The following is a 288,358-nucleotide window of genomic DNA, read 5'->3' as shown; positions in this document are numbered from 1 at the left end:
GGCAAATTCATCTTGTTTTGACATTTTTGGGCCACCCTTCAATCAAGCTCAATATTCAAGTATTAACACAAACAAGATGGGGTGGAAAAATAAAGTTGTGGAGTGGGTCTAGCAACTCTCATCGTTTTTCTAGCATTTGGCCATAATACCCTTTACATTTAATGGATTGGCTTTACTGTGGTGTCCGTCAATGGCCATCCATTAACCATTTGTCAATCCACAATCCCAGATGGATTATACTTTTGCATGGCTCGTCTCTTCCCCCCACCCTCCACCTTCCACCAATCTCCAAAACTGGATGAAGTCCTTAGTAACGGCAACATTTTGAAACTTCGATGCATGCATCAAACGTCATAATCGGAGCCGTCTTTATTCTCTTTATTACTATTTAAACATCATCTATGGAAAATGGTATTCAGAATGTAGATCAAATACATTGTGTTCAAGGTCACCATAAAACTTATTTGGCGTGGATATTGAATTGAAATTAGGAACTCTTTATTTAAAAACATATTGAAGGTATATCGATAGGGATTACCAACATATTGAAGGTCGATTGATCGTACGTTAAAAAAAATTAAAAGTATTTTAGTTATGTACATATAGTTTGTGTTTACTGCAGTTTCATAAACAATGTGAAAATTTTGATGCAGTTATAGAAATAGTTTGTTTTTTAAACTACTACTAAATATCACACACTTCATTTCCTTTTAATACTTATATTCATTGACTTGAATTTCTTTGTAAATCAGATTAGATTGCGGTTATACATGATATGCTTCATTGACTAACTCTCAACTAACCAGAAGGTTCAAGGACGTATCAAAGATTACCAAATCATAAAAGCAAGGAAATATATCCTCATGGATTTGATGAACCATGATTTCAACTGGACAAAGGAACAAGAAGCATTTATCGAAATCTCACAAAAACTGACAAACATTGGACATTAGAATAAAAAAATAAAACATACGCATTATATGTAATTCTAATGTGGATGTACTTTTTAAGGTTCAAGCTTACTTTTGCTACGGTTTACAAATGTTATTGTCAAACATGTTTGACACAACTCTATATATATACAATATATATGTTTCATTACTTAATATAAGTTTTAATCTATTTTGATTTGTGTGAATGTATGTTGACAAAAAGCCCAAATTTATATAGCAAATTAACATTAATAAGATGTCGAAACATCAAAAGCCATACATGTAACGACCCGTCTCGGAATTTACGAAACGAAATGACATTTTCGTAATTCCACTTTGGGTTGAAAGATACTTTGAAATGGTTACCATTTGGGTTTTATTTAGTGTGCCTTGTGGGACCCACTTGGAGATTTTTTTCCCCTTATCCCTTCCTACCCGTGACCCCCTCCCCCTTTTTCTGATTTGTGTAACTCTCTCTCTCTCTCTCTCTCTCTCTCTCTCTCTCTCTCTCTCTCTCTCTCGGCCCTCTCCTTCCTCTCTCAAAAACCAACCCTCTTAGTGGGTTTTCACTCAAACAACAACCACCTAGACTACACCACAACCTTCCCTTATAGTCCCTACGAGTTCTTGAACCAAGAAAATAGAAGAAAAATCGTTCGAAAACTCACCCCCGAGATGCACTATTCAGGGAACTTATTCGGCGATTTCTTGCCATTTTCAACAAAGGTAAGCCTCAAAATTGGTCCCTATCATTGTAGGTCGTGTCTAGGTTCACAATTAGTAAGTTTTTGGGTGGTTTTGGTGGTGTAGGAACTCGAAAAAACTTAAGGAAAGTCACTGTGCAAATCTGGAAATGTCCAGGCAGTGGTCGTTTTGCCATCTTTCAGGCTATTTTCTGGCCAATCCCGACCACCACTCGGTCCCCACTTGGTTTTGAATTTGGTTAAGAAACGAAGAAGTTACGAAACTTTCAAAATTGCCCAAACTTTCGACAAAAAACCCAGTTTTTTGGCGAGCACTGCCCCTTTCGAGGCGTTTTTCGGCCAAACCACAGCGAGTTGGCCGGCATGCAGGGTATCAATCTCTTCATCTTATTGAGTACTACAATCATTTTGTTTCACTTGATTTCGTTGAGTATCGAAGAAGTTATGAGCGTTTGAAGTGTGCCCCAAAAACCGGCCAAACCTTGATTACTGACAGATCAACGTTTACTTGGGTTGACTTTTTTTGAGTTTCGGTCAGGACCCCTCCTAGATTAATTTCGACGTCCTGGATCTGTTTTTGATGTCTGTTTTCTCAAATTCAATCGTTTGAATAGAGTTGTATTAATTGTACCCTTTATGTGCTTAGGTTCAATTATCAGCGATGATTCCGTCCTTCCTATTTCATACGGCTCGTCTACGATGGAGTATCTGTGAGTGGACCCCTTCAAAAATGCATGTTTTAATAGTAGAAATGCATACATGAAAAGCATGGTTTAATGATGACGTTTTGTGTAAATTGGATTTACATTATATGATTATCATGCTTTACTTAGAATATTTTGGAATACCATATTTTCATAGAACTAATGTTCTTTGTAGTATATTTGATGGATGATGATATACTATTTATGAACATGTTTTTACACTTCTTTGTAGTATATGTGATGGATGACTATATGCTATGAAGATGTTTTTGAGATATATATGTACCTATGTTTGGAAAGAGTATATTCAATGTTTTTGTGATTATCTAGTGGTCACTGTTATGTCTACGGGTGAAGATAGTTGTTGACTTCGGGCCAGGAGAAATAATCTCTGGCTTCGGACCGAGAGACATGGTTGTTGGCTTAGGGCTGGGATATATTGTTATTAGCTTCGGGCCAAGATATATAGTTGTTGGCTTTGGGCTGGGATATATAATTATTGAACACCACAGGTGACTAGGATACCACTATAATCATGAAAGGTTTTCTATAATGCTAGGGTTTTTGGAAAACCTATTACGTAGTATACTATGGAGTTTTCATAAACTTGGGGGTTAGTATTTTGATAACTGTTTTAGTAGTATATATATATCAACTTGGTCCATTCATGTTTGTTTTGCACCCCCTTAGGACTTAGAATCGAGGCGTACAATTCCAGCATCAAGGCACTCCCGCATCGAAGTCTCCTCTATGTAGGACCCACCCATTTGTCCATTTAATTTTATATTATTTTTTTAGTGTTCTAGCTAATTGTATGCTCTGAACACGTTCCTTATTTGCATATTAATTCTATTTATATTTATTACTTCTCATGCATTCTAATATGGCTTCGTCACCTTCGGGTGTCAACCAGCACATGCCTACCTTAGTGTTTGGAGAATATCAGGGTCAGGTGTGTTAATACGCATGGCTATTTCAAAAAATGAAGATCACTATTTATGCATTTATATACAAACTATTGTTGGAACTGTAAACATTGTTTCATAACTTTAACAACTGTTTGTTAAAATCCAAAATCTGTTTCCTTAAAGTCATAAAAATAAAAAATAAAAATCATTGTACATAAGTATCAACTAATTTTAAATCCAACTAAATTGTTGGCCAACCAAAGTTTGATAAAAATATCGAGCGATGGTTTTTTTTTTTCATTTTCTCTTACCTAAAATGGAAGATTAACTAGATCAAGAATGAAAACAACATAGTTGCCTCCTACGAAAGGCCTTGCATTCACTTTAAAACTTTAAATGCAACCTACAAAACAGATATTGAAACCACAAAACCATAAACTTAGCTATGTATTCACTGTTTACCAAACTCAACATATTGTTTTGTAAAACTGGAAATACTCAAACATTGAATTCATATATATTACTCGAACATAATTCTAAATAAAAAATTACATATTCCCAAACATCAATTGAAACAAAATAAACAATATCCAAAATGAAAATATGTTACATATCACCAAAAACTCTCATCTCTCAAAAGAAAAAAGCAAACAATCAACCGTCTTGTATAACAACTTTACATGAAACCTTGCTATGTCCCGAACATCCACACCTGCTACAAATGATAGCCTTCTTACTTACACTGATTTCACCAGCAAATTTGATCTTACTTTTCTTTGGTCTTCTAGACGGAATCTTTGTAATTGGAGGCCTCACACCATTTATAATAGTATCAACATTGGGTTTATCCAAATTTGAAAAATGGAAGCTTGCTTTCTAGTAATCATAAACATAATAAAAGACATCATGATTATCATGTTGCAACACCTGCAAAGCATGAGAACATGGAAAATAATTATGCTATCATTGCACACAAGAGTATGTCCTATCATCCAGACAAAAAAAAATAAAAAAATCGATTCCACTCCGTCCTAACTTCAAAAACATCTACACCAGAACAACTAATCTTCCAATGCGTGTCCTCCTTCAACAGCAACCTCATCTCATTTTCTTTCTTTGGATACAAAATTGTATGAATAGTCTGATCAAATATTCTCTTCTCAGTCATACTAACCATTTGCCGAACTCTAATGTATTCAAGGAGATCCATAAGTGGCATGCAACGACTATTCGACACCATGACGTTAAAAGATTCTGAAAGTGCATTGCTCATCGATTCCCATCTTTTACCAGGAAAATGGGCAATAGCATAGTTCTCTTTTGGCAGATCACAAAAAAAAAAAATTTCACATGCTTTTGCCCGTTATCCTTGAATTCCGCCATGCAATCATCAAAATCAGATAGAGTACATGCGTACGCACAATTTGCCAAAAGATTCATCATTTTCTTCTTTAGTCCCTCACCAGCAGCCTTTGGAAATAAAGTACTGACATTCTGTTACAAATGAACAATACAAAATTGAATGTGGAGACTCGGGAAAGAATTCTCAAATGCTCTTCAAAATACCATCATGTTTATCTGGCATAAATGTGATCACCTTCCCTTGAGGCCTCAATATACCAGATAATATTGACAATAACCATCTCCAATTTGCTATCGTTTCTTAATTAACAATAGCATAAGCAACCTCAAAAATCTCTGCACAACATAAGTGAAAATGCACTGTCAAATATCAACTATTTCTGAAATTGTGTTTGAACTACTTCTGCAACTTTTTTCCTTTATTTGAAAATAAAATCAGAGACCTATGCACAACAAAAAGAAATAGATACACTCAAATATCAACTATTTATGAGACTGGTTGAACTATTTCTATAAATGTCATTGAACTATTTCTTAAACTGTTCTTCAACTATTTCTGGACATGTTTCTTTTGTACAGTAAGAAAACAAAAACAAATAATATCAAATATAAAAGTCTGAAATTATTAACTCACCATCGTTGCTATTTTTTGCACAACAAGATAGAAATTTGCTCTTGATAAAAGTACCATTAATAAATAACATCGAGCGACAAAACATGAAACCTTTTATCCATGTATCATAAGCAATAAACAAACGAAGAAATCTATTGCTCTCCGGTACAATTTCAAGCTAAAAAACAGATCCAGAATTGCTTGAACGGGCAGATTCAACATACCAAAGCAAGAACTTGTAAGCATCAACATCATCACCATTTAACTAAAAAAATGTCATCTCTTTGCCAAAGTACGCAGTAGAATAATCAATATCTAATCCATAAAACTGTTTTAAGTTTGAAATGATCTACTTCAGTTTAATAAGAGGATTTGATTAAACCTTATCCTTGATGAAAGAAACAACAAACTGCTGTCCAACAACTTTAGTTTTCTTCTTTCGAATCATACCCTTGTATGTATGCACATTATGCAACTTATGAATAACAAAAAAGTCATTAATATCACACTTGAATGCATACACATACCAATGATAATCATCAGATTCCTTCTTAGAACACTCATCACTAATGCTATTCTTATCATTCTTTAAGTACTTCAACTCAAAACCACATTCAACTGAAAACTTCTTCAACCTATCTCGGAAATCAACACAACCTCCCCCAAAAACTTACCCCTCAGATTCTATGTAACTATCCCATCCCATTCACAATACAAATAATTATGAACACATGATAACCATACTTCCCTAAATGATCATTTTCACTAACAACAATCATAGAGTCTGATGTACAGCAAGAAGAATATATGATTTCCATAGGTAACTGAACCATGACCATCACATTTATCCATTACCAATATATCTACAATGGATTTCCCAACAACATCAAGAATCATTAACATATTGATAACATCGCATCACAATATAACAGGCAAGTAGGATTGTCATTCAAAGCATATCGCAACTCAAAACAACAAACACTCAAACCCTTAAACTTAGAACAAAGATCAATGCAAATCTGATTGAAGGTAGAAGTTGATGGAATAGAACTAACAACAGATAAACCACCATATGTAAACTGAGCTAGTTTACCATTCTTCATAACTATTGAACAAGGAAAACAAAACAATTCAAATCAATACACAATCCTTTATGCACATAACAATAAACAACAACAAAATGTAAAAGCAACAACAACTATTTATTAATCTGTTGCAAAACTAAATTTCAATCTTTGTACACTATTTCTAAAACACAACAATCACAAAATAAAAAGTAAACTGAAAATCATTATAATAACCATTGTTTCATAAACAATAACACTATTTTTGAAAAATGTTAAACACATCAAATGTGATGAACACGAATTAATTTTTAATAAATTTCTGAAAAATGAAAACAAAAGCAATATGAACAATATACAATATATACAAAACAAATAAAAACTTACCTGATATTTTTCGAAATAAGAAGTTGCTAACTAAAAATTTAAAAAACCGGAATTAATATGCTAATCTGAGAACAAATCAACATAATTATATAAGTCAAAAGAAAAAGCTAAGCATATTACATGAGAAAAAAAACAACAAAAAATCGCATTCAAAACTGCAAAAACAGTGCCAATTACCTCTAAACGAAACTCTAATCAAAATATGAAAAACGATCACTCCAATGAAATATTCAACCACGACAAACAACACCGATGATAACCATTCGAAAGTATAATCTCAAAACCTGCAACCACGACGAAACTGTTCTAAAACAAAGGATTGTTTCAAAAAAATCACCCTAATAGGAATGAAGAACAACGACGATCATGATTTAATAATGCACTCTCAAAATATTCGTCGGCAAGCAACACTCAACACATTCAACCAGATCTGGAAAAAAATTGAAAACCACTGCAGAATGAAAAACTCTGGAACTGTTCTGTAAAATAAAAATTCAATTAGTTAGGTTAGGCTAATTTCAAAATAACTAATCTAACAGAATAATTAAGTTAGGTTAACCAAATCTATTAGGGGCAAAATTGATAAACCACTGTGTTATTTTGGTTGGGCCATTTTATTTGGGCTAATATAAAAGTGGGTTTTGTACTAACCATTAAATAAACTTACAATATGGTTTTTTGTTGAAAGCTAAAATTTTCAAGCCCTTTTGGTTAGTTTTCCTTAAAAAAAATGAAGGGTTTTATCACAAATGATTCTTGAAATTGACCCACACCATCAAGATGGTCATTGAAATTGAAAATTGATAAATGTAATCCGTGAAAATGGTCATCGCAAATCAATGTGGTCCTTCCATCACAATTCCGTTAAAAATTATGTTATGTGCTGATTTGACACATAATTGATTCCCACAAATCTAGTTAATTATTGCTATGTAGATTAAAAATATTTAAATAATAAAAAAATAAATTTGTCAAAATAAATTTTTTTTTTTTAAATTCCTTGGTCTTCTTCGCGCAAGCTTGCTGCCATGACATCCCTCCCCACCAAAAGCATCCACTCCCAACAAAAGCAAAAAGAACCCAGGGAAAAGGTGGGTTTTTCCAAAATCTTCTGCTACTCGTCAGAATTATTGGTGTGGGGCCGTCGATCTAGGCCTCGGGTACAGTGGTAGGTCAGAGGATAAGGTGGGGAGAAGGTGGTGTACGCTAGAGTCAAAGACGGCGAAGATGGTTTGGTTTGATTGAGTGGTGAGGTGGTGCCGACTATGTTTTAATGGGTGATGGTGCTGATGGTCAAGTGCCAAAAATCGAGTCACGGTAGGCAGGGTTGCCATGGCAGCTGAGCCTTCGTGAGGAAGACGATGGAACTTCTTTAATTTTTTTTGACAAATTTATTTTTTATTATTTAAATATTTTTTAATCCACATGGTAATATTTAATTAGATTTTTGCGATCTAATGATGTGCCACGTTAATACATAACAAAAATTTTGACAAATTTGTGACGGAATAATCATATTGATTTGCGGCATCCAATTTCTGAGACTACATTGATCGATTTTCAATTTCAATGATCATTTTGATAGATTTCAATTTCAAGAATCATTTGTGACAAAAGCCCCAAAAAAATTGAATACTTGGTGAGAAAAGCAAATGCTTCCCAAGAACAATTGGATCCCATTATACAGAAATTCAAAGTTCAATCTCAAGGGTTGCCAAGAGTTTGTTCAGAAATTCAAAGTTAAAAAAAAAAAACGAAATGGTTTGATAAATGTGTGGATTTTTTTTTTTTTGGTAATTGACTTTGTAACCCATTTTGTTAAGAACATGTACATTTGAACTCGAGGTTCCGAGATTGATTCATTCTTCCCATAGTATTGCTTGCATGAAATTTTTTGTTTGAGTACAATGATATATTTACACTAAGAAGATGGGGAGTTCAGTTAAGCCACACAATAGATAACTTAATTTGGTATAAAATTCGCTTATCTACGAGATTTAAACCTAAGACATCTCACTTACAAGTGAAGATGAATACCACCAGATTGCAATAGTGAGTGGCTCGCTTGCATAAATTACAAGAAACATATATTTTTTTAGAAAAACTAACGAAAAGTAAAAAAAAAAACTTTAGTTTTAATAAAAATGACAAATAAAAGTTAGTGAATAGTACCAGAAAAAGGTAAAAATAAACCGTGATAAGAATATTTCGCTAAAACTCCGTTTTTTTTTTTTTTTTTTGTCAATAAAGAAGTTACATTATCAAATTAGAAATGGAAAGTAAAAGACTAGACCCACACAATAGAAAGTGCCAAGAAGTTGCCAGCCGAAAGATGCAGAAAGCTCTTCCTCTTTTGTGGACTTGAAACAATGGGGAGTTGACTTTGGAATATGCCCGATTTGCCGTTCGTATCGTCAGAATTGCTGCTCCAGTAGCATGCCAACCGATGAAGATGGCCTCCTCCTCCTCCTCCTCAAAATGTGGCAAGTACGACGTGTTCTTGAGTTTCAGGGGCGAAACGCGAAAGAAGTTGACGGACAACCTCGCCTGCACATTGAAAACCCGCGGATTCAAAATCTTTCTCGACGAGAACGAATTGACCAGAGGCGAACCTATCACATCAGAACTGAAGCAAGCAATCCAAGACTCTAGGCTTGCTGCTATCATCTTCTCAAGGGGGTATGCCGGGTCGAGATGGTGTCTTGAGGAGCTGGTGGAGATCTTGGTATGCAAAGAAACAATGGGGCTAATGGTTTTGCCAGTTTTCTATGATATCGATACTACCGATGTTAGGGATCAGACACGTGATTTTGAGGAAGCATTTCAGAGCCTTCAAGAGCGCTTCCCTGACAAGGTGCAGACCTGGAAAGATGCTCTTAAAGCAGCGGCAGAGTTGACCGGCGAGAGTTTAAGTGCAACTGCGGGGTAATTACTTACTTCCTTTTCCTTTTTAATTCCTTAATTGTATAATTCAATTGCCAACCTCTGTTTGCCAAATATCAATAAACTGTAAATTGATTTCAAGTAAAGGCTTATAATCTTTGATTTATGCATTTAAATGCAAAGCTTAGAAGCTCCGATATCAGAATATATCAATGCTTGATCTTTTGCTACCAGTGTGCTCGGATTGAGCTAAATCACATTGATTAACGTAGTGCACCTGCGCTACTGTATATTCAAATCTTTTCACTCCCAAAAAACAGAAAAAAGAATTTGGTCATGATGTGTTGAGTTTTAGATAGGTTGAGGTTTTATCTCACCATTGTTGTGTAGTGTGAAAAATGCATGATTAGGCTTTTGAAGATTAGGCCCTTGTCTCTCATACACTTTTTGATACTTTCGAATGACAAATAGTAGCACAAGATAGGGAATACAAGAAACAGAACAATATTCAAAGGCGTTTAGCAAACGAGCATTTCATTTACATTCTTTACTTGAACAAATAACTTTTCTGGCATATTTGAGAGACCTCCCTCTCTATGTACAAGTTTGATCTCTGCTTGTATTTCTTCTTGATGATCTTTTGCTCAAGTAGTCCCATGTCGGATGTTACTTCGAAATCCTTATGACAGGACTTACTTGTTAGGATTGTTTTAGGGAAATAAAGGGTGCACCAATTCTTCTCCTAAAAGGAGTAGGAAAGAATCTTAGTTTGCTTAATTCAATTTAGATGAGGAATCCTAGAAAACCATTTGGAATTGGAAAGGAAGTATAATTTCCTATTCCACTTAGAAGAGGAAGTATAATCTGCAAAGGACATGTAAGCTGCACCTTGCCTATAAATAGGATGCGGCAAGGCTTAAAACAGAGAGAAAAAGCCAGAAACAGCCGAGAAAGTTTACAAGGGATTAGTTCTAGGATTTGCAAAAGTATTGTAATCTCTATTATTAATCAAAGAAGCCGTGATTACTCTACCCAAAGAAATCACAACTGGATGTAGGCAAAAGTTATGCCGCACTAGTATAAATCTTGTGTATTTATATTCTTCTCTATTTTGCTAAGTTTTAGTCTATTGCCGTATACATCAAAGAGCAAGATTTAGAGGGAGTCAAAGTTTTAAAAATTGGTATCAGAGCTAGGTTCAAGGTGTTCTACGATGTCAAAAGCAAAGGGGATTGTTGACCTAGGGTCTGCGCTGAAACATTTTGACAGCAAGGATGACTTCACAGACTGGCAAAGAATGATGAAGAATATACTGATACAACAAGATTTGGATGATGCACACGTTGGTGAAAAGCCTACAACCATAATAGCAGAGGCATGGACCAAGGTTCTTAAGAAGGCCAAGAGCTCCATTGAGATCCATCTCACGAGATCTGTCAGATCCCACATCACAGAGAAGATGACTACTTAGGAAACATGTGTAAAGTTGGAGCATGTTTATATGGGCAAAACTGTGTCCAATAAACTTTTTCTCAAGGATGAACTATTCGAGATTCGACTAGAAGAAGGAGGTGATATTGAAGATCACGTATGCAGGCTTCCAAATTGCATAGCCAATCTTCATAAGGTCGAAGAAACTTACAAAGATGATGATATGGCTATCATCTTGTTGACGTCTCTACCTTCTTTCAAGCACTTTCGAACAACTTTAATGTTTGGAACGGAGTCCCTGACTCTTGAAGATGTGATTCAAGCCCTTCAGTCATATCCTAAATTGGATGATATAATTGAGAGCTTTTAAGGCCTTTATGCCAAAGGCAAGGAGAGAGGGTGGGAAAAGACAAAAGAAGAGAAGAGCATCAACAGGGGTAGGTCAAATCCAAGAAGAAAAAGGAAAAGAAGGAAGGTTGCTTCAAATGTGGTTCTCTTGATCATTGGAAGAGGAACTGCAAGGTTTGGAAAGAGAATAAAGCTAAGATGGAAGGAAGCTTAGGTTCAGCTAGTCAAGTCACCGAGCAAGAGAGTGACGGGGAGCTTCTTACAGTAACATCAGGCTCCAAGGCTTTCACAAGTTGGCTTTTGGATACTAGATGCACATTCTATATGTGCAGTAAAAGAATGGTTCGATACTTATAAGGAGGTCAGTAGCGGAGAAGTTTTAATGGGAGATGATTCACCACGTCCGATAAGGGGAATCGGCGCTATTAGAATTAGGTGTTTGATGGAGTGACATGAGCTTTAGGGAACGTTAGATATATTCCTAGATTGAAGAAGAATTTCATTTCCTTTGGTACTTTAGATAGGCCGGCTATGGGTATAGTTCTAAAGTTGGAAGATTCATGGTAACCAAAGGATCACTGGTGGTGATGCAAGGTGACCTATAACAGAATATGATGTACAAGCTAATTGGGACTGCAATAATTAGGGGAGCAACTCTTTCCACAAAGCAAAGTGAAGAAGACAAGACTGAACTCTAGCATCACAGGCTATGGCACATAAGTTAGAAGGAGTTGCAAGAATTGCACAAGAAATGCCTATTGTAAGGCGTGTCACGCTGCAAGTTGGACTTTTGTGAATATTATATCTCGAAAAGCAAAGAAATGTATCATTCGTAAGTAACAGTGCAAATAATCGAAGAAATGAGCAACTCAGCTATATTCACTCAGATGCTCGAGGCCTACGCCAACTAAATCCAATGGTGGAGCCAGGTATTTTGTTACTTTCATGAATGATTTTTCTAGAAAAGTTTGGGTTTATTTCATGAAGCAGAAATCCGAGGTTTTTGCAAAGTTCAAGGAATGGAACACAGAAAACAAAAATCAAATTGGAAGAAAGATCAAGTTCCTGAGGAAGTGACAATAAAGGTGAGAATACAAGTAATGAGTTACTTTGATACGCCTCAATCCAGATATCCCCAAATACCAAGATAGGCACGTGGTGGCCGACACCTGAGGGTGACAAAGCCATTTTAAACATGCATGCAAATTAAAATATGTGATAAAAAAGAAATATACTAATGCAGAACCGTGTTCAGAGTATACAATTAATCAAGAATAATATGAAAGGTTTATTATGAAAAGGCACGAACCGACGAATAGGTCCTACACAAAGGAGACTTGGAGATACCTAAGCGGAAGTGCCTTGACGCCGAGATCATGTGCCTGGAATCTAAATCTATAATCTAAATCTAAATTTTACAATAATATTTATAGTTATTGTAAACAATTATTTTTGTTTAAATTGATTATTTTGTAAGCAACTATTTATTTACAAATAAAAAATAATTAATTCACTTAATTGTCTAATCAGAATAATATAAATATTAAATTAATATGGAACTTGGGAAATGCTATCAGCCTCCCACTCTTTACTTCTCCTAAAAAAAATCAACACTCCAGATGGTTCCCCTCACAATAAAAATAGTTAAAAATTACAATTAAACTAAACATTTTATCTCTCTTCCTCTCCATCTTCATTTGCCCTCTACCTGATGAAAACCAGAAGCACAGAGCTTCCCAAAATTCCAGTTGTTTCCATCCTCTCTTCCCAAAAATTAAAAGTGTTTTTTCTTTTCTGTATTCTGATTAAAAATTATTAGAGATTATTGGATGAACTACCGAACTGACCACCGAATCCAAAAAGTACTGGTACGTACATACCGATACGGGATTCGGACACTATTTCACCGAATCGGGCAATTATGGTTCTTGATATTAAGAGTGCAGAAAAGGTATGGTTTAAGAAGCTAGTGGACTATTCCAAGTTTAGGATGTTCGGCTGCAGTGCTTAGCCACATATTTTAAGTGATGAAAGGTACAAGCTCAAACCTAAGTCTGCACACTCTATTATTAGGTTTTGAGAAAGGAGTGAAGGGTTTCAAGCTTTGGAATATCAATAACAAGAAGGTTGTTAGCTGAGATGTTTCTTTGATGAGACACCCATACCTTTGAATAAGGTTGAAAGCAGTGGGGAGAAGAAAGGCGATGTTGAATAGAAGCAACAAAGATTCCATTAATTTGTGCAGAGGAAGAAGCTTCGCAGGTGGAGCAAATTGTGTAAGAAGCAAAATCTGATGATTTTGAGGAAGAAGAAGAGCATCAGCATCATTCACCAATTAGGAATCAGGTGCAACCAGAAACATGGCAGATTGAAGGCACTCCAATCTGCCAAACATCCCAAGGGGTTCGAACTCTAATCCACAATCCACCTGTATTCAGAGATGCATAACACTGGATAAACCTAATCAAACCAAGAAGAAACTTGACAGGTTTGGGTTTGACCAAGATGAAGTTAATTATGCTCTTAACATTAGTCAAGGAGATCCGACTACTTATCGAGAAGCTATAGCAAGTGATGAGCAAGATAGTTGGATAAGTGTTATGACATAAGAAATAGAGTCCCTTTACAAGAACTCTGTTTAGGAGTTGGTTCCTAAGCCCAAAAACAAAGCTAGTTGGATGCAAGTGGGTATTTAGGAAAAATGAAGGACTACATGATCTGGAAGCTGTGAAATTCAAAGCAAGGCTCGTGGCTAAGGGGTACTCACAAAAGAAATGGGTGGATTATAATGAGATCTTTTCACTAGTAGTCAAGCATACTTGTATCAGATTGTTTTTAGCAATGGCAACTTAGCATGACATGGAGATTGAGCAAATGGATGTAAAGACTGCGTTTCTTCATGGAGACTAGAGGAGACGATTTTCATGGCTCAACTAGAAGGGTTTGTCGAGTATGGGAAAGAGAACTTAGTATGTCAATTGTATGGCTTGAAATAGTCTCCAAGGTAGTGGTACAAGAGGTTTGATTCCTTCATGCTGAAAATTAATTTTAGGAGAGGTTTATATGATTGTTGTGTGCACTATCATGTATTCCAAGATGGGATGATCATATTGCTATTGCTATTATGGATGGCATGCTAATTTCTTGTCAAGACAAGTCTAGAATTCAAGACTTGAAGAAAATGTTAAGCGAGGAGTTCGACATGAAGGATCTAGGTGGTGCACAAAAGATCTTTGGCATGGAAATTCAGAGAGATAGGACTGCTAGAAGAATCTGTATATCACAAGCCAAGTAGATTCACAAGGTTCTTAAGAAGTTCAGCATGGAAGAAGCAAAGGTAGTTACGACTCCCTTGGCGGCTCACTTTAGATTAAGTGGGCAACACTGTCCTAAGTCCGAAAAAGAGAAACAAGTGATGGAAAAGGTGCCCTATGCTAATGTCGTGTGTTGCCTAATGTATGCAATGGTATGCAGACGACCTGACAAAGCTTAAGCAATCAAAGTTGTTTCTAGGTACATGGAAAATCCATGAAGCAACATTGAGATGCAGTCAAGTGGATTTAGCATTATTTGAAGGGTTCTTGGTGATAAGGGATTATGTTTGAGAAGAAAAAAGAAAATGTAGGGGTGTTGGGATTTGTGGATGCCGATTATGCAAGGGACTTGGACAAAAGAAGGTTAACTTCTGGTTGTGTCTTTACATGCGCATGAGGACCAATCAGTTGGAGGGCACTACTACAACCAATTACAGCTTAGTCGACCACAAAGGCAAAGTATATTGCTTTGGAAGAAGCTGGAAAGGAAGCAATTTGGCTTAGGGCTAGTTTGGTATTGCTGTGCTTTGAAAAAAAAAATAACTGATTCTGTTGTGCTGTTAGAATAAGCTCATTTTTTCTGCTTCACGTTTTCAGCTTTTTTTCACCAAAAACTGTGAAAATAAGTTGTTTTTAAGTGCTTACCAAACACCTTTTGAACTCAGCTTTTTTTTATACCGACTTTTTTTATAAAAGACATCATTACCAAACCAATACTTAGTGGCTTGGTAAGTCAAAATGGGAATCACTCGGGATTATGTGAAGCTGAACTGTGACAATCAAAGTGTCATTCACTTGGCAAAGAATCAATTTTTCATGGAAGATCAAAGCACATTGAAGCAAGATATCACATAATCATGGATTAGCTGGAGACTAAGGAGATTTGGGTTGAAAAGGTTCACACGAACGACAATGCCGTAGATTTACTTACGAAGATAGTGTCGACCAAGAAGTTCAAGCATTGCTCGAACTTGATCAATCTCGTTGATTGCTTAAAGTGGAGCACCTCCTCACTTGAGGTGCAATGAGGCAAGAAGAAGATTGCCAAGGTGAAGATTCTTGAAGATTTCCAGAGCTGCTTCAAGAAGGTTCAAGGATACTCTAGGGTGCAATGATCAAGACTTGGTTTGACTCACCATGGTGGAGATTGCTAGGTTTTTGGCTCGTTAATTAGTGTCCTTTTCCGTTAAGGATTGTTTTAGGGAAATAAAGGTTGCACCAATTCTTCTCCTAAAAGTACTAGGAAAAAATCTAGTTTCCTTAATTTAATTTAGATTAGGAATCCTAGAAGACCATTGGAATTGGAAAGGAAGTGAAATTACTTATTCAACTTAGAATAGGAAATATAATTTGTAAAGGACATGTAAGCCGCACCCTATACCTATAATTAAGGTGCGGCAAGGCTTAAAACAGAAAGAAAAAGCCTGAGACAGCCTAAAGAGTTTATGAGGGATTAGTTCTAGGGCTTGGAAAAGTACTATAATCTCTATTATTAATCAAAGAAGCCATGATTTCTCTACCCAAAGAAATCACAACTGGACGTAGACAAAAGTTTTGCCGAACCAGTATAAATCTTGTGTATTTCTAGTTTTCTCCATGTAGCTAAGTTTTAGTCTATTGCTGGATACATCAAAAAGCAAGATCTAGAGGGAGTCAGAATTTTATACTACTCTGATGGAAATCTTAATTGATCATCTTTGCTTCAAGTAGTCCCTCCCTGCGTTTTCATCTTTGTGACTCGTAACTGCTTCGGTTACAAGTTCTGATCACCCTTCGCAAGAGAGGGCTTTCCTCCGCTTCTTTGTGATGGTTTGATCTTTTTCACACTCTCCTCGTGGTGTTCTCTTCTAACACTCACTTGGTCGTCATGAAATTCAGATTTATGCTCTTTCACTACAGTGCTAACTTGATTCCATTTCCGTTGCACAATCTATTGGTGTTTTCTGTTCTCTTCTCACACTCATCCACTATTTCTGCTTTCAAGCAGCACACATTAGAGACTTTTATCTCTCAGTGCTTTGTCTCGTTTACATATTTTTGGAGTGTTGTCTTCTACAATTTTGTTCTAAAAGCCACAACTAAAGAAAATCTAATATGGTCTTTTCCTTTTTTATGAAATTTTACTACCAGGTATGAAGGAAGGTTTGTCCAGCAAATTGTTGACGAGATCGCTAGAAAACTGAAGAACACATACTTGACCGTAGCCCCAAACCCAGTTGGAATAGATTCTCGGGTGCAAGAAATTGGTAAATATTTGGCTGATGGAGGATCAGATGATGTCCGCATAATTGGAATTTGGGGTATGGGCGGACTGGGTAAAACGACAGTTGCCAAAGACATTTTCAACAAATATCAGGATAAGTTTGCAGGAAAAAGTTTTCTTGCTAATGTGAGAGAAGAGAAACTGGTTGATTCGCAAAATACACTTCTTTATGATGTGTTGAGATTGAGAAACATAAAGGTTAGTAGAGTTGATGAAGGGACAGAGGACATAAAAATAAGACTTGGCAACCTAAGGGTACTTGTCATAGTTGATGATGTAGATAGTCTGAAACAGTTAGAAGCATTAGCTATAAAACACGATTCATTTGGCCCAGGTAGTAGAATTATTATAACCACAAGAGATAAACATTTGCTAGAGATTCTAAAAGCGGATACAATATGCCATCTGCCAACAATGAATAAAGAAGAAGCTCTTGAGCTCCTTAGTCGGCGTGCCTTTAATATTAATTATCCTATGGAAGGGTATTTTGAACTCGCAAGAGAAGTTGTTGATTACTGTGGAGGTTTGCCACTAGCACTTGAATTTTTAGGTTCTTATCTATTGGGAAGAAGCACAAGGGATTGGAAAAGTGCGTTGGGTAAATGGAAAAGATCACGACCTTGTTCGGAAATTTACAAAAAACTTAAGATAAGCTATGATGGGTTAACTGATAATGATGTGAAGTCTATATTTCTTGATATATCGTGTTTCTTTATTGGAATGAACAAGGATTGTGTCATGAAAATACTGGATCGATATGACCATGATACAAAAATAGAAATTGGAGAACTCCAGGATCAATGCCTTGTAACTGTTGGTAAAGAAGACAATTTGATGATGCATGGTTTGATTCGAGACACTGGCAGAGAAATTGTACGTGCAAAATCTCCGAACATCCTTGGAAAACGTTGCAGATTGTGGGTCATGAAGATGTGAAACGTGTACTGACAAACAAATCTGTAAGTACAATCCTAATCAAATTGCATATCCCACATCATACAATGTGCAATGCATTGATTACGTATGGGTCCTATAAACAGAGAGAACAAAAGAACTTATTTTACTTACTGATTTATCTGAAAATTACCCTAAGCAAACTCTGTCATTGATCTAGTGGTGCAGAAGTTGAAGTCTACGCAAATACCTCTCGTCTTATTTTAGTTGCTTTTTGTTTGCAACAGGGAAGGGAAGAAATTGAGGGACTCGCTTTAGATTTGTCAGAACGTCCCAAGCCTAGTTTCAGTACAGAAGCATTTAGAGGGATGCAGGGACTGAGATTACTCAAACTCAAAGGCGTAGAGTTCACTGGATACTGTGAACACCTCTCCAAAGATTTAAGATGGTTGTGTTTGACTGAGTTTCCTACGACGTTCATACCCAGAGATTTTAATCAAACAAACCTAGTTGATATCGACCTGAGTCATAGCAACATAGAAGCTTGGGAGGACTCCAACGTGGTACTGTATTGAACTCAACCAAAATGTATATCAAATCTTTCCTCCACGTTTTGTATGCTTTCTCTCTTCTATTTGAATTTTGATATTCATTATCTCTTGTATGACAGTCACTTGAGAAGTTGAAGTTTCTTAATCTTGGTTACTGCGCTGACCTGGTCAGATTACCTGACTTCTCAAAAATCCCAAATCTTGAGAGATTGACACTCGAAGGTTGCAACCTTCAGGAAATTCCAGCTTTACCAAGAAATTTGGAAATCCTGGAAGCAGATGAGTGCATTGCATTGGAGAAAATGCCCAACTTTTCAGATATGTCAAAGATGAGAGAATTGCATCTGAATCACTCCCCCAAACTCTTTGAAATTCTAGGCTTGGATGAGGCATTAAAGTCCATGACAAGGATTCATATGGAAGGGTGCACCAGTCTCACTGCTGCTTTTAAGGAAGCAATCCTAAAGGTTCTCTCTCTCTCTCTCTCTCTCTCTCTCTCTCTCTCTCTCTCTCTCTCTCTCTCTCTCTCGTACATGCTGGTCACCCTTTTTTGTACCTATCTTTCTCCATGGTATAGGGATGGAGTACAAGCGGAAATGGTGGCCTTTTTCTCCCTGGAAATGAAATTCCATCATGGTTTACACCTGTCGACCCTCAGGGTGAAATATTTGTGCCGCAAAGTTTTGGCTGTGATTTAAAAGCAATGGCTGTGTGCATAATTTATTCTTCAGACGACTCCCAATCTGGTGGCTCTCTTTGCATTCGTGTTGCAAATTGTACCCAGAACACTGAATTTCTCATCTCTCCTATGCGTGCCGCTGTAATAACTTCCCATGAAAATTATCTTTGGCTAGGATATTTGTCAAACAATAAGCTCAATGTGAAAGGAGGAGACAAGATAATTGTTGGTGCACAGTTTGTAGGACCAGTGACTACTGATGATATTCATCTCAGGGTGAAGAAAATAGGGATCAATCTGGAAAAGGAAAAATTAATCAAGGAATATGCACTCGACTGTCAATCTATGCTATATTCCAGTGAGTGCAAAGAGGAAGGCAGTCAGAAGGCAGGACACAGTGATGACTCGTCCCATGAGAATCAATCCCGCAAAAGACTAAGGTCTGATCCCAGTGTTGAAAGAACAAGGTACATAAAATGAACTTGAGCCATTAGTCCTTTTTTGGTACTCATAATCTGTATACTACATATTTCCCTTTCGGATGTAAGAAGTGAAAGTATAAATTTTTTGATAAAATGTTAATGCCAAGCAAAGATTAGGCTTATTTAATTTGGTTAAGTTCTTAGTTCTGAAGTGGTTGGGAACGAGGAAAGAAATCAACTGTCCTAAAATCTTAAAACTCAAAACCTCTTTTCACTTCAAGCGCTCTCCAGTCGCACACAAATATCCAAAACTAGCTTGTTGCATATCTTGCACCACGTATTCTTGAATGTGTGTTTCTCCATCTTTGCATTCTTCTTAACCTTGTCTACATCAATATATAGTTTTTAGTTGTCACCACACAACATGTGCGTTAGGCTAGTTGGCCAAGACAATGTGCACACACATTGCATTAAGTTCAAATCTCCCTCCCGGTGAATTAGAGTAGTTTGGAATTGGTAAAAATAAAAACCAAAACAACCTTCATTGCACAAAACTTTTGATAGTTCCAATTCAAAATCCTTATTGGATCCGCAACATTCTGCATGCACAATAGAGAAGCGTCATTTTTCCTTTACTGTTTATTTTTCATCATAAGAAAGCCTTACATTATTAATGTGCAGGTGTTGTGAAAACCGTGTCATAGAAAATCTCTGATGGTACAACATTTAAAGCGAACAAAGGAAGAGCAAAAGGAAATATTACATTGGAGGGGGACTTTGCGTTTGACCCTGAAGGGCTCCATCCTCTAGAATCAGGTGGTACTTCAAACTACTCAAAACAATCAACAACAGATAGGGCACATATGGTCAGTCTATGAGAAGTTGAATTCGCCTTGTGGCACAGGAGTGTATGTCACACCAGATATCTGGAAAAAGGATAAATTTTGTGTTCTCATGAACTGTTTAATTCACAAGAGCGGTGGTGCAGGCTGGTAGTTTATTGAAACACAACTTTTAAGTCTTCTTTTTTTATCTTTGTTTTTTTTTTTCCGGTCGAATATCAACTTGGTTGGGTGTGTTTTGAAATTTGATCTTATGGAATCTTGAATTTGATTGGGTTGTGTCTTGAAATTTGTTTGCTTTATTGGCTCAAAGATGTATTTTGGAAATGCTGTTTCAAAGAAGTTTTTGAATCATTTTTTAGTTGAATTTGAAGCTAATTAGATAAAAAGTTTCAAATTCAACTAAAATGTTAATAAAGCAAAACAAAGTGACCAAACTGACAAAGCAAGTGAAAATAGAGTAATGCTAAGAAGATCAAATTTTTTAAATCAAATGATATGTCACCAATAAGAAATAAGCATGTTAATCGATACTTAATTAATAATCCAATCATCTACAATCATATCATTTAGTTTGTAAATTTAATTTAAAAAATTTAGTCTTGCTAACATTATTCGTGAAAATAAGGTCATATGTACCAAGAAAGTGATAAACAAAGTTGTTAACTTTTCAAAACAGAGTAACCCATCTACATTGACCAACATGTGAACATTTAACTTCAGTTTACAAGCCTCATTCTATTGTTTGTTTGTTTGATTTTATTTTTATTTTATTTTTATATATATTCTTTCAAAATAAATATAATTCGTGTGTTATTCTATCATATTTAAAACGAAACCTACTATTTTATGTTTTTTTATTTTTTTAACAAACGATATCATTTACATTAATGGAGAGGAATGAGCTTAGCCTTAAAATGGACTAGCAATAATGTGGTTCAAATTCACTTTTGGCAAGAATTGAACCTAAGACCTCTCACTTACAAGTGAAAATGAATATCACTAAACCGTAGTATTAAGTTACCATTTCTATTGTATTAGACACAATTTAGAAGTTTTAAGGACTAGTTTGGGTCTAACAAAAAGACAAAGGACCAATTTGGAACAAAAAAATTGGGAGGACCAAAGTGAAAACATCATAAAAATTGAGGCAAAAAATATTAAATTAAGAGAAAAAAAAAAGAGACTTGGCTCTTGAGACTGTGGAGGGGTTCTATTAAGACGCTTTAAAATTATTTTACAGAATTTCATGTTTATGATTATTTTAAAAAATTATTTATGCAAAAAATTTATTAAAAAAGTTGTTTTTGTTGTAGGCATAATTTACTGAACAATTATGGAGCCCTTAGAGAGAGGGGTGCGGTAATAGGTAGAGAGAATGAGATAGATGTGTAATTGTGGATGTGTTCTATTCCACCCCATTGTGCCTTTATTTATAGTAGGAGGATAGGTAAAAACCTTTCCCTATAGGATTACAACATTTAATAGGTAATCTACTCCTAATAGGAATATAAGAGATATTCCAAGATATACTAGGATTTACACAATCACATTCCTAATCTAATAGGACTGCAACACTCCTCCTTGAGTGTGTAAATACTCAAGTAAATGACGCATCAGGTCTTCAGTGATGAAGCAAGTATAGTTGATGAAGTCGTCGGCACAATGAGCAAATGCGAGTCTCAGATCAACTGAAGAATGCATAAAAAGTAAAATTCACAAAACCTTGCTATAGTAAAACCCAATGTGGGAGAAAAACTCATAGACTAAGGAGAGAAGTGAGAAGTTGTATTAAGTCAAAACTATACGTCTTTTGGACGCAAGTAAAAGAGCTCTCAAAGGTATGATCAGCCTAGGATGGGTGCCTCGTTAAAACTTAGTTAGGTAACAAAAACCTAGTGGGGAAAATGCTCCTAATCGTAGGGAAAAAAAGTACATTAAGATCAAGTGAGTATACTTCCGGATACTCCCCTTGAGTTTGACATAACTTCCAAATGAGAACTACAAGCATTGCATATGATAGTTAGGCATACCAATTCCTCGAACAAGCTTCTGGAAGGTTGACTTTGGCAGTGACATCGTGTAGCGATCGGCAAGGTTGTCTGGGATCGGCTTGCATGACTTCAATCTCATGATGCTTTGCTGATGTAGATGTAGACGCAATATGTCTTGGCATTGACTTCGTTGATATATCATGGCTTGGTCGGGTGGATACATGTGGCATAATCTTCATGGATCGTCGTTGGGACTCAACGATGGATGAAAAAAAGCAAGTACTTCGAATATACTCAACAAGAACTCCTAACCATGTCTCACTTGTGGCGTACTGAAGTAAGGTGAGTCTTGGAACAATTCAAAGATTTCGCAACTAAGGTCATATCATGGACCTCCAAGATATTGCGATATCCCTAATAATAAAAACATAACCATTTTGGGACTTTGCCTTGTGCGGGTTTGATAAGTAACCTACGTTAGCATAACAAACAAGGCAAACATCATTTTGAGGATTAGGAGGGTTGGATCCACTCGAGATGCGTTGGGATTTGCCCTCGTAGTACCATCAGGGTACGTCTTTAATACCAATTCAGTGGTTGCGTGTAGGCGCGGTGCTGCATCTTTACCAAGATCAACGGCGAAGGAGATGTACTGTTTAAATACAATGAGTGAAGTACAACGAAGCGCAAAGTTGAACTTTAGATATGGAATTTCGGATTCCATAACCTTTTCAATGGTCTTATTTGCATATAACGTATGGACGATCATATGTATACTCAAAGGTAATACATTCAGGGTGTAGTTCGACTGATAGACCAAAATACAGTCAAAATAATGATTCAACTTCGAGTTAAGGCATAAATGAGTTTTCCCAAGATCCTTCATCTCAAATTTCATCTTCAGATGCAAGGCAGTTTTCTCAAGCTCTTCCGAAGTCTTAATGAGATTCGTGTCAACGACATAAACTGTAACTCTAGCAATTTGGAATAAGATTTCATAGTTTAACACGCAATGGCATAATTCACATCCATAACTGATCAAATAATCACTTAGACGGGTATACCACATCCGTTGGATTGTAAGTGAATGCCTCAAACAAATTAAGAGGGTGTTCCGTGGTTTTGGAACTATTTAAAACAGTCCATGTAATTCTTCGAGAACTTACATGTAAATCTCCGTATCTATATCCCCATGGAGAAAACACTAACCACATTTCATAATGCTGCTATCAATCACATGACGTTTTGAGAGAAACCTTACGTCATAAGGTGTGCATCATATCGCACTATTTCATTCATGTCAAAACGCTTCCTTTCCCATTTGTAACACAATAGGGTTACCTTGGGCAGTGTAGGAACGACAGGTCCAAAACACACTTTGGTAAGGAATTTGACCTGGATTGTAACTTTAGTTGTCCAATAAGTTCTACATTGTCACTTAATCAACGAAACATGGTTCGATATCGTCTCTTTTCATTTATGTCGGTAGCTACCATATAAGTGAAAACATCGTCGATGATAATCTCATTTCAATTCCTTTTTCTCATCCAAACTAGTATACTGGACCAAGAACTTTTAAATCTCAGGAGAAATCCGGATTAATCTCATGAGATGGAAATGATTTGAGACAACGAGCAAGTGTAGATTCCTTTTTATGCCATGCCTTCCTCTTCCAGGGAAGTGAATGCTACAAACTTAGTGATCTGTCGTGCTCCAGGTCAAGACAGATTGATTAGCTATCCGCCGGTGTACCGGACTGTCCAACAGGGGCGTCCAAACTGTTCAACAGGGGTGGCACACCCTCCAGGGATGTTGACTCAACGTCCATGAAGTACGTCTATCCTTGCAGGCATGTGTGCAGCTGGTATATGGTCTCGTCACTTTAGCTAGATTAGAGGAATGCGTCTGCAGCAACATTTTGAAATCTAGAATTCATCGCACTTACTTATCATACATGTGCGGTACGAGGATCGAGATGAGACATAATGGGTAACATCCATGCAAATTTGCATCGTTCTACAGGAACGTTGACGTTCTTATCTCCCCCCTAACGGCGGGAAGACTGTCTCATTAAAGTGACAACCCGCAAATGAGCGGTAAAGAGATCGCGTGCAAAGGCTCTAAGAGAGCTAGTGTGAAGGAGAATTATAATCAACAAAGATTCACATCCTTCGTTGAGGACACATATTGGTACGTTGTGGCGGCGCAACTTGGCACATGAAATGCACACCCAAATGCGTAAATACGAAAATCGTCAGTTTCGTACCCAATAACCAACTGTAACGTCATATAGGTTGAGTGGCAATGGGCCTCAAGGCAAACTAACATAATTGCGTGCAAGATTGCATTGGCCTAGGCAGAAACTGAAAACTTGTTACGTTTACCAAAATCCAGGCAACCATTTAAATTGCCCTTTATGATCAGTAGGCGAGGTTATTTGGGGTGAACATGGGAATTCGATGTTCAATTATAAACCCAAAATATATGCAATACTTTATCGAAAACCGTCAATATAAACTCTCCGGCATTATCCAGTCTCTTATACCTTAAGGGATAAGTAAGGAGGTGAACCCTTAATCGGCCAAGAGGTTTAGCAGTAATGTGTGTAGACAAACATGTGACCAGTTTGTCGATTCATCAACCAAAACCATAAGTATTTATATGGTCCGCATTTTGATTGGATTAGTCCACATATATTCCCTTGAATCCACTATGAAAAAGAAGTCGTGTTGTATCTTTGTGAGGATTGATATAGAAAATCAATTTCCCTAATGAACATGCTTGGCAAAATGCTTGTAGGCACAAGATCCTTACTTCGGGTTAGGAGATGCGTCGTAGCATCATTGTTTGAATTAAATGTCCCAAATGGTCGTGCCAAAACAAGTAAATTGCTCAATCACCCAACTCCAGGCCTGCCACATGTGGCGTGTTCCCAGTTGGGAGACAACCTATTGGCCCCAAATCAAAGCTTCAAGCTCATTTTTGGAGGTGGTGTAACGATATTTCACTCTATTTTCTTCAGTGGTTCATTTATACTCATTGTCATCTCGAATATCCTTAAAAACTCAACGTCAGGGAGAATTTAAGGTCCCTTAAATGGTAATTCAGTACCATTCATACAACGAGGAGCATGCCAATGCTCTTAATCAAGTTGGATAGACCTGAAGCCGTTGTTAAAGATGTGATTTAGGTGTAAAGTTAGTGTGCGTAGTATGCATTAATCCAGACAACTAACTTTCCCACATTCCTACCTAATCACGTGTTTAATTGAATCAATCACATGTATTAAGAAATATGATTCAATTAACTCATATTTGAGACAATATCAATAAGATTATCCATGAGTAAAACATACACCAAACTTGAATCCAAGAGCATGGAAAAATGTTCACAAAGTAAATGGTTTACTAAGGGGATTCGGCCAACAAGGCCATCCATGTCAAAATTCTGTTATTCCAACGGTGTTTGGTGGAGCAAAATTAGTCTCACGTATTGACTACTAAAATGGTACTCTTTAACAACAGTGGTAGGGACACAAACAGGTTCATAACCAATGGTCTATTTCATCGAGACGGAAATAAATTCTGCAGGGATAAGGTTCGAGAATATTTTCTCTTATTCTTGAAGTTTTAGGTCTTAGGTACCAAGGATCATGCTTCGAGCATGATGCCACACCTTGGCAGGCCCTGATTCTACCATATGTTGTAAAAACAAACTTGAAATTGGATTGTGAGAGAATATGTCATTTGGTGTATCCCTGCCTTCGGTAGGCTTTGACAGAAATGGGTCGAGCAATTCGGTAGATTATAGGAGCATATTTATGCGACTTAGTTAGCTTGTTTTCTTACATTTTCATAGCTAGTTTCTACTTATTATAGTGTTTTTTAAGCTATTTTCGTGTGTTTGTAGGTCCAAATGACAAAGTTGGAAAGAAAGTGCAATTTGGAGCATTTTGAAGCAGTTTTGGGCCAAGAATGGATAGCACATGCATGGAGCAAGGTGGATGGACGTTTTTGAAGTTCAAAAGGCTAGGAATATGCTAAGGAGATGAAGAAAATAAATTCAAGACAAAGAAGATAAGGAATCAGCTAAAAGGAAGGAACGTTATCCAAAACCTTATCCAACCTTATTTTATCCAAACTAACCTCTCATCTTATCTTATCCTATCCTAATCTTATCTTACCTTAATTCCAGCTGCAAGGGGGAATCAATTTCATATTAGATCACCTAAAAACATGGTTCTAGAAGCCATATCACCTGTCCTAGATTGGTGTCGCACCCCTTATCCTTTTCCTTCTAGAAACCTGCCACAAACCCTTTCTAGAAGCCTTATCTCTTATCCGTAAAATTGTGCCGCACCTAGCCTTCTAGAAGTAATGTTTCCTGCAGCAAAGACCAATATTTTTCCTCCCTGGAATCTGAAATTGAAGAGTCATTATTCCTTGATGATTTGGAGTCCTAATTCCTCTCCTACTCACCCTAACCGTGCCTTACTTTCTCCCTAGTGCCGCAGCACTCAGAAGCCATCCACCTCTCATCACAATTTCATGCCATACATCTCTCATATACATACATCCCTCTAGTGCCGCAATTTTGCAAGGAAAAATGAAAGGATACCCTTGGAGCCGTGCCTGCCATTTAAGACCATTGGATTGTTGAAGAGTTTCTAGGTGTATTCTATCTTTTGTTTCAATGTTTAAATTTAATTGTCTTTGTTTAATTGCAAACATGAGGAACTAAACTTGTTTTGGCTAGAGGAGAATTCAAAGCCATGAACATATATGTGATATGAATTGATTACATCCAGTTATGATTTCATAAATCGTGAATGCAATTTACTTATCTGTTTGATTGATAACTTATTTGTGTGTGTTGATTGAGGATGCATACTTAGTTTGCATACATGAATTTGATGCTAGGATATAAGGGAATTTCACCTAATCGTTATGAACTTATATTCACTAGTCATGATTGTGCTAAGTAAATTCTTGGCAGGAGTATCATGCAGTTCATAGTTACGAATGCCTTGTCAACGCTTATGATTTTTATAGAACTTAATGATCTTTGATATGTATCTCTATTATGCAGTTCATGTAGGGAACTTGATAAGAATAATTTGGTTACGTTGCTGAGTCAAATTCAATGAATCTAGGAAAATCTGAAAGTTAATTTGTGCTTCTCACGATTAATTTGGGGCATTGTCATTCATGGTTTATTGAAGGAATAACTGGAAGTTGATTCGTATGCATATATGTCATGTGTGGAGAATGGCCCTCTAGCTAGTCATTCACCCATTTAAATCACCAATTTCGTTCAAAGTAATTTAGAGTCTTAAATCTACTTGTTTTTACTTTAAATTTCTCAAAAACCCAATCCCCTTTACTTTGTTGTGTCAAATTAGTTAGAATCTATCCAAACTTGTGTTTTTAAGTGTTCTGAGTCAAGTTAAAATTAATTTTCGTCCAAATCACCCTTTAGTGTCTAGTTTGAGTCTATTTGATTATTTTGTGATGTTTTGAGTCTCTTTAGTATGTTTCAAGTTCTTTGAGTCTAGTTAAGTGTTTTCAAGCCTAGTTTTGTGTTTCTGAGTCAGTTTTAAGTAGATTAGCAATCCCTCCTAATCCCCGGCCTAGAATGATCCCTACTTACATATTTACTACAATTGTTAATAAGAGGGTTTAATTTGTGTGCTAATTTAATTTCACATCAGTAGACTCCAGCCGAACTGGGTCCATACCTTTCTCTCACATTTGTGGTAGTAATCAGATTCGAGAATTTGGTAAACTTCCGCTAACTACACTGCTGCTTCAGGGGCAAGTTAGAAACAAGGAAGGACGAGAAAAGTATTCTCCAGTCAAAATTCGATCACATTTATAAACTTCAGAATTGTACTCATTCATGAACGTAATCATGGTGTGCTTCAGGCAATGTCTTTCATGATTAGACAATCCGTAGGAGCGAGCCAAAGAGCCATGGAATTCTCAATCGAGAGGTATTTCCATTTGTAATGCTTTAAGCATAAGTCTTCGAATAAAGATCATGGCGGAGGCTTGTTCAGCTCTTCCATGCCATTGTTGGCTTCAATGGTTTCTCAGCTTCTTGATAGTCAAGTGGAGATTCACGTCTTGTACCCCACATAAAGTGGTTTCTATTAGAAACGTCCAAATCAAGAAAATCGAACTTGTGACGATTCGACAATCCATTGAATTGGAGGGAATAAGATTGTGATTTGTGTTATGGGTATGAATCATCCATAAGCATCAAAGTTAGAACATTCAAGTTCTAAGACATGGTTTTCATGAAAAACGTCGGGTTTTCATGGGTTTATTGTTTTATGAAAACTTCGAGTTTCAGAAGCACTAAATTTGAAACTACAAGTTCAATTTAGTTTATGAACGTTTAGTTTATAAAAGAAAGGTTCCTGCAAAAACACAAAATGCAATATACAACTAATTGTAATGGATTTGGGTTGCTTCAGGAACTCAAGTCTGAGTGCTTCGGGACTACAAAAGTATGTCAATGGTTCAAAGTATAAAAATAAATTATTGAATCATTAATGTCTAAAAGTGATCTTTAGGTCAATAATTTTGGATTCATTATCAGATTAATGGACTGCATGTCACTTTTAATTAATTCAATAAATCGGGGCATACGAGGTTGATTGTAGAGCTAAATAATATTATCGGATCGAAAAATAGCATAGCCCAAAAAGGGCTGGGTGCCGTGAGCAAAAAAAAAACTCTGGTTGGTTACAAGCCACGAGTCCAGGGGTAAGCCCAAAAGCTTACGGGAATTAGAGAGAAACCCCAGCCAAAAACTGGGTTTCATGTCTAGGCCGAGATAGGGGCATGAGCAGGTCCAGCGAAAGATGGCCTGTGGGTTTGGGCACGCGAGGGCAAAGCCCAGCCTTGTAGGTTGGTGTGGCTCGTGGGAAAAATCCCAACCAACTGGGTTAGATTGGATAGAGGGTTGCAGGCCGGGGCAACGTAAGGCCTAGTAAGCATAGAAGCTTGCTGGCAAGCGGGCCAAGGCAGCATGATTGGGCTCGGGGCTTCAAGCCCTGTCGATATAAACCCTAAGCCGAGGCTTGGTTGCTGCGAGGGTCAGCTGGGCTTCAGGCCAGCAACCTTGCCAACTGTGGTGGTGCAGTGGTGTGCCGCACCATGTCCAATACCCTTTTTTTTTTTTTTTTCAAAATCCTCTAGGGTTTAGGAAACCCTAAATATGCTTCTAATTTATGATGTGAAATTTAACTAACATTCAAATTAAACCCTATTGAATACGTAATTGTAGTATTAAGCAAGTAGGGATCGTACTAATTAGGGATTAACTAGGGCTGCTAACCTATATAAATCAAACTCTAAAACACTAAACTAGACTTAAAAACACAAGACTAGACTCTATAGACTCTAAACTGACCTAAAACACTCAAAACAACAAAACTAACTTAAAAAGACTCAAAACAGGTTTTAAAGACTATTTGGACAAATTTAACACTTGTGAGACTCAAAACACTAATTTGGACAGATTGAAACACCTTTTTAACTAATTTAAGACACTTAATTGAAAGGGGGGTTGATCTGGACGAATTTGATTAAACTAAACAGATTGTAAACTAAAGCAAACTAGATATGAAATTGGGTGAATTGAATGGTGAAATAGGCTAGTTAGAGGATCCTTCCCCACACATAAACATATGCAACATAAATCGATTTCCAGTATTGTTTCTTTAAACCATGAACGACAATGCCCCAAATTAATCGTGAATGCACAAATTAACTCTCAGATTTCCCTAAATTCATTTAATTGAATGGACAACGCATCGCGACCAAATTAATCTCATCAAGTTCCCTATATGAACAGCATGATAGAGATACATTCAAAGATCATTAAGTTCTATGGAAATCATAAGCATTGACAAGACAATTATAACTATGAACTGCATGATTCTCTTGCCAAGAATCTACTTAACACAATTGTGACTAACAATCTCCACTACTTGTAATTATAAGTTCCTAACGATTAGGTGAAAGTTCCTTATAATTTAGCATCAGATTCATGTATGCAAACTAAGTATGCATCCTTAATCAACACACAATAATAAGTTATCAATAATAAGTTATCAATCAAATAGATAAGTAAATCACATCCATGTTTTACGAAACAATAACTGAAAGGAATCAATTCATATTAAACATATGTCCATGGCTTCGAATTCACCACTAACTAATAAGAACTTAGTTACACATGTTCATAGCAACGAGGGAAGAAAGAACTCTTAGAACTCCCAAGGATGCAGGTTGCTTGTGCACAAGGTCCTCCTTCATCAATGGAAGGCACGGCAAGGGTATCTTCTTCTCCAAAGTTGCTGCACAGGTTGTAGAATGATGTATAGGGTGCGGCAAGATGTGTTTCTGATTGGTAGGGGGTGGTGATGAATTTTGGCTGAAAATATGTATATATAGGCACGGCACAAACCCTAAGGCAATCAGTTTAGGTTTAGAACTTAGCATAAATTAAGTATTAGGGCCTAAAGGTGCGGCACAATGGTTTGAATCCACCAAGAAAAGGGTTTGGCCCAATTAATTTCTGAAAAGGATTTGCATAACCCAAATCCACAAGGAATAAGGCTAACAAAATCAGAATCCAATGGGAATTGGGTGAGGAAAGGCACGACAAGAATTGGAGGGAAAGGAAGAGGATTGCAAGGTAAGGCAAAAGCCTTCTAGAAGGGAATAGGCGCCACTTTTGTAGGGATTCTATAAACAATGTGTTTTGTGGCAAAATTTAGGACTTCTAGAAGGGAATGCTTCTAGAAATAGCTTCTAAAAATAGATATTTAGGTCCCTTGCAGCTAGAACTAAGGCATGATAAGATAAGGATAGGATAAGATAAGAAAAGGTTAGTTTGGATAAGATAAGGTTGGATAAGGTTGGATAAGGTTTTGGATAATGTTTATTCTTTTGAGCTGATTCCTTATCTTCTTTGTCTTGAATTTAATTTCTTCATCTCCTTATCAGATTCCTAGCCTTTTGAACTCCAAATTCGTCCATCCATCTTGGCCCATTCATGTGCTATCCATTTAGTGCCCAAAACTGCTCCAAAATGCACTTTCTTGCCAACTTTGTTATTTGGACCTACAAACACACGAAAATAGTTTAAATCACTATAATAAACACAAACTAACTACGAAAACGCAAGAAAACAAGCTAAGTCGCATAAATATGCTCCTATCAAATTCCCCCACACTAAGCTTTTGCTAGTCCTTGAGCAAAACAAAGGAAACAAAACAAACAAAAACATAACCTAAACCTTCCAACGTTTGCCTCAGGGATTTCCAATGAAACATGACACATTAAAGATCACTACTCACATAGGTTTTAGTCATCCCTACCCTCGAGTGCATACTTAATCACAGTCATCACTCACTAGCTCGCATTTAATCAATTAAAACAATGTTTTTGAATGTAGTAACATGCCTTAGAGAATTCCCTCAATTCCTCACAGGATATACACTCTATTTTCACACAGATTTTCTGACTACTCCCTATACTAGGTATATGTGAGAAGATTGATGTAAACATGTAGACTAGCCACTCACATATGTTTTAAGCAAAGAAAGCACTCTCTGGAATTATTAATACATGTATATATATAGATGATCTCGTGAACGGAATGCTACTACTTAGAAGCAAGAACCAGGGATACCATATGCTCATACCAATCCCAAACTCCACAGATTGAAACACACAACAACCAAGATTGAAGTCTAAGGGTTGTAACAGGGCTAAGGGTATTGGCTAACAAAGAAAGGTAAGGATAAACAAACGTTCTTAAAGCAATAGTAAGCAAAGTAATGAAATCAAATTAGAATTCACTCTTGAATGCAGCAAATAACTTGAAACACTAAGGGGATTGCGTACAACTTAGGGTCATATTCAAACTTTTTGGACCCTTTCTTCAACAACCAATACTTGTGAGTTCATTCTCACTTATTTCACAACTTTTTTTTTTCTTTTTCTTCTTCTTTCTTTTTTTTTCTTTTCTTTTCTTTCTTCTACCCGTGCCCTATTTCTTTGGCACACAAAACACACTTTTGAAACCCTTCCCCCACACTTGTTTTCTGCAATAATGTTGATCAAAAGGAATTCCCTCTAAGTCATGCTCCACTATACTTTAAGAACAAGGGTGTGGATAGTTCTATTCTAGGCTAGGTAAGGATAATGTGGCTAACAAAGAAAATAGGCTAATTAAGGTTCAAAGGGGTTAAACCTACAAAACAAATGCATGGGATGAAGGCTTTTTGGCTCTGGTGGTAACTACTAAACAACTTCATCTTGTTATATGTTATGTACTCAATTTTAAGTTTTGAATGAAACGGGCATGAGTTCTAGTATTTGGAACTAAAGTGATGAAACACATTATAAGTAGCAACCAAGCAAAGAACAATGAGACCATGCAATGACTTTAGAAAACAAGAAATCACAGATTAATAACTCTCCAAACAAAGTTTTAGGCTCAAGTCTCTCAGGGTTGTAGTGTTAGTTTGAGTTCCTTCCTTCAAGCATGTTACAAAAACTGATTTTTTTTTCTTTGTGATTACATGTGAATTTGTTAATGACAACTACAACCAAACATAAACCAAAGAGCATATCAAACTTCCACCCATGTTTGTAATTTTCTTTAACAGTCATGCAATTAAAAACCAAATCATCATCATCGTGTTGGAAGGTATCCTCTAAGACACAACCACACAAAAACAACTCAAAAACGACTCTTTTTGGGTTTTTTAAAACTTTTTCTACTTTTTTTTTCAAATTTTCGTATTTTCTGTCAAAGACGCACTAAAACACTCCAAAACACTCTAAAAACACTTAAAAACAATGAAAAACAACTCTAGTTATGCTAGGTGGTAAAATCCTATGAATTTGCAATAAAAACACTTGTTTACCCCCCCCCATTTAAACCAAACATTGTCCTCAATGTTTCAAACATAGAATCACACATAAGCAAACAAACGACACAACTAACAAACATGACAAACATGGCAAAGTAAAAGCAATAAAGAGTAGAGGTTAAGAACGCAAATCTAGTTATGGAGCTCGAATCCCTTCAATCCCTCGTTTGAACACATGGGTTGCCTCTCAAGAAGTGCTTGCTTTAACGTCTTCCAGCCAGACGATACCTCCAGTTAAGCTTGAATAGGGCCTTTGGCATGGAGGGGTATGTCCTCCACGGCATGCTCCTCAAAAGTCTCATAATAAGGCTTCAAACGGTGTCCATTGACCTTGAATTCATGTCCCGTCTTCAAACTTTGAATTTGGACTACACCATGAGGAAAAACATTAGTAATAACAAAAGGTCCAATCCATTTAGAACGCAACTTAACCGGAAACAACCGAAGATGGGAATTGAAGAGTAACACTTTCTGCCCTATAGAGAACGTCTTGCCACGAATCATCTTATCATGGGCCGCCTTGGTTTTCTCCTTGTAAATGAGAGCATTCTCATAAGCTTCATTCCTAATCTCCTCGAGCTCATTCAATTGCAAGTTCCTATGGATTCCAGCGGCATCAATGTCCATATTGAATGTTTTGACGGCCCAATATGCATGATGCTCTAACTCAACCGGAAGATGAGCCGAAATGGAGACATCCCAATTGGTGTTTTGTAGGCCGTTTTATATGCCCACAATGCATTATTCAAATGCAAGCTCCAATCTTTCCGAGTTGGTCCAACCGTCTTCTCCAGAATTTGCTTGATTTCCCTATTCGAAACATTGGCTTGCCCACTTGTTTGAGGATGGTAAGGTGTTGAAACCTTATGCGTGACATTGTACTTCTTGAGCAATGCCTCAATGGTTCGATTACAAAAATAGGACCTTTCATCACTAATTAGTACTCTTGGCATTCCAAACCTTGCAAATATGTTAGTTCTAATAAAATCTGCAACCACTTTAGAATCATTAGTACGGGTGGCTTTTGCTTCCACCCATTTCGACACATAATCCACAACAAGTAATATAAAGGAAACCATGTGAGGAAGGAAAATGACCCATGAAATCTATACCCCAAACATCAAAAATCTCAACAGAATATATAGGATGACAAAAAAGTTAACTAAATCGGCGTACCATGGCTCACTTACCTTAATGGACAGCAGCTGCTCATCTGGGAATGTTTCTGGGATAGGCACGACATTGGCATCCTCTTCATGTACCATTCGGCTCAAGTGGTCAGCCACCACGTTTTCATTTCCTTTCTTGTCCCGGATTTCCACGTTAAACTCTTGGAGAAGTAATATCCACCGAATAAGCCTTGGCTTGGCTTCCTTCTTTGTGAGCAAATACTTCAAAACTGCATGATCAGTGTAAATAATAACTTTAATTCCAAGTAAATAAGAACGAAACTTATCTAAAGCAAATACAACAGCAAGAAGTTCTTTTTCAGTGGTGGAATAATCCAATTGGGCATCATTCAAGGTCCGGGACGCATAATAGATGACATGTGGCTTCTTGTCCCTCCTTTGTCCCAAAACAGTCCTTAATGCATAATCTGAGGCATCGCACATAAGCTCAAAGGGAAGGCTCCAATCTGGTGAGACTATGATGGGGGCCAAAGTTAACCTTTCTTTGAGGTGATTGAACGCCTTCTCACATTCATCATTGAACTTGAATGTCACATCCTTTTGTAGAAGTCGGCAAAGGGGTTGGGAAATCTTGGAAAAATCTTTGATGAATTGCCTATAGAATCCTGCATGTCCTAGAAAAGAACGAACCTCTCTCACCGAAGTGGGAGATGGTAAGTAGTGTACAAGATCTATTTTTTATTTATCAACCTCTATTCCCTTTGCAGAAACTATATGACCTAAAACTATGCCTTGTTTAACCATAAAGTGACATTTTTCCCAATTCAAAACAAGGTTAGTTTCAATGCAGCGTTTTAATATTAAAGTGAGATTATCTAAACAACCATCAAACGAATCACCAAAGACACTAAAATCATCCATGAAAACTTCAATGATCTTCTCAACAAAATCTGAAAATATACTTACCATGCATCTCTGGAATGTGGCTGGTGCATTACAGAAACCGAATGGCATTCGATGATAAGCAAAAGTACCAAATGGACAAGTAAAAGTAATTTTTTCTTGATCATCTGGAGCTATAATAATTTGATTATATCCCGAATAACCATCTAGAAAGTAATAAAAAGAATGATCGGCTAACCTTTCAAGCATTTAATCAATGAACGGCAAAGGGAAGTGATCTTTCCTTGTGGTGGCGTTGCGCTTCCTATAGTCAATGCAAACTCTCCAACCGGTTTGGATACGAGTGGGCACAAGTTCATTCTCTGCATTCTTCACCACGGTGACTCCTGATTTCTTTGGTACAACTTGAACCGGTGAAACCCCACGACTATCTGAGATAGGATAAATGACTCCACAATCAAGAAGCTTGATAATTTCCTTCTTCACAACTTCCATCATTGGAGGGTTAAGTCGACGTTGAGCCTCTCGAGTTGGTTTAGCCCCCTCCTCTAAAGTATACGATGCATGCAAGTGGTAGGGCTAATTCCCTTAATGTCGGCCAATGTCCATCCAATGGTTGTTTTATGCTCTTTCAACACCCGAATCAACTTCTCCTCCTCTATTGTCGTGAGTGATGAAGAGACAATGACGGGCAACGTCTGTTCACCTCCCAAAAAGACGTACTTTAAATGATCCAACAATGGTTTAAGTTCAAGAACGGGGGCCTAAATCACTGAAGGTAACAACATATTAGTCGACATGGGAATTGGAATTGAGTTTGGAGGCTTACCATGATGTTGTGGCAGTGATTCAAAAGCAGCCACAATCTCGGCATGTGCTACATTAGGTTCGGCCATATTGGGCTTCAATCAAATTCTTTGTGCAATTGTTGTTTCAAGGGGATCTTCTTCTAACAAGTCAAGATACTTCTGCGCCAATTCATCATATACATCAATAGAAAAACAAGAATGATCATCTTTAGGAAATTTAATAGCTTCAGAAATGTTAAAATCAATAATCTCCCCATCAAATTCCATTGTTAACGTCCCCTTGAACACATCTATCTTGGTGCGTGCTGTTTCCATGAAGGGTCTCCCAAGCAGGATCGGTAATGGGGTAACATTGGGTGAATCCTCCATCTCTAGAACATAGAAATCTGTTGGGAATATCAAGTTATCCACCTGCACCAAAACATCTTCCAAAACTCTTTTCGGATATGCATTAGAACGATCGGCTAATTGAATTATGACACCATCATTTTTAAGCTCTCCTAAGTTCATAAATGCATAAATTGAGTATGACATGACATTAATTGAAGCTCCTAAGTCTAACATAGCGTGTTCAAACTTAGTATTGCCAATAACACAAGGAATTGTAAAACTACCTGGATCTTTGCATTTAAGGGGTAATTTCCTTTGCAAAATAGCGGAAACATTCTCACTTACCTGGATAACCTCTTTGTTTGAAATTATCTTCCTTGTTGTACAAAGCTCTTTCAAAAACTTAGCATACCTTGGGACTTGCTTTATTACATCAGGGAGAGGTATATTGACTTGCACTTTCCTAAACATCTCCAGAATGTCTTGTCCCTGAGATAAAGAGGTGAGTAATTTAATAACCGTATCATTATCAAAAGACATACCTGAATTTGTTGGGGCAGATTGTGTTTGGGATTGATTTGGTGCGAATGGCCTTTGATAAAAACTCAGAGGTTGTTGCCTAAATCCACTTTGTTGTTGAGGTTGTTGAGGCTCCCTCCACTTAAAGTTTTGGTGATCTCTCCAGCCCGGATTGTAAGTTTTGGAGTATGGATCGTTGCGTGGCTGATTTTGGCTCCCAAAACCCACGGCATTGGCAGATTCCCACCCTCCATTCTCAATCAATTGAGGGCATTAGTCATTGAAATGTCCTTGCATAGAACACACGCCACAAACACTTGGTCCTTGTATCTTCATCCCTTCGGCCATCTAAGATATAATAGAAGTGAGGTTAATTAATTGTGATTGAATGTCGGACATAAAACTTACCTCATTGACTTACTGCCATGAGGGTCTCTTTGTCCAAGTCCTTCGTATTGTTGTGCATTTAATGCTCGGTTGGCAATTAGGGTCTTTGCAACCATTGGTGTTTTGTCAACTAATATACCTCCCGCTGAAGCATCTAGCATTTGTCGCTCAATTGGAAGAAGTCATTCGTAAAAGTATTGAAGTAGAAGTTCTTCTTTCATTTGATGTTGAGGACATGAGGCGACAAGAGCCTTAAAATGCTCATAGTATGCTGGAAAGGACTCTCCTTGACTTTGTTGAATACCACTAATCTTCTTCCTCAAGAGAATGACTCTCGAAGTGGGCAAGAACTTCTCTAAAAATGCCATCTTCATGCTTTCCCAAGAAGTGATTGTTCTGGGTGCTAATTCATAAAGCCAATCTTTAGCCTATTCCAAAAGAGATAATGGAAAGGCCTTCATCATCAAAATGTTCCCATCGACATTGATGGGTGTCATGCTCGAACAAACCACTTCGAACTCCTTAAGATGCTTGTTTGGATCTTCCATGGATAGCCCATGGTATTTGGGAATGTGATGCAACAAGCTTAACTTCAATTCGAACTCATTGGTCTTGCCTTGATCAGCCACGGGGTATTGAATGTAAAGGGGTGTAGCATTGGCCAACCCCGAGGCCGAGAGTTCTTTGATTGTACGATTGTCCGCTGCCATGACTTCTTCTTCTTTTTCAAATTCAGATTCAACCTCTAAACTTGAACTAGGTTCACTAGGTTCTGGATGCCTCCTCTTTCTTCAAAATCGTCGTTAAAGTCCAAGATATGTTCACCAACCGGTTGAGAACTTCGAGTCATAAACTAGTACCTAAACAAAGAAACAAACACAATTAGCAACTGAGTAGTAAGGCACGACAAGGACACATAAGCACACAAAAACACACAGACACAAATTAGAACACTAATTAAAACACAAAGACACGAAAATAAACAAGGAATTAGCAAGTTTGCTAATCCTCGGCAACGGGGCCAAAAATTTGATGTGAAATTTAACTAACACTCAAATTAAACCCTATTGAATATGTAATTGTAGTATTAAGCAAGTAGGAATCGTTCTAACCGGGGGTTAACTAGGGCTACTAACCTACATAAATTAAACTCTAAAACACTAAACTAGACTTAAAAACACAAGACTAGACTCTAAACTGACCTAAAACACTCAAAACAACAAAACTAACTTAAAAAGACTCAAAACATGTTCTAAAGACTATTTGGACGAATTTAACACTAGTGAGACTCAAAACACTAATTTGGACAGATTGAAACACCTTTTTAACTAATCTAAGACACTTAATTGAAAGGGGGGTTGATCTGGACGAATTTGATTAAACTAAACAGATTGTAAACTAAAGCAAACTAGATATGAAATTGGGTGAATTGAATGGTGAAATAGGCTAGTTAGAGGATCCTTCTCCACACATAAACATATGCAATATAAATCTATTTCCAGTATTGTTTCTTTAAACCATGAACGACAATGCCCCAAGTTAATCGTGAATGCACAAATTAACTCTCAGATTTCCCTAAATTCATCGAATTGAAAGGACAAGGCATCGCAACCAAATTATTCTCATCAAGTTTCCTATATGAACATCATGATAAAGATACATTCAAAGATCATTAAGTTCCATGGAAATCATAAGCATTGACAAGGCAATTATAACTATGAACTGCATGATACTCTTGCCAAGAATCTATTTAACACGATTGTGACTAACAATCTCCATTACTTGTAATTATAAGTTCCTAACGATTAGGTGAAAGTCCCTTATAATTTAGCATCAGATTCATGTATGCAAACTAAGTATGCATCTTTAATCAATACACAAGAATAAGTTATCAAACAAATAGATAAGTAAATCACATCCATGTTTTACGAAACAATAACCGAAGGGAATCAATTCATATTAAACATATGTCTATGGCTTCGAATTCACCACTAACTAATAAGAACTTAGTTACACATGTTCATAGCAATTGAAAAGCAAATTGAAATAAACATTGAAACTAAAACGAGGGAAGAAAGAACTCTTAGAATGATGCACAGGGTCCTCCTTCATCAATGGAAGGCACGGCAAGGGTATCTTCTTCTCCAAAGTTGCTGCACAGGTTGTAGAATGATGTATAGGGTGCGGCAAGATGTGTTTCTGATTGGTAGGGGGTGGTGACGAATTTTGGCTGAATATATGTATATATAGGCACGGCACAAACCCTAGGGAAATCAGTTTAGGTTTCGAACTTAGCATAAATTAAGAATTAGGGCCTAAAGGTGCAGCACAATGGTTTGAATCCACCAAGAAAAGGGTTTGGCCCAATTAATTTCTGAAAAGGATTTGCATAACCCAAATCCACAAGGAATAAGGCTAACAAAATCAGAATCCAATGAGAATTGGGTGAGGAAAGGCACGGCAAGAATTGGAGGGAAAGGAAGAGGATTGCAAGGCAAGGCAAAAGCCTTCTAGAAGGGAATATGCGCCACTTTTGTAGGGATTCTAGAAACAATGTGTTTTGTGGCAAAATTTAGGACTTCTAGAAGGGAATGCTTCTAGAAATAGCTTCTAAAAATAGATATTTAGGTCCACTTGCAGCTAGAACTAAGACATGATAAGATTAAGATAAGATAAGATAAGAAAAAGTTAGTTTGGATAAGATAAGGTTGGATAAGGTTTTGGATAATATTTCTTCTTTTGAGCTGATTCCTTATCTTCTTTGTCTTGAATTTAATTTCTTCATCTCCTTATCAGATTCCTAGCCTTTTGAACTCCAAATTCGTCCATCCATCTTGGCCCATACATGTGCTATCCATTTAGTGCCCAAAAATGCTCCAAAATGCACTTTCTTGCCAACTTTGTCATTTAAACGTACAAACACACGAAAATAGCTTAAATCACTATAATAAACACAAACTAACTACGAAAACGCAAGAAAACAAGCTAACTAAGTCGCATAAATATGCTCCTATCAATTTAATTTGATACTTTGACTCACATATTCCACATAACAATTTAATTATGCGATACATAAAACAAATATATATATATATATATATATATATATATATATTGACAAATATATAAAACATATACAATATATATATATATATATATATATCGAAAGGAAAATATAAATATAGGGAGGTTCATGCATCATGAGGAATGTTTTCATGCTTCAAGTTGTTTCAAATATCTTACTTTATTTTAAGTGTACCTGATTGGCAGAAAACAACAAAAGCCTTTGAATTTGTAGAAGATCTTTCTCAGAAAGTCGGAATTGCATCTCTAATGCGTTGTATCACGTTCAACACAGAAAAATTAAATTGAATCAATAGCATGTAGATCAATTCAAAATAATAAATTAATCACAAAAAGAATGATTAAAACGTAATACTCCCATGAGTGAAGAATAAACTCTCTTGTTAGCGCAGCGTCAAGAACGTGCTGAGAGAATGAGAGAATGAGAATGAGAGAAATGTGTAATTGTGGGTGTGTTTTATTTCACCTCATTGTGCCTTTATTTATAGTAATAGGATAGGTAAACATATTTCCCTTTAGGATTACAATATTTAATAGGAATCTACTCCTAATAGGAATATAAGAGATATTTCAATATATACTAGGATATACACAATCACATTCCTAATCTAATAGGACTGCAACAGTTTTGTCTATTAATCATAATATATATATATATATATATATATATACTCCTTGTATAATTTGAAGAGATATGCTATCCACACATCATATTTTACTTCTTATACATCCCTTGATAATTTTTGTTCGTTGATCTTTTTTAATTCATCCGATCTGACAGTCGAAAATTAAAAAAATGTATGAAAAGTAAAATAGGGTATGTGGATATCACTCCCCCTATTTTTACAGATTTTGATTACCTGTTTATATACAGTTCCATGATATATTTTATTAAATTTTTTACAAAAGTTATTTTAATAAACTGGTTCAATTATAAGTAGCCAAGTTAATTCCATTAAAAAATGGAGTTATTGGACTTTAGCGGACGTTGACTGTACTTTCCTTTACTGTGTGGTGTTTGTAGATAGATCATAGATCTGAAAATATTCTTCATCTGCGCAAACACAAGAACCTCTGCCAAGAAAACTAATCAGAGCAGACCAAAACAAGTGCAAGAATAAGCAATTGTTCCGATGAATACCTCGACGTCCTCGTCTTCCTCCTTAAAACCTTTGACATACGACGTGTACTTGAGCTTCCGAGGTCAAGACACACGCAACTTCGTGGAACACCTCCACCTCGCGTTGGTAGACGCCGGACTCAACGCCTTCATCGACAGCCAATTAAGAAGAGGGGAAGACATCTCATTCGCACTGAATCAAGCAATCGAAGGGTCTAAAAGCTCTATCATCGTCTTCTCAAAGAACTATGCGGAATCAAGATGGTGTCTTGACGAGCTTGTGAAGATCATGGAGTTCGGACGAACAGTGGGTCAAATTATTTTTCCAATATTCTATGGTGTCGATCCTTCAGACGTCATGAAACAGACCGGTACTTTAGCAACAGCATTTCTGAAGCACGAACAGCTGTTCTATGCGGTCAAAGAAAAGTTAAAGCTATGGAGAAGCGCTCTTGCTGAAGCTGGAAATTTGGCTGGTCTTGTTGTTAGAGATGGGTGAGTAAATTACTTTCTTATTTCCTTTTCTTTATTTTGTATGTTTTTAGATTCCCAATCCAATTTTTTTTTACATATTTAAAAACATTTATATGTAAAAACCATATTAAGAAGCAATAGAATGACAATTATTTGGGATTTCTTCAGAGAATAAAACGTCTTCTGACAGCCAAAAGCGCTTTTACGGAAAAAAGAAGTATTTTTTAGAGGTAGAAGCGGTTTCTAGGGAAGTCCATGTGCGATGCTTTTCCAGGAACTTGAATTTTTTGTGCAAATGTTAACATGTGTCGACTGAAAGCACTTCTGTTCATGAACAGAATTGCTTCCTACATAAGCAATTCTAAATGGCCCCTCAGTAAAATTGGAAATGGTTAGATATCAAAATTTGATGGTATTTGGTGGCTTTGGCTTGTCAAATTCTGAATAGTTATAGTTGAATGAACACATCCACATAAATCTAACTTTTGCATTATTTGGACTTTTGACAACCAGGGATGAAGTAAACGTGGAAATTGTCGCACATATGATCCAATTATATCTCCAGGGCCCTGAAATTGGAATACGTCCTCGGGTGCGAGAAATCAGTAATTATTTAGATGTTGGAGGATCCGATGTTCGCATAATTGGAATTTGGGGTATGGGTGGACTGGGTAAAACGCAGGTTGCCAAAGCCATTTTCAACAAATATCAGGATACGTTTGAAGGTAAAAGTTTTCTTGCTAATGTGAGAGAAGAGAAACTGGTTGATTTGCAAAACGCACTTCTTTCTGATGTAGTGAGATCGGGAAACATAAAGGTTCGTAGAGTTGGTGAAGGGACCGAGGATATTAAAAGAAGACTTAGCAACCTAAGGGTACTTGTCATAGTTGATGATGTAGATAGCGTGAAACAGTTAGAAGCTTTAGCTATAAAATTTTACTCATTTGGTCCAGGTAGTAGAATTATTATAACCACAAGAGACCAACATTTGCTAAAGATACTAAAAGCGAATACGATATATCATCTACCAGCAATGAATAAAGTAGAAGCTCTTGCACTCCTTTGTTGGCATACCAAGAAGTATCCTAATAAAGAATTTCTTCAAGTATCAAGAGACGTTGTTGATTACTGTGGAGGTTTGCCACTAGCACTTGAAGTTTTAGGTTCTTATCTATCTGGGGCAGGCTTAAGTGAATGGAAAAGTAAGTTGGAGAAATTTAAAAGTCATCGTTGTATGGAAATTCTCAATAGACTTAAAATAAGCTTTGACGAGCTAGCTGATGATGACCTGAAGGCTATATTCCTTGATATGTCATGTTTCTTTGCTGGAATGAACAAGGACTATGTCATGAAAATATTGGATGGCTGTGACTTATATCCAGAAATTGGAATCAGTGTCCTCCAAGAACGATGCCTTGTAAATACTACTAATGATTTCACGCTGGTGATGCATGATTTGCTTCGCGACATGGGAAGATATACTGTGCATGAGGAATCCCCTGATGACCCTGGAAAACGCAGTAGGTTATGGCATCACGATGATGTGATAGACGTATTGAAGAATGAATCTGTAAGTACTTCCACAATTAAATTTTATGTCAAACACATGTACTTAATAAATATGCATATCACACACGTCTAATAAATTTTATAAGTTGGATGTTCAACAGTATACAACACAATAAGTTGATTGGAAAGACACCATATATACTACAGGTTGAATGAAAAGGGAAACAGAGCGTGGAAAGGAAAGTGTAGGAGACATCAAAGGGACCTAGTGTATTGAATTATCTCAAATTAAATAATAGAATCATGTATCATATATGTTCTGCTCTTCTTAGATACAAGAAGTAAAATATAACACCTGTAGCAGATGCTTACTAAGATACCTAACAAATTTGGACACGGCACAATGGAAGTCTGAGCACAATTTATATGGCTTTAATTCATAGGTACCCCGCGGCAGGTGATAGGTTGTCTACCTCTCTTGTAATTCATACATCCAATGCATGGTTTAATTTCAAGTGTATAAATCATCTTTTCACATGCAGATAGCCCTTTTCTTACTCATTTCTTTGTCCTCTCCCCCCCCCCCCCCAACCCCTTCCTTCCTTCCTTATCTCCTCTCTCTCTCTCTCTCTCTCTCTCTCTCTCTCTCAAAATAGGGAACTGAAGCAATTCAAGGACTCACTTTAGATTTGCAAGAGTCTGACGAGACTAGCTTCAGTACAGAAGCATTTAGAAACATGCATAGTCTGCGATTGCTCAAACTCAATTACGTCAAGCTCACTGGCAGTTACAACAATCTGCCCAATGAGTTAAGATGGTTGTGTTGGCATGGATTCCCCCTGGAGGCCATACCAGAAGATTTTGATCACCCAAACATAGTTGTTATTGACCTCAGCTATAGCAAACTCACACGAGTTTGGGAGGATTCCAATCTGGTATGTTATGACTGTAACCAATTATTAATTCATTCATCTAGTTTTTGTAAACATCATGCTTTCTGTCTTCCATTTGAATTTGAATATTTTTCCTTTTATCTGACAGTTGCTTGAGAAGTTGAAGTTTCTTAATTTAAGTCATTCCCATAACCTAACACGATCACCGGACTTTTCAAAAACCCCAAATCTTGAGAGATTGATACTCAAAGATTGCAAAAACCTTCAGGCAATTCCACGTTTACCAACAAATTTGGAAATCCTGGAAGCAGATGAGTGCATTGCATTGGAGAAAATGCCCGATTTTTCAGAAATGTCAAGGATGAGAGAATTGCATCTGAATCACTCCCCCAAACTCTCTGAAATTCTAGGCTTGGATAAGGCATTAAGCTCCAATTCCATGACAAGTATTCATATGGAAGGGTGCACCAATCTCACTGCTTCTTTTAAAGAAGCAATCCTACAGGTCCTCCATGCATCTCTCTCTCTCTCTCTCTCTCTCTCTCTCTCTCGTACACATACATGCTTGTAATCCTTTTTTGTACCTATCTTTTTCCATGGTATAGGGTTGGAGTGCGAGAGGAAATGGTGACCTTTTTCTCCCTGGAAATGAGATTCCATCATGGTTTACTCCTGTCGACCCTCAGGGTGAAATAGTTGTGCCGCAAAGTTTTGGCTGTGATTTAAAAGCATTGACTGTGTGCATCATTTATTCTTCAGACGACTCCCAATATAGTGGCTCTCTTCGCATTCGTGTTGCAAATTATACCCAGAACACTGTATTTCTCATCTCTCCAATGCGTGCCACTGTAATAACTTGCCATGAAAATTATCTTTGGCTGGGACATTTGTCAAACAATAAGCTCAATGTGAAAGGCGGAGACAAGATAAATGTTGGTGCACACTTTGTAGGACCAGCGACTACTGATGATATTCATGTCAGGGTGAAGAAAATAGGGATCAATCTGGAAAAGGAAAAATTAATCAAGGAATATGCACAAGAGCAAGGCAGTCATAAGGCAGAACACAGTGATGACTCGTCCCATGAGAATCAATCCCGCAAAAGACTAAAGTCTGATTCCAGTGTTGAAAGAAATCCAGAAGAAGAAACTGATGAAATCATGCAAGAAGGGCGCAGCATGGGCTAGTAGCCTAATAGAAGAAGAAAAAGGTACATAAACTGAACTCGAGCCATTAGTCCTTTTGGTAGTCATTGACCGTATACTACATATTTCCCTTTTGTATGTAAGAAGTGAAACTGTAAATTTTTTAATAATGTTAATGCCAAGCGAAGAATAGGCTTATTTAGTTTGGCTAACTTCTTAGTCGTGAAGTGGTTGGGAGCGAGGAAAGAAATCAACTGTCCTAAAAACTTAAAAACTCAAAACCTCTCTTCACTTGCATTCTTCTTAATCTTGTCTACATCAATATATTGTTTTAAGTTGTCACCACAAAACATGTCTGTTAGGCTAGTTGGCCAAGGCAATGCATACATGCCTTGCACCAGGTTCGAATCTCCCTCCCAGTGAATTAGACTAGTTTGGAATATGGTAAAAATAAAAATAAAAACAATCTTCATTGCACAATGCTTTTTTGATGGTTCCAGTTCGAAATCCTTGTTGGATCCGCAACATTCTGCATCCACAATGGAGAAGCGTCATTTTTCCTTTACTGTTTATTTCTCGTCATAAGAGTGCCTTCCATTATTAACTTGCAGGGGCTGTTACAGATCCGGTGAAGGAAAAAGTGTAAAAAATTCAATCGAGCAAAAGAACAGCAAAAGGAAATTTTGATTGGAGGGGGACTTTGCGTCTGACCCTGTAGGGCACCATCCCCTAGAAGAACATCCCTGATCACATCAGCTGGAGTAAAAAATATGGGTCGTGCTGGAGTCCTTGCTGCCGAATGCCAAGCCCTTGGAGATGGTGTAGCTTATATACTTCACAAGCAATCGGAAAGGGCTGAGGTGGAGGGTGACGCAAAAATTGTTAAAGCAACAATTCCAGATCAGTTGGAGAATATATTTTTGTACTCTTGGGGGAAAATATATTTTTGTACCCAAAAAAAAAATATATATATATATAATTCGTTACATTTGTTTTTTATTTTATTTTGAGAGAAATTATGATAAACCCGATCAAAGAAAAAGAGTACTACGCTTCAATTGGATTAAACTATGGGATGAGCGGGGAATTCGTACGTAGCACAACTACTCTGCAACTTTAAAATGAAAAATGTCATCGACATGAGGATCCCAATCAAAACAGACATCGAATATGTTCGCTAGCCAGACCATAAAACAAAAAGTTCTTAGCAAAGCGCATTCATACTTACCATTGCCCCTCCCTTTTTCGAAGCACCGCCGATAACCCCTCGGCACAAATTAGGAATAGAAAGGGGACATGGGGTCTCCTTGTCGAAGTCCGCGTTTTGGTTGAATAAATCCAGTTGCAGAACCATTCAGGAGCACACTGTAAGACACCGTAGTTATACATGCCTCAATTCTCTTGCAAAACTCCTGAGGGAATCCCAGAGCACTCATCATTTCCAGTAGAAAGCTCCATTCAACCCGATCGTAAGCTTTTGCCATGTCAAGCTTCATGGCGACACATTTCTCACCCCCGTTATGTTGCTGATTCAGTGAGTGGAGAATCTCATGCACAACCAATATATTATCCTGGATTTGTCGGCCCGCCATAAAAGCCGATTGGTTTGCACTAATCAGATGTGGAAGGACATTCTTCATGCGATTAGTGAGAATTTTGGCAATCACCTTATACACAACATTACATAAGGAAATGGGACGTAGCTGAGACATATTCCTCGGGCTGGATACTTTAGGGATAAGAACCAGATGTGTATGGTTTAATTTCCTCAACATTTTTCCGGAGACCCAAAAGGCCTGAACCATAGCAACAATATCTCTGCCAACCACGTCCCAGAATTCATGATAAAAACTACCTGTGAAACCATCCGGCCCCGGAGCTTTATCCGCCAGGATTTGGAACATAGAGAGTCGCACTTCTTCCTCTGTTATCGTTTGCATCAGCCTTTGAGAATTTTTCGGTAAAATCCGGGCTTCCACACATTCCATAATTTCCTGAGTACCTCGTGGGTTACAGGTGCGGAAAAGGTTCCTGAAATACATCACTGCTATCTCATCCACCTCGCTGGGTTCCGTGCACCAATTTCCCTGCTCATCCTCCAACCCCACAATTTTATTGCACCTGCGTCGCTTCATAGTTTGAGCATGAAAAAACTTAGTATTCTTATCCCCCTCTTTCATCCATTGGTTCCTGGACTTGAGCTTCCAATATCTTTCTTCCTCCCTAAGTAAGTGTTTAAGTTCCCCCTCCATATTCCGAACAGCCTCACTAGCAAACTTTTCCGACTTGTAGGTGTTTCTCAGGTCATTTTTCAGAATTGCAATCCGCAGAATTGCAAGGCTCCCTACACGGGATAAGAGTTACGCCTGATGGGATGCAAATTTCCCACTTATTTTTCGCAGATGATGCGGTCATCTTCTGCAAGGCAACTGAGGTGGAGGTCAGAGTAATTTTGGAGGTTTTGCAATGCTACGCAGCTGCCTCTGGACAAATCATTAATAGAGAAAAAAGCTCCCTGTATTTTGGAAACCAGTGTCCACGGCAACAACGGAGGTTGATTGAGTCCTGCACTAATTTTGTCGGCAATGAGGCTTTCGGTAGGTACTTGGGCCTTAGTGCAGACTTTGGTGCGTCTAAGAAGGCTGTTTTTGAAGGAGTTCGTGAGGCACTAGATGGAAGAATAAATGGATGGGCGAAACAATTCTTATCTCCGGCTGGGAAGGAAGTGATGATTAAAGCAGTGGTCATGGCTTTACCAAATTATGCGATGTCGTGCTTTAAACTTCCAGTGAACCTCTGCCAAGAAATGGAATCAACTATTGCGAATTTCTGGTGGCGGGGAAGTAGGGAGAAAAATGGGATGCATTGGATTAGCTGGGAAAAAATGAAGAGAAGGAAGAAAGTGGGAGGGCTGGGTTTCCGGGACCTTCTATCCTTTAATTTGGCTTACCTTGCCAAGATTGGATGAAGGATTCTAACCAACCCTTTTTGCCTGCTTGGCAAGATTCTTAAAGAAAAGTACTTTCCTGAATGCTCCTTCATGGAGGCAAAGGTGGGGAAAAGATCTTCGTGGGGGTGGAAGGGAATTATGCAAGGCAAAAGGATATTGGAAAGAGGGAGAAGATGGAGGGTTGGTGATGGGAGCAGCATTTGAGTGAAATATGACCCTTGGCTTCCAAGACCTCATACCTTTCGGGTTCTTTCAAAACACCCGGATTTTCCGGTGATGGTAAATGATCTAATCAATCCTGTGACGGGCTCTTGGAAGGTTGACCTAGTTAAGGGGTGCTTTGAGGAGGAGGAAAGTAATATTATCCTTGGCATCCCAACTAGCCTGGAGGGCTGCAATGACAGAATTATATGGCACCACACCAGTAATGGCGACTACACTGTAAGGACCGGTTATGGTATTGCAATGGAAATGCAGGAAAATGGTGAACTAGGGCGGAAAGGAACAGGGGGTTGTAGTCGGAGGGACGAACCAGACAAACGTTGGATGGAGATTTGGAGACTGGAGGTTCCAAATAAAATGAAGTATTTCATTTGGCGATGCTACACTTCCTCCTTGGCGGTCAGGGGTAACCTTCACCGAAGAAGAATGAGAGTGAACACGACCTATGCTTTGTGTGGGGATGCTAGGGAAACTGAGCATCACCTCTTCTTTGATTGTGAATTTAGCAGGGTATTTTGGTTTAGTTGTCCCCTGCAACTGGACATAAAGCTTGCCACGGGGAAGGATTTTGGGGAATGTTGGCACAGTCTTTGTAATCGATTCCGGAAGGAGAAGAACCATGAGCTAATCTTGCAGGAATGCGTGTTCATTATGTGGAGAATCTGGAAATGTCGAAACGAACTGCTGTTTAAGGGCGCGGAGGCCAATCCCATGGAAAGTGTGAATGTGGTGCGAAGTCAGATTATGGAGTATAGGGCATCCCAAGAACCTGCCAAAACGACTACTACCGTGGGTGTTGTGGGGGAGGCTACCTCTTACGCTGGACAACCTGTTCGGTGGAAAAGACCCAAATTCGGGGTAATTAAGGTTAATTGTGACGGCGCCTGGTGTGAATCAACACTCCGAGGAGGCTATGGATGGGTGGTGCGAGATTTCGCTGGAATGCTTCTTGCGGCTGGCGGGGAATGGGGTCTATTGTTCAATAAGGCGGCCATGGCTGAGGCTAGTGTAATGCGTGCAGCTTTAATGGTTTGCAGGGAGCGGGGTTTTGCGGAGGTGGAAATTGAGTCAGATTCTCAGGGACTTATTAGAATGCTTAACGGAGAGTATGACATTGATGCAACTCTAGAATGCTTACTCCATGATATTAGGGTCTTGGCGTCACAAGTTGGCAGGGTGAGCTTCGTGTTTGTTAAGCGGAAAGGAAATGCTGCGGCTCATGCTGTGGCCTCACATGTAACCTTAATGAGAGGCTCCTTCTGTTGGGATGCCCATGGGCCAGAGTTTTTATTTAATATTCTAGCTGAAGATGTAAACATTTCTATTCGTATTTAGTTGAGTAAATTCTACATTTGACAAAAAAAAAAAAAATACTTACCATTGCCAATTACGTTCTACTATGTCTGCGTTAATTTGTTAGGAGGATAACAAAGCCATTTTTTCCCAATTCCGTTCATAATATTTTTAATTCAATCCCATTAAAAATAAAAATTCATCATTTGTTCTGAAATTTTTTACATTTTAATTGAATGTCATTGGTTTCTATGGGCCACATTCTGTTTTCAATAGGTTATTTGCGGCCCATTTCCCAGTTCCTTAGGCCCGCTTTTAAAATTTTCCCATTGTAACATGCCATAAACTTTCTTCATATTTCCCGCTGCCCTATTCCTCTGATGTTTTTTGCATTACCCCTTTCAATACGAAACTAGGTTCCAGGTCTGCTGTCCCCTTTTTGTGTGTCTCATTGCTAATATTTTGACACATGTTATCTAACTTAACTTAATCTCAAACTCTGTTAACTTTTTATTTAACATTTAGAAGTTAAAAAAATCCAAAATAATCTGCAAATCCAAAATAGAATTCTTTCTGTGGCTGTTGGGTTACCAACATAAGCAAACTTCTTCCAAAATTTTCTCCATCGTTGTACTGCTTCTTCACTTCTTTCCAAGCCAGCTCTGGTTGAACTTGGATTCTGTCCAGTTGAAACTTGAAAACAAACTCTTATAGGAGTTCATTTTCTCCATGGTTGTACTGCGTTTTCTCTATAGTTTATCCTTGAGAAGTTAAGCAATGAATCAGGTATAGGATATATATATATATATATATTTGAATCACTTATAGCTTTCTTGCTTCTTATTCATATATAAATTTGACTCTCATATTGTATTTTTCATTTTTTTCCTCAAAGACATGGACGGAGAAAATAATCCCTGTGAAGCCAATGGAACCGAAGCATATGAAAAGCACCAAAGAAGGATTTAGGCTTTGATCAGCTCTCAAATGACAAGCACCACGAAAACTCATGATAATGAAATGAAAGTGCAAGATGCTATGAGAAAAATGCTCAACGAATTTACTCTGTTTTGGGACTAAAGTTTCAGTTAATACTTTTTATTAAAGATTAATTTTATTTGGTTTGATGTTTGGAAAGTAGTAGCGACTATCAATTCTTGTGATTTTCTGATTACTCATAAAATAGTTTGATTGAGAAGAAAGAATTTTATTTTGTTTTTAGAGTGAAATTCGTTTGACACCAAGCAAACGAACCTTTCTTTGAGTCACAAATCGGTTCTTGCATTTAAAGAACTTGCAGAGCACTACAACTGTGAGGGATGATTTCATATTTGTTGTAATCTCAGTCACCTCAAACTGAGATTTTCTGCACGATAATAACAACAACGTACACACAATTGATAATGAATAAAGCCCTCCGTTCGCTTACTCAACTCTTCACCCAGTATGCTTGTCCCACTGTTTCGAATCGTTTCCGTCTTCACTAAACAATTTATACCTCTTCTTCGATCCAAAATTCCCAGAGAATCCTTGACTCCTAGAATACAATGGGATTTCACATCTGAAAAATCTCTCACTCTACCACCTCTCAGCAAATCCATATTCCGTGATCTTCTCCTTGACTTCAGCCAACAGCTTTTGGCATATTTGGGTAGAGAAATGTTGGCAGGATATGGGGTCTCATGGGAAGCTTGTTTTCAAGTTTCAACTGGACATAATCCAAGTTCAACCAGAGCTGGCCTGGAAAGAAGTGAAGAAGCAGTACAACGATGGAGAAAAATTGGGAAGAAGTTTGCTCACGTTGGTAACCCGACAGCCACAGAAAGAATTCTATTTTTGGATTTGCAGACCTCGATAACCCAACAGTCAGATTATTTTAGATTTTACTTTTTACTTTTAAATGTTAAATAAAACGTTAACAGAGTTTGAAACTAAGTTAAGCTAGAAGACATGTGTCAAAATATTAGTAATAAGACTTAAAAGAGACACACAAAAGGGGACAGCATAACTGGAGCCGTCAGAAATTTCGTTAAAAACGCTCCATTTCATTTATTAATTTTTCTAACTTATTTATGGTTCTTTTGCTTTGAGACTTCTACTTTTGTTGAGATTTTGTCACTTTTTAAGAAATACTAATGAAAAGAGTTTCAAAATTTTGAATTTTAACGATAAAGATAAAATAAATGATAAAGTGAATAATACTATTATTGATTTTTTCAGTGTAAAAATATGATTTTTCGTTAAAGTAAACAGTACTGTGAGCTCTTCGTTAAAGTTACCTATTTTTTATTCATTTTTCTTGATTCTCTTCGTTCTTTCCTCGATTTATTGGTCGAGCACTAACGGTTGTTCTTTCATGTTTTGATTTCGTCAATGCCTTACAGCTCATAATTTGTCAGTGGATAATCTTGTATTTGATGTCGGGCTTTGTTATTATTTTTAGAAATTGCACAGCGTTTTCTTGATCTTCCTGTTCTCCCGGATTTAATTTCTGCTAATGGTGAATCTGGTAATAAATTTCCTGAGAATTCGTCGAAGTGCATTGCTCCTTACAAATCTCCTTTTTCAACTCATGATTTCAGTAATTTTTCTTGTATTTGAAGTCAGGCGCTTTTATGTGGTTTTGGTTCTTAATTTTAGGAACCATATGGAGTTGTCCAATATTCCTGCTACTGGTATCCCTGGTCTAATTTCTATTGGTGCTGAATCTATTGTTTAATTTACCGATTAATTTCTTGATGATTTGTCTGACAATTCGTCCGAGTGCATTGCGAATTCCCTTTCTCAAACAAAAAAAATCATAAATCTACTTTACTGCTCGTGAGTTCAGTATTTTAAGGGATGCACGCAAGACACAAGTGTCCACCTACTGCTCATGATTAAAATACTAGAACAAAAATACTGAACTCATGAGCAGTAAAGGAGATTTATGATTCTTTTGTTTGAGAGAGAGAAGTACCAATGCACTCGGACGAATTGTCAAACAAATCATCAAAAAATTACTCACAAATTCAACAACAGATTCAACATCAGCAAAAATTAGAACAGGGATACCGTAGTAGGAATATTAAGAACCAAAACCACATAAATAAGCGTGTGGCTTCAAATACAAGAAAAACTACTGAAATAGCACAGGGATTTGTAAGGACCAATGCACTGTTCTACAACAAATTCAGCATTAGCAGAAATTAAACCCAGGAGAACAGTAGTAGGAAGATCAAGAAAACGCTGTGCAATTTCTAAAATTAATAACAAAGCCCGACATCAAATACAAGATTATCCACTGACAAATTATGGCATTGACGAAATCAAAACATGAAACAACAATTGTTGGTTATCGACCAATAAATTGAGGAAATAACGAAGATAATCAAGAAAAATAAATAAAAAATGACAAAATCTCAATAAAAGTAGAAGTCTCAAGCAAAAGAAACATAAATAACATAAATAAGTTAGAAAAATTAATAAATGTTTTACCAGAATGAATGATTGAACAAAAGAAACTAAAACTGGTAAATTTTCAACGAAGCCGGAATTGATTGAAATTTGAGTATTGGGCCGGGCCAAATAGCGTCGAAAGTGACCATAACATAAATCTGGCGTATAAAAAAACAAATTCTAGTGAACAAATTCAAGTTAACTTAAGACAAAATTTCCAGAAGAATGAACAAATTTATAGTTTTCATAAACATAAAAAAAAATACCGAACAAACGAAATCATACCTGAGAAAAGGTGAAGGTGGTAAGACTGATAGAACTCGGAAGATCTAAATCATAAAGTAATATGAAATAACGAGATCTGAAAAAAAAAATAATAATAATAATAACGACTTAAAAACTTTGAGTTTTAACAATAAGAACAAAATGAAGGGTAAAGTGAATAGTACAAAGATTGATTTTTTAATGTAAAAATATGATTTTTCGTTAAAATGAATAGTACCAGGAGTTTTTCGTTAAAATTTCAAAAAAAAAAAAAAAAATCAGATCTCCTTATTTCATCTCACATCATGAATTGGGGTATTCTCTTGACTGTAAGAATTGCCAAAAGCTAAAGAATTGGTATATTTTTCTTCAAGGAAAAATTAAACAAAACAAGGAATATTGAACATAAAATTCTTCTCAACAGCTAATAATTCTATGCAGCGGCTGTAAGAGGAAATGGCCATGTAATTTGGCTCTGACTCCAACCGAACCCTATGGCTTTGTTTTTATAGCCGCAAGTACGACTTTCAAACTTTACCTAAGCGTCGTAGTATCTTAACTGTTAAAAATAAATAATTTAACGGCTGTGCGTGTTATTAGGCCTCGCGTGAGGTGGAATTCGATGCATTTTTTTTATTTACTTATTCGCGTGAAACACTTCTTTTAGTACTTTACACAGAGAAATTATACCATTTTTATTTTATCTCTCGTGAAGGGAAATGGATAGTCGGTCAATTGGGAAACTCTCGAGAAAAAAAAAAGGATTTAAACAACATTAGAAAAATTAATGAAAAAAATTTAAAAACTTTGAGTTTTAACGATAAGGACAAAATAAAAGGTAAAGTGAATAGTATCATGTTTGACTTTTTAGTGTAAAAATATGATTTTTCATTAAAATGAACAGTACTGCAGACTTTTCGTTAAAACTCCTTTTAACATTTAAATAAAAATTACACTAAATTTAAATTAAAATAAAAAATTACGGCAAAAGGAATTTCCTAGCTAGAGTCTACAGAGAGACTTTTGGGAAATTACACCAAATTTAGCTTTTCTTTTTATTTTAATTTAATGTTCATTTACATTCTGTTTCTCTTAAACAAATTTATAAACACAACGAGTAAACGAATTAAACTAATCCAACGACTCTACGTGTGTGGTAGAAATAAATTTTAGAGAAATTATGGCACAACATTTCCTCCTTCTCCGTGTGGAATTCACCGTGTTACATAAATCTGACAATTTCTTATATTATCTATTGACATTAGACATAACGGCATGAAAATAACAGGATTTTAATACATTGTTTGTTTGTGTTACATAAGTTTGAATTTTTAAAACTCTACAAACTCTCATGAAAGGTATTGATATTTTGCACAACCTTGAAATACAAGTCTCTTCATTTTGCATATCCTTGAACATTTGATATTTTGCAATAATATACTAACATTTTTCCACTAGGCTCTTATTTTGGAATATGTAATATTTGAACAGTAAAGTCTGAAGACAGAATTTCACATGATGTGTGTCACATTGCGTGTTTCAGACCAAATTACTAATGGAGTTGACTAAATAACAGTAAATTTGTACATTTTGTTGTTTAACAAAAATGTTAATTGACGAACTTTTAATTTTGGACCAAATCTAAACTTACTCAAAATTCTCAGAAGAAGTCTCAATATTTGGAGAAAATGTGTAAAAGAAATGCAAATGAGGAAAAAGAAAGAAATTAGGTTGGCCCAAAAGTGAAAAAATAATGTAATACTGCCAGCGACCTGCTAACAAAAAGCCTTGCAACAACAATATTTTTCTTCCGCAATCCTTCTCCGTAATCCAATTTAAAAAATGAACCGTTGATTACTCACTCTCAAGGTATTAAATATCGGTAATATCGAAAATATCGGTAGTCCGAAAACACAGAAATATCGATGAAAATATCGGGATAATATCGATATCGATAAAAATTATATAGAAACCACGGAAATTGTAAGAAAAACTTGGAAATTTTTATTGAAACTTTGCAGGATGTTTATTTAGTCAATTATCTATTAGTTTATCACAAAAAATTGGAAGAAAATGCATTGCATAATGGATTTAACATTATCAAGTTGATTATATAGCGAGCTGACAAACATTGTGAGTGTAGAAAATATGTAGTAATTAATGAAAGAAGTTTAAACACACCATAATCATTTATATATAATGAATTAGTACAATATTTTATATTTTATACATTGCATGGTAAGATACATGAGTGATTTAGTACCACATAGAGTTCCTATGAGGTTCAAATTTTTCACTCTCTTCATTATTTTCACTTCTGCAACACTCTGCAACACACACACACACACACGATGCAACACGCACACACGCACACGCAACACGCACACACGCATACCCAGAGCCTTTCTGGATCCTTCTCTCTCCCTCGGTCTCTCTGTCTCCTTCTCTCCCTCGGTCTCTCCGTCTCCTTCACATGCACACGCAACAAGCAGAACACAGAGCCTTTCTGGATCCTTCTCTACCTCGGTCTCTCCGTCTCCGTCTCTCCGTCTCCTTCTCTCCCTCGGTCCGGTCTCTCCGTAGTCCGTCCATTATGCTGGGTCACCTCACCTCAGTCTCTCTCGAATCTCGAATCTCGATCTGGATCCTTCCCTCAGTCTCTCCATCCTTCTTCTTCTCCCTCTCGAACTCGATCCTTCTCCGGTTCTCCCCCCCATCTCTTCTCTGCAACTCCGCCAAGCACCCTCACCACCTCCCCCCCCATCTCTTCTCTGCAACTCCGCTGAGTTGCTTGGGGCCTTTTTACTGTATCTTTACACCCTGGGGGACGTGATTTTGCTATTGTTCAGCTCGTACCCACCACCTGTGGTTTCCTCCTCCCTTTCTCACCTCCCGGCGGAGGCGACGACGATGAATATTCGGGATAATATCGCTAATATTGCTAATGTCGCGATATTAGCGATATTATCGCGATATTTTAAAGATATTTTAATTTTACTCAAAAAAATATCGGCCAGTAAAAAAAAAACGATATTATCGGCGAAATATCGCTGATAATATCGATTTTTAAGACATTGGTTCTACTCAACACACGCACGCACGCACACACCCAGACACCTTCACAACTGACCACCCCACCTCCATTTCAGCTTAGCTCAGTTCAGATTCCGGCCGTCCAAATCAACTAGTTTTCCCACCCTTGAATGTCTTCAGGTACTTTTCTGTTTCTTTTAGTTCCTTCTTTTATTTTTATGGTAAATATGCTTAAAGATTGGACATGTTATTGAACATTAGCCATGTAGTTTGAATTGAATATGTGATTGAATATTAGGTATTTAGTTTGAAAGCTCTTAAAGGCGAAACCTTCAACATTAGACTTGCCAAATTAGTTACTTCTCAGAACTCCAAAGACTAAAACCTGAACAAATTTTTATGAACTTTTGAAACTAATCCACATGTCAATGAAATTCTACGGGTAGTTCTATGAATTCTCTTAAAATCCCCAGTTTTCATTACACCAACAGCTCCATCAAATTGTGAAGCATCATCATCTATAACTTTGCAGCCTGGAAAAGAAGAATATTTATGTCAAATTGTTTTGGCAGTGGCACACCCAGTGATATGGGAACTCTATTAGCTAATGAATCATAACCAACCTATCAAAACAATTAAACACAACTTAACGATTGACTGGCTAAGAACAATGTATTTTGCTTCATCATGGGATTCAGTTTGATCAGGGATTGCAGAAATATCCGGAGGTCCCGACCTCAGGCTCAGGGATTGCAGAAGTATCTCTTTACTTGCCCTATGTGTTGTGTTGCTTTCTTTATTATTGTTCTTTTATAGAGGTATGGCTACGGGTGCTTTCAGTACTTCGAACCGGTCCTATATTTTCAACAGAATTTTTGTTTCTTACCAAAAGAGGGCAAAATAAAATCTGATCTTACCCCATCATAACATTGTACCTCGCAGTCTTTTATTGCATGCAAGTAATCTGAAAATGACAAGTAGGACCTTCTCAGATTTTCTGTTATAATAAAGCAGCACCATAACAAGAGATTGAGCTGTTACTTAAACAAAAAGACACAAACCTGAGTTTGCTTTGTCTTTACAGATTAGGACCATTTCTCTGTGATTAAAGTATGGAAAAATACAGTGAAAAATATGCAACTTTTTAATGGGATTGACAATTTTCGGCTTTGTTTTGGCTAAGAAAGAATTAGAGTGTTACTTATTAAGTTGAGTTAACAAATTTGCAGGATGCAACAGAACACATAGGAGAAGTTTTGAAACGAGTTAAGAAGATTCAGCTGAAAAGAGCGTACAAGATAGAGAACTGGTATGCTGCTTTGTCTTTTTGTTGGATTTTAATGTTTATGTTCTACTGTTAAGTAGACTTTATAATGTTCTAGATTTGTTTTGTAAATGTGCTTTGAGACTGCTTCGTCTTTTTGTTGGATTGTAATGTTTATGTTCTACTGTTAAGTAGACTTTATAATGTTCTAGATTTGTTTTGTAAATGTGCTTTGAGATTGGACATGTTATTGAATATTAGCCATGTGGTTTGAATTGGATATGTGATTGAATATTAGGTATTTAGTTTGAATTGGATATGTGATTGAATATTAGGTATTTAGTTTGAATTGATTTGGATATGTGGTTTATTGAATTGGAATTTGGATATGTGCTAATTTGAATTGGATATGTTGAATTAGAGATGTGCTACTTTGAATTGGATAGGTTGAATTGGAGTGTGCTATATTGATATATGATGAACTGATGGTTACAAAACACATAGGCACATACATGCACGCACTCTCCAGTCATCACATACTCTGGGGCTGCATAACCATAGGTTCCCATGACTTACGTGGAAACATGAGTTTTACCACCCTCAAGACCATCTTTCGCAAGTTCGAAATCCGAAAGCTTGGCATTGTAATCCTAAAATAACGCATTCCATTTTCAGAAGAGAATAGGAGTAGGGAAGGAAAAAGGACGCAGATATAAAAAAGCTCGGACAGAGTCTTAATTTTAAGGTTACTCCAACACCATGGCATTTATCGGGGACCAAAAGTTTCAAAAACTGTTTCAGAAAAGGCATAGTCTAATTCTATTTTTATCTTATGGCATAAGATCTGTTTGTTCAATTTATATTTTCAATAGAACCAGACTATACAATCTATCTTAGTGATACTTAAATCCTTCTTCCATGAAGTTCTTCCTTATTATGTTACTGAATACGCTTGGAAGTCCAGTATAGTGCATTTTTTAATTTGAATTCCGTTGAGATCTGGTGTTCAATGTGGTCAAATATCAATTATGCGTTGTTGTTCACTGTTCCGTAATTCGGTAGACATAGGAGTTTGTAATATTATTTGAGATTTGGTGTTTTTAATTTTGTACTGATTGGTTTTCTTTGAATCAATGGTAACGTGTCAATCGTATATATTTTGGGGTGTGCTATCCACACACCTCATTTTACTTCTCACACCTCTTAATAATTTATGTCGGTTGATTTTCTTCAATTCATCTGATTCGACGGCGGAAAATTAAAAAATGTGTTAGAAGTAAAATGGGGTGTGTGGATATCACACCCCTATATTTTTTGTCAATTTTAATCATTATTCTGGAAATTATGGTCTGATGTCAATTTGGGTGCAGATTTCATTTGATCTCTTAATTTGGATGTGCATATTTCGTTTTAATTAATTTGGGTTGTGTAGACGAAGCAAATAATTATTTAAATTAATTAATTTAACTTAATCTATGCATGTTTCGTTTGAATAATTTGGGCTGCGAGGTGTAGTAGAATTGAAATATAATTCAGACATTTGAGAATCTCAATAAACAGCCCGATAATCAATAATGGTTATATCACTAATTAATACTACGGATATATTATTTAAGATTCATAGTTTACCTTAAAAAATTCAAGAATTGTACAATATTTTTGTTGATTTGTTTCCGCTTCTCTGGTTCTTTGTCCCCATGTTTATTAATTGTCTTTTTCTCTGTTCATTTGGGCTGTCTCAGTGGATTGAAGATCTCAGTGACGATTCTTTCCCTATTATTTCAAGCGAGATTAGCTAGTGAGTGATGTGCTCTTTGTACAGGTGCAGTATCATTGGTGCTCACTTTGTACTACTGCTTTTGTAACGTTGGGATGTTTCAAGATTTATGACTTTGTGCTCTCTCTCTCAATCTGCACTCTCTTTCTTCCCTCGCTCCCTCTCTCATGTAGAGCCATTTTATGGTACAATGTGTTTATATAGTATGTGATGTGTATACAATTACAAATAAAGTGAAAGAAATAAGGTCGTATGTTGTATGCTCCACTTTGTTTCTTTGAGTTAATATTTTCCAAATCAGCACAAGCGTTACAACAAATAGAAAAAGGAAGATAAAGAGAGAGAGAGATTAGAGAACGAAAAAGAGCATATATCCTTATTTTTTGGGTTTTGAGAAGTGAGGGAAGGATTTGGCAGGTTTTGTAGAAAATAGGCAGAATTTAGGAGTTTCAAAATGGAGGGATTAATAGGGAGGGCGGGAAGTAAAGAATGGGAGGAAGGAAGAAGGATAATGTGTCAGTTAATGAAAGCTTTTATTTTTGTTTGTTTGAAATTAGATGTTTCATTGAGAAATTATCTTTTATAGCCAAAATTTATGTCTTAAATTCAAAATTGTCAGTTTTTATAAAAACTATCATTTATAACCAAAATCTCACATCAATATACCAAATTACCCTTAAAATGTAAAACAAACGCCAAAGAGATTCTCTTTGTGTTCTTTTTCATTTTAGGGTTTTATTATTAGGAAAACTAATGAAAATGACTTGAAAACTTTGAGTTTTATCGATAAGGACAAAATAAAGGGTAAAGTGAATAGTACCAGGATTGACTTTTTAATGTAAAAATCTGGTTTTTCGTTAAAGTGAACAGTACATGGAGTTTTTCAGTAAAGTTCCCTTAATTATTTTCATATCTCAATTCGAATCCAAAAAGATAGAAAGAGGAGCCTGATGAAATTAAACATTTAATAAAGAGGTATTTATTATAATGGAAATTAAGTCAATCAAATTATCAAATTTCATTTCTTAATTTACAAGCCTACAACGAAGATCATGATAAAAATTTCACATAACTACAATTTTTGAATATTCTTGTGTGATAATTAATTGATATTTTTTTATGAAACGGCGATTGCATGTTCTTATGCATTCTGCATATGATCTCTTTAAGTAGAGGGTTGCCCAAATTAGGCATTTAATTAAGGGAAATTGAGCATAATATGCACAACCCGTAAATCAATTTTAATATGGATATGTAAAAGGCAAAAAGAAAAAGAGGGAGGCGGAGGAAGGTCTTTGCAGCAAATCACTCCAGACAAGTGCATTGGAAGATGAGAATATTTTAGATCGATTTTATGGTGATTGGCTTCTTCTGTGAGGAGAATCATATATATGACGATTCAAATCCAATGTCTAAGAAAATTGATGTTGTTGCTTCTGGATCCCAATATGGCAGCAATGTTATTGGGGAACAACGATGCTTAATTAGCTTTTGGTTTTGGTTTTAGGTGTAATTAAGTTTTAATTTTGAGAGTAATTGGGTCTATTCAAGTGAATTTTTGGCTATATTTGAATTGTTTTATAAAAACTGACATTAATGAATTTGTGTGCTAAATTTTGGCTATAAATGATAAATACCCTGTTTCATTAGTGGCTGGTTTGCAAAACCATTTATATTGAAAATTTGCAAAAGTAGTATTTGCTTGCAGCTTTTGCTGACATGTTCACTTAATTTAAGGATTTTATCATTAGGGTTTTAGATTGGGGTTAGGTTCCTTCCCGTCACCAAGGTTCTAAAAAACACTAGGCACTAGTCGGACGGTAGGCCGCTAGGCGGGGTCTAGGTAGCCTAGGCGGATTTAGGTAAATTTTATGTATATATTGTAAATCAGTGCATATTAACACTTACAAAAAATTATACTTGTATGAAATCCATAGATAAGATAATAAAAGAATGATAAAATGCAAAAAGAGTATCTAACAAGTCCAAAATTTAAAAACACATTAAGCATATATGCCACATAATCATAGTGATGAGTATTGTAGGATGACACATGTACAATAAGTTCACAATTTAAAGCCACATAAAATGCAAAATAGGAGGAAAATAAGGAAATATAGTACTGTAGATAGGATTTTTTTTTAATTTCAAAAAAAAAAAAAAAAAAAAAAAAATCTGCCTAGCTGCCTAGCACCGCCTAGAGCCCAGCCAATTTTTCCAACTTATTTGCCAGAAAACGCCTCGGGTCACCACTGTCTAGCGCCTAAGCGGTCGCCTAGGCCCGTTTTTAGAACATTGCCTGTCACCCATGCTGATCCTGTCATGGGTGAGTGGGAGGGCGACAGTGAGAGAAAGAGAGATTTCAGGGATTTGGGGGTAGGGGGAGTGATTTCAGGGATTGGTAATCCCATCCCGTGTTTTCCCCTCATCTCTGTCACACTTAACCTCTCTCTAACACTTTCTCTTTCACTCTCTTTCAGACTCTCCCTTTCGCCCAACTCTCCATCTCTCTCAACTTTAGTCCTAACCTTAATTTGTTCTTTCATTCCTCAATTTTTTCCATCTGAGCAATGAAAAATCGAACTGGGTTTTCAGATTATTGATGCACAGGGATTCACAGATAGAGAAGGGAGAGAGAGTTGATTGAGGGAGTTGGTGAGTATGGGCTTGCACAGAGGGAAGAACACAAAAAGAGAGAGAGAGAGGGAGATAACGATTGCACAGAGACAAGGAGAGAGACAGAGAGAGAGATCGCAGAAAGAGGAGGATGACGAAAATTGAGGAGGAACCCATGTTTGCAAAGAGTGAGTAAGTTCTGAACCAAAGCTTATTTTCTCTAATTTATGGCTATGCAACAACAAATTTCTGAAGCGGAAGAATCAAGGAACCTTGCATTTAAAATTTAATCATAATTTTTTTTCTCTCTGCAGGACAAAAAACTACCAGTGAAGGAAGAGACTGCCAGGAAAGTAAAACCCAGACCGGAGAAGACAAGCAACAGCGGAGGAACCAAGGCTGTAGATCTTTGATAAAAGGTATAAATCCTTTTCGTTTCTGATAGTTTGCCCTCGCCTAAAAATGTGATTTGCAAGGTTTCCCAAAATAACAACATTAAAAAGAATGGGGTGATTTCGTTTTTCACAAATTTACATTGGGTGTCATCTGTAAATGTTATACAATGCTGAGTTCCAAACTTTATCTCTAACATTTTAGTGCGTTTTAGATAGGATGCAGTTATGGCCGTATGGCTATGTATTTTTTTTATCTTATTTTTTTCTTTCCTTTTGCTATTATTAGGTGTACAGTACAGGGTAGACAAGCTTAGTGGTTTTCCTAAATGACGAGAAATTTTGGAATTGAAAACGTGGTGGAATTTTAGGAACTACCCATGGGCTGTAGTTTTCCCCATTTGTAATTAGCAATTTCTTTAATCATGTTAGTTTGATAGTGTTTCGGTGCTCAGAGAATTTAAGGATTTAAAATATCATGGGTTAGGGGTTTTAAGAAATACCCAAGTTCTATAGTTTAGCATCTTTGTTCTTATTAGGATTCATCAACTTTGTTTTGGATCAATTTTGGGTCTGCATGTTGTAATTGATGTTAAAATTCAAAAGTTTTATAAATCTCTAATTGATTGATCAAGTTTACAATATAGATGATGTAAGAATTTGTCACCAAGGGTTTGAGAGAAGGGTGGTTTCACGGGAATTGAAGCTCTAACTCTCGGTTGTGAGTTCCATAAATATTTGATTGTGCAAATGTACAATGATTTGTATTTTATGTCGATGATCAAAATGTGATCGTAATCAATATTTATATATAGATAAATAACTGAAGTTTTAGTTCCAGAGATGGAATAGGTATGAATGGTTATTGAAATCTGTTCTGTTGTGTTTTTTTTTTTGCAGGAGAAGCAAGAAATTACAATTGAAAAAGCCATGTGTAATAAGCGGAAATGTATCACTACTGTGAAAGGGCTGCATCTTTTTAGTGAGCTATCTGTTGTATTATATCATTTGTCTTTCTATTTGGAGACTCTTATTTAAATCCTACCATAATAGGTGACTGCAATTTACTTTTGGATTTGATTCTTCACTGATGGGATGTTATGGGGTCGTGATTTGGGGGAGATAAGGGAGGGGGTTGGGTGTAGAGAGAGGGTGAGGGCAGGTGCACGATTAGGGGGACAGAAAGAGAGTTGATCGGGTCCACCATGAGCGGAGCTCCTTTGATTACTCCACTTTGGTTCTCAATAATTTGGAGTTTGTAGCACTTTTGGCTTTTCAATCGTAAAAATTGATTCTTTAAATTCTTTTTGCAGGTCTTAAGATTGTACGACCCATAAGTGACGAGCAGACCAAATGGATCCATGGATGGATGAAACTCTGAAGAAGACTCATGTCAGCCACCAAGCTACCTGAAAAGTAAGGCTTCAAATTTGGGTTGTCTTGAATATTTGTGTGTGATTTTGATTTCTTTGGTTCTGGATGGGTTTTGATTTCTTTGATTCTGGGTGGATTTTGATTTCTTTGATTTCTGGGTTGGCTAATTTATGTGCTTATTTATTTCTTTATGCAGCTTTGAAATCTTGGGTGAGTTTTTCAATGACTTGCACACCTCGATTCGGTTGTTGCGGTTGAGGGGATTGAAGCCCAGTTTCAGCAACATTTACTCCCAAATCGAATGTTTAACGGATGGGTATTTCTTTTGCTTGGTTGTTGAGAAAATGAAAGACTGTTATGTAAATTGATCGTTTTTATCTCGATTTTTTATATTAATTGGACGACAGTGATCCTGACATGGCAGATCCTCTTCTTGATCTTGCCTGTTCCTCTGTTTGAATTGATTGAATGGCGAATGACTGAAAAATATTGTCCCATCACCGCGGAAAATGAGCTGTCCATTGGGAGCATAATCCATGGAGGTAATCTCACTGTCGAACATTTTATGAATGACTCTCCCAGTGCTAAAATTGAAAACCTGAAATATAGATGTAGAAGTTGTTGGAGAACAATTCAGAAATAAACAGAACTTGAAATTCACAATTTTATTTCACAAAAAATACTTGCTATACAGAATCAAAATGATACAATAAATATAGAAATCAATATAAGAATATCAACAGTACTAACTTGATTACAGAAGATAGAGGCTAGCGTAAAAGCTATGTCCTTCGAACAGTAATTCCGTCCCACTCTTGTGCTTGTGGTTCTATAACGTCCACTCGACCATGATACAACTACCTAATCCTACAACCCGCACTGGATTATAGAATTCTAGCGAATTGCTTTGTGTGTTTACTCTCTCTCTGGAAATTTGTACGGAAGAAAAGGAAGAAGAAAAGATAATGATTTGGATACCATGGATTGCATATATATAGGCTATTTCACACCCTTTCAAATACCAGTTCAGTGTATTTGAAGATTCACAACTCTTTCTAAGAGCTGTGTCTTTTAATCAAAACATTTTTAATTAATAATAAATTAATTAAAAACTTAATCCGAAAATTAAAATTAATGAATCAGATTAATTAATATTAATTGTATTTAGGCTATATTATACAAGCCTAACCCACACAACCATAAGGCCCAAGCCTTCAATCCATTTCCAAATGGCCCATATTCTAATTACTAGACTAAAGCACTAAATCTATATAAAGGCCCTTGTGAATCTTGTTTTCCCCAATGTGGGACAAGAGTCTCAAAACTTCCAACAGAAGTTCCACCAGGCACCAATCAAATACAATCAATTAAATTGATAATATCCTTGCAACCCTATAACATTATAGGAATAAAAAAAAATATTAGCTCCCTCATGCTTCAGGAAAAGGATAAGCAAAAATCAAAGTAGCAATAAAAACTTTTTGTGTGGGGATGTCTAATGAGATGTTCCATTGCGATTGTAATGCAATGCATGCGATAAATGGCGTATTGTTCATCTTATCAGGAGCAGTAAGATCTTTAGTTATAAAGTATGAATCCGTATTCATATTAATTTGAGATCCAAGATGTTTTTTGGACTAAAAGAAAGAGTTATAAATTAAATATGGCTGCAGGACCATTGGACCAGAGGACCACATACTCTAACAATATATGATGAAAAGTAATCATAGTTCTCTTATTCATTTTCTAATTCTTCTTTTTAAGGTATAATATGAAAGTCTTATTTCAAAATTGTGTTTTTTCCCTTCAGAAAAAATTTGGGCTATAAGAGCTCAGTGCAAAGCTTCTTGTAAGCATGGGAAAAAACCAAGGCACAATTCCACTCAAGGTAGTTCAATCTTTCATTTTTGTCTGATTAGTACTTGCCCTCCAAGTATTGGATTTATTGCAATTTTACTTTTACAGTGCTCTTATAGTTTGTCATTTTGTTTTGAGATGCTTTTAATTCTTATTACATAGGGGAGCAGTAGTTCCTGTGTGTGAATTTTTGTTTCGTTGTGTTTGGGGTTCAGAAGTGAATGCATTATGCAGGGATGGTTGTCAGCTTATCCCACATATCTTTTATGTTTTCACTTTATTCATGTGCTGAATTATGGTTTCTCTCTAAATTGAAGAACTAAAAATGGCAAGCAAACTAAAAAGCAATTAGATTATGAAATGGGTACTTTGGTTTCTCATCATTTCTTTGTTTTGTAATTTTCATTTATTCATGTTCTTTTGACAGTGTCTTCAATTGTATTTTTGGTTTTCCCTGCTTCGTTTATTTTATGCTTGCGTGTTCTTTTGTATGCCTAATGTCTTTCTCTACAAGCTATGCATGAAGATTTGTTGTTGTTCTCAACTAATAGATATAATTTCACGGATTATGTTTTTAAAGTCATACAAAATACTTCTTGAGGATAACTGGGGTTGCCTGGGCCTGTTTTCACTACAAATAGGATGTCTCTTTTATATAAAAGAAGAAAATGGTGAGTTGCCAAAATTCATTCTTCATCTTGATTTCTTTCATGATGCTTTTTCTTTCATTTTGATTCTTCCATTAGCTTTGCTAATTGCTACCACTAAATTTGAAATTGAACATCAATTATATGCTAAATGAACTTTAGAGATCAAGTATGGAGTGGAATGAGAGGAGAAGTCGTCACTTTCTTTCAGGTCTCTCTAGACAAGGTTTCCAAATAGTTTTCCCTTATTTTTTGTAATTGTTTTTTTTTAGTTTAATGAGATGGAATTAAATAGTTAAGTTACCATACTAATGACTGTACTTTATTGAATTTTTCTGACCTTTTTGAATTCAGTCCCACGTTGCCATGTCAAGCTCGCTCCGTTACCATAACCGACACAAAAATTGCAAGTGCCATATACCCAGACACATACACTTAGGAAATCACAGCCACGCGAAAAGTAGCTTCCTCTTTTTGGTGGTCGAATAAGCACATATGGCCGTAAGTTTTACAGGGGCAATTCTGCCAGAAATCTCAGGATTCATGCGATCGAAGCAATCAAGAGCTTCATGATTTGTGGAGCCACAAATCTGACAGAGAATAGAATGGCCAGAGAAAGATGAACCACGAGACCCTTGATGTTGACCTCGATGTGAAGAGTTTCCACGAAAATTGCCCCGAGAACCACGATTGTGATGGAAGCGAGTGTTGTTAAATTGATATCCGCGATTGTTGTTTCTTCCACGATTCGAGTAGAGTTGAGAGGAATTTGGCTGTGACTGTTGATTCTGAGCAGCAAATGCATGAGGCGGTGGAGTGGGGAGCAGAGGTGTTTGGGACTGCACCGAAAATGCTTGAAACGGTTCAGTAGTGGAAGAGAGCTTCTTGCGACGAGACATGGAGAGTTCTTTGGTAAGAAGAAGTCCATGTAGTTCATCCAAAGAGGTGGAAGAAAGGCGAAGCATGAGTTTGAATCAATGAACGATTCTAACTCGTTTAGAAGACCAGTAAGTGTTGTCGCCATGAAATCACGATCAAAGATCGGTGCGCCAACAGCAGAGAGAGAATCAGAGATTTATTTCACCTGTTGCAGATAATGCGACATAGATTGAGAGCCTTTATGTATGGCTTGGAGATGAGATCAGAGCTGGTGGATGTGAGCATCAGAAACACCACCAAAACATTGCTCAACTTACGCCAAAGATCTCGAAAAGAAGATACACCAATTGTAAAGGGAATTACATCTTCAGATAGTGTTGAATTTAACCAGCTTAGTATATTCTGATCTTTCTCATACCAGATTTCAAAAGTAGGATTGACAGATCGATCCGGGAGAAAAGGCAATGGACACAACTCGGTGCCATCAACAATTCCAAGAAGCTTGTAGCAACGCAAAATCAGTGCAAACAATGCATGTCATGGAAGATAGATGGATCGTTTCAGCTTGATATGAACCATGCTTCAAATGTTCTGAATCGTTAGAGAGGCATATGAACTCGACGAATTTGAGAAATTAGGGTTTTGAGAAGAGGAATTTGGTACTGGATTTTGCAGCGATTCATGCTGAGATGATGGATCGGAAAGAGAAGCCATGACAACAGAGATGAAATTCGTGAAGAAAAAGCACAGAATCAGAGATGCGAAGCGAAGACGATGAGTATCGAGTCGGCCGTGAGGCAAATGGCCATTGATACCATATAGAATACTAGAGTTCTTAAGAAAGAGAAGAAGAGAGAAAGAGGATTTCTTAGAGATTAAGAAAACTGTGATTTCTCATTAATGAATAGAATAATACAATTGCATATATATAGCCTTTTGGCTATTCACATTTAACTATCAAAACAAACTAATTACATGTGTAACAAACTTATAACAAACTAATAACCAACTCTAGTTATGATGTGGCATCTTCATCTTTACTCAGTAGAAGTGCACAATGGATGATCATGTTAACGGCGGTGATTTCACAGCGTTTGATCAACAAAACAAAATATGAGTGTTGACTAACTTGAGCATTTTCTGGAAGAAAGCAAGACACAGAGAGAAGTTGAGATTGGTGAAGAACACGCGTGCCAAAGGAAGGCAAATCCGCCCTTTAACTGTGCAACCAAGTGAAAAAACGCCAGGAAATAAACCAAACTTTATTTTATTGCTCGTCAACAGTACACCCGAGTTTGGGTTTTACTATAGGAATAATTCAATTTATCTATACTAAAACTCAAAATCAACTGTATCACTGTTATAAGCACAGTGTGCTTCCTATTTTGCCCCCAGTAAGTTTGTATTACTTCAAGTTTTGCCATTCATCAAAATACATATCGACAGCTGGAATCGCGCTCACAAATACCTCTTCTTCCTGCTTCATTTTCTTCCAACATCAAAATATGGCTTAAATTCCCTTCCCTTTTCCCTTCAGCGAGAAATCTAACACCCATCAACCAAAAATCATGTCGCCCCTCTCCTTGCATTGCCGTTTTCCTTATCTCCCAGTGGTTCGTTCTCTATTAAGAATATATTGTATAATATTGTGTTTGTCTAAACTAGGAAAGATTATTCCATGATTTGTGGATCACGTCTTTATAGGATTAGAATTAGGGTTTGACCTTTCTTTTGTATTTGTATATATATGGCTTACACAGCCTCTGTTCATGAAATATTCAGCCGTATTGCTTCTTCACACATTCTCACATACATCCCAGAACCTACCTAGCTCTTTATTTAATTTGGTATCATAGCCTAGCAAAGTTCCCCTTCATCAAACCCTAGCAAAATTTCCAACACCATGACAGACAATCCAACATCCAACATCAACACAAACAACAGCCCTAGCATGGATTCATCACATCCATACTACGTTCATCCTTCAGATCACCCTGGCCATATCCTTGTTTCTGAAAAACTGAATGGCACTAACTATTCCTCCTGGAGCAAGTCCATGCTCCATGCCTTACGTGCTAAAAATAAAATCGGGTTCATCGATGGTTCCCTTCAACCTCCTTCGGAAGACAAACAACCAGGAGAATATGCCTTATGGGCACGCTGCAACAGCATGATCCTATCATGGATCTCCAACTCAGTCGAATCTCATCTCTCTAACAGAGTTGTTCATGCCGCATTTGCGTACAAGATTTGGGAAGATTTCAAGCATCAGTTTTCCCAGCAAAACACACCAACAATTTACCAAATCCAGAAACAGATTGCCTCTCTATCTCAAGGATCCATGACTGTCTCAGCATATTTTACTGAACTTAAGCATCTCTGGACCCAACTCGATGCTTATGAAGACCCCATCATTTGTAACCTGATGGATAAGCATCATGAGCAACGAGAACAGTACCGGATTATGCAATTCCTTATGGGTCTCAACGACGTTCACGACACCGTTCGCACTAGCATCCTCATGATGACACCATTGCCCAATATTCATCAAGCTTATTCCTTTGTCAGCAATCATGAGCAACAACGTCAGTTAACATCAGAACAACGTCAACAATCGTCATCCGATAATTTTTCCCTTGCTGCCGCAGCACAGACCCGCAACTCTACCCAACGCTGTGATCATTGCAACCGAGAGGGGCACACCGTCGACAATTGCCGTACTCTGAAATACCATTGCAGTTTCTGTGACAAACGGGGCCATACAGATGATAGGTGCAAAATTAAGAATGGCACATGGGTCCCTAACCCTAATGGAGGACACGACAACAAAAACGGCCGACAGCACCGCGGCCCTTCTTCACGTCCCTTGCATGCTGCTCATGCAGCAGAAACCATCTCAGGTCCTTAAGGACCATCCATACCGCAGCCAACATGCCCTCCTGCATCCTCCACTACCAATCCGTTGAGTGCACTCTTTGCGGATCAGATTCAACAATTAACTCATGCTCTCTCTTTACTTTCCTCTGGTAATGGGAATGCCTATGCAAATGCCGCAGGTTTGAATTCATTTACTTCCATTAATTCTGCGTTTACTAAACCATGGATCTTGGATAGCGGAGCTACAGATCATATCGTTTCTGATTCTACTTTATTTACCACCACTAAACCTCCACCTATACCCGCTGTTCATTTGCCCACTGGTTCTTCCATTCCCATCACTTGCACTGGCACCGTACCATTTAATTCTAACATACCTTTGGCCGATGTTTTGTGTGTTCCGTCCTTTAACCTCAATCTCATGTCCGTTAGCAAAGTGACTGACTCTCTCAATTGTTGTGCCATTTTGTTTCCCTCCTTTTGTGTTTTGCAGGACTTGGCTTCAGGGAAGATGATTGGTTCGGGTAAGATGCGTGATGGTCTTTACTACATGTCACCTATTTCACAACCACCGGCCTCTCATCAAGTCTCTAATGCTTCACATATATGGCACCAACGACTTGGACATCCATCCCCTTATCGTCTCAAATTAGCTTCTTCATTGTTATCTCCTCATACGATTTCCTTTGACAATAATTGTAGTGTTTGCCCTTTGGCCAAACAGACAAGACTTCCATTTTCTTTAAGTTCAATATCAACTTCTGCACCATTTGTTTTATTACATTGTGACATATGGGGTCCTTACAAAATTCCCACTCACACTGGGGCTCGTTTCTTTCTCACCATTGTGGACGATTTTAGTCGCTGCACCTGGGTATTTTTAATGTCTCACAAATCTGAAACACAAAATCTTTTAAAGTCCTTTATCACTTTTGCTCACACTCAATTTAATGCCACTGTTAAAGCCATCCGTGTCGACAATGGGTCTGAATTTTTATCCATGAGAGGATATTTTCAATCCACTGGCATCGAACTTCAACACACTTACGTTTACACCCCACAACAGAATGGGGTTGTTGAGCGCAAACATCGTCATATCCTTACAGTGGCCCGTGCTTTACGTTTTCAGTCCAACGTACCCCTCATATTTTGGGGTGATTGCGTACTCACTGCAGTCTACCTCATCAACCGTTTACCTTCACCCTTACTTTCCAACAAATCACCCTTTGAACTCTTGTACAATCGTCCACCATCCCTTGAACATCTACGTGTTTTTGGATGTCTCACTTATGCTACCACTGTTCATCCTACCCACAAATTTGAACCTAGAGCTCACCGGTGTGTTTTCGTTGGCTATCCCACAGGTCACAAAGGGTATAAGCTCTACAATTTGGAAACATAAACATTTTTTATCAGTCGTGACGTCAAGTTCCATGAGACCTCCTTCCCCTTTTCCACCGAAAACACACATCCCACTACCTTTAACCCTCATACTCCAGACCCTATGTCCTTTTCTCCCAATTCCACTTTATCCCCACACTTTCCTGTCCCTTCCACCATCCTTGCTGACACTGCCCATTCCCAGGCCGACATTTCCTCTCCCACTACCCCACCTATTACCCACTTCCCTGACACTATTCCCGCACCCATACCTCTTTTTCCAGACCCCGTGTCCCACTCTCCTCAAAATGAACCCGTGCCCCATTCTCTTCCTCCTGAATCCCCTCCACCTTCCACTGACATTCCCACTTCTTCACTGCCCTCACTCCCTTCACTTAGGCACTCCACTCGTCCCAAACAACCCCCCACATGGACTAAAGACTACCATATGTCTCACTCCGTCCATCATCCTTCTCTGGCGCCAGGTTCTACCCCAGGTACCCGTTATCCCCTCTCTAATTTTCTTTCCAACTCTCATTTTTCTCCTGCCCATTGCTCTTTTTTAGCTAACATTACAGGTCCCTCTGAGCCAACCACCTATGCAGAAGCTATCCTCGATCTGCATTGGCAACAAGCTATGCGCACTGAATTAGATGCCTTACACCAAAATCACACTTGGGACTTGGTTCCCCTTCCTGCTGGTCACAAGCCTATCGGTTCCAAATGGGTTTTCAAGAAGAAGTACAAGTCTGACGGTTCCCTTGATCGTTACAAGGCTCGTGTTGTTGCCAAAGGATACACCCAGGTTGAAGGTGTTGATTACCAAGAAACATTTTCACCCACTGCCAAACTCACCACCCTACGTTGTCTTCTTACTGTTGCTGCTGCCCGTACCTGGTTCATCCACCAGTTAGATGTTCAGAATGCATTTCTTCATGGCACTCTTCTTGAAGAGGTTTACATGGAACCCCCTCCAGGTCTTCGCCGACAGGGGGAGACTCTTGTATGTCGGCTCAACAAGTCCATTTACGGACTCAAACAGGCATCTAGAACCTGGTTCACTACTTTCTCAGAGGCTATTCAAAAGGCCGGATATCATCAATCGAAAGCAGACTATTCCTTGTTCACCAAGGTCCGAGGTACCTCAATCACTGTTGTTCTTATTTATGTTGATGACGTACTTATCACAGGAAATGACCTCCAAGAGATGGAGCAACTCAAAGCTTTTCTTCTTAAACGCTTCCGCATCAAAGACCTTGGCGATCTTAAGTATTTTCTGGGCATTGAGTTCGCACGTTCAGAAAAGGGAATTTTTATGTCACAACGAAAGTATGCACTCGATATTCTACAGGATTCTGGACTACTTAGTGCACGGCCATATCCTTTTCCAATGGAACAAAACTTGGTACTTACATCCACTGATGGTGCATTGTTGAATGACCCAACCAAATACAGAAGATTAATTGGGAGGTTGATATATCTCACAGTTACTAGACCAGACATTGCTTATCCCGTTCGTACTTTAAGCCAGTTCATGCACGAGCCGCGAAAACCACATTGGGATGCAGCTATGAGGATTCTTAGGTATATTAAAGGCACTCCAGGTCAAGGTTTACTATTTCCAGCGAACAATAATCTAGACTTGAAGGCCTTTTGTGATTCTGATTGGGGAAGATGTCGTGCCACAAGAAGATCAGTTACTGGATATTGTGTTTTTCTCGGTAACTCACTCATTTCATGGAGGTCCAAGAAGCAAGATAATGTGTCCAGATCATCAGCTGAGGCGGAATATCGTGCTATGGCAAATACTTGCCTAGAAATAACTTGGCTGCGATATATATTACAAGATTTACGAGTTCCCCAGAAAACTCCTGCTTCATTGTTTTGTGATAATCAAGCAGCTTTGTATATTGCAGCAAATCCTGTTTTTCACGAACGTACCAAGCACATTGAGATAGACTGTCACATTGTTCGTGAAAAATTACAAGCTGGAATAATCCGTCCTACATATGTGCCTACACTCTTCCAGTTGGCTGATATATTTACGAAGGCTTTAGGGAAGGATCAATTTATGAAGCTGCGAGACAAGTTGGGTATTCATAATCTTCACTCTCCAACTTGAGGGGGAGTATTAAGAATATATTGTATAATATTGTGTTTGTCTAAACTAGGAAAGATTATTCCATGATTTGTGGATCACGTCTTTATAGGATTAGAATTAGGGGTTGACCTTTCTTTTGTATTTGTATATATATGGCTTACACAGCCTCTGTTCATATATGAAATATTCAGCCGTATTGCTTCTTCACACATTCTCACATACATCCCAGAACCTACCTAGCTCTTTATTTAATTTTCTCTCCATTGGATTCCATTTGGGTGAGTTCTTCGTTGATACTTGCCCTTTTGATTTCCCGATTTGGTTTTTTTGGGTGTCTTTAGTCGTCGTTTTGATGAAGTTTTTCTGCGTTTTTGTTTTACGTTTATGGTTTTTTATTTTTTTGGGGGGTTTGATGAATGAATCTGTGTGGGAGTTTTTTATGTTTTGTTAATTATGTTTTGCCAATCATCTCCCTTCAATCGCAGGAACAAGAAACACCTGTTGCATGTCCCGATTCATTACCGTTTTGACGAGGATTTTCGAAATTTACCCCAATTGTATTCTCTCTCTTTCTGCACTTTGGAAAGGTAGTATTAGGCATCCTTATGGTTCGTCGTCATACCAAAAGTAGTATTTGGAATGGCATGGTTATGATTTTATATTTATGAAATTAATTTACTCACATCTTTATCAAATCGATTTACTTTTTTTTTTAGAATTCATCGTTTAAATTTCCAGTTAGGACAATTTTTCTTTTAAAGTTGTGGGTTCTTTTGATATGATTTTATTTTATCTGAATATTATTCATTTATTTTTTGAGATCTTATATCAAATCTCTAGATTGACTCATACTCTTCAGGCTTGAAACAGATTCTGTAAATCAGTGTTGTTGGAGGAGTTGTTCCGCAGCCTCAGGAAGAACAGAGCAATGTGTTTGAAATAAGGTCTGACCAAAACTTTTCTATAAATTTCGCAATTTTAAGTTTTAAGCCATTAAAATTGGTTTGTTAAGACCATCTCCAACCCTTGGGCTAAAAGCCAAATTTTTTAGCCCGGAAAATTTAGCTTTTAGCCCAGAAACATCTTTTCTGCTCCAACCCTTCTACCCTAAAATTTTAGCCCGGAATTATTAAAGAATGAAATTAGCCTAAATTTTTTTCTTAAATCAATTTTTTTTTAAAAATAAATATGTAGATTATTGTAAATTAATTTTATGAACATTTTAATCTAAAAAAATTTAAATTCCGATAAACATTTCGCATTTAGCCCGGGGGGAAAGCTGGGGGGTATTTGGCCCAGAAATAGCATTTGGCATTTAGCCTAAAATTTTAGCATGGGTTGGAGAGTGTTTGGGGTGGTAATTTGGGGGGTAATTTGGCTTTTAGCCCAGGGTTGGAGATGGTCTAAGTAGGAATAAAAATACCAATTAATTAAAGATTAGTAATTTGCCCAGGAACTAATTACTAACCAACTTTTGGTAGGGTTCAAACTCTTACAAGTTTCATTCTCTTAGTTTTTTGCAGTTGCATTATGACACTATACAACTTGAGTAGACGAAGAGTATAGCTCATCGTGAACAGCTGAATAGGAACTTTCTATGCAAGCATAATTGTAAAGGTTACTTTAAGTGATGACTGTTGATATGGTATATTGGTTGTGACAGCCCGTCCCGTATTATCGTTTTCGTGAGTATGAAGTTAATAAAATGTCCTTGAACGTTTTAAAGATTTAAAGTATTAGGGTTTATCTAGTTACCCTAATTTTTAAAAGTTGGATGATATTGGACATTTTGGTTTGTTTGTGTTTGAATGATTGTGGCTTGTGGACCACATACACTCATGGGATACACAGAAATCTCCTTTTTTCTTCTTTTTCCCGTGATTCCCTCAAACACTCATTCTCACTCTCTCTCTCTCCCTTCAAACACTTTCTCTCTCTCTACACACGGACAACACCAAAGTTCATCAAAACTTCACAGATCGAAGAAACAAAGACCACCATCGTCTTCATCTCGTCGATACGAGTTCATCCATACCTATTTCAGGTAAGAACTTCAACGTTTTCACGTCGAACCACTCACCTCCGTTTTGGTCACTATTCATCAACTTTGTATTGGTTGATTTTTAGGAGTTTTTAAGCTCATAGGGAGCTAAAAGAGGTTCTTAGGAAGCTCGAAGTGCTTCGTTGGAAGTTTTTGGACGTAAGAATATCGAGATCGAAAAGTTCAAGTTTGACCCATAGCAATTTAGCCGACATGCAAGGTATCAATCTCTTCGTCCCACTGAGTACTATAACTTTCCTTTTTGTTTCACCCAATTTCGTTGAGTATTAAAGAAGTTATACTCATTTGAATCTTACCCAGTTTCTGGCCAGTCCGACGGCTTTCGAGGCTTTTTTCGGTGAATTCCCGGCGAGTTAAGGGTCGAGGCAGGTATATATTTGTTCATCTCGTCAAGATCTTCATTTTGATATAAAGAACGTTGAAAATGGTGAAGAAATGACAAAGTTATGGCAATTTGAAAAACTGCCCAGAAACCGGCGAACCAATTCGGCGAGCCGAGGAAGAAAACGCGCGTGGGGGGGGCGTAGGTCCGTGCCACCCACGGCACGTGGGGGCGCGTGACAAGCCCAAAAATTATTTTAAAATTTTATCGACGTCCGTGACGTCGAGTAGGTTACGATGATATATTCATATACCCAAATTGAGCAATATATGAGAAGTTATTAGCGAATGTTGTGTATGTGCTTTTAAATAATGTTTTTTATTATAATTATTTCTCTTATAGGCGAGACCTATACGGAGGACGAGCGTAACCAGACTAGGCATGGGGGTTACAAACCGGCTACATATTAGTGAGTGGACAGTTATTTTTCAGAATATATATATATATATATATATATATATATATATATATATATATATATATGTATGTATACTTGACGTTTTTCCTAGAAAACGTATTTAAAGGAATTGTGATTTAAATATCCTGTCATATATGCATCATATTTTAGTATGTGCATTATCATAATTATGCATATTGTTGCATGGTGCTGAAGAGGCCTAGGTAAGCTACATGTGAGTATATTATGCTGGTAACGATTATGAGATACGATGTTGGTTATGATTGAGATACGATGTTGGATATGATTGAGATATGATTAAGAGCTCATTCACTGGCACATGTATATTAGTGCTCCCGCCCAGAGTTAGGGGCACAGTCTTTCACATGATGTTCACCTCCCGCACCGCATGCTCGCCTTGGATCCAAGTTAGGTGCACAGTCCTGTCGTATAGACCACTTTTAGTGGGTTCGACTCGTAGGTGACCCACGAATTATCGCACAGTCTTCACGTGATTGTAGCACTAGAGCATATTATGTTATATACAGTGATGAATTGCATACCACGTGAGGTGGTATTGAATGTGTGCAGGATATACATATATACATGATGTGATGAGATGATTATGAGCTATAATTGCAGCCGATGGCTGAGTTGATTATGATGAAAGAGTATAAAATATGTTTATAGCCGAGGATTGAATTGATTATATGTTATTCCATCACTTTTACATAGAAATGATGAGCATTTAGTTATGATACTTTGGCATGACATACATTCATATTGTTTAGCATAATTTTGAGATATATTACGTATATTACGTATATACTTTATTTTTGGGAAATTATACTTCTTTTACGGCGAGTGGTTAGTATTTTCGAAGAGAAAAGAAGGTTTTGAATAAGTTTGTTATACTGACCCACTCAACTTTGTTTTGCGCCCCTCCAGGTTTTAAGTAGCGTTGTTGGTGGATCTCGAGGTTTACAGCTGAAGTTCTGACAAACCATCACTCATGTAGGACCATTTTGAGTGTTGTTAAATTAGTACATATTATGGTTGACTGCACTTAGACCTTGTGCTCTGGTTGTGTATTCACACTTAAACTTACTTTAGAACCTATGGTATTTGGTTTTAAATTATTCGTACTTTCCTTAAAAATATCACTTCCGCACTGCGCACATGGCTACGTCACGCTCACGTGACGACCAACATGCCTTGACTTTGGTCGGGGTGTGTCAGTTTGGTATCAGAGCTCTAGGTTGCAGTCCTGCATATTTTGTGAACTTCCTTAATTATTGTTGGTGTCTTTTGTCAGAACTTTACCGCCTCGTAGCGAGCCACGTAGTTAGGATGAGCCTAGTTTCCCTAATATTGTAGTTTGGGGAAAACTATTGCTATTGTGATTCAGTCTATTATCTAAAGGAACCCTTTGAGACTAGTTATAAGTTGAATTTGAATCACTTTATGGAAGTGAAGAACCTAAGGGAGTAAAGTGATGGCTTAATCATTTGGAAAAGACGTTTTGGATTATGCAAAGTCAAGAGAATCTTCCTCCCGACAAGTGGGTCGAGATGAATACCTAGTTTCTGAGTATTGAATCTGCATTTTGGTAGAGATAGGAATGTTATCCGATGTTATCGGAAGAACAGCTGTTTGGAAGTTGTTTAAAGAATTGTTTAAGAAAAAGTGCATTCCTCCGGCATATTGTGATGGTAGTAAGCAATAATTTGCAAATGTGAGACAAGGAAAATGACGGCGAATGAATATTATAGAAAGTTTACAGACTTGCCTTGTTTCTATTCGGATGTTGTTGCTAATCCGGTCGAAGTGTTATGTTGTTTTAGGCTGGATAATAAGAAGAAATGGCGTTCTTTGGCGACCACTATCCATTGTACTTTTACCAGGAGTTTACGAGATGTTGTTAAACATTGAGGACTCTGAGAACATGATCAGCAAGAGTAAAGAGGAATAAGAAAAGATTGAGAATCAGAAGAAAGACGATAAGGTTAAGATCCGTCATATCAAGGACCTTGAAAGACTCAGAGCTTCAAAAGAAGTGAAACTAGAGCTAATTCTCCCAGCTGAGGTTTTAGTGCCACTGGTCAGAGATGAAGTGATAGATTTACTAGTTATCCCAGATCTCAAAGACTAGTTGACTCTGGTAGAGGAAATGTATCTTCGTACTGTAGGTACAATATTAGACTCTTTGGAGAGTGTGGGAAACAGTGAATGTGTTCATGTGGTTAGATGAGACATAGATGTATGAATTGTCCCTAGAATCAGTTGTTACCCAGCAGTCTTCCCTGACATATTACTTGGAAAAATTGAGGAGTAAGATGGTAATATTGCACCCTTAAGAATTGTTGCTTACTTATCGAGCGATAATGAGTTATCGTTATTGCAGGCTGCAGACCATAATACCCATAACTTATTTGTTGGATTCGTTAAGCAAGTAAATAGGTAGGACACTCTATGTTGATTTGGTTTATTCAGGATGCCAATGATGGTGGAAGATGTAGTTATGCCAGCTAATCTTGTCCTGTTAGATATTGTGGATTTTGATGTGATATTAGGCACATATTGGTTGCATTTTAATCGTGCCCAAATTGATTGTTACGGGAAAACAGTGACTTTCCATCATCCTGGATTACCTGAAGTTACATTCGTAGGTGAGCCTAGTGGATTGAGGCATGAAGTTATTTCAGCTGTGAGAGCTGAAAGATTGTTATCGAAAGGTTGTCAAAGGTACTTGGCTTATGAGATATTAGATGATGTTGCTCCTAGTAGTGTGGAAGAAATGGGAGTAGTCAGACATTTTCCTGACGTATTTCCAGATGATTTACCTGGATTACCACCAGACAGAGATGTGAAGTTCACTATTGGCTTGCTTCCAGGTACAAATCCTATTTCCTTAACTCCTTATCGTATGGCTCCTACTGAGTTAAGAGAATTGAAGATTCAATTAAAAGAATTGGTTAATAAAGGTTTTATTCAACCTAGTACTTCACCCTGGGGAGCTCCAGTTTTGTTTGTAAGAAAGAAAGACGGAACTTTGAGGTTATGCATCGATTATAGGCAATTGAATCGGGTAACGATTAAAAACCGTTATCCATTGCCGCGTATCGATGATCTATTTGATCAACTTCGAGGTGCCTGTGTATTCTCAAAGATCGACTTAAGGTCAAGTTACTATCAATTGAAGATTAAGAGTGACGATGTTTACAAAACGGCTTTTAGAACTCGTTATGGTCATTATGAGTTCCTTGTGATGCCATTTGGATTGACGAATGCACCAGCAGTTTTTATGGGTTTGATGAATAAAGTATTCCAGCAATATTTGGATAGATTTGTCATTGTCTTTATTGATGACATTCTGGTGTATTCCAAGTCTGAATCAGATCATGTTCAACATCTCACTCTGGTGTTGGAGAAATTGAGAGAGCACCGTTTGTATGCTTAGTTTAGCAAGTGCCAATTTTGGTTAAATGAAGTGGCATTCTTGGGATATGTCATCTCAGCTCAGGGTATTCTGGTAGACCCTCAGAAAATTGCAGCTGTGGAGAATTGGGAACAGCCACGAACAGTCACAGAAGTACGGAGTTTCCTTGGCTTAGCAAGTTACTATCGACAGTTTGTCAAGGATTTTTCAGTTATCGCTTTACCACTTACCAGGTTGACTAGAAAGGAAGTTAAGTTTGAGTGGGATGGTAAGTGTGAGCAGAGTTTTCAGCAGCTTAAGTATTGTCTCACTCATGCACCTGTTTTGGCACTTCCTGATGACTGTGGTAATTTCGAGATTTATAGCGATGCTTCGTTGAATGGCCTGGAATGTGTTTTGATGCAGCATAGTAGGGTGATTGCTTATGCTTCACGTCAATTAAAGCCCCATGAAAAGAATTACCCTACTCATGATTTGGAATTAGCAGCCATTATATTTGCCTTGAAGATTTTGAGACACTATCTTTATGGTGAAAAGTGTAAGATCTTTACGGATCACAAGAGTCTTCAATACATTTTCACCCAGAAAGAGCTTAATCTTAAACAACGAAAGTGGTTAGAGCTGCTTAGCGATTATGATTGCACTATTGAGTATCATCATGGTCGTGCTAATGTGGTGGCTGATGCTTTGAGCAGGAAATCCCAAGGTCGGTTTAACGCTTTGTATGCTTCTCATGTTCTTCTTCTTGCAGATTTGAGGTCCACTGAAGTGGAATTGGGATTGGAAGAACAAGAAGAAATTGTGCTAGGACGAGAAGAAGTCTTACTTGCTAGTTTCCAAGTTAGGCCTATTTTGATGGACCGTATACTTGAAGCCCAAGGAATTGACAAAGAAGTTCAGAGTTTAATCTTTGCAGTTTCTCAAGGAAAGAAAAAGGATCTCAATGTTCGGGAATCTGATGGCATGCTTATGCAGGATAAGCGGATGTACGTGCCAAATAATGAGGATTTGAAGAAAGAGATTCTTGATGAAGCGCATATTTCAGCATATGCAATGCATCCAGGGGGCACTAAGATGCATCATACCATTAGGCCATTTTATTATTGGCCAGGTATGAAAAGAGAAATTGCAGAGTATGTCAGTAAATGTGCAGTTTGTTAGCAGGTTAAAGCTGAAAGGAAGAAACCGTTTGGTTTAATGCAACCACTTCCCGTTCCACAGTGGAAATGGGAGAACATCACTATGGATTTTGTGTACAAGCTTCCTCGTACACGGACCGGTTATGATGGCGTTTGGGTGATTGTAGATCGACTTACTAAGTCAGCGCACTTTATTCCAGTGAGGGAAAAGTATTCTCTGAACAAATTGACTGAGCTGTTTATCACTAAGATTGTGAAGTACCATGGGATTCTAGTGAGTATTGTTTCAGATCGAGATCCTAGATTCACTTCTAAGTTCTGGACAGCTTTTCAGGAAGCTCTTGGTACGAGATTGCTATATAGTACGGCATATCATCCCCAGACAGATGGTCAATCAGAAAGGACAATACAGACTTTGGAAGATATGTTAAGATCTTCTGTAATGCAATTTGGTGATCATTGGTATGCAAAGTTGGATTTAATGGAATTTGCTTATAATAACAGTTACCATTCTAGTATCGGGATGGCACCACTTGAAGCTTTATATGAAAAATCATGTCGTACTCCTTTATGTTGGTCAGAGGTCGGTGAAAGAGTTTTGGTGGGCCCGGAGATAGTGGAGGAGACTACTCAGAATGTTCAAGTAATTAAGTCTAATTTGAAAGTGGCCCAGGATCGACAGAAGAGCTTAGCAGACAGACATGATACTGATCGAGTGTATAAGGTTAATGATTGGGTATTTTTGAAGCTATCGCCTTGGAAATAGGTAGTAAGATTCGGGAAAAAGGGTAAGCTGAGCCCTAGATACATCGAACCTTATCAGATCACCGAGTGAGTTGGCGAGGTTGCTTACAGGCTTGAGTTGCCTTCAGAGCTGTCTAAAGTGCATAATGTATTTCATGTCTCGATGCTTCGTCATTATATTGCAGATCCATCGCATGTGATTCTAGTTCAACCTTTAGAGATTAGCCCGGATTTGACTTATGATGAAGAACCAGTGACTATCTTGGATTGGAAAGAGAAAGTTCTGAGAAATAAGACAGTGCAGTTGGTGAAAGTTTTGTGGAGGAACCACTCGGTGGAAGAGGCTACTTGGGAAACAGAGGATCGGATGAGAGAGATGTATCTGAGATTGTTTTATGAGTATTAGTGATGTATTTTGGTTGTGTAAATTTCGGGGATGAAATTTCTATAAGAAGGGTAGGTTGTGACAGCCCGTCCCGTATTATCGTTTTCGTGAGTATGAAGTTAATAAAATGTCCTTGAACGTTTTAAAGATTTAAAGTATTAGGGTTTATCTAGTTATCCTAATTTTTAAAAGTTGGATGATATTGGACATTTTGGTTTGTTTGTGTTTGAATGATTGTGGCTTGTGGACCACATACACTCATGGGATACACAGAAATCTCCTTTTTTCTTCTTCTTTCCCGTAATTCCCTCAAACACTCATTCTCACACTCTCTCTCTCCCTTCGAACACACACTCTCTCTCTCTACACACGGACAACACCACAGTTCATCAAAACTTCACAGATCGAAGAAACAAAGACCACCATCGTCTTCATCTCGTCGATACGAGTTCATCCATACCTATTTCAGGTAAGAACTTCAACGTTTTCACATCGAACCACTCACCTATGTTTTGATCACTATTCATCAACTTTGTATTGGTTGATTTTTAGGAGTTTTTAAGCTCATAGGGAGCTTAAGAAGGTTCTTAGGAAGCTCGGAGTGCTTCGTTGGAAGTTTTTGGATGTAAGAATATCGAGATCAAAAAGTTCAAGTTTGACCCGTTTCTTTCGAGCCAATTTTCGGCCAAACCATGGAGATTTGGCCGACATGCAAGGTATCAATCTCTTCGTCTCGCTGAGTACTATAACTTTCCTTTTTGTTTCACCCAATTTCGTTGAGTATTAAAGAAGTTATACTCATTTGAATCTTACCCAGTTTCCAGCGAGTCCGACGGCTTTTGAGGCTTTTTCCGGTGAATTCCCAACTAGTTAAGGGACGAGGCAGGTATAGATTTGTTCATCTCGTCAAGATCTTCATTTTGATATAAAGAACGCTGAAAATGGTGAAGAAATGACAAAGTTATGGCAATTTGAAAAACTGCCCAGAAACTGGAGAACCAGTCCGACGAGCCGAGGAAGAAGACGTGCATGGGGGCGCGTGACAAGCCCAAAAATTATTTTAAAAATTCCTCGACGTCCTTGACGTCGAGTAGGTCACGGTGGTATATTCATATACCCAAATTGAGCAATATATGAGAAGTTATTAGCGAATGTTGTGTATGTGCTTTTGAATAACGTTTTTTATTATAATTATTTCTCTTATAGGCGAGACCTATACGGAGGACGAGCGTAACCAAACTAGGCGTGGGGGTTACGAACCGGCTACATATCAGTGAGTGGGCAGTTATTTTTTCGTATATATATATATGTATACTTGAAGTTTTTCCCAGAAAACGTATTTAAAGGAATTGTGATTTAAATATCCTGTCATATATGCATCATATTTTAGTATGTGCATTATCATAATTATGCATATTGTTGCATGGTGCTGAGGAGGCCTAGGTAAGCTACATGTGAGTATATTATGCTGGTAACGATTATGAGATACGATGTTGGTTATGATTGAGATAAGATGTTGGATATGATTGAGATATGATTGAGATATGATGAATTATATGATTGAGATATGATTGAGAGCTCATTCACTGGCACACGTATATTAGTGCTCCCGCCCAGAGTTAGGGGCACAGTCTTTCACGTGATGTTCACCTCCCGCACCGCATGCTCGCCTTGGATCCAAGTTAGGTGCACAGTCCTGTCGTATAGACCACTTTTAGTGGGTTCAACTCGTAGGTGACCCGCAAATTATCACACAGTCTTCACGTGATTGTAGCACTAGAGCATATATGTTATATACAGTGATGAATTGCATACCACGTGAGGTGGTATTGAATGTGTGCAGGATATACATATATACATGATGTGATGAGATGATTATGAGCTATAATTGCAGCCGATGGCTGAGTTGATTATGATGAAAGAGTATACACTATGTTTATAGCCGAGGATTGAATTGATTATATGTTATTCCATCACTTTTACATAGAAATGATGAGCATTTAGTTATGATACTTTGGCATGACATACATTCATATTGTTTAGCATAATTTTGAGATATATTACGTATATGAGTATATACTTTATTTCTGGGAAATTATACTTGTTTTACGGCGAGGGGTTAGTATTTTCAAAGAGAAAAGAAGGTTTTGAATAAGTTTGTTATACTGACCCACTCAACTTTGTTTTGCGTCCCTCCAGGTTTTAAGTAGCGTTGTTGGTGGATCTCGAGGTTTACAGATGAAGTTCTGACAAACCATCACTCATGTAGGACCATCTTCAAGTGTTGTTAAATTAGTACATATTATGTTTGACTGCACTTAGACCTTGTGCTCTGGTTGTGTATTCACTTAAACTTACTTTAGAACCTATGGTATTTGGTTTTAAATTATTCGTACTTTCCTTAAAAATATCGCTTCCGCACTGCGCACATGGCTACGTCACGCTCACGTGACGGCCAGTATGCCTTGACTTTGGTCGGGGTGTGTCATTGGTAATGCCTAAAAATTTAACACTTAAATCAATTTAGCTTCAAATTATTTTATTTTCTGTCATAAAAAAATAGCCTAAAGATTTAACATCCTATAATATAGTTTTAATTGTAAAAGATAGTAAATTGAGGTTCTTTGAAAATTATTGATATTGGTTTTTGCATTCGGACTGTTATGTGTTTTGCTTCATTTTAGTTTACTTATTGTTAACAAAGAAAAGAGGAAGTGAGTGTCTAATAACCATGTATGTATGGGTATGATCGGTGATTTGACACCTCAATTGCTTTGCTCGATAATCTTTTACAAAATTTTACAATATTTAGAAATTGTATCTTTAATTTACAGTATGAATACATTCCTTTACGGATCATCTCATCACTCATCATGTCAGTTGATAATGTGTGAGATAAAGAGAGTTCATATATCTCCATGGCGGGGCAATGGTCCTCCACCCATTATGTGGTGCTATTTTACAACTTAGTTTAATGAGAAAATATCAATTAATTAGTTTCTAATCAAATTGGATTAGTTCTGCAAGGATGAAAGGAATGTAGAGTTCAATGTGACAGCATTTCAGTGTTTGAGTGATTTAGTGTTTAAATTTAATGTTTCATGTAGTATCCGAATTGATGAGTGCTTGAGTATTTTAATAATTGAGTTTGATCTTTCAAATTGTACCTAAATTGCAGTCCAGTAATGACATTTCTATTAGGTATAAGAAAAAATGGGATTTTTTTCTTGACACTAAATATATAGACATTCTTATCACTTTTTTCCATAGCTCTTCATTTTTATTCTTCCCTACTATATTAATTAAGTGTAGGTTAATTTAGATTTGATAAAAGATATTGCTCAGGAAGTACATATTTGTAGTCTCCAGTAAAAGGTATTATTCATTTAATTTCTGAGATCTTGTATCACATCTCCAGGTTGACCCATAATCTTTAGGCTTCAAACGGATTCTGTAAATCAGTGTTGGTGGAGGAGTTGTTCCGCAGCCGCAGGAAGAACAGAGCAACATGTTTGAAATAAGGTATGACCAAATTTTTTCTATAAAATTTTGCAATTTTTGAGTTTGAAGCCATTCAAATTGGTTTGTTCGGTAGGAATAAAAATAGCAATTAATCAAATTGTTTGGGTCCTATTTGTATGGCTAACGTCTCATTGGCCGTCGGCCTCTTGAACACTAAGAAATATGTCCACTGGTCCTTTACTTTGATAGCAAAGTGAATTGAGTTAAAGATTGCAGCTTCTGGGACCTGAAAAAGGACTAAAAAAAAATTAGACTGTATAATGTGTATATAATGTGTATTTGCTTGGTAGTACTCTGTAGTGCAATGAATACTGAGATGAATAATTAAAATGAAGGGTAAACATAGGCATACAACTTGAGTAGACAAAGAATATGATTGGGAGGGTAATGGATGATTGGGGATTTGATAGTCGTTGGTCCATCATGAAGAGTATAAGAATGTAGGTTGGTGTCTATTCAAATTATACTCATCATACTCATCATTCTTTAACAAATATTGCAGAACACTCCATTTCTATGCAGAGCAGCAGTTGCAAGGTTTGATTTGAGTAACGGCTGGTGGTACAAGGCATGTCCAATCTGCTTCAAACATATAAAACCAAAGCCCCAAAGTGACTTGCTGGTTTGTCCAACTGATGATATTCAAAACCCTATTGCTTGGTAATACAAAATTACTCTGAATCTATTACTATATAAAACATAAACTTAATTATACTTCTTTATAAATAATCACATCAATTTCAACACAGGTTCAAAGTTAGTTTAATTCTTGAAGATGCCAATGACGAAACCAATGCCATCATTATAGGTAAATCAGCCGAAGAACTATTTGGAATCACATGTGAAGAATTAGTAATCAACAAAAGTTTCTGTGACCAAAAGGAATTACCACAACAAATACTCCGAGTAAAAGGTCAAATCAAACTTTTCCAACTCAGACTTGGAAAAGTTAAAAATGACACAAGCAGAAATGACTTGCTCATCCAAACTGTTTTCAAGGATCAAGCACAAATTCACCCTTCAAACAACAACAAAGATGATGAAGCAATAAGTAACCTTGGGAAGAAACATATGGTTCATGAAATGTTACCGTCCACACCACCACTCTCACTCAAGAAATCTCTACCTTCATCTCCAACTGAGAGCAGTTCAAGTTCAAAGAAACGACAAAGGGAGCCAGTCAAAAAGAGTCTTTTCACCTCTATACCAACAAAAAAACCTAAGAGGTTAGTCTTTATAAAAAAATAAATAATTGACATAAACCTTTTTTCCATTACTAGATGTGCACTGATGCTTTAATCTCTCTTCATTTTACATGATCCAAGTGATACCACAAGTGGATACAGTGAAGAGACCGATGGCGAGAATGTAGCAAACACAGATAAAACTCCCAGTGATTAGAGTATGGATCCCAACACTCATAAATCAATTTTCTTAACAATTTTTTTTCCCATCTTCAATGAGTAGTTTCTCTAACACAAAACTATATCTTATAAATATTGCATAATATAGATATAAATATTTCATTTGGGTTGTGGATGAGGCCAACTGGAAAATCTAGAGAGTTTATTTAGTATGGCTGCAAAATATATGCAATTTAGAGTCATTCAATTCTTATGTCAATTTTTTTTCTTCTTCATTTCATCGTTTTCATGCAAGATGGAGGAGGCACCATCAACGTGAGGAGTTACGTATATGGGTGTCTTTAGTGGAACAAATCTTACTTTTTGAGCTTTGTACAGTTTTAGACGTAAAAGTCTCCTTGGGATAAGACCATAGCTTTTGAAAAACAATCCCTGAGGATGACATACTAACATCCTCAACTTTTTGCATGTAATATATGAATGTAAATAGAACTCTCTGGCTATGGCGTACGACCATCCCAATTTTTGTCATGTAATATAAGAATGTAATATATGTATACAACCCTACTCTTTGGCACATATTTTCTCATGTATATAAGCCCTACTTTTTACACGTTTAAGATCATTTTGAAACCCGCAGCATCACGCGGGCCTCAATTGCTAGTTATATACTAAAGTGCAATCGAAGTAACACTGTTTATCAACGACAGTGTAAAGACGAAAATACCCCTCTTCAATTCATTTCTTCTCTATGTATTTCAAGTTGGTACAGTAAAAAGACGAAAAGCCCTTTTGCATGCGTGGCGTGCTAACGAGCGTCTGGAACCATGATCCTCTCCTAAGCACTTCCCTAGGGATCCTGCAATCTTGTCCGTTCATCGTATATCGTGCGATCAATTTTCGTTAGGTACTATTCATATTTGAATTTTAAAATTTAAATTTTAAATGATTTCTAACCGCACGATATACAATGAACGGACATAATTGCAAGATCCCTAAGGAATTGCTCAGGAGAGGATCTGGTTCGAGGGTCTGCACCGCTTTTTAAAGTTTCTGTGATCCTACTTTTTATGCCTCTACAGGAAATCCCCAAATTGCCTATAGGCATACGTGTTGGCTCTCTGTATAAAAAAAAAAAACGTTTTGCACGCGTGGCTTTCTAGGGAGACTTCTCTGAAGCACCGTTTCTTTCTTGCTACACTCCGAATTGATACCGAATACTGCTCATCCAAATTTTCTCACCATTTCATATCGTCCTCCTTAACCTCTTCATTCTTGCTCCACGACAAATCGAAACAAAAATTTGCTCATCCAAATCAATTTCAGTTAATCCAAATCCCTTAAACCCAACTTTCTCCAGATCGTTGGATTCATTTTGCTTTTGTTGTTGCTAATCTACAGGCAAAGCTTAAATTTACATATGTAAGTTTTTATTTTTCTTGATTGGAATTCGGTTTTTTTTTTTTATATGATATCCACACACCTCTTTTTACTTTTTTTACACCCTTTTAATATTCGGTCGTCTGATCGGATGAATTGAAGAAGATCAAATGACATAAATTAACAAGGGATATGAGAGAAGTAAAAAATGATGTGTGGATAGCACATCTTTTTTTTATATTATATTTTTTGTTGTTTTATGATTATGATTATGGCGTTTTGTTTTCAGATGTGTCCCAAAAATGGCTAAGCTTTGCACTGTTCTTTTCAGCATGTTTTTGGAGAAAAAAACAAAGAGAACAGAGAAACATTGACGACCACCATGATGATAAACCAAGTGTTGTGAATGACTCTGCATGACTCTGCAATACATACAACGCATGCATTAAACAAATGCTGCCCATGTGAATGACTCTGCAATACACTCAACGCATGCATTAAACAAATGCTGCCCACGCATGCATTAAACAAATGCTGCCCATACTCAGATGCAGAAACATTGATGCAATGTATCCATGTGAAATATTCACTATACCTGTAAAGTTCTAATTAACTATACTTGTAAAGTTCTATATAAACAGAAAATGAAAAGAAGCTCAGTAATTGAGCACAATTCTTTTATGGTATCATCCCTTTTCCAAGTCTTACGACATATTTCTCTTCCAAATACAATGTCTTCTTCCGCTGCCCTCACTAATGTTTATGCATTTCTTCCTCTAAAACTTGATCGCCATAATTATCCCTTGTGGCGTGCCCAGTTTGTTCCCCTTCTTCGCAGTCGCAGTTTGATGCCATATGTTGATGGCACTTCTCAGTGCCCTTCTGCTCATCAACTGAATGATGATGGTCAACTCACTGACACCATCAATCCTCTCTTCGAACCTTGGATCCAAACTGACCAGATGGTTCTATCATGGCTGACTAGTTCTCTCTCTCCTCCTGTTATGCATGTTGTCGTCAAATGTGTTAGTGCTGCCGAGGCCTGGAAGGCTTTACAGGACCGATATGCACCTTCCTCCCACAATCGTGTTATTCAACTCCGCGGGGAACTTAAACAAATGCTGCCCACGCATGCATTAAACAAATGCTGCCCATACTCAGATGCAGAAACATTGATGCAGTGTATCCATGTTTCTGCATCTGAGTATGGGCAGCATTTGTTTAATGCATGCGTGGGCAACATTTGTTTAATGCATGCGTTGTATGTATTGCAGAGTCATGCAGAGTCATTCACAACACTTGGTTTATCACATGAAAGCTTAAAGTAAAGGATTAGTTGAAGCGGAAATTCCTTTCAGTAGTATATCACCATTTTGATCAGTAGAGATGATATTGGGAGAAAATAACATCAAATTGTCACATGATATTACACATCCTTTCTGATGAGCGATTTATTAATGTTATGCCCTAAGTTATGAAATATCAACCATATATGTTATTTATACTGTAGCAATTAATAGCAACTCATGACACTCCTCATAACAAACTTCCCAATATGCCATGTTTATATGAATTTATGTACGAGAAAGACTATATTCGAAGATAGGATTGAAGAGGCGTGCCCATTTCTTATGTTTTCATTTTTGTTTATGCACCGTGATTTGCATTTGGCAAAGAAATTATATAATCAGGATGTCCATGTTGTCCTGGAGTGTACAATTGCAAGGCTCCTAGCAGTTGTGTGGAAATTGGATTGGAATTTGAAGACGAGATTTAGGAATGTGTATTGAATTTTTTTGGGTATTTTATTTTTTCTGATATGATTACTGTATGTTTACTTTATTTAATTACAATTTGAATGTGATGAAAATTTAAAATTTAATTTATGCGTGTTCATTTTTTCTTCCCATCTTATAATTTGGTTCTTCACATCTTACAATTTGAAGTGTACATTTTTTGCTCATGATGCCAAAATGCCAAAAAGAAATTGGAATGGCAAAACAAATCAGATGATGTAAGACCATATACTTCTCGCCCTCTCCGCAGCGGAGCGCCGCCAATTTTAATAGTAAAAGACTACAGACCCTGACCCACACAATAGAAAGTTCCAAGAAATTGAGCCCGCCAGCCAAAGGATGCAGAAAGCTCCTCCTCTTTTGTGGTATTGAGATGGTGGGGGGTTGACTTTACTTTGGCACTTGAAGATGGCCTCCTCCTCCTCAAAATCTAGCAAGTACGATGTCTTCTTGAGCTTCAAAGGCGAAACGCGCAGGAAATTTACGGACCACCTCTTCTGCACATTGGAAACACACGGATTCAACGTCTTTCTCGACAAGAAAGAATTGCCCACAGGCAAAACTATCCCAAAAGCACTGAAGCAAGGAATCAAAGACTCTAGGCTTGCTGCTATCATCTTCTCAAGCGGGTACGCCAAGTCGAGATGGTGTCTTCAGGAGCTGGTGGAGATCTTGGCCTGCAAAACAACAATGGAGCTAATTGTTTTGCCAATTTTCTATGGTATCAAACCTACTGATGTCAATCCTGAGAAGGGTGCTTTTGCGGAAGCATTTCGGAAACATCAAAAGAGCTTCCCTGAAATGGTGGACACCTGGAAAAAAGCTATTCTTGAAGCTGCAGCATTGCCCAGGTTGGATTTTAGTGAGACTGATGGGTAATTACTTGCTTCCTTTTCCTTTTTAATTCCTCAATTGCCAACATCTGTTTACCAAATGCCAATAAACTGCAAATTGATTTAAAGTAAAGGCTTATAAGCTTTGATTTTATGCATTTAATGCGAAGCTTAAAAGCTCCCAATCAGAATATATCAACGCTTGATCTTACTTGATCGTCTTTGATTCAAGTGGTCCCTCTATGAGTTTTGATCTTTTCGACTCGGAACTGTTTCGATTACAAGTTCCGATCAGTTTTCGCATGAGAGGGCTTTCCTCCGCTTCTTTGTGATGGTTTGATCTTTTGCACACTCTCCTCGTGGTGTTCTCTCCTAGCGCTCACTTGGTCCTCATGAAATTCAGAGGTTATGCTCTTTCACTAGAGTCCTAACTCGATTCCATTTTCGTTGCACAATCTATTGGTGTTTTCTGTTCTCTTCTCACACTCATCCACGCTCTCTGCTTTCAAACAGCGCACATTTAGCCTTTTTATCTCTCGGTATAGTCTACACGCTCGCCTCTTTTAGATAATTTTGGAGGGTTTTCTTGTACAATTTTGTTCTACAAGCCACAACTAAAGAAAAGACTAATATTGTCTTTTATTTTGAACTTTAACTACCAGGCATGAAGGTTTGTTTGTGAGGACAATTGTTGACGAGATCACCAAAAAACTGGAGAACACATACTTATTCGTAGCACCAAACCCAGTTGGAATAGACCGTCGCGTGCAAGAAGTTGGTAAGTATTTGGATGTTGAAAGATCCGATGATGTTCGCATAATTGGAATTTTGGGTATGGGCGGACTGGGTAAAACTGCGGTTGCCAAAGAGATTTTCAACAAATATCAGGATAGGTTTGAAGGTGCAAGTTTTCTTGCTAGTGTGAGCGAAGATGAGAAACTGGTTGATTCGCAAAACACACTTCTTTCTGATGTATTGAGAACAAAAAACATAAAGGTTAGTAGAGCTGATGAAGGGACAGCAAAGATAAAATTAAAACTTGGGAAGCTAAGGACACTAGTCATAATTGATGATGTAGACAAAGTGAAACAGTTAGATGCATTAGGTATAAATCGTGACTCGTTTGGTCGAGGAAGTAGAATTGTCATAACTACAAGAAATGAACATGTGCTTCGGACGCTAAAAGCAGATATATATCATCTACCAGCAATGAATGAAGAAGAATCTCTTGAGCTCCTTAGTTGGCATGCCTTTGGTAAGAAATATCCTAGGGAAAAATATCATGAAGTCTCAAGAGAAGTTGTTGATTACTGTGGGGGTTTGCCACATGCACTTCATGTTTTAGGTAATTTTCTACGTGAAGAAACCCCACGTCAATGGGAAGATGCATTGCGTCAATGGAAAAGCTCGCGGCCTTATCTGGAAATATACAAAAAGCTTAAGATAAGCTATGATAGGCTTACCAGTTCAGATGCGAAGCCTTTGTTCCTTGATATATCCTGTTTCTTTATTGGAATGAACAAGGACTATGTCATGAAAATATTGGATCCACATGACGAAGATGACGAAGATAGAGGCGACGAAGACACAACAATAGGAATTAGGGAACTGCATAACCAATGCCTTGTAACTGTTGATTCGGAAGGCAATCTGATGATGCATGGTTTGATTCGAGACACCGGCAGAGAAATTGTACATGAAAAATCCCCAGAGATCAAAGGAAAGCGTTGTAGATTGTGGGATCATAAAGATGTAATACACGTATTGCGGACAGAAACTGTAAGTACATTTGCAATCAAATTGCAGATTAAATGCATGTTCATATTGAATGAGAATTTATATGCATATCCCATATCTAAGAAATTGCATGATCTGAATGTGTCAAGAGTACACCATACATTATACAATGCAATGATTAGGTTTTAGTCGAAGCAAATAACGCTTGTCTTATTTTATCTTATTTTATTTCGTAACAGGGAAGGGAAGAAATTCAAGGACTCGCTTTAGATTTGTCAAAAGAAAGTCACAAGCCTAGCTTCAGTACAAATGCATTTAACAAGATGCACGGATTGAGATTACTCAAACTCAAAGACGTACAGTTCACTGGAAACTGCGAAGACCTTTTGAAACACCTTTCCAAAGAGTTAAGATGGTTGTGTTGGCATGGATTCCCTTTGAACGTCATACCAGAAGATTTTGATCACCCAGACATGGTTGCTGTTGACCTGAGCTATAGCAAACTCATACGAGTTTGGGAAGATTCCGATCTGGTACGTTTTGACTTCAACCAAATTATTAATTCATTCCTCGAGGTTTTGTTAACACCATTTTCATGCTTTCTGTCTTCTATTTTAGTTTGAATTTTTTTCCTTTTATCTAACAGTTGCTTGTGAAGTGGAAGTTTCTTAATCTAAGTCATTCCCATAACCTAACACAATCACCGAACTTTTCAAAACTCCCAAATCTCGAGCAATTGATACTTCAAGACTGTAAGTGTTTGCTCGGCATCGACCAGTCCATTGGTAAACTTGAGAAACTTGTTAAGATAGATCTTCGAAGGAATAGTTTTTGTAGCCTACCAAGTCTCAGTGGTATTTCAAAGCTTGAAACATTGTGTTTGAATAATTGCACAAACCTTCAGAAAATTCCTGATTTACCAACAAATTTGGAAATCCTGGAAGCGGATGAGTGCATTGCATTGGAAAAAATGCCGGATTTTTCAGAAATGTCAAGGATGAGAGTATTGCACGTGAATCACTCCCCCAAACTCACTGAGATTCCGGGCCTGGACAAGTCATTAGAGTCCATGACAAGGATTCATATGGAAGGGTGCACAAATCTCACTGCTGATTTTAGGAAGAAGATGCTGCAGGTGTCTCTCTCTCTCTCTCTCTCTCTCTCTCTCTCTCACACACACACACACACACACACGGAGACGAACATGTACATGTATAAACATGCATTCATTACAATGTGCTGCTCATACAAATCTTATTCTACGTGGTATAGGGATGGACTTCATGTGGATATGGTGGCATTTTCCTCGATGGAAATTATATTCCTGAGTGGTTCGGATATTTCGGCGGTGATGAAGTCTGTTTCGTAGTGCCTCAAATTGTTAGTAGTAATTTTGAAGGGTTAACTCTGTGCTGTGTATACTCTTCAGACAAACGACCTGAGGATTGTCCGCTTGGCATTTCCGTTCGAAATAAAACCAAGTGTACTGCTTTGCTCGCCCACATAACATATGCCTCGGTACCAACTTTCTGTGATTATGAAGACCATTATCTTTGGCAGGGGCAATTATCGAAGGATGTGCTCAAATGGCAAGAAGGGGATGAAATCAAGATTTTTGTAGGGCCTGTTGGGCCTGGAGATAATTCTGCAAAAGTGAAGCAAATAGCGGTTGATCTTGTATGGGACAAATTTATGAATGAAAATAGGGATGATTCGCATCCTGACCTATATGATTTCAACCCACATCAGGATTGTTTGGCAGGAGACGATGATGAGGCAAGAACAAGCCATGACGCATCTGGTGAGAACCTACCTTCGAACATATTGAGGTCTGCTAGTATTGATGGGCGTGATGATGAGGCAGGACCAGGCAATTTTGATACCTCTGATGAGAACCAAACTCCCAAAACAGGATGTTGTCTTTTTTTTCTTTCAAAACTGTCCTTAATGTGGGGTGAGATTGTGAAAAACAGGTAAGTGTTTGGTAAACTATAGTGCTAAAAGTGTTTTTAGCAAAAACAAATTTAAAAAAATGTCAGTCAACTTTTATATAAAACCAATGCAACTGTGTAAAATGACCAAAAAGACATGTTGTGAGATGTATTATTAATTTATTTAGGTTGTTTAAATATTGGTCAATTTGTTACATATACTTTTGTTTCTGTTGTGACTTATTTTATTTGACATGGGAGAAAGGGGGTGCACGGCAGGGAGAGAATAAGGAGAGAGATATCTGTTTGTAGAGTTGTGTAGAGGATGTGTTATTCCTTTTACATAGTGCCTTTATTTATAGTAATAAGGGAGGAAAAAATCATTCTCCTCCAAGGAATATAAGTCCTAATAGGGAAGAATAACCAGAATCAAATCTAATCTAGGATTTACACAATCACATTTAAATACAATGTTTATAACACTTCCCTTTGAGTGTGTAAATACTCAAGTGGATTCGGCATCAAGTAGAGTTGAGAAAGTCGACTCGCTGGCACTGATTCTAAGAACACGTTAGCCTCAAAGTAAAGTAGGAACTTTCATATGGAACTTAGTTTCGCAAGAAGCCCTATGGTTATGGTAAAACCCGAGTGGGGACAAAATAGACAGTCTAAGGAAAAATGCGTGAATGATGCAAAGTCAAATGAAACGTCTACGGGAGGTCATTAGGGATGTGATCAACCCAATGTGGTTGCCTCATCAAAACCTCGTTAGGTAGCAAAAATCCAGTGGAAAAAATGCTCCTAATCGTAGGGAAAAAGAGTACATTAAGATCAAGCAAGTATACTTCAGGATACTCCCCTGAGTTCGACACAATTCCAAATTTACTACTCAGAAAGTTTACGCATACCTATTCCTTGAACAAGCTTCTGAAACGTCGCATTCGGTAGTGCTTTGGTGAAAAGGTCGATCAAATTGTCTTGTGAACGGATTTGCATGACTTCAATCTTCTGATGCTCTTGCTATTGATGTGAAAAGAAGAACTTCAGCGCAATGTGCTTGGTGTTGTCTCCTTTGATGTAACCCTTCTTGAGTTGTTTGATGCATGTTGCGTTATCTTTATAGATCGTCATGGGGATGTTAACTACGGGTAAAGATTGCAGGATCTTTAAATACGGCCCATAACTACTCTCAGCCAGAAGCATTCCCAAGTTGCTTCGTGTAGGGCGAGAATTTCAGCATAGTTAGACGAAGTGGCAACTAAGGTCTGTTTAGTTGACTTCTAAGAGATTATGGTGCCTCAAACAGTAAAGACGTAACCCGTTTGAGAACATGCCTTGTGCGGATAGATAAATATCATGCGTCGGCATAACCAACAAGGTGATAATCAACTCGAGATAAAGGGGTGTGACATCACTCGAGGATCCATGGGGATAGAACAAGCCCAGATCTGTAGTACCTTTAAGGTAACGGAAGATGTCTTTAACACTAATCCAGTATCTGCGTGTTGGTGCATTATTGTATCTTTCCAAAAGATTAACAGCGAAGGTGATGTTGAGTCTAGTGCATTGAGCTAAGTATAATAAAGCGCACATCGCACTTAGATAAGGAACTTCAGGCTCCAAAATCTCTTCATCATCCTCCTTCAGACGGAAGACGGAAGACGGAAGGGATCTTGTTTTTCATCTAGCGATCGAACGACCATAGTAGTACTCAGAGGCTTCACTTTATCCTCGTTAAAGCAGCACAACACCTTCTGGGTGTAGTTCGATTGATGTACTAAGATTCCATCCAAAGTGTGCTTTATCACGAAACCGAGATAATATCGAGTCTTTCCTATATCTTTCATCTCAAATTCTGACTTTAGGTGCGATGCAGTTCTCTTGAGCTCTTCAAAAGTTCCAATGATGTTCATGTCGTCAACATAAACTGCAACAATCGCAAAACTAAAATTTGACTTCTTAATGAACACGCAATGACAAAGTTCGTTGTCACATATCCTTGATAGTCAAATACTTACTTAGACGGTTATACCACATTCTTCCAGATTGTTTTAAACCATATAGTGAATGCCTCAGCTAAATTGCGAGCGTGTTCCGGGTTTTGGAAATATTTGATCCAGTCAATGTAAGTCATTGGGGAACTTTCATATAGATTTCCATATCAAGATCCCTATAGAGATACACAGTTACTACATCCATCAATTGCATGATCAGTTTTTCGGAAACTACCAAACTGATAAGCTAGCGAAAAGTAATCACATCCATAATGAGTGAATTAGTTTCGTCATAATCAATCTCGGGGCATTGTGAGAAACCCTGTGCAACAAGACAAGCTTTGTAACACACAACTTTGTTATTCTCATTAAGCTTCCGAACGAAAACCCACTTATAGCCAACAGGCTTCACATGTGGATGAGTAGAAGCTACATGTCCAAACACCTTATGTTTCACAAGTGAATCGAGTTCAACTTGGATTGCTTGTTTCCAGTTTGACCAATAAGTTCCATATCGACATTCATCAACGGAACATGGTTCAATGTCATTGCTCAACATGATCTCAGTAGCTACTGCATATGTTAATGCATTGTCGATGATCATCTCATTTCTACACAAAACATCATCCAAGATAGCATAATGGACCGAAATCTCACGGATCCCGGGAGGTGGATTAGTCTCTTCAAGGACGCTTCCGTAATCTAGAATTTCCTCACGAGTTGGATAGAATGAGTAGGCGACAGTCGGATTCACGATAGGCTCAACAGGGGCCTGTGCCATGGGTTTCTTTTTCTAGGGTGTGAATCCTTTGAAACAAGTGGTCTACCATGATTTTGTGTAGAGGCAGAGGATTGGCTAGCCGCTAATGTATGTGAATCGACCAAATTGGCGTATCAGGCCTCTAGAAAGGAAGTCCGCCATACATTTGGTACATCCATTTTTGCAGGCACATTCGTAGCTAGAATATATGATTTTGTCACTCATGCTAGATCAGTGAAAGCATCTGGCATGCTCTGAGCTACACTCTGAAGATCTAATATATGTTGCACTTTAGTTTCAGACTGAGCGGTGCGAGGATCTAAATGAGACAAAGTCAGAGTCATCTACAATAATTCATGTCGATCTTCAGTGTCGATGATGTTCTTATCTCCCCCTAATGACCGCACAACAAAAAATTCACGATATGTCGAGTTTATATCCGGTAACTAACTGAAGAGCGTTATTTGGTTGGGTCGCACCAGGCCTCAGGCGAACCAACATGGTTGCGTGCAATATTGCATGGCCCCAAGCAACGATCGGAACTTGGTACGTATGACCAACAATTGAGCAATCATTTGTAAGCGCTTAATGAATGCCTATTCCAGGCTATTCTGGGTGTAAACATGAGGTATTTGATGTCCAACTTCAACCCCAACCGACATGCAATAGTCATCAAAAGTTTTAGATGTGAATTCTCCAGCATTATCCCATCGAATAGTTTTGATCGGATAATTAGGGTGGTGAGCCCTAAGGTCGATACCCTTAGCCAACAATTTGGAGAATTCAGCACTCCTTGTGTACAACAAGCACACGAGTGACCAACGTGTGGAAGCATTAATCAATACCACAAAATATCTAAATGGTTCGCAGGGAGGGTGAATTTGTCCACAAATGTCCCTCTGAATCCTTTGTAGAAAAATAGGAGGATTCGAACGAATCTAGTCATAAGAAGGCTTAATAATAAGTTTTCCCATGGAGCAGGTTTGACATGAGATTCTTTGAATCGAACCTAAACTTCGAGTTAGTGGATGCCTATGTGATGATTTGAGGATACGACGCATTGCTATTCGTCCAAGGTGTCCCAAACGATCATGCTAAAGTGTAATTTCGTGTGTGTTGGCTGAGGTAGGGCAAGCCACATAGTGGCTCTTTATAGGGCATATGTTTGTAGAATACAGACCATTCAGGATACGCTTTATCTTCTCTAGAATACGCTTTTGGCCATATTCGTAGGAAATGATGCACAAATATTCCACTCCATTTTCTATATAGGTTTCAGCATTGTAATTATTATCTCTAATGTCCTTGAAACTCAACAACGTTCTTCCAGAATGTGGAGAATAAAGTGTCTCTTCAATGGTCAAGATTGTACCATTGTACAACGTTATATGTGCCTTACTGTATTCTTCGATCAGGTTAGATGGGCCTGAAAGGGTTTTCAGAGGTGCATTCTTAGGTGCGAAGTTAGTAAAATAGATGTGTTCACACAAAACGGTGTGCATGGTTGCACTATCTGCCAGACAACTAACTTTCCCACTAGTAATACCTAGAATTAAAAATTAATTTGAATTGGTCACATGTATAAAAGTTCAAAATAAATATCCATTCAAAATGATTGAAGTATTCTAGGATGGTAATTAAAAAAAATTAATATCCAAAAACAAATCACCAAAAACAAAAGGAGGTGTTTGGCCACTAGGTGGAATTCAGCCTCATTGTTCTAAAATGCAACTAAAAATAGTGCATGTCTAAGATTCTAATCTTCCATAGGGGTAATAGCCTTCTAAAAGTCAGAAACCTCCATCTTGGTACTCTCCGGTTCATCCACTTGTACAAAGTTTGATTCAAACTTCTTACGACGAGAATGATATTCAGCTACAACCTTCTAGGAAGCATGGCAAACACGGGACCAATGGTCATTTGAATCACAGTGGTAACACATATCTGTGTCCATGGTGTCAGGTGCTTTGCCCTTATTCTTGAAGTTTGGGGACTTGAGAGTCATGTTAGGGTACTTCTGGGCTTGTTTTCCTCCCTTAAATGGGCATTGGATCTGTTGACCTTGACTGGGTGACTTATGGCTGCCCCTACCACGCCTATGTTGGCATTTTGGGCATTGGTTTATGCCATAATGTGCTTCAGGCACATCAGTCGTCCTAATAGGTCGAGCTTGATGATTTTTCATCAACAACTGATTCTTCTTTTTAGTGAGAAGTAAAATAAAGATCAAATCCGAAAACTTAGTGAACTTCTAAGCCTTATATTGTTGGTGCAGGACAATATTGATAGCAGAGAATGTCGAATAGGTTTTTTCCAAGAGATCCTCTTTAGTCAAGTTCTCGTTACAAAACTTAAGAAGTGATCGGATTTGACAAACTTCAGAATTATATTCATTCATAGACTTAAAGACCTGGAAGTGCAAATGCTACCAGTCATGTCTTGATTCAGGCAAGAAGATGTCTTTTTGGTGATCGAAGTGAACAGCCAAAGCGACCCAAACTACACGTGGATCTTCCTCAGCAAGGTTCTCAGTTTGCATTGCATTATGAATGTGTCTTCGGATAAAGATCATGGCAGTGGCTTTCTCAGCTTCGCTAACTGGGTTGTCCGTCTCATCTTAAATGGTGGGACACAAATTCTTTGAGTGAGGTGGAGCTTCACATCTTGAACCCACTCAAGGTAGTTTCTTCCAAAGACCTTTAAAGCGGTGAAGTCGAGTTTGTTCAAATTCGACATGTCCCTATCACAAAATAAATGGACAAGAATGTGGTTAGTGTAATGGAGAAAAATCAATCAATTCACATAGGAGTATAACATTTAGGTTTTAATAGACATTTATTGGTTTAAATTTACATGAAAAAACTTCGGGTTTTCATGGATGACGTTTTAAAGGAAAATTTCAGGTTTTCAAAAGAGACATGTTTCTAGAAACTTAAGGTTTCGAAAGAATTATGAATTTCAAGTTCATATGTTCCTGTAGACACATAAATATGCAACAAGAAAATATGCGAATAGATCTTCAGGGTCTATGATTATAATTGAATTAATTATTTGGAAATTTGGCCAAAATTAAAGTGTGGGTGAAAAAATTATAAAACCCAAATTGTCTAAAATAATTAACAATTAAACTCGGGGCCCAAAACAATGGATCAAAGCCCACAGGTAGGCTGAGAAAATTAGGACTGTCTGGCCCAGGCCTAAAAATTGGGCTCGGCTAGGCTGCAGGTCTAAGACCAGAGAATTGGCTGAAAAAGTAGGCCAAAGCTTATAGGCTAGATCCAATAGGGCCTGCAAAAGGCACGGATCCACTGCTTCGCATTGCAGGTGCTCCCGGGGAAGTGATCCAGTGCATCGCAGCACATGGGAACATCACAAACTTGGGGGGCTGTGATCAGGTGTGTCACGGTGCAAGTGTACCGACTCACCAGCTACGGGCTAGGATCTGGTGCGGTTTTGTGCACAAGGACACCATAGCCCTATGGGTTGGTGTCATATGGGCTGAGTGTGGGCTGCAATCTGCAAGCCCAAAACCAATAGTTGGTTTTAGCTTTGGGTTGAGATAAACCAAGCCCTAACTGGGGTTGGGTTTGAACCAAAAAACACTCCGGCCATAATTGGGTACGCTCATCGGGGAAGAAGACCGGCCTCGTCGCTTTATGCGGCTGTGTTTTGGAAGAAAAGTTCTCAGGGCAAGTTCATGAATCAATGGGCATCACGAATATAAACAAAGATAGATAGAGAAATCTCATCATTTCAATCAAAACCCTAGAAATTCAAATCGAAATTTCTAAAAAATCCAACAAGATTTGAAGGAATATGGCAAAAATTGTGAAGGACGTTCGTTAGGACGTCGAAACGATGACTCAGGGTCAAGGTTGGGATGCATGCCCATCTGCGATGGTGAAGTCACCATGGAAGGCGTCGGGTTTTGCTGGGTTTCAAACCAGGAGCCCATGGCTCCAGCTTGTGGTCTCACGGCTAGGGTCAGCCACACAGGTTGCCTGGTGCTAGTGGCTTGACTCGGCACGACTTGGAAGCCAGCGGCTCACGGTGTGGTGGTGACGGGATGTGTTTCTTGAAAGATCCCTAGTTTTTATTTTTTATTTTTTTCAAAATTTTAGATTTTAATTCAATATAATTTCATGTATATTCAATATATAATTCAATGCATGGACATGTTTTTGATGCAATACATGACAATATCAATTCACATAATTCAACAACTATGGATATAATGCATACACAATTTATGTATAATCTAAAATTCAAAAAACATAAAGTTGGGTCATGCATTATGTTGAGTGTTCATGCTATCTGGGCCGCAAAAATGTCGAGATAAAAACCGTTGTTTTGGAAGAACTGATTGCGTGATGATAGTGATGAACTGGTTTGATGCAGAAAACTTCCACGTCAAATTCCTAAGCGCAGTGGTAGGAGCATGCAGATAACGTGTTGTGGCTTATTTTATTTGACAGGGGAGAGAGGGGGCGCACTGCAAAGAGAGAATAGGGAGAGAAAGATGTGTTTGTAGGGCTGTGTAGATGATATGTTATTCACCCTATGCAATGTCTTTATTAGTAATAAGGGAGGGAATAATCCTTCTCCTCCAAGGAATACAAGTCCTAATAGGGAAGAATAAGTAGAATAAAATCTAATCTAGGATTTACGCAATCACACTTAAATACAATGTTTATAATAGTTTCTTATAATCTGTTTTACTTTATCTAGTCTCAATTCTAAATAATTGTTATGACGAATTTACTTTAAAATATTGAAATAACGTAGTTTAATTATCTTCAAATATATAATAATAGTGTAACATTCTCGAATTAATTGAAATACAATTAATTATATAATGCATACTTCAAAGAAGCCTACAAAGAATTGGGGCCTAATAGGATATTTAGGTACCTGCGCAAAGAGGTTAAAATCACACAAAATACTTGCAAGAGAACAAGATAGTTGTAGTAGAAACAACTCAAGCAAGATCGTTTTCCGCTGGGATTATTTAAAACAATTTATGCAAAACCAAAATCTTAGTTAATTATCTAAAAACAAAGATTTGGAAAGGTTGATTTAATGACCTAAATTAAGAAAAGAGAAATTATTTAAAAAGGTAACTAAAATTTGCAATTTTAAATAATAAAAAAGGAAACAATTTTTTTAGAATTCAAAGTGAGAAAGTACTAGGATTCCGCCGTCACCCTAACAATCCTATGTAACTCTCATAATTTCCTATGAATTACACATGCATATTTTGAAGGTTAGGTTTTCTTAAAATATATCATACTTGGAACCTCTAACATAAAGCGTATATCTAACATGCAACCCGTCCGTGATGTCCAGATCGAATGTGAACATACAAGACTCATTAAGTTCTGTGAAAACTTTTTGAAAAACCATATGACCCTTAAGACGTGTCGTCCATCCTAAGCAACTACACATATTAATCACAAGAAGCCTTAGTCAATTTTAGGGACAACCCTCCACCAAAATTACATCAAAGTACTTTTCTAAATATCCTAATGATTACGAATCACTAAGACAAATAGATAATTTAAAACAGTGATTAATAATTCAAAATATACATGCATAATATCATAAGAAAATTAAAAAGATACTGCATATTATTGTTAAGGATCATGGCCTCACCCTAACAAAAGAAATTTAGCTACGCATATTCATAATTAAAAATCACAAAGTTTTTATTGAAATAGAAAAATAATGAAAACACCTTGAATGTATAAGTCTTGAAATCTCTAAGCTTTGCCCAAAATCTTCTCTCCAAAAATGCAAAAAGAGAGAACCCTAGGGCCGGCCAAAAAGGCTTATTTATACTATTCTAATTCAAATCCTCATAGTAAAAGGTCTTAGAATAAGACTAGGAAATCAAATAAATTGAAATAAAATATGAAACATAATTCTAAATTAACTTGGTAAATTTGCCCAAAATTATGCACAGCCACGTTTTAGACCCATATCAGCTCCAAAACTGGCTCAAAATAGCTAGATTTAAAGCTTGGACTATTCTAAACACTTCTCCAGAAGGCCACAACCCCATATGAAGTCATCTTGGGCTCCAAAAATGCAATTTAAGCTCAAAAATGTCACTTTCCAGCAATGCACAATACTTCATATAACCGCTTGGTAGAAAAATCCCAAATTTTGATACGAACACGCCAAGAGACACACGAACGTCCTCCAATTTGAATCACTCCAAACTTCGTCTGTTTGATCACGTTTTACTTCAGAGGAAGTCAAATATCCTACATTGAAAATATAAAACAAAGTATCAAAATTCTACCGAAATAGTTACGAAATTATACTAAGAATAAGGTAAAATATATAATATTATTTTGACTCATCATTGACACGTCCCGACCCTGATATTCCCCAAATATCAGGATAGGCACGTGCTGGCCGACACCTGAGGTGACGAAAGCCATTTATTGAAATACAAGAGAAATGATTAGGAGAAACACGCACGATTAAACATCTGAATCCAAAAGAAGTTACAAACAAAGTTTAGGGAAATATCTAGAGTGCGCAAAACACGTTCGAAGTCAAGATCACAAAAGGAAAAATCATTACAAATATTACACAAGTGGAATATAGACTGCTACTGGTAGGGGAATGCCTCGTATGATGCCTCGTAGTCCTCGTTCCTAAGACCTGAATGGGGGCGCAAAACAAAGGTGAGTGGACCAAGTTTATATACATACATAATACTAAAACCGTTATGAACATACTAACCCCCATAGTTGAGATAATGAAAACTACTAAATAATAAGTGATAGGTTTCTCAAAACCTCTAGCATGCCATAAAAATAATTCATATAACTATCTGCAAATCAAACTCATATCAGAAATCATATCAGAAATCGTATCAGAAATCGTATTAGGAAGCATAACACAAGTTGTGCTGCTAGTAAGTGTACTGAATAATAATACTCCCGGCCCAATACCTGCACCTCAGTCTCTATGCCCGTAGCCAGAGATATCTCCCTCCCGGCCCAATGCCTGTCTCCGTGTCCCTCAGCCTTTCGCTAGGGATTATTTCTCCCGGCCTCAATGCCAACACCAGATCCTCGCCCCAGGCGGCATAGTGTTCACTAGGTACGCACAAAACATAATTCATCTCTAAAATAAAACTTCGTAGCATAAATTCATCGATCTTCTATACTACGAAGAGGTGTTCGAAAGTCATTTGAAACACATTCTTAGCATCCTCTCGTCATCGATCAGATAGTCTACCAGAATGAGGGTTCTATAGAAAATACGATATAATGGAAATAATTCAAAACATATATATATATAATCACGTATAATCAAATCATCATGCTTCCTGTAAAGTATTCATCAAATCAATAATTCTGCAAGGCATGCTATTAAATTATGCAATTCTATAAATAAAACATGCAATTTTTGAAGGTGTTCCACTTACAGATACTCCGAAGCAGCAGAATTGTGCAGAAAAAGATTAAGGAAGTCTCCACTAGCAACTTCACCTAAGCATGAAAATGTACAACTTAATCAAACTACACAAACGATAGAGTTTTAGGAAATAGAAATGGGTTTTGGGTTTGGGTAGGTTAGGAACGGGAGGGAGTTTGGGCTTAAGCCTAAACCCATACTTATACACACACGGCACACACACACCACACACACACTCCCACGCATGCACACATACACACACTTGCACAACGTATCCATACACACATGTACATATGAACGGACACACACATACACATATGCACTGCACCACACACACTTGCATATATATATATACACATATATAAACACACACACATGCATATATATATATATATATATATATATATATATATATATATATATATATATATATATATACATATATAAACACACACACACGCACAACATGCATATATATATATACACACATATATAAACACACACACACAGCATGCATACTTACACACACACACGGTTCACGCACACACACACTTGCACATACACATACACACACAGTACACCCACACTACACACGCACACGGTTCGCACACACACACACGGACACACATACACACCTGTACACACACACACCTACGAACTCGCCGGAGTTCGTCGTCGGAACTAGATTATTAGCATAGGGAAAAACTGAGATCGAAACCCTTGAGTTTTGTCATAAAACCAACATGCATAACCCAGAAATTTGAAGAAGGAACACAATCCTCACCTGGGTTCGAGTTTTAGAGCTTTGAAGCTCTCGGCTTCAATGGCAGAAAAACCCACGGTGCTCAGATGGCGCATGCAAGGGTACCATTGAGTTCGTTAGGTCTCAAGGATTCCTAATATATGGTTTTTGAGGTTTGATTTGTGAGGGAAGTGAGGTGAAAGCTAGAGAGAAGCTCTCGGAGCTTAGAGAGTGTGTGAGAGAGAGAGAGAGAGAAGAAACTGGAAAAAAAAAACAAAAGAGAGAGGTTCTATGATGGGGAGTGTTTCGGGAAGAGAGGGAAGAAGGGAGAGATCTGAGAGCTGCCACATGGCAGTTTAAGAGAAACAACATTTCTAGATCAAAGGTTAGGATTAAAAGAGAATAAGGGACTAAATTGATAGATAACAAATATGTTCTAGGGGAAAAATAGAAATAGTATGAAAATATGGGGGTGGGGTTTAACAATCATGGTCCATTTTCTTTAACCGATCAATAAACTTAAACCCAATATGCTATTGAGCCTAGGAAGTTCAAATAACCCCAGATATTCCAATTCTACCTTCCAATTATCCAATTCAATATTTCAATCCCAACAAAAAAAATGTCGAAATAAGTAAAATTAGAGGCTGAGTGAAGGAAATATACGGTGAAGAGTTCTTGAACCAGATGAGAGGGAGAGATCGAGCTCGAACATAGAGTTCTCGAACGACAAGAGAGAGCTGGAAAGGAACGGCGAGAGAGGTATGGAGAGAACATGTTAGAAATGAACAGCACACTAAGTTAAGGAAAAATAGAAGTCGGTATGATTGTCAATATGGAAGTTTCATGAATTAGCACTGTCCACCCACCTCCTTTGAAAAAAATGCTCTTTTGAGAATCACGAGTAGAGCTGCTTCGGCTGTTTTGAACCCATGATTTTGAAAAAAAAAAATTTATTCCATTTTAAAAACATGACTAATTCCCTAACTTTAGCTTTTATAAAATATTAAGCAATCTCAAACCAGTCTTAAGGCTTGATCCTAGCAATCAAATTAATTAGGACAGATGAATTGTTACCATGATCCCCTCCTTGGCAATTTATGTACTTATCTTTTACTCTTCCTCATATTTAACCATTCATGAGTGTTTGGGGAGCTGCCAAATATTATTCAACGATGCTTTCGTTGATGATGGTTGTAGTTGGGCCGAGATATTGCTTGTGCACATTTAACAAGGAGCGGCTCTATGCATCGCCAAGAAACTTCGACCTTTGGACACATGAATCTATAGGAAAGACTTTCGAATTCAACGGCGAAATATTATGGCACTTCATCTTTAACTAGCTCCACTTTGACTCAGTCTTTCAAAACACTTTCCCTTAAACCTTCAGCTACACCATGAAACCTCCTCCTTTATCTCATGCCTTATCTTCTAAACTCAATTCCCTCTTTGAGTCTTCAATGATTAGGATTTTTAACCAAGAAACTTACCATAGTCATATTTGTCTTTGTCAAGAAATATCAAGCAAAGTAAAGATAAGCCATAACCTCTTAACAGCCAACCTTGCTTCTCGTGGTATGTTCCATAACATTCATCCCTCGCTAACCTGCTGGCGACATCCTCCTCGCAGCCTTTACATAAGGTTCCATCCGCAGAAGGGCGTTGAGATTCTTGAGAGGGTTATTCTTCATTGGAGCCCTCTTTTTTCTTCGTACATTCTCAGCTTTCTTTTGCGAAGTCAAGGATATACTTCAGAATTCCAGCATTTTCCAGGGTGGCCTTTCTTTTTCTATATAGGTTGGGCATCGCAAAAACTGGAACTAAAATGATGGCTTCTGTCCCATAGCCCATGGAGAATGGAGTTTCTCCAGTTTCCTTGCTAGTGGTAGTCTACTATGCCCATAAAACTCCAGCCAGTTCCTCTGTAACTTCAGAATTTGTAAATTGTAACCCATTATCTGTAAGTATGGTATGGGGAATACCAAAATGATAGATGTTCTTCCAGACAAAGGATTTCACCGTTGCCACGATGATCCTAAATAGAGGTTCTGCCTCGATCCACTTGGGGAAGTAAATGGCCAGATGAAGTCGACAGAACCGGAGCCACACGCCGGTCGTCGAAAATTTGTAAGAAGGAGACGGAATATACCTTTGTCGTCAGAAGATTCCATTATTTTTTATGTATTAACTGCTATCACCGTTATTCCTAACTGCGATCGCCGTTGACTGTCGACTGTCCTAGCCGGGAAATGCAGAAAAACTCAGAAGCCGGTAAGGGCTTCGAATTTGTTCGAATTGCACCCATTTTCACCCACATTCACATATAAAGGTCCAAAGGTTTAAATAAACTCTATTTTGGACGAAATGGAGTTGAATCCACCTCGGATTCGATGGAAACTCGCCGGACCAACTCGCCAGATTCTGGAAACATGAAGAACACGACATGCACAAGTTAGAAACCTTTGATTTCCACTCAGAATTCATGTACAGAGCTAGAGCTAGAAAATATTACCTAGAATTTAATGGAATGAGCCCTGAGCTTGATCGACAGCATTTTTGTTGGTTTTCACCGTGTAACCATCTAGAGAGCCTCGGAGCACAAAGCTCACCCACGTAGTCACCGAAACCCACAAACAAGGGCACTCTCGTGTTCCCTAAGTCACAGAGAGATCGAATATGGTGATTTGGGGTTGAACTTTGGACGAAAAATGGGTGGTGGTGAGAGTTGGTGCTCGTGGGAGTTAGAGAGAGAGGGAGAGTGACCAAGGGTTAGGCGGAGGACTTGGTTTGCAGAAACGAGGGAAAGGGAGAGACGGTCTGGGATTAAACCCACAATCATTAGCCTATTTGAAATTACTAAAATACCCTCGATTAATATAAATTCGTAACTTCAATTTCAATTTTGCTTTTGCCCCGCACTTGTGAGTACAAAAAATAATTTAATAAAAAAAAAAAAAGAGAAATTAGAATTTAAATCAAAATTCCATAATTATTCAATACGCCCAATAGGGGGCTTTTCGTCTTTTTACATTGTTTAAGAATAAAATACATTATTTTAAAGCACATATTGTGTCACAAAATATGATGAAAGGGGCATCAATTTGGCTGCCGCCTGTTTGCTGGCCCAACAACTATCCTTTCCACCAACTCGGTCAAATCCTACTCTTTGCACCGCATAAATCAAATAGAGTTTTAAAAAACATTTCCGGTACTGTTCATTTTTAACAAAAAATCACATTTATACATTTCTCTGATACTATTCACTATACCTTTAAAAAGAGCTTTTCATTAAATGGAAAGTTTTTTTTTTAACTTTTCGTTTCCTTAAATCAAATCCCTTCGAATCTGTACTCCCTCTCTCTATCACACTCTTTGTTTCCCCACTGTTTACGCAAAACCAAAACTCTAGTTTCTCTGTTGCTTCTTATCCCCTTCACCTCTTTCAAACAAAACATCACAAAATCTCTCTCCACTATATATATGTATACACAATCACTGTTGTAGCTGATATTCTATTGTATATGATTCATGAGAAGAAATAGATGGGGAAAGCACCTTGTTGTAAGAAAGCACCTCATTGAACACGCTATTTTTAGCTAAGATGATATATGAACATAACATGAAACAATTCATTAAGAAATAATTTCTTACAGGGCTATAGTTCTGGATGAGGCTATATTTAGCCTCCTCAGTTGAAGATGACCTTAGGGTAATAATAAAAACTATAATATTTCTCAAGTACAAAAAAAAAAAAAAAAAAAAAGGATAATCTAACACCCTTTTTTTTTTAGAGAAACAATAGTGGTTTTATTCAAAATATAACAAACTCAGACAATACTTAAAAGAGTATCCAAAGTCAAATCTAGAGGTTCCTTATACCAACAAAAAAACAGAATTTGAATAATTAACCAACTTGGTCATACGATATGTTGCTACATTGGCAAATCGTCGAATATGACAAATCTGAGAGGCTTCCAATCTCCATATGCTAACGCATATATCCTCCACAAGCAAATTCATGTGAGAAGACCCCTTTTGGAGGCTACCAATGGCTTGAACAACTTGCAAAGAATCACTTTCCAAAATAATCCTCAGCAAGTTTCGTTGATAGTCCAGCAGAGGCCATCTCGGACAGTAAGCAGTTCTACCATCGTGGGACTAGATGCGTGTATTTGGCGAACGAAACCTCCAGCATAGCTACCGGCTTCGTCGCGAAATACTGCCCCAACACCTCCCAGATTAAAAGAAGAATTAAGTGAACCATCCACATTAATCTTTATCCAACCTGCTTGTGGGAGACTCGAGGAAGTCGGTGCTTGGGAAGCACGGGATTGGGAGACAGGCGTAGCCATCAAGAAGCCCTCAAGGGTAGTTTAGTCAGATGGTTCACCAACACCGGACTGTCGACTTTGCCGTCCCACAAAAGAGAATTTCTGGCCTTGCCAAATAGAGTGAATGAGCATTAGAAAAGTATTCAACTGACCTGCAGGGAGCGAGTCAAAACACAACAAGACCCGGTCAGACATAGAGGATTACACCGAAAGCCTTGAACCTAACTTTAACTTAGAGGAGAAAAAAACCACTCGAGCAAATGGACAATCAGAAAATACGTGAAGTGTCGACTCCGGAAAGGAACTACATAAGACACAAATATTATCCACCGCCACTTTTTTCTTTCCAAATTAGGACGAGTATGGAGAATGTTGAGATTGGCCCTCCAAACACATATTTTTGCCTGGGGATTTTCTATACAGTTTTCCACATCGAGACACCGGTAGAGCTCGGATGTGACGAAACTTCATCGCGCAAGGCGTATGCAACTTTGTATGCGCTTTTCACCAAAAATAACCCTTTAGAATCATAGTGCCACATTAACTTATCTGGAGGGAGTTTGCCATTCAGCGGGATTGAGAGAATCAACGAAGACGGGGATGGGGGTGTGAGAGGACGGAAAAGATGAGGATGGGCTTCCATCCCTCACTCGCCAACAAGAACCTCTTTCTAAGATTGATTGCACCTCCATGATACCTCTCCAGCACGCTGACGGAGCAGCTCCCAAAGTAGCTTGCCAAAAAGAGTTATGGGGGAAGTACTTAGCCTTAGGTAATCAGGATGCTAAGGATTCCGGGTTATGGTGCAGCCGCTAGCCTTGTTTGGCGAGGAAGGCGAGATTAAAATCATAAAGCGAACGGAACCCAAGACCACCCTCATCTTTTGGACAACACATACTCTCCCAAGAAAGCCAATGAATCCGTCTAGTGTCCTCGTTGTCTCCCTACCAGAAATGACACAATACGCGTTACAAATCCTCACAGAAATTTTTGGGAAGTAGAAAGCAGTTCATTGAATAAATGCGTACTGCCTGACCAACCACTTTAATGAGGATTTCTTTTCCCGCTGCACTGAGGAGCTTGTCTTTCCAACCCTTTAACTTTTTTCAGAGACAGTCCTTTATATGATCAAACAGCTCCGAACTGTTTCACCCAAGAACAATATGAAGTCTTAGATAACGATCTTGTACATCAACCCGACTAGCCCCCAAGAAGTCCGCTAGATAATCCTGTATATCTCGTCTAATATTGGGACTGAACGATACCACACATTTTTGAAAATTGATGCACTGACGTAATGCCAATTCATAAGACTTCAGAATCTGTTTTAAATGTCAACACTCTTGAAATGAGGCTCTGAAGAACATGAAGCTGCCATCAACAAACATTAAGTGGGTAATGCTTGGGAGCCCCACGACAAATGGAAACGTCATGTAAATGCCTTAACTGCTCGTTTCGTGCAATTATTCTAGTTAAGACTTCAGCTCACTAGAGAAATAAATAGAGGGACAGGGAATCCCCTTGTCTGAGAGATCACGAGTATGAAAGATGTACCCTGTGATCGCGCCATTAACCAGAAAGGAATACGAAATGGAACTAACACAACTCATAATGATTTTAGTCCAGTGAGGATCAAAACCAAGCTTCAACATAACTTTCCTTAAAAAAACCCCATTCCACATAGTCGTATGCCTTACTCATATCAAGTTTCCTAAGGTTGTGAAGATAATGCCCAACTTTGGATGCCGCAAGAGAATTATCTGAGATTAAATGGCCAGGGCACAAAAGCTCATTGTTGGTTAGAAATGATCGCATCCTTAATTCCTTTTAAACGGTTCACAATGACCTTTGCACCAATCTTATACAAAACATTGCACAGTGCAATTGGCCGTATTTGGGACATATTCTGTGGGTCAGCAACCTTGGGTATAAGAGATACCATCGTTAGTTCAGTTGTTTGAGAATGCGACCGGAAGCTAAAAAAGATTTCACGGCAGATACCACATCTTCACCGACAATATCCGAGAATTTTTGAAAACAAAATGAGGAGACATGGATTAGATTGCCAAACACCATTAGCATAAAAGGGACTTTTTATGCCATTTTTCCTGCGACGATTCGAAGCCTTTTGATGAAAATACCGAGTGTTCCTGTCTCCATCCCAAAGCCAAGCTACTTTAGAAAGCTGTTTCCAATGAGACTTATCCTAAGAGAGTAATGATCCAAGTTTACTGTGGAGAGAACTACCGAGATCCCATTCCGCCAAACCCAAGGGGTGTTGGAAGAAAAATTTCAGTTGGTCCCTAACAATCTTTATCTCTTCCTTCACAGACGCCAAAGAACGTTCCATTTCAACAACTCAATGCGACCTGACTTAATCTTCTCACATGCACGGAAATAGGGCATACCAAAAATCGTTTTGGACCAAGCTGCTGCAACCACTTGAGTGCAGTCATCCCATTGTAACCAAGCTTCTTCAAAACGAAATTGCTTACGATTTTGTTCTGGTCCTTGCTTGACTTGGAGTAAAATAGGAATGTGGTCAGATGTGAGCGGTGCAAGATGAAAAACCTGCGAGTGTATACAGAGATTACGCCAGCCTGAGTTCGCTAGGTTTCGGTCCAAACGGCACTTTGTGATCGAGTTCGCCCACGTGAACACATCTCTTTGGAAGCCCAAATTACAGCCTCCTACATCATCACGAAACCCCTGCATCTGAGAAGTGTTACGAACCCTTCCACCCGTTTTTTCAGACGCCAGAAGAACCTCATTGAAGTCTCAAAAAATGAGCCATGGGAGAGAACTTAGAGAACGCAACTAACGAATAAGGTCCCAGGATTTATGCCGATCAACAGTAGCAGCAAAACTATAGAACCCAGTAACATGCCAGTGTATCAGATCACCAATAGCTCCAATTTCAGCATCAATGTGGTGTGCCGAAGAATTGGTAACTCTGAGAGGTACATCATCAGAACAAAAAAGAGCTAAACCTCTTGCTCTACCATTACTAGGAGCAGAGAAGCAATTATTCCAGCGCCTGCCATTATCATCTCGCCTTGACCGTCTTGAGCGAATCATTGAACCTCCAGAACGAGCACCCAGAAATTGCCGAATGATTGGACTCACCACACCATCTGGAAGTACTGGTGGGCTAGAAGGGTTTGGCCCTCTGGGCTCACGATGGGAATTGAAATCCTACCAAATTTCTCAGGGTAGCACACGTCCGCCACGTGCCTAACAAGCGATGCATCCATAACAGTAAGGGGAGACAAATTTGAAAAAAAAAATTCATTAAACTCAAAAGGACACGAATCAATTGTAGAAATATATGCAAATACAAGGTCGATCCCACAGAGATTGCTTGTAATATCAATTCAACCAGTTGATTACTTGAAACTTAACTAGGAAACGAATGATTAGTGAATTGACTACGAAAAATAATTTAAAATCCAATTTAAAATTAAACTAGAAATATGAATAACGAAAACACGCAATGAATGAAAGTTTAAGAGAAATTAATATGATGAAAGCCTAAGGTCATGAATCCACCAATAACAATCATATTCCCTTTTCTTCAAGCCGATTACTCTCCAATTACCATGCCAATATTTAAGGTTGTTCTTTCTAAGATATGAATTAATCCGTGGTCAGGCATCAACTCGTGTGTCTATACGTGACAACTATATCTTATTGGTTAGGCATACAGTTAAACACATAAAAACTCATTAAGCACTGAAGAATTATGTCAACCAAGTAGGACTAGTTTAATATTGGTCATCCTCACTAGTTTGTCTACTCTTCTTAATCTTAGTTTCAATAAACCTAATTGATTGGTCATCCTCTTAGATTTATCTAATTATCTAGAAACATGTTCACAATGATGGTCAGTCACAAGAACGTTCGAAACTAGAATAGATTAAGCACAAAGATTAAGAACTAAACATGGCATGTAATCGAACAATAATTAACAAGATACTTCGGGAATAATCATGTCATGACTTCATCATAAACCTTAGAAAAGTAGTATAGTTACACAGTCATAATAAAAAATCACAAAAGAAGTCATGGAAAAGATAAAACCCGGAAAAGAATGGTAAGAGCACGCTAAGCTTTTCTCCTTCACTTTCGAATAATCCTCTGTATTCCGTTCTCCCCTTTAAGATAGCCTAGATGTTAAACCCCACCCCCATTTTATTTAAAAATGGTTTTTAGTTCTTAATTGGTGAGCCCAAGGGGCCCACCCCTTTATTTGTGTTCCCTTCCCGTGACCCTCTTCTTTCTCTCTCTTTCCCTCTTTCTTCTCTTAACTCTCTCTGCACTCTCTCCTTCCTTCCCTAAGTATCATCACACACACACCCATACATACATACATACACATAGCCAACAGGAGAACTTCACCATCATCTTCATCATCTGACCTTCATCGTTCTCTCCCTCACCACTCTACGTTCTCTCTCTCGTCTAGGCACTGCATAGTCACAGTGCAAGTGATTTTTGACAAGGTAAGTCAAAAACACCCTTCGATCTTCCTTCCTAGTAGTCTAGAAGGCTTAGTGGTTGTTAAAATATGGTATTTGGGGAAATAACTTGGGGAGCTTTCCCCATATTTCTGGTGAGGATTCCGTCACTTTCGAGGTAATTTTTGACTAAATTATTATGATTTGGCCGGCATGCAAGGAATTAATCTCTTCGTCCCGCTGAGTACTATAACTTTCCTTTTGGTTTCACCCAATTTCGTTGAATATTGAAGAAGTTATATATATTTGAATCTTATCCAGTTTTCGGCGACCTCAGAGGCTTTTGAGGCGTTTTTCGGCCAAAACACGGCGAGTTAGATGGTGTGCGAGGTACCATTCTCTTCGTATCTTTGAGGGCTACGATTTCCATCTTTGAATCACTTGATTTTGTTGAGTATTGACAAAGTTATGAACATATAAAGTTAGAAGCCTTCTTCTTCCTTGGGTCCTGTGACCCATCAAACATAGGCCCTTCGGGCCTTTCCTGCCAAGCCCAAGCCATACCCATTTCTCTTTTTATTTTGTTTTAATTTTATTTTGTTTAATTAAAGGCTTTTGGGCCATTACTGTGAGGGCCTAGAGCCCGTGCACTTTAAACCCCAAACCTTTTTTTTAGTTTAGGCCTTTGGGCCTAGAACCCTCCAACTTTTTTTATTTTTTGTTTTATTTATTTTTGGTTTTAAATGCTATTGGGCCTTATATGTTAAAGCCCTAAACCCTTTTAGTTTAAAAACCTAAACTCAACCCACCTAAAAGTTTAAGCCTAAACCCTTTAACCCTTCCAACCCTAAACCCTAGCCGGCTCAAACCTTTTTGTGGTTCTCTGGAATATTCTATTGACGTTTGCGAAATTATCCGGGACCCTTCTTAGGGTAATTCGACGTTCTGAATCTGTTTTCGATATTTTTTTTCCCAAATTAAATCGTTTGAGTATAGTTTTATTAATTGGACCTTTTATGTGCTTAGGGGCAATTATTTGCTTCAGCGGCGAAGTATCTGTGAGTGGACCCCTTTTAAAAATGCATGTTTTAATAGTAGAAATGCATACATGAAAAGCATGATTTGATGATTACATTTTATGAAACGTTTTGTGAGATAACATGCTTACTGAGGCTATTTTGAATTATTCTATAACCCGTGTTCTTATAGAATATCTAATGGATGACGATATGATATCTAGAACATGTTTTGAACACCTCTTTATAGTATAGATGATGGATGACTTTATACTATGAAGTTGTTTTCAATATATATATGTTCAATGGTTTTGTACTTACCTAGTGGTCCTTTTCGCTACGGGACGTAGGGATAAATTCCAGTCCGTCCCAAGCGACGGTTTGGTGTTGGCATAGGGGCTGGAGTGTGTTTCCTCTGGCTATTAGCACAGGGACGAGGAGTCGGCATGGGGCCTAAAGTGTATTTTCCTCTGACTGTCTGCTCAGAGACGGGGAGCCGGCATGGGGCTAGGGGTTATCGGACATTCACTAGTGATTATTATATATACAAGTTATGATTTGAGACATTGCACGACATGCTAGGTTTTAGAAAACCTATGTTTATCATGATATATGTGTTTTCATAAAATCTGAGGGTTAGTATGTTGATAAATGTTTTATTATATATATATATATATATATACACATATATATATATATATATCAACTTGGTCCACTCATGTTTGTTTTGCGCCCCCTCCAGAACTTAGAATCGAGGCATACAATCCCGGCGTCCGGGCACTTCCGCATTGGCATCTTCGAGTTCTCTCGGTGTATGACCCATTCTTTTATTCTTTGAATTTTATATTATTTCTTTTAGTGTTCTAGTTAGTTGTATGCTCTGAACACGTTTAATAAATGACTTTCGTCACCCTTAGGTGTCGGCCATCACATGCCTATCCTGGTGTTCGAGGAATATCGGGATTGGGGCGTGTCACTAGAGCACCCTATTTTTTCTAACAAAATCCTAAAAAGTCTGATACAAAACTCTCCTAAAAGAGAACAAATTCCTAAGTAATCAATGAGAGAATCTAGGAAAGAATTCTCCTTGACCTGGGAAACACATCATCTGTATTGCACGCCAGTTTTGGGGTTGATTTATCTTCTGGAAAATTCTGCAAAAATATGGAAAACGTAGCTTGATCTCTTATATTTCCAAGCATATATCGCACGCCACTAGGAAAAATCAGGAAAGCCTTCAAATCTCTATTCTCCCACAGCTGCGCAGTTCTGACGAGAAAACAACTTCTGCATGATTAACTTTGAAAACTGGAACGTTTGGCTCCATGAAAAATTATGAAATTTGGATACAATGATCTTCCACCTCTTAGCTTCCTTCTCCAATTGGCCTTGCATAAAAAATCTTCCGGAAAGTCGAATTATCACCAAAAATGTCCTGCATGCGCAGATTGGTTGAAATAGAGGAAAGGAAAGTAACAAGGCTCTTTTAAGACCAATTCCTTAACAAAACTTAGGGATAATTAACCTTGAAATATGATAAATAATGCACCTATCAAATACCCTCAAACTTAACTTTTGCTAGTCCTTGAGCAAAACAAAAATAAAAGACAAGGAAAACAATAAACGATCCATAAATTAGCCTCAAAGCAATCTAGATAGAGTCACCAAACTTACGAGAATTAACACCTAGAGTTAACAAAATCTTACACAACATTCTCAAGTGTAATGAGTGACATAACCAATGTCAATATAACTTACTCAACCTGGATACGTATATGCAGACCAAAGCTTCCACTTCAAATCATCCACCATGAATATCACTCAAAAAGAAATCACACATTAAAGGGTAGAGTGTTTCACTCAAATCATGATATGCAAAATAAAACCCCATAAGCTTGTTCTTCATATCGTCTCTCCACTAATGTAAATCAATGCAACACCAAAGATCAAAAGGTCTTTACAAGGGTTGTAATGATAGGCTAGGGTAAGAGCTATAAAAAAATGGATAGGGAAAAACTAAAGCGTAAGAAATGCCAAGGTATCTTCATAATGTACTTTCGGTCAGTTCTCTTTGAAACTTGGATCTTCTATTATTAGTGTCTAGGACTCATGATGTAGGGATGGAACAATTTCAAACTTTTATTTCCTCATTTCTTTGATAATTTTTTTTAAATAAATGAGAATAAAAGAAAAATAATACTACATATGGTACCTCAGTACACGCCACATCTTTGATGTAGAACTCAACCTTTATCTTCCTTAATTTCCACTCGGTAGCCCCTAAGCTATAGCAGATGGCTAATATAGGTTAAATAGGCAAAGGGTGAATATGGGTAATGAAAGAAAAGGCTAAGTGTTTGGCTTCATTGAGAAGTATATTCACTTTTCCTGAAGTTTCAGCGTTCTTCAACTGTAACTACTAGATTTCAGCATCCATATCACGGATTTTCTTCTTGTTCAACTTTTTTTCTTCTTTAAGCTTTTCAATGTCTCTTTTGAGTTTTCCAGTTGTTTGACCAGAAACTACAGAAGTTGTTTGCAAATTGTCAATTGCATGCATCATCATTTGCTTGAGCACCATATACCTCATTTGTTCAATACCATGGATGTGAGTTTAATAATCTGGATTGAGCTTTAGAAATTCTTCACTGTACAACTTGTCAAACTATTTTTAGGCTTCATCAATGGTGCTACATTGAGGTGCTTCATTTGTTTTACTTCTTTTACCAGTTCCATCACATCTTTTGCAGCAGCAGTCCTCTTTCTTTTCCTTGTCACGTTATTTTCTTTGGCCTTTGTTGAAGAATCCTCTACTTTCTCAGTAGTAGGATCAACAATCTGTACACAGTCACAGTTACACAAGTATTATTTATTAATTCAAATTGTTAGTGTGCTACTGTTTATGGATTTTCAAAATGAATTCTAATAACACATCTTGTGGACTATAAAACAACTGTTTCTACATTGTATGGTGCTAGAAAGTAAGGAAGAAATACTGTTTTTGGATTACAAGTAACTGTTTATGGATTATAAGTTACTGTTTCTGAATTATAAGTTACAGTTTCTGGATTACAAGTCACTGTTTCTGGAATTTATAGTGCAAGAAAGTATGCAGATATCAAAGTTTTTGAATTATAAGTTACTCTTTCTAGATTATAAGTAACTGTGTTTGAAATATAAGTCATTGTTTCTGGAATTTATAGTACAAGAAAGTATGTAGATATCAAAGTTTCTGGATTATAAGTTACTATTACTGTTTCTATTTATTGGTCATTACCTTAATATCTTCCTCTTGGTCATGTTTTTGAGCACTTGTCTTCTTTCTTTTCTTTGTCATTGTCTTTGTTTCACCATGTTTGGAATGGTCCTCTCCTTTTTTCAGTAGGAAGAATCGCACCAGCAATCTGCACATAGTCACACATTAGGGTTGTTTATAGTTTTTTAAAAGTTGAATTCTTTCTAGAAATGTAAAATCTAAACATTATGTGAAAATGATTTTGATTATTGGTTATTACCTCAATATCTTTAACTTTGACATCTCTGATTGCTTGGTGTATCATTGTTGTGTCCTATCTTCCTATCGCCAGAACCATGTTTTCTCAGCATTCAATCGTCGCAACAAGATTTGATTTAAGACATATCCAATACTGGATAAATTAAGAAAAGTGAGAATAGTTACGGTTTGAGAATCATAACTAAAATTTCATACTTTTAAAACTAGAATTCTTATATTCTTACCAAAATAAGAACGGTGCAACCGCTGGTTGTTGATTCATCTCCTCTTTTCCTCTTATTGGTTTGTGATCTGTCTATCATTTTGAAGAGGTAGTCTCTTACACCCTTGACCTAATTATATTTGCTCATTTCTTCCAACCTCGCACAAATTCGCAAGAAGCTCCATGTGATGTATGAGCCAGAGTTTGCAAATAACAGTGACTGGATGAGATATCTTGCACCTTCAGGAGTTCAGTAAACGAGTGATTTTTATATGCTTGAAAAATGTGGTTTTTTTTTTCACTCATTCAACATTATGAAAGTATTGTTCGATGAATTTGTCCTCTTACCAGATTTGGAGGATTTGTCGACGTTTGGCAATCCAAAGATTAGGGCAACATCATCAGGTGTTATCCCTCTTGAATCGCAATCTCCAATTCTGAACTTTTGCTCTTTGGGGTTGTAGCATTTTATACCTTAATTAAGTCCGTATCAAACTTCTTATTCCTTTTGGTGATAACAAGAAAGTGATTAATGTATAGTTTAATAAGACTCCATAACGGTTTCCTTTCCAACTGTTCGCAAACATCTTTGCATTCTTCAAGCATTGGCTTGTATGTTTCCATTTAGTCTGAGAACCTGGTCATATTGCACCGATATTAGAGATATGTAGTCCAATATCTTCTTTTCTTCTCAGTTGAATCTGAAGTTTTCTTCTTATCCATTGGAGTTTTCTTCTTCTTCACTGTTGTTTTGCGTGGAAAAGTCTTCATTCTGATTTTCTTGGTTACTTGCATTTGTAAAAAGAACAGAGTTTAGGAATTATAATTAATTGTTTAAGAAGAACAAGAAGAATATGGATTGAAGAAAACAGATAGTCAAATGTCAAATATTTACACAAATCAAGGACATTATGTTTGGAAACAGTTATGTTTTGGTTTTTTTTTTTTTTTTTTCCAAAGATAATGTTAGTTTTTCCAGAGACAATGTTAGTTTTTCCAGAGACAGTGTTAGTTTTTTTAGCGATAGTGTTAGTTTTTTCAGAGACAGTTACAGATTCAAGTATTTATATAAATCAAGGACATTGTGTTTGGAAACAGTTATGTTTTGGTTCTTTTTTTTCGGAGACATTGTTAGTTTTTCCAGAGATATTGTTAGTTTTTCCAAAGACAATTACGGATTCAAGTATTTACACAAATCAAGGATATTGCGTCTGGAAACAGTTATGTTTTGGTTCTTTTTTTTTTCTAGAGACAGTGTTAGTTTTTCCAAAGACAGTGTTAGTTTTTCCAGAGACTGTTAGTTTTTCAAGAGACAGTGTTAGTTTTTCCAGAGACAGTTACGAATTTAAAACATAACAGGTGGCATTGTTTTCTAAAAAAGTGGCAAAAAAATCAAACTATTTCCTAGACATGTTTAACATTAATTAAAACTATTACCTCTTTTTAGCTGCTTTGTTCCGCCGATGCTTCTGGTGCGTTTTACACTTCTTTTTCTCTGGTTTGTTCCGACAGAGGTTGTGGTAAATTTTGGACTTCTATTCCTCCGGTTTATTCCGACAGAGGTTGTGGTAAACTTTAGATTTCTTTTTCTCCGGTTTGTTCACACGAAAGATACGGTAATTTTTACACCACTTTTTCGCTGGTTTGTTCCGACGGAGGTTCTGGCAAGTTTTGCACCACTTTTTTGTCGATTTCTGCCATTGAACTTTTGTGAACTTTCGCCGGCTTTGTTCCGATGAATGCTTCCTTTTCAACTGTGATTTGAACTTTTGATTTGATTGTTTTTGAAATGGGGGAATTTGATTCGATATGAACACTGGGGGTTATTATGGTGGTTTTTGTGCTGGGGTTGAGGTTGGTGAAAAGTCAGGAGAATATTGAATGATATAAGAGTATTAACGGAATGTAGTTTTGTAACGGGTTGGGCTTGTAAATTCGGCCCGTGGACAATAGTTTTGGATGATTTTTTATTAAACTTTGAGCTCTTTTGGTTAAATAACATTTTGAGATGATTTTTGATTAAATATTTGTTGGTCCAAGCCCTTTTCATTAAAGCTTTAAAAAAAAAAATCTTTCTATCCTATTAGGTGCATGTTTAGATTCGAATATTGTGGATGGTGAATTCGATACCAAATTAGGATGTCCCATTGTGTGATTTTGCTAAACTCTCTCTCCTCTTAATGTAAAAATATCGATTAAACTACAAAAAAAAAATCTTTCTATCCTATTAGGTGCACGTTTAAAAGTTTTAAGGACCAATTTGGGTCTAACAAAAGAAAAAGGACCGATTTGGAATAAAAACAATTTGAAGGACCAAAGTGAAAACATAAACATAAAAATTGAGGCCCTTAAACTAAAAAATGGAGTTCTATTGGACTTTAGCGGACTTTGACTTCACTGTGTGGTGTCTGTAGATGGAAAAGGATCCCATCCGGATCCGTGGGGTTCCTACATCTCAACTGTTTATAGTGTATCGTACGATCATAAATTATTTAATTTTATTATTTTAAATTAAATACAAATAGAACCTGACGAAAAATTTTACACAGTACACGATTCAACGGCCGAGATGTATGAGGCGTAGGATCCCCATCCGGAGGGGATCCTTTTCCTTTGTGATCTCAATATTCATCTGTGCGAACTCAAACCCTCTGCCAAAAAACGAAGGAGTGCAGGAACAATTGATGGATACCTTCTCTTCATCCTCGTCTTCCTCCTCAAAAAATTGGAAGTACGACGTGTTCTTGAGCTTTCGAGGTGAAGACACACGCAAGAACTTCACGGACCACCTCTACTTCGCGTTGAAAGACGCCGGAGTCAAAGTCTTTATCGACGACCAATTAAGAAGAGGGAAAAGTCTGGACCCCCCACTGACTCGAGCAATCGAAGAGTCTAAAATCGCTGTTATCGTCTTCTCAAGGAGGTATGCGGAATCAAGTTGGTGTCTTGATGAGCTTGTGAAGATCATGGAGTGCAGAAGAACACTGGGTCAAATTGTTTTTCCAGTATTCTTTGATGTCGATCCTTCAGATGTCAGGAATCAGACCGGTATTTTTGCAGAAGCATTTCTGATTCACGAACAGCGGTTACATGATGACAAAGAAAAGTTGCAGCTATGGAGAAACACCCTTACTGAAGCTGCAAATTTGGCTGGTGATTTGGTTAGAGACCCCCATGGGTAAATAAATTACTTTCTTATTTCCTTTTCTTTATTTTTATGTTTTCAAATTCCCAATCCATTTTTTTTTTACATATTTAAAAAAGATGTATGTGTAAAAACCATATCAAGAAACAATAGAATGATGCTTATTTGGGATTGCGTCGAAGGGATAAAACGAGACAGTCAAAAGCGCATTTGCAGAAAAAAATTGGAAGTGTTTTTGAGTCGTAGACTCGGTTTCTGGGGAAGTGCATGTCAGATGCTTTTCCAGGAATTTGGATTTTTAGTGCAAATGTTAACATGTGACGATACAAAGCGCTTCTGTTCATGAACAGAATTGCTTCCTACATTAGCAATTCGAAATGGCCCCTGAGTAAAACTTGATTTTACACATTGCAATGCAGAGCTTCTAAGCTGTAGTGCAAGAATTTACAAACTCTCCCTCTATATATCTTTATCTCTATCATGTATGGTTAGATATCAAAATTTGATGGTATTTGGATATTTTGAATCGTCAGATTCTGAAAGGTTGTAGTTGAACTAACACATCCACATCTTAATGTTGCAGTTTATATAATAAATCTCACTTTTGCTTCATTTGGACTTTTGACAACCAGGTATGATGGAAAGTTTATCAGGAAAATTGTCACAGAGATCATCGGAGTCTTGGATCGCAGCCCATGCTTAGAGGTAGCTGCCAATCTAGTTGGAATAGATTCTCGGGTGCAAGAAATCAGTAATTATTTAGATGTTGGAGGATCAAATGATGTCAAGATAATTGGAATTTGGGGGATGGGTGGACTGGGTAAAACAACCCTTGCCAAAATCTTTTTCAACAAATATGAGGATATGTTTGAAGGTAAAAGCTTCCTCCAAAATATGACAGAAAGGAAATTGGTTAAGTTGCAGGAGCAACTTCTTTTTGATATCCTAAAACCAGCCCACAGAAAGGTAAGCAGTGTCGATCAAGGGATCAAGGAGATAGAAAAAAGACTTGGCAACCGAAGGGTACTTGTCATACTTGATGGTATAGACCTTGTGAAACAGTTAGAAGCATTAGCTATAAAGCGTGACTCGTTTGGTGCTGGGAGTAGAATTATTATAACCACAAGAGATGAACATTTGCTAAAGATTCTTGGAGTGGATATGATATATAAACTGCCAGCAATGAATATAGAAGAAGGTGTCCAGCTACTTAGTTGGCATGCCTTTGGAAAGAACCATCCTGATGAAGGGTATTTTGAACTCGCAAGAAAAGCTGCTGACTACTGTGGAGGTTTGCCGTTAGCACTTGCAGTTTTAGGTTCTCATCTGTCTGGGAAAAGCATAAGTGAATGGAAAAGTGCATTGGAGAAATTGAAAAGTCATCCTCATTGGGAGATTCTTGAAAGACTTAAAATAAGCTTTGACGAGCTAGATGATCTCGCGAAGGCTATATTCCTTGATATATCTTGTTTCTTTACTGGAATGAACAAGGACTATGTCATGACAATATTGGATGGCTGTGACTTATATCCACAAGTCGGAATCCGTGTCCTCCAAGAACGTGGCCTTGTAACTGCTAATGATGATTTCACGCTGATGATGCATGATTTGCTTCGCGACATGGGAAGAGAAATTGTGCGTTTAGAATCCCATGACCCTGGAAAACGCAGTAGGTTATGGCATCACGATGATGTGATACACGTATTGAGGAACAAATCTGTAAGTACTTTCGCAATCAAATTCTATGTTAAACGCATGTAGTTAATAAAGAGTATACGCATAGCACACACATCTATTGAATTGTACAAACTGGATGTTTCAACAGTATACACAACGAGTTGATTGGAAAGACACCCATATATACTACAGGTTGAATGAAAAGAGAAACAGAGCAAAGAAAGCTTAGGAGACATCAAAGGAACCGATTGTCTTGAATTATTTTCAAATTAAATAACAGAATCTTATATCAAATATGTTCTGCTCTTCTTAGATACAGCAGGTAAAATATAACACCTGAAGCAGATGCTTACTAAGATACCTAACTAATCTGAACAATTGTAAATCACATCTGAAGTCTAAGCACAACTGTGGGTTTAATCCACAGGTACAGTAACAACTGCTAGGTTGTCTACCTATCTTGTAATTCGTACATCCAATGCATGGTTTTGATTCAAATAGGTTGTGTATACATCATCTTTTCACATGCAGATAACCCTTTTCTGAGCTCCTTTTTTTTTTTCTTTTCTGTTCTTTTCTTTCAATAGGGAACTGAAGCAGTTCAAGGACTCACTTTAGATTTGCAAGAGTCTGACAAGGCTAGCTTCAGTACAGAAGCATTTAGAAACATGCAGAGTCTGAGATTACTCAAACTCAATTATGTCAAGCTCACTGGCAGTTACAACAATCTGTCCAAAGAGTTAAGATGGTTGTGTTGGCATGGATTCCCTCTGGAGGTCATACCAAAAGATTTTGACCACCCAAACATGGTTGCTATTGACCTGAGCTATAGCAAACTCATACGAGTTTGGGAGGATTCCGATCTGGTACATTATGACTTCAACCAAATTATTAATTCATTCCTCTAGGTTTTGTAAATACCATCATCATGCTTTCTGTCTTCTATTTGAATTTGATCTTTATCCTTTTATCTAACAGTGGCTTGAGAAGTTGAAGTTTCTTAATTTAAGTCATTCCCATTACCTAACACGATCACCGGACTTTTCAAAAATCCCAAATCTTGAGAGATTGATACTCGAAGATTGCAAAAACCTTCAGGCAATTCCGGTTTTACCAACAAATTTGGAAATCCTGGAAGCGGATGGGTGCATTGCTTTGGAGACAATGCCCAACTTTTCAGAAATGTCAAGGATGAGAGAATTGCATCTGAATCACTCCCCGAAACTCTCTGAAATTCTAGGCTTGGATAAGGCATTAAACTCCATGACGAGGATTCACATGGAAGGGTGCACCAACCTCACTGATTCTTTTAAGGAAGCAATCCTACAGGTCTCTCTCTCTCTCTCTCTCTCTCTCTCTCTCTCTCTTGTAATCCTTATTTATACCAATCTTTATCCATGGTATAGGGATGGAGTGCGAGCGGAAATGGTAGCCTTTTTCTCCCGGGAAATGAAATTCCATCATGGTTTACGCCTATCGACCCTCAGGGTGAAACAGTTGTGCCGCAATGTTTTGGATGTGATGTAAAAGCATTGACTCTCTGCATCATTTATTCTTCAGACGACTCCCAATCTGGTGGCTCTCTTTGCATTCGTGTTGCAAATTGTACCGAGAACACTGAATTTGTCATCTCTCCGATGCGTGCCACTGTAATAACTTCCCATGAAAATTATCTTTGGCTGGGACATTTTTCAAACAGTAAGCTCAATGTGAAAGGCGGAGACGAGATAAATGTTGGTGCATACTTTGTAGGACCAGGGACTACTGATGATATTCAACTCAGGGTGAAGGAAATAGGGATCAATCTGGAAAAGGAAAAATTAATCAATGAATATGTGCTCGACTGTTAATCTATGTGTATTCAAGTGAGTGCAGAGAGGATGATGCAGATCCGTTGGCAAGTGCATTTAATGAAGGTTGGGATAAAATGAATGACTAAAATCAATCAGTAGCACTAAATAAAAGCCTGTGTGTTTTTTAGGCTTATCAGACTTTTTTTTTTTTTTTTTTTTTGGGGTCGAAGCTTATCGGACTAGTTATGTAATTTTCAGTTTTTTGTGATTTTAATTTCGTTGCCTTTTCAGTTTTTTAATATAAGTTATAAGTGTTTATAAATTCCAATTCTTCTTGTTAAAAAAATAAAAAATTTAAAAAAATTTATAAACAATAAAAAATAAAAAATAAAAAATCTCACTTCTATTTGGAAGATGGGCAAATTTGGACTTCTACGATGAATGAAAGATTAAAAGTGTTTCTATATGTCATTAGTGTTTTTATCTTGTGAAAATTTTCAGTTTTTGTTTTCTAGTTCTTTGCGACTGTAGGGTGGTACTAGAAACAGAGCTATTTTGGAGAAACCTAAAACAACATGCCATTATAAGTGGAGGGAACTTTTATTTTTAGTGTTCCCTCATTTGTATATTAACATGTCATTGAAAAATCTCTCGCTCTTTTAGGATTTTCGTGTCTCTCCCCTCACTAGGAGATAGTGGATCATATATTTCAATTTTCATTTCTCTTAATTTCATTTTTTTCTTTTCACAATTACCCTGCATCTGTTGGTATTAGAACGTCAACTCGATTCAAGGATGACGCTATACCAAAGGTAACGAAATCAGTTCCTCCTAATTTTATCAAAGCTTGTCACTGATGCCAATAACTGAAGGTGTGAAATTTCCTCAGGTGATTATTTCTTAAATCTTGATATTCCTCTCGAGTTTGATCGATGTTGACATTTGCTATCAAAGTTCTTGTGTTGTTCAGAAAAATGTTAATATGTGATATTGTCTAATTATTAAAAAAAATTTAGTGAGTAATGACACGCCAATTACATGCCCAGACACCTTCCCTAGTGCGAAAGCAATTAAAAGTGAAACTATAATATAGGTTTCTTTGTGAAGAGACCTTGCATAAAGAAAGGTAATCACTTCAAAACTTATTTCCATTGATAGAAAGCCCTTAAGATAATGGATCTCTATTTTCCAAAAAAAATGGAGATACCTTCCTAACCGTTAGATTTGGCTTTAATGAAATTATTTGGTTGAGATTCTGTGGCCTGTGATTTAATCTCAACCACATAATTTCATTAAAGCCATATCTAATGGTCAATAGGGTATTCCCATTTTTTTTTTGAAAATGGGGATCCCTTCCCTTAAGGGGCATGTCCATTGATAAACATCAATGTAAATTTTGCATGACGTATATTTCCAGTCTATTTAGAATGACACCAAGAGATTTACTCCATCCCATTTACAGCCAAATATATAGTGTAAGATTAAAAAAACATCTATGTTTCTCATTCTGACTTGGGCAAATGGCCCAAACTATGAGAAATTATCAAATTTTCTTTTTGAGTTTTTAAATTTTTTTTAATAGGGCAGGCAGGAGTTTTGCTGGAAGGAGCCCATTCCATCCAAGTTCTAATTATAATTGTTGTAATACACAGAGTTTACTGTAGAGGAGTTTGATATATAACTATTTAAATTCACATAAAATTTGGTATCCATGTAAAGAGTTCACGTTTGCAGAAGCAGAGCCTAAAAAATAACTAACCTCGTCGACAACATTATATTGTTATCCTGAGGCAACCCGCTAATCCTTGCAGGCGGGTCTTGTTGCAGCATCACATCCTCAAATGTCGCGATTCATATAACAAATATTTGACCGAAGTAAATCCAACAAATCACCAATCAACATAGGAATCTTCAAATAATTTAAATAAGCAACAGATGGGTGACTGGGCTGCTATGTTCAACAACTTGGTTTTCATATAAATTCAATTCAGCTGACATCAATAGGCATTGTACAATTTACAAGATGATCTTAAACATTTCAGATCACAAAAGTGGTATGTTTTGCACATAAATTAAGGTAACGCAAAAAAGACCAAGGTCCCGTTCCAGGTAATAAATTCTCAGGATCAATTATTTACGAAAACTTATGACCATAAGGGTGTGTTTGTTTGGGCTCACTAAGTTTCATTGGACTGAACTGGACTATAGTCCAGTGTTTGTTTGGTGCGAGGATTAAGTTTAATGGGATTAGTCGGTACTCGCTCCGACTAACCCCTTCTCTAAACATTCTTAGCGAGAACCCCCAATTCTCACGGGATTGCTAAGCCCGTCTTCGAGAGTGTTACTCGCTCCTCATTCTTGGTCGTCCTCCTCTCCGGTCCTCCTCGCTGTTGGAAATTATATATTATAATATGAAATATTGTAATATATAATTTTAATAATTGAATGAAAAATAGTGTTAACCAATTTCTTAGAAAGGTTATGTTGTTTAGGAATATTCCCTTGATAAGTGATGTATACTTATAGATGAAAAGTTACATCTCTTTAATAAGTAGAAATTGAATTCTATATAAACCCATAAAACCATTGGTATTAAAGATAGACAATTAGAGTTAATTTTTACTCTTGAGAAATAGGGTCTCCCCACTTTGTTTCTCTCATGTTTCGTGTGCCAAATTCTAAGTCGTGTCTTGAGAGTACGAAATATATAACGTTCGCCAGAGTCCGAAGATTGAAGTTCTTTGACTTCGGATTATAGATTGTTGAATCCTGGGAGATAGACGCCTATCGAACTACAAGCACAAGAGTAGGGGCGAAATTCTATCTTTAGGACATTGCATTTATGCAAGCCTCAATCTTCAAGTTTGTCAGTTTTTCTAACTTTATCTCTAGTTGTTTATATAAATCTCATATATAATTGATGTTATGAAATTTCTTTATGATTATTATCATTGAAGTTCTTGTGTTATTTTTCATATTTTCTAATATTGCTCCAACACTCGCTGGTCCTTCTCGCTCGTCCTGCTCATCTTCATCTGGTAAATTCCAAATTCGACGACCTATTTCTATGATTTTGGTTTGTAGATTGTGAAATCATTATTGGGTTCTGATTGATTTTGGTTTGTAGATTGTAAAAAAACATCTGTGTTTCTCATTCTGACTTGGGCAAATGGCCTAAACTATGAGAAATTATCAAATTTTCTTTTCGAGTTTTTAAATTTTTTTTACTAGGGCAGGCAGGAGTTTTGCTGGAAGGAGCCCATTCCATCCAAGTTCTAATTATAATTGTTGTAATACACAGAGTTTACTGTAGAGGAGTTTGATATATAACTATTTAAATTCACATAAAATTTGGTATCCATGTACAGAGTTCACGTTTGCAGAAGTAGAGCCTAAAAAATAACTAACCTCGTCAACAACATTATATTGTTATCCTAAGGCAACCTGCTAATCCTTGCAGGCGGGTCTTGTTGCAGCATCACATCCTTAAATGTCGCGATTCAGATAACAAATATTTGACCTAAGTAAATCCAACTAATCACCAATCAACATAGGAATCTTCAAATAATTTAAATAAACAACAGATTGGTGAACTAGGCTGCTAAGTTCAACAACTTGGTTTTCATATAAATTCAATTCAGCTAACATCAATAGGCATTGTACAATTTATAGGATGAACTTAAACATTTCAGATCACAAAAGTGGTATGTTTTGCACATAAATTAAGGTAACGCATAAAAAACCAAGGTCCCGTTCCAGGTAATAAATTCTTAGGACCAATTATTTACGAAAACTTATGACCATAAGTATCATAAGTTTAACATTATAGAGCCAATTATTGTTCACACCCATTATTGCACTTTATACTCTACTTACACCTAACAAATTATTCATTTTTTTTTCGGCCCCCAACATGTGGTTCGACATTGGGAAACTTCAAAGTCCGAACCAGGAACACCCCCCTCCGTATTGACCAGCCTTGTAACCTCCCATACATTTGGGTGTACATAACAGGGCGGTTGCGGAAAAAAGGGGTTAAACATGCACCCATCGTATTCCTATGACCCTAACTCATGTTACTGCTTTTTAGAATTCTAGCCAAAATGTAAAATATGTCAAATCACAATTTCTTTTAAAAATAAAATATTTAATTTTAACATTTTACTTTTGCACGGGGAAGTCACAATGATTTAGAGCATACATTTCACATTGTGAACAATAAAATTTGAGATTCAACATCAACATAATTAAGCAAAACAAATATGAGAAATCGAGAATTTGAAATTGACTCACAGCAGCAACAAATATGTTGTTTGGAAGCTCTTCTTGTAATTCACTCTGAAATCCTCCCTTTATGAAATACAACAAAACATTATAAAATAAAATTACAAAATCAATAATATAATTCACTTTTAAACCAGGATAATTCACAGAAAAAAAAGAAGAAGGATAAATTGCACTCTAAAACTTGATCTGCTTTCTTTGTAATAGAATCCAAGAGCGCACGTTTTATTGCCAAGAAAAGTCAAATCCCACATCAAGCAGTGGGTATAGAAAAGGGACAAGGATTTTCTGTCCTACACTTCCGATGTCTTTTCCGTACCTTCCTGTTTTGGGTGATCACGGTTAAGCCACGTCAACATTTTATATTATTTTTTTATAGATATAATAAGACAAAAATGAATAGTAATATAAAGTGTTGACATGACTTAACCATAACCACACAAACAGGAGGGCACGGGGAAGGCACCGGAAGTGGAGGGCAGACAATCCTTGTTCATAGAAAAGCTCTTCTATGTAGCTTCACCTATGAGCCATCCACCAACTGAGGCACACATCATGCATATACGATGAATTATTTTCTTTTTAGCAAACAAAAAGAATATCACACGTTACAACTTACATGTAATATGAGATCCAACACCAACAAATATTTAACCGGAAATGGAAAAGTTGTTCATGTAAATTAAAGTGTTACGAATTAATTATCAAATTAAGTCATGATCAAGTCCCCCTCTTAAATTTTCTGTGTATGATTAATATCCTTTTAAGCAAATACACTTCCAAATTGACCTATCAACTACATCATTACCTATGTGGCCATACTTCTGTGTCAATTAACAACCCAGTTGGACTAACATCGAGCAAGCAAGGCCTTGTCTTCAATTTTTTTAATTGACGGTGAGTTCATTTGCACCATTTTAACAACTTCTCCTCCTGCGGAATTGCAAGTAAATAGTTGCTTGTTTTAATTTTTAGTTGAAGTTACATTAGCAAGGAGTAAAATCACAACTTAATAATATAAATTCAAATAACATGTATACCTGCACTTTCTATTTTTACGATAATGTGTATATCTGCATTGTTACCTGCAATATCAAATTATAGATACAATTATTTAAAAGCATTAAACAAAAATGTGGTATTCAGATATATTTTATGATTATAATAAAGTAGTTAGACAGTTACTTTGCAGATAATTCTTCAATTCATTCATGAACAACTTGCGCATCTTTGACAAATGAAACAGCGCAGAAGACAACTTGATTGTCCACTCCAAATTTAATATATTCCCAATATTTCTATGCAATAATAAGTTTAGCCAACTATATCGATTAGGAAAATAGATCATAAAGAAATAAAAGAAAAATCTTTAATCCACAATTTAGGAGTCCAACCAGTGATAGAAGGCGATGTTGCACTTTTCCTCACTTATTCTTTTTGTGTTTGTATAGATTCCTCCAACAAAGATAATGCAGGAAAGAAAGTGGCCCCAACAATATCCTCATGTGAATTTTTTTTTCATTTCATAGGGGAGTCATACCTTAGTTCCCTCTAATGGTAAGCTTAAACCGTTAAAGTCATAAACACCATTCAGAGTGCGTACGAAATTAAAAATATACCTGTAAGTCTGTGCATAACAAACGTAAAAGCAAAATATCAAAGAATGATGTTAGTCACAAAACCTTATTCTTTTTCCTTCTTAATTTGCCTCTTTTTTCTTCTCTCAATTTTCTCTCTTCTTAATTTGTGGGACATCAACTGTACCAAGAGTATTATGTTTTTAGGACAGAAGACTAATAAGTTGATTGTATATAATTAATTATCACAAAGATAAGAGTTCTAGAAGCCCTTGACAGTGAAGGTTTGACAATTACCTGGTGTGTTATCTTGTACAATCTAGCAGCTGATGCATGAGATAACATGATATTATGATGAGCTGCCATGTACGGCTTGGTTGAGGAGTTACCTCTAGAACAGTTGACACCAAATGGAGCTGAACATCGTTGTGGCGGAAGAAATCCAATATCTTAACCTCCAAGTACAAAAACATTAGGCTCATTCATTGTAGTCCAACTCTATCCCCAAAAAATTTTAAGTGCGCATCTACAGATACAATGAAGTCTTTTCTACATCCACAAAAGTGTTCCATCATGATCGTCTCAAAATCCCATTTTCTGCATGTCCCATTTAAAACTCACCCATAAATGTTAGGAACTAACATAGGTTTTCGACTAACCCATCCTCCGCACTCATCGTCAAGTGCCTACGAGAGATTACTGTAGTGTAAAGTAACATGTGGTTCGATTCTTGGTCGAAACAAACAACTTAATTAATTATGAACATAAAGAATTTATAGCTCACTACAACTACTAAATTATTAATAATAAGTTATATAGCTACTAAATTATTAATAGTAAGTGATATTCTCTTTCTTTAATAGTATAAGCAGGGAACTGTAGAAACAAAATTTAGATAGACTATTACCATGGTTGATCAGTTCATCAATAAGATTGTTGTGATATTTTACATCCTTTGGATTGACAGGTCCTCTTCCATCTGAAAGAAACAAATCGATTATTGTTTTAAGTGTGAAAGCTACATGTTTTGTTCAATCTGAGTTATAATTTGGTGATCATGCATGCTTGGGATAAGTCTTGACCATGAGATGAAAATCTATATTCCTTCAAAACAGTATTCACCATTCGCTGAACATCTTCCTGCAATGGTATATATGATATATATGATGCGTGCGTATCAAATAGCCTTAGCATGTTTCTAATTAGTATAATATGGATTTCTACAATACAAAAAAAGGCTTAGTCCCAAAAAGGAGAGAGAAAACCCAAATAAAGGGAAATTAGAGGAATTCAACATACCATAATCAGAGGGAGGACGCTTTCCAATGGCTGAATTCGTCGACGACGATGGTGGTTGTCCACCGTCGCTGTACCTCCAATACGCGTCCACCATGTTTGAAGCTGGTCAACCGTCACTACTTGGTTTGTAGGCTCCATGGAGAGAGATATGGGGAGCGGAAAGAAAGGAAGAGTAGAGGAAAATGAAAGATTATGGATTTTCCAATAGAGAAAGAGAGGAAGAGAGAGATGAGAGGAGATGAGAGGAGATGAGAGTGGAGATGGGGCTCCCCTTCTGAGACCAGTGAATGGAAGTAACTAGAAAAAGTGTAGCTTCTCCCTCATTTTCACGATGACCAACCCGCAGATTGAATCTAAGGGAGAGAGAGAGGGAGGGGTGTGATTATCAACACACGGCATCAAGATCAGCATGAGAGAGTCAGTGGCAGCCTCATGAACAAAGTGAAATTTGGCTCAAGTCACTATTCATTTGTATAGTGTAATTACTCTTCCTTTTTAGACTAAAGTAATAGGGTTAATCTCAGTTTACTACCCTGAAGTTTCTTGATTTTTAACATTTGGTACATGAAAGTTTTTTCATCCCAGTTTAGTACCTAAAGTCATAATGCTGAAAACGACCAACCCTGTAAATATTTGTTCAGATCTTCTCGAAGACTATAAACCAGATGGCCCTATGACTGGAAAAAAGTGAATTTGATGTCGATTCGAAGAAAATTTGAAGCCAAGAAATGGTAGCGTTTCCAGGTGCCGATTTGGGGTGGATAATTCTCTACTTTCAATATTATGTGCTTAGGAGTGTAAATTTGGATTTATACATTTGTTTTTTGTTCAAATTTTATTATTGTGGTTTTAGGGGTTTTGTTTGTAGCTTCCGATCCTTTGACCTCCTTATCGGCATCGGGTATTCCTATCGTCTCTTCTCTTTGTATGTGCAAATCTATGCTTGCTCACTGATTCATTTAAAAAAATGATTCTAAATTTTGAATTGCTATCATTTTGATTTTTTTGGTTGTATTTTAATTGTAGAGGATGAGCATGATTGTCACATCCCGGGCTCACACGAGAACTTCCCAGTGGGTCACTCATCCTTGGAATGCTCTCGCTCGAGCTCGCTTAACTTCAAAGTTCCGATGGAATCTGAAGCTAGTGAGTTCCTAAAAGGCCTCGTGTTATAGGGAAGGGAGCATGTACATATAAGGTGCATCATCCCCTCTTCGTTGGTCGATGTGGGATCTCACAATGATGCTCTATGGTTTTGGCTGAAGAAAGGGAAGCCACGTGAACGCAGGTTTATCCACATCTGATACTTGACAGTTTCACTACCAAGGTATTATATCTCAATTAAATATTCCAGCATCTTGATTGCTTACTTTACTCCGTACATTATGCCAAGATTGATCAAACCTTATTGATCCAATTAGAGATAGTTTATAACGGTTTAGGGATGAGGATGATTGATTATAGTTGTTCTCCAAAGATTTTTCTCCAAGTTGATAGGCGACAAGTTGATAGGCCAACTGAATGAGCTATCAAGTTGCCCGAAAAGCCTAAAGCAGCAATAATCAAAGGGGTGGTTTTGTGCAGTAAATGTGAATGTGAATGCGAGCTAGAAGTACCAGCGGCAGGAGCCATCCTTGATCAGGAGTTGATCAAGAGAAGGGAAAGAAAAGAGCAGGAATCCCACAGAAATATCATGCGGGCAGCTGAGAAGGAAACTTCTCGGAACGTCTACCAAAGGTTGGGAGGAGACTCTCAGCCTAAAAACTTGTCAGAAGTATTCAGAAACTATAAAGCATTAGAGGAAAGGGAGGACAAGAAGGCCAAGGTACCAAGGTATGACGGTAGAGATGTTAGAAGTAAGGAAAGAACGGTAAAATTGGTCACTAAGAAGAATCTTACCCGACTCGTGCGGAGTTGGTATGTAGTCGGAATGGATGGAATGCCTGTTAAAGAAATGGGAGCTTCCATGATTAAGAGGGTCCAAGGGTAATATAAAGCCCACATGAACTCATTGAAAATCCCCACCACCTCAGAGACCTCTGAGAATGTAAAGATGGATAAAGTACCTAATGAAGGAAGAAATCAACCTCATTGGAGGAGTAAGAAGGAGGTAAAGAAGACAAAAAACAAAAATGAAGGCGAAAGATACCATGTGCCGCCAAATCCCCATCCTAGGAAATACAGATCTTGAGGAGAGCTTAAGAGGACATGATGATGATGCCTACCCCAAGATGGAGCCCAGAACCGATCTGTTTGGAACTATTTCACTCGAGAGAGGGTTGCTCGCACCATTGTTGATAGATACTATCTGCGAAGTTCCAGAACAACTGCCGAACTTTGGCATAACCTAGGAAGAAAGGTTGCCTGAGCTAATGTTGCCCGATGAGGTACATGCTTGGTTAGATGAGTTTATGAACCACATCAGAGACAAGGAGAAAGATTCACCTAGACACAGTAACTTCCACGTAAACATGACATATGTTTTATCAGTCATGTTTCACGCCGAGCATGATCAACCTCCCATGATGGAAAGTGATTACTTGGTGACGGAACCAATGATGGCGTATGTTAATGTTGAGGAGGCGGGACAAAGAGAACCCAGCCATGCAGGATTGACCGAGCAATCAATAAAAAATACCGAGAGGGTATACTCAGACAAAATGGTCTTTGTTTGCCCGAGTTCAACCCTGGCCAACCATCTCAAGCCCATATATGTAATTGCGCACCTGGAATGAGTACCCTTCAAAATGGTCTTGATTGATGGAGGGGTTTCGGTCAATGTGCTGCCTTACAAGCAGATGAAGAGAATGTGCATGAGTGAAGAGGATCTTATCCCCACCGATCTTACAGTTTATAGTTTCTCATGAGTTATCACCAGAACGCATGGGATATTGCCATTGGAGTTGGACTTGGGTTCGAAACAAATCATGTTGGCCTTTTTTGTTGTGGACAGTACTTCCACTTATGGGGCTTTACTGGGAAGAGATTGGATTCACCAGAGTCTTTCTGTGCCATCTACCTTACACCAACAAGTGGCTGTCTACCATAAAGAAGGTGAAACATGACCTGGGTTCTGGAAAATGGTAGAGGCCGAATCACAGCCTTTCCTTCCTATAGCCAATGTCGTAGAAGCCAACCTCTACAATCCCAGTGTTAGGATTCTTCAATGTTCAAGAGCTGATAAGAACAGCCGCCCAACTAAAGTGACGGCCCAAAAGCTTTTAGAGCAAGGGATAACTTTTACAAGGGAAGAATGGGATCGGCCCCATATCATCCCAACTCCCAAACATCATTAATGTCAGAACAAAAAAGGAAAGACCAAGTGGTTGTAGTCAGGTCCTTAATAAAAAGACTGTTGGTGTATGAGAGGGAGAAAAAACAAGAGAGGGAAAGCTCAGCCAAAGAAGAAAAGGATTAGAGCAGAGAGGCCTAAAGCAACCAAATGAATAAAGAAGAATTTTTTGGGGAAGAGTTAGAAGCATCTATCCAAATAGTTGAGTGTATATATGACTTGGATGTGCCAGAGGATTTGCCAAAAAATCTAGAACTGGTTGAGTTTTTGTGTGCAGAGTCTGACAAACCAGCCCCATAAGTACAAGACCCCTTGGAGACCATTGATTTGGGGACTGAGGGAGATCCAAGGCCTATACAGGTCATCGATTTGTTGGAAACCAAGGATCGAGCAAGGATTGTCGACCTTCTGCATGAATTTAAGGATTGTTTTGCCTGACATTACACCAAGATGCCAGGTTTAGATCTAACCTTACTAGAACACATAATGCCTATTAAGGTGGGGTTTAAACCTGTCAAGCAAGCACCATGAAGAATGTCAAAAGAGATTAAGAAGAAGGTCAAAGAAGAGATCGAGAGGCTGGTAAATGCCGGATTTATTAAGCTTGCCAAATATGTTGAGTGGTTGGCCAACATTGTGCCTATATTAAAAGTTGTAACTAAAGCGGTTAGATGTTGTGTTGACTATAGAAACATCACTTGAGCCACGCCTAAAGATGAATACCACATGCCCATGGCTGACCTATCCATAGATGCAGTTGCCAAACACAAAGTTCCGTCTTTTATGGATGGAAATGCTGGATATAATCAGATCAAAATGACTAAAGAAGATATACATAAAACAACTTTTAGATGCCCAGGTCATGTTGGGGCATATGAATATTTTGTAATATCATTCGGGCTTAAAAATGTTGGTGCAACTTATCAAAGAGCAATGGGCGCCATTTTTCATGACTTAATCAGCCATAACATGGAAGTGTATATCGATGATATCGTGGTGAAATCAAAGACTGAAGAGTAACATTTAATATATCTCAGACAAGCCTTAACAAGAATGAGGATCCACAAGCTAAAAATGAATCTAAAGAAATGTGCTTTTGGAGTAAGATCGGGCAACTTTTTGGGATTCTTTGTTCATCAAAGGGGTGTAAAGGTTGATAAGAACAAAGCTCGGGCAATTATAAAATCACCTCATCCTACCAATAAACTTCAACTACAAAGGCTGCTAGGGAAAATCAACTTCTTGAGGAGATTTATTGCTAATTTAGCGGACAAGATTCAACCGCTAACTCATTTGCTAAGACTAAAGGACAAAGAAGAATTTGAATGAGGCTCACCACACCAAGAGGCGTTTGACAGCATAAAAGCTTACTTAGCTTCTCCACCAGTGCTCATGCCACCTCAGAGAGGAAAGCCATTAAAACTTTATATCTCTACCTCAGAGAGGTCAATTGGAAGCTTGCTGGCCCAAAACAATGAAGGTGGGAAGAAACAAGCCATATATTACCTCAATAGAATCTTGATTGATGTAGAGACAAGATATACTCCGGTGGAAAAATTATGTTTAGCTTTGTACTTTACTGCTTGCAAGCTAAGGCATTACATGTTGCCTTGCCACATCCACATCATTTCCAAGACCGACGTAATCAAGTATATGTTGTCAAAACCAATGCTAACTGGGAAGCTTGGAAAGTGGATCCTAGCACTTTCACAGTACAGCTTCCAGTAAGTGCCTTAAAGAGCAATTAAGGGGCAATCAATTGCAGACATCTTGGCTGAGCATCAAGAGAATCAAAATGAGATTGTTAACACCCTAGGAACTGTAGAGGTAGCCAGTATATGGTCCCGCCAGGAAGGGCCTCATCGGGCAAGGAATAGTGGATCCAGCAAGAGATAAAGAGAATAACTAGCCTTTGGATCACTCATTGGAAACTATATTTTGATGGATCTTGCACTCAGAATGTTGCGGGAAGTGGGATTGTCATCATCGATCCCAAAGGCTCTCATCATTGTTATTCATTCATTTTAGATTATTAAGAGACTACCAACAATCGGGCAGAGTATGAGGCACTGATAATTGGCTTGGAGATTCTAATGGAATTGGTGGCAACCGAAGTAGAGGTGTTTGGCGACTCAGAATTAGTGATTATCAGCTAAGTGAGGAATATAAATGCAGACACATCACCATGGCCGGTTATTACCTGGCGGCCACTCAATTGTTAATTTATTGGGGCATTGAAATATTAGTCGGCCACATCCCCAGGGAATCAAATGCAATGGCCAATTAGATGGCCCAATTGGCTTCAGGAGCCTAGATTCGAGAAAGAAGATTTGAGGTAGAAGTAGAGGTGCAAATAAGAAATTTCCCTTCTATCTTTGATAGAGGATTCAGCTTGGATGTGATGACCGAAGATCCCATGATAGAAGATTGGAGATCCCTTATTATTCAATATCTAGAAGATCATTATTTTCCCACAAGTAAGAAAAATAGGCAACAAGCAACTAAATATGTGTGATGGGAAACAAATCTACTAAGAAAGACCTCAGATGGATTGTTACTTAAATTTTTAGACCAAGAAGAATCGATGAGAGTCATGGCTGAAGTACATGAGGAAATCTATGGAGCTCATCAAGTTATAACCAAAATGAGGTGGCTGCTTAGGAGATATGGTTATTTCTGGCCCGAGATGGAGAAAGATTGCAAAGCTTATGCCTGAGGATGTGAAGAATGCCAAAGACATGGACCCCTCCAACATGTGCCCTTTATGTCTTTAAACCCTGTGGTCAAGCCTTGACCTTTCAGAGGGTGGGCAATGGACTTTATCGGGCAAATTCACCCAGCCTCTAGCAAAAGGCACACATTCAAATTGTAGCAACGGATTACTTCACCAAATGGGTAGAAGCTTCAGCAGTGAAAACCATAACTTCATCTACTATTAAAAAGTTCTTTGAAACCAAGATCTTACACAGATGTGGAGTGCCTGAGACAATTGTCATAGACCGTGGGCCATCTTTCATTTCAAAGAAGTAAAAGAATTTACTAGTAGGTTCAAGATAAAGATGATTTAATCCAGTCCTTACTACCCCCAGTCAAATGGTCAGGCGGAGGCCAGCAATAAGATTTTGGTAAACATTATTAAAAGAATGGTGGCCAGGGATCCAGAGAAATGGCACGAAAAGTTAGGAGACACCTTGTGGGCCTATATAACTTCCAAGTGGACAGGAACTGGAACTACTCCTTATGCTCTAACCTTTGGGCAAGATGCTGTAATTCTCATGGAAATTAATGTAGGTTCGGTCAGAATTCAGAACCAGTTCGGGCTACACAGTGAAGAGTACATTTAGGCTATGCGTGAGGAAGTAGAAGACCTTAATGTAGCCCGAATCGAAGCTCTAAATACAATTCAAGAAAGAAAAAGAGTCGTTGCCCGAGCTTACAACAAAAGGGTAAAAATGAAGACTTTCGAGGAGGGAGGCTTAGTATGGAAGGCAATCTTGCCTTTAGAAGCCTAAGTGAAAGGCTTTGGGAAATGGAGTCTGACTTGGGAAAACCTTTAATTATTCATCAAGCACTGGATAAGGGAGGATATTATTTGGCTAATTTAGAAGGAAATTCACAGAAACATCATTTTGAAGAAATACCATCTAACTTTATGGGATATTAGAGATTGTTATGTCGAAAAGGTTTAATTGGTTTGAGAGATCTAAAGATAATTAGCATCTTCATCACAGTTGAGTTGAAAAAAAATGAAAGAGCAAGCTAAAATAAAGTAAAGAGAACATTTTCATTTCATTAAATGATGAAGTTACATGAAGATTCTACTCAACTCCTCTGAAGCAACTATCCTAGGATAATATGACGACATAATAATGAAGATTCTACTCAAGTCCTCTGAAGCAATAAAATCCCTCTGCATCCATGCTTGGAGGACCCATGAAGTTATTTGGGTACACTAAAGTCTCTCTGTGGAATGGAAAAATTGAGAGTAGAGACTGAGGCTGAGACCCATTACCAATCTTATGGTGAACCCGACATTCGAATCAATGAGAAGCTGATGGATACTTTGACGCTTAAGGAGAAGAAGGCTCGTGCTAATGATAGTCTTCCCGAAACTTTGATATTGATCCCAAAGCATACACCTATGATGATGAAGTCACCAAGAATGCAGAGGCTAATATTTGCCTTAAGCATGTTGCTTTTTGTGGCTATTGAAGCCTGAGATATCCATGCAGGTCCCAAGGAAAGCACTCCGCCCTCATCGAAGAAAAGCTCAGTGCCTATGCTAGCCCTTTTAGCCTTAGACTTCCTTAGAGATACATCTTTTGACTATATAAAAGCTCTGTTACCTTTTTCCTAAATGTTGTAGTATCAATCTCTCATATGTAAACTCTTTTCAAGTCATCCCCTTTAGTACTCAATCTTTTTGTAATTGCCAAGAAAGGAGACCGCAAGACGTTTTTACCTTGCCCGACAAGGTGAAATGTTGCCCGACTTTTTGTTTTTGCCTTTCCATTAATAGATCTAATGTTATAATGTATCCCTCGGTAGATATGCAAGTCATTTTTGGTCTCTTGATGATCCAAAGTTCCATTAACTCTCAGATCTAGTTCACTTAGTACTTTTACTATCGTAAAAGTAAATGAAAATAATGTTTTGATCAGATCTGGACCTCCACCCTTTAAAGCATACAAGATAAACAAAAGTCATTGATCTCAAGGCATAGAAAAGAACTTAATGTGGACTAACTCATCCACGACAATCCTTTGATAATGAAAAGTCAGAATAACTTAGGGTGCAAGTAATCAGCTTAAATACACTCATTTTACATCTGCCATACAAAGATGGTAATGGCACGCCTCAACATTTATGAGTTTTAATTGCGAGCCTCACGGCCTACACCTAAGGCCCGACAAAGGCACCTCTCAAAACTAACTATGTCCTCTTCTTGCAGCCCGACAGCCAACCAAAGTGCCAACTCCTTAGGAAGCTGTGTGCTTGAGCCAGGGACCTTTCCTAGTGAAATTCCTGCCCGAACATATAGTTTTAGGAAAGAAAACAAAAATTCAAAATTTGAGGATTAATCTTATACAAATTACCTTCGATTGGTGATGATTTGGAGCCACATCGTCCCAGTTTCTCCAAAATTGACCAAAAATTCATAGGAAAACCCATTGTGAGTCGCAGAGAGAGAGTCAGGAGAGACGGAATGAGTCGTGAGTCGCGAGGAGAGAGAGTCGGGAGAGAACGAAAGGGCTGAAGAAAGAATGATGAAATCTTCTAGGCTTTGTTCAAGAATATAACTCAATTACTATACCAAACTTTTGGTATGACAAAATCTATTTTCATTACCGTGCCAAACTTTCGGTATACCGAATTATGGCATGTCAAATAGTTTGGTTGGAATGATATGGTAATGGTAATTACCACTTTGTTTTGGGCCAAAATTTGATTTTTTTTTTCAACCTAATTCAAGGCTCAAATGTGTTTTGGCCACTCCCTTTGGGTTTCTAAAACTTTTTTATTTAATTATGATAATTTCATAGAGATTCATTTAAGAAACAAGAAGTAAATAAATGGAAGAATTGCTGAAAGAACCCAATATCCCTAAAAAAAATAGTACAATGATACCTAAATTCCATCTCTACATTCTTTAAAATTGTACAAAAATTAACTTGATAGACGAAGCCAGAGAGAAAGACATCACAATTTGATGAAGGAGAAGATGAGATGGACTTTGAAGAGAGAGAGAGAGTTGCCGGAACTGGAGCAACAGAGATAAAGTAGGTGGCTAGATAAGTGAAAAGATGAAGAGTCACAACGCAAGAAGGCTTAGGTTTTTTTATTGGGAAAGTAGAGGTTAGAGGGTGAGATGATTGGATAAATGACTAGGAAAAAAAAATATAAAGTGTATATATAATGATAATAATACCTAATTATATATAAATGAATAAATAAATGATATAATATTAATAATAGTGGTACGGTGTGGTATACCACTGGTAATGGTTTTGAACACCATTACCGTACCAAAAATGTACGGTACGGTTGGTATGGTACGATTGGTAATTCAGTTGGTATGATAATTTGGCAAAAAATTCCACCCTACTCTCACCTAACCCCACCCCACGCCACCAAAATGGATGATGACCAAAAATGCCCCAATCTATTCCGTTGGATTTGGACTCAAGTGGGCTAAAACGTCATTTCACAATTAGGAACCCAGCCCAACAATTTGAAAGCTGAACACGGGGCCCAGATAGAGCAGCCAAACCTGATTGAGCCCACAATGAAACACACAATGGCAAAAGAGGTAATAAATTAACATCGAAGACCATTTCTATAATCAAGATGAATAGTGCCAAATTCCCTTCCAACATGCGGATTTATGCCAAAGATAAGTCAAGACTTTGGAGCTTGGTATTCTGTGTTAGAATTTCTATTACAAAATTAGGAAGGGATCATGTCAATTTATACTTCTATTTAGTAAGATTGCGATGGTAAATACCGCAATATCTCTTGCAAGACCGCATTAAGAAGCATTTTTTCAATCGCACATTATGGCAGCACTTCGTTTTGATTCATAAACAAACTATATGCTTTATCTTTGTCTTGGGTTATAGTATAACGTTTGACGATTGAATTTGTAAGACTATTTAACATTTTTTTTCTTCACAAGCTTGCTATTCCTGCCAAATGCTCAAGTATTATGTTTTCCTTTTTCTGTGTTTTTCACGCATGGAGTTGACTGATTACTTGAAACTATGAGTGTAATATTGATGACACAATATGATCTGCAAATGAATGTTTCTTATAGCACGCATATCCATGTATAGCAACCAAAATATCACTTCATTCGTTCTTAGGTACCGTAATGTTATTTTTATTTATTTATTTAACAAACGATATTATCTACATTAAGAGAGGTAGGCTTAGCCTCACAATGAGCTAGCAGCATTGTGGTTCATAGTATGAGTTTGTGAATCAAATTCCGTAAGCTCAACTCAAGGAATATGAGTGAGGCTTTGACTTCATTTATATAGAGTTTTAATACAAGAGTTTGTTACATATTTGTTATCTATACAAATATTCAAAATACAAAACATATATCAGATTTCAATAGATAAAGATACGCTATGGTTTCTGAGGTTGTGATAAGCTTTGACTAATATTCAAAGGGCCGGAACAGTTTGGAATAGCGGGAACTTGAATTTCAATTGGAGAGGAGACAGATTGCTGAGTTGGTAGAATCCTTAACTTGGATTGCTGACTAGATTGATCAGTTTTGTCGTTTAGAGTGTTTGAAAACGTCGAAAAAAGTTGAAAGAGGAGGAAAGCGCATGTAAGAAAGCAACGACAGCGCACAATCATACAAAAGCAACATGTATCCCATGCCCTTTTTCGTCTTTTCACTGTACAACTGAGAAAAAGCAAGATAGAAATTGAACTATAAAACTTGTGCTTAGGAACAGTGTTTTTCCGTTGCGCTTTAGTATATATAATATAGGGTTAATCTCAGTTTACTACCTTGAAGTTTGTTGGTTTTCAGCATTTCATACATCAAGGTTTTTTCGTTCCAGTTTGGTACCTAAAGTCATAAATCCGAACACCTTCATACATTTGTTGAGTTTTCCATCAAAACTTCTGTCAACTAATGATGTGGTGCCTACATGAACAATGATTGAGTGCCATGTGTCAATATGAGCCCACGTGGATATTAAAAGTTTAAACTTAAAAAAAATGTGGGAAAAAAAAAATTTCTTCGCTTTCCTCTTTGATCTCCACCATCACCATCATGTGTAGATCTGAGGAAAGGAAAAGGTATTTTCCTAGTTGGGTATTTTAGATTTGAGGTCTCGAGTTTGATTAAGAACATACACATTTAGTCTCGAGTTTGATTCATTCCTCCCATGATATCGCTTGCATGAGATTAAAAGTTGGATATTTTTTTTTGAATCAATGAAGAAAGTTATAGGGTAAAGTACAAAAACTACCTCAATTATTGGTATTCAGGACACTTTCATACCTCATCTTTTAAAATTGACAATGGCATACCTCATCTTTAGAATTTAGTCCAATGTTATATCTTCCGTTACTTGGCCGTTTACTTTTCAGTTAAATGCTGACGTGACTTGATCCGGAACCCACTTTTTATTAAAAAATTATTAAAAACTAAAAAAAAAATCATTTAATAATTTTTAAATATTAAAATAATAAAGAAAAGGTCAAAAAAAAATTCTTCTGTTCGTGCCCTTTCCCCTACCACCCCCTTACAGCTCCCTTCTTGCAACCCAGAAAAAAAAAAGTAAAAAAAAAAAAAAAAAAAAATCCCAAGTTCGTCCCCTTCCCCAGTTCCCCCTCTCTCTTCTTCCCCATCTTCATCTTCTTCCCTCTTGCAGCTCCCTTCTTGCAACCTAGAAAAAAAAAAGTAAAAAAAAAAAAAAAAAAAAAAAAAAAAATTCCCAAGTTCGTCCCCTTCCCTAGTTCCCCCCTCTCATCTTCATCTTCATCTTCATCTTCTTCCCTTTTCCTGTGACCTAGAAAAAAGAAGGTAAAAAAAAAAAAAAGGAAACCCAGTTGAAGGGTTCGTTCGCCCTTCCCCCCCCCCTTTCGTACCTTCCCCTTCATCTTCTTCCCCTACCTGCTTAATCTTCAACCAAAAAAAAAGAAAAATTGAAAACCCATCAACCCCGAAACCCCATTCCCCCCCCCCCAGATCCCTCCCACACCTGCAACCCAAATCCACCACCCCCGAACCTACAAAAGAAGAAGAAGAAGAAAGAAAGAAAGAAAAAATAAATAAAAATGCCCAGTTCGTCCTTCCGTCCCCGCCCCCCCCCCCCCCCCCCACCCCACCCCACCCCACCCCACCCCACTTGCAGAAGAAGAAAGAAGAGAGAAAAGAAGAAAAAATAATAATAAGAAGAAGAAGGAAACCCAAAACCCAGTTCGTTCGTTCCTCCTCCCCCCAACCCCCAACCAACTTGAAGAAGAAGAAGAAGAAAAAAAATAGGAAACTCAAAACCCAGTTCGTCCGCCCCCCAACCCACCCAACCTGCAGAAGAAGAAGAAGAAGAAAGAGAAAAAAAAAGAAAGAAAAAAAAACACAGGTAGGGGAAGAAGATGGGTTTTCAAATTTGGGCCGGGGGGGGGGGTTTGACAGGAGAAAAGAGAGAGAGGGAGGGGGTTTGACAGGATCTGGGCGGAGGGGGTGTGACAGAATCTGGGCCGGGGGGGGTGTGTGATGGGATATGGGTGGGGGGTTCAGGTATGGGGTTTCGCCGGGGGGGGGGGGGGGGAGGGTTGATGGGTTTTCAAATTTTATTTTATTTTTTACTTTAATAATTTTTTTTTAGTTTTTAATAATATTTTTTTAATTTTTTAATAAAAAGTGGGTTCCGGATCAAGTCACATCAGCATTTAACTGAAAAATTCACGCCAAGCAAACGGAAGGTATAACATTGGTACAAATTCGTAAGATGACGTATGACATTGTTAATTTTAAAAGATGAGGTATGAAAGTGTCGTGACAACAATAGTTAAAGATAGTTTTTTGTATTTTACCCAAAGTTATATTATCAAACGAGAAATAGAAAATAAAAGACTACAGACCCTGACCCACACAATACAAAGTGCCAAGAAAGCTCCTCCGCTTTTGTCAACTTGAAATGATGGGGAGTTGAGTTGACTTTGGTACTTCAAAATCGTCAGAATTGCTGCTGCAGTAGCATGCCAAATTGCCATCTGATGAAGATGGCCTCCTCCTCCTCCTCCTCCTCCTCAAAATCTAGCCACTACGATGTCTTTTTGAGTTTCGAAGGCGAAACGCGCAAGACATTTACGGACCACCTCTCCTGCACATTGGAACTACACGGATTCAACGTCTTTCCCGACAAGAGCAAATTGCCCAGAGGCGAAACTATCACAGAAGAACAGAAGCAAGGAATCAAAGACTCTAGGCTTGCTGCTATCATCTTCTCAAGCGGGTATGCCGAGTCGAGATGGTGTCTTCAGGAGCTGGTGGAGATCCTGGCCCGCAGAACAGCAAAGGAGCAGATTGTTTTGCCAATTTTCTATAGTATCGAACCTACTGATGTCAATCCTGAGAAGGGTGATTTTGAGAAAGCATTTCGGAAACATCAAAAGCGCTTCCCTGAAATGGTGGAGACCTGGAAAAAAGCTCTTAATGAAGCTGCAGCATTGATCGGGTTGGATTTTCGTCAGACTGATGGGTAATTACTTACTTCCTTTTCCTTTCTAATTCCTCAATCGCCAACCTCTGTTTACCAAATGTCAATAAACTGCAAATTGATTTAAAGTAAAGGCTTATAATCTTTGATTTTATGCATTTAAATGCGAAGCTTAAATGGAAGAACAAGTTTGTAACTTCTCATTCAAGGAATATAGATCCATCCAATTGAATCACAACTTATACCAAACTATTTTCAGACAAACTCAAGAACGAAAACCTTTAAAACTTACCTGCAGAATTCGATCCTGATGATGAAGCCATTGCAGCTTCTTGCCCTCAAAACCTTCTCTTTTACAAGAACAATGGCTCTTCCAATCAATAGGTCTTGGAACAAATAATAAGCCGGTGTTTGCAAGAGCAGTGGCTTGAACTTTATATAGACTACAGTATTGCTTCGACTATTCCCTATCAGAATTAGCCTAGGATTTAAACTATACAAACCATGAAGAACTATGAGTCTAATAGAGTTCCAGTACTAAGTTCTAATCCCAAAAGGATTGAACTACACTCAATTATGTTATCCCAAAACACTTTCCTAACTAATAGCTTTTAATCAAGACTTTTTCATATCAATCTCAAACACTATAACCGGTTCTATCATATGTTTCATACTCATAATCTTACATTAAAACTCCCAATCAGAATGTATCAATGCTTGATCTTACTTGATCGTCTTTGATTCAAGTGGTCCCTCTATGAGTTTTGATCTTTGTGACTCGGAACTGTTTCGATTACAAGTTCTGATCACTCTTCGCAAGAGAGGGCTTTCCTCCGCTTCTTTGTGATGGTTTGATCTTTTGCACACTCTCCTCGTGGTGTTCTCTCCTAGCACTCACTTGGTCCTCATGAAATTCAGAGGTTATGCTATTTCACTAGAGTCCTAACTCAATTCCATTTTCGTTGCACAATCCATTGGTGTTTTCTGTTCTCTTCTCACACTCATCCACGCTTTCTGCTTTCAAGCAGCACACATATAGACTTTTTATCTCTCGGTATAGTCTACACGCTTGCCTCTTTTAGATAATTTTGGAGGGTTTTCTTCTACAATTTTCTTCTACAAGCCACAACTAAAGAAAAGACTAATATTGTCTTTTATTTTGAATTTTAACTACCAGGCATGAAGGTTTGTTTGTCAGGACAATTGTTGACGAGATCACCAAAAAACTGGAGAACACATACTTATTCGTAGCCCCAAACCCAGTTGGAATAGATCCTCGCGTGCAAGAAGTTGGTAAGTATTTGGATGTTGAAAGATCCGATGATGTTCGCATAATTGGAATTTTGGGTACTGGCGGACTGGGTAAAACGACGGTTGCCAAAGAGATTTTCAACAAATATCAGGATAGGTTTGAAGGTGCAGGTTTTCTTGCTAGTGTGAGCGAAGATGAGAAACTGGTTGATTCGCAAAACACACTTCTTTCTGATGTATTGAGAACGGAAAACATAAAGGTTAGTAGAGCTGATGAAGGGACATCAAAGATAAAATCAAAACTTGGGAAGCTAAGGACACTTGTCATAATTGATGATGTAGACAAAGTGAAACAGTTAGATGCATTAGGTATAAATCGCAACTCATTTGGTCGAGGAAGTAGAATTGTCATAACAACAAGAAATGAACATGTGCTTCAGACGCTAAAAGCAGATATATATCATCTACCAGCAATGAATGAAGAAGAATCTCTTGAGCTCCTTAGTTGGCGTGCCTTTGGTGAGAAATATCCTAAGGAAAAATATCATGAAGTCTCAAGAGAAGTTGTTGATTACTGTGGGGGTTTGCCACTTGCACTTCATGTTTTAGGTAATTTTCTACGTGAAGAAACCCCACGTCAATGGGAAGATGCATTGCGTAAATGGAAAAGATCGCGGCCTTATCTAGAAATATACGAAAGGCTTAAGATGAGCTATGATAGGCTTACCAGTTCCGATGCGAAGTCTTTGTTCCTTGATATATCCTGTTTCTTTATTGGAATGAACAAGGACTATGTCATGAAAATATTGGATCCACGTGACGAAGATGATGAAGATAGACGTGGTGAAGATAGAGGTGACGAGGACACAACAATAGGAATTAGGGAACTGTATAATCAATGCCTTGTAACTGTTGATTCAGAAGGCAATCTGAGGATGCATGGTTTGATTCGAGACACCGGCAGAGAAATTGTACATGAAAAATCCCCGGAGATCAAAGGAAGGCGTTGTAGATTGTGGGATCATAAAGATGTAATGCACGTATTGCGGACAGAAACTGTAAGTACATTTGCAATCAAATTGCAGATTAAATGCATGTTCATATTGAATGAGAATTTGTATGGATATCCCATATCTAAGAAATTGCATGATCTGAATGTGTCAAGAGTACACCATACATTATACAATGCAATGATTAGGTTTTAGTCGAAGCAAATAACCCTTGTCTTATTTTATCTTATTTTATTTCGTAACAGGGAAGGGAAGAAATTCAAGGACTCGCTTTAGATTTGTCAAAAGAAAGTCACAAGCCTAGCTTCAGTACAAATGCATTTAACGAGATGCACGGATTGAGATTACTCAAACTCAAAGACGTACAGTTCACTGGAAACTGCGAAGACCTTTTGAAACACCTTTCCAAAGAGTTAAGATGGTTTTGTTGGCATGGATTCCCTTTGAACGTCATACCAGAAGATTTTGATCACCCAGACATGGTTGCTGTTGACCTGAGCTATAGCAAACTCATACGAGTTTGGGAAGATTCCGATCTGGTACGTTTTGACTTCAACCAAATTATTAATTCATTCCTCGAGGTTTTGTTAACACCATTTCCATGCTTTCTGCCTTCTATTTTAGTTTGAATTTTTTTTTCCTTTTATCTAACAGTTGCTTGTGAAGTGGAAGTTCCTTAATCTAAGTCATTCCCATAACCTAACACAATCACCGAACTTTTCAAAACTCCCAAATCTCGAGCAATTGATACTTCAAGACTGTAAGTGTTTGCCCGGCATCGACCAGTCCCTTGGTAAACTTGAGAAACTTGTTAAGATAGATTTTCGAAGTAATAGTTTTTGTAGCCTGCCAAGTCTCAGTGGTATTTCAAAGCTTGAAACATTATGTTTGAATAATTGCACAAACCTTCAGAAAATTCCTGATTTACCAACAAATTTGGAAATCCTGGAAGCGGATGAGTGCATTGCATTGGAAAAAATGCCAGATTTTTCAGAAATGTCAAGGATGAGAGTATTGCACCTGAATCGCTCCCCCAAACTCACTGAGATTCCGGGCCTGGACAAGTCATTAGAGTCCATGACAAGGATTCATATGGAAGGGTGCACAAATCTCACTGCTGATTTTAGGAAGAAGATACTGCAGGTGTCTCTCTCTCTCTCTCTCTCTCTCACACACACACACACACGGAGACGAACATGTACATGTATAAACATGCATTCATTACAATGTGCTGCTCATACAAATCTTATTCTACGTGGTATAGGGATGGACTTCATGTGGATATGGTGGCATTTTCCTCGATGGAAATTATATTCCTGAGTGGTTCGGATATTTCGGGGGTGATGAAGTCTGTTTCGTAGTGCCTCAAAGTTTTAGTAGTAATTTTAAAGGGTTAACTCTGTGCTGTGTATACTCTTCAGACAAACGACCTGAGGATTGTCCGCTTGGCATTTCCGTTCGAAATAAAACCAAGTGTACTGCTTTGCTCGCCCACATAACATATGCCTCAGTACCAACTTTCTGTGATTATGAAGACCATTATCTTTGGCAGGGGCAATTATCGAAGGATGTGCTCAAATGGCAAGAAGGGGATGAAATCAAGATTTTTTTAGGGCCTGTTGGGCCTGGAGATAATTCTGCAAAAGTGAAGCAAATTGCGGTTGATCTTGTATGGGACAAATTTATGAAGGAAAATAGGGATGATTCGCATCCTGACCTATATGATTTCAACCCACATCAGGATTGTTTGGCAGGAGACGATGATGAGGCAAGAACAAGCCATGACGCATCTGGTGAGAACCTACCTTCGAACATATTGAGGTCTGATAGTATTGATGGTGGTGATGATGAGGCAGGACCAGGCAATATTGATACCTCTGATGAGAACCAAACTCCCAAAACAGGATGTTGTCTTTTTTTTCTTTCAAAACTGTCTTTAATGTGGGGTGAGATTGTGAAAACCAGGTAAGTGTTTGGTAAACTATAGTGCTAAAAGTGTTTTTAGCAAAAAAATTTTAAAAAAAATGTCAGAGTCAACTTTTATATAAAACCAATGGAACTGTGTAAAATGACCAAAAAGACATGTCGTGAGATGTATTATTAATTTATTTAGGTTGTTTAAATATTGGTCAATTTGTTACATATACTTTTGTTTCTGTTGTGGCTTATTTTATTTGACATGGGAGAGAGGGGGCGCACGACAGGGAGAGAATAAGGAGAGAGAGATGTGTTTGTAGGGTTGGGTAGAGGATGTGTTATTCCTTCTACACAGTGCCTTTATATATAGTAATAAGAGAGGAAAAAATCATTCTCCTCAAAGGAATACAAGTCTTAATAGGGAAGAATAACCAGAATCAAATCTAATATAGGATTTACACAATCACATTTAAATACAATGTTTATAACACTCCCCCTTGAGTGTGTAAATACTCAAGTGGATTCGGCATTAAGTAGAGTTGAGGAAGTCGACTCGCTGACACTGATTCTAAGAACATGCTAGTCTCAAAGTAAAGTAGGAACTTCCATATGGAACTTAGTTTCACAAGAAGCCCTATGGTTATGGTAAAACCTGAGCGGGGACAAAATAGACAGTCTAAGGAAAAATGCGTGAATGATGCAAAGTCAAATGAAACGTCTACGAGACGTCATTAGGGATATGATCAACCCAATATGGGTGCCTCATCAAAACCTCGTTGGGTAGCAAAAACCCAGTGGAAAAAATTCTTCTAATCATAGGGAAAAAGAGTACATTAAGATCAAGCAAGTATACTTCAGGATACTCCCCTGAGTTCGACACAATTCCAAAGTTACTACTCAGAAAGTTTACGGATACCTATTCCTTGAACAAGCTTCTAAAACGTCGCATTCGGTAGTGTTTTGGTGAAAAGGTCGATCAAATTGTCTTGTGAACGGATTTGCGTGACTTCAATCTTCTGATGCTCTTGCTATTGATGTGAAAAGAAGAATTGTGAACACGGAAATTCCTGCGATGAACGAGACAAGAACACATGTACAAAATAATATTTGTATTAATGATTTAAGGGTTACAATCTCTCTCAAATTTGATCATCTGGTTCGATCTCCGTAAGGTGTTGATTTGTGGATGTGCGATTGATCTAAGGGCCGTCGAGGCTTGATCTTGGATGAACGGTTGAAAGTTTCTTCAAGGGCCGTTGGGGCTTAATCTTGAAGGTTGAAGATAATTTCTTCAAGGCCCTTTGGGCTTGATCTTGAAGGTTGATGGATGAATGGATCTTCAAGGCTTTTGGGCTTGATCTTGAAGAACTGTTGATGAACAGATCTTCAAGGGCCTTTGGGGCTTGATCTTGATAAATAGTTGATGAATGGATCTTCAAGGGCTTTTGGGCTTTATCTTGAAGAACGGTTGGATATGTGGATTTGTTGATGTTGTTGATCCAAAGGGCCGTTGGGGCTTGATCTTATGATGAACGAATGATGAACGATGAATGCTTTCTTTCTTCAAGGGTCGTCGGGGCTTGATCTTGAATTGGTGGAAGTTCCTTCAAAGGTCGTTGGGGCTTGATCTTGAAGGTTGGGTTGACGAAGAACGAAGAGAGCTTTCTTGATCATTCGGGATTTGCTTAGGAGCTTTGGAGTTTCAAAACTTCAAGGTTTTGGTGTGAGGTGAATTGGTTATGAATTGGTCATGAATTCCTCCCTTCAAATGAATGAAATGGCTTCTATTTATAGAATTTTCCAAGGCCTAATTTTGAATATGATATTCAGATGAAATAAATCGTTTCTGCCAGGTGTTGCACGTGTCCTGCTTGATGACTTTTTTTATTTATTTTGATTTTTTCATTTAGTCATACGCCACGTGTAAAATTTATATGACACGTGAGCATTGAAATTGTAACTATTGGTTAACATTTATTTCATCGAAATTTCGATGTCTACAAGAACTTCAGCAATGTGCTTGGTGTTGTCTCATTTGATGTAACATTTCTTGAGTTGTTCGATGCATGTTGCCTTATCTTTATAGATCGTCATGGGGACGTTAACTACAGGTAAAGATTGCAGGAGCTTCAAATACGGCTCATAACTGCTCTCAGCCAGAAGCATTCCCAAGTTGCTTCGTGAAGGGCGAGAATTTCAGCATGGTTAGACGAAGTGGCAACTAAGGTCTGTTTAGTTGACTTTTAAGAGATTATGGTGCCTCCAACAGTAAAGACGTAACCCGTTTGAGAGCGTGCCTTGTGCGGATTAGATAAATATCATGCGTCGGCATAACCAACAAAGCGAGAATCAACTCGAGATAAGGGGGTGCGACATCACTCGAGGATCCATGGGCATAGAACAAGCCCAGATCCGTAGTACCCTTAAGGTAACGAAAGATGTCTTTAACACTAATCTAGTATCTGCGTGTTGGTGCATTATTGTATCTTTCCAAAAGATTAACAGTGAAGGTGATGTTGAGTATAGTGCATTGAGCTAAGTATAATAAAGTGCACATCGCATTTAGATAAGGAACTTCAGGCTTCAAAATCTCTTCATCATCCTCCTTTAGACGGAAGGGATCTTGTTTTGCATCTAGCGATCGAACGACCATAGTAGTACTAAAAGGCTTCAATTTATCCTCGTTAAAGCAGCGCAACACCTTCTGTGTGTAGTTTGATTGATGTACTAAGATTCCATCCAAAGTGTGCTTTATCTCGAAACCGAAACAGTATCGAGTCTTTCCTATATCTTTCATCTCAAATTCTGACTTTAGGTGCGATGCAGTTCTCTTGAGCTCTTCAGAAGTTCCAATGATGTTCATGTCGTCAACATAAACTGCAACAATCGCAAAACTAAAATTTGACTTCTTAATGTACACGCAAGGGCATAGTTCGTTGTCACATATCCTTGATAGTCAAATACTCACTTAGACGATTATACCACATTCTTCCAGATTGTTTTAAACCATAGAGTGAACGTCTCAGCCAAATTGAGAGCGTGTTCCGGGTTTTGGAAATATTTAATCCAATCAATGTAAGTCATTCGAGAACTTTCATATAGATTTCCATATCAAGATCCCCTTAAAGATACGCAGTTACTACATCCATCAATTGCATAATCAGATTTTCGGAAACTACCAAACTGATAAGGTAGCGAAAAGTAATCACATCCATAATGGGTGAATTAGTTTCGTCATAGTTAATCCCGGGGTGTTGTGAGAAGCCCTATGCAACAAGACCAGCTTTGTAACACACAACTTCGTTATTCTCATTAAGACAATGATCCTTTTTCCAAAGACAGTGTTAGTTTTTCACAGTGTTAGTTTTTCCAGAGACTGTTAGTTTTTCAAAAGACAATGTTAGTTTTTCCAGAGACAGTTATGGATTCAAAACATAACAGGTGGCATTGTTTTCTAAAAAAGTGGCAAAAAAATCATACTATTTCCTAGACAAGTTTACCATTAACATTATTACCTCATTTTTGCCGCTTTGTTCTGTCGATGCTTCTGGTGCTTTTTGCACTTCTTTTTCTCCGGTTTGTTCCGACGGAGGTTGTGGTAAATTTTGGATTTCTATTCCTCCGGTTTATTCCGATAGAGGTTGTGGTAAACTTTGGATTTCTTTTTCTCCAGTTTGTTCACACGGAAGATACGGTAAGTTTTGCACCACTTTTTCACCAGTTTGTTCCAACGGAGGTTCTGGTAAGTTTTGCACCACTTTTTTGCCGATTTCTTCCATTGAACTTCTATGAACTTGTTTCTCCGGCTTTCTTCCGATGAATGCTTCCTTTTCAACTGTGATTTGAACTTTTAATTTGATTGTTTTTGAAATGGGGGAATTTGATTTGACAGGAACACCAGGGGTTATTAGGGCGGTTTTTGTGTTGGGGTTGAGGTTGGTGAAAAGTCAAGAGAATATTGAATGATATAGGGGTATTTACATAATGTAGTTTTGTAACAGGTTAGGCTTGTAAATTCGGCTCGTGGACAATAGTTTTGGATGATTTTTTATTAAACTTTGAGCCCTTTTGATTAAATAACATTTTGAGATGATTTTTGGTTAAATATTTGTTGGTCCAAGCCTTTTTCATTAAAGCTCTATAATATATATATATATATATATATATATATATATATCTTTCTATCCTATTAGATGCACGTTTAAAAGTTTTAAGGACCAATTTCGGTTTAACAAAAGAAAATGGACCGATTTGGAATAAAAACAATTTGAAGGACCAAAGTGAAAAAAATAAATTTTTAAACTAAAAAAATGGAGTTCTATTGGACTTTAGCGGACTTTGACTTCTCTGTGTGGTGTTTGTAGATGGAAAAGTCTTGAAATCCGATGGGGATCACTAGAAACCCTCGAAATGGGTTTCTTTCGATTCGACAATTCCTGAGCTCTGATGCTTTAAATCTCGGTTGGGATTTGTTCTTGAGTTTGAAGTGAGTGAGCTGATGATGGTGGTCAACGATGGAAAGCACAGGAACAGCAGAATCACCGCCGCAGCTTCGGGACACCCACGACACAGATTCGCCATAAAACAGGACCAAATCAACTCGATTATTAGTGGAAAACTGAAAAGGGAGTAACGTAATGATGATTGGTGGGGGTGGATCATCTCAATTTGTTGGAAAATCGATGAATTTCACCAGAAAATTAACCGAGTCAAAACCGGGTCATCAGGTCGAGGTGTGTGTGGCCGGTCCTCATTCTCTCTTTTCCTATCTTTTCCCCCTTTTTGATTGGCTAACTGTTGTGTTAGACTGCCTACGTACCATATGTTGGGTTCAAACCATTCGTAGTTCACCATTTGTTAAAATCTGAACTTTTCGCAATATACTTCCTAGTAGATAACATAGAGTACCACACTATATAACAACCATATACTAACCAGGATTTGTCATTTCATCATTCACATATATCACATGTTTTCTAACACCATTCCACAAACACATCTATAAACTTATTCCATGAATCAAAGATGCACGATCTTATCAGTTAACTAGGTTAACCAACCAATAAGATAACATATCATTTCACGAAATTTAATGAAGAATCCAATTTATAAGCACAATGTCTATTATGAGCAATTCTCATTCACTCGATTCTAGGGTTCTGGAATAACTTACAGAAATGAACAAGAGCGGGGACTCCGGACCACTTAACAGAAACCAACTATAATATGGTCGACTATCGAAATGTACCAATTACAACTAATCCTCACAACCTTAGGTAGGCAGAGATCACCCATCGCGGATATACCAAGCATGATCACTCCTAAAATATGTATGGTCCCCTATAACAGATGTACCAAGAATGACCACAACCTAACTCTAGGTAGTAATCACCCATCACGGATACACCAAGCATGATCACTCATAGAATGTGTATGGTCTCCTATTGCGGATAAATCAAGCAGAACCATATACATAGTCTAATAATGTAGGCAATTATCATCCATTGTGGATATATCAAGCATGATCACTCTTAACATATGTACGGTCCCTTGTCGCCGATATACCAAGCAGAATTGTATACTTTAGCTTTAGGTAGTGATCACCCATCGCAGATATACCAAGCATAATCACTCATATAATTCGTATGGTCCCCTATTGTGGATAAACCAAGCAGAACCATATTCTTTAGCTCCAAGTAGTGATCACCCATTGCGGATATACCAAGCATGATCACCCTTGAAATACTTATAGTCCCCTATCGTGGATATACCGAGCAGGACCATCCATGTACCACTGATATATAGTGCAGTCAGACCAACACACAACCTACCTCTACCTCAACCCCTATGATTTACATGGAATTAAAGATAATAAAGAGGAGAACATTTCTATACATGTTGGAAGTTCAAAAGATTGCTATAAATTGTCTGAATGAGGCCTAGAATTCTTAGCCCAAAACCTTGTCCTTGGAATTATGTTTTTGTACGGATTTTCAGGAAACAAATGTCATAAACAAGTTTTTAGGGACGATAGAGATGTGTGGATGGTGGTTTGGTGTTCAAAACTCACTGTAGAGGTGAGATGTCTCCCGGTGAGGAAGATAGAGCTAGAGAGTTTCAGAGAGTGTTGAAAGAAGAGACATGCACGGGAGAGGAGAGAAAAATCACAAGAGAGAAATGTGAGGGAGAAAGTTTTAGAAGATCAGGGACTCCTCCCTAGGTACCAAGTGGCAAATGCAACATGTGTTCAATTGTCAATTACCAAAATGCCCTCAACGTTCAAAGGTTTGTAGAATCTTTGTTATAACTCAAATTCAATTCCGCTTACGCCTCTGCGTTCGTATCAAGACGTACTATCCAAATATGTAAAGAAATCTGGAAAATCATAAAAGGATCAAATACGTCCATGAAGAATCCTGTGTAGTCCATTAAGGGCGTTTTCGTCCTTTTACTTAAACAGTGAAATCTGGGGACGGGATTTCACAATTTTTTTTAAGCAATACAAAAGCGAAAATAATTTTGGTAAAATGAAGAACAAAAAGGCAACAAAATTTGGCTACAAAAGAACTTCACAATCTACAACAAAACCAAAGAGTTTAAGGTAATTATCATACTAAACCAACTCTTTAGTACGATTTTAAAAAAATACAAAAAAGTTTGGCTACAAAAGATCCATTCAAGACGGTAAGGGAATCACCCCAGCTAGGTTACAAAATAGTATATGACACTATATATACTATATGAAAATGATGCAGAACAAAAGCTTTGTTTAGTTTTGAAAATAGATGGTATGCTCACACAATTTCCTTTTACAAAGGAAATAGGGATCCCAATAAATCACTACATGCTTGATGACCGGTCCAATGACCAACTACCCCTTTAAAAATTGAAGGATACAATGAAGACTCGTATTGGCATGCAAGAAATGGGGAGAAGGCCCAACCTATGGCCTACATTGGAAAATAATAAATACAAGAAAAAGAACGCCAATTTTCCTTTCAAGCCGGCTGGCAAGAAGAATTTCTTAAACTGGTTGAAAGTTATGCAATTTGTAGATGGGTATGCAAGCAATATAGCAAGACACCTGGACCAACTCCAAACGAATATACTTATGGTAAGGCGTAGCGAGAGTGTCCTTTAATGTTCTACCCTTGGATATCCTAGTACCTCTCATAGAAAGGTAGCAGTACTAATCCCTTCGTAGTAGCCCCTCCGGAGGTTTAGGGGATCGAAATCAAAGGCGATCGCTATGCCTCCCTTCACTCTCAAGTCATCACTTTAATTTGTAGCATAAAACAACATGCATAGCATGATACAAAACAAAACCATTTTCCTCATAGTTCTATCACATCAAAATATATGCAGCTTTCACAGGCCTTCGTACATTTACATATACATACATTCAGAAAATTCCATAACTAGGGTAAGTGAGGATCCGCCTACCTGGTCTCCAAACCAAGCAAGCAATATTCCTCACCAATACCTCGATTAAATGCTAGCGTCGTGAGCACTTGGCGCCCCTAGTTCAACAATTACAATATGTCACTATATGTCCATATATAATGACAAAACTTTATTTCCACAACAACAACTATATCCAATAGGGACCTTCACTTAACCAAGATGAAAATTCCGTCTTTAAACTTTTTATCATTTCAAATAGGTCCCCAAAATTTTGATAATTGCACTTTGGCCCTGAACTTTTCGTAGTTTAGTCCCTGGTATGAAACCAGCGGCTTTGAGGTCTGTTTTTCCCAGAAATTCAACATATATTATAAGCCAAAATACAATCCATCAATGGTACAGCTCATTTGTTCTAATGTCCTTTAAAGTCCAAATTCGATGTGTTTCAAATCAACATCAAAGTTTCTCCAAATCCCACGTATTAAATCTGCAGAAATTCCAACAGTCAAAACACAAGTATTTCTTTACCTTAATGTCTCAGAAATCGTTCTCCAGTCATCAAATAAGCTTCAAACCCCTCAAATCGTGCAAGGACAAGCTTGAAATAGAAGATTTGAGCCTAATTAGTCATAAACCCCAATTTGAACGAATTATTCAAACCCAAATAATAATCCTCAAAATCTACCTTAGAACGTTAGGTTCAATTCACTGAGCATGTAGACGACAACCGTTCGTCAAGGATTGAAAGTTATGAAGTTCAAAAGATTAATGGAACTTTTCCTTTTGCTGTTTTCGTTTCAGGTTTCTTTCCTCTGCTTGCAGCAAGCTGATCGAGGAAAAAGATTTATAATCTTCCAAGGTTTGCCGCCTCACCTCTTCAATTTCTAATGTCCAATGGCAAGTTGCCATGTGTCAAAGGCAGAAGGACATTTGATCTTCCTTCCAAATTTTATTTTCATTTTTCTTTGGGTCCCATCCTAACTTTCCATGTATGACCATCTGTTGAAATGGTGTATCGACACCACCATCAGCACTCTCCTTGCTGGTCGCTCCAGCACCTGTCCACGAGCAAGTCAGCCATACCTTGGCTGCCACGTAGCTTTTCAATATTAACCGGCTTAAAATCCCATTAAAAATTCATTCGAACTCCGAAAACAATTTGAAAGATGCTGCGAACTAGTAACTTCGTTTACTTTCGCCTTATCATCTCATAATAATCCTTGAACTCAAATAAAATTATCGCCCATTTAAAATGAACCATAAATCGTAAAATTTGAAGACACTCCAAAATTCATAACAACACTTTCTAAACATTTCAAAAATTTAGGGTCTCACAAGTCATGCGGCGACCGACAGCCCCGATTCACTGCAAAATTCACCTACTCCAAAATTTCTCAAATTACACCAAATGAAGATTGTTTGTACCATACTTGACCAATCCCGAAACCACCAAGCACTGATCAACGTTATACCGTCAAGGACCTAGAAAAGTTTCCTTCCAACCAGGAGCCAATCACAGCGTGACACGTGTCGACATCAGAAACCAATCATATCACGACATGTGTCAACATCAGAAGCCAATCACAATACGACATGTGTCAATGTCAAAACAAAGCTAGAAACTCTCTTCTATAAAAGGAGATCATTCTCCCATAATATTTCCTAATGTCATTTGTACTAAATCATTCATTAGTACTCACTAAATGAGAGCTTGAACCTATGTACTTGTGTAAAACCTTCACAATTAATGAGAACTCCTCTACTCCGTGGACGTAGCCAATCTGGGTGAACCACGTACATCTTGTGTTTGCTTCCCTGTCTCTATCTATTTACATACTTATCCACACTAGTGACCGGAGCAATCTAGCGAAGGTCTGATTTTGTGTATCAACATTTGGAGCCATCTGTGGGAAACGCACTTATTCCTACTCTATTCAGTTTTGTCAAGCTGGTTTCCACCATTCGTACACTCTCTTTTGACCAGGCATCTCTCAACTCTTCTCTTAACCCAGCTGTTTCGACCCGAAGCAAGAAGAGCGGAGGAAGACACCTCCTTACAGAATGAGTGGAATGATCGAAAGTCGTCTGTCGCGATTGTCGACACTTCCTAAAGCAATGTCGAGACAATCTCCATGTAAGCTCGAAGATCAATGACCTAAGGGTTTCTGAAAGACTCGGTCCTCTCCCATGTCCCAGGCTGGCTACCAATTTAGGGAAGGGGCAACAAGTCCTAGAGAAACACGAAGGTACAGGGGACTTAGAGATGTTACGACAGACATACCTTGGAAGTCGGCTAGTCCAGGGAAAAATCACATGCTCTTGATCAAACCTTCCTACTTCCAAGAGGAGATGGAGATTTACAAAAGAAAGTTCCAGTGGTACATGACTCTACTCAGGACCCTTTTGTCCTACAACTCCTTAAGGAAGTAAACAAGTTGAAGGCCGAACGACAAGCTAAGATACCTGATTGGAATCAACCTAGGCCTGACCCTCTTACAAGAAGGATCCTCGACACCCTATCCAAGCAAAGAAAAAGCAGAAGCCTGGCTTGCAACTCTATACTAGAAATGAGGACCTGATTGAACACCTTAACCTTTTTGAGTCCACTATGGCATACCAGATGCACACCGACAAAAAACGATGTCTTTTCTTCCCCTTCACTCTTTCTGGCGGAGCCCTAAACTGGTATTGTTGTCTTCCACTTGAGACGGTAGACTCATTTGAGGAATTGAGGAAACTGTTTGTTTCTCAACACATTTTCCAGACCGATCGTTTACACTCTGCGGATGACTTGTACATTATTCGCCAAAAGCTAGATGAGTCATTACGTATGTATGCTGGCCGCTTCAGCCATGAGTATTCTCGTTGTGCCGAGGCAGACGATAAGACTGCCCTCAAAGCCTTCACGGCAAGCCTACGTGATTGTTTCTTTAAGTAGATGATCAATGCCAACACTTGGAAGACTTACTCTAAGGTGATGGCACAAGCTTACAACCATGCCTCCGCCGAGGCAAAAACATATCAAGGGAAACCCCCCACAGCCACCCCTTATCAACAAGTAGGGAGTGGAAGCCAAATCCAACCAAATGAGAAGATCTCGACCTTCTAAATGGCAGCGGTGCCTCCTCCCACCTTACTTAATACTTCGCCATGTCAACAGACATATCAACTTCAGGGCAAAAGGAAAGATTTTCATCCTCACCAGTCTCATTTTAGTAAAAGAAGTAAGGGACACTATCGCGATAACCAAGGGTATCACCACGATAATGCCCGCCCCCAAGCAATCAACACAGTGGGCCAAGCATGTGTAAGGATAGGCCATACCCCGAGGTATGAGACATACACACCTTTGAATGCCACGCGTGTGGCCATTTACCCCAGCATAGCACACCTGATACCAAAGCTAATGCCGAGGCAGTCGGGTGACAAACCCACAAAGAACACAGGCATGTTTTGCTATTACCATGAGCATAACGGCCATGACGGCGAGAAGTGTATCACCCTTCGTGATCATATTGAAGCTTTGGCTCGTGAAGGAAAAATTGATCGATTCATCCTTCACCCTTCAAAAGATAACCGTAACCAACGCCAAGTAAATATGATATATTCCATAATCGGCAGCACACTCATATCTGAATTTTCCAATAGGGTCATGAAAAACAGCGAACGAGCTTTAAGGCCTGGCTACCAAGTGTTTCACATGGAAGACATCAAGGGAGGCAAGTATCAAAAGCCTAACTGGGATCCAATATGTTTCTACCTTGAGGAAGAAAGAGGTATCATCTACCGTCACAATGACCCACTGATCGGGAATGCTCACATAGCCAACTTTAAAGTACAACGAATCCTGGTAGACACGGGGGCTTCGGTTAATATCATGTTTGCTGAAGCTTTCAGATCACTTAATGTAGCTGAACACTTGCTTGATCGCTCGATTTCTCCTCTGATAAGCTTCTCTGGTGATTTCATGCAACCTTTAGGGAGCATACATTTAACTTTCATCGTTGGTATAGGCCCTTACACAGCTACCATAACCATTAACTTCCTGGTAGTTGATTGCCCAACGACATACAATGTCATCTTTGGACGCACAGGCATCAATGATCTCAAGGCCATGGTATCCACACATATGTTATTGATGAAATTTCCAACCCCTTATGGCAATGGTTACATCAGAGGAGATCAACTTAGCCCACAGTCATGTTACAACACTTCAGTCAAGCAACAACATTTGCATGTGCCCAAGGAAACCTTTTCTATACATGACCAAGTCATAAAGACCAGCTTGGACGAAGCCAACTTGGATCTTCACGGTGGCAACAGTCAAACCGACGATTCTAGAGATGATTATTTTCACCCAGCAAGCACAACCCGTTGAAGAGCTGTAGAAGGTTTCTATCTCAAAAGATTATCCAGATCGCATGGTGAAGATTGGCACCACCTTGTTACCACTAATTTGGTTGGCATTGATAACTTTTTTGCAAGAGAACACTAAGGTCTTCGCCTGGTCATACGAGGACATGCCAGGCATCTATCCCGATATCATCTGTCATCACTTAAGTATTGACCCCAAGACCAAGCCAATGAGACAGAAGCGAATATCTTATGACGCTGAATGATACGAGACAATGAAGGCAGAAGTTGAGAAACTCAAAGGCATATGCTTCATCCGCGAAGTCAATTATCCAACGTGGGTAGCAAGTGTTGTCCTTGTTAAGAAAAATCCGACCAAGGAAAGTCTCTTGCTCCAAAAAGTCTTGTGGAGAATATGTGTCGACTTCACCGACCTAAAAAAAGGATGCCCAAATGATAGCTTTCCTCTTCCTTTCATTGACAGACTTATAGACTCTACGGCAGGGTGTGAACTCCTAAGCTTCATGGAGCTTACTCAGGATACAACCAAATCCTCATGAACCCTCCGAACCAAGAACACACAGCTTTCACTACTGACAGGGGACTATATTGCTATAAAGTCATGCCATTCGGCCTAAAGAATGTAGGGGTGACTTATCAAAGACTAGTCAATTCGATGTTCACCGAACAGATTGGGAAGAGCATGGAAGTTTACGTTGATGATATGTTAGTCAAGAGCAAACAGGTTGACCAACACATCACCAACCTATCTGAAACTTTCACCATTCTGAAGAGGTATCGAATGAGGTTAAACCCCACCAAATGTGCTTTCGGCGTAGGCTCTGGAAAATTCTTGGGCTTCATGGTTAGCCAACGAGGCATTAAAGCTAATCTCGAGAAGATCAAAGCAATCATCGACATGAAGGAACCGGTAACTTCAAAAGACATCTAGAGCCTTACTGGCAAGGTGGCAGCCTTAACTAGGTTCATCTCTAAGGCCATAGACAGATGTGCTCCTTTCTTCAAAACAGTTAAAGGAAGTAAGAAGTACATTACATGGACTGATGAATGTGCTGAGGCATTCAAGAACTTCAAGGACTATATGAGTAAAGCTTATCTGCTCTTCAAACCTGAGGTTGGTGACACTTTCATTATCTATTTATCGATATCGGGTTCAGCAGTAAGTTTCGTTCTCATTCGAAATGATGGTAATGTCGAATGGCCTGTCTACTACACTATCAAGGCCTTACAAGATGCGGAGACACGATACTCCAACATTGAGAAATTAGCTCTAGCATTGGTCATGTTTGCTCAAAAACTTCACCTTACTTCCAAGCACACGCCATCATCGTGCTTACCAATCATCATCTTCGACAGATACTCCAAAGTCCTAACACTTCGGGGCGAATGATCAAATGAGCGATAACATTGGGTGAGTTTGACATCTCTTACGAACCAAAGTCATCTAAGAAGGGCCAAGCAGTGGCATACTTCATCGCTGACTTCACATATCATGTTGACATTGCTTCTACGCTTAAAGCAGTGGCTTCGTTACCCTCAGAAGCTCAGAAAATATAACCAACAGCCCCAACATGGAGTCTATATGTTGATGGCTCGTCCAACCAACAGGGTTGTGAAGCAGGACTAGTCCTTGCTACCCCTGACAAAGTGGCGATGGAGTATGTTCTTCGTTTCAAATTCAAGAGGTCGAACAACAAGGCCAAATATGAAGCCCTCTTAGCAGTCTTACGTTTGGCCAAACACCTTGGGGTTAAACGAATTGATGTCTTCAGTGACTTCCAATTGGTGGTTAACCAGGTCACCAACAACTTTGACGTTAAGGATAGCTTTATGGTAGCATATCTTGCACAAACACAACTGTTGCTCAATCATTTCCACTATTAGATCACCCAAGTTCCTCGAGTGGCAAACAATCATGCGGACGCTTTGGCTCGCCTCATCTCAGCAGTGGAAGACAAAATTGGGAGAAAAATTCATGTTGAATTGTTGGCAGCACCAAGCACCATGGTCGTAGAAGTGTGTAACTTACAACAAGGGGATAGTTAGATTACCCCGATTTATAAATTCCCTCCGCATGGCACCCTCCCAAATGATAAAGTCCAAGCTAAGCAGATTCAATACAAGGCTACCCATTACTTGATCATTAATGACCAACTCTACAAGCGGGGTTTTAACCTACCATACCTAAGATGCCTTACGGCCACGGAGACGGAAACTGTCATTCGAGAAATACATGAAGGAGTCTACGGAGATCATGCTAAATCTCGATCCCTAGCACGCAAGGCTTTTCGCCAAAGATATTACTAGCCAACACTCCACCAAGATGCCATTAGAATATCCCGCTCATGTGATAAGTGTCAACGCTACGCAACTATTCCTCACTCCTCTCCCGAGCCGCTTACTCCTATGATTAGCCCTTAGCCTTTCGCCCAATGGGGACTTGATTTGATTGGCCTAATGCCTGCATGGAAGGGCAAGGTCCGCTATGCAATCGTTGTTGTCACGCCCCGATCTCGACCTACACCCAGGATCGACACGTGACGTCACTGAAAACTCGAACTTCTAACATACCGCGCCTCCAGGATATGAAATAAGGCCACTCAAGGTCGAAATTTCACAATAAATTTTTTTTCCTGCTTTATGGATGCATCTAACATTCTCGTTAGACTGCCTACGTACCCTCAATAGGGATCAAGCCATTCGTAGTTCACCATTTCACTACTCTCGAACATTCCTCACATAGACTACTGGGTCTCAACATAATACCACAATTCAATTATGTGGCACCCCAAGGAACATTTAAATAAGCACAATTATAATCTCTAGTCATAATGTCATTCATCCTCACATATGCATTCCAACACCATCCAATTATCACATCAATCAATAATGCCAATAACCATATCATCAATAACACATACAATTCATCGGAATGCCGAGCTAGAGCGACACAGTTCGGCCGAAGCCTACATCTGAAGTTATGTCAATCTAAACTCAATAAAACCCAAGGTGAATATGATCCCGGATCATCACTCAATGAAATCACGAAAGGCCAACAACCATAATGTATGACGTCTCAAATAACTGAGACAAACACAAGTTACTTAATTTACAAAAGCTCAACAAAGGGAAATTAAGCACAAGTACCAATTTTAGAACTGATCAACAAAGCGGAAAATCAAACAATATCGAAGCAACCAATCTTCATCACAATGGTTAACAGTCCATTACTAGTCCTCACATTTCGTCACAACATGTCAATCATACAAATCAAACCATAATTCAAATATACACGGCAAACCCCATTTCATAACATGAATCGATGTCTAAGTATTGGAAATGACAATTCAATAGAAAACATATTCATAAAATCAATTTATATCCGCATAGGGTCATAATTATGAAACATAGGTAATCACCAATATCACACATATTAAAGTTACGATTCTGGAACATCACTCAACAGAATCCAAACAACGATGCGATTCCGGAACATCACTCAACGAAATCCAAACAACAATACGATTCCGGAACATCACTCAACAACCATACGATTCCGGAACATCACTCAACGGAATCCAAACAACGATGCGATTCCGGAACATCACTCAACGGAATCCATGTGGATATGGTACCCACTGAATATACCAAGTATATCTAACCCTCATCCCCTCTATACTTACAACGTAGTCACCTACCATATCCACTTCTCATGACCACCAACTAATAGGTCTTACAAGCATATAAGTTCTACAAAATACTGCTAATAGGATTCTAAGATCACATTGCCATAAAATCTATCATACTTATCATTCACATTACTAGAAATAATTAAACACACATATTCACCATTATCATCAGTACACAAACCACATCATGTTTAATAAACATAAGTCCATGGCTAAATATATGAAAATCACATTTCAATAGAAATCATATTTATAAGACGAATTCATATTCATAAATGATTTTAACATAAACAATTAAAGTAATAACCATATCACAAATATTCAAGTCACTCTCCAACCAATGGAGGTCCACTAGACTTCACTTAAGTCTCTTATAGTGCTAAATTTAGTATTAAGAACGTTTGGAGACATGTTGACCAAAAGTCAACTCTCAGTCAAAGGTAGGATCCGCAATTCTACACAATTCAATATGGAAGATCTGTACATTGGATTTTAGATCCGTAACCTTCTAAAGTCCACATTATGCTTCTAAAACAACCTACCAAAATTTCATCATGATCCGACGGTCGGATCCCCGCTAATTACAATTTCAAGTGACGACCAACGTTTGATTTTACAAACTTAGAAATCCAAATCAAGAAGATCCGCACGTCGGATTCCCAACCCGTCAGTTCCAACCATCCTCAAATATTACATTCTATGACGCATTAAAGTTTGGTGACAATCCAACGGTCGGATCGTCGAATCACATTTTGACCTAACCACATATCGTAATGAAATTAGGTTCGAACAATCAAACCATATAATAAGGATGTCAGTTATGAAATCAGGACATCTAATTGAACTTAAAAGGACATCGTCGGCCCGCTGGCTGGGCCGCCGCCACACGCGCCACCGCGAGTGGCGGTCGGCCGCCCCGATTTGCCAGAAAATGCAACTATTTTTAAAAATTACCAAAAATTACAGAAATGAAGATCTCAATGAGTAGAGTAAACTTTATACCTGTGACCAAGGCCAATTTGATCAAGAAGGGCTCCAATTTCTCTAAAACCCTTAAGAACCCTAGAATTGGGTGTGCTCCAATTCGACCTCCAAACTTGCATCGACGCCTCCACCACTGCCTGGGCTTTGTTCAGGGGCTCAAGGGAAGTCTTTTGATGGTGGTCATTGGGTGTAAACATTTTGGATTCGGGAGATTTGACACACACACCCGCCGCACCCTTAGTGCGGTTTCTCCCTAATTCAAGTCCAAAACCTTTGATTTTTAGGGTGAAACATGTAGAGGGAAGGTCACGTGAGTGTTTCCAAGTGGTTGTTTGAAGAAATTCGTCGGAAAATCGTTGGAAAATGGAGATGGGTGGCCGGCAATACCCACGGTCGTACGAACCCGTTTCTCCCTTTTTTCCCCTCATTTTCTTCTTCTCTCTTTTCCCTCATTTCTTAATTTCTGATTGGGTAGTGCTCGTGCTCTCCACTCCTCTTTCAAGTCCTTTCCTTTGCATCTCCACCATCCATTTTCCTTTTCATTAAATCTGGGCCACCCATGTGGCACACCATATTTGATAAGAGAATTCCAGATTTTTCTATGTATTTTTAAAATGCCCCAAACTTCAAACGTTAATAACTAATTTAATTAAAATTTAAATTCGACAAATTAAAATAAATTCTTGAGAAATAATATAAAATCTCAATAATACAAATATGTAGGTGATAACAGTGAAATCCAGGAACGGGATTTCACAGTTGCAGTTGACTACTTCACAAAGTGGGCTGAAGTAGAACCCTTGGCAACCATTACTGAGGCAAAAATAGAAGACTTCGTATGGAAGAACATCCTTTGCAGATTCGACATTCCCAATGCAATAGTTATTGACAACGGGCGACAGTTCGACAACAATAAGTTCATGATGTTCTGCTCTAAGTTCAACATCAACTTATATTTTACCTCCCTATCTCATCCCCAGTCTAATGGACAAGTTGAAGCCATCAACAAAATAATCAAGCGAAATTTGAAAACCAGCTTGGACAAGGCTAAAGGTTGTTGGCCAGAATTTGTACCCCAAGTTCTTTGGTCATATTGTACTTCGTATCGGACGTCAACAGGAGAAACCCCATTCTAACTTGCCTTTGGTACAGAGGCAGTTGTCCTAGTTGAGCTTGAGCAAGCAACGTTCTGAGTCCAGAACTAAGTGCAAAGCGAAAATGACAAACAACTTACCTTCAACTTAAATCTAGTCGAGGAACACAGAAATCAGGCTCACTTGAGGAATGTCGCCTACAAGCAACGCATCTCCAACTACTATGACTCAAGGGTCAAACCTCGTTTTTTCAAAATGGGGGACTGTGTATTGAAGAAAAGATTACTTTGCGACAGAGTCCTAAGTGAAGGAACACTTAGTCCAAACTGGGATGGACCGTTTGAAGTTGTTGGCATTAGTTGCCCTGGTTCTTACAAGCTTAGAAGCTCCGATGGCAAGACCTTTGGCCATCCATAGAACACTGATCACTTAAAGTACTTGTAGACATTGAAATTTCGGTGGCATATATGTTAGCCATTGCATTAAGATTACATTTGTAAACATTGAAATTTTAGTGAAATAAATGTTGACCATTGTGTTAAAATTACAACCTTCATTCACTTCACCTACAACATCCACCAAAATTCACCTACAACATCCACCAAAACAAATGGATGGTGGTGGTGGTTCATTCCCAAAGCCTATAAATAGGCTCCTCCATCAAAGAATCAAGGGAGGATTTTACATACACTTTCTCTACTCCCAAATTGGAAGAGAATTCACACCACACCAAAGCCTTGAAGCCTCGAAACTCTGAAGCTCTCAAGCAAATCCCGAAGGACCAAGAAAATCCTCTTCGTTCTTCGTGAAATCCTCCTCCAAGATCAAGCCCTAACCCCCTTTGAAGAACTTCCACCAGTTCAAGATCAAGCCCCGACGGCCCCTTGAAGAAGGTGGTCATCATTCATCAACTGTTCGTCCAAGATCAAGCCTCGACGGCCCTTGGATCAACAACACTACATCTATACGTTTCAAAGATAGAATCAGAGGATAAATTTGTAGAAGATATTGTAACCCCTAAATCATTAATACAAATATTATTTTGTACACGTGTTCTTGTCTCATTTATCGCAAGAATTTCCGTGTTTACAAATTTGGCACGCCCAGTGGGACCAGTCTCTACCTCTCATCTCTATCTTTGAATCCGCAACAAGCACAAATGGCGTCAAAGAAGGCCTAAGTTGTCCTCGTTGTTGATGCAAGAAACAAGAGCGTCATCACGGCAGGAGGCGTCACTTCAGGCATCATAACTCGAAGCAAGGCAAAAGCTCTTTCTGCCGCCTCTTCCGCCCCTGCATCAACTCTGCCGAAGGCACAAGAGCACCCGAGGCACAAATCGGTGATTACCCTGGCCTCGCTCAGGGCGCCAAGAGAGGAAAGCCAGAGGAAGTACTCTGAATCCTTACTTTCTGATGCCGACTCAAGCAGCGGCATAGCTATGCAAGTCATGGTTGCCGGAGCGACTTCAATTGAGGAGCAGCTGGCTCAGATGAATGAAACAATCACAAAACTCACAAAGACTGTGGAGGACAAAGACCTGCAAATCGCAGCACTCGTTAACCAACTAGATGCAAAGCCCGATGAGAAAGCCATGCAAGGGGATAATCTAGTAAAGAAGGAAAACGACGAGGATGAGGAACCTCTAGTGGAGAACGTCGAAGAGACGTTGAAGCTAGACCAAGCGACGACGTTCATGGGGTCTCTCTCTATCCAGCAGCTGCAGGAGATGATCACCAACACCATCAAGGCGCAGTATGAAGGAAGCTCACATGATTCCGTACTATACTCAAAGCCCTACTCTAAGAAGATTGACGCTTTGAAGATGCCGAGGGGTTATCAACCACCAAAGTTTATGCAGTTCGATGGAAAGGGGAACCCGAAGCAACATGTCGCCCACTTCATTGAAACCTGCAACAATGCTGGAACAGAGGGAGACTACCTCGTCAAGCAGTTCGTGCGCTCGTTGAAAAGCAACGTCTTTGACTGGTACACCGACCTCGAGCCCGAGTCTATCAACAGTTGGGATCAGCTAGAAAAGGAATTCCTCAACCGCTTCTACAGCACGCGCCGTACCTTAAGCATGCTGGAGCTGACCAGTACGAAACAGTGGAAGGAGGAACCCGTCGTCGACTACATCAATAGATGGCGTTCATTAAGTCTAGATTGCAAAGATCGGCTTTCTGAAACCTTTGCCATTGAGATGTGTGTTCAAGGCATGCACTGGGGGTTACATTACATTCTCCAAGGCATAAAACCAAGAACGTTTGAGGAGCTGGCAACGCGTTCCCACGACATGGAGCTGAGTATCGTCAATCACGAAAAGAATGAGCCGATCACCCACTTCAAGAAGGATAAGGTGTTCGCCTCGAGTGTGGACAAGACCGGAAAAAAGCCTGCCAAGGAAACTTTTACTGTCAACACTACCCCCATCAAAACCCCATCCGCGCCTATCAAGACCACCTCTGTGCCTATCAAGATTTCCTCCAAGACCAAGGCAAATGAGACAAACACCTTGAGAGAGTTGGAGCAAAAGACGTACCCTTTTCCTGACTCAGACGTGGATGCGATGTTAGATGACTTGCTGGAAAAGAAGGTAATTGAGTTACCAGAGTACAAGCACCCTGAAGAAATGAATCGAACGAATGATCCTAGGTACTGCAAGTACCATCGTATCGTAAGCCATCATGTAGGCAAGTGCTTCGTCCTCAAAGAACTCATTATGAAGCTAGCGCAACAAGGGAGAATCGAGCTAGACCTTGAGGACACAGCCGCAACACATACTACTACAGTGGCGTTCGGATCCTTCGATCCCGTGCCTCTCCAAACGACACCCGACCATTCCTATCAATGTGCAAGCTACACGGGGCCTTCTACACAACCATCACCGGGGGCAAACGAACAAGATGTGTATACCGATGATGATGAAGGGTGGACGTTGGTGACCTACAAAAAAACAAGGAAACCAAAACCACAAGCCACAAGACCAAAGGTGAGACAAGTGAGAAAACATCGTCGCCGCAACAGTAGGAAGCCTAAAAGAAACGTAAAAGTCAATAAGCCAACATATGCTGGGGAACCTATAGAGCAAGGGCCACGCATTCCTGTCTCCTTGTACGAGTACTTCCCGAATGACTTCTTTCAACAGTGCACTATCGCTGCATGCCATATGGTCGAAGTAGAAATGGAAGAACCTTCAAAAGGCAAAGATATCACCACTGAGGGAGAAGAAACTTTCACGCTCGAAGAAGGTCTGCCAACACATTTTAGCATTGAGGAAGCGTTACGATTACCAAAGAAGATGCGAATAGCATTAGCAGCTGTCTTGGAAAGTCCCAATGAACACGAAGTGCAAGAAAGCAAGAACGAAGGCTTGAAGCCTCAGCCACATGAATGTGCCACATGTTGTGCCATCGAGGACGCAATCCATTTCACCGATGAAGACTTGCTGCTAGGATCCAAGCCTCACAACCGTCCTCTCTTCGTCTCTGGGTATGTAAAGGGGCACAAAGTCAACCGCATGCTTGTGGATGGTGGATCAGCCATAAACATCATGCCAAAGTCGACAATGACTACAATCGGCATCAAGGCGGATAAACTGTCCCTAAGTCGTCTACTAATCCAAGGTTTTAATCAAGGAGGACAAAGAGCGATGGGCATGATCCGAGTGGAGATGACTATTGGTGAACTCAAGTCGAGCACGATATTCCACGTGATTGATGCAAGAACTTCCTACGGCTTACTCTTAGGAAGGCCTTGGATCCATGCGAACGGAGTAGTACCGTCCACGATTCACCAATGCTTAAAATTCTACCGAGAAGGAGTGAAGGTGATCTATGGCGACACCAAACCATTCACTGAAGCCGAATCACATTTCGCAGACGCCAAGTTCTACATGGATGAAGACATGGTGCCCGAAGCTCTTCCAAAAGAGATCAAATCCACGGGCAAAGCAACACCTAAAAAGCAGGAGCGACAAGCCATGCCCAAGAAGCAAGAAGAAGAAGTTACGCCGTCTTCAAGCAAGAACGATAATGAGCTGGCTAAACGTGCAACAACAAAGGGGAGTAGGACACCCTCAAATGGACCAAACACACCCGTCTTCCGATACATCCCGATGTCGATAAGAAAGAATGGTCAATCTCCGTTCGAAACTGGAGCAAACAAAGCCGATGCACATAGGCATATGGATAATGTAAAGTTGCTCAAGACGAATGCAGTTTTACCTCTGACACAGCTAGGCGGCACTAAGGTCGTAAAATTACCACAAGGCTTCATAAAAGCTCTACCAAAGGGGGTGGAACCAAGCTTTCTCCCAACCCAGAGGACCGAAGAAGGTTTTGATCCAAACGCCTATAAACTCATGTCGAAAGCTGGCTATGACTTCGCTTCTTCTTCGAATCATGGAAAGAAGGTTTCAAACACCGTTAACAATAAAGAACATGACCTCACCGAGACTCAAAAGAAGTTGAAGAAGCACGGTTACGGAGTTGATAACGACAAAGCTGGACTAGGCTTCACACCAAATGCACCCGTGAAAATTTCAAGCAAAGCGAAAAATGCTAGCACTCAACACATCAGCGTGAGTATTGAACAAGATCATGATGAGCCTAAATCCACCCCTTGGACGTCAGTCTTCGATAGGATGAATCGTTCAAGACCCAGAATGTCAGCACTTAACCGCATTGGTGGTCAAAACCGAACCTCCGTCTTCAAGAGACTTAACATGCCAGCATCCCAAAGCTCTGTTTTTGAAAGGTTGTCAAAACCTAAGAAGCAAAGCAACACGACTAGCTCTCTTCCTCGTCAGTCAGCTTTGGAAAGACTTGAAGACAATAAGAAGTTTTCTAGAAATAGGAAGACAACGTCAAAGGAAGAAAAGCTCGACATGATAGCAGAAAAATGTGATATTCGAAGCTCAATTCCTTCAAGGATGAAGCGCCAAGCAATCTTGGAGGTGGACACAAATGGACCACTGAAAGTAAGAAGGCGCACCATCATCCACACTGGACAATCTTCATGCCGACCAGCCCAAGAGGACGACACCGAAGATGAATTCCAAGATGTCTTCCACATCACGATCCAAGAAAGCAGAGAAGATGAGATCCCCGAAGAAGATGTCGCTGCTGCGCCACCGCAACTTGAGGATGGGGGGCAATCCACGGTTGATGATCTCAAGGAGCTCAACTTAGGCACAAAAGAGGAGCAGAAACCTATCTTCGTGAGTGCGCTGCTAAATGCGGACGAGGTAGAGGAGTATTACCTACTGTTATCAGAGTACAAAGACGTATTTGCTTGGACTTACAAGGAAATGCTCGGCCTTGACCCTGTCATCGCTGTGCATCATCTTGCAGTTAAGCCTGGAACACGACCGATAAAGTAAACTCAAAGGCGCTATCGATCCGAGCTCATTCCACAAATCGAGGTAGAGATTGACAAGCTAATAGAAGCAGGCTTCATTCGAGAGGTGCAATACCCCAAGTGGATCTCCAACATCGTCATCGTCCTTAAGAAATCTGGACAAATACGTGTTTGTGTAAACTTCCGGGACCTCAATGACGCTTGCCTGAAAGATGACTTCCCCTTGCCGATCATCGAAATCATGGTGGACGCAACCACTGGCCACGAGGCACTGTCATTTATGGACGGCTCTTCTGGGTACAATCAAATTTGTATGGCTCTCGAAGATGAGGAACTAACAGCGTTCCGCACTCCAAAAGGTATCTACTGCTACAAGGTGATGCCCTTTGGTCTAAAGAATGTTGGAGCCACATATTAGCGAGCAATGCAGAAAATCTTCAATGACATGCTACATAAAAACGTAGAATGTTATGTAGACGACGTGGTGGTCAAAACAAAGAAAATATCATATCACTTGAAGGATTTACGAGTAGTGTTCGAAAGGCTGCGAAAATACAACCTCAAGATGAACCCGTTAAAGTGTGCATTTGGCGTCACCTCTGGAAAGTTCCTCGGCTTCATTGTCAAGCACCGTGGCATTGAAGTGGACCAATCAAAGATCAAGGCCATTCAAAACATGCCCGAGCCAAGAAACCTGCACGAGCTGAAAAGTCTACAAGGACGACTAGCCTTCATCAGACGCTTCATCTCCAACCTTGCAGGGCGTTGTCAACCGTTTAGCCGACTCATGAAAAATGATGTTCCGTTCGTATGGGACGAAGCGTGTCACAATGCTTTTGAAAGCATAAAAAAATATTTATCAAGTCCACCTGTCCTGGGGGCGCCTGTGCCCGGGAAACCACTCATATTGTACATCGCCGCTCAGGAAAGTTCAGTGGGAGCACTCTTGGCACAGGAAAACGAATTCCAGAAAGAATGAGCGCTTTACTACCTGAGTCGAACACTCACCGGCGCTGAGTTGAACTACTCCCCAATAGAAAAAATGTGCCTTGCCTTGGTGTTTGCCATCCAGAAGCTCAGACATTACATGCATGCTTACACCATCCACTTGGTTGCTAAAGCTGACCCGGTTAAATACGTCATGTCCAAGCCAGTTTTGACAGGGCGACTAGCTAAATGGGCATTGATTCTCAATCAATACGAGATCATTTACGTCCCAACTAAAGCCGTCAAGGGACAAGCATTAGCAGACTTCCTTGCCGATCATCCAATCCCAGCCGATTGGAAAATCTCAGACGACTTGCCTGACGAGGAGGTATTCTACATTGACATATTCCCGAGATGGACGATGTTCTTCGACGGATCCGCACGAGCAGACGGAGCGGGGGCAGGAGTAGTATTCATGTCGCCACAAAGGCAAATACTACCTTATTCATTCCAACTAAGCGAATTGTGCTTCAACAACGTCGCTGAGTACCAAGCACTAATCATCGGGCTCCAAATGGCGATCAACATGGAAATCACAACCCTCGAGGTATATGGCGACTCCAAGCTCATAATTAGTCAACTCTTGACTGAATATGAGGTGAGGAAAGACGATCTCGTTCCGTACTTTCGACTGGCAACTCAGCTGCTACAAAAGTTCGAGGCCGTAACACTAGAACATGTGCCGAGAAAAGAAAATCAAATGGCAGACGCTCTCGCTAACCTAGCCTTGAGTATGACACTAGGAGAAGATGAAGCTGCAGACGTGCCAGTTTGCCAAAGATGGGTCATCCCCCTCGCCACCGAAATGCTACTAGATGATACAAATGTCATCTCGGTACTTCCAGTCGATGTTGAAGAATGGAGACAACCATTGATTGACTACTTAGAGTATGGAAAACTTCCAAATGATCCTAGACACCGCTCTGAAATACGTCGACGAGCACCTCGCTTCCTCTACTACAAAGAAACACTCTACCGGCGCTCTTTCGAATGAGTACTTCTGAGATGCCTAGGTGAGGAAGAAGCCAATCAAGCCATGGAAGAAGCACACTCAGGCGTGTGCGGGGCGCATCAATCTGGACCAAAGCTACATTTCCAGCTCAAGAGAATGGGTTACTACTGGCCAAGTATGGTGAAGGATTGCCTGGAACATGCCAAAAGGTGCCAAGCCTGCCAATTCCACGCCAACTTCATACATCAACCACCTGAACCATTACACCCTACAGCTGCTTCATGGCCATTCGATGCATGGGGATTGGACGTCGTGGGACCAATTACTCCAAAGTCGTCTGCAGGAGAAGCTTACATCCTGGCTGCAATAGATTACTTCTCCAAGTGGGCTGAAGCCATACCCCTAAGGGAAGTAAAAAAGGAAACTGTTGTCCGTTTCATCAAAGAGCATATCATCCACAGATATGGTGTGCCTCGCTACATTATCACTGAAAATGGAAAACAGTTCTCCAACCGACTTGTAGACGAGCTATGTGAGAAATACAAGTTCAAGCAACACAAGTCTTCCATGTATCATGCTCCGGCCAACGGTCTTGCAGAAGCATTCAACAAAACATTGTGCAACCTCTTAAAGAAAGTGATCGGCCGAACAAAGAGAGACTGGCACGAAAGAATAAGCGAAGCACTTTGGGCATATAGGACGACGCATAGGACTCTTACCCAAGCTACCCCTTATTCTCTCGTATATGGCATAGAAGCTGTTCTACCGCTGGAAAGTCAAATCCCCTCACTTAGGATGGCTATACAAGAAGGCTTGACTGATGAAGAGAATGCAAAGTTGCGCCTTCAAGAGTTGGAATCACTCGACGAAAAAAGGCTCGAAGCTCAACAACACTTAGAATGCTACCAAGCACGGTTATCCAAGGCATTCAACAAGAAGGTCCGCCCAAGGTCTTTCCAAACTGGAGATCTCGTCCTTGCATTACGAAGGCCTATCATCACAACTCACAAAACAAAAAGCAAGTTCACATCAAAGTGGGATGGACCGTACGTAATACAAGAGGTCTACACGAACGGCGCCTACTTAATCATGGCAGAAGACGGCTTGAAGATCGGTCCCATCAATGGCAGATTCTTGAAGCGTTACAACCCCTAAAAGGCTACGGCACAAAGCTCCTGACCCGCAAGAGCATAAACTGTGTACGGCAAAATCATCATCAAAATCACCATAAAAAAAAAAAAAAAAATTCATCGCTCATTTGAACTACGTTATGACTTGATCTCTTCTTTGGGAGAGTACGTAGGCAACTTGAAACTTCAAAATTTCAAGTACAGTCACATCATCATAAAAAAACACAAACACTTTGAAGAATAAAAAGAAATATGAATACTTTATTTCTTTAAAGGAATGATTTGGTCACAAAGCCGTATTACAAAGGTGAGCATTACGCCAACGTCACTGCCAAGGAAAGTTGTGACCAAAAGGCACTACACAGCATAAACTTGCTGCAGTCTTTTGCACAACCCCACAAGGTAAAGGTGATGCACTGGAACAAACTCTAAGCAGCAGCGGTAAAGAGCCCATGGCAAGCAGCAAGGTCAATGTGCACAGCAACGTCCCCCACCGAGGAAAGTTATGACCAAAAGGCACTACACAGCATAAACTTGTTGCAGTCTTTTGCACAACCCCACAAGGTAAAGGTGACGCACTGGAACAAGCTCTAAGCAGCAGCGGCAAAGAGCCCATGGCAAGCAGCAAGGTCAATGTGCACAACAACGTCCCCCACCGAGGAAAGTTATGACCAAAAGGCACTACACAACACAAACTCGCTACAGCCTTTTGCACAACCCCATATGGTAAAGGTAACACACTGGAACAGGCCCCAAGCAGCATCGGCAAAGAAGGCAGCTACAGGACGGTCCTTCAAAGCACGCTGCAATGGCAGAGGAAACCAAAATGCTACGCAAACTCGCGGCGGAGCCCTGCTGCAGTCCCTTGCACAGCTCCACACGGCAGCGCACCACCGAGGGAAAACTGTGATCAAAAGGCACTACACAGCGAAACCTCGTTGCAGTATCTGGCACATCCACGACCTGCTACCACGGCCCTAAAAGTTTCGTGAAGATCTTGGCGTCAAGCTCCGCCTTCTCAAGATTAAAGATTCCTGACATTATAAGCAAAGAAATCCATCAGTGGAGGCATACACGCATTGTGCATAAAAAAAAAAAAATCAAATTATATATATGTAGGCATACAGAGTGATGAGACGCAACCGTCAGGTATATATATATAAATCAACTTATATATATGCATGCAGAGTGATGGGACGTAGCCATCAGCCAACTTTCATATATATATATAAAGGTATATATATGTGTACATGTGTGCGTGCGGTGATGGAACAAAGAAAGCCCGTGTGTGTATGTGTGCACGGGGTGATGTGACAAATCAGCAAACCAACTTCCATATATATATAAAGGTATATATATGTGTACATGTGTGCGTGCGGTGATGGAACAAACAAAGTCCGTGTGTGTGTGCGTGCGGTGATAGAACAAAGCAAAGTCAGTATGTGGATGTGTGTGTATATATACACATGTCAAAAGTCAGACAAACAAAGTTTATATATATATATGCAAACCGTGATGGGCTGTGAGAGGACAACCACCTGCAACATATATATATATATATATGCAAACCGTGATGGACAACCAGGTTCCGTATATATATATATATATATATATGAATGCATGCATGCACAACCCAGGAGATCAAAGTCATATATATATATATATATATACGTATATATATACATGAATGCATGCACGACCCCAGAACATCAGAGTCGTCCTCAACTTGAAGAAAATAAGCCTTACCGTGTAAAGGCTCCGCAAAGGAAGGCTAGCGACTGCCTTCGTTTCTTCCTTCACCACGGCCTTCAAACCTACACTTGCAGCTACCTTTTTGTCCAGCGCCAAGTTCAACAGACAGCAGAAGCGAAGAACGCAGTGCAGCGAGGAAGCAGTGCACGCAGTTGTGATTACAGTCAGCAGCAGCGCATGATTGCCGGACAATGGTGCAGTGGCGATGCAAGGCAGTAAGCAATGCAGTGGCTGAGGTTGTGCAATGGTTGTGCAGTGACGGTGCGATCCCATGTATAAGTATACATATGTATATATATATGCAGAAGAGACTCAGAGGAGCAAAAGAAGTGCGGTGATTGTGCAAATAATGGTGGCTGTCGCAAACAATGATCTGCGTGAAGAGAGGAGTGCGGAGAAGAATGCAGTACAGTAGCTGTGCAAAACAGTGGTCCGCGTGAAGAGAAGAGTGCAGAGAAGAATGCAGTACAGTAGCTGTGCAAACAGTGATCCGCGTGAAGAGAAGAGTGCAGAGAAGAATGTAGTACAGTAGCTGTTCAAACAGTGATCCGTGTGCAGAGAAGAACGCATAGAAGAATGGTGCGGTGACTGTGCAAATAAAAAATGGTACAGAGAAGAACACATGAAAAAATGGTGCGGTGACTGTGCAAATAAAAAATGGTACCGAGAAGAACACACGGAAAAATGGTGCGGTGACTGTGCAAATAAAAAATGGTACAGAGAAGAATACGATGCAGCAAGGAAGACCCATGCTCTCCACTTCGCTTCCCCTTTGAAGAATCATGTTCCTAGTTTCTTAAATATATATAATAATAAAAAAATGATGAAAGGTGTTTGGTGCGTCAGGCAACATCCATCAAAACATATGTATACAAATAGTGAAATCTTGGTGCATGGCACTACTTTGAAAAAAAAAAAAAAAAAAAAAAAAAAAAAAGAGGGAAGTAACACACCTTAGTTAGATATACGTTTTATTTGCGTTTCAACACAACATACGGAATAAAATAAGGTATGTCCATTAATATCTCCGAGAAATTACAAAAAAAAAAAAGAAAAAAAAAAGAAAAGAAAAAGCCTTCACGAATGTCACTTGTGTGAGGCCTCAGTACTTGGAGCCTGGAGCCTTGGTACTCGGTGGAACCCTAAAGGAGGGAGGCACTGAAGATAGCTTATTCGGAGCCTCAATACTTGGTCGAACTCCAGATGACGAAGGCAAAAAGTGCCTCTGGAATACATCCACAAACTTCCGATGGTCACTTTGAATTCGACCTTCGGAGTCCATCAGCTGATCAAGCTTCCTCTTCATGTTCGTCGAATAACTATTTGCAAGCACATGCAACTCTCTATTCTCATGCCTGAGCTGCCTAATCTCTTGACTAAGAGCTGCCACCTCGGCTGTCAATGATTCAACCTGGCGAGTTCGAGCAAGTAAGCGTTGGCCCATGTTGGAAACAGAGTTCGCACACTGGACACTGAGAGCCTGGGACTCTTGAACAGCTAACTCATCGGACCGTCGTGAAAGTATCCTATTATCTTTAGGAGTGATGAGATTTCTGGCTACAACCGTAGCCGTTGTTGCATCCCTCATCACAGAGTCTTCAACTGTAAGGGGGCCATTAGAAGAAAAAAAGGACGGGTGCCATACATTACCCTGACGCGGTGCGCCTGTGTCACTGCTGAGACTCAAATCTAAGCAAATGTTAAAAGGGGAAGCCATTTTCAAAAATACTAAAAGAAAAGGGTTGGAGGAAGTAAAATCTCAGAGCAGCAGAGATAATTTTTCACGGGCAGGCAATCTTCAAATTGTGCATGTTGAATACAATTGACACCTCTTTAAAAGGAGAGGCAGCACAACCATTCGTTCATAAATCGAAGAGACACCACTCTCCGAAGTTCAAACCCCGGATTTTCCTGCGTAAAGTCCGTCAACACTTTTCAGACACAATCTCAGCTTTCGGCTATCACGTGCAACTTTGTCAGAGATCACTGACAAAGTTGAAAACGTGTGAAGTCCATTACGCCAACTACCGCACTTCTGCCGACAAGCGTGGGTGACAAGGCCACGCTCACCCTACCACTTGATGTTGAGAGCTCACCATATAATTCGACCCCCATCCATTTCTTTGTCCTCCCTCTTCACTGCGAAGACAAGGATAAAGAAAGCAATATGTCGGAACCTCCACTCAAGCTCCTGGTAAGGAACCGACTGCTTGGAACCTTTCCTGATTGCTCACCTAGCCGTGCTCTCGAATACCCATCTTCAACATCTTATGCTTCCTCTTCGTCTACCACGTCTGCCTGGAAAACAGATGATGCAGGTGAAGATGATGCAGATGAAGATGATGCATCGAAGCATATAGAGACAAGCGCGACGAATGCATGTGCTGATCGTCTGCTACTTCTTCAAAAGCAAAAGTATCTCATATCACTGAGGTCGAAAGCAAAGGTATCTCATATCATGCTCTTCCCCCATCTTCTCATTTGCCCTTGCTCTTGCCTGCTGAACAAGGAGAAAGGAAGCAATCAGTCAGAACCTGAAATTAAATGTCCGACCAGGAACTGATTGCCCGAAACCTTTGCCTGGTTACTTACCTAGCGTTGCTCTAGAGTGCTTATCTTCAACTGCTGATATGTCTCGAATTCCCTCAGCAAACGCTTCAGGAGTGTGGATCTGTTGACATCGGCGCTTTGCACTGAAGCTGCCAAGCATGAGTGAGTCGCTGAGAGGTGGTGCTCCGAAGAACCATTTAAAGGTAAAAGGTTGCATACCGCTTCAAGAAACAAGCAGAGAAGAATGCAACACAACGAGCTGGAACAAATCATGAAGCACGAAGCCTTCCCTGTATGACCACATAATCCAGACAGAGGAGTTCAAGTAAAGATCCAAGCTGGACACCGTTGCTCTAACCAAGAGGCTCGATAAGCTTTAACAACCTTTCGCTGGCATCGTCACTGAAGAGCAAAGCCTCGATAATCCTTAAAGATCAAGTCACCAACTGGAAGAAGAGCTCATCGATCTTGAAGATCATACTGTTGACCAAACTGCTCAGGGTTCATATGAAAATGCTGTGAACTTCCTTGATCTTTCAAATCATGCATGTCCTGAAACTGCTCGTGGTCATGTTTAAGTTCGAGATCAAGCCTCAACGCCCCCGACTCAAGATCAAGTGTCCACCACCCTTGAGTCAAATCCAGTTCAAGATTAAGTCTGGAAAGTCCTTTGGAGGAAACCAGAAAACTCCTCCAGCCTAGTTCAAGATCAAAGCTGTGGAAAGTCAACAAGCACAACAAAATACGTGCTGATTCATCCATTATCAAAGCCAAGGATCGTCTACTACACGAAGCTCCTTGTGGTCCAATTTCATCCAAGATCAAGCCTCAACGGCCCTTGAAGAAATTTCAAACAAAATTCAAGAACAAGCCTTAACGGCACTTGAAGAAACTCCCAGACCAGTTCAAGATCAAGCCTCAACGGCCCTTGGATCGACAACTGCATTAAGGGACTTCAAAACGCATTTTCTACATGTAACAAGCACATGTATACAACGCGCCTTGAAGTGGGGGCATTTTTAGACATTGAAATTTCGGTGGCATATATGTTAGCCATTGTATTAAGATTACATTTGTAAACATTGAAATTTTAGTGAAATAAATGTTGACCATTGTGTTAAAATTACAACCTTCATTCACTTCACCTACAACATCCACCAAAATTCACCTACAACATCCACCAAAACAAATGGATGGTGGTGGTTCATTCCCAAAGCCTATAAATAGGCTCATCCATCAAAGAATCAAGGGAGGATTTTACATACACTTTCTCTACTCCCAAATTGGAAGAGAATTCACACCACACCAAAGCCTTGAAGCCTCGAAACTCTGAAGCTCTCAAGCAAATCCCGAAGGACCAAGAAAACCCTCTTCGTTCTTCGTGAAATCCTTCTCCAAGATCAAGCCCTAACCCCCTTTGAAGAACTTCCACCAGTTCAAGATCAAGCCCCGACGACCCCTTAAAGAAGGTGTTCATCATTCATCAACTGTTCGTTCAAGATCAAGCCTCGACGGCCCTTGGATCAACAACACTACATCCACACGTTTCAAAGATAGAATCAGAGGATAAATTTGTAGAAGAGATTGTAACCCCTAAATCATTAATACAAATATTATTTTGTACACGTGTTCTTGTCTCGTTTATCGCAGGAATTTCCGTGTTTACAGTACTAGTACAAGTAAACTCACATTGTACAAGTGTTAAGCTTCAGCCGTTCGGTATCCTATGTAACGAAGACCATTTGGCATGAATTCAATAAAAAGGTGATTTAGACAACTCGGTCCTAATCCTCTTACATTCCTAGCAATGAAATACTTAGGTTCAAAGCTTTAACATGAATGCTCCAAATAGGAAATAAAGTCTAAGTATATGTCAACAAGACTATACAAATAAATGAACAGCTCCACAGTATATTCGTTCAATCTTACCCAAGTTATGGCTTATATCCAAACAAAGGATTTGCTCAAACATTGCCAGACATTCATCAATGATAGTGCAAATACTTGGTAATTAACATCAAACTATACGGCACAAAGTCGTAAGCATCCATAAATAAAAAGCTCTTAGGCTTACAACATGGCACATGCCACACAAACAACAAACTCGTACATCTAGAGTACATGCAGAAAAAAAAGGGCACTACGAGTCATCCTCATATGAGGTTGAACCCCTAACAATATCACTCTGCGTTTCAACCACATCGCCATCACCACATTCATCTGCATCTTCAAGACCATCCTCACTCTCCTGAGACTGCTCACCGATACTAGCCTCATTATCAGAGTCATCATCACTACTAGGATCAACTGTGAGGATGAAGGTTTCACCTTTTTATCGGTACTCATCTATCTCATCACGGTACTTTCGGATAATGCTTCCATTGTCGTAACGCTTAAGGACGGTCATCCATTTCCTCTTCTAATAATTAGCTGCCCGGATGCAGTAAGGTCTAAAGGCATCGTGAAAAGCCTGGGAACCTAAGAACTCCTGCACGGCAGCGTCCCTCTCAGTTGGCATACTCATCTTCAGCCCAGAAACCTCAACCAAGGCACTCTGCAACTCCCATTTAACCTTGGAAACCTCAATGATGGTTGTCTCCAACTGTTTCTTAGTTACTTCCAATTGTTTCTTGAGACTCACGCTCTCACCATTCCGCCTATTCAAACTCTCAAAGTGTTGATGCTTAAGGCGGATGACATCAGCCAAAGCTTTGCTCGTTTTTCTGGCGTCATTCACAAGCTACTTATTCTTTTTAAACTTTGCCTTGTACCGCTCAACCTCTCGTAATCTGTCATCGTACTCGATCATGACCTACATGACAAGATGATCGTCACTACCAGAAAAAAGAGGGGAGAAAGTAACGAAATGACAGAGTAACACTTATATAAGAAGATAGCCTCATCATCCGATCACGATCTGATTCGTTCTCATTTAGCGGCTCGCCAAGCTCATCAACAGTGGATCGACGTCCTGCCAGGCAATTATTGACATACCTAAAACTACTTGGCTGCATGGCAACCTTCAAGTCCTTCCAATAGATGTTGTCAACTTCTTTCTTGTACTTCTTCTTACGGTTGGAGCTAGGGTCACATTCTTTGTCAGTAGACTCCATGGTTGGAGGAAAGATGAGATCGATGGTAGGAAGAGGAGGCAACAGTCATCTCTCCTCCCCTCCAACTATGGCAGCAGCACACCCGATGGCCTCAGCTTCAGCTTTCTTTGAGGCAGCAATCTTGAGGACCTCCTCTTGCGACTTAGGTTTAGGGGCTGGCCTCACCCGATGTTTACGAGCTCCCTTGTGAAACAAAATGTCGTCTACAGGAACTAACATGGGTGCTTTCCCTTTCTTGGCTTTAATATCCCCTTTCTTGCCCACTTTCTCCACTGAACAAGAAAAATCAAAGTAAAGAATGCAACTTTGTAAAAGAAAGAGAGGGCAAAATGAAAGATACAACTTACTTGCTTGTCTTTGGCACTCTAACACTAGGGGCTGGAAACCGTACTTTCGAAATAAGGGTCGTAGCTTGCTTAAGTGTCTATCCTCTTTGGGCACCCTCAACACCTTCTCTACGTCAGCTAGCTTTCGTTTAGACAGCTTGATCGTCCTTCGCATCACTGCACGAAGAAAAAATGCTAGAAGCAAGAGAAAGTCACAACAAATAGTAAATAATGTAAACAATGGATACATTACAACCTACAGTCTAGAAATGAGTAGGAACACGTCGCTCAGGCTTGACACCTTTAACATACTCCCAATCATTATAAAGAAAGCACCAACGGTTTTTCCAAGTGCAGTATGCCTTTTTCTTACCAAAGACAATACGCTCTCTCTCACTCCGACATGCACACTTGGCATATCCAATACATGATTTCATCGGGCACATCTTATAGCAGTAGCGCCACTGATTAAAGGAAGGCTTATCTAACCCACATTCCATCCAAATAATATAAAACCTGATCAAGGTATCCCAAAAACCAGGGTAGAGTTGCCCAAACGCATATCTAATGAAAGATAGCATCCGTTGCAACCACGGGTGCAAGGGCAGCTTCACCCCTAAAGTCAATAATCTCTGGGTATAGAACATAACATGACCCTTGGGCGGTTCAGAGGACAATTCTTCATGATGCACCAAGCGCATTCCTACACTACAAGGGATACTATATGACTTCCTTAGAGCCTCAAGCTGCTTTTCGCACTAAATGGTCTACTGTGAACTCAGAGCGAAATATGGGTATGGCGTCACAAACAACCCCTTCACCCACTGACATGAAGGAGGAAGAACCGATATTGGCTAAGGTTTGACAATTGCGAAGATCACCCAATCTCGAATTTTTTGTACAAGACTCTAACAAAAGCCCTGAAGACTCCAACATTACAAGCTCAAACCTAGAGTTAGAGCTAGGAAAGCCCTCATTACTAGGACTTATAGACTCTGACATCTATAACAAACAAAAACAAACTCTATCACCACATGAAATATCGAAACATCATGAAGTTCCTAGGGCATGGAGAAAAGCTCAATCAATTCATTATGTTCTTAACCAAATACATGAACACTCAAACAATTCAACAAGAATGAAAGCATGCAATCCAGTGAAGAAGACTACCAACCTGAAAATGGTGCAAAGCAATGCCGAAATCCCTCTCAACTATAAGAGCACTCTGTCTCCAAAAATCACTACAAAATGAGCAAATGAAGACAATGAAAAGAGTGGAAACTTATCATTTTATAGGGTTCAACATGGCCAAAGAAATTCAAAATTCAAACCTCACATGGAAAGTCTTCAAACTTTCACACAAGCTAGGGAGTTTTCAAATTTCAAACTTACAGCACCCCTTCTCCCCCTTAAAAAAAAGGGGGGGGGGGAGGAGGTGAACACAAAAGCTTCATCAATGGAGTGGTGGAAATCAAAAGCTTCACCAATAGAGGACAACCACAAATCTCAAAAGCTTCACACACTCTTGATCAAGATAGTGTGAAGCAAAATCAATTTATGGTGCCAACAAAAGCTTCACCTACAAAGCTTCACCTACAAAGCTTCACCATACAAAACTTCACCCTAGAAAGCTTCACCATACAAAGCTTCACCCCCAAAGCTTCACCCTACAAAGCTTCACCTACAAAGCTTCACCCTACAAAGCTTCATCATACAAAGCTTCACCCCCAAAGCTTCACCTGCAAAGTTTCATCCACAAAGCTTCACCCTACAAAGCTTCACCTGCAAAGCTTCACCCTACAAAGCTTCACCTGCAAAGCTTCACCTGCAAAGCTTCACCCCCAAAGCTTCATCCACAAAGCTTCACCTTACAAAGCTTCACCCTACAAAGATTCACCTACAAAAGCTTCAACTTCAAGGCTTCACCTATAAAAGCTTCACCTACAAAGCTTTAACACAAAAGCTTCACCTACAAAGCTTCAACCCAAAAGCTTCACCTACAAAAGCTTTAACACAAAAGCTTCACCTACAAAAACTTCACCTACAAAGTTTCATCTACAAAGCTTCAACACAAAAGCTTCACACACTTTTGATCAAAATAGTGTGAAGCAAAATCAATTCATGGTACCCAACAATGCTTCAACCTCAAATCTTCAACACAAAAGCTTCACTTACAAAAGCTTCACCTACAAAGTTTCATCTACAAAGCTTCAACACAAAAGCTTCACACACTTTTGATCAAAATAGTGTGAAGCAAAATCAATTCATGGTACCCAACAATGCTTCAACCTCAAATCTTCAACACAAAAGCTTCACTTACAAAAGTTTCACCTATAAAGCTTCACCTACAAAAGCTTCACACACCCTTGATCAAGATAGTGTGAAGCAAAATCAATTCATGGTACCCAACAATGTTTCAACCTCAAAGCTTCAACACAAAAGTTTCACCTACAAAGCTTTAACATCAAAATTTCACCTATTAAAAAAAAATTTGAAAATTCAGAAATTTGAAAATTCAAAAATTCAAAAAAAAAAAAAAAAATCGAAAAATGGGGCCTAGGCCTCCCCTTCTTTGAGCCTAACAACTTTCATACCGAATATATATATGAATGAGGAGTTTTATGCTACCACTTAGAAAGGAAAATAGTGAAGTTTTGATACTCTGGAAAATTGGCTACTAGCAAGACACCTCTTTCATCAACTCCCTCGACCGAAGACTTGGGTGACTCCTACCATATGCTACTGTACCTTGATACTCGGAAGTCTCACGACCACTTAGTAACTTGGATTTTTCAAGTCTCCAACTGAGAAGTTTTCCTCACTCGGAAAATTAAGGGAGCATTACCTCAACCTACATGCTTCACTCACAAAACTTCAACATACAAGCTCCAACAAAAAACAATTCAAAGAACTTAGTGAAGGAAGGCCTTGGTGTATTTAACACAATACGTTGAAGTGAAGCAAAACTTATTTATTGATATCTCTTATAAGTTACAAATATGTACATATACATGAATCAAAATAAATAAACAAGAGGGAACCTTCACAAAGTTTGCTCAGGAAAAGTCTCAGCAGTCGACAAAACCCCAGAAAGAGGAGGCACCAGAGGGTGATCATTCATAGCCTCAGTACTGGGCAGAACCCCAGAAGAAGGAGGCACCGAAGGTTGATCATTTGGAGCTTCATTACGCAATACAGCCCCAGAAGATGAAGGCAATAAATGCTTTTGGAACAAACCCACAAACCTCTGATGATCAATTAAAATCTGACCATTAGATTCCTGCAGCTGGTCAAGCTTCATCTTCATGCTTGTAGCATAGTTATGTGCGAGCCTGTGCAACTGCTTATTCTCGTGTTTGAGCCATCTTATCTCCTGTTTGAGACTTACCACTTCAGCCACCAATGATTCAACTTGAAGGGTTCGAGCAAATAGACGTTGAGCCATATTAGACACAGAACATGCACACTGAACACTGAGAGCCAGAGAATCCTTAACAGCTAACTCATCAGACCGTTTGGAAAGTAGTCTGTTATCTTTGAGAGTAAGAAGGTTCATGGCCATCACCTCAGCAGTCATATCATTCTTCATCATAGAGTCCCCAATGGTAAGATGACCAGTAGGGGATAAGAAGGATGGGCGTCATATGTTGTCTTGAGGAGCACCGATATCCGAATCTCGAATCTCGACAACATGATTGCTTTCTGAAAAATAGAAGAAGCACCGATATCCGAATCTCGAGAGCCAAACTCCTACCAGGATTGCTTTCTTAAAAATCGAAAAGGCACCGCTATTCGAATCTCGAGAGCCAGACTCCCACCAGGATTGCTTTCTCAAAAATCAAATAGGCACCGTTCTCTAAATCTGGAGAGCCAGATCCCAACACGATTGCTTGTTCGAAAACCGAAGAGACACCACTCTCCGAACTTCGAGAGCCAGATTTCCTTGGATAAAATTTGTCCACAATGTTTACACACAAGATCAGCTTTCCAGATACCACAGACCACTTTTTCAAAGTGCTCTGACAAAGTTAAAACACGTGAATCTTGCAGCTTCCACTACATTGCTATAACCAAGAAGGGTAAAGAAGCAGCGTTACTACTCACTGTTGGGACAATTCCTATATATGTCGACCTCATCCTCCACAGCCAGGCAGACCTGCAAATAAAAAAAATGTTCAACTTTTGTCCACATCCGAGAGGGCACTCCCAACAGAATCTCTCGAAATACATAGCTTCTTTTCCCCCCGATAATACCTCTGCAAAACAAGCCACACCAGAGCAAGAGTATCTCATTTCATCAGGGTTAAAAGCAAGGGTATCTCATATCATGTTTTTTCCCTGTCTTGTTCTTTGCCCTTGCTCTTACTTCCAAGGCAAAGAGACAGAACGCAATCAGTCGGAACCCGAAGTTAAACTTCTGCTCTGGAACTGATTGCCTGGAATCTTTGCATGGTTGCTTGCCTAACATTGCTCTCGAGTACTCATCCTCAACTGTTGTCAAGGTCACGAAGTCCTTCGGTAAATACCTCAGAGCAGTTGATACGATATTGACACTTTACACTGAAGCTGCCACGCATGGATGAGTCGATGAGAAGTAGTGCTCTGAAGGACCATTTAAATGCAAAGGTTGCGCACCACTTTTGTGATGCAAAAGATTGAAGCAGAAGGTTCAACGATGAGCTGGAACATATCACTACAGCATGACGCACTCCCTGCAGAACCGCATAATCCAGACGAATGAGTCTAAGTCAAATCCAAGCTCGACATCGTTGCCCTATCAATATAGCTTGAGAAGCTTCAACAACCTTTCGCCGACACAGTCGCCAAACAGCAAAGCCTCGCCATGTCACATCCACTACTTTGTCAATAACAAAAGTATCATATATCATCAGGGTCGAGCGTACTCTAAATTTGATAGACTTTTTTTGACCCTCAAATTCTTGAGTCGACCTTATACTCTGGAGGAAACTAGAAAACCCTCCAGCCCAGTTCAAGAATAAACATGTGGAAAGTTACTTCTTTATAAGCAAAAGTATCTTATATCATCTCTTCTCATTTTTCTTCTTTTTATCCTTCTTGCTACCTGCAAGATAGGGAGAATGAGAACAATCAGCCGGAACTCGAAATCAAATTTCTGATCTGGGACTGATTACTTACCTTGTCTGTTGCCTCTTTCGGCAAATCTCCTAGCTCGGCGACTTGAGGAACTCCTACTACATGGTTTGTATCGCGTTTGACCAAGCTTGAAAATACAAGTAAGCTTCAAGTAAAATTGATACATTACCTTGTGCATCCCCACCGGTTAAAGATACCACCCCTGGATGGAGGAAAAGTACTTCCAGAGAAAATGCCACATCTACATACGAGACAAATAAGGCAAGTGAAAACAATATCACACTTCGGTACTTAGAAGTTTCATGATTACTCAGCGGCTTGGATCTTGCAAGTCCCCAACCGAGGAGCTTCCCTCACTCGGGAACTTAGGGGAGCACTCTTTGTACCATACATGACCAATCCTGAAACTACCGAGCATCGGTCAACGTTATACCATCAAGGACCCAGAAGAGTTTCCCTCTAACCAGGAGGCCAATCACAGCGCGACATATGTCGACATCAGAAGCCAATCCTAGTGCGACACATGTCAACATCAGAAGCCAATCACAACACGACACGTGTCAATGTCAGAAGAAAGCTAGAAACTCTATTCTGTAAAAGGAGATCATTCTCCTACAATATTTCCTAATGTCATTTGTACTAAATCATTCACTAGTACTCACTAAAGGAGAGCTTGAACCTATGTACTTGTGTTAACCCTTCACAATTAATGAGAACTCTTCTACTCTGTGGACGTAGCCAATCTGGGTGAACCACGTACATTTTGTGTTTGCTTCCCTGTCTCTATCCATTTACATACTTATCCACACTAGTGATCAGAGCAATTTAGCGAAAGTCACAAACTTGACACTTTCTGTTGTACCAAAGTTCTCACTGATTTTGTGCATAAAAAAAGATCATGATAAGTGAAATAAGTTTTATACCTGTGACGAAGCCCAATTTTTCCGGGAAGTGGGCTGAAATTTCCATGAACCGCCGGAAACCCTAAAATGAATGAACCTCGATTCTTCTTCTTGGGTGCTCTTCCACCCCCAAACTTGTTTGGGGTTTGTTCCTAAGCTCAAGATGAGTGGTTTGATGGTGGTGATAGTCAGCGTAGCTTTCAAGATCGGTGGATTTCCGCTGTGGCACCCTCGGAACCAACGGGTTTCGTTCTTCGCTAAACTGGGGTTAAACCAAGTGGGGTTTGGGTGGAAATGGAAGAGGGGACGATGGTGATTAGTTTTCAGGTGGTGGCGAGCCTTGATTCTTTAACCAACTTAAGAGCCTCTAATTTCTTCGTTTTAACTCTGTTTCGCAAACGGTTTTCGCCTACACGCTCGGGGAATCGAACTCTATTTGAAAACACTAAATGTGACCCCAAAAGGTCTACGAAATTTTAATGATTAATTATGAAAAACTAAACTTTGTAACTAAAGAATTGAAATTCTAAAATTAATAAAAATATAATTAAATAAAATCGTATAGATACGAAATATGTGAATTTGTTTTGCCATACCAAAGTAGCAGTGAGACCACAACTTAACTTGATACACATTTAGCAAAAGTATATCATATTATTTAATGGCATCAATTTGCATTTTAAGAAGACTAATGTTAAGTAGACTAATTTTTCAGATCAATTTTACAAACTATGTGATATGCCACTAATAAGAAATAAGTACGTTAATCAACACTTAAATAATAATTCAATCATCAATAACTACGTTATATGGTTTACAAAATTTGGTATAAATAGTCACTTTGTAAATTGATTATTTGAAAGTGAAAACTAGGTTTTTCGATTTGATCAAAACTACTATAGTCTCGTGGTCTTCCTTTTTATTTGGAAGCGAAAGGTCTTAGATTCGAATATTGTGGATGGCGAATTCGATATCAAATTAGGATGTCCCATTGTGTGATTTAGCTAAACTCTCCCTCCTCTTAATGTAAAAATATCGATTAAACTACAAAAAATTAAAAAAAAAAAAACAAAAAAAAAAAATCTTTCTATCCTATTAGGTGCACGTTTAAAAGTTTTAAGGACCAATTTGGGTCTAACAAAAGAAAAAGGACCGATTTGGAATAAAAATAATTTGAAGGACCAAAGTGAAAACATAATCATAAAAATTGAGGCCCTTAAACTAAAAAATGGAGTTCTATTGGACTTTAGCGGACTTTGACTTCACTGTGTGGTGTCTGTAGATGGAAAAGGATCCCATACGGATCCGTGGGGTTCCTATATCTCAACTGTTTATAGTGTATCGTACGGTCATAAATTATTTTATTTTATTATTTTAAATTAAATACAAATAGAACCTGACGAAAAATATTTACACAGTACACGATTCAACGGCCGAGATGTATGAGGCGTAGGATCCCCATCCGGAGGGGATCCTTTTCCTTTGTGATCTCAATATTCATCTGTGCGAACTCAAACCCTCTGCCAAAAAACGAAGGAGTGCAGGAACAATTGATGGATACCTTCTCTTCATCCTCGTCTTCCTCCTCAAAAAATTGGAAGTACGACGTGTTCTTGAGCTTTCGAGGTGAAGACACACGCAAGAACTTCACGGACCACCTCTACTTCGCGTTGAAAGACGCCGGAGTCAAAGTCTTTATCGACGACCAATTAAGAAGAGGGAAAAGTCTGGACCCCCCACTGACTCGAGCAATCGAAGAGTCTAAAATCGCTGTTATCGTCTTCTCAAGGAGGTATGCGGAATCAAGTTGGTGTCTTGATGAGCTTGTGAAGATCATGGAGTGCAGAAGAACACTGGGTCAAATTGTTTTTCCAGTATTCTTTGATGTCGATCCTTCAGATGTCAGGAATCAGACCGGTATTTTTGCAGAAGCATTTCTGATTCACGAACAGCGGTTACATGATGACAAAGAAAGGTTGCAGCTATGGAGAAACACCCTTACTGAAGCTGCAAATTTGGCTGGTGATTTGGTTAGAGACCCCCATGGGTAAATAAATTACTTTCTTATTTCCTTTTCTTTGTTTTTATGTTTTCAAATTCCCAATCCATTTTTTTTTACATATTTAAAAAAGATGTATGTGTAAAAACCATATCAAGAAACAATAGAATGATGCTTATTTGGGATTGCGTCGAAGGGATAAAACGAGACAGTCAAAAGCGCATTTGCAGAAAAAAAATGGAAGTGTTTTTGAGTCGTAGACTCGGTTTCTGGGGAAGTGCATGTCAGATGCTTTTCCAGGAATTTGGATTTTTAGTGCAAATGTTAACATGTGACGATACAAAGCGCTTCTGTTCATGAACAGAATTGCTTCCTACATTAGCAATTCGAAATGGCCCCTGAGTAAAACTTGATTTTACACATTGCAATGCAGAGCTTCTAAGCTGTAGTGCAAGAATTTACAAACTCTCCCTCTATATATCTTTATCTCTATCATGTATGGTTAGATATCAAAATTTGATGGTATTTGGATATTTTGAATCGTCAGATTCTGAAAGGTTGTAGTTGAACTAACACATCCACATCTTAATGTTGCAGTTTATATAATAAATCTCACTTTTGCTTCATTTGGACTTTTGAAAACCAGGTATGATGGAAAGTTTATCAGGAAAATTGTCACAGAGATCATCGGAGTCTTGGATCGCAGCCCATGCTTAGAGGTAGCTGCCAATCTAGTTGGAATAGATTCTCGGGTGCAAGAAATCAGTAATTATTTAGATGTTGGAGGATCAAATGATGTCAAGATAATTGGAATTTGGGGGATGGGTGGACTGGGTAAAACAACCCTTGCCAAAATCTTTTTCAACAAATATGAGGATATGTTTGAAGGTAAAAGCTTCCTCCAAAATATGACAGAAAGGAAATTGGTTAAGTTGCAGGAGCAACTTCTTTTTGATATCCTAAAACCAGCCCACAGAAAGGTAAGCAGTGTCGATCAAGGGATCAAGGAGATAGAAAAAAGACTTGGCAACCGAAGGGTACTTGTCATACTTGATGGTATAGACCTTGTGAAACAGTTAGAAGCATTAGCTATAAAGCGTGACTCGTTTGGCGCTGGGAGTAGAATTATTATAACCACAAGAGATGAACATTTGCTAAAGATTCTTGGAGTGGATATGATATATAAACTGCCAGCAATGAATATAGAAGAAGGTGTTCAGCTACTTAGTTGGCATGCCTTTGGAAAGAACCATCCTGATGAAGGGTATTTTGAACTCGCAAGAAAAGCTGCTGACTACTGTGGAGGTTTGCCGCTAGCACTTGCAGTTTTAGGTTCTCATCTGTCTGGGAAAAGCATAAGTGAATGGAAAAGTGCATTGGAGAAATTGAAAAGTCATCCTCATTGGGAGATTCTTGAAAGACTTAAAATAAGCTTTGACGAGCTAGATGATCTCGCGAAGGCTATATTCCTTGATATATCTTGTTTCTTTACTGGAATGAACAAGGACTATGTCATGACAATATTGGATGGCTGTGACTTATATCCACAAGTCGGAATCCGTGTCCTCCAAGAACGTGGCCTTGTAACTGCTAATGATGATTTCACGCTGATGATGCATGATTTGCTTCGCGACATGGGAAGAGAAATTGTGCGTTTAGAATCCCATGACCCTGGAAAACGCAGTAGGTTATGGCATCACGATGATGTGATACACGTATTGAGGAACAAATCTGTAAGTACTTTCGCAATCAAATTCTATGTTAAACGCATGTAGTTAATAAAGAGTATACGCATAGCACACACATCTATTGAATTGTACAAACTGGATGTTTCAACCGTATACACAACGAGTTGATTGGAAAGACACCCATATATACTACAGGTTGAATGAAAAGAGAAACAGAGCAAAGAAAGCTTAGGAGACATCAAAGGAACCGATTGTCTTGAATTATTTTCAAATTAAATAACAGAATCTTATATCAAATATGTTCTGCTCTTCTTAGATACAGCAGGTAAAATATAACACCTGAAGCAGATGCTTACTAAGATACCTAACTAATCTGAACAATTGTAAATCACATCTGAAGTCTAAGCACAACTGTGGGTTTAATCCACAGGTACAGTAACAACTGCTAGGTTGTCTACCTATCTTGTAATTCGTACATCCAATGCATGGTTTTGATTCAAATAGGTTGTGTATACATCATCTTTTCACATGCAGATAACCCTTTTCTGAGCTCCTTTTTTTTTTTCTTTTCTGTTCTTTTCTTTCAATAGGGAACTGAAGCAGTTCAAGGACTCACTTTAGATTTGCAAGAGTCTGACAAGGCTAGCTTCAGTACAGAAGCATTTAGAAACATGCAGAGTCTGAGATTACTCAAACTCAATTATGTCAAGCTCACTGGCAGTTACAACAATCTGTCCAAAGAGTTAAGATGGTTGTGTTGGCATGGATTCCCTCTGGAGGTCATACCAAAAGATTTTGACCACCCAAACATGGTTGCTATTGACCTGAGCTATAGCAAACTCATACGAGTTTGGGAGGATTCCGATCTGGTACATTATGACTTCAACCAAATTATTAATTCATTCCTCTAGGTTTTGTAAATACCATCATCATGCTTTCTGTCTTCTATTTGAATTTGATCTTTATCCTTTTATCTAACAGTGGCTTGAGAAGTTGAAGTTTCTTAATTTAAGTCATTCCCATTACCTAACACGATCACCGGACTTTTCAAAAATCCCAAATCTTGAGAGATTGATACTCGAAGATTGCAAAAATCTTCAGGCAATTCCAGTTTTACCAACAAATTTGGAAATCCTGGAAGCGGATGGGTGCATTGCTTTGGAGACAATGCCCAACTTTTCGGAAATGTCAAGGATGAGAGAATTGCATCTGAATCACTCCCCGAAACTCTCTGAAATTCTAGGCTTGGATAAGGCATTAAACTCCATGACGAGGATTCACATGGAAGGGTGCACCAACCTCACTGATTCTTTTAAGGAAGCAATCCTACAGGTCTCTCTCTCTCTCTCTCTCTCTCTCTTGTAATCCTTATTTATACCAATCTTTATCCATGGTATAGGGATGGAGTGCGAGCGGAAATGGTAGCCTTTTTCTCCCGGGAAATGAAATTCCATCATGGTTTACGCCTATCGACCCTCAGGGTGAAACAGTTGTGCCGCAATGTTTTGGATGTGATGTAAAAGCATTGACTCTGTGCATCATTTATTCTTCAGACGACTCCCAATCTGGTGGCTCTCTTTGCATTCGTGTTGCAAATTGTACCGAGAACACTGAATTTGTCATCTCTCCGATGCGTGCCACTGTAATAACTTCCCATGAAAGTTATCTTTGGCTGGGACATTTTTCAAACTGTAAGCTCAATGTGAAAGGCGGAGACGAGATAAATGTTGGTGCATACTTTGTAGGACAAGGGACTACTGATGATATTCAACTCAGGGTGAAGGAAATAGGGATCAATCTGGAAAAGGAAAAATTAATCAATGAATATGTGCTCGACTGTTAATCTATGTGTATTCAAGTGAGTGCAGAGAGGATGATTCAGATCCGTTGGCAAGTGCATTTAATGAAGGTTGGGATAAAATGAATGACTAAAATCAATCAGTAGCACTAAATAAAAGCCTGTGTGTTTTTTAGGCTTATCAGACTTCTTTTTTTTTTTTTTTTTGGGTCGAAGCTTATCGGACTAGTTATGTAATTTTCAGTTTTTTGTGATTTTAATTTCGTTGCCTTTTCAGTTTTTTAATATAAGTTATAAGTGTTTATAAATTCCAATTCTTCTTGTTAAAAAAATGAAAAATTTAAAAAAATGAAAAATTTAAAAAAATTTATAAACAATAAAAAATAAAAAATCTCACTTCTATATGGAAGATGGGCAAATTTGGACTTCTACGATGAATGAAAGATTAAAAGTGTTTCTATATGTCATTAGTGTTTTTATCTTGTGAAAATTTTCAGTTTTTGTTTTCTAGTTCTTTGCGACTGTAGGGTGGTACTAGAAACAGAGCTATTTTGGAGAAACCTAAAGCAACATGCCATTATAAGTGGAGGGAACTTTTATTTTTAGTGTTCCCTCATTTGTATATTAACATGTCATTGAAAAATCTCTCGCTCTTTTGGGATTTTCGTGTCTCTTCCCTCACTAGGAGATAGTGGATCATATATTTCAATTTTCATTTCTCTTAATTTCATTTTTTTCTTTTCACAATTGCCGTGCATCTGTTGGTATTAGAACGTCAACTCGATTCAAGGATGACGCTATACCAAAGGTAACGAAATCAGTTCCTCCTAATTTTATCAAAGCTTGTCACTGATGCCAATAACTGAAGGTGTGAAATTTCCTCAGGTGATTATTTCTTAAATCTTGATATTCCTCCCGAGTTTGATCGATGTTGACATTTGCTATCAAAGTTCTTGTGTTGTTCAGAAAAATGTTAATATGTTGACATTTGCATTAATATGTGATATTGTCTAATTATTTCAATAAGGAAGGTTTTGCTCGAAGTCCAGAATCAAACCCAGATCATCCATTTCAAAGACCAGTTGGCACTCCCCCATTAATGCAAATGCTAGTTGCTTACAAGAAGTGACAACCGATGTAAATTCACCAACTCTGAGCCCAAAAGTGCTTTTTGGATGGCAAACACGTAAAAAGGCTGATAACTCACTACCCTTCAATTACTTTCGGGCAAGAGCAGAAATAGGCCTGGCAAACGGGTCGTGTCTGTCATGTTCGTGTCGTTTTCGTGTAACACCTGTTATCTTAACGGGTCGTGTCGTGTCACACCCGTTATCTTAACAGGTCCTTAACAGGTCGAGTCACTTTAAAGTGACCCGACCTGATATGACCCGTTAAGAAAAATATTTTGTTTTTCTTAAATTTGCACAAACCACACATTGCCACATAAATATTACTTCAAAACATTAAAACACATTTGTCGTTTAAGTACTACATCCACACTCGAATACCTAATAAAAAAATAATACATACACTACTAATCTATTACAAATATTAAATGTGCAAGGATATGCAAAATGAAAAAGTTTTTGTTTTCAAGGTTATGAAGTCTTTCTCAAAAGTTTAAACCTCAATTTACAAAATCCTCGATTTACATTGATCATCATGAAATTGTATTGGAACTTTGGCTTGATCTCAGCCGATCCAATGGTCATCAATTTTTTAAAATTTAGTTTAATATATATATAATTATATTTTATAATTATTATAGTTTTTAGGGGTATAAAATTGTTAAATTAATATATATAATTATTATAGTTTATTCACATTTTTGTTAAGTATAACATAAGATTTTGTAATATCCACTAGTGTAAATATTTTAAATTGCAGATCGAATTCATTCTTTATATTCATATAGGGTCAAGGAGTGTAGCTGTAAAAAATCATCAAAATCAGAGTTAAAATAACCGTTCAATCGTGATTTTTCGTTTTATAACCGTCGAAAAGTTTTGTCCCGTTCTTGATCTTTGAATGTTTGTTTTTTGCAATTTTTGGCGTATGCGATCTCGAAGTATATACAAACATGTTTGACAGTTGGATCGTTGAAACTAGTTTCGTAGAATGCGTGTATCTCATCAAAACAATAGATTCACTAACACTTAAAAGTTTATTCATACTTTCATTAAGTATAACATAAGATTTTTTTGTATCCACAAGTGTAAATATTTTAAATTGAAGATCGAATTCAATCATTGTATTCATATAGGGTCAAGGAGTGTAGCTGTCAAAAATCATCAAAATTGAAGTTAAAATGACCGTTAAATCGTGATTTTTCTTTTTCTAAGCGTCGAAAAGTTTTGTCTCGTTCCTTGATATCTGAATAATTGTTTTTTGCAATTTTTGGCGTATGCGATATCAAAGTATATACAAACATGTTTGACGGTTGGATCATTGAAACTAGTTTCGTAGAATGAGTATCCTATCAAAACAATAGATTCACTAATACTTAAGAGTTTATTCATACTTTCATTAAGTATAACATAAGATTTTGTGGTATCCAGTAGTATAAATATTTTAAATTGAAGATCGAATTCATTCATTGTATTCATATAGGGTCAAGGAGTGTATCTGTAAAAAAATCATCAAAATCGGAGTTAAAATAACTGTTAAATCGTGATTTTTCGTTTATAACCGTCGAAAAGTTTTGTCCCGTTAATTTATCTCTGAATGTTTATTTTTGCACTTTTTGGCGTATGCGATCTCGAAGTTAATACAAACATGTTTGAAGGTTGGATCATTGAAAATAGTTTCGTAGAATGAGTATCTCATCAAAACAATAGATTCACTAATACTTAAGAGTTTATTCATACTTTCATTTAGTATAACATAAGATTTTGTAGTATTCAGTAGTGTAAATATTTTAAATTGAAGATCGAATTCATTCATTGTATTCATATAGGGTCAAGGAGTGTAGCTGTAAAAAATCATCAAAATTGGAGTTAAAATAATCGTTAAATCGTGATTTTTCGTTTATAGCCGTCGAAAAGTTTTGTCCCGTTAACTTATCTCAGAATGTTTGTTTTTTTTGCAATTTTTGGCGTATGCGATCTCGAAGTATATACAAACATGTTTGACGGTTGGATCATTGAAACTAGTTTCGTAGAATGAGTATCTCATCAAAACAATAGATTCGCTAATACTTAAGGGTTTATTCATACTTTCATTAAGTATAACATAAGATTTTGTGGTATCCAGTTGTATAAATATTTTAAATTGAAGATCGAATTCATTTATTGTATTCATATAGGGTCAAGGAGTGTATCTGTAAAAAATCATCAAAATCGGAGTTAAAATAACTTTTAAATCGTGATTTTTCGTTTATAACCGTCGAAAAGTTTTGTTCCGTTAATTTATCTCTGAATGTTTTTTTTTTGCAATTTTTGGCATATGCGATCTCGAAGTTCATACAAACATGTTTGACGGTTGGATCATTGAAAATAGTTTCGTAAAATGAGTATCTCATCAAAACAATAGATTCACTAATATTTAAGAGTTTATTCATACTTTCATTAAGTATAACATAAGATTTTGTAGTATTTAGTAGTGTAAATATTTTAAATTGAAGATCGAATTCATTCATTGTATTCATATAGGGTCAAGGAGTGTAGCTGTAAAAAATTATCAAAATTGGAGTTAAAATAATTGTTAAATCGTGATTTTTCGTTTATAACCGTTGAAAAGTTTTGTCCCGTTAACTTATCTCAGAATGTTTGTTTTTTGTAATTTTTGGCGTATGCGATCTCGAAGTATATACAAACATGTTTGACGGTTGGATCATTGAAACTAGTTTCGTAGAATGAGTATCTCATCAAAACAATAGATTTGCTAATACTTAAGAGTTTATTCATACTTTCATTAAGTATAACATAAGATTTTGTGGTATCCAGTAGTGTAAATATTTTAAATTGAAGATCAAATTCATTCATTGTATTCATATAGGGTCAAGGAGTGTAGCTGTAAAAAATCATCAAAATTGGAGTTAAAATAACCGTTAAATCGTGATTTTTTGTTTATAACCGTCGAAAGTTTTGTCCCGTTAACTTATCTCAGAACGTTTGTTTTTTGCAATTTTTGGCGTATGCGATCTCGAAGCATATACAAACATGTTTGACAGTTGGATCATTGAAACTAGTTTCGTAGAATGAGTATCTCATCCAAACAATAGATTCATTAGTACTTAAGAGTTTATTCATACTTTCATTAAGTATAACATAAGATTTTGTGGTATCCACTAGTGTAAATATTTTAAATTGAAGATCGAATTCATTCATTGTATTCATATAGGGTCAAGGAGTGTAGCTGTAAAAAATCATCAAAATCGGAGTTAAAATAACCATTAAATCGTGATTTTTTGTTTATAATCGTCGAAAAGTTTTGTCCAGTTACTTTATCTCTGAATGTTTTTTTTTTTTTGCAATTTTTGGCGTATGCGATCTCGAAATATATACAAACATGTTTGACGGTTGGATCATTGAAACTAGTTTCGTAGAATGAGTATCCCATCAAAACAATATATTCACTAAACTTAAGAGTTTATACTTTCATTAAGTATAACATAAGATTTTGTGATATCCAGTCGTGTAAATATTTTAAATTGAAGATCGAATTCATTAATTGTATTCATATAGGGTCAAGGAGTGTAGCTGTAAAAAATAATCAAAATCAAAGTTAAAATAATCGTTAAATCGTGATTTTTCGTTTATAACCGTCAAAAAGTTTTGTCCCGTTACTTTATCTCTGAATGTTTGTTTTTTGCAATTTTTGGCGTATGTGATCTCGAAGTATATACAAACATGTTTGACGGTTGGATCATTGAAAATAGTTTTGAAGAATGAGTATCCCATCAAAACAATAGATTCACTAATACTTAAGAGTTTATTCATATTTTCATTAAGTATAACATAAGATTTTGTGGTATCCACTAGTGTAAATATTTTAAATTGAAGATCGAATTCATTCATTGTATTCATATAGGATTAAGGAGTGTAGCTATAAAAAATAATCAAAATCGGAGTTAAAATAACTGTTAAATCGTGATTTTTCGTTTTATAACCATCGAAAAGTTTTGTTTGGTTACTTTATTTTTTGCTGATACGATCTCGAAGCATATACAAACAAGTTTAACGGTTGGATCGTTGAAATTAGTTTTGTATAATTCGTATCCCATCAAGTTCAATGATGTGTGTGTGTGTGTGTATATATATATATATTTATTTATTTATTAAGTATATTTAAATCTATTTATTTTGTACGTATAATTGACCGATACACGGAGTAGTACATCACGTGTCATTATAAAAATAGTGGGATATGTCATATGTGTGATAAAAAGTTAATAACTTAAAAAAAATAAAATTTCTCACAACTTTTATTAATTTTCATTTTTCCCTCTCTTTTTTGTTTCATTTTCAGCTTTTCTTATAATTTTAACTTTTCTATCCCTTCTTTTTCTTCAAAGGGCAGCAGCCTACCCATCTTTCCCTCTCTTTTTTTGTTTCTTTTTCAGCTTTTCTTATTATTTTCATTTTCCCTTCCTTTTTCTTCAAAGGGTGCGGTAGAAATGGAATGGAATTATGGAATCAATGGATATATATATAATTATTATAGTTAATATTTTGGCGGTATAATTATTATAGTATATATAATTATTATAGTTAATTTAATATATATATATATATATATATATATATTAGTTTTTAGGGGTATAAAATTGTTAAATTAATATATATATAATTATTATAGTATTTTTTTAGGGTTATAAAATTATAAAAATAATATTCTGCTTATCGTGTATCGTGTTACCCACATGCACCGTTATCTTAACAGGTGCTTATCGGGTTACCTGATAACGACCCGATTCGTTATCGTGTCGACCCAAACACTTGTTAATTTCGTGTCGTGTCGTGTCAGGTTATTGGGTCGTGTCAGGAATTGCCAAGCCTAAGCAGAAACAACACAACTTGTCCAATTCGTCTATAAAAGGGGGAAGAGGGCCCAGAGACAATGACGCTCAACCAATCAAACAAACAAACATACAACTTGTCTCTCAGCCAAGCAAATACCTAGAAAGTTGTGCTTTGTCCAGACTTTGCACCCTTTCAGCCTTAAACTTCCTTAGAAAGAGATCTTTTGTCTATGTAAAAGCTCTACTACCTTTTTCCTAAATGTTGTAGTATCGATCTCTCATATGTAAACTCTTTTCCAGTCATCCCCTTTAGTACTCAATACTTTTGTAACTGCCAAGAGAAGAGACCGCAAGATGTTTTAACCTTGCCCGACAAGGTGAAATCTTGTCCGACTCTCTTTGTTTTTGCCTTTTCATTAATAGATCTAGTGTTATAATGTATCCCTCAGTATATATGCAAGTCATTTTCGGTCTCTTGATGATCCAAAGTTCCATTAACTCTCAGATCTGGTTCATTTAGTACTTTTACTATCATAAAAGTAAATGAAACGCATGTTTTGATCAGATCTGGACCTCCACCCTTTAAAGCATACAAGATAAAAAAAAAAGTCCATGATCTCAAAGCATAGAAAAGAACTTAATGTGGACTTAACCCATCCACGACAATCCTTTGATAATGAGAAGTCAGAATAACTTGGGACGCAAGTAATCGGCTTAAATACACTCATTCTACATAATCTATATAGAGATAGCAGTGGCACACCTCAACACTTAGTTTTGATTGCGAGCCTCACGACCTACACCTAAGGCCCGACAAAGGCACCTTTCAGAACTAACTCTATCATCTTCTTTCAGCCCAACAAGGGAGCAAGAGCCTGCTAGCCAACCAAAGTGCCAACTCATCGGGGAGCGGTGTGCTCAAACCAGGGACCCTTCCCAGTGAAATTCCTGCCCAAACATAGTTTTAGCACGCCCGATGGGATTGTAAATCTTGTATGCCAAGAAGATAAAGGAAGGAACAAACCTTCAAGTGGGAATCAAAACAAAAACCACCAGGATCTAGCATGGCAAATCTCCCTGAAGACTTGCAAGGATCCGTCTTGATGGAAAGCCTGACCCCTTCTGAGAAATTAGGAGAAAATGTCACAAATGAAAATTTGCAGGCTACTATGATGGTTGTGATAAGGAGCATGGAGAGAAACTCTCCACATACAAGAGAGGAAGTAAGCAAACTTTGTTCCTTAACAGGACATCTGCAAAGGAGGCTGAATCTGAAGTACCTTACCCTAGAAAATGATCGTGCTAAAGAAACCATGAGGGAAGCCAGCCCGGTGAAGGAGCAAGTTATTCCTTTGTTTCCTTTACTTGAGAAAAAAAAGAGTGAAGAGAAAAACAAGGAAGAATTCGGAAATATTCATCCAATGTTGAAGACAATCAAGGAGCCAGAGTTGCCCAACCCTGTGCTATTTTTATTGGATAACAGAGTGCAGTGCAAGTCAGAAAGAAAGCGGTTATTGAAAGAACTAAAGGCTAATGTGACGATAGATGCTAACTATTTTCTACAAGCCCCAGTAAACATGATCAACCTAACATGGAAAGAGAAAGGGAAAAGGAAAGCTACTTTGAAGGTAAAAGTTGAAAGGCGACAAGTTGATAGGCCAACTGAAGGAACTATCAAGTTGCCCGAAAAGCCTAAACCAGTAATAATCAAAGGGGTGGTTTTGTGTAGTAAATGTCAGTATGAGTGCGAGCTAGAAGTACCAGCGACAGGAGCCATTCTTGATCAGGAGTTGATTAAGAGAAGGGATAGAGAAGAGCAGGAATCCCACAGAAGTATCATGCGGGCAGCTAAGAAGGAAACCTCTTAGAACGTCTTCCAAAGATTGGGAGGAGACTCTCAGCCTAAAAAATTGTCAGGAGTATTCATAAACTATGAAGCTTCAGAGGAAATGGAGGACAAGAAGGCCAAAGTACCAAGGTGGATAGATGTTGGGTTACCCTAACCAAGTTATGACGGTAGAGATGTTAGAAGGAAGGAAATAACAGTAAAACCGATCACTAAGAAGAATCTTGCCCGACTCGGGCGGATAGGGTATGTAGTCAGAAGGGATGGAAGACCCGTTAAAGAAATGGGAGCCTCTATGATCAGAAGGGTCCAAAAGCAACATAAAGCCCACATGAACTCATTGAAAGTCCCCACCACCTCAGAGACCTCTAAGAATGTAAAGATGGATAAGGTACCTGATGAAGGAAGAAATCAACCTCATTGGAGGAGTAAAACTGAGGTAAAGAAGGCAAACAGCAAAAATGAAGGGGAATGAGACCATGTGCAGCCAAATCCCCATCCCGGGAAATACAAAATCTTGAGGAAAGCTCAAGAGGACATGATGATGATGCTTGCCCCAAGATGGAACCTAGAACCGATCTGCTTTGGAACTATTTCACTCGAGAGAGGGTTGCCCGCACCATTGTTGATAAATACTATCTGTGAAGTTCTAAAACAACTGTCGAACTTTGGCATAACCTAAGAATAAAGGTTGCCTGAGCTAATGCTGCCCGATGAGGCACATGTTTGGTTATATGAGTTTATGAACTATATCGGGGGCAAGGAGAAAGATTCACCTGGACCCAGCAACTTCCACGTAAATATGACATATGTTTTATCAGCCATGTTTCGCGCTGAGCATGATCAACCTCCTATAATGGAAGGTGATTGCTTGGCGACGGAACCAATGATGGTGCATGTTAGTGTTGAGGAGGCGGGACAAGGAAAACCTAGCCATGCAGGATTGACCGAGCAATCAATAAAAAAGCCTGAGAGGGTATACTCGGACAAAATGGTCTTTGTTCGCTCGAGTTCAACCCTGGCCAACCATCTCAAGCCCATATATGTAACTGCGCACCTGGAAGGAGTACCCTTAAAAAAGGTCTTGATTAATAGAGGGGCTGCGGTCAATGTGCTGCCATATAAGCAGAAGAAGATTCATTGCTAATTTAGCTGGCAAGATTCAGCCGCTAACTCCTTTACTAAAACTAAAAGACAAAAAAGAATTTGAATGGGGCCCACCACACCAAGAGGCTTTCGACAACATAAAAGCTTACTTAGCTTCTCCGCCAATGCTTATGCCACCTTAGAGAGAAAAGCCATTAAAACTTTATACCTCTGCCGCAGAGAGGTCAATTGGAAGCTTGTTGGCCCAAAACAATGAAGGTGGGAAGGAACTAGCCATATATTACCTCAGTAGAATCTTGACTGAGGTAGAGACAAGATATACTTCGATGGAAAAATTATATTTAGCTTTGTACTTTACTGCTTGCAAGCTAAGGCATTACATGTTGCCTTGCCACATCCACATCATTGCCAAGACTAATGCAATCAAGTATATGTTGTCAAAACCAATGCTAATTGGGAGGATTGGAAAGTGGATCCTAGCACTTTCAGAGTACAACTTCCAGTATGTGCCTAAAAAAGCAATGAAGGGGCAATCAATTGCAGACTTCTTGGCTGAGCATTAAGAGTCTCAAAATAAGATTGTCAACATCCCAGGAACTCTAGAGGTAGCCAGTATATGGGTCCTGCCAGGAAGGGCCTCATCAGGCAAGGAATAATGGATCCAGCAAGAGATAAAGAGAATAACTAGCCTTTGGATCACTTATTGGAAACTATATTTTGATGGATCTTGCACTCATAATGCTGCGAGAGCTGGGATTGTCATCATCGATCCCAAAGGCTTTCATCATTGTTATTCATTCCTCTTAGATTATCAAGAGACTACCAACAATCGGGCAGAATATGAGGCACTGATAATTGGCTTGGAGATTCTAATGGAATTGGGGGCAACCGAAGTAGAGGTGTTTGGCGACTCAGAATTAGTGATTAATCAACTAAGTGGAGAATATAAATGCAGACACATCACCATGACCGGTTATTACTTGGTGGCCACTCAATTGTTAAGTTATTAGGGCACTGAAATATCAGTCGGCCACATCCCCAGGGAATCAAATGTAATGACCAATGAGATGGCCCAATTGGCTTCAAGAGCCCAGATTCGAGAAAGAAGATTTGAGGTAGAAGTAGAGATGTAAATAAGAAATCTTTCTTTTATCTTTAATAGAGGATTCAGCTTGGATGTAATGACCGAAGAGCCCGAGATAGAAGATTGGAGATCCCTCATTATTCAGTATCTGGAAGATCCTTCTTTTCCCACAAGTAAGAAAAATAGGCTACAAGCAACTGAATATATGTGGTGGGAAAAAAATCTGCTAAGACAGACCCCGGATGGATTGTTGTTGAAATGCTTAGGCCATGAAGAATCGATAAAAGTCATGGCTGAAATACATGAGGGAATCTATTGAGCTCATCAAGCTGGAACCAAGATGACGTGGTTGCTTAGGAGATACGGTTATTTCTGGCCTGAGATTGAGAAAGATTGCAAAGCTTATGCTCGAGGGTGTGAAGAATGCCAAAGGCATGGACCTCTCTAGCATGTGCCCTCTATGCCCTTAAGCCCCGTGGTCAAGCCTTAGCCTTTCAAAGGGTGGGCAATGGACTTCATTGGGCAAATTCACCCAGCCTCTCGCAAAGGGCACACATTCATAATTGTGGCAACAGATTACTTCACCAAATGGGTAGAAGCTTCAGCAATGAAAACCATAACTTCAGCTACTGTTAAAAAGTTCATCGAAACCAAGATCTTACACAGATTTGGAGTGCTTGAGACAATTGTCAGAGACCGCAGGCTATCTTTCATTTCAAATGAAGTAGAAGAACTTGCTAGTAGGTTCAATATAAAGATGATTCAATCCAGTCCTTACTACCCCCAGTCAAATGGTTAGGCGGAGGCCAGCAACAAGATCTTGGTAAACATTATTAAAAGAATGGTGGCCGGGGATCTAGAGAAATGGCATGAAAAGTTAGGAGACACGTTGTGGAGCTATAGAACTTCCAAGAAGGCAGGAACTGGAACTACTCCTTATGCTCTAACCTTCGGGCAAGATGCCATAATTCCCATGAAAATTAATGTAAGTTTGGTCAGAATTCAAAACCAGTTCGAGCTACACAGTGAAGGGTATATTCAGGCTATGTGTCAGGAAGTGGAAAACCTTGATGTAGCCCGAATCGAAGCTCTAAATACAATTTAAGAAGGAAAGAGAGTCGTTGCCCGAACTTACAACAAAAAGGTAAAAATGAAGATTTTCGAGGAGGGACGCTTAGTATGGAAGGCAATCTTGCCCTTAGGAGCCCAAGTGAAGGGCTTTGGGAAATGGAGTCCGACTTGGGAAGGCCCTTTCATTATTCATCAAGCATTGGATAGGGAAGGATATTATTTGGCCGATTTAGAAGGAAATTCACAGAAACATCCAGTTAATGCTAAATTTATGAAGAAATACCATCCAACTTTATGGGATATTAAGGATTGTTACGTCTAAGAGGTTTAATTGGTTTGAGAGATCTAAAGATAATTAGCATTTTCATCACAGCTGAGTTGAAAAAAAATGAAAGTGCAAGCTAAAATAAAGTAAAGAGAACATTTTCATTTCATTAAATGATGAAGTTACATGAAGATTTTACTCAACTCATCTGAAGCAACTATCCTAGGATGATATGACGGCATAATAATGAAGATTCTACTCAACTCTCCTAAAGCAATAAAATCCCTCTGCATCCATGCTTGGAGGAACCATGGAGTTATTTAGGTACACTAAAGTCTCTCTGTGGAATGGAAAAATTAAGACCAGAGAATGAGGCTGAGACCCATTACCAATCTCATGGTTGAACCCGTCATTCGAATCAATGAGAAACTGATGGATACTTTGACACTTGAGGAGAAGAAGGCTCGGGCTGATGATAGTTTTCTCGAAACTTTGATATTGATCCCAAAGCATACTCCTATGATGATGAAGTGACCAAGAATGTAGAGGTTAAGATTTGCCTTAAGCATGTTGCTTTTTGCGGCTATTGAAGCCTAAGATATCTATGCAGGTCCCAAGGAAAGCACTTCGCCCTCATCGAAGAAAAGCTCAGTACGCAGACCAGCCAGAAGGCGATGAATGCTATAAAGCAAGTGGCACATGGTGGAAATCTCCTCACTAATCTCATAAGAAGGCTGAGTTCAAAATTCTAGGAGATATCAAAGCCAGGAAGGATTTTATGAAAATTCTGAGAAGTTCAGAAAATATTGAAAGCTCGAAGGTATTGGGATGCTTAAGCAAGTGGTCAAGGGGGGAATTATAGTGAACAGTTAACTTGGAGATTGGATTCGTAGGTTAGCATAAGAGTCTAAAGTGTAACGACTGTTTTAATTAACACCAGTCCTAAGAGAAGGCGTGTGCATGTGACGATTGTTCAATCATTATTTACGCCTCGATCTGCAGGCTTAACAATCATTGAAGGGGGCACTATTTAGGTTAATATTTAAACTTTGGGCTTTCAGGAAGGAAATCCCAAGAGAGTTCAATAAAGAAGGTTTTGCCTGAAGTCCAGAATCAAACCCAAACCATCCATCTCAAAGACCAGTTGGCACTCCCCCATTAATGCAAAGGCTAGTTGCTTACAAGAAGTGACAACCTATGGAAATTCACCAACTCTCAGCCCAAAAGTGCTTTTTGGAAGGGAAACATGTGAAAAGGCTGATGACTCATTACCCTTCAGTTACTTTCGGGCAAAAGCAGAAACAAAACAGTTGGGCCAATTCGTCTATAAAATGAGGAAGAGGGCCCAGAGACAAGGACACTCAACCAATAAAACAAACAAACATACAACTTGTCTCTCAGCCAAGCAAATACCCAAAAAGTCGTGCTTTGTCTAGACTCTGCACCCTTTTAGCCTTAGACTTCCTTAGAAAGACATCTTTTGTCTATGTAAAAGCTCTGTTACCTTTTTCCTAAATGCTGTAGTATTGATCTCTCATATGTAAACTCTTTTCCAGTCATCCCCTTTAGTACTCAATCCTTTTGTAACTGCCAAGAAAAGAGACCGCAAGATGTTTTAACCTTGCCCGACAAGGTGAAATCTTGCCCGACTCTCTTTGTTTTTGCCTTTCTATTAACAGATCTGATGTTATAATATATCCCTCAATAGATATGCAAGTCACTTTTGGTCTCTTGATGATCCAAAGTTCCATTAACTCTCAGATTCGGTTCACTTAGTACTTTTACTATCGTAAAAGTAAATGAAACGCATGTTTTGATCAGATCTGGACCTCCACCATTTAAAGCATACAAGATAAATAAGAGTCTTTGATCTCAAGGCATAGAAAAGAACTTAATGTGGACTTAACCTATCCACGACAATCTGTTGATAATGAGAAGTCAGAATAACTTGGGGCGCAAGTAATCGCCTTAAATACACTCATTCTCGTTAGTTTTGATTGCGAGCCTCACGGCCTACACCTAAGGCTCGACATAGGCACCTTTTAGAACTAACTATGTCATTTTCTTGCAGCCTGATAAGCGAGCGAGAGCCCGACAGCCAACCAAAGTGCCAACTTCTCGGGGAGCTGTGTGCTCGAGCCAGGGACCTTTCCTAGTGAAATTCCTGCCCGAACAGATAGTGTTGGGAGAGAAAACAAAAATTCAAAATTTGAGGATTAATCTTATACAAATTACCTTCGATTGGTGATGATTTGGAGCCACATCGCCCCAGTTTCTCTAGAATTGACCGGAAATTCATCGGAAAAGCCATTGTGAATCGCAGAGAGAGAGAGTCAGGAAAGACGAAGTGAGTCATGAGTAGCAAGGAGAGAGAGTCGGGAGTGAACAGAAGGGCTAAAGAAAGAATGATGAAATCTTGTAGGCTTTGTTCAAGATTCTGACTCAATTACCATACCAAACTTTTGGTATGACAAAATCTATTTTCATTACCGTGCCACAATTTCGGTATACCGAATTTCAGCATGTCAAATAGTTTGGTTGGAATGATATGGTAATGGTAATTACCACTTTATTTTGGGCCAAAATTTGATTTTTTTTTCCCAACCTAATTCAAGGCTCAAACGTGTTTTGGCCACTCCCTTTATGTTTCTAAAACTTTTTTATTTAATTATGATAATTTTATAGAGATTCATTTAAGAAACAAGAAGTAAATAGATGGAAGAATTGCTGAAAGAACCCAATTTCCCTAAAAAAAAAAGTACAAAGATACCTAAATTCCATCTCTACATTCTTTAAAATTGTACAAAAATTAACTTGATAAACGAAGCCATAGAGAAAGACATCACAATTTGATGAAGGAGAAGATGAGATTGACTCTGGAGAGAGAGAGAGTTGCCGAAACTAGAGCAATAGAGATGAAGTCGGTGGCTAGATAAGTGAAAAGATGAAGAGTCATAACGGAAGAAGGCTTAGGTTTTTTTATTGGGAAAGTAGAGGTTAGAGGGTGAGATGATTGGATAAATGACTAGGAAAAAAATATGAAGTGCATATATAATGATAATAATACCTAATTATATATAAATGATTAAATAAATGATATAATATTAATAGTAGTGGTACAGTATGGTATACCACTGGTAATGATTTTGAATACAATTAATGTACCAAAAATGTATGGTACAGTACGAATGTCGTACCATTACCAATGGTAAATTTTTTTTGCACAACTTTGGTATGGTACGATTGGTAATTCAGTTAGTATGGTAATTTGGCAAAAAATTCCACCCTTACTCTTACCTAACCCTACCCCCACCTCCAAAATGGATGATGACCAAAAATATTCCAATCTATTCTGTTGGATTTGGAATCAAGAGGGCTAAAGTGTCATTTCACAATTAGGAACCCAGCCCAACAACTTGAAAGCTGAACACGGGGCCCAAATAGAGCATCCCAACCCAGGTGAGCCCACAATGAAACACACAATGGCAAAAGAGTTAATAAGTTAACATCGAAGACCATTTCTATCATCAAGATGAATAGTGTGAATTTCCCTTCCAACATGTGTATTTATGCCAAAGATAAGTCAAGACTTTGGACCTAGTATTCTGTGTTAGAATTATTATTACAAAACTAGGAAGGGATCCTGTCAATTTATAGTTGTATTTAGTAAGATTGCGATGGTAAATACCACAATATCTCTTGCAAGACCGCATTAAGAAGCATTTTTTCAGTCACACATTATGGTAGCACTTCGTTTTGATTCATAAACAAACTATATGCTTTGTCTTTGTCTTGGGTTACAGTATAACGTTTGACGATTAAATTTGTAAGACGATTTAGCATTTTTTTTTCACAAGTTTGCTATTCTTGCCAAATGCTCAAGTATTCTTTTTTCCTTTTTCTATGTTTTTCATGCATGAAGTTGACTGACTTGAAACTATGAGTATAATATTGATGACACAATACGATCTGCAAATGAATGTTTCTTATAGCACGCATATCCATGTATAGCAAGCAAAGTATCACTTCATTCGTTCTTAGGTACTGTAATGTCATTTTTATTTAATTTTTTTTAACAAATGATATTATCTACATTAAGAGGGGTAGACTTAGCCTCACAATGAGCTAGCAGTAGTGTGGTCCATAGTATGGGTTTGTGAATCAAATTCCGTAAGCTCAACTCAAGGAATATGAGTGAGGCTTTGACTTCATTTATATAGAGTTTTAATACAAGAGTTTGTTACATATTTGTTATCTATACAAATATTCAAAATACAAAACATATATCAGATTTCAATAGATAAAGATATACTATGGTTTCTAAGGTTATGATAAGCTTTGACTAATATTCAAAGGGCTGGAACAGTTTGGAATGGCGGGAACTTGAATTTCAATTAGAGAGGAGACAAATTGCTGAGTTGGCAGAATCCTTGACTTGGATTGCTGACTAGATTTATCAGTTTTGTCGTTTAAAGTGTTTGAAAATATCGAAAAGAGTTGAAAGAGGAGGAAAGCACATGTAAGAAGGCAACGACAGCGCACTATCATACAAAGGCAACATGTATCCCATGCCCTTTTTCGTCTTTTCACTGTGCAACTGAGAAAACGCAAGATAGAAATTGAACTATAAAACTTGTGCTTAGGAACAGTTTTTTTCCGATTGCGCTTTAGTATATATAATATTGAAAGCTTGAAGGTACTGGGATGCTTAAGCAAGTGGTCAACGGGGGAATTTATAGTGAACAGTTAACTTGGAGATTAGATTCGTGGGTTAGCATAAGAGTTTAAAGTGTAACGGCTATTTTAATTAGCGCAAGTCCCGAGAGAAGGCGTGCACATGCGACGACTGTTCAATCATTATTTACACCTCGATCTGCAAGCTTAACAACGATTGAAGAAGGCACTGTTTGGGTTAATATTTAAACTTTAGGCTTTCAGGAAGGAAAGCCCAAGAGAGTTCAATAAAGAAGGTTTTGCCTGAAGCCCAGAATCAAACCCAAATCATCTATCTCCAAGACCAGTTGGCACTCCCCCATTAATGCAAAGGCTAGTTGCTTACAAGAAGTGACAACCGATGGAAATTCACTAACTCTCGGCCCAAATGTGCTTTTTGGATGGCAAACACTTAAAAATGCTGATGACTCACTATCATTCGGTTACTTTCGGGCAAGAGCAGAAACAACACAGTTAGGCCAATTCGTTTATAAAAGGGGGAAGAGGGCATAGATACAAGGACACTCAACCAATCAAACAAACAAACATACAACTTGTCTCTCAGCCAAGCAAATACCCAGAAAGTCGTGCTTTCTCCAGACTCTGCACCCTTTTAGCTTTAGACTTCCTTAGAAAGACATCTTTTGTCTATGTAAAAGCTATACTACATTTTTCCTAAATGTTGTAGTATCGATCTCTCATATGTAAACTTTTTCCGGTCATCTCTTTTAGTACTCAATCCTTTTGTAACTGCCAAAAGAAAAGACCGCAAGACGTTTTAACCTTGCCCAACAAGGTGAAATCTTGCCCGACTCTCTTTGTTTTTGCCTTTCCATTAATAGATCTGATGTTATAATATATCCCTCAGTAGATATGCAAGTCATTTTCGGTCTCTTGATGATCCAAAGTTCCATTAACTCTCAGATCTGGTTCACTTAGTACTTTTACTATCGTAAAAGTAAATGAAACTCATGTTTTGATCAGATCTGGACCTCCACCCTTTAAAGCATACAAGATAAATAAAAGTCCTTGATCTCAAGGCATAGAAAATAACTTAATGTGGACTTAACCCATCAACGACAATCCTTTGATAATGAGAAGTTAGAATAACTTGGGGCACAAGTAATCAGCTTAAATACACTCATTGTAGTTAGTTTTGATTACAAGCCTCACGGCCTACACCTAAGGCCTGACAAATGCACATTTCAGAACTAACTCTGTCTTCTTCTTGCAGCCCGACAAGCGACCGAGAGTCCGATAGCCAACCAAAGTGCGAACTCCTCAGGGAGCTATGTGTTTGAGCCAGAGACCTTTCCTAGTGAAATTCCTGCCCGAACAGATAGTGTTGGGAAAGAAAACAAAAATTCAAAATTTGAGGATTAATCTTATACAAATTACCTTCGATTGGTGATGATTTGGAGCCACATCATCCTAGTTTCTCTAGAATTGACCGAAAATTCATCGGAAAAGCCATTGTGAGTCGCAAAGAGAGAATCATGAGATATGAAGTGAGTCGTTAGTCGCGAGGAGAGAGAGTCGGGAGAGAACAAAAGGGCTGAAGAAAGAAAGATGAAATCTTGTAGGCTCTGTTCAAGATTCTGACTCAATTACCATACCAAACTTTTGGTATGACAAAATCTATTATCATTACTATGCCAAACTTTCGGTATACCGAATTTCGGCATGTCAAATACTTTGGTTGGAATGATATGGTAATGGTAATTACCACTTTGTTTTGGGCCAAAATTTGATTTTTTTTTCCTAACCTAATTCAAGGCTCAAACGTGTTTTGGCCACTCCCTTTGGGTTTCTAAAACTTTTTTATTTAATTATGATAATTTTATAGAGATTCATTTAAGAAACAAGAAGTAAATAGATGGAAGAATTGTTGAAAGAACCCAATATCCCTAAAAAAAAGTACAAAGATACCTAAATTCCATCTCTATATTCTTTAAAATTGTACAAAAATTAACTTGATAGACGAAGCCAAAGAGAAAGACATCACAATTTGATGAAGGAGAAGATGAGATGGACTCTGGAGAGAGAGAGAGAGTTGCCAGAACTAGAGCAGCAGAGATGAAGTCGGTGGCTAGATAAGTGAAAAGATGAAGAGTCACAATAGAAGAAGGCTTAGGTTTTTTTATTGGGAAAGTAGAAGTTAGAGGGTGAGATTATTGGATAAATGGCTATGAAAAAAAAAATATAAAGTGCATATATAATTATAAGGGTAAAAGACTGTTTACTACCCTCATGTTTCATGGTTTTCAACATTTAATATATCAAGTTTTTTTCGTCTCAGAGTCATACCTAAAGTGTAAATTTTGGGACAGTCGCATACATTCGTTAGTCAAATTGTTAAGTCTCCTGTTAACTGTGACGTGGCACCCATGTGGACAATTACTGGGCACCACATGTCATCTACGTGGAAATTAAAAATAAATTATTTATAAAATAAAATATATATATATATATATATATTAAAAAAAAAAAAAAAAAAAAAAAAAAAAAAAAACCTTCATCTTCCCCAGATTCAGAGGAAGAAGAAAATGGAGGAGGAAGGAAGAAGGAGAAGAATGAGGAAGAAGAAAAAAAAATGTAGATTCGAAGGAAGAAAAAGAAGAAGAAGGAAGAAGAAGGAGGAAGAAGGAGAAGGAAAAAAAAAAAAAAAAAAAGGGAATCTGCAACCCAGATTCGGAGGAAGAAGAAGAAAAAGAAGAAGAAGAAGAGGAAGGAAGAAGGAGGAAGGAGAAGGAAGAAGGAGGAAGAAAGAGGAAGAAGAAAAAAAAAACTTCATCTTCTCCCGTTAACTGTGACGTGGCACCCATGTAGACAATGACTGGGCACCACATGTCATCTACGTGGAAATTAAAAATAAATTATTTATAAAATTAAAAATAAATTATTTATAAAATTAAAAATAAATTATTTATAAAATTAAAAAAAATTATATATATATATATGTCACAGCCCGTTCCAAAATATTACATTCGTGGCTGTGAATGGACGAAATTGCCCTTAAGAAATACTAAGTATGTGAAGCTCAAGTTGATAATTATCTAGGTTCCTAAGTTTTGAAAATAAAATGGAATTTAATAAGGATGGAACTTAGATTTTTATGTTAAAATTTTGTGGTTTAGAGTTGGGGATTGGAAAAGGACCACGTGGGATCCCCATTCCTTATTTCCCTCCCCATTTCCCGTATACTGTCCTTCATACTCTCTTTCTCTTCCTCAGACCTCACTCTCTCTCTCTCACCCTCTCGAACACACGGGCAACCATCAAAACCACCTAAAACTATTACCAACGCCGGATTTAAAACCACCATTGCACTCCTGAGGACTCCACGATCACGTAGGTACCAGTTTAAGGTAAGTTTCACTTCGAAAACCCTAGTTTCTAAAGTTGCCGTGAATGTGTACTGTTCATGAGCTTTGAATTGGTTGATTTTTAGGACAATCCAAGCTCATAGTGAGCTTAGTGAGGTCCCAAGGAAGCTCGGAGTGCTTCGTTGGAAGGATTTGGACGTCGGGATCACGAGGGTTAAGTTTGGCCGGTTTTGCTTGGATTTTTCCGGTGAGATTTAGTTGTTTTTGAAGCTTAAAAGTAGTATATTGTGATTCTACATGTTGAGGGCTTTAAATTGATATATTATACGAAGAAAATGGTTGAGAAACGAAGGAGAACGAAGCATTTGAAAATTCCCCAGTTTTCCGGCCACCGGAAAAACCAGTCCGGCGAACCCGCGAGGAAGAAGGTGCGCGTGGGCGCGCGTGGACCCGTGCCTTCCTTGGCGCGTGGGGGCGCGTGCTACAGTAAAAAAATTATTTTAAAAATATGTCGACGTCCGTGACGTCGAGTAGATCACTATGGTATATTCATATACCCAAATTGAGCACCGTATGAGAAAGTTATTAAGGATTGTTGGTTAGGTGTTCAAATAACGTTTTATAGTTTTCGCATTAGGTGAAAATGTGAATTGATGATCCGACCGTTGGATCGTTACCAAACTTTAATACGTTGCAATACGTAATGTTTGAGGATTATTGGAACTTACGGATTGGGAATCCGAGTTACGGATCTTCCGGAATTGGAGTTGTAAGTTCATAAAATAAAATGTTAACCGTCACTTAGTTTTGGAAATTGACGGAGATCCGACCGTTGGATGGTAATGAAATTTTAGGATGTTATCCTAGAGATATATTGTGGACCTTTGGAAGTTATAGATTTAAAATCTGAGTGGTGGATCTTCCGGATCGATCTACGTAGTGACGTATTTTATATAAGTTATATGTTCTATCGATATGAATTCTGAGGTTGGAATTGATTATTGTTTTAGGCGCCGATCGTCATGACGCCTTGGCGTATTGTGCTAGGGAGTTGTAGGGCGAACTCCAGGTGAGTGGGCAGTTTTGTTTTCCGTATATATATATACTTGACGCTTTCCCAGAAATTGAATTAGAATGAAATTATGTTTCAAATGAAAGGTATATAGAATGATATGAAAACGTGAATTGAAAGATCATGCATAGAAGTATATGAAATATATATAGAAATGTGAATCGAATTGCCATGCATGAAATGATATGAATTGATATATGATGCATATGTATGAATTGGTGCGGCGGACGCACAGGTGAGTATCAGGTGAGTATTTAAATACTGTTATGATGATGTTGATATATATATTGAGCTCAAATCCTGCACCATAGTTTAGTGCTTATAGTATTCACCGCATCGCACGCTCGTTTTGGATCCAAGTAGATGCTGGTCGCACAGTCCACGCGGAGTGGGTGCGACGGGTCAGTCGAAGAGTGTTAGTGAGATTTCGACTGGTGGGTGACCTTAGATTATGTGCACAGATGATTGATGAGAAAGCACTAGAGCGTAACTTGTGTGCAGAAGGCCGGACAGGTCACAGAGGTGACTCCGGCAGAGTGAGAGTGATAGATTTTGAGCTCTAGGTTCAACCGTACATGGCTATTAGAGGGCCTCCGGTTGATTACTTTCTTGCACCTGATATGATTATTGTTGATGCATCCATACTTAACTGTTGAATTAGACATGGCATGGCATGATTGATAAAGAAAAATGTTGAGATAGTAAAAATGAAGTTTGAGAATATATATGTATATTTATATTTTACATTTCTGGGAAAGTATACAGGTTTTACGGAGAGGGGTTACAACGTTTTGAGAAATGTTTGGATTTGGAAAAGAATTGTTTTACTGACCCACTCAATTTTGGTTTTGCGCCCCTCCAGGTTCAGGAATCACAAAGGTGTGGTGACTACGAGGAATTCGACGGTGTTCTGACAGATTGGACAAAATTAGGACTCACCTTCGGGTGTATCAACTTATAAATTGTATCTTAAAGCTTCCGTACTGTGCAAATGGTCACGTCACTCTCACGTGACGGCCAGCATGCCCTCCTTCGGGACGGGGTGTGTCATATATATATATTAAAAAATTAAAAGAATTAAAAATAAATAAATAAATAACCTTCATCTTCCCCAGATTCGGAGGAATAAGAAGGAAAAGGAAGAAGGAGAAGAAGGGGAAGGAAGAAGGAGGAAAGAAGAAGGTGAAGAAAAAAAAAAGTTGCAGATTCAGAGGAAGAAGAAGAAGAAGAAGAAGAAAAAAAACAAACAAACTGAATCTGCAACCTAGATTCAGAGGAAAAAGAAAAGAAAAAAAACTTCATCTTCCCCAGATTCGGAGGAATGAGAAGAAGAAGAAGAAGAAGAAGAAGAAGGAGAATGGAGAAGAAGGGGAAGGAAGAAGGTGAAGGAAACAAAAAAAAGTTGCAGAAAAAGAAGAAGAAGAAGAAGAAGGAAGAAAAAAAAAAAACCGAATCTGCAACCTAGATTCGGAGGAAGAAGAAGAAGAAGAAGAATAAAGAGAATGGAGAAGAAGGGGAATGAAGAAGGAGGAAGGAAGAAGGTGAAGGAAACAAAAAAAAGTTGCAGAAAAAGAAGAAGAGGAAGAAGAAGAAGGAAGAAGAAGAAAAAAAAAACCGAATCTGCAACCCAGATTCGGAGGAAGAAGAAGAAGAAGAAGAAGAAGAATGAGAAGGAGAAGGAAGAAGAAGGTGAAGAAAAAAAAAGTTACAAATTCGGAGGAAGAAGAAGAAGAAAAAAAAAACCCCCGAATCTGCAACCCAGATTTGGAGGAAGAAGAAGAAGAAGAAGAAGAAGAAGAAGACGAAGGAAGAAGGAAGAAGGAGGAAGGAGAAGGAAGAAGAAGGAAGAAGGAGGAAGAAGAAAAGAAAAAAAACTTCATCTTCCCCAGATTCGGAGGAAGAAGAAGAAGAAGAAGAAGAAGAAGAAGGAGAAGGAAGAAGAAGGAAGAAGGAGAAGAAGGGGAAGGAAGGAGGAAGGAAGAAGAAGAAAAAAAAAGTTGCAGATTCGGAGGAAGAAGAAGAATGAAGGAGGAAGAAGAAGAAATTTATTTTTAATTTCCACGTGGATGACATGTGGAGCCTAGTCATTATCCACATAGGCGCCACGTTACAGTTAACAGGAGACTTAACAGTTTGACTAACGGATGTATGAGACTGTCCCAAAATTTACACTTTAGGTATGACTCTGAGACGAAAAAAAACTTGATGTACTAAATGTTGAAAATCACGAAACATGATGGTAATAAACAGTCTTTTACCCTAATGATAATAATACCTAATTATATATGAATGAATAAATAAATGATATAATATTAATAGTAGTGGTACGTTATTGTATACCACTGGTAATGGTTTTGAATACCATTACCGTACCAAAAATGTATGGTATGGTATGGTACAAATGCCGTAACATTACCAATGGTATAATTTTTTTTGCACAACTTTGGTATGGTACGATTGGTAATTTAGTTGGTATGGTAATTTGGCAAAAAATTACACCTCTACTCTCACCTAACCCCACTCCCCCCCACCAAAATGGATGTTGACCAAAAATGCCCCAATCTATTCCGTTGGATTTGGACTCAAGAGGGCTAAAACGTGATTTCACAATTAGGAACCTAGCCCAACAACTTGAAAGCTGAACACGGGGCCCAAATAGAGCAGCCCCACCCGGCTGAGCCCACAATGAAACACACAATGGCAAAAGAGTTAATAAGTTAACATCGAAGACCATTTCTATCATCAAGATGAATAGTGCGAATTTCCCTTCCAACATACGTATTTATGCCAAAGATAAGTCAAGACTTTAGAGCCTAGTATTCTGTGTTAGAATTTCTATTACAAAATTAGGAAGGGATCATGTCAATTTATGCTTCTATTTAGTAAGATTGCGATGGTAAATACTGCAATATCTTTTGCAAGACAGCATTAAGAAGCATTTTTTCAGTCGCACATTATGGCAACACTTCGTTTTGATTCATAAACAAACTATATGCTTTATCTTTGTCTTGGGTTACAGTATAACGTTTGACGATTGAATTTGTAAGACGATTTAGCATTTTTTTCACAAGTTTGCTATTCCTACCAAATGCTCAAGTATTCTATTTTCCTTTTTCTGTGTTTTTCACGCATGGAGTTGACTGATTACTTGAAACTATGAGTATAATATTGATGACACTATACGATCTGCAAATGAATGTTTCTTATAGCACGCATATCCATGTATAGCAAGCAAAGTATCACTTCATTCGTTCTTAGGTACCGTAATGTCATTTTTATTTATTATTTTTTTAACAAACGATATTATCTACATTAAGAGGGGCAGATGATAGACATTTTACCACCTGCAAAAGTATGGATAAAGACACTTAAAAATACTTGTAAGGGTACAAGGTTGTCGTAGTATAACAGCTCAAACAAAGTCGTTCTCCATAGGGATTGAATGAATAATCTATGTTAAAACCAAATCTTAATTAATTATTTGAAAACAAAGTTTGCAAAAGGTTGATTTTATGACCTAAAATATTAAAAACGAATTTAATTAAAAACAATGAAATAAATTGCAAGGTAAAGTAATTAAAAGAAAATAGTTTTGAAAAATAAATTTGAGTGCTAGGGTTCCGTCGTCACCTAAACAATCCTACATAGTTTTGCCAATTACTTATGAATTACACATGCATATTTTGAAGGTTAGGTTTTCCTAAAGTATGCCCTACTTGGAACCCTCAACATAGAACGTATATCTAACATGCAACCCGTCTGTGGCGTCCAGATCGAATATGAACATGCAAGACTCATTAAGTTTTGTGAAAACCTTTTGAAAAACCATATAACTCATAAGACGTGTCGTCCATCCTAAGTAGTTACACATATTAACCACAAGAAGCCAGCGCCAATTTCAGGGACAGCCCTCCACCAAAATTGCATTAAATTACTTTTCTAAAGATCCTAATGGTGGCCAATCATCAAGACAATTAGATAGTTTCAAGCACAGTGATTAATAACTCAAAACTTGCATGCATAATATCATAAGCAAATTAGAAAGAGACTACATATTCTTGCTAAGGCTCGTGGTCTCACCCCTAGCAAACAAAACTAGTTATTAACAAACATAAAACAAAATATTATTAAGAACATTGAAAGACAACACCTTGAAAATAAACTTCAATCCTCCAAAATAGTGTGCGTGTGTTCTCCCTATGTTGTGTTCCTCCTATTCCTAATAGCTAAAAAACCTTATTTATACTACTACAAAATAAAACCCTAAAAGGTATTGGAATGAAACTAGGAAACCTAATAAAATAATAAAACAAAAAATAAAAGGTTTCCTATTTGAACTAGAATTCGGAGTTCTCAGAAAATCACATTTTTGACTGACCAAATAAACTCTGATTTGGTCCCAAAAGGTATATTTTGAAAGCTTGAGACGTCCCCTACAAATCCTCTGAGGGAATCTTCCTCAAAATATGCCATTTTGACCTCCAAAATACCCAAAATATCCAGAAATGTTAATTTGGAAAAGCTGCTCGCTGGGTCTTCTTTTTATCACCATGGTCAAACGGTTTGGTAGAAAAATCTGGAATTTTGATACAATCATCTTGAAAGGCACACGAACATCCTCTAATTGGAATCACTCCAAAATTCATCCGTTTGATCACTTTATGCTCCAAAGGAAGTCGAGTGTCCTACATTGGAAATATATAACAAAGTATCAAAATTCAACCAAAATAACCAATAAATTATATCTAAGATTAGGGTAAAATATATAGTATAAAAGTGACTCATCAAATACCCCCAAACTTAGCTTTGTGCTTGTCCTCAAGCAAAACAAAACTCAAAAAATAAAAATAAAAACTAACAAACTAGAAACTTATACAAAAATTAACTAAGACAAATTTTCACCTTCAAGTTGCAATCCATAGAAAATGTTAAAAATTAGAACATCTTTTCAAAAGTTCCAACTAATCCCACTACAGAGTCTAAGCCATTTAGAATCAATTAGAAAAGAATTCATGAAATTCCTTTGGTGTGGAGTGAACCAATATGGTTAAGGAGACTCGACTCAAACATTTACCTCTCGTCCTTTTATTCTACACATACTAACTTTATATATATTTTTTTATTTTTTCCTTTATTTTTTCCTTCTTTTCAATTTATTTTTCAATAGTAATAGTAGTGGTCGTGTAATGCTAGTTCATTCGAAACCAACTAACCACCCTGCCCCATGCCAAGACTCGACTGTTTGACACGAGAATCACTGTTGATTAGGCAAGACTGGCCCGGTTACTAAGTAAAGTCTCGGGTGAAACAATTATTAATTTATTTATAACAATAACTAACTTTACTTGAAACAAAAATTAAAATCAAACTTAGACTAAAAGTAAGTATTTCAATCTCACTCCCTACAAACCATGTTGATGTGAACGTGCAAATTTTTAAAAGTATAACTCATGAATTAGTGTCTAAGCAACGATAAATAGAAAAGACTATTGTGAGATCAACCTTCACCATGTCCATTAGTTCTAACATTTAAAATAATCTATGGATATTAACTTAAAAAGAATGAAAATTTTTTATTTGACTCAAAAATTAAAAATATAAAATTTCTTATTTCCCACCCCAAACTTAAATCATACATTGTCCTTAAGGTGTGGAAAATAAAAGAAAAACATCGAGCAAAGACAAACAAAATAAACTAGGAAAGGAAAAATAAAAACAGAAAAAGAAAATATAAAATAACAAATAAAAGACAAAATTTAAAAAAAAAAAAAAAAAAAAAGGATTGGACACACCTGGAATAGTTCGAACTTTGGACCTGGAGCTGGAGACAAGGCGCAGTAAAAACAAAGAAAATGTGCCTGGCGCTGGGTTTGAACTCTTGACCTCGGAGGAGTACCAAAGGCGCGCGCACGTAGATAAACCAAGTTTCAGATCTCTCTCTAACTTCCGACAAGCTGCGGTTGGAGAGCTCGCCTTTGCTCACTAGCTTCGAGCCCAGAGCCGCTCCTCTCTCTCTTCATTTATCCAGACTCTTCCTTCCATAAACACCTTGGTTGCTGCAATCAAAACCAAATCTTCTTCCCTAAAACTCTCAGATCCGAGCCACAACCCCCAAACTTAAACTCGACTTCTCCCCTGCCCCTGTTCTTTCATCTTTGTTCATCACCTCCACAGATTTCCTGTACCATTCCGACACCACAGAGGTAGAATGCAGCCATCCTTTTCTCCATGTCTTCTCAATTTCTTCTTGTGATTTAGAATCAGAGTAAAATCGATACTAACTCTCTTCCATGTTTGTGTCATATGGTAGTAGCCTCGTTTGTTAACTGAAGAGAACATGAAAAATGAAGGAATGACATAAAATCGTGGATCCAACGGTCAAAATTGGGAGCGGAGATATCAAAGACCTGCGGATCCGAGATTATAAGGTATGTATCTGCCCCATCTTCTTGTGTTTCACATTCGAGCAGGAACCAGCTTGATCTGTGAATGTGCTATATGCGTATGTTGGTTTAAAATTGCTGAATATAATGAACTGTATGATGTGGGCCTGTGTAACCGTATATGAATATGATCTCTACATGCTCATAATTTTCCTTTGTGTTTGTGCATGTTTCCTGATGATGAATGCTGAGCAAAATTTTGCATGAAACTTGATCTGCAATATGTGGACTCTTCTGCACACCTGGATCCCCGATTATTTGAATGTATGAATCCACGAGTAGTTGAGAGAATCAGTTCCGAATGCAGCCTGTAATCACTAATAAAAAACATAACTAGATAAGTAAAAAAAATAACAAGAATTTAAAGCTGCATTTTTTTTTTGTTCAAGTTTCTGAATTTTTTTTTTTCTGTAATTAGGAATAAAAAAAGGAAAATAAAATAAACGAAATGAGAAGAAAAAAGTTAGAAAGATTGGGTTGCCTCCCAATTAGCGCTTTATTTAACGTCTATAGCTAGACGGATTGGAATGAATGTGGTGATCATGTGATTTGTTCTTTTAGAATCAACCACTCTTTTGCAGCATCAGAGGTTAATTGTAGGTACGGAGTGAGTTGATGTTGATCAGTGATTGAATTCTTTATAATTGCCCTTATATGTGAATGAGTCATTGTGATTAAATAGAGTCCCCTGCAGAATGGTTTACGTCTTTGCCGAACTGACTTAAATCTTGTATTTAACACCCACAATTTCTGTATAGGTCGAATGTCTTGGAGAAAGATTGGGCTGCTGTTAGGCTTGTTCTTCTTCCCATTGTAGAATGTAGCTTGCTGAATGGACCTGCCCAGATTTGCTTTAAATTTGATGGGTTGTGTATGTGCACTGTCATGTGAATTTCCAGATTCTGATTTGTTGTGAACAACCCTGTGCAACATGTCAGTTATGATGAGTTCCGGCAGCTTGCTTGGTTTCTTTGCAGCCTCTTGATTGGGCATGGGATGCCATATGGACTTCAGTCAAAGCAGGTCCGGAGAAATTTCAGAATCATCGAGGGCTGTTTCCTCCCTTGGGCGTGGACAATTGGCAGATTGCTCCACAATTTCTGCACCAATCTCATCTTGATCTTCAAAGCATTTCCCACAGCTCAATGCTTGAATCTGAAATCCTTCATTGGTTATTTCTATGTATAACTCAGTTGATTCCCACAATTTAGAGAGCTTTTCCTCCACTGAAAGCTCTTGCGGCATATTAGACTGCTCAAAACAGAGCTCAAGATGCTTTTGTAAATTTAGGGTGTAGAACTCTGAATATGGATTGCTCCAATTTCTTTTTGAGTCGTTTATCATAGGTCTTTAAACAGCAAAGTGCACAAATTGTAGGTTTAAATCCATAAAAATCTCATTCTGCAAATTTAATCCATAATGGCAGTCCTCCGGGTGGCGTCTCCATCATTGAATTGCTACAGTGCTCTCAAAGATCAACAAACAACAACCTGCAAAATAAAATAAGCAATTAAATAAAGAAAATATTTACAATAATTTATCGTGTATCGGTCTATATCTTAAGAGTAAATTGTACAAATGGTCCCTCAACTTTAATCAAATTGGAGCAATGGTCCCTCAACTAAAAATTCATTACCATTGATCCCTCAACTTATCAAAATGTGTATCTATAGTCCTTTTCATCAATTTTGTCAAAATATTGTCAAAATAAGCTATGTTGGAATAACCATTTATATAATTAGGGTCCCTTAACTCATCAAAGTGTATAATTATGGTTCTTTTCGTCAACTATGTCAAAAAATTTGTCAAAACGAGTTATATTGGAAGGACTATTGTTACAATTGGGTTAAAGTTAAAGGACCATTTCTCCACTTGAATTAAAGTTCAGGGACCAATGGTAATGGATTTTTAGTTGAGGGACCATTGCTCCAATTTGATTAAAGTTGAGGGACCATTTGTACAATTTACTCATATCTTAATTGTTTATCGGTATCGTACGGTCAGAAATTATTTAATTTTATTATTTTAAATTAAACACAAATAATTAAAACTGACCAGCCAATACACGATCAACTGAGATGTAGGTCCATTGGGAGGGAATCCTCCTGCCACGAAACGAATGAGTGCAGGAACTTAAACCCTCTGTCAAGAAACGAAGGAGTGCTGGAACAATTGATGGATACCTTCGCTTCATCCTCGTCTTCCTCCTCAAAAAATTGGAAGTACGATATCCATCTGTGCGAACTCAAACCCTCTGCCAAGAAACGAAGGAGTGGAGGAACAATTGATGGATACCTTCTCTTCATCCTCGTCTTCCTCCTCAAAAAATTGGAAGTACGATGTGTTCTTGAGCTTTCGAGGTGAAGACACACGCAAGAACTTCACGGACCACCTCTACTTCGCGTTGAAAGACGCCGGAGTCAACGTCTTTATCGACGACCAATTAAGAAGAGGGAAAAGTCTGGACCTCCCACTGACTCGAGCAATCGAAGAGTCTAAAATCGCTGTCATCGTCTTCTCAAGGAGGTATGCGGAGTCAAGTTGGTGTCTTGACGAGCTTGTGAAGATCATGGAGTGCAGAAGAAAACTGGGTCAAATTGTTTTTCCAATATTCTTTGATGTCGATCCTTCAGATGTCAGGAATCAGACCGCTATTTTTGCAGAAGCATTTCTGATTCACGAACAGCGGTTACATGATGACAAAGAAAAGTTGCAGCTATGGAGAAACACCCTTACTGAAGCTACAAATTTGGCTGGTGTTTTGGTTAGAGACCCCCATGGGTAAATAATTACTGTCTTATTTCCTTTTCTTTATTTTTATGTTTTCAAATTCGCAATCCATTTTTTTTACACATTTAAAAAAGATGTATGTGTAAAAACCATATCAAGAAACAATAGAACGATGCTTATTTGGGATTGCGTCGAAGGGATAAAACGAGACAGTCAAAAGCGCTTTTGCAGAAAGAAATTGGAAGTGTTTTTGAGTCGTAGACTCGGTTTCTGGGGAAGTGCATGTCAGACGCTTTTCCAGGAATTTGGATTTTTAGTGCAAATGTTAACGTGTGTCGATACAAAGCGCTTCTGTTCATGAACAGAATTGCTTCCTACATTAGCAATTCGAAATGGCCCGAGTAAAACTTGATTTTACACATTGCAATGCAGAGCTTCAAAATTTGATGGTATTTGGATAATTTGAATCGTCAGATTCTGAAAGGTTGTAGTTGAACAAACACATCCACATCTTAATGTTGCAGTTTATATAATAAATCTCACTTTTGCTTCATTTGGACTTTTGACAACCAGGTATGATGGAAAGTTAATCAGGAAAATTGTCACAGAGATCATCAGAGTCTTGGATCGCAGCCCATGCTTAGAGGTAGCTGCCAATCTGGTTGGACTAGATTCTCGGGTGCAAGAAATCAGTAATTATTTAGATGTTGGAGGATCAAATGATGTTAAGATAATTGGAATTTGGGGGATGGGTGGACTGGGTAAAACAACCCTTGCCAAAATCATTTTCAACAAATATGAGGATATGTTTGAAGGTAAAAGCTTCCTCCAAAATATGACAGAAAGGAAGTTGGTTAAGTTGCAGGAGCAACTTCTTTTTGATATCCTGAAACCAGCCCACAGAAAGGTAAGCAGTGTCGATCAAGGGATCAAGGAGATAGAAAAAAGACTTGGCAACCGAAGGGTACTTGTCATACTTGATGGTATAGACCTTGTGAAACAGTTAGAAGCATTAGCTATAAGGCATGACTCGTTTGGCGCTGGGAGTAGAATTATTATAACCACAAGAGATGAACATTTGCTAAAGATTCTTGGAGTGGATATGATATATAATCTGCCAGCAATGAATATAGAAGAAGGTGTTCAGCTACTTAGTTGGCATGCCTTTGGAAAGAACCATCCTGATGAAGGGTATTTTGAACTCGCAATAAAAGCTGCTGACTACTGTGGAGGTTTGCCGCTAGCACTTGCAGTTTTAGGTTCTCATCTGTCTGGGAAAAGCTTAAGTGAATGGAAAAGTGCATTGGAGAAATTGAAAAGTCATCCTCATTGGGAGATTCTCAAAAGACTTAAAATAAGCTTTGATGACCTAGATGATCTCCTGAAGGCTATATTCCTTGATATATCTTGTTTCTTTACTGGAATGAACAAGGACTATGTCATGACAATATTGGATGGCTGCGACTTATATCCACAAGTCGGAATCCGTGTCCTCCAAGAACGTGGCCTTGTAACTGCTAATGATGATTTCATGCTGATTATGCATGATTTGCTTCGCGACATGGGAAGAGAAATTGTGCGTTTAGAATCCCATGACCCTGGAAAACGCAGTAGGTTATGGCATCACGATGATGTGATACACGTATTGAGGAACAAATCTGTAAGTACTTTTGCAATCAAATTCTATGTTAAACGCATGTAGTTAATAAAGAGTATATGCATAGCACACACATCTATTGAATTGTATAAATTGGATGTTTCAACAGTATACAGCACAACGAGTTGATTGGAAAGACACCCATATATACTACAGGTTGAATGAAAAGAGAAACAGAGCAAAGAAAGCTTAGGAGACATCAAAGAAACCGATTGTCTTGAATTATTTTCAAATTAAATAACAGAATCTTATATCAAATATGTTCTGCTCTTCTTAGATACAGCAGGTAAAATATAACACCTGAAGCAGATGCTTACTAAGATACCTAACTATTCCGAACAATTGTAAATCACATCTGAAGTCTAAGCACAACCGTGGGTTTAATCCACAGGCACCGTAACAACTGCTAGGTTGTCTACCTCTCTTGTAATTCGTACATCCAATGCATGGTTTTGATTCAAATAGGTTGTGTATACATCATCTTTTCACATGCAGATAACCCTTCTCTGAGTTCCTTTTTTTTTCTTTTCTGTTCTTTTCTTTCAATAGGGAACTGAAGCAGTTCAAGGACTCACTTTAGATTTGCAAGAGTCTGACAAGGCTAGCTTCAGTACAGAAGAATTTAGAAACATGCAGAGTCTGAGATTGCTCAAACTCAATTACGTCAAGCTCACTGGCAGTTACAACAATCTGTCCAAAGAGTTAAGATGGTTGTGTTGGCATGGATTCCCTCTGAAGGTCATACCAAAAGATTTTGACCACCCAAACATGGTTGCTATTGACCTGAGCTATAGCAAACTCATACGAGTTTGGGAGGATTCCAATCTGGTACATTATGACTTCAACCTAATTATTAATTCATTCCTCTAGATTTTGTAAATACCATCACCATGCTTTCTGTCTTCTATTTGAATTTGAAAATTTTCCTTTTATCTAACAGCGGCTTGAGAAGTTGAAGTTTCTTAATTTAAGTCATTCCCATTACCTAACACGATCACCGGACTTTTCAAAAATCCCAAATCTTGAGAGATTGATACTTCAAGACTGTAAGTGTTTGCTTGACATTGACCAGTCCATTGGTCAACTTGAGAAACTTGTTTCGGTAGATCTTCAAAGGAATAGCTTTTGTAGGCTACCAAGTCTTGGTGGTATTTCAAAGCTTGAAACATTGTGTTTGAATAATTGCACAAACCTTCAGGAAATTCCTGATTTACCAACAAATTTAGAATTCCTGGAAGCGGATGAATGCATTGCAATTGTAAAAATGCCGGATTTTTCAGAAATGTTAATGATGAGAGTATTACACCTGAATCACTCCCCCAAACTCACTGAGATTCCGGGCCTGGACAAGTCATTGAAGTCCATGACAAGGATTCATATGGAAGGGTGCACAAATCTCACTGCTGATTTTAGGAAGAAGATACTACAGGTCTCTCTCTCTCTCTCTCTCTCTCTCATGAGAGATGAACATGTACATATATATAAACATGCATTCATTACAATGTGTTGCTCATACAAATCTTATTCTACATGGTATAGGGATGGACTTCATGCGGATATGGTGGCATTTTCCTCAAAGGAAATTATATTCCTGAGTGGTTCAGATATTTTGGGGGTGATGAAGTCTCTTTCGTAGTGCCTCAAAGTGTTGGTAGTAATTTTGAAGGGTTAACTCTGTGCTGTGTATACTCTTCAAACAAACAACCTGAGGATTGCCCGCTTGGCATTTCCGTTGGAAATAAAACCAAGCGTACTGCTTTGCTCGCCCGTATAACATATGCCTCAGTACCAACTTTCTGTGACTATGAAGACCATTATCTTTGGCAGGGGCAATTATCGAACAATGTGCTCGGTTGGCAAGAAGGGGATGAAATCAAGATTTTTGTAGGGCCTGTTGGGCCTGGAGATAATTCTGCGAAGGTGAAGCAAATAGCGGTTGATTTTGTATGGGACAAATTTATGACGGAAAATATGGATGATTCGCATCCTAACCTATATGATTTCAACCCACATCAGGATTGTTTGGCAGGAGACGATGATGAGGCAAGAACAAGCCATGATGCATCTGACGAGAACCTACCTTTCAACATATTGAGGTCTGATAGTATTGATGGTGATGATGACCAGGCAGGACCAAGCAGTATTGATTCATCTGATGAGAACCGAACTCCCAAAAGAGGGTGGTGGTCTTATTTTTCAAAAATATTTTTACTGTGTTGCGAGAATATGAAGATCTAGTAAGTCTTTGGTAAATTTTTATACAAATTTGGTGGGACTCTGTAAAATAACCAAAAAACCATGTGAGATGTATTATTAATTTAATTAGGTAATTAAAAGGGAATTGTTATTGGTACTCCAAAAATCTCATTTTACACTCCAAATTTCTATATTTGGAAAGAAAAATACACTTGTGATGAGTGTAGAATGAGATTTTTGGAGTGTCAATAACATTTCCCAATTAAAATATTGATCAATTTGTTACATATACTTTTTTTCTTATAACTGTCTTACTTAGTCTCAATTCTAAATAATTATTATGACAAAAGTACTTTAAAATATTGAAATAAGGCAGTTCAAATAATGTAAAATATATAATAATAGTGTAACAGTTTCGAGTTAATTGAAATACATCATAGTATCTACTATTGATACTATGAAGTTCAGATAACCCCAGATATTCCAATTCTACCTTCCAGTTATCCAATCCAATATTTCAATACCTTTTTGTTGGTGAACAGTGCTTGAACCAAATGAGAGGGAGAGATCGAGCTTAATGGAGAGTTCTCATACTGCAAGAGAGAGCTGGGGAGGAACAGTGAGAGAGATAGGTAGAGAACGTTGGGAAGCATGAGTAGAGTTGCTTCTGCTGTTTTGAATCCATGATTTTGGGAAAAAAACAGTTTTTTATTGCATTTATCAAACACAATTAATGCCCCAACTTTAACTTTTATAAAAACTTAAACAATCACAAACTAGTCTTAAGGCTTGACCCTGACAATCAAATTAATTAGTACACTAGCATATGGGCACACACAAAGTGTGAATTTTTTATTTTTTATTTTTTATTTTTGAAGTTAACGGAAAGAGGAAGAGAGTGATAGAGAATGTGGGAGTGTGAATTTTTATTTATTTTTTATTTTAGTTTTTAATTAGAGATATGTTATGATTACATGTAGGCGAGGCTTTGAAAAAAAAACACCAAAATTTGATTGTGAAATTACATTTCTGCCCATATATTCTTATTCATGTTCAGTTTTAATTAGAGGGTTAAACTGATAATTTCATAAGATTTTGGTTGACAATGAGTGTTTTATTAATATGTAGTTTAGATATGAATTGTTACCATGATCCCCTCCTTGGCAATTTATGTACTTGTGTTTTCCTATTCCTCGTTTTTTAACCATGTCGTGTAGTATATACAATCTTGTCAATTCTATGTTTCATTATATATTGATTTATGGTTGGACAAAATAAGAAAACACTTCTAAGCAAATTAATCATTCATCAATAACTAGTGTAATCAGCCTAGGCGGTGGAGGACCGATTTGATTAGGCCGAAACATGGAGAAAAATCGGATAAGGGCTAGGCAGGCTAGGTGGCCGCCTAGATGGGTTAGGCAAAGACTACGCAGTTCAATTTTTTTTTAATTAAGTTAAAGGTTTTTCTAAATAACCTACTTAATTAGTGACATGCCTTGATCCTGATATCCTCCAAACATCAGGATCAAGGCATACAATTTATGCTGAAAAGAACGAACGTAAATAGAATATGTAAATTTAAATATAATAAATATGTGAATGCGTGAACATGTTTAAAGCATACAACTAATCAATATTATAGTGAAAGGAAGTGGCAAGATTACAAAGAAAGGGGTCCTACACTTAGAGGATGACTTGAAGCTATTGATACGGGAATGTCTCAACGCTGGAATCGTACGCCTCAATTTTAAGTCCCGAAGGGAGCGCAAAACAAAACGTTAGTGGACCAATTTAATAACTAATAGCCAAAACCAACTTTTCTTTGAATATACAAACCCGCTGTTTTGAAAACACATATAGTACTACATAGTAGGTTTTCTTAAAACCCTAGCATGCTATGAAAACCTTTGTAAAACATGTATATATAAAATAGTGCTTAGTAATGGTAACATAGTCACCCGAAGGCAAATTCATAAAACTTTCGTAAATCATAAAATAGTGTACTTAACTTGTCACAGCCCGTCCCAAAATTTTATTCTCGAGGATGTGAACTAACGATATTACCCTTGGTCGTTGAGTTTTAATTGAGTTATGTGGTGGTGACATATGATTTAAATTATGGATGTGGACAATTATGTTAAACCCTAATTGGTTGGACCCAATTAGAATTAAGTATTTCATTGCTTTTGGTTGGTTGGACCACTCATACACATACCACACGTACACACCCACATTGTCATTGACCCTCTCTCTCTCTTCCCTCTCTATTTTCCGTATCCATTTCCATATACTTGTACAGACAAGCATCAGGACCTTTCAAACCTCCCAGATCGAAGTTTTTAAGACTACCATAGTGTTCGTGAAGCTCAGACAAGTCGATTGATACAAGTTTCAGGTAAGGAAACCTTCGAAATCAAGTGAAAACCTAACCCCGAACTGAGGTACTGTTCATGCACTAATTTTTGGGAAGTTTTTAGGAGTTTTGAAGCTTATAGGGAGCTTAGTGAGGTCCCTAGGAAGCTCGGAGTGCTTCGTTTGAAAGATTTGGACGTCGGGATCATGGGAATGAAGAGTTGCAAGTTTGGCCGGAGACTTCGAAGCTTTTTCTGGCGAATTCCCAGCGAGTTGGAGGTCGGGGAAGGTATGGTTTTGCTTGCCTTGTCAAGATCTTCATTTTAGTATAAAATACGAAAGAAATGGTGCAAAAATGAAGAAGTTGCCATAGTTAGAAATTTTTCCAGAAACCGGCGAACAGTCATCGGCGACCGGTGATTCGCCGGAGAAGACAAGGAATATTCCGTCAAGTCTGACGGAATATTCCAACGCCGTTAGTTAGATTTAACGATAATAGTTGGAAGTTGACGGAATATTCCCGGAATATTCCTGACGGCGTTAACTGACGCCGTCAGTGTGCAGTGCACGTGGTCGCGTGTGGGGGGAGCGTCCGGCCGTGCGTGTGACGGCGCGTGGGGGCGCGTGAACAGTCCAAAAATTTATTTTAAAATTTGGGGATGATCCTGAAGTTGTGTAGATCACCGTGGTATATTCATATACCCAATTTGAGCAATGTATGAGAAGTTAATAGCTAGTTTATCCTATGTGCTTAAATAACGTTATTTCGGTTACTTCTGATATAGGCGAGGCTTATACGGTTGATGAGCACAGTTAAGGGAGGCTCGGGGGCTACGACCCTTCGACATATCTGTGAGTGGGCAGTTTTGTTTTCCATATATATCTATATAAATGAGATTTTTCCCAGAAAGTCAAATTAAATGAAATGCGATATGAAATGCCATGCAAATTATATGCCTATTTATTTATGCATTAGTAATTACATACATGCATAATTGGTGCTGCGGATGCACAGGTAAGTGCCAGGTAAGTTCATAAATTAAATTATGTAATTGTTGAGTTGATATGATTGAAAGCTCATAAACCTGCACTAGGGTGATTGTGATTTAGTAGAGATGATTCAGGCCTGTATATATATAGTCACCCCCGTACCATATGCTCACAATTGGATCCAATTTAGGTGCATGTCGTACATACCATTAGAGGTGGTTCTGACATGTCGTACAGACCATTAGAGGTGGTTCCGACTCGTAGGTGACCAGCGATTTATCGCATAACTATCAGAGGAGGATAATGTGAGCAAAACTATATTCACCCAGTTGTACAGACCTTTCCAGGGGTTCTGACTCATGTGCAGTGTAGTGCCGTACAGGTCACTTGCGACGACTTCGGTTAGATTGATTGATGAAATTGATTATGAGCTATAGATTCAGTCGTACAGGCCACATTAGGTGGATCCAATTGACTTATTATTTTGCATGAGTTACTTATATGATTTGATGTGATGTATATTTTGGCATGGCATATAATTCACATACCACTACTTCTAAGCTTGGTTTTGAAATAAGTATATGTATTACATATTTTTGGGAAAATATACGGGTTTTACAGTGAGGGGTTAGTGTTTTGATAACGAGATGATTTTTCGAAAAACTTTGTTTTACTGACCCACTCAACCTTGTTTTGCACCCCTGCAGGTTCAAGATAGCAGAGCTTTGGTGACCACGAGGAATCCAATGGTGTTCTGACATAATTAACAAAAGTAGGACTCACCCTCGAGTGTTATATCTTAGTAATTGTATCTTTAAAGCTTCCGAACTGTGTAAATGGTTACGTCACTCTCACGTGACAGCCAGCATGCCCTTATTCGGGACGGGGTGTGTCAGTTGGTATCAGAGCTTAGGTTGCAATCCTGGACATCTTTAGAATTTCCTAATGTCTTCTGTCAGAACTTTACCGCCTTGTAGTGAGCCACGTCGTTTAGATGAGCTTAGTTTCCCCGATTTAACTCAGTTATGGGAAACTACTACTAATGTGATTATGTCTGTTATCCGTCTTTCCCACAGGACTCCTTTGGAGAATGGTTATAAGTTGAATCTGAATCACTTTATGGAAATGAAAGACCTAAGGGAGCAGATTGATGGCTTAATCATTTGGAAATGACGTTTCGGATTATGCAAAGTCAAGGGAATCTTCCTCCCGACAGGTGGGTCGAGATGACTACCTAGTTTCGGAGTATTGAATCTATATTCTAGTGGAGATAGGAATGTTATCCGATGTTATCGGAGGAACAGCTGTTTGGAAGTTGTTTAAAGAATTGTTTAAGAAAAAGTTCATTCCTCTGGCGTATTGTGATGGTAATAAGCAAGAATTTGCAAATGTGAGACAAGGAAAAATGTCGGCGAATGAATATTATAGAAAGTGTACAACTTGCCTTGTTTTCATTCGGATGTTATTGCTAATCCGGTCAAGGTGTTATGTCGTTTTAGACTAGATAATAAGAAGAAGTGGCATTCTTTAGCGACCATTATCCATTGTACTTTTTACCAAGAGTTTATGAGATGTTGTTCAGCATTGAGGACTCTAAGAACATGGTCAGCGACAATAAAGAGGAATAAGAAAAGAATGAGAATCAGAAGAAAGACGATAAAGTTAAAGATATGTCATATCAAGGACCTCGAAAGACTCAGAGCTTCAAAAGAAGTGAAACTAGAGCTAATTTTTCCAGCTGAGGTTTTAGTGCCACTGGTCAGAGGCGAAGTGATAGATTTACTAGTGATCCCAGATCTCAAAGACAAGGTGACTCTGGTAGAGGAAATGTATCTTTGTACCGTAGGTACAATATTAGACACTTTGGAGAGTGTGGGAAGCAGTGAGTGTGTTCGTGTGGTTAGATGAGACATAGAGGTATGAATTGTCACTAGAATCAGTTGTTACCTAGCAGTTTTCTCTGACATATTACTTGGAAAATTGATGAGTAAGTCGTACAGGTCACTATAGGTGACTCCGACTTATGTGCTAGCATGGATGGACGAGCTTTAGACTCAGCCGTACAGGTCATACTAGCTGACTCTGGTTGATATAATCCTTATTATTGAAGATGTTACCAAAGATAGTAGTGAATGAGCGCGATCGAGGCGTATGTATGTATTTCCCTATGAGGAGTAAGGTGGTAATATTGCACTCTTGGGAATTGTTGCTTACTTATCGAGACAACGATGATTTATTAGTATTGCGGGCTGCAGACCGTAATATTAATAACTTATTCGTTGGTTCCGTTAAGCAAGTAAACAGGTAGGTTATCCTACATTAGTTTGGTGTTATTCAGGGGGTTTAGTGATGGTGGAAGATATAGTTATGCCAGTGAATCTTATTTCGTTGGATATCATGGATTTGGATGTGATTTTAGGCACAGATTAGTTGCGTTATAATCACGACAAGATAGATTGCTATGGGAAACCAGTTACCTTCCACCAATTTGGATGACCAGAGGTTACTTTTGTGGGTATGCAAAGTGGATTGAGTTAGGCCATTAATTGTGCTGTGAGAACAAAGATATAGTTACCGAAAGGCTGCTAAGGATATTTAGCTCATGTGGTACTAAGAGAGGTTGCTGAGTAGTGAGAAGATGTCAAGGTGGTTAGACATTTTCCCTGAGGAATTACCTGGATTACCGTCAAGCGGAGATGTGGAGTTCAATATTGATTTGTCTCCAGGTACAAATTTTATTTTAGAGATTGGTTCATGATGAGTTAAGGGAATTGGAAATTTGGTTACAGGAATTGGTTGATAAAGGTTTCATTCAAAGTACATCACGTTGAGGGAGCACCAGTTTATTGGTGAGGAAGAAAATGGACATTAAGGCTATGCATTAATTACAGGCAATTGAATCGGGTAACGATTGAGAACTGTTATCCATTGTTGCGTATTAATGAGTTGTTGATTAATTTAGAGGTGTCTACATATTTCCTAAGATTGACTTAAGGTTTGGTTATTACCAATTGAAGAGTTAGTGATGATGTTCCTAAGATTGTTTTCAGGACTCGTTATGGTCATTATGAGTTTTAGTGATGCTATTCGGATTGACGGATTCTTCTGCTGTTTTATGAGTTTGATGGATGAAGTATTCTAGGAATACCTTGATAGGTTTGTTATTATTTTCATTGATGATATTTTGGTATACTCTAAGCCTAGAGCAGAGCATGTTAGACATTTTAAATCGGTGTTGCAAAGATTGAGGGAACGTCGATTGTATGCTAAGTTTAGGAAATGCCAAGGTTGGATGGATTAAGTAGCATTTCTGAGATAAGTTATATTGGTAAAGGTATTCAAGTGAATTCTTAAAAGGTAGCAGAAATTGAGAATTTGGAACAACCATGAACCGTGAGTGAGATTCGAAGTTTCTTAGTTCGGCAGGCTATCATGGACGGTTCGTGAAAGATTTTCCAGTCATTACTTTGCCATTGTCGAGATTGATGAGAACAGAGGTTAAGTTTGAGTGGGATGATAATTGCGAGCAAAGGTTTCAACGGTTGAAGTATTTCCTCACTCATACATGTATTTTAGCGCTCCCCGGTGATAGCGGTAATTATGAGGTCCTTAGTGATGCTTCTTTGATTGGTTTTGGATGAGTGTTAATGCAGTAAGGTAGGGAGATTGCCTATGCTTCATGGCAATTGAAGCTTCATGAAATGAATTACTCTACCCATAATTTGGAACTTGCAACTATCATCCTTACTTTGAAATTATGGAGACATTATCTTTATGGTGAGAAATACAAGATTGTTATGGATCTTAAGAGTCTCTAGTATCTGTTTATTTAGAGGGATCTTAATCTTAGGCAACGAAGGTGGATTGAGTTGCTTAATAATTATGATTGCACGACCAGGGTGATCGTGAAATCGTTGTGACCGATGCACTTGGTAGGAAGACTCCAGTAAGAATTAATGCTTTGTATGCTTGTTGTGTTCCCCTTCTTGCGAATTTGAGACCTACTGGAGTGAAGCTTAAGGTAAAAGTTAAGAAGAAGTTTTATTGGCTAATTTTCAAGTTAGGCCAATTTTAGTTGATTGTATACTTGATGCCTAGAAAATTGACGAAGGAATTCCAGAATTAACCAAGGCAAGGAACGAGGGGAAAAAGAAAGATCTCAGAGTTCAAAAATCGGAAGGCATGTTTATGCAAGAGAACATGACGTATGTTGGTGCGAAATAAATAAGCACACAAATTAAACCCTCTTTTTATCAATTGTAGCAAAGTATGTAAGTAGGGATCGTTCTAAACCGGGGATTAGGAGGGATTGCTAAACACTTGAAAACTGCCTTAAAAACGTAAACAAAGTTTAAAACACTAAACTAGACTCAAAGAATGCAAAACTAAGATTTAAAATACTAAAACAAACCAAAAGACTCAAAACAGCAACTAAAAGACTCAAAACTGCCTTAAAAACACTTTCTGGGCAGTTTTGAACTCTAATACAAATCTGAACGAAATTGGGTTATAACTTGTATCAAAACACTTAAAAACACAAACCTAAATACTTTCTAACTAATCTAGGACTTCAAAATAAAGGGGAGATTGGTTTTGACAAAATTGTAAACAAAACAAAAACTTTGTAATTAAAACAGATTGTAAAATGAATTGGGAGTTTAAATGGATGATTGATTAGTTAGAGGCTCTTTCTCCACACATGACATATATGCAAACGACTTGATTTCCAATTATTCCTTCATAGAATTATGAACGACATTACCCCAAATTAACCGTGACATCACTAGCTAACTCTTAGATTTTCCTTGTATTATTGGATTGGATGGCATCATTCGACAACCCAAAACATTCTTCAAAAGTCCCCTACATGACATCATAATAGAGATACGATCAAAGATCATTACGTTCAATGAAAACCATAAGCAATGACAAAGCACTTGCAACTATAACATCATGTCGTTCATGCTAGGAATTGAACTTAACGCGATTGTGACTAGCAACCTTCACTACATATGAATATAAGTTTGTAACGATTATGTGAAACATCCTTATACTCTAGCATCATATTTATGCATGCCAATTAAGTGTCGACCCCTAATTAACAAACACAAATAAGTTATTAACCAAATAGTTAAGCCAATTGCATTCACGATTCAAGAATTCATAATTGAAATTTATCAAATCAACTTGCACACATAGTCATGGCTTTGAAATCACCCATAACCAATAGGGGTTTAGCCACTCATGTTCATAGCAAAACGAAAGGAAAAGAAATTACACAATGAAATCATAAAACGAATTACACCTAGAATGCACCAACGATGAAGCTTGAACATCCAAGGATCCTCCCTTCTTCCTTCTTGTTGCGGCACATAAGTGGGTGAGTGTATGGATTGGGTTTTGGGGTTTATGGATGGTGTAGAAGGGTGGAATGGTGTTTAGGATGGATGTATGGTGCGGCTAGGAGTGTTTTTGGCCAGAAACTATGGAGATTGGTGAAGGATGGGCACGACAAAGGATGGTGGCTGGTTTCTGGCGTGAATGGCAGTGAATGGAGGTGTTTTTGGCTGAACAAGGAAGTTTATTTAAAGGGATTTAGGAAATAAAACCCTAGGTTAATTAGGTAAACAGAAATTAAGTCTAAAACTTCTAGAATTAAGGAAACAAAATAAAAAAACTAAGGGAAAGTGCAAGGGATATGCCGCAAGGCATTAAAACACAATAGGAATGTGTTTTAATGCATAAAAACAGGAAAGAACCCTCTCCCTTGCACGGCAAGGAAGAGGAAAGGACAAGGGAGTGCGGCATTAGTCAATAAGGGTTTTAGGCCTTTGTTTTATGTTCTAAAATGCTTAGGAAGTCTTCATAGTTGCTGGAACTTTAGGGACATTTAGGAAAAATCAAACCAAAGTAGGAAACCTTGGCTTAACTTTCCTACTTCAATTAGGAATCCTTCTTGGATTAGGAATTTTCATTCTTCTAAGAATCCTTATTTGAGTAGGAATCCATCTTCAAATCTTCAATTTCGTCCATCCTTTTGCTCCAAGCATGTGATCACCATTCCAAGCTCAATTTTGCTTCAAAATGCTCCAAAATGCATCTTCTTGCATCCCTTGACCTTAAAACCTGAAAACACACAAAAGTGACTTTAAACACTAAAATAACTAAAGAAACACAACGTAAAAGCACGAGAACAAGCCAATTAAGTCGCATAAATATGCTCCTATCATATGTGCCTAATGATGTGGAATTAAAGGAAGCAATTTTGGAATTTGCGTACTGTTCATCTTATACAATGCATCCTAGAGGTACTAAGATGTATTATACCATTCGACCATTTTATTATTGGTCAGGTATGAAAAGAGAAATTTTTGTATATATTAATAGGGTATCATCAACAGGTTAAATCGGAAAGAAAGAAGTCTTTTGGATTGATGTAGTCACTTCCAGTTCCACAGTGGAAATGAGAGAATATTAATATAGATTATGTGTGTAAGTTTCCTCATTTACAAGATGGTTATGATGAAATGTGAAGTGATAAGTGATTGGGTTACTAAATCAGCGCAATATTTTTCAATGAAAGAGCAGTCACCTTTCCAGAAGTACAACGGTTATTTATCTGTTTTATGGAAAAGAGATTTGGGCTTACAGATCTGTTGAACTTCTTGGGTATGTTGGTCCTTTCAGTTTGTTCCCGAGAGCAACGCCATAAGGCCGTGGAAAGCTGTCTTATGTTTCGAAATTGTTAGAATTGTGGACAAATGGTATTTTGGGGAGCAAAAAGGTTCAACCACAAAAAGTCAATTTTTAAGGCCCTGAGTTAGTGGAAGAGACTACTCGAAATATTCAAGTAATTAAGTCTAACCTAAAAGTGGGACAGGATCGGCTGAAGAGCTTAGCAGACAATCATGCCACTGACCGGACGTGTAATGCAGAAAATTGGATGTTTTTGAAATTATCACCTTGGAAAGGTGTGGTTCGATTCGAAATGGAAGACAAGTTAAGTCCTAGGTACGTAGGACCTTATGGGATCACTGGAAGGATTGGTGAAATTGCTTACAGATTGGAGTTGCCTCCAGAGTTATCTAAGGTACATAATGTGTTTCATGTCTCGATGCCTCGACATTATGTTTCAGATCCTCCACATGTGATTCCTCCTCAACCTTTGGAGATTAATCCAGATTTGATGTATGATGAGGAACCAGTGACTATCTTGGATTTGAATGACAAGGTTCTAAGGAATAAGACAATGAGCTTGATAAAAGTATTATGGAGGAACCACTCAGTTAAAGAAGCTACGTGGGAGACAGAAATCGGATGACAGAGATATATCCTAAGTTAGTTTATGATTATTAAAGGATTGTTGTGGTTGTTCGAATTTCTAGGATGAAATTCTATAAGGTGGGTAGATTGTCACAGCCCATCCCAAAATTTTATTCTCGAGGATGTGAACTGACGATATTACCCTTGGTCGTTGAGTTTTAATTGAGTTATGTGGTGGTGACATATGATTTAAATTATGGATGTGGACAATTATGTTAAACCCTAATTGGTTGGACCCAATTAGAATTAAGTATTTCATTGTTTTTCGTTGGTTGGACCACTCACAGACATACCACACGTACACACCCATACTGCCGTTAACCCTCTCTCTCTCTTCCCTCTCGATTTTCTGTATCCATTTCCATATACTTGTACGGACAAGCATCAGGACCTTTCAAACCTCCCAGATCGAAGGTTTTAAGACTATCATAGTGTTCGTGAAGCTCAGACAAGTCGATTGATACAAGTTTCAGGTAAGGAAACCTTCGAAATCACGTGAAAACCTAACCCCGAACTGAGGTACTGTTCATGCACTAATTTTTGGGAAGTTTTTAGGAGTTTTGAAGCTTGTAGAGAGCTTAGTGAGGTCCCTAGGAAACTCGGAGTGCTTCGTTTGAAAGATTTGGACGTCGGGATCACGGGAATGATAGGAGCATATTTATGCGACTTAGTTAGCTTGTTCTTGTGCATTTGTGTTGTTATTTTTTAGTTAATTATGTATTTTAAGCTATTTTCATGTGTTTGTAGGTCATAATAACAAAGTTGGCAAGAAAGTGCATTTTGGAGCATTTTTGAGCATTTTTTAGCCAAGATTGGATAGTGCAAGCATGGAGACATGAGGATGGACGTTTTTTAAGATTTGAAGGCTAGAAATCAGCATGTGTGTGTGCAAGTGTGTTGACCTATAACTCCAAACATCCATCCACTACACCCATTACATCCACTCATTACCAAACATTCATCCACTACACCCATTACATCCACTCATTACCAAACATTCATCCACTACACCCATGACATCCACTCATTACTAAACATCCACCCACTACACCCATTACATCCACTCATTACCAAACACTCATCCACTACACCCATTACGTCCACTCATTACCAAACATCCACCCACTACACCCATTACATCCACTCATTACCAAACACTCATCCACTACACCTATTATATCCACTCATTACAACTCCATACACTCCTCTCCCTAGCCTATAAATACATCTACCTTTCACCATAATTGGGGAGATCTATCCAAAGACACTATATTCATATCTTACAACCTTCATCCAAACACTTCCATTCATCCTCACATCCATTCCTCCATACAAACAAACCTTCAAACACTCATCAACACCTTGTGCCGTAGCAAAGGAAGGGAAGGAAAGTGCTTGGATGTGCTTGCTGTCCAACTTGGATCGTTGAAGCATTTAAGTATTTTCTTTCTTTTGTTTTCAATGTCTAAATTTGTTTATCTTTGCTTTGTAAGTATGAGAAACTAAACCCCCCTTAGCTAGGGGGAATTCGAAACCATGTTCATGCTTGCAATATGATTTGATTACTTTCAATTGTGATTCATAAGTTGTGAATTCAATTTACTTATCCATTTGAATTAAAACTGATTTGTGTATGTTGGTTGAGAGTGCACGCTTAATTTCCATGCATAAATATGATGCTAGGATATAAGGGAGTTTCACCTAATCGTTATGAACTTATATTCACAAGTAGTAAAGGTTGTTCGTCACAACCGTGTTAAGTAAATTCTTGGCATAAGTTTCATGCAATTCATAGTTACAAGTGTTTCGTCAATGCTTATGATTTTCATAGAACTTAATGATTCTTGCTTGTATCTCTATTATGCAATTCATGTAGGGAACTTGTGAGGAATGCTTTGGGTTGTTGTATGCAATCATCCAATTCAATGAAATTAGGAAAATCTGAGGATTAATTTAAGCGTACCTAATTAATCTGGGGTGTTGAGGTTCATGGTTTATTGAAAAGCAACTGGAAATCGTTTTATATGCAAGTGTGTCATGTGTGGAGACAGACCTTCTAGCTAGCCCATCATCCATTCAAATCACCAAATTCGTCCAAAATCTGTTTTAAGTCTTTAGTTACTTGTTTTTACTTAAATTCATCCAAAACCAAATCCCCCTTTACTTTAGAGTGTCTATTAGTTAGTACTTATTTAGATTGTGTTTTTAAGTGTTTTAAGTCAAGATAAAATCAATTTTTGCCAAACTTTGTGTTAGTGGCAGAAACTGCCTTAGAGTTGTTTTTAGGCAGTTTTGAGTCTCTATAATCTGTTTTGAGTCTTGTGGCTTTGTTTTGAGTCTTGTAAGTTTAATTTCATGCTTTTAAGTTTGTTTTCACATATTTAAGTCAGTTTCAAGTGTTTTAGCAATCCCTCCTAATCCCCGGCCTAAAACGATTTGGACTTACATTCTTTACTACAATTGACAACAAGAGGGTTTAATTTGTGTGTTAAGTTAATTTTTGCATCAAATTTTTGGTGCCGTTGCCGGGGATTAGCAATTTTGCTAATCCCTTGTTATTTCCTTTTGTTTATTTTCATGTTTTTTTGTTCCTAGTTGATGACTTGACTTGTTTTCTTGTTTTAGGTGGTTTATGACTCGAAGTTCTCAACCTATTCATAAGCACATCCGTGACTTTGACGACGATTTTGAACGAACTTTGAGACGAGCAAGGAATCAACAAGAACCCCAACCATCTCAACCTGCACTAGATCTTGGAGAAGACAAAGTAGAAGAGCAAGAGAAGCCCACGACACAGGTTGTAGAGGAAGATCCCAACATGGCAGCGGATAATCGAACAATCAAGGAGCTTTCCGCTTCAGGATTGGACAATGCCGCTCCCCTATGCATCCAATACCCCATGGCTGCCCTAGGGAAGACGGACGAGTTCGAATTGAAATCAAGTTTGTTGCATCACATTCCTAAGTTCCACGGGATGTCCATGGAAGATCCTAATAAACACTTGAAGGAGTTTGAGGTTGTTTGTTCGAGTATGACTCCCGTGAATGTTGATGGGAGCATTTTGAAGACGAAGGCCTTTCCCTTTTCTCTCTTAGAAAAAGGCTAAATATTGGTTCTATGAGCTAGCCCCCGGAACTGTCACATCATGGGAGAGTATGAAACATGCATTTTTGGAGAAGTTTTTCCCAACTTCTCGAGTCATTCTACTACGCAAAAGGATTAGTGGCATTCAGTAAAACCAAGGTGAATCTTTTCCCACGTACTATGGGTGTTTTAAAACCCTTGTTGCTTCATGTCCACAACACCATATGAATGAGGAGCTTCTTCTTCAATATTTCTACGAATGACTTTTACCAATTGAACGCCAAATGCTAGACACCTCAGCGGGAGGAGCTTTGGTGGACAAAACACCCATAGCTGCCAAGACCTTAATTGCTAACCGAGCAATGAATGCTCAACAATATGAAGTCGTTGGTCAAAGGGACACCCTACGGCAACAAGTGAATGAGGTAAGTTTCACATCCGACATTCATTCGCAATTAGCTAATCTTACTTCCATTGTGTCTCAGATAGCCGAAGGAATGAGGATGAAAGAACCAAGTGTATGTGGTGTGTGTTTTATCCAAGGACATGCCTTTGAAAAGTGCCCTCAATTGATTGAAAATGGTGGATGGGAAAGCACGAATGCAATTGGATTTCAAGTCCAAAATCAGCCAAGGAACGATCCATATTCTAATACGTACAATCCAGGTTGGAGTGACCATCCAAATTTCAGGTGGAGGGAGCCCCAACAACCCCAACAACAAGGAGGCTTTAGGTAGCAACCTCTGGGCTTCTATACCAAGCAAAATGCACCAACACAAGCCCCACAACAACCTGCCCAAAACACATCAAACACATCTTTAGATAATGAGACACTTCTTAAGTTACTCACCAATTTGTCTCAGGGGCAAGAAAATCAAGCCAAAGCAATGCAAAACTAAGACAAAAGGGTGGACCAAATGGAGAAGCAAATTGGGCAGATTGCGGAGTTTGTAGGACAATTCAGAGAGCAAGGTAAGTTGCCTAGTTCAACAGTTGTCAACCCGAATGGAGGATTTGAATCTGCAAAAGCCATGAGATTGCGAAGTGGAAAACAAGTTGGATCTGATCCCCAACCTTCCAAATCACGTTCCAATGAGGTTGAAGAGTTGATAATTGAAGAGAATGAACAAAGCATCCCCACGGAAAGGGTGGAAACACCTTTTCCGCGAGCCCCAAATGCTCATAAACCATCCAATTCAGCCAACAAAGGTAAGGAAGTTCCAATTTTGGTTAATACTAACCATATTCCACACAATGTACCCTTTCCTAGCAGATTTTTGCAAGCCAAGAACGAAGAGGAGGAAAAAGATGTTCTGGAGACGTTTAGAAAGGTGCATGTCAATATTCCACTCCTTGATGCTATAAAGCAAATCCCGAAGTATGCCAAGTTTTTTAAGAAGCTTTGTACAACAAGGAAACGTATTCGGGAGAAAGAAGTGGTACATGTAAGCGAAAATGTCTCTGCAATGTTACAAAGAAAGCTGCCACCCAAATGCAAAGATCCGGGTAGTTTCACAATTCCTTGTGTAATTGGTAATACAAGGTTTGAACATGTTATGCTAGATCTAGGTGCATCAATTAATGTCATGCCATATTCTGTTTATGCATTTATGAATCTAGTAGAGCTTAAACATGATGGTGTTGTTATTCAACTAGCCAATAGATCTAATACCTACCCGAAAGGAGTTTTGGAAGATGTGTTGGTGCAGGTAGACCACTTAATTTTTCCTGCAGATTTCTATGTGCTTGACATGGAGGATGCAGCCCACTCTCCACCATCATCAATCTTGCTTGGACGACCTTTCATGAAAACAGCTCAAACCAAGATTGATGTGCCTAAAGGAGCATTAATAATGGCATTTGGTTCTGATATGATTCACTTTAAAATTCCTGAATCTAATGTGAATCTTACTGATGTTCGTTCTTGTTTTGCCATTGATGTAATTAAAGATATAGGGCAAGAACCTTCAGCACCAACCAAGAAGGATGAATTTCCAACCACCAATGAAGAGGGAATTGGAGTGGAGCACAAAGAACACACCACTGACCTCCAAATGCATAATTTGGCTGAAAGCACATTTGGAAAATCTGTTAACAGTGCTGCCACTTCATTGCAACACATTGGGAAGCCACCTATTCCAATTTTGATTCCCATTTCAACTAATAGGTTGTTACCTTGTATGGTGCAGGTTCCCAATCGAATCCAAGCTGGTGGGAATGAATACATTGACTTTAGGATGCTCAACGCCCCAATCAGGAAGAATTATTATTCCCTTCCATTCAGAGAGCCAATGTATGAGTATTTTGAGGAGCATGCAGTGGAGGACATACCCCTCCATATCGTGGGTCCTATTCAAGCTTAACTGGAGGTATCGTCCGGCTGCAAGACGTTAAAGCAAGCGCTTCTTGGGAGGCAACCCATGTATTCAAATAAGGAAGATTTTTTAATTGCTCAACAATCAGTTTTGCGTTTCTAAAATCCTTCCCTTTTCTATAGTTTTATTTTGCCATGATTGTCATTTTTATTTGTTACTTGTTTAATTGTTTTTGGTGTGGGTTTATTTTTGAAACACTGACAGTTATGCAAGGTATTTTTACATTCATAAAAAAGAAAGGAACATTAAGCAGATAAATACAAGAGGTAGCCTTCACAAAGGCTGCTTAAGAGAAGTCTCAGTAGTCGGCAGAGCCTCAGCAGTCGACAGGGCCACAGAAGGATGAGGTATCGGAGGTTGATCATTTGGAGCTTCACTACGCGATACAACCCCAGAAGATGAAGGCAAATGTTGTTGGAACAAACTCATAAACCTCCGATGATCAAGTAAAATCTGACCATCAGATTCCTGCATCTGGTCAATTTTCCTCTTCATGTTTGTGGCATAGTTGTGTGCGAGCTTGTGCAACTGTTTATTCTCATGCTTGAGCCCTCTAATCTCCTGTTTGAGACTCATCACTTCAGCCTCCAACAATTCAACTTGACGGGTTAGAGCAAATAGGTGTTGGGCCATGTTGGACACAAAACCCGCACACTGCATACTAAGAGCCAGATACTCCTTAACAGCCAACTCATCAGACCGTTTTGAAAGTAGTATGTTATCTTTAGGAGTGACAAGGTTCCGGGCCACCACCGCAGCAGTCAGGTCATTCTTCATCACCGAATCCCCAACGGTAAGAGGACTAGTAAGGGATATGAAGGATGGGCACCATATGTTGTCTGGAGAAGGCGGGACTGCCTTTTCACCAAGGTTCAAGTCAAAACGACGGTCAGATGGGCCAGACATTTTCAGAGGTGTTAAAGAAAGAAGAGGTCGGACAAGTCAAGATCGTAGAAGTGCAAGAAGAGAGTTTTTACAGGCAGAAATTCAAGTGTGCTTTAAACGTCCTGCGTACCTCTATAAAAATCATCACTTGATGGGATTTCAGAGATCGAAGAGGCGAGCTCAGAAATCGAAGAGGCCAACTCAAAAATCAAAGAGGTGCTAGCTTTCTCAAAAGCTGGGCTTGCTCAGAAACCATGGCCAATTTTCTTTTCCATATTTGTCCGCACTTGTCACTTGCAACCTCTGCACTCGATGGGATTTCAGAGATCGAAGAGGCAAGCTCAGAAATCGGAGGGGCATCTGCTTTTCCAGACGCGTCAGCATCTGTCACATGCAGAGTCAGCTTTGCGGAAATCACAGGCAGTTTGTCGAAACGTCGATTCCAGATATCGAAGAGGCACTTGCTTTTCCAGACGTGTCAGCGCCTGTCACATGCACACTCAGCTTTACAGAAATCATGGGCGATCTGTCGACAATTTCTAGTGAAGTAGAAAGCATGTGAAGTTTATTATTCAATCATCAAACGGTTGCCGACAAGAGTGAAAGAACAGTACCGGTTATTATTTCCTATAAATGTCGACCTTCATCCTCCATGGCAAGGCAAACATACATAACCTTCCGTCATCTCCGAGAATGCCTTTCCAACAAACCCTCTTGAGTCACTCAGTGTTCCTTATTCCTTGGGGTACCTCTGCAAACAACCCATCCAAAGCATAAGTATTTCATATCATGAAGGTTGAAAGCAAGAGTATCTCATATCATGCTTTCTCTCTGTCCTTCTCCTTGTCATTGTTTTAGGACAAGGAGAAAGAGAGCAATCAGCCAGCACTTGGTATCAATCTTCCGATCTGGAACCGACTACCTGGAACCCCTTTCTGATTGCTTACCTAGCATTGCTCTCGAGTACTCATCTTCATCATTTTATGCTTCCTCTTCGTCTACCACATCTGCTTGGGGAACAGATAAGGAAAGTGAAAATGATACCTCGAAGCATGTGGAGACAATTTGCCAATTCATCATCAGCTAGGGACAAGGAGAAAGAAAGCAAGAGGTGGGCACTTGGAAAGATTGAAGAAAGAAACAGACCAACACCTCTACCTCGTGCCTGCCTGCCGTGCAGAAGAAACAAGCAGAGAAGAATGCAGAGTGCACAATCAAATCAACCCAGCAGAAGGAGTCTGATTTGAAACCAAGGAACTTTCATATTCCTCGCTCAGAATTCCAAACCAGTTTGAGATCAAAGCTGTGGAAAGACAACAAGATCATCTATCTCCAAAACCATATTTGCGTTCTTAAATTCTACTCTGTCTGGTTTTTACATTGCCATACTTGTCATGTTTATTCGTTGTTTATTTGTTTGCTTGTTTTTGTGTGTGAATTTATACTTGAAACATTGAGGACAATGTTTGATTTAAGTGTGGGGAGGTAACCATTGTTTTGTATGAAATTCGTAGGAGTTTATCACCCATTACTTCTAGTGTTGTTCCTTGCTGTTTTAAGTGTTTTTAAGCTGGTTTGGAGTGTTTCAGTGTGTTTTGACATAAAAATCCGAAAATCTCTTAAAAATTTGAAAAATTGTTTTGAAAAACCCAAAAAGAGTTGTTTTTGTATGTTTATTTATGTCTTAGGGTACCTTCCAACACAATGATGAGGATTTGGTTTTTAATTACATGACTGTTAAAGAGAGTTACAAACATGGATGAAAATTTGATTTACTCTTTGGTGTATGCTTGGTTGTGGTTATAATTTATGAATTCACATGCAATCATAAAAGGGAAAATCAGTTTTTTTTTTTTTTTGTAACATGCTTGAAAGAAGGAACTCAAACTAACGTCACATCCTTGAGTGACTTGGGCCTAAACGTTTATTTGGAGAGTTATTAATCTGTGCAATTTTTTTTTGTTTTCTAAAGTCGTTGCATGATCTCATTATTCTTTGCTTGGTTGCTACTTAGAAGGCGTTTCATCATTTAGTTCCAAATGCTAGAACTCATGCCTATTTCATTCAAAGCATGTTATTGATTTGCATAACACATATTCAAGATGAAGTTGTTTAGTGAGCCAAGAGCCAAAAAGCCTATCCCGTTTATTATGTGTTTAAGTTTAACCCCGTTGAGCCTTGTGTTGCCTACGTTCTTTGTTACCCACACTATCCTCACCTAGCCTGGATTAGGACCATCCATACCCTTGTTCTTGAAGCATAGTAAAGCATAATTTATAAGGAATTCCTTTTGTTGAACTCTGGCAGAAAAACAAGTGTGGGGGTAGTGATTCTTGTGTGTGTGTATGCCAAAGTCCTTCGTAAGGCACGGGTAGAAAAGGAAAAGAAAAAGAAAAATTCGTGGAAAATAGAATGAAAAGAAGAAAAGTTGTGAAAAGAGTTGAAAATTTTATGAGAAAGAGCTCTAAAGTATTTGTTGAAGAAAGGGTCCAAAGCATTGAATTCGACCCTAAGTGTTGCATGAATCTTCCCTTTGTGTTAGATGTTGATTTTTGCATTCTAAAGTAAATTCCAAGTGTCGATTCCATTACTTTGCTTGCTATCGCTTTAAGAACGTTTGTTATTCCTATCCTTTCTTTGTTAGCCATTACCCCCAAGCCCTGTTACATCCTTTGACTTCAATCTTGAGTGTTATGTGTTTCAATTTGTGGAGTTTGAAATTGATATGAGCATATGGTGTCACTGGTTCTCGCATCTAAGTAATAGCATTCCATTCATGAGATCATATATATACATGAATTAATAATTCCAGAAATTGCTTCTTTGTTGAAAAACATATATGAGTACTAGTTTTCATGTTTACATCAATCTTCTCACATATACCTAGTATAGGGAGTGTAGTCAGAAATTCTTGTGTGAAAATAAGAGTGTATCTAGTAAGGAATTGAGGAAATTCTCTAAGGCATGTTACTCTATTCAAAATGCTGTTTTAATTGATTAAATGTGAGCTAGTGAATGGTGACTTTGATTAAGTATGCTCGAGGGTAAGGAATGCTTAATTCTATGTAAGTGGTGATATTTGGCATGTCAAGTTTCATGGAAAATCCCTGAGGCAAATGTTGGAAGGTTAGGTTATGTTTTGTTTGTTTTGTTTCGTTTTGTTTCTTTTGTTTTGCTCGAGGACTAGCAAAAGCTAAGTGTGGGGGAATTTGATAGGAGCATATTTATGCGACTTAGTTAGCTCGTTCTTGTGCATTTGTGTTGTTATTTCTTAGTTAATTATATATTTTAAGCTATTTTCGTGTGTTTGTAGGTCATAATAACAAAGTTGGCAAGAAAGTGCATTTTGGAGCATTTTAGAGCATTTTTTAGCCAAGATTGGATAGTGCAAGCATGAAGACATGAGGATGGACGCTTTTGAAGATTTGAAGGCTAGAAATTAGCATGTGTGTGTGCAAGTGTGTTCACCTACAACTCCAAACATCCATCCACTACACCCATTACATCCACTCATTACCAAACATCCATCCACTACACCCATGACATCCAGTCATTACCAAACATCCACCCACTACACCCATTACATCCACTAATTACCAAACACTCATCCACTACACCCATTACATCCACTCATTACCACAACACTCACCCACTACACCCATTACATCCACTCATTACCACAACACTCACCCACTACACTCATTACATCCACTCATTACCAAACACTCATCCACTACACCCATTACATCCACTCATTACCAAACATCCACCCACTACACCCATTACATCAACTCATTACCACAACACTCACCCACTACACCTATTACATCCACTCATTACCAAACACTACTCATTACCAAACACTCATCCACTACACCTTTACATCCACTCATTACAACTCCATACACTCCTCTCCCTAGCCTATAAATACATCCACCCTTCACCATAATTGGGGAGATCTATCCAAATACACTACATTCATATCTTACAACCTTCATCCAAACACTTCCATTCATCGTCACATCCATTCCTCCATACAAACAAACCTTCAAACACTCACCAACACCTTGTGCCGTAGCAAAGGAAGGGAAGGAAAGTGCTTGGATGTGCTTGTTGTCCAACTTGGATCGTTGGAGCGTTTAGGTGTTTTCTTTCTTTTGTTTTCAATGTCTAAATTTGTTTATCTTTGCTTTGTAAGTATGAGAAACTAAACCCCCCTTAGCTAGAGGGGAATTCGAAACCATGTTCATGCTTGCAAAATGATTTGATTACTTTCAGTTGTGATTCATAAGTTGTGAATTCAATTTACTTATTCATTTGAATTAAAACTGATTTGTGTATGTTGGTTGAGAGTGCACGCTTAATTTCCATGCATAAATATGATGCTAGGATATAAGGGAGTTTCACCTAATCGTTATGAACTTATATTCACAAGTAAATTCTTGTTAAGGTTGTTCGTCATAACCGTGTTAAGTAAATTCTTGGCATAAGTTTCATGCAATTCATAGTTACAAGTGTTTCGTCAATGCTTATGATATTCATAGAACTTAATGATTCTTGCTTGTATCTCTATTATGCAATTCATGTAGGGAACTTGTGGGGAATGCTTTGGGTTGTTGTATGCAATCATCCAATTCAATGAAATTAGGAAAATCTGAGGATTAATTTAAGCATACCTAATCAATCTGGGGTGTTGAGGTTCATGGTTTATTGAAAAGCAACTGGAAATCATTTTATATGCAAGTGTGTCATGTGTGGAGAAAGACCTTCTAACTAGCCCATCATCCATTCAAATCACCCAATTCGTCCAAAATTTGTTTTAAGTCTTTAGTTACTTGTTTTTACTTAAATTCATCCAAAACCAAATCCCCCTTTACTTTAGAGTGTCTATTAGTTAGTACTTGTTTTAGATTGTGTTTTTAAGTGTTTTAAGTCAAGATAAAATCAATTTTCGTCCAAACTTTGTGTTAGTGGCAGAAACTGCCTTAGAGTTGTTTTTAGGCAGTTTTGAGTCTCTATAATCTGTTTTGAGTCTTGTGGCTTTGTTTTGAGTCTTGTAAGTTTAATTTCATGCTTTTAAGTTTGTTTTCACATATTTAAGTCAGTTTCAAGTGTTTTAGCAATCTCTCCTAATCCCCGGCCTAGAACGATCCCTACTTACATTTTTTACTGCAATTGACAACAAGAGGGTTTAATTTGTGTGTTACGTTAATTTTCGCATCAGGGAACGAATAGTTGCAAGTTTGGCCGGAGACTTCGAGGCTTTTTCCCGCCAATTCCCGGCGAGTTGGAGGTCGGGGAAGGTATGGTTTTGCTTGCCTTGTCAAGATCTTCATTTTAGTATAAAATACGAAAGAAATGGTGTAAAAATGAAGAAGTTACCATAGTTAGAAATTTTTCCAGAAACCGGCGAACAATCACCGGCGACCAGTGATTCGCCGGAGAAGACAAGGAATATTCCGTCAAGTCTGACAGAATATTCCAATGCCGTTAGTTAGATTTAATGGTAACAGTTGGAAGTTTACAGAATATTCTTGACGGCGTTAAGTGACACCGTCAGTGTGGAGTGCACGTGGTCGCACGTGGGGGGCGCGTCCGGCCGTGCGTGTGACGGCGCGTGGGGTCGCGTGAACAGTCCAAAAATTTATTTTAAAATTTGGGGATGATCCTGAAGTTGTGTAGATCACCGTTGTATATTCATATACTCAATTTGAGCAATGTATGAGAAGTTATTAGCTAGTTTATCCTATGTGCTTAAATAACATTATTTCAGTTACTTCTCATATAGGCGAGGCTTATACAGTTAATGAGCACAGTTAAGGGAGGCTCGGGGGCTACGACCCTTCGACATATCTGTGAGTGGGCAGTTTTGTTTTCCGTATATATCTATATAAATGAGATTTTCCCCAGAAAGTCAAATTAAGTGAAATGCGATATGAAATGCCATGCAAATTATATGCCTATTTATTTATGCATTAGTAATTACATATATGCATGATTGGTGTTGCAGACGCACAGGTAAGTGCCAGGTAAGTTCATAAATTAAATTATGTAATTGTTGAGTTGATATGATTGAAAGCTCATAAACCTGCATTAGGGTGATTGTGATTTAGTAGAGATGATCCAGGCTTGTATATATATAGTCACCCCCACACCATATGCTCACAATAGGATCCAATTTTGGTGCATGTTGTACAGACCATTAAAGGTGGTTCTGACATGTTGTACAGACCATTAGAGGTGGTTCTGACTCATAGGTGACCAGCGATTTATCGCATAACTATCAGATGAGGATAGTATGAGCAAAACTATATTCACCCAGTTGTACAGACCTTTCCAGGGGTTCCGACTCATGTGCAGTGTAGTGCCGTACAGGTCACTTGCGACGACTCCGGCTAGATTGATTGATGAAATTGATTATGAGCTATAGATTAAGTCGTACATGCCACATTAGGTGGATCCAGTTGACTTATTATTTTGCATGAGTTACTTATATGATTTGATGTGATATATATTTTGGCATGGCATATAATTCACATACCACTACTTCTAAGCTTGGTTTTGAAATAAGTATATGTATTACATATTTCTGGGAAAATATACGGGTTTTACAGCGAGGGGTTAGCGTTTTGATAACGAGATGATTTTTCGAAAAACTTTGTTTTACTGACCCACTCAACCTTGTTTTGCGCCCCTCCAAGTTCAAGATAGCAGAGCTTTGGTGACCATGAGGAATCCAACGGTGTTCTGACAGAATTCACAAAAGTATGACTCACCCTCGAGTGTTATATCTTAGTAATTGTATCTTTAAAGCTTTCGAACTATGTAAATGGTTACGTCACTCTCACGTGACGGCTAGCATGCCCTCCTTCGGGACGGGGTGTGTCATAACTAGGGGTATCATAGTCGTCCAAAGGCATATCCACCACCCAAGGGTGAAGTTGTATGACACTGGGTTGCGCCACTATAGAAACATGGTAGGCCTCATCATCCAAATGTGAAGCTGTACGACTCTGGGTTACGCCAGAGAAGAAAAGGTACATAACACACCAACACTAGCCGTGCCTAGTGAAGCTGTCCGACACTACTTTCGCCATTGAAGCTAGGAGTATGTCACATAATATCTCACTACTCATCAACTGTGTCTTATGGCCATAGACAGATATATATACTCGTGTTGTGTGTATGTTTTGTATGATTACTCACTAAATAAGCACAGAAAACATAAATCACATTTTTCATAACAAACCTCGGAGTTTAAAAGCCCAAACATCATATCATAAAAACATGGAAGCTTTCTATCTGAATCCTCATCATAAATCATAATCATAATTATTTCAATAAAACGGTAATTCAATAATCTATAACGTTTCATAAAACATAATTTTGATAAATCATAAATAATTCATGAAATCATGCTTTTATGAATGCAAGCCTAATATTTAAAATCATGCAATTGAGAAGGGGTCCAGTCATAGTCATGTAGTTGGGTCATAATCCACCATGCGAGCTTCGGAAGTCTTTGATGCGTGTTTCACCTATAAATGAAAATGTTTACATAAATACATAACGTACTATCCTAAATTTGCATATTCGTACAAAGTATGGTTAATAAATGAGCTATATTAAAGCGATCGAATTTTGGAAAACGGATGGTGGATTCAGGTTTTGCATATCGAGAAACCTAAGAAAGGACCTCAGGTCCTCACACGCCCTCACGTGCCCATGAGTACCACCGTACTCGCCTTCTTCACGCTGCCTGCAAATTTGTAGGTTGTAGGGCCGACTTGAAGAGCTCATTTCGAGCTCGATTTTCAACCAAATTCAATGATTCAAAAGCCAAAGCAAAAATAGAAATGTAAGGCACAGGTCTATACCAAAATCGAGGCTCAACGGAAGCTGGAAATGATCAGAAAAGAGGTCTGAAAGTGGCCTGATAGGATTTTTAACGTCTATGCAAATAGGGTCAAAATCACATGAAATACTTGCAAGAATACAAGGATGTTGTAGTATAGATGCTCATGCAAGGTCATTTTCCTCAAGGACTATTTGGATAATTTATGTAGAAACAATTCATAATTAAATGCTTAGAATTAAAACTTGAGAAAAGAGAGTTTGAGATTGGGTAATATTAAAAACGAATTTTAAACAAAAACTAATATAATCGAAGAAAAGAGTTTTAAATACCAAGTTATAAAGGCACTAGGGTTCCACCATCACCTAGCAATCCTATGAATTTATACCAATTACTTACGATTTACACATGCTACTTTGAAGGCTAGGTTTTCCTAATATATATTCTCCTCGTGATATTCAAGCAAGAACGTATATCTAACATGCAATCCGTCTGTGATATTCAGATCAAATATGAACATGCAAGACTCATTAAGTTTTATGAAAACCTTTTTAAGAACCATGCAACCCCTAAGAGCGTGATATTCGCCTTAGATGAAATTACAATTATCAATCACAAGAAGCAATACTCAATTCTCTGGTGATATTCCCACCGAATTGCATCCAATTACTTGTCTAAAGATCCTAATGGTGGCCAGTCATCAAGATAATTAGATAGTTTAAAAACAGTGATCAATAATTCAAAGTGTGCATGCAATCAATCATAATCAATTAAATAAAAATTACATATTCATGCTAAGGCTCAAGGCTTCGCCCTAGCAAGAAGAATTAGTTACGCATATTCATAATTGAAATCATAGAAAATATTATTAAGAGGAAAATGAATGAAAACACCTTAAAGTAGGAAATCCCCAAGAACCCTAGCAAAGTTCTTTGTCTCTGAAGTTGAATAATAATAAGCGTAGAGAAAAACTGTAGACGGCCAAAGCCATATATTTTCTCAGCCCTTACACACCCTAAGACATAGGTTTCTTACTCCAACTACGAAACTAAGAAAAATAATCAAATATCTTAGAAAATAAAACCCTAATTAAACTAGGAGAATCTGCCAAGTTCTTTTCCAACCACGTTTTAGTCTCAGATCTCCACCAAATCCGGCCCAAGATAGCTTCTTTTAAAGATAAGGACGTTTTGAACACATCTCCAGAAGGCCACAAAACCATCCGAGATCATCTTGGGCTCTAGAAACGCAATTTAAGCCCGGAAACGTCATTTTTCAGCACCGCACATCGCTCCTTTATTTTATCGCCAAAAAATAACCGCTTGATGGAAAAATCCCAAATTTTGCTACGATCAAGCTAATTGACTCACAAACGTCTTCCAACTGAAATTACTCCAAAATTAGTCCATTTGACCACGTTTTGCTCCAGAGGAAGTCGAGAGTCCTATATTGAAAATACAATTCAAAGTATCAAAATTTTTCTAAAATATTAACCAAAATATACTAAAAATAGGGTTAAATATATAATATAAAATTCACTTATCATGGCCCAACGGCCAAGGTTTCAAATTTCAAAAATAATGAACAGTGTTCCCAATGTTGCTCTTGCGTCCAACACACAATTATCACTTAAAAACTACCCTAATCTAACACTAAAACACGATCTAGGGGGTTCTAGGGGGCTTACTTGTGCCAAAGACGGTGAAAACTCACCAGAGACACACGTATAATGGCGGTGCCACTGTGCAGCGAGAGAAAAAAGGTTTGAGAAGGTTTTCCGTCGTTCCTGGGTCTGAGGGTTTCATAGATGGCATGAGGATGACGATGGGGTTGTCGTTGCTGTTGTTGTTTGTGTGAGTGTGTGTGTTTTCTTGGAGAAGAAGAGAGTGACAGGGAGATGAGAGAGTTAGCAGGAAGGAAAGAAAAGAAAAAGAAAATGAGATAGAGAAGGGAAATCATGGGGAAAGAAGGGAACCAGAGACAAGGGACATGTGTGGGCCCCAATGGCACACAAAATAAGGTCCACTAGGGAAAAAACTAAAAAATATCTTTCGAGTCATAAAATTAATGAAATGCCCTCGACGTTCTGAATTTCGTAAAATATTCGTTCTAACTCTGATTTCAATTCCGCTTGCGCCCACACGTTTGTGGTGGCGAGTACAATAGGGGTAAGCTAAGAAAATGAGTCATACACGACATGACATGACGGTCAACAAAAGTCAACGCTTTTCGCACCGAGGTGCATTTTGGTAAGATCACACATTTAAAATTTTAAAAACCGTAAAATTAGGGACAGGTTATTAAAGTCTACCCCCGTAAAAAAATATCGTCTCCAAAATTTGCAACAACTTGCTATTCATAAAAATATTAGAAAGATAGGAAGGATATATATATAAAGAGAAGAATCAAGTCAGAGCGGTTGCATAACAGAGAATGTAATTCCGTTGCAGGGATCATTTTGGTAAAATATATATATATATATAAAGAGAAGAATCAAGTCAGAGCGGTTGCATAACAGAGAATGCAATTTCGTTGCAGGGAACATTTTGGTAAAATCACACATTTAAAATTATAAAAACCGTAAAATTAGGGACGGGTTATTACAATTAGTGAATTTTCAAATTTGGTTTTTGGTTTTGCTTATTTTTTCTTGTATTTGTTAGTAATGATGGCAATATGGCTTAAGTTTTAACTTTTAACTAAATCAGACTAGTCCGCCTAGACGCTAAGCTCCAGCCTGTTGCCCGACTAGTGCCTAGCATTTTTTAGAACCTTGCTTGTACCCAAGGAACAAAATGCCGATAATATCGGCGATATATCACTGATATTATCGGTTTTTAAGTGTACCGATATTTTTTTAACTATCCAAATGGTTTTCGTGATAATATCGCTATATTTCTGAAATTATCGCGATAGATTTGGAACTGGGCACTCGGAGAAGAACGCCAGAGCTTCTAACTGTAAAACAGGACCCTAGACTCTGATCTAGGTATGAAAACGAAATAGAAGACGAGATGAACGTTTTTATATATTTCGTTTGCCGTGAAACGGTCGGAGGTATTCGGAAACTTCGTCGACACCCACAGCCTCGCCGGAGATGGGTGTGCCTATTCCCGAGCCAATTTCGTCCCAAAAACCTTGCAAAAACACGATTTTGAACTTAAATTTCACATATAAGTAGAGGGAGAAGGAGAAAGACGAGGTTGCTGCTGATGATGATGGGTGTGAGGTGAGTGTGCGTGTGTTGTGTGCGTGTGTGGTGGCATGTCTGTGTGTGTGTGTGGTTGGGTCATCTCATCTGACTCACCTGACTGATTTTACAATAACTTTTTGCAATTTCAGACCATGGACAACAAATAATAGTGCTTTCATTAATTACTACATATTTTCTACTCTCACAATGTTTGTCAGCTCGCTATATAATCAACTTGATAATGTTAAATCCATCATGCAATGCATTTCCTTCCAATTTTTTGTGATAAACTAATAGATAATTGACTAAATAAACATCCTGCAAAGTTTCAATAAAAATTTCCAAGTTTTTCTTACAATTTCCGTGGTTTCCATGGAATTTTTATCGATATCGATATTATCCCGATATTTCCATCGATATTTCCGTGTTTTCGGACTACCGATATTTTTGATATTACCGATATTTAATACCTTGCTTGTACCATCTAATTCATTTTGCTATTCTTAGTTCTTTTTTGCATCATGTGCAAAAAATGTAAACTCCAAGCAAGAGATTGTTAGCCGGGAAGAAAAAATGAACATGCATAAAGCATTGTTCTAAACATCTCCGCCCTTAGGCGTTTGAAAATTAAGAAATGACGCCTAGACCTACTTAGGCGCCTGCCTAGCCCGCCTAAACACCACTAGATCGCGACTCTCCACTTGGACAGGAAATATATAATTTTGCATTTTGCATTTTTTTAAATAAATTGTGAGAAATTTGTTCAATACTTAGATGAACACATATGATATGTGTCTTCCCATGTTTTCATTGGTTCTAATACTTTATAATGTCTACATTATTCAGTTTTGCATTTTATTTTATTTTTTTCAATAAATTGTGAGAGACTTATTGAATACTTAGATGAACATGCATGATATGCGTCTTCCCATGTTTTCATTGGTTCAAATCTAAACTATGTATTAATAGAGTCATCTTTGTCAACCAAACGAGGGTGAAAATACTATTTAGTCTTCTATCACAACAAAAAAGTGAAGGGCAACAACGTAATTTTACAAAACAAAATTTTGTTGCTTTTTATTTAAGCCTCACTTGACACACCCCGACTCGGAATGTCTGCTAGGACTCAGAATTGAGTTGTGTTGGCCGACACCTGGAAGGTGACGAAGCCATAAAGTGTGGTAATGCGTAGACTATGAATAAATTTAAATCTAAAAGTGTCTCAATATACGAGTGCGTATGGACCCATTCACACGTGATACCGAGCATAAGTAAAGTATAGCAAGGTAAGATAATGATTATACCCTCATAAGAAGCCACCTGTACTGAGAAGTTCCACGAATCCTCGTCGATACGAAAAACTTTGCTACTAGAACCTGGACGGGTGCAAAACAGAAAAATGTGAGTGGGCGAAAACATGCTCTTCCAAACCATTTCATTTATCAAAGTAATAACCCTTCGCCGTAAAACCGGAATAATTTCTCAAAAAAAAAAAGAATACATACCAATATCAAAACGATACCCGGAATAGCAGAATCCACATGTATGCCATGCCCAATATCTCAACATAATGAAATAAGTAGCCTAGGTGAAATAAATTCATGAAAAGTAATATGTCGGCCGGATCCATCTCTTGTGGCTTGTACGGTTGAACCCATAGCTCATCACATATCCAAGTAATATGTCATCCGGATCCACCTCTTGTGGCCTGTACGACTAAACTCATAGCTCATCACATATCCCTGCACATGAGTCGGAACCACCTCTAGTGGTCTGTACGACAAGACTGAGTGTAAATAACTACGCTCAAGTGCTACGATCACGTGAAGACTGTGTGAATAATCGCGGGTCACCTACGAGTCAGAACCACCTATACTAGTCTATAGACAAGAATGTGCACCTACTTTGGATCCAAGGTGAGCGTAAGGTGCAGGAGGTGAACATCACGTGAAAAACTGTGCCCTGGCCACGGGCGGGAGCACTAACACCGGGGTGCAGGTTTATGAGCTCTAACTGTATTTAATATAACATATATAACTCATGGGCAACCTGTACGACAGTGTTGGAGTTGCCTATTATTGCAACATGTACGACAAGGTCAGAGTTGCCTATAACATAAATGTAGTCATACAATAACTCAATCATTTCAACTAATACCATAAACTCACCTAAACTTACTTGTGCGTCTTGCATTCACCTTCGCACTTCAATGCATTCACCATAATTATGTGCAGGTAATGTACATATGGATATGCCATGATGCAATCTAAAACTCAACCATATCATAGTATTTCCAAATATATACATATATATATGGAATAAAATGCATAAGTTGTAACGCCCTACTCCCGAACTATTTATTTTCGGGCATAATTATTAGTGATAAGCCCAATTAAACATTAGTTTAATTAACTATCATTACTTACATTTTACATCAATTTCTTGATTCTTCACACATTGATTTAGACCAACATTTAACCACCAAATCATAAGGTTTGTTTATACCATACTTAGGGTCTCCGTATTTAGACCTCGTATAAATACTCGGGGGACTCAAATGTAATTATGTAATAAAGGAAGGGGCAAATATGTAAAAATGGGAGGAGCCCTTATTCTATAAGAGGGCCTCCTCACCCTCACAAACCCTAAGCCTCTCCTATCTAGAGCAAAGCTCTCACACTCTCTCTCTCACAAATACTCTCAGAGAAATACAATCAGTGTGGACGTAGCCCAAACCTTAGGGTGAACCACGATACATCTTGCGTTATTTACTTTACTTGCAGATTCACGGTCAGATTTACGTTGTTCCAAGACCTCCGGTTTTATGCATCAACATTTAGCGTCGTCTGTGGGAAACGATACTAAAAGTTGTGTCGGTTCCCTTTCATTTTTTCACCTCCGCCGTGAATCTGCAAAATCTGCAAAAACCCCACAACCCAAAGTTTTCCCAAAAACCCACGGAGCCATCTCCTCTCTCACTCAGTCTCTCTCTGGAACTGCAAGACAAAATCCCACAACTTCTTTCTTTCCTCTCTCTAGATTTCTCTCTTTCTTTCCTCTCTCTCATCTCTCTCTAGATTTCTCTCTTTCTTTCCCTACGAAGAGAGCAAGAAAAAGATTGGCAGAAAGACATAAAAATACAGAAATATGACGGCGAAGTGGGTGGAATTATTGGATACGGGGGTGAGAATAACAGCAAGGTTTCACTCTCATTGCCGACAAACCAGACGATTGTATTACCATCCTCCCTACAGCTCATCTACCTCCAATAAAAAACACCATCATCTTCATCCCCAGAAGAAACGCCGCCACCGCCATCATCATGCTACTCGGTGATTCTGAGAATTATGAGCAAAAGCAGAACATGGGCATGTATATTCATGCTAATGTACACCATCCTCCTGACTTCTTCGTGAAACTTCCTTAAATCTTTACTTTCCTGGTACGAATTGAAGCCCCAGTCGTCTTCTTCGTCGTACGGATGACATTTCTTTTTCACCTCGGTGCTTATGGGGGTGGTATTCAGGCTGCTTTCGATGTTCTCGGCGCTTGCAGTGACAGTTCCAAGAACTGCAGAAACCCCGAGCAATCTGGACGGGAACCGCCCTCGTCCCGAACTGCAACTATCGAGCAATCTTCCACCATCACCTGCAAAACCTGCCAGATTAAGGTTTGAGCACCGGTTCCCGGAAGACCATGTTTGCAGGAAGCAGACGGCGGCACGGCTGTCGTTGGTGGGGAAGGCTGTGAGCTAGAACGACAAGTTCATGGCTGCTTTTGCTTTTGCTTCATGGCTACTACTTTTCAAGACTGGACAGTGGAGATCACCAGCCTTGTCCGCCGACCGACCCGGTTCACCATGGATCAGCTCGTCCGTAAATTCAAGCCACGAGAGCTCCAAACCTTCAGTTATGGCCATGGCAGCTACTCCAGCGTACGCTTCATCAATCACCACCGCTGCAACCCTCTTGATTTCTCGATTGAGTGGGAGAGGCTGAAGCCAGGTCCCTGCATCTTTTTTACAGGGCCATGTAAAATCATTTTTTTTTAGAGAAAGCAAAAGTGGAATAAAGGTGATATGGAAAGAAAGAAAAGCGCTCTGATGGGATTTTACAGCAGGAGTACACCAGCTTGTGTTCAAACAGCAGAAAAAGAAAAAAATGAGGAGGTATATATACCAAAGATGCTTATGTCGGTACAGATCTTGTTGGCAAAGTTGAAAGAAAAATTCCCGATGATGACCCAAGAAACCCAGCTGTGATAGCTGATAATTGCCTGCGCACTTCCTTAACCAATACGGAAGCGTTGTCAGCCACCTGCCAAAAGGGAAAAGAAAAAGGAAAAGTAGAAAGCAAAAGCAAGGAATAAATACCCCACCAGAATGATGTGATTTACTTTTCTTGGCAGATGTATGATGTAATCTATTTTTCGTATCTTTCGGAGACATCTATGTAAACCCCATTAGAGGGTTAAAAAAATAAAAAAATGGCAAAGCCGAAAATAAATGGGCTAGAATGTTGTATGGAGGGCGAAGGCCCATGAGCCCAAAATAACTTCAACCAGGCGATCAAAAGTACGCCCGGTACTCCACAATTATTCAGCAACCTGCTGCTATTACAACCAATCAGGAGATCAAAAAGTACGCCCAGTACTTCATAATTATTCGACAACCTGCCGCTAATACCACCAACCAGGTGATCAAAAGTACGCCCAGTACTCCAAAATTATTCGGCAACCTGCCGCTATTACCACCAACCAGGTGATCAAAAGTATGCCCAGTACTTCAAATTATACATGAGCATTACTCATGTCAATCATACATAAACATACATGAGCATTACTTATGTCAATCATACATAAACATTTATGAGCATCACTCATATCAATCATACATAAACATTCATGAGCATCACTCATGTCAACATTCATGAGCATCACTCATGTCAACATTCATGAGCATCACTCATGTCAACATCCATGAACATCACTCATATCAATCAAATATTCATGAGCATCACTCATGTCAACATTCATGAGCATCACTCATGTCAACATCCATGAGCATCACTCATATCAATCAAACATTCATGAACATCACTCATGTCAATCAACTTCAAAAGCTTCATTTATAGAGCTCTAGCTTCAAAAGCTTCATATATAAAAGCTCTAGCTTCAAAAGCCTCATTTACAGAGTTATAGCTTCAAAAGCTTCATTTACAAAAGCTCTAACTTCTAAAAGCTTTATTTACAGAGCTCTAGCTTCAAAGCTTCACTTGCAAAGCTTCACCTACAAAACTTCAGTGCAGGGTATACAAATACCACCTCCGAACAACCACCACTTTGGCCCATACACGGATTCAATTTGAAGTCTCCAGCCAACAGACTCTATTGATCGAAGACTTGGGGGACTACATTATGTACCATATATTGGGCCTCAACTGGGCTTCATGAAAAATACTTGGGGGACTCTAGCCCATTATTTATGTATTGAGGAGCGAGCCCTTATTTTATAAAAGGGATTCCCTCACCATCATTAGAGCAGCATCAACTCTAGCCCATTATTCATATATTGAGGAGCAAGCCCTTATTCTATAAAATGGACTCCCTCACTATCATTAGAGAGCATCGCCGCCAGCTGAGCAACCGCCTCGCCGCGAGCATCACTCCTAACCCATCACTTATGTATTGAGAAGCGAGCCTTTATTCTATAAAAGGGACTCCTTCACCATCATTAGAGAGCATCGCCGCCTACTGAGTAACCGCTTCACCGCAAGCATCAACTCTAGCCCATCATTCATGTATTGAGGAGCGAGCCCTTATTCTATAAAAGAGACTCCCTCACCTTTAATGCCACAAGCTGAGCCAACCAAGGCAACATAAGACATAAGCTGAGCAGCCTCGCAGCATATACTACTTCTAGTTGAGCATCATTTCAGATTGAGCACCGCCTCAAATCGAGCATCAGTTCAAGACAACATCTAGTTACTTCGGCCCACACATGGACTGAATTTGAAGTCTCCAGCCAAAAGACTCTCTTAACTAAAGACTTGAAGGACTACTGTTTATACCATACGTAGAGCCTCCGTATTTAGACCTCGTATAAATACTCGGATGACTCAAATGTAATTATGTAATAAAGGAAAGAGAAAATATGTAAAAAATGGAGGAGCCCTTATTCTATAAAAAGGCATCCTCACCCTTACAAACCCTAAGCCTCTCTTATCTAGAGCAAAGCTCTCACACTCTCTCCCTCACAAATACTCTCAGAGAAATACAATCAGTGTGGATGTAACCCAAACCTTGGGGTGAACCACGATACATCTTGTGTTATTTACTTTACTTGCAGATTCACGGTCGGATTTACGTTGTTCCAAGACCTCTGGTTTTGTGCATCAACAAGGTTAAATGTCACATTTTCCACCAATGTCCCTCACATTGCTTAATTCCCCAAACAAGGCTATTGTCTCAATTATTGTATGGATGCATCTAACGTCTCGTTAGACTGCCTACGTACCCTAAACAGGGATCAAGCCATTCGTAGTTCGCACTAGTACTTCAAAGCATTCATAGTAATTATATGCAGGTAATATGCATAAATCAACTTAAACACGTTTGTAGAATTATCAATCATATGTATATATATATATATATACAATAGAAAGGAAAAGACCCACTCACTGATATGTAGAAGGGTCGTAGCCCCCGAGTCTCGCTTGACTGCGCTCGTCCTCTGGAAATGTCTCACCTATATGCAAAACAACTATTTTAACGTTATTTTAAGCACATACTCAAAACTAGGTAATAACTTCTCATACATTGCTCAATTGGGGTGTTTGAATATAACAACGTGATCTACTCAACCCCACGAACTTCCCTAAGCTTCATGAAGCAGTCCTAAGGCTCAATAGAACCTTAAAATTCAACGAAACCTCCATGATCACAACGAAGTCACTATGCACCACATCGGGGTTTCTTGGTTCCCAAGTTTTCGAAGTCTTCACGTCCAACCAAAGGTATAAATGAGTTCCTGGGCTTGCAATGAACACGAATATCACCTTCACAGCCTCGATCCGTGCACGAAATGGCTGGTTCACCAGTTGACCGTACAATTGTACGAAAAATGGAGAAAAACCGAGAAGGAGGAAAGAGAGAGAATCAACAGGAGTGGTGTGTGTGTGATCCTAGTTGGTCACCAAACAAAACAAAAGAATAATAAAACCTAAGTTCTAATTGGGTCCAAGAACTTAGGAGATTTGAATTGGTCGACAACCTAAATTCATCACACCACACAACGTCCAAGGGTAAGATAAGAATTTCACACTATCGATAATATATTTCAGGACGGGCTATCACATCACTTACATGTGATTTTAACATTTCTAATTTTCAAAAAATAAACCTTTCTCTTTCTCTTCCCACTCCCATACGTTCTCTCTCTTTTTATTTTTTTTGTCAAACAATAGATTTTGTTAAATTAGTCACTGACGGGGTTTAAACTCACACCGTTATACAAGGGCTCAACACTTTTTCACCACTGTGGTAAACCCATACGTTCTCACTCACTCTTCCTCTCTTCTTCAATTTTAAAAACAAAAATAAAAAATTTCACACACTTTGTGTGTGGCCATATACTATACTTTATAATCTCTACACCATTCTATTATGCATTTTTTTAATACATTATGAGAGACGTGTTGAATACATAGATGAATACACATGATATGCATCTTCCTATGTTTTCATTGGTTCTAATACTATATAATCTCTACATCATTCTATTTTATAACTTATATATCCCAATGAAATTATGTATAATCATACTCTTACTTATACGATATATAACACATTTACTTAAATCTGCATATTTCACCTAGGAACCCGCTTACCCACCTAAGCTCTAGGTCCTAACTCATCACCCGATTAGCACCTAACATCCTTTAGAACCCTGGCATAAAATCATTTTAAATTTTTCATCACACCTAAACTGTAATTAAAGAAACTACACAGAAATCATTTCGTAATCACATAAGTAAGGATTCTTAGCTGAAGGGGCTTATGCCCTTGGCCCAATTGCCCTTCCATTTTGAAACCGATGGAGATGAATTTTTTTTCGGTTGGAGGCAATTCAACCTACGTGCAAGGACTACTGTAGCACCGGTGGAAATGCTCATTTAGAATTTTTAAGGGCCAATTTGGGTCTAACAAAAGAAAAAGGACCAATTTGGAACCAAAATATTTTGAAGGACCAAAATGAAAAGGTAATCATATAATTTGAGGCCCTTAGACTAAAAAACATGGAGTTTCATTGGACTTTAGCGGACTTTGACTTTACAATGTGGTGGTTGTAGATCTTAGTATCTTGCATCTGTGCGAACTCAAAACCCCTGTCAAGAACGAATATTTATTATTAATAGCCAAATATTAATCTTAATTTAAAAAATGTCTGCATTAAAATAAAATTTAAAAATAGAAAAAAGTGAATTTGAATAGTCATAAACACCTTTATTATTATAGAAACTTTAACGAAAAATTCCTGATACTGTTTATTTTAACGAAAAATCATATTTTTACACTAAAAAGTCAATTCTGATATTATTCACTTTACCTTTTATTTTATCCTTATCGTTAAAAATCAAAGTTTTCAAGCCATTTTCATTAGTTTTCCTTATTATTTAACCTTGTTGATGCACAAAATCAGCGAGGACTTTGGTACAACAAAAAGTGTCAGGTTTTGTGACCTTCGCTTGGTTGCTTCGGTCACTAGTGAGGATAAGTACGTAAATTAATAGAGACAGAGAAGCAAACACAGGATGTACGTGGTTCACCCAGATTGGCTACGTCCACGGAGTAGAGGAGTTCTCATTAATTGTGAAGGGTTTACACAAATACATAGGTTCAAGCTCTAGTTTAGTGAGTTCTAGTGAATAGTTTAGTACAAAATGACATTAGAGATTATTGTGGGAGAATGATCCCTATTTATAGAAGAGAGTTTCTAGTTTTGTTCTAATATTGACACATGTCGTGTTGTGATTGGCTTCTGATGTTGACACGTGTCGTGCTGTGATTGGCTTCTGATGTCGACACGTGTCGCATTGTGATTGGCCTTCTGGTTGAAGGGAAACTCTTCTGGGTCCTTGACGGTATAACGTTGACCGGTGCTCAGTAGTTTCGGGATTAGTCAAGTATGGTACAAACAGTGCTCCCCTAAGTTCCCGAGTGAGGGAAGCTCCTCGGTTGGGGACTTGCAAGATCCAAGCCGCTGAGTAATCACGAAACTTCTAAGTACCGAGGTGTGATATCGTCTTCACTTGCCTTATCTTTCTCATAGGTAGATGTGGCATCTTCTCTGGAAGTACGCTTCCTCCATCCAGGGGTGGTATCTTTAACCGATGAAGATGCACAAGGTAATGTATCAATTTCACTTGAAGCTTACTTGTAGTTTCGGGCTTGGTCAAGTGCAATACAAACCCTATAGTAGGAGTCCCCCAAGTCGCCGAGCTAGGAGATCTGCCGAAAGAGGTGACAGACAAGGTAAGCAGTCAAACTTCCAAGTAAGCAACCTAGGATCAGAGGTTTGACTTCGGCTTCCGGTTGATTGTTCTCCTTCTCCTTGTCTTTCATTCAACTGCCAGGATAAGGAGAAGCAAATGGATAAGAGATGATATGAGATACTTTTGCTTTTGAAGAAGTAACTTTCCACAGGCTTATTCTTGAACTGTGCTGGAGAGTTTTCTGGTTCCCTTCAGTGTATAAGGCCGACTCAAGAATTTGAGGGTCAAAACAAGTCCATCAAATCTAAAGTACGTTCGACCTTGATGATATGGGATAATTTTGCTGTTGACGGAATAATGAATGTGGTATGGAAAGGTGTCGTGCTGTAGTGATCTGTTTCAGCTCACCGTTGAACCTTCTGCTTCAATCTTTTGCATGGCAGAAGTGGTGTGCAACCTTTGCATTTAAATGGTCCTTCAGAACATTCCTTCATAGTGACTCATCCACGCTTGGCAGCTTCAGTGTAAAGAGCCAATATCTGATCAACTGTCATGAGGTATTTGCCGGTGGAATTCGTGACCTTGACAGCAGTTGAGGATGAGTACTCGAGAGCAATGCTAAGTAAGCAACCAGGCAAAGGTTCCAGGCAGTCAGTTCCAAATTGGAGGTTTGATTTCAGGTTCCGACTGACTGCTCTCTTTCTCCTTGTCCTGCAGGTGTGGACAAGGACAAAGACAAAGACAGAGAGAAAGCATGATACGGGATACTCTTGCTTTCGACCCTGATGATATGAGATACTCTTGTTCTTGGTGTGGCTTATTTGCTGAGGTATTATCGGGGGGAAATAAAGCTGAGTATTTCGAGAGGTTATGTTGAGGGTGCCTTCTCGAATGCGAGAAAGGGTTGAGCATTTTTGCAGGTTTGCCTGTCCGTTGAGGAGGGAGGTCGATGTATATAGGGATTTCCCAATAACAAGTAGTAATGATATTCCTTTACCCTTCTTGGTCACAGCAATGTAGTGGGAGCTGCCAGCTTCACGTGTTTTAATTTTGTCAGAGCACTTTGAAAAAGTGGTATGTGGTATCTGGAAAGCTGATGTTACGTGTGAAGATTACAGACAAGCTTTATCTAAGGAAATCTGGCTCTCGAAGTTCTGAGAGTTGTGCCTCTTCGGTTTTCGAACAAGCAATCCCGTCGAGGATCTGACTCTCGAGATTCGGAAAGCGGTGCTACTCCGGTTTTTGAGAAAGTAATTATGTTAGGAGTCTTTTCTCGAATGTGAGTAAAGGTTGGATGTTCTTGCCAACCTGTCTTGCCGCAAAACACGAAGGTCGACACACATAGGGACTTTCCAGTTGTCAAGCAGTGGTGCTGTTCCTTTACCCTTGTGGGTAATAGTAGGGTAGCTGGAACTTCGAAATTCTCGTGCCTAAACTTTGTCAGAGATCTTTGACAAAGTTATATGTGGTACCCGAGGAGTTGATGGTGCATATGGAGAGCGGTGATTGAACAGTAAGATTCACGTGCTTTCTACTTCACCAGAAATCTTCGACAGATTGCCCGTAATTTCCGCAAAGCTGAGTGTGCATGTGACAGGTGCTGACGAGGCTGAAAAAGCAGGTGCTTCTTCGATTTCTGAGATCGGCCCTCGTGGTCTCTGAGCAGCCCAGCTTTTGAGAAAGCAAACGCCTCTTCGATTTCTGAAGCTCCGTCGAGTGCAGATTTTTATAGAGGCTGGCATTAAGTTCCACAGCACACTTGAATCTCTACCAGTAGAAGCTCCTTTCTTGCACTTCTAAGATCTTGATTTGTCTGACCTCTTCCCTCTTCAACACATTTGAAAATGTCTGGACCCTCCGACCGTCGTTTTGACTTGAACCTTGGAGAAGAGACAGCCACGCCTTCTCCAGACAACATATGGCGCCCATCCTTCATATCCCCTACTAGTCCTCTTACCGTTGGGGATTCTGTGATGAAGAATGATATGACCGCTGCAGTGGTGGCCAGGAACCTTCTCACTCCCAAAGATAACAGACTACTTTCCAAACGGTCTGATGAGTTGGCTGTTAAGGACTCTCTGGCTCTTAGTGTTCAGTGTGCAGGTTCTGTGTCTAATATGGCCCAACGCCTATTTGCTAGAACCCGCCAAGTTGAATCATTGGCTGCTGAAGTGATGAGTCTCAAACAGGAGATTAGAGGGCTCAAGCATAAGAATAAGCAGTTGCACCGACTCGCCCATGACTATGCTACAAACATGAAGAGGAAGCTTGACCAGATGAAAGAATCTGATGGTAAGGTTTTACTTGATCATCAGCGGTTTGTGGGTTTGTTCCAAAGGCATTTATTGCCTTCGTCCTCTGGGGCTGTACCTGGTAATGAAGCTTCAAATGATGAACCTCCAATGCCTCCTCCTTCTGGGGTTTTGTCAAGTACTGAGGCTCCGGATAACCACCCTCCGGTGCTTTCTCTTTCTGGGGCTCTACCGACTGCTGAGACTTCCCCTAAGCAACCTTTGTGAATGCTCCCTTTTGTTTGTTTATTTTGACCCATGTATATGTACATATTTGTGGCTTATCGAAAATATTAATAAATAAGCTTTGCTTCATTTCAACATATTGTGTTAAATACACCAAAGCCTTCTTCATAAAGTTCTTTGAATTTTTTCTTTTGTTGAAACCTGTATTGTTGAAGCTTTGTGAGTGAAGCGTGTAGTTTGAGGTAGTGTTCCCTTAATTTCCCGAGTGAGGAAAACTTCTCGGTTGGAGACTTGAAAAATCCAAGTCACTGAGTGGTTGTGAGACTGCCGAGTATCAAGGTGCAGTAGCATATGGTGGGAGTCCCCCAAGTCTTCAGGCGAAGAGAGTTGCCGAATGAGGTGTCTCGCTTGTTACTAATTTGTCAAAGTAACGAATCCTTGTTTCGATGTCACACATTCGTATATGCTTTATCTAAAAATATTTCCAACTTTTGTGTGTTTGATGCTGCATGCTATTGACTAGACAAGATCAAGTGCAATTAGTAGCTTTTCTCTCTTTTTCATCTTTTCTTTGGTGGAATTGCTTTTCGTTTCCACTAATCAGCCTGAGTGGATGCAAGATAACACCATTCTCTATAGCTCAGATTGCAAAGTCGTCTTCATGAAAGTTGTTCCTTATCTTGTGAACTACAACATATCCAAATTTGAGATCCATCGGAGTAGTACAACTTCAGAAATTCAAGTATGATGAGTAACTGTTCATCAATTTTCTGTTAACCCGTCAGACTTGTTGTGAGCTTCGAAACTCCATTTTCTCTTGTTCAGATCAACATACTGTCTTCATGGAAGTTGTTCCTCATCATCTCTTCCATATCATATCAAAAATTCAGAACAAACTAACGGTTGAATATTTCCAGATCTTCGAAACACCGCAGCAGCTTTGAAGCTTGCAGAAATCTGACCGTCATGTTTGGAGCTTCAACACTCTAACTTCCGTCACTCAAATAGAAAAATTTCCTTCGTGAAAGTTGTTCATCTGCTCAAGAACTATAAGATGTCCAAAATTCAGCTCCACTGGAATTAGCTTCGCACTATCTTGATGAAGAGTGTGTGAAGCTTTTATGTGTTTTGGTGTTGAAATTTGGTATTGTAGGTGAAACTTTGGGGTTGAAGCTTGATAGGTGAAGCTTTATAGGTGAAGCTTTGGTGTTGAAGCTTTATAGGTGAAGCTTTGTGTTTGAAGCTTTATAGGTGAAGCTTTGGGGTTGAAGCTTGATAGGTGAAGCTTTGTGTTTGAAGCTTTATAGGTGAAGCTTTGGTGTTGAAGCTTTATAGGTGAAGCTTTGTGTTGAAGCTTTATAGGTGAAGCTTTGGGGTTGAAGCTTTATAGGTGAAGCTTTTGTTGGCACCATAAATTGATTGTGCTTCGCACTATCTTGATGAACATAGTGCGAAGCTTGGGAGATTGATACTTGTCCTCCATTGATGAAGCTTTTGTTGGCACCATAAATTGATTGTGCTTCGCACTATCTTGATGAACATAGTGCGAAGCTTGGGAGATTGATACTTGTCCTCCATTGATGAAGCTTTTGTTGGCACCATAAATTGATTGTGCTTCGCACTATCTTGATGAACATAGTGCGAAGCTTTGGAGATTGATACTTGTCCTCCATTGATGAAGCTTTTGTTGGCACCATAAATTGATTGTGCTTCGCACTATCTTGATGAACATAGTGCGAAGCTTTGGAGATTGATACTTGTCCTCCATTGATGAAGCTTTTGTTGGCACCATAAATTGATTGTGCTTCACACTATCTTGATGAACATAGTACGAAGCTTTTGAGATTGATATTTGTCCTCCATTGATGAAGCTTTTGTTGAATTTCCCAATTTCCAATTTCCTCTTTTTTTTTTTTTTTTTTTTTTTTTTTTTTGGGAAAACTAGAAATTTGAAAATGTGGGAGAGACAACGTATACAAATTTTGCTTCCATACTGTTAAGCGAGAGATTGTGATGCAAGCCACATCTTGTAGTAGTCGAAGGTTTGGATGAACCATATAAATTGAATTTGCTTCGAACAGTCTTGATCAAAAGCGTTTGAAGCGTTCTATGAGTTGTAGTGTTTGCATTGTTACAGAGGAGAAATGTCTGAAGCAGATGCAAGAGGGCTGAAAAGCTTGATCTTCGTATACCATGCATTGAAGCCATTGTTGGCTTGCAATAAGACTTTGTTGGTGACTATAGCTCTTGTGAGGCATAAGTGCTCCCCTAGTTGAGTTGTACAGCTTGATGGTTTTTGATTATTTGTGAATGCTAGGAGTTCACATGTACAAGTTGTACCACTCGTCTTCTGGTTAATGGAATGAATGGTAGGTTGCTTTCATCACGTGGTTGGTGGTACGAATGTGAATTCCTTAATCACCTTTCATCACATTTCATCACCTGGTTGGTGACATGAAGGAGAGTACGCGTTGTACATTTCATCACCTGGTTGGTGGCATGAAGGAAAGTACGCGTTGTACATTTCATCACCTGGTTGGTGGCATGAAGATGAGTTCCTTCTTCACCTGATTGGTGATAAGGGTGGCAAGTTTCCAAATAATATTAGAGTACGGGTTGTACATTTCATCACCTAGTTGGTGGTACGAAGGTGAGTTCCTTCATCACCTAGTTGGTGAGAATAAGGGCAAGGTGTCGAGGCACATTGTGGCAAATGTCGAATGACACAAAGTGTGTTGAACCCTTTCGAAGCACAGTTGGCTTATGTATGGATGTGTTGGAATGTATGATGTTTATGCATGAATGTGTTGGAATGTATGATGTTTATGTATGAATGTATTGGAATGTATGATGTTTATGTATGAATGTGTTGGAATGTATGATGTTTATGTATGAATGTGTTGGAATGTATGATGTAGATCCTTTGTATAGTCTTGTTGACACATACTTAGATTTTGTTTTGTATTGGAAACATTTGCGTTGAAGCTTCAACACTTGAGTGTTTCATTGCTCAGAATGGAAAAGAGTTTATGGCCGAGTTGGCTAAATCACCTCTTTATTGAATTCATACCAAATGGTCTTTGTTACATAGGATGCCGAACGGCTGTAGCTTAACACTTGTACAATGTGAGTCTTATTTGTAATAGTACTTCAAGTGGTCAGCATTCCATGGATGGCCAAGGGTCTTGCCGTCGGAGTTTCTGAGCTTGTAGGAGCCAGGGCGACTGATGCCGACGACCTCGAACGGTCCGTCCCAGTTAGGACTGAGTGTTCCTTCACTCGGGACTCTATCACAGAGTAATCTTTTCTTCAGTACCCAGTCTCCCACTTTGAAAGAGCGAGGTTTGACCCTTGAGTCGTAGTAGTTGGAGATGCGCTGCTTGTAGGCGACATTCCTCAGGTGAGCCTGATTTCTGTGTTCCTCGACTAGATCCAGGTTGAGGGTGAGTTGCTTGTCGTTCTCACTCTGTATGTAGTTCTGGATTTGGTATGTTGCTTGCTCAAGCTCAACTGGGACAACTGCTTCTGTACCAAAAGCAAGTGAGAATGGAGTTTCTCCTGTGGAAGTCCGATATGAAGTGCGGTATGACCAAAGGACTTGGGGTACGAATTCTGGCCAACAACCTTTAGCTTTGTCCAAGCTAGTTTTCAGAGTGCGCTTGATTATTTTGTTAACGGCCTCGACTTGTCCGTTAGACTGGGGATGGGCTGGAGAGGCAAAACATAAGTTGATGTTGAACTTAGAGCAGAACATCTTGAACTTCTTGTTGTCGAATTGCCGCCCATTGTCCGTGACTATCGCATTGGGAATGCCGAATCTGCAGAGGATGTTCTTCCATACGAAGTCTTCTATTTTTCCCTCAGTAATGGTTGCCAAGGGTTCTACTTCAGCCCACTTTGTGAAGTAGTCAACTGCAACGATTGCATAGCGGACCTTGCCTTTCCCTGCAGGCATTGGGCCGATCAAATCAAGTCCCCATTGGGCGAAGGGCCAAGGGCTGATCATAGGAGTGAGCGGCTCGGGAGGGGAGTGAGGGATAGTTGCGTAGCGTTGACACTTATCACATGAGCGAGATATTCTGATGGCATCTTGGTGGAGTGTTGGCCAATAATATCCTTGGCGAAAAGTCTTGTGAGCTAGGGATCGAGACCCAGCATGATCTCCGCAGACTCCTTCATGTATTTCCCGAAGGACAATTTCCGCCTCCGCAGGTGTAAGGCATCTTAGGTATGGCAAGGTGAAACCGCGCTTGTAGAGTTGGTCATTAATGATCAGGTAGCGGGCAGACTTGTATCGAATCTGCTTAGCTTGGACTTTGTCAATTGGGAGGGTGCCATGAGCAAGGAATTTATAAATTGGGGTGATCCAACTATCTTCTTGTTGTAAATTGTACACCTCCGTGACCATGGTGCTTGGTTCTGCCAACAATTCGACATGAATTTTTCTCCCAATCTTGTCTTCCACTGCCGAGGCGAGGCGAGCCAAAGCGTCTGCATGACTGTTTGCCGCTCGAGGAACTTGGGTGATCTGGTAGTGGAAGTGCTTGAGCAAAAGTCGCGTTTGCGCAAGATATGCAGCCATGGAGCTATCCTTAGCATCAAAGTTGTTTGTGACTTGGTTGACCACTAATTGGGAGTCACTGAAGATATCAATTCGTTTAACCCCAAGGTGTTTGGCCAAACGCAAGCCTGCTAGAAGGGCTTCGTATTCGGCCTCGTTGTTCGATGCCTTGAATTTGAAACGAATAGCGTATTCCCTCGCCACTTTGTCGGGGGTAGTGAGGACTAATCCTGCTCCGCAGCCCTGTTGGTTGGATGAGCCATCAACATACAGACTCCATGCTGGGGTCGTTGATTCTACTTTCTGAGCTTTCGATGGTAATGAAGCTACTGCTTCAGGTGTAGAAGCAATGTCAACAGGATATGTGAAGTCGGCGATGAAATCTGCTACTGCTTGACCTTTTTCGGCTGGTTTTGGTTGGTAGGAGATGTCAAACTCACCCAATGCTATCGCCCATTTGATCATTCGTCCAGACGTGTCAGGACTCTGGAGTATCTGTCGAAGAGGGTGATTGGTAAGCACGATGATGGCGTGTGCTTGGAAATAAGGGCGAAGTTTCCGAGCAGACATGACCAATGCTAGAGCTAATTTCTCAATGTTGGAGTATCGTGTCTCCGCATCTTGTAGGGCCTTGCTAGCGTAGTAGACAGGACGTTCGACACCACTGTCCATTCGAATAAGAACAGAACTGACTGCTGAAGCCGAAACCGATAGATAGATGATGAGAGTGTCACCAACTTCTGGTTTGGAGAGCAGAGGGGCTTTACTCATGTACTCTTTGAGGTTCCTGAATGCCTTGGCACATTCCTCCATCCATGTAATGTACTTCTTATTTCCCTTGAGTGCTTTGAAGAAAGGAGCACATCTGTCTGTGGCCTTAGAGATGAATCTGGTTAAGGCTGCCACCTTGCCAGTAAGGCTTTGGATGTCTTTTGAAGTTATTGGCTCTTTCATGTCGAGGATTGCTTTGATCTTTTCAGGGTTAGCTTCAATGCCTCGTTGGCTAATCATGAAGCCTAAGAATTTGCCAGAGCCCACGCCGAAGGCACATTTGTTGGGGTTCAACCTCATTCGATACCTCTTTAGAATGGTGAAAGTTTCAGATAGGTTGGTGATGTGTTGGTCAGCATGTTTGCTTTTGACTAGCATATCATCAACGTAGACTTCCATGCTCTTCCCAATTTGTTCGGCGAACATTGAATTGACCAGTCTCTGATAAGTTGCTCCTGCATTCTTTAAGCCGAAAGGCATGACTTTATAGCAATATAGTCCCCTGTCAGTAGTGAAGGCCGTGTGTTCTTGGTCTGAGGGGTTCATGAGGATTTGGTTGTATCCTGAATAAGCGTCCATGAAGCTCAAGAGCTCACACCCTGCCGTAGAGTCTATAAGTCTATCAATGAGAGGAAGGGGGAAACTATCCTTCGGGCATCCTTTGTTTAGGTCGGTGTAGTCGACACACATTCTCCACAAGACCTTTTGAAGCAGGAGACTTTCCTTGGTCGGATTTTTCTTAACAAGGACAACATTTGCTACCCATGTTGGGTAATTGACTTCACGGACGAAGCTTATGTCCTTGAGTTTTTCAACTTCTGCTTTCATCGCCTCGTATCGTTCAACATCATAAGATCTTCGCTTCTGTTTTACTGGTTTGGTCTTGGGATAAATACTCAAGTGGTGACAGATGATATCGGGAGAGATGCCCGGCATATCTTTATATGACCAAGCGAAGACCTCGGCGTTCTCTTGCAAAAAGGAGATCAGCGACAACCGAATGGGTGGTGACAAAGTGGTGCCAATATTCACCATGCGGTCTGGATGGTCTTTGGAGATAGAGATCTTCTCTAACTCTTCAGCGGGTTGTGCTTGCTGGGTGAATGAGTCATCTCGAGGGTCGTCGGGTTGACCGTTGCCATCCTGAAGACCCGAGTTGGATTCATCTGGACTGGTCTTTACGACTTGGTTATGTATAAAGAGAGTCTCCTTGGGGACAGGCAGGTGTTGTTGTTTGACTGAAGTGTTGTAACATGATCGAGCACTAAGTTGATCTCCCCTGATGTACCCATTGCCGAAAGGGGTTGGAAACTTCATCAACAACATATGTGTGGATACCATGGCCTTGAGATCATTGATGCCTGTGTGCCCAAAGATGACATTGTATGCCGTCGGGCAGTTGACCACTAGGAAGTTAGTGGTAATAGTAGCTGTGTAGGGGCCTGTACCAATGGTGAAGGGTAAGTGTATACTCCCTAAAGGTTGCACGATATCGCCAGAGAAGCTTATCAGAGGAGAAATCGAGCGATCGAGCAAGTGTTCAGCTACATTAAGTGCCTTGAAAGCTTCAGCAAACATGATATTGACTGAAGCACCTGTGTCTATCAGGATTCGTTTCACATCAAAATTTGCTATGTGAGCTTCCACGATCAACGGGTCATTGTGAGGGTAGATGATACCTCTTTCTTCCTCAGGGTAGAAACATATTGGATCCCAGTTAGGCTTTTGATACTTGCCTCCTCTGATGTCTTCCACGTGAAACACTTGATGGCCAGGTCTCAAAGTTCGTTCACTGCTTTTCATGGCCCTATTGGAAGATTCAGACATGGGTGTGCCGCCGCTTATGGAATATATCACATTCACCTGGCGTTGGTTACGGTTATCCCTTGGAGGGTGAAGGAGAAACTGATCAATTTTTCCTTCACGTGCCAAAGCTTCAATATGGTCACGGAGGATAATGCACTTCTCACTATCATGGCCATTATACTCGTGGTAGCAGCAAAACATGCCCGTGTTCTTCGTGGACTTGTAATCTGGCTGTCTTGGCTTTGGCTTTGGTATCAGGTGAGCTATACTGGGGTAGATGGCAGCACATGTAGCATTCAAAGAGGTGTATGTCTCATACCTCGGGGTAGGGCCTGTCTTGACACGTGATTGGCCCACTGCGTTGACTGTCTGGGGGCGGGCATTATTGTGACGATATCCTGAGTTATCGCGATAGTGCCCCTTATTCTTTTTATTAAAATGAGATTGGTGAGGATGGAAGTCCTTCCTTTTGCCCTGAGATTGATATGTCTGCTGACTTGGCGAAGCATTAAATGAGGCAGGGGGGTGTGCTGCTACCATTTGGAAGGTTGAGGTATTTTCATTCGGTTGGATCTGGCCTCCACTCCCTACTTGCTGATAAGGGGTGACTGTAGGGGGTTTCCCTTGATATGTCCTTGCCTCGGCGAATGCATGGTTGTAAGCTTGTGTCATCACCTCAGAGTAAGTCTTCCAAGTGTTGGCATTGATCATGTACTTGAAGAAACAGTCACGTAAGCCTGCAGTGAAAGCCTTGAGGGCGGTTTTGTCATCTGCATCAGCGCAGCGAGAATACTCATGGCTGAAGCGGCCAGCGTACTTTCGTAATGACTCGTCCGGCTTCTGGTGAATAGTGTACAAGTCATCTGCGGAATGCAAGCGATCGGTCTGGAAGATGTGTTGAGAGACAAACAGCTTTCTCAACTCTTCAAATGAGTCTACTGTCTCAGGTGGAAGACGGCAATACCAGTTTAAAGCTCCGCCAGAGAGGGTGGAGGGGAAGAGAAGGCACCGTTCTTCGTCGGTGTGTCCCCGGTATACCATGGTGGACTCAAAGAGGTTAAGGTGTTCAATCGGGTCTTCCCTTCCAGTATAGAGTTGTAAGTCAAGCTTCTGCTTTGTCTTCGCTTGGAGGGGAGTGTTGAGGATCCTTTTTGTGAGAGGGCCAGGCCTGGGTTGGTTCCAGTCAGGTATCTCGGCTTGACGTTCAGCCTTCAACTTGTTTACTTCCTCAAGGAGCTGCAGGACAAGGGGGTCCTGAGCGGAGTCGTGCACCACCGAAGTTTTCTTCTTTAAGTCCTCATCGCCTCTTGGAAGTAGGAAAGTTTGATCAAGATAGCGTGATCTTTCTCTGGACTCGCCACACTGACTTCTAGAGTGAGTATGTCGGAATGTTTCCGAGTCCCCAGTACCTTCATATTCTTCTGGGACTTGTTGCCCCTTCTCTAGATTGGCGGCTGGCCTGGGTCGTGGAAAAGGACCGAGTCTTTCAGAAACCCTTGGGTCATTGATCTTCGAGCTTATGTGGATGGGATTCTCTCGACGTTGCTTTAGGAAGTCTCGACAATCGCGATAGACAGCTTTTGATCCTTCCACATCCTCTGTGAGGAGGTGTTTTCCTCTACTTCTCCTGCTTCGGGTTGAAGCAGCTGGGTTGAGAGAAGTCTCATGTTGATTATCACATTGATGTGTAGCTCGATCCCTATCAGGGATGTCCGTGTCGGATATCGGCGACCCTCCGTGTTGGGGGGCATTCAGTTGATTGTTGACCTCGACAGGGGCGACGAGCTTGTGTGTTTGAGCCTGCCTAGCCTCGTGAAGCATCTCGAAAAGTTTTTCATATTGTTCCTGGAGGACCTCATTCTTCATCGCTATCTTGTTGTTCTGAACCTCTAGCTCATCGACTTTAGCTTGAAGAGTAACTCTATTTCCTTCCTGCTTTCGTTGCTTCATACTAGGTCCAGCAGGGGTGTCATTCTGTGTGTTGTGGCTTCTTTCGCTCCCCATATCGGAGAGAGATGCTTGGCCAAAAGAGAGTGTACGAGCGGTGGAAACCAGCTTGACAAAGCTGAAGAGAGTGGGAATAAGTGTCGTTTCCCACAGACGGCGCCAAATGTTGGTGCACAAAATCAGCGAGGACTTTGGTACAACAAAAAGTGTCAGGTTTTGTGACCTTCGCTTGGTTGCTTCGGTCACTAGTGAGGATAAGTACGTAAATGAATAGAGACAGAGAAGCAAACACAGGATGTACGTGGTTCACCCAGATTGGCTACGTCCACGGAGTAGAGGAGTTCTCATTAATTGTGAAGGGTTTACACAAATACATAGGTTCAAGCTCTGGTTTAGTGAGTTCTAGTGAATAGTTTAGTACAAAATGACATTAGAGATTATTGTGGGAGAATGATCCCTATTTATAGAAGAGAGTTTCTAGTTTTGTTCTAATATTGACACATGTCGTGTTGTGATTGGCTTCTGATGTTGACACGTGTCGTGCTGTGATTGGCTTCTGATGTCGACACGTGATTGGCCTTCTGGTTGAAGGGAAACTCTTCTGGGTCTTTGACAGTATAACGTTGACCGGTGCTCAGTAGTTTCTGGATTAGTCAAGTATGGTACAAACAAACCTAATTATACCCAAAAACCAAATCCTTTGAATCGTTGCTCAGAAAAGGAAGGGAGAACCGGGAAGCCATATACCATTTGTCGAGCAAACTTCCGCATTCAAAACAGACATTCCCCATTCATCTATAAACTACCATTGATACAATTTTATTAAGTGATGCTATGTCCACAATTCTTAAATTGTCTTCCACTTTTCTCTATGTAAAAATTCCTATTTTTCTTCAGTTGAAATATTTTATATTGATAATATACTCCTAATCAAGATCATTGATTCTCCTTTTATAAACCGGAACCTCTACCTGTTTTACTTCAAAATTTCTCTGTGAAAATGAAATGGTGAAGCTCATTAGTGAAAGCCAACTTCATCTTAAGGCATCAAACGCAATTTTGAGCCAGCAGCCATTAATAATTTTCATCCGCTAAGCAATTTCATATCCTTTTCACAGATTAGGCAAATTTGTCGAAATGAATCCTAAAGGATTATGGGAATTTCCTTAACGAATTTGTCACTTGGATAGTAGATAGAACAAATGAGACATCACCGTAAAAGATAACAGTTACTGCATTATGAGAACTTGTGAATTTCTTTAAGGGTACTGAGGTAAATTAGTAAGAGTCTTTTGTCATATTTGAAAGGTTTTAAAAAAAATGACATTTACGAAATTGAGTGTCAAATTTTGGCCATTTAATGATAAAAATTTGCCAAGAACCAAACAAGTTCAGTAACAAACAATTGCTCCGATGGATACCTCAACTTCCTCGTATTCCTCCTTAAAACATTGGAAGTACGACGTATACTTGAGCTTTCGAGGTGAAGACACACGCAAGAACTTCACGGATCACCTCTACTTAGGGATGGGCAATGGTTATGCGGGCAAGTAACCGCGATTAATTTACCTATAACCGTTTATGTTCATATCCACATAACCGTTTACCCGTTGGGTAATTGCCTAAACGGTTATACACATACCCATAAACGTTTATAAACAGTTAACCATACCCATAACCGCATACCCATTTAACTGTAACCGTTTAATACCCGTTTACCCATTTATCCTTTTTAACCCGTTTATCTTCTTTTTTTTTACCATTACCCTTTTTTCACCCGTCTACATGTTTTTTAACAACTTGAAAATTAAAAAAAAAATTGTCATAATTTTTTTTTTTGACAATTAAACACCATTATAGGTACATTCATCATACATTTCCATATTTTAATTTTTTAAGTCCTTATACCATTCCAATAATTGAAATAATAGTTTACGGACAATATTTTTAACGGTTACCAATGAAGGTAAATATAATATTTGCTAAGTATTATTGGATTACAAAATTGTTTAGAAAACATTTCTGTCAAAGCATTTCTGTCAATTTCACGGTTACCCGCAAGGAATTTAAATTAATTTGGCCAATTCCTTGATGATGAAAATCATCATTCCTGTAGTAGTGTTATTGAGAGAATGACCGATGAATTCATTGCTAATTTATTGGATGCTAAGTATTATTGGATCGAGAACATAGTTTGTGTTAATTTTACATATATAAAATAAATGGGTAAACGGTTACCCGTTTATAACCGTGGTTAATACCCATAACCGCTCATTTAAATTTCACGGGTAAACGGTTATACCCATAACCGTTTATCTAAACGGTTACCCATAACCGTAACCGTTTAATTTAAATAGGCGGGTAACCGCGGTTACCCATAACCAATGGGTATTTGCCCATCCCTACCTCTACTTCACGTTGAAAGACGCCGAAGTCAACCTCTTTATGGATGATGACAAATTAAGAAGAGGGGAAAGTCTGAAAAAACAAGTTGTATCAGGGAATCGAAAGGTCCAAAATTGCTGTCATCGTCTTCTCAGGATGCATTTACTAATCCGTAATCATATTAAAAGGAATTGAATTGAGGAGGAATTGAATTGAAAGGGAATTGGATTGAGCTAGAATCAGAATCAAATTCATGTTGAAGTTGTTTACTAAAGTATTTGGAATCGAAATAAAATTAGTGTCAATTCCATAAAACTCGTTTACTTATTCAGTTGAATCAAAATTAAAAATAGTATCATTACCAAACTACCCCTTATTCTAAATAATTAGTCTTCATATAAAGTTATTGGAATTTATTTATATATCATATGATATTAATTCATAAAATAATTGAAAAAGCTCTTCTTAAGGTAATATTGATGTAAATAAAAATAAAAATAAACCAGCACCTCATCCCCTTCCTCCCGATGTCCCAGCATCATCATCTTCTCCCTTTCTTCAATCCTATCTTTCCCCAACCCCCATAGCCTTCCCACGACCTCCAATATTCACAGGTCCTCCACTCCTCCCTTCCATCCATATCCTCTTCTTCCCTAGCCCCCACAACCATCCCACCACCTCTCGAATTCGCAGATTCACAGGCATCCTCATATGTCTCTCTCATTCTTAAATTCTGCAAGCGACGAGGAGAACTGGGGTTCGGGTGTGGCCGGAGCTGACGCTCCTCCTAGGAAAATTGGTGAGACTGGAGAAGAGAGTGATATGGGTATCTCTGATGGATTTGGCGATGAAGTTTGTAAGGCTGTTTTGAAATTAAGAAAATAAATTGGGGTAATTTTGGAACAAAACTTTGATTCCTGGAAGACTCGCCTTCAAGGAATCCAAATACCAAGCCGGAGTCTGATTCCAGAAATGAGCTGGGTCCCACCCCATTTTTCCCCCGATTTTCATTCTGCTGGTGGTAGTAAACACTTGAATTCCTCGAATTGTGTGCAATTCCCATTCCCCACGTCCCATTCCTCGTTCGTAAATACGCACTCAATGTAGAATTATCAGAGATATGGGTCACATGCTCAATTCTAATAACATCGATATTGTTCTCAACTTGTTAATTACCATCTGCACAATCCGTCAAATATTAAGTTTTTATCACAAAAGACTTCGGTGTTAAATATAGTGGAATTTGGATATTTAAACTATTACGTATCTTTTTACTACGACTGATATGGGATTCAACACACCCCTTCATGTGGGATCCAATTAGTGGGTCACATGGGAGATTCACACGTCGACAATCACGTAAAGCCAAAGAGACTCACCATACACACGGAGCCAAGGGATCCACCATCATTGCGCGGGGCCAAGGAGACCCATCCATCACGTGGGTAGTACATATGGGCCAGCTCCTTGTCTATGTTATCATGTAGAATTATCAAAGAAACAGGCCAAATGCCCACTTCCAGCAACACCGATATTGCCCCCAGCTTGTTAATTACCACCTACACAATTCATCAGGTGTTAGGTTTTTAGCACAAAAGACCTCGGTGTTAGATAGAATGGGGTTAAGGATCTAACAATTTTTGTTTCATTAATGTGCAATGTAGTTGTGTAATGAAAAACTTTCGCATCCAAGACCAGTACAAGCAAAGGGATTTGCACCTAGAAATAAGAACGCCTAGAAACTGTCTATCCACTAGCCATCAGTGACAACGGACGGGGCGGGTGAGCTTACTCATAGACATACATGACCAATGACACACGTACAAACAGACTACCGACTGCTGAAACTCAAATAAAATAAAGAAAAGGGCAACAGGCCAAGACTATATAATCCAACAGCATCCTCGAAATCAGCAAGATGATGGTTTGGGACGAGATATACCAATAACGGAGTCAATTCGTGCCGTGAACTTGCTCCTCTCCGGGCGGTTCTCACTCACGTGGTCACCAAACTTGCCACACAACACACAATAAATCATTTCAGCATACCTCACCCCACGCTGTAACATATTTCGTAGCCATTGGGAACTTGAATTACGCTGTCTGGGATACATTCCAGGTAGGAGCATGAGTGATGCCAATGGCCAAACACATTCCAAAGTTCACAAGGGTGTCTGATGGGAATTGGAAAGGTTTCTCAGCTGTGACTGATTGGAATAACTTGTCCTACAAGTAAATACAATTTTATAGGGAAAAAATAGAATAATGGGTAATCAAGAAACCAGATCTATCTAGAATTTACAGAATCACAGTAAAAGATATAACAAAAATGCCTCCAAACATTTAATATTATTTAATTATCAATTGTTCGAACTGTGAAGAAAAAAATAAATAGTTACAACGATGAAATCAAACAAGGGCTCAAATTTGATGTCACGGATCAATTCTGAAAGAAAAAAAAAGGGCCTATAAAATTCATACCATTGGAGCTTATCCACCGGTTATTGCATCATGGGTCCATTACAATAAAGCAGGAGAGGCTTTGATGAATTTTTTAAAAGAGAAAGCTTCAACTAAAAACGTAAAAGATATTGCTAAACTTGGAAGGTTGTTTCAAAAAGGATTGCCGGGAAGATTTCAACTTCAATGTTATCTATGTACCATAGAAAATGGTGTAAGTGATTTGTATTATTTTCTATGATTTTTGTTGCATGTTCTTTACTATGTCAATGTAATATTGCTTATACATGTTTATATCCCATTGGTTATTTTGTAGGAGCCAAAAGGCTATATCATTAATAGGTTTGCTGAGTGTTATTGTGGGTGTCAATGTGATTGTTCTAAGTTTCGTATTAACAGTCGTAAAAGAGAGTTGAGCTTTTCTTTTGGGGAACGACATCAACCATAACAAATAGTAAATATTCAACACCCTCATCAAATTTCAAACTTGAAGTCAAATTCTCTATGTTACGTTCACCACTTCTATGTCGGTTTTTTTGTACTCCCCGATATTTTCCCGACATTATACCAAAAGCAGCATTTGCTCCACTACCACCACAATACACAATACACACCAGGACCCAACTCACTTTTATGACTGTAAATACAGAACTTAGAACAATCACGTTGACACCCACAATAACACTCAGCAAACCTATTAATGATATAGACTTTTGGCTCCTACAAAATAACCAATGGGATATAAACATGTATAAGCAATATTACATTGACGCAGAAAAGAACATGCAACAAAAACCATAGAAAATAATACAAATCACTTACACCATTTCTTATGGTACATAGATAACATTGAAGTTGAAATCTTCTGGGCAATCCTTTTAGAAACAACCTCTCAAGTTCATATATCTTTTACGTTTTGAGTTGAAGCTTTCTCTTTTAAAAAATTCATCAAAACCTCTCCTGCTTTATTGTAATGGGCCCATGACGCAATAACCGGTGGATGAGCTCTAATGGTATGAAGTTTCTGCTCAGGGGCTAGTAGAACTGGAAAAAAAGAAAGTTACATGCATATTTAACGAGCATTGAGGCTCTAGACCAACAACTATGGGAAAGAGTATACCATTGACAGCCAACATAAAAAGTAACAGAAACATACGTTTAGAAATACCAATGGCACTGATCCTGGAATCTAATGCCACGAGAACCATGTCCGGTAGAAGCACATAAACAAGTGAAGTACCAATGCACTCAGACGAATTGTCAAACAAATCTACAGTAAAGTCCTCAGCAGATTCAACATTAGCAGAAATTAGACAAGGGATAACAGTAGCAGGAAGATCAGGACAACTCCATATAGTTCCTAAAAGTAAGAACCAAAAAACAAAAAAAATAAGGGCCTGACTTCAAATACTAGAAAAAAATACTGAAATCATGAGCAGTAAAGGGGATTTATGATTCTTTTGTTTGAGAAAGGGAAGTACCAATGCACACAGACGAATTGTCAGACAAATCATCAAGAAATTCCTCGGCAGATTCAACAACAGATTCAGCACCAGCAGAAATTAGACCAGGGATAACAGTAGCAGGAATATCAGGACAACTCCATATAGTTCCTAAAATTAAGAACCAAAACCACATAAATAAGCCGGACTTCAAATACAAGAAAAACTACTGAAATCATGAGTAGTAAAGGGGATTTGCAAGGACCAATGCACTCCGACGAAATTATTAGCAGAAATTAAACGAGGGAGAACAGTGGCAGGAAGATCAAGAAAATGCTGTACAATTTTTAAAAATAATAACAAAGCCTGACATCAAATACAAGATTATCCACTGAAAAATTATGAGCAGTAAAGGCATTGACGAAATCAAAACATGAAACAACAACTGTTAGTGATCGACCAATAAATTGAGGAAAGAACGAAGAGAATAAAGAAAAATAACAAAATCTCAACAAAAGTGGAAGTCTCAAGCAAAAGAAGCAGAAGGGGAACAATTGTGGAGCGTTTTTAACGAAATTTCTGACCTAGTTTCGTATTGAAAGGGGTAATGCAAAAAACATCAGAAGAATAGGGCGGAGGGAAATATGCAGGAAGTTTATGGCAGGTTACAATGGGAAATTTTTGAAAGCGGGCCTAAAGCCTAAGAACGGAGAAATGGGCCTCCAGAAGTAGAGAAATAACCTGTTGAAAACAGAATGTGGCCCATAAAAACCAATGACATTCAATTAAAATGTAAAAAATTTCAGAACAAATGATGAATTTTTATTTTCAATGGGATTAAATTAAAAATATTATGAACGGAATTGGGAAAAAATGGGTAATGGGCTGCCACAAACAGCATCAATAGCCACCAAACCATATTCAACAGAAATCCAATTGAACTATTAACATGAAATTTGAAAATAAAAGGTGACTCGTCAAAAGTAAGGAAAAAAAGAGACTGAATCAAAGAAACTAAAACTGGTAAAATTTGAATGAAGCCGGAATTGATTGAAATTTGAGTATTGGGCTGGGCCAAATAGCGTCGAAAGTGACCATAACATATATCTGGTGTATAAAAAAACAAATTCAAGTGAACTGTTAAGACAAAATTTCAGAACAACAACAACAACAACAAAGCCTTTTCCAACTAAGTGGGGTCGGCTATATGAATCCTAGAACGCCATTGCGCTCGGTTTTGTGTCATGTCCTCCGTTAGATCCAAGTACTCTAAGTCTTTTCTTAGAGTCTCTTCCAAAGTTTTCCTAGGTCTTCCTCTACCCCTTCGGCCCTGAACCTCTGTCCCGTAGTCACATCTTCGAACCGGAGCGTCAGTCGGCCTTCTTTGCACATGTCCAAATCACCGGAGCCGATTTTCTCTCATCTTTCCTACAATTTCGGCTACTCCTACTTTACCTCGGATATCCTCATTCCCAATCTTATCCTTTCTCGTGTGCCCACACATCCCACGAAGCATCCTCATCTCCGCTACACCCATTTTGTGTACGTGTTGATGCTTCACCACCCAACATTCTGTGCCATACAACATCGCTGGCCTTATTGCCGTCCTATAAAATTTTCCCTTGAGCTTCAGTGGCCTACGACGGTCACACAACACGCCGGATGCACTCTTTCCATCCAGCTCGTATTCTATGGTTGAGATCTCCATCTAATTCTCTGTTCTCTTGCAAGATAGATCCTAGGTAGCGAAAACGGTCGCTTTTTGTGATCTTCGCTAGATTGCTCCGGTCATTAGTGTGGATAAGTATATAAATGGATAGAGATAGGAAAGCAAACACAAGATGTACGTGGTTCACCCAGATTGGCTACGTCCACGGAATAGAAGAGTTCTCATTAATTGTAAAGGGTTTACACAAGTACATAGGTTCAAGCTCTCCTTTAGTGAGTACAAGTGAATGATTTAGTACAAATGACATTAGGAAATATTGTGGGAGAATGATCTCGTAATCACGAAACTTCTAAGTATCGGAGTGTGGTGTCGTCTTGACTTGCCTTATCTGTCTCATAGGTAGATGTGGCATCTTCTCTGGAAGTACTCTTCCTCCATCCAGGGGTGGTATCTTTAACTGGTGGAGATGCACAAGGTAATGTATCAATTTCACTTGAAGCTTACTTGTAGTTTCAGGCTTGGTCAAGCGCGATACAAACCATGTAGTAGGAGTCCCCCAAGTCGCCGAGCTAGGGGGTCTGCTGAAAGAGGTGACAGACAAGGTAAGCAATCAGAGCTCCGACTGATTGTTCACCTTCTCCCCATCTTGCAGTAGCATGAAGGATAAAGAGAAGAAAAATGAGAAGAGATGATATGAGATACTTTTGCTTTTGAAGAAGTAACTTTCCACAGGCTTATTCTTGAACTGAGCTGGAGGGTTTTTCTGGTTTCCTCCAGAGTATAAGGCCGACTGAAGAATTTGAGGGTCAAAACAAGTCCATCAAATCTAGAGTACATTCCACCCTGCTGATATGGGATACTTTTGCTTTTGACAGAGTAATGGATGTATCGGCACGTGTGCTGTTACGCTTGTCTCCACATGCTTCCTTGTATCCTTCGCACTTGCCCTATCTGTTCCTCAAGCAGATGCGGAATCTTCCCTGGAAACATAAGATGTTGAAGATGAATACTCGAGAGCAATGCCAGGTAAGTAATCAGGTAAGGGGTTCCAGGCAGTCAGTTCCTAGCTGGAAGCTTGATTCCAAGTGCTGACTGATTGCTCTCTTTCTCCTTGTCTTGCAGGTAAAAACAAGGCCAAAAGAAAAGACAGGGAAAAAGCATGATATGGGATACTCTTGCTTTTAACCCTGATGATATGAGATATTCTTGCTCTAGTATAGCTTGTTTGCAGAGGTATTATCGGGAGGAAAGAAAGCTGAATATTTCGAAAGGCTTCGTTGGAAGTGCCCTCTCAGATATGATGAAGGGTTGAGCATTTTTGCAGGTCTGCCTGTCCGTTGGGGATGGAGGTCGACATATATAGGAGTCTCCCTAACAACAAGTAGTAATGCTATTCCTTTACCCTGCTTGGTCATAGCACGGTAGTGGGAGCTGCCAGTTTCACACGTTTTAACTCTGTCAGAGCACTTTGAAAAAGTGGTCTGTGGTATCTGGCTCTCGAGATTCGGAGAACGATGCCTCTTCGATTTTTGAGAAAGCAATCATGCTGGGGGTCTGACTCTCGAGATTCGGAGAGCAGTGTCTCTTCGATTTTTGAGGAAGTAATCATGTTGGGAGTCTGGCTCTCGAGATTCGGAGGGCGGTGCCTCTTCGATTTTGGAGCAAGCAATCTTGTTGGGAATGTTGTCTC

General features: G+C 38.5%; 4 protein-coding genes, 8 long non-coding RNA genes and 1 pseudogene across 22 annotated transcripts in view; 8 read left to right on the top strand and 5 right to left on the bottom strand.

Annotated features, from left to right (window-relative positions):
- Window positions 1-4,707: 4,707 nt before the first annotated feature.
- LOC126589138 (uncharacterized) lies at window positions 4,708-5,671 on the bottom strand (annotated as a pseudogene).
- A 3,340-nt stretch (window positions 5,672-9,011) lies between these two features.
- Window positions 9,012-46,578, top strand: LOC126589013 (disease resistance protein RUN1-like). Of its 2 annotated transcripts, XM_050254193.1 has the most exons (7): window positions 9,012-9,599; window positions 16,781-17,436; window positions 43,145-43,578; window positions 44,174-44,452; window positions 44,559-44,915; window positions 45,016-45,620; window positions 46,167-46,571. In XM_050254193.1, exons 1-6 carry the CDS (start codon window positions 9,121-9,123, stop codon window positions 45,595-45,597), a joined length of 2,787 nt encoding a protein of 928 aa, XP_050110150.1. In that variant the 5' UTR covers window positions 9,012-9,120; the 3' UTR covers window positions 45,598-45,620; window positions 46,167-46,571. The 2 variants fall into 2 exon arrangements, with proteins under 2 accessions (XP_050110150.1, XP_050110160.1); XM_050254203.1 differs by lacking the exons at window positions 9,012-9,599; window positions 16,781-17,436 and adding an exon at window positions 41,424-42,029 and having other exon boundaries at window positions 42,522-43,578; window positions 46,167-46,578.
- A 17,540-nt stretch (window positions 46,579-64,118) lies between these two features.
- On the top strand, window positions 64,119-66,652 carry LOC126589212 (uncharacterized). Its single transcript, XR_007611769.1, has 5 exons — window positions 64,119-64,220; window positions 64,375-64,494; window positions 64,586-64,720; window positions 65,989-66,096; window positions 66,616-66,652. It is a non-coding gene; the product is annotated as an uncharacterized LOC126589212 (long non-coding RNA).
- A 7,752-nt stretch (window positions 66,653-74,404) lies between these two features.
- On the top strand, window positions 74,405-87,966 carry LOC126589117 (uncharacterized). Its single transcript, XM_050254333.1, has 7 exons — window positions 74,405-74,506; window positions 74,790-74,851; window positions 85,905-85,989; window positions 86,512-86,649; window positions 86,739-87,215; window positions 87,315-87,391; window positions 87,649-87,966. Exons 3-6 carry the CDS (start codon window positions 85,976-85,978, stop codon window positions 87,388-87,390), a joined length of 705 nt encoding a protein of 234 aa, XP_050110290.1. The 5' UTR covers window positions 74,405-74,506; window positions 74,790-74,851; window positions 85,905-85,975; the 3' UTR covers window position 87,391; window positions 87,649-87,966.
- A 2,873-nt stretch (window positions 87,967-90,839) lies between these two features.
- LOC126588959 (disease resistance protein RUN1-like) lies at window positions 90,840-151,118 on the top strand. 3 transcript variants are annotated; one of them, XM_050254141.1, is made up of 5 exons: window positions 90,840-91,404; window positions 92,025-93,141; window positions 93,339-93,632; window positions 93,746-94,234; window positions 94,372-95,228. In XM_050254141.1, exons 1-5 carry the CDS (start codon window positions 90,938-90,940, stop codon window positions 95,074-95,076), a joined length of 3,072 nt encoding a protein of 1,023 aa, XP_050110098.1. In that variant the 5' UTR covers window positions 90,840-90,937; the 3' UTR covers window positions 95,077-95,228. The 3 variants fall into 3 exon arrangements, with proteins under 3 accessions (XP_050110098.1, XP_050110092.1, XP_050110086.1); XM_050254135.1 differs by lacking the exons at window positions 92,025-93,141; window positions 93,339-93,632; window positions 93,746-94,234; window positions 94,372-95,228 and adding exons at window positions 147,912-149,043; window positions 149,241-149,534; window positions 149,650-150,138; window positions 150,260-151,118 and having other exon boundaries at window positions 90,844-91,404; XM_050254129.1 differs by lacking the exons at window positions 90,840-91,404; window positions 92,025-93,141; window positions 93,339-93,632; window positions 93,746-94,234; window positions 94,372-95,228 and adding exons at window positions 146,231-146,776; window positions 147,912-149,043; window positions 149,241-149,534; window positions 149,650-150,138; window positions 150,260-151,118.
- On the bottom strand, window positions 104,079-106,442 carry LOC126589221 (uncharacterized). Its single transcript, XR_007611773.1, has 3 exons — window positions 106,003-106,442; window positions 105,229-105,292; window positions 104,079-104,456 (listed from the first exon to the last, which is right to left on the bottom strand). It is a non-coding gene; the product is annotated as an uncharacterized LOC126589221 (long non-coding RNA).
- Window positions 109,570-113,315, bottom strand: LOC126589232 (uncharacterized). The gene is made up of 2 exons (XR_007611775.1): window positions 110,571-113,315; window positions 109,570-110,443 (listed from the first exon to the last, which is right to left on the bottom strand). It is a non-coding gene; the product is annotated as an uncharacterized LOC126589232 (long non-coding RNA).
- LOC126588980 (disease resistance protein RPV1-like) lies at window positions 122,068-229,739 on the top strand. 3 transcript variants are annotated; one of them, XM_050254149.1, is made up of 6 exons: window positions 192,090-192,689; window positions 193,288-194,374; window positions 194,920-195,198; window positions 195,311-195,538; window positions 228,710-228,832; window positions 228,943-229,739. In XM_050254149.1, the coding sequence occupies exons 1-6, from the start codon at window positions 192,196-192,198 to the stop codon at window positions 229,639-229,641; spliced, it is 2,910 nt and encodes a 969-aa protein (XP_050110106.1). In that variant the 5' UTR covers window positions 192,090-192,195; the 3' UTR covers window positions 229,642-229,739. The 3 variants fall into 3 exon arrangements, with proteins under 3 accessions (XP_050110118.1, XP_050110106.1, XP_050110111.1); XM_050254161.1 differs by lacking the exons at window positions 192,090-192,689; window positions 193,288-194,374; window positions 194,920-195,198; ... (1 more) ...; window positions 228,710-228,832; window positions 228,943-229,739 and adding exons at window positions 122,068-122,658; window positions 123,258-124,344; window positions 124,890-125,168; window positions 125,281-125,631; window positions 125,709-126,417; XM_050254154.1 differs by lacking the exons at window positions 228,710-228,832; window positions 228,943-229,739 and adding an exon at window positions 195,729-196,435 and having other exon boundaries at window positions 192,098-192,689; window positions 195,311-195,661.
- On the bottom strand, window positions 127,709-133,592 carry LOC126589218 (uncharacterized). 2 transcript variants are annotated; one of them, XR_007611771.1, is made up of 8 exons: window positions 133,256-133,592; window positions 132,864-132,935; window positions 132,346-132,411; window positions 131,420-131,464; window positions 131,188-131,312; window positions 130,389-130,445; window positions 129,504-129,615; window positions 127,709-127,854 (listed from the first exon to the last, which is right to left on the bottom strand). It is a non-coding gene; the product is annotated as an uncharacterized LOC126589218 (long non-coding RNA). The 2 variants fall into 2 exon arrangements; XR_007611770.1 differs by lacking the exons at window positions 132,346-132,411; window positions 132,864-132,935; window positions 133,256-133,592 and having other exon boundaries at window positions 131,420-132,247.
- On the top strand, window positions 177,087-177,992 carry LOC126589225 (uncharacterized). The gene is made up of 2 exons (XR_007611774.1): window positions 177,087-177,292; window positions 177,455-177,992. It is a non-coding gene; the product is annotated as an uncharacterized LOC126589225 (long non-coding RNA).
- On the top strand, window positions 222,440-224,378 carry LOC126589201 (uncharacterized). Its single transcript, XR_007611762.1, has 3 exons — window positions 222,440-222,776; window positions 222,884-223,001; window positions 223,775-224,378. It is a non-coding gene; the product is annotated as an uncharacterized LOC126589201 (long non-coding RNA).
- Window positions 229,740-270,800: 41,061 nt separating the features above from the next.
- Window positions 270,801-271,552, top strand: LOC126589239 (uncharacterized). Its single transcript, XR_007611776.1, has 2 exons — window positions 270,801-270,906; window positions 270,990-271,552. It is a non-coding gene; the product is annotated as an uncharacterized LOC126589239 (long non-coding RNA).
- Window positions 271,553-281,489: 9,937 nt separating this feature from the next.
- LOC126589160 (uncharacterized) overlaps window positions 281,490-288,358 on the bottom strand; it is a 9,845-nt gene continuing 2,976 nt past the window's right edge. Inside the window, exons 2-6 of one of the 5 annotated variants that reach the window (XR_007611718.1) lie at window positions 285,039-285,170; window positions 284,714-284,917; window positions 283,040-283,323; window positions 282,477-282,656; window positions 281,490-282,276 (exon numbers count right to left, since the gene is read on the bottom strand). This is a non-coding gene — a long non-coding RNA (uncharacterized LOC126589160). Of the gene's footprint in view, window positions 282,277-282,476; window positions 282,657-282,719; window positions 283,324-283,427; window positions 284,918-285,038; window positions 285,171-288,358 lie in introns of those variants that run through there. The other 4 variants (XR_007611709.1, XR_007611725.1, XR_007611726.1 and 1 more) reach the window with 4 other exon arrangements.

The sequence above is a fragment of the Malus sylvestris genome, chromosome 2 (genome assembly GCF_916048215.2).
Source record: "Malus sylvestris chromosome 2, drMalSylv7.2, whole genome shotgun sequence".
NCBI lineage: Eukaryota > Viridiplantae > Streptophyta > Magnoliopsida > Rosales > Rosaceae > Malus > Malus sylvestris.
Note: the sequence above shows the minus strand (reverse complement) of the source record. Positions and strands in the feature narration are given on the sequence as shown.

Excerpts from the sequence above, each read along its gene's own strand:
- LOC126589013 (XM_050254193.1), top strand. The coding sequence starts at position 9,121 with ATGAAGATGGCCTCCTCCTCCTCCTCCTCAAAATGTGGCAAGTACGAC. Across the intron at positions 9,600-16,780 it reads AGTTTAAGTGCAACTGCGGG|GTATGAAGGAAGGTTTGTCC; the intron begins GTAATTACTTAC and ends TTTTACTACCAG. Across the intron at positions 44,453-44,558 it reads TTTGGGAGGATTCCAATCTG|TTGCTTGAGAAGTTGAAGTT; the intron begins GTATGTTATGAC and ends TTTATCTGACAG.
- LOC126589117 (XM_050254333.1), top strand. Across the intron at positions 86,650-86,738 it reads ATTCAAAACCCTATTGCTTG|GTTCAAAGTTAGTTTAATTC; the intron begins GTAATACAAAAT and ends ATTTCAACACAG. Across the intron at positions 87,216-87,314 it reads CCAACAAAAAAACCTAAGAG|TGATACCACAAGTGGATACA; the intron begins GTTAGTCTTTAT and ends ACATGATCCAAG.
- LOC126588959 (XM_050254129.1), top strand. The coding sequence starts at position 146,274 with ATGCCAAATTGCCATCTGATGAAGATGGCCTCCTCCTCCTCCTCCTCC. Across the intron at positions 149,044-149,240 it reads ACGTATTGCGGACAGAAACT|GGAAGGGAAGAAATTCAAGG; the intron begins GTAAGTACATTT and ends ATTTCGTAACAG. Across the intron at positions 149,535-149,649 it reads TTTGGGAAGATTCCGATCTG|TTGCTTGTGAAGTGGAAGTT; the intron begins GTACGTTTTGAC and ends TTTATCTAACAG.
- LOC126588980 (XM_050254149.1), top strand. The coding sequence starts at position 192,196 with ATGGATACCTTCTCTTCATCCTCGTCTTCCTCCTCAAAAAATTGGAAG. Across the intron at positions 192,690-193,287 it reads TTGGTTAGAGACCCCCATGG|GTATGATGGAAAGTTTATCA; the intron begins GTAAATAAATTA and ends TTTGAAAACCAG. Across the intron at positions 228,833-228,942 it reads TTAGGAAGAAGATACTACAG|GGATGGACTTCATGCGGATA; the intron begins GTCTCTCTCTCT and ends TACATGGTATAG.